This window comes from Eumetopias jubatus, unplaced genomic scaffold (genome assembly GCF_037043125.1).
Source record: "Eumetopias jubatus isolate StellerSeaLion01/CBP00866 unplaced genomic scaffold, mEumJub1_p1.0 scaffold_2, whole genome shotgun sequence".
Lineage (NCBI taxonomy): Eukaryota > Metazoa > Chordata > Mammalia > Carnivora > Otariidae > Eumetopias > Eumetopias jubatus.
Genome location: NW_028274808.1, coordinates 74,173,180 through 74,461,537, shown reverse-complemented (window position 1 = coordinate 74,461,537; position 288,358 = coordinate 74,173,180). Strand labels below are relative to the sequence as shown.

General features: G+C 40.9%; 2 protein-coding genes and 1 pseudogene across 5 annotated transcripts; 2 read left to right on the top strand and 1 right to left on the bottom strand.

Moving 5' to 3' along the window:
- Nucleotides 1-132,506: 132,506 nt before the first annotated feature.
- LOC148164850 (U6 spliceosomal RNA) lies at nucleotides 132,507-132,605 on the bottom strand (annotated as a pseudogene).
- A 3,069-nt stretch (nucleotides 132,606-135,674) lies between these two features.
- Nucleotides 135,675-185,341, top strand: TRIM2 (tripartite motif containing 2). Of its 4 annotated transcripts, none has more exons than XM_088019745.1 (11): nucleotides 135,675-135,847; nucleotides 139,350-139,587; nucleotides 153,750-153,901; nucleotides 155,080-155,203; nucleotides 156,333-157,056; nucleotides 170,707-170,810; nucleotides 171,034-171,201; nucleotides 176,991-177,159; nucleotides 178,315-178,385; nucleotides 182,688-182,828; nucleotides 185,189-185,341. In XM_088019745.1, the coding sequence occupies exons 1-11, from the start codon at nucleotides 135,714-135,716 to the stop codon at nucleotides 185,339-185,341; spliced, it is 2,178 nt and encodes a 725-aa protein (XP_087875871.1). In that variant the 5' UTR covers nucleotides 135,675-135,713. The 4 variants fall into 4 exon arrangements, with proteins under 4 accessions (XP_087875871.1, XP_027960182.1, XP_027960183.1 ...); XM_028104381.2 differs by having other exon boundaries at nucleotides 155,080-155,260; XM_028104382.2 differs by having other exon boundaries at nucleotides 155,080-155,260; nucleotides 176,991-177,171.
- Nucleotides 185,342-192,323: 6,982 nt separating this feature from the next.
- On the top strand, nucleotides 192,324-266,271 carry MND1 (meiotic nuclear divisions 1). Its single transcript, XM_028104427.2, has 9 exons — nucleotides 192,324-192,328; nucleotides 193,032-193,254; nucleotides 198,820-198,885; nucleotides 203,249-203,306; nucleotides 206,245-206,393; nucleotides 247,572-247,646; nucleotides 250,212-250,326; nucleotides 260,234-260,278; nucleotides 266,096-266,271. The coding sequence occupies exons 1-9, from the start codon at nucleotides 192,324-192,326 to the stop codon at nucleotides 266,200-266,202; spliced, it is 843 nt and encodes a 280-aa protein (XP_027960228.2). The 3' UTR covers nucleotides 266,203-266,271.
- Nucleotides 266,272-288,358: the final 22,087 nt, after the last annotated feature.

Genomic DNA, 288,358 nt, shown 5'->3' with positions numbered 1-288,358 from the left:
AAGAGAGGGAGGCCTTGGAGGTGGCTTTGCACGGATGGGCATATGAATATAAGACACAACTAGAGGGTTTTTGGTATTTTGAGGCATATTGAGTTTTATCAAGTAGCACTCTGGACACATTTCTTTCTTTAGTTGGTAATCTGAAATTCCATGCTATTCTACTTGTGTGATAATTACAAAGGACACCTTTCCCCATTTCACCCTGGTTTTCCAAGTTTGATTTCGAGCTCTTGGTCAGAAAGAGGGGAAGGGGGGGTTCTTCTTCACCACCTTTGGTTTGTCTAAGTTTGCCGTGGTTAAAGGAGCAGAATCTATAGCCCGATACAGGGGCACTTTTACATATCACATTCCACTAAAGAAGAAATGGCACAAAATTTGAAGTGTCCCACGGCTTACAATGTCCAAAGCTTTGACTGTGTGTCAGATTTCAAGATGAGGTCATGAAGAAGCATGACAATTTGACCTAAGATTTACTACTTTTCCTAATGGCAAAATATCAAGCAAATCTGGCGTTTCTTTATGAAGATAAAAGTGAAATCTTAAGCCCTAGCCCATGAGCTTTCTGAGGGGCTGCGACCATGCTCCTGGCACACAGCCAGCACCCAAGAAATGCTTTTAGAGTGGAGGAAGGAAAGAACGATAGGCAAGCCCAGAGGACTGAGTCTGGAACCTCATCCACATCAAGATCCTTAATTTGAACTTCCACTCCCAAGGAAGTGACTCACAGCTGCTATCTGATGGTGAATAAGAAAAATATGTGTTTCTATTAGCACATTACATAGAAGAGTAGTATTCATCACTGGGGCATGATGGGTGTTTTGATAAGTTTAATGTTTAACATCAGTATAAGGGCCATCTGTCATCTCAGATGCTGGGCTCTCCTTGGCATCGAGGTTTGTCAGGGAACTTGAATTCCTTGCTTCAGTGGTGTGGAGGCTCAGGTGGGATTCCAAAAGCAGAAAGTTCATCATTGAATCAACATTTACTGAGTGCCTACTGTGTGCAGTAGGTGCAATGAAAATATGCCCTAGGGGTACAAGGATGAGAGACAGTGGGAAGAATAAACACAGGCTTACAACACAAAACTGCCAGCATCATAGGGGCCAGTGGGGACACTGGGTCACAGAAGAGGGGCACAGACCTCATGGCACAGGGGAGGGAGCACCTTCCCAGAGGAGGTGACAAGTGATCAGAGAGCTGGAAGAGAAGATTCAGATTTGCTAGGGTTTCAAACTTTAAAGGCTCTCCTTCCCTCCTGACTTCATGTGGCCCTATAGTCATTGATGAGTGTTAGAATCAGAGGGTGTGATGGTTAATTTTATGTATCAACCTGGCTAGGCCTTGGTACCGATGGTGCCCAGTTGTTTGGTCAAACACCAGGCTAGATGTTGCTGCAAAGGTATTTTTTTAAAGATGTGATTAACATTTAAATCAGCAGATTTTAAGAAAAGTGGATTAACTTCCATAATGTGGGTGGGCCTCATGTGATCAGTTGAAGGCCTTAAGGGAAAAGACTGAGGTCCCCCAAAGAGGATGGAATTCTTCCTCCAAATGGCAGTATAGAAATTCCGCTTGAGTTTGAGCCTTCAGACTCATGACTGCAATATCAACTCCTGTCTGAGTTTCCAGCCTGTCGGTCTGTCCTGTAAATTTCAGACTTGCAAACTATCAGTGGCATGAGCGAATTCCTTAAAATAAATCTCTTAAAATCTGTATGCATCTCATTGGTTCTGTTCCCCTGGATAACCCTGACTAATACAGAGGGCTTTATATTTAAACCACAAGTTTGGTAGGCTGGGGCCCCAGCTGGATGCCTTCAAAAAGGGAGCACAGAACACAGCCACCCTGGAGGAAATAAACCCAGATTGCGCACGCCTTAATCCCAGCTCCATTTCCCTGTGTCTTTGCTCTGGCTGACTCACTAAGTCTGGGGCATAACCAGATCCCAGGATATCCTGGCAGCTTTTGCTATATTTGGTCCTCAAGCAGCCCTTCCCAGCCCTTTGCACTCATGCCCAATTTTGCTCCAAACTTCAGGCCCAATCTGCCAAGTAGCAGTTCCTGGCAGCCCTGCCCCGAGGCTAGCTAGAGCAACTGCTGTTTGCATTTGCATGGAGTATACCCTCCGTCCCTCTGGGCTCCCTCAGCAGGTAGATCTAGAGAGCACACTGTTGTTTCACCTGTGTAAGTTTGCATTTTGAGTCTTGGGGAAAATTTAAGACACCAGGCATTAGCGAGTGCCTGTCCCAGTTACCAAGGGCACTGGGCCAACCACTATGGAGGGTCTTGTCACAAAATATTTTAATTAACTCTGATTCCCCACATCCCACTCCTCTCTGGAGGGAATAAATTGGGTCTTTCGTCTTTGAATCTTTGGTGTCTGGCACAATGCTTTGAATATCATAGGTGTTCAATAAATGCTTATTAAAATGTCAACCATAGGTGAGGATGAGTGCTTAATATGTGTCAGAGCCTAAGTATTATCTATTATATTTAATATATATAATACATATATTTGTCCATTTAATCCTTATAGCAAAATCTGAAATGGTATGTGCCACTATTATTCCCACTTTACAGATAAGGAAGCTCAGACACATAGAGTGAGATCATTTTACTAAAGGCAGAAGAGGCAGAATCAAGATTCAAACTCACACTCCAGAGGCCACACTCCTAACAATACGCTGCTTATATAAACCCTATAAAGTCTAGAACAACTTCAAGGCTATTTGAGGTCATCTCTCTCCTGCCACATTTTCCCACAATTTCCAGGATGAGAATGACAAGAACGGTATTATGGAAAGAGCTCTGACAGATTGAGGAGACCCAGGTACTGGCCTGACGCCTGACCTGTGACTTTGAACTCAGCTTCCTCATTTATAAAATAAAGGACCTGGACTAGTTGCCCTCTAGGCCCCTTTGTCATCTACACACTGTGGGAGGCTCCGTCAGCTCTTTCTGGCTCTTCCGTCTACCGGGTCTTGCTAGCCTGGCTGATCACTCAGTCAGTGTTTGTTTCTCTGACTTTAGTTCATTCACAATCCCTTTGGGGTGGTTTGCATGGCCCTTCAGGAGCTGTAAATCCCTCTGAGAGTCCGAGGAAACGGAAGGCTCATTCTCTCAGGAAAGAAAAATGCACATTTAAAAAAAAAGATTTATTTATTTTTAGAGAGAGACAGAGGGTGTGCGGGGAGAGGGGCAGAGGGAGAGAGAGAATCTCAAGCAGACTCTGTGCTGAGCATGGGGCCTGATGCGGAACTTGATCTCACCACCCCGAGATCATGACCTGAGCCGAAGCTGAGAGTTGGAGGCTTAACCCACTGCACCACGCAGGCGCCCCTCCAAAATCTACATTTTTATAAACCACACACCTCACACGTGACTTCAGGAGGCGGCTGACCTTGAAGCTGTCTATCCTTAAGGCCCCAGGATAAAATCTGCCCCAGGCCATGAGCCGGAAGCAGCCGAAGTTGACAATAGCCCAGACAGAGGATGTGATGGGGGACGGGGGAGCTCTGGCCCAGTGCGTGCTGGGTCTGGGGTGGGGGTGGTAGCAGGGGTGCCCGGCCTCATCCTGGTTTCCTAGTCGGTCCAGATAGGAAGCCAAGCGGCACTGGGGAGGAATGCCCCCCCGCCCCCGCCCCTGCAGCTCGTCTCCTGCGGCCCCTCCTGGGAGGGGGAGGGGGTGTCGGGAACACCTGAGCCCTTCATCAAGACCTCAGAGGCCCTTCCTGACCAATCTGCCCCAGCAGGGAAATTGACTGTGAAATCAAACAGCTCTCAGGGCCCCAGCAGTGCTCCGACCTGACACACCTGGCCTTTTCCAAATGCGTTGCAGCTGGTGCCCTGTACATTTGGTTGCTTTCTCCGTAGATGGGAGCTCCTGCTTTTTTAAGAGGAGCCTCACTTAATTCAATACCTTAAGGTCCCTTAGGCCAGGAGATATCCGTATAGATAAAACCCCAAGGAGCTCAAAGCTTTTAACCTAATTGCTTCTAAAAATACTTTTTGGAAAGGCATGCTGAAGTTCAATGTAATACTTTCAAATAGACCCTAAGAAAAAGCAGCAGCCGAAGCCTTCTCAAACACTGTAATCTGTAATCCTCCGATTGTTTGTCTCTCCTGCCGGTTCTTTATCCTGGATTCGGAAATGCATGGCCATAGCTTATGCAGCAGAGCTTATTTTGCTAACCAAGCCTTCTTGCCTCCCAATAACACAACTCTTCAGCACTGTTCACTCTTTTGTCCTTGAGGGGACAATTAACCCATCTTTCTGGAGCAGTAAAGCCTGCCTCTTTATAGATGAAAGTACTGTGGTTTGCTATAGGAAAGAAAATGCACAGGAGACCTAAGAAACTCATGTCCATATTAGGAGCTTAAAGACCTGTAAGTAAACAAGGGGAAGGGGTTGGGTCCCTTTGGTGTGTTTGCTTTGAGTTGCTTGCTCTGAGATATTTCTATCCTTGTGTTTGCTGAGGAATATTTACTGTTTTCTTAAAAACAGACCGTGGAAGTGGCTCTGAGTTTTAAAAGCATAATGATTTGAGTAAAGCTATTCGTGTGGATTAGATGTGTTTTCAAGAACACACTAGAACCAATAAAGCCAGGGATAAGGACATGGGGCATGATTTGGGTGAGTGCTGAGCGACCCCTGTCTTACAGAACAGAGCACGTAGACTTTTGTCCCACCAAACACAATTCATGTTAAAATACATTGGTTTTGGATTCAGCAATGCTTGCCTGCGTTTCATTCTGGTAAAACACAATTCAGGCAAAACTGGCTGTTGAATAAATAGGCATTACTAGAATATTATTACACCAAACTAACAATGTCTTTAAAAAACAAACAAACAAAAAACCAGATGCTTTCCAGCTTATTTTTAATGCAATATTTGGCCTGTCTGTGACAAGGTGTGGTCGAGTTATAGGTTGTTTGTGGAGATTATGGGAGACAACAATAAATACTGAGTTTCTCTTGCTTTTTTAAAAGTTTACCCTTTTGTTCTTAGTCCTCTGGGTGGAATGTGCCTCTCTTTTGTTCCTTGCTACTGAGCTTCTGCGAGGGGATCCTTTGAGTAGCCTGGGGAACGAGTGCCCTCTTCTGGAAAGTTCACTAATTACAAATTCAGGAAGCATTGGTCTGGTTACCAAACAGGACCTGTATTTCAATTTCCTTGGTAGAGAACAGAAAAGAAATTATAGTATGTTCCATGCATTAAAGGGCCTACACTTATCCTCTAGGTATAGCAGCTTGCTCTGGAATTTTCAAAGTGATTTGGAGAGACAAGAAGATCAATTATTTTAATAGTTTTTCTTACAAAGGTATGACCTTACTTGATAGCCAAAATTTCATTTTTAAAACCTAGTGATTTATTTTTTGCTCGATCTAAATTATTTTTAAATGTATGGTTTCAAACTCCTTCCTTTTTTAAAGATCAGAAACAAGGGGCGCGTGGGTGGCTCAGTTGGTTGAGCGACTGCCTTCGGCTCAGGTCTTGATCTTGGAGTCCCGGGATCGAGTCCCACATTAGGCTCCCTGCTCGGCGGGGAGTTTGCTTCTCCCTCTGACCCTCTTCCCTCCTGTGCTCTCTATCTCTCATTCTCTCTCTCTCAAATAAATAAATAAAATCTTTAAAAAAAATAAAAAAAATAAAGATCAGAAACAAGATGAATAGCAAGGGCATGTAGGACTTTTTTTTCCAGCAAAGATAGCTGGATCTTTAAAATCACTATAATGAGATAAATTATTTTTTTGCAAATCCCAAATCAAATTATTTTCTTGCCTGTCCGTGGTTTATCACAAAGTGCTTATGACCATATCCTCCTCTTCTCTGAACTGTTATTTACCAAAGATGAATCTCTCCATAATAAACGTTGAAGAGTGAATACTCTGTTACTTGCTTTTTTTTCATCCAGCAGAGGAGGGGAGAATAAAATCCTCACGGCCTTGCTATTGCCTTAACCTTTCTTGAGGGAATTTTCAGCTTGCGGATCATCAGCAAATTTCAGGTTTACCATTTACTAACTGAAGACCTTGGATGGGTTATTTAGCTTTTGCAAATCTGTTTGCCCGTATGAGACTCAGGGATCCTAGTGGTGATAATGGCGGGAATTAAACGAGATAATCCGTGCCAGGTGCTGAGCACCGTGCCTTGCATCGAGTAAGCGTTCAATAAGTGTTAGCTACCACTACCACCACCATCAAAATCACTCTCTTTCTCTGCTCTTTTTTACCCTTTTATTATAAAATAAAATGTATAGAAAACCCCCAAAACAAATGTAGAGCTTCATGAGTCATTATAAGGTGACTACCCACATAACCAAAAGTGCCACCCCAAAAGCCCCCTGTTCAACTCTCTCCCTTCTGCAGGAAGTAACCCCTATGCTGACTTTTATTGTAGTAACTTCCTTGTTTCTTCGTGGTCTTATCACCTAAACGTGCATACCTCACACTACAGTTTAGGCTGAGCATCCCCCTTCCTCTTATTTTTACATTTTATATCTTTTAAGTTTATTTTAATTTATAGGCTCCCCTCCATTCCTTTCCTTTTCAATTTATCTGTTGAAGAATCTGGGGGTCCTTGACCTGTAGAGCACCTCAGAGTCTGTATTTTGCCGACTACATATCCATGGTGTAATCCAATGTTTCCCTGTCTGCATGTCCTGCAAATGGGGAGCTGAGCCAGAGGCTGGATTAGACTCACGTTAGATCCATCTCTTCAGCAGGACTCAAGGTGGCGGTGTATTCTTTCATCAACTGCTTGACTTGTGATAATATGAGCTGCTAGTGCTCAATGTCAAGATCCATTAATTCACTGGGGTCTGCAAAATGCTGATATTCTAATTTCACCATTTATTTTTCATTTATTATTTGGAATATTTTTATAAAGGGCTGCATCCCTTCATATTGTATTTGGTTTCTCAGTGGCATGATTCATTTGGAAAAACCTTACTTTTCTTTGCTTTAATTACCAGTTTTCAAGAAAATGAATTAGTTCCTGGTGGTGGTTTTATTCTTATTTTTTTAAGATCTCTATTTATTTATTTGAGAGAGAGTGAGAGTGAGAGAGATCACAGAGGGAGAGGGAGAAGCAGACTCCAGGCTGAGCAGGGAGCAGGATGTGGGGCTTGATCTCTTATCCTAAGATCAGGACCTGAGCTGAAGGCAGACGTTTGACTGACTGAGCCACCCAGGCGCCCCCCTGTGGTGGTTTTAAAACAAGGCTCCAAATTCTTTGGCACTTCTGCATTTAAGAGGTGGGATTTATGTTTCCTCCTGTTGAATCTGGGAGGGCATATGACCACTTCAAACAACACAGTGCATAAAAATGACAACTTGTGACTTCCATGCCCATGTCATAAAAGGTTTCCTGGAATACATGCTCTTGGAGCCCTGAGCTGCCCAATGAGAAATCCTACTACCTTGATACCACCATGTCAGAAAGAGCGGAAAGGTCACATATCCGTGACTCTGGTTGACCACCCCAGCTGAGCACAGGCTTGGAGTCATTTCAACCACCCAGACCCAGATACACAAGTGAAGTAGCCTCCGGATAATTCCAGCCCCCAGCCTTTGGTCCTCCCAGATGAGGTCCCAGATATCATGGAGCCATTCAAACCATGGCCTGTTGAAGTCCTGATATATGGAATCCACTAACATAATAAAATTGTTGTTTTACACTACTTAGTCTTGGGGGAAGTTTGGTATACACCGTAGCTAATCAGAATAGGTCCTTACCACCCTCTGAAGGTGACCAATGAGATTTTAAAATATCATTATGAACTCATGGATTTAAAAATATGTTCTCATTTGGGACACCTGGGTGGCTCAGTTGGTTAAGCGTCTGCCTTCAGCTCAGGTCATGTTCCCGGGGTCCTGGGATCAAGTCTTTCGTTGGGTTCCCCACTCAGCAGGGAGCCTGCTTCTCCCTCACCCTCTGCCGCTCCCCCTGCTTGTGCTCTCTCTCTCTGGCAAATGAATAAACAAAATCTTTAAAAAAAAGTTCTGATTTTAATCAGTGGAAATTATTATGCTTTTTGATACTCAAATTTTCCCTTATTTGGTCAAAGGTGACTCTTCAGGGTTGGTTTCTGAGTCCTTTAGTCTTTTGTTTTGTTTTTTTTTTGAAGAATTTATTTATTTGAGAGAGAGAATGAGATAGAGAGAGAGCATGAGAAGGGGGAGGGTCAGAGGGAGAAGCAGACTCCCTGCTGAGCAGGAAACCCGATGCAGGACTCGATCCCAGGACTCCAGGATCATGACCTGAGCCGAAGGCAGTTGCTTAACCAACTGAGCCACCCAGGCGCCCTAGTCTTTTGACCGTTTACTCTTATTTGGTATGATAAGGTGATCCCGGCTCAAACTATACCAGGATTCCATCATTCCTCCAAGAAGCCTTGGTTTATTTTAGTGGGAAATGGCATTTCAAGCCACAGTCTAAGAAATGTTCATCACAACTGGGTTGTGTAATTGTTTCCCAGGCCTCTTTTGATAGATAGATAGATAGATAGATAAATACAAAAAAAGAATACCTCATGAATTCATTCTGAGATTTCCAATTCAATTCAGGACTTGCAGGGTTTTTTTTTTTTTTTAAGATTTTATTTATTTGAGAGAGAGCATGGGGGGGCAGAGCACACAAGCGGGGGGCGGGGCGCAGAGGGAAAAGAAGACTCCCTGCTGAACAGGGCTCTATCCCAGGACCCTGGGATCGTGACCTGAGCCGAAGGCAGACACTTAGCTGACTGAGCCACCCAGGCTGTGCCCTTCAAGTTTTTTATTTAACTTCTTATGCATTACAGCTGCATCTCCTTGCACCCGGACAATCTCGGTTCTGAAGGGATGACAGAGTTAGTAGAGCCTGTAATTAGTCATTTACTTTAGCCCATATTACATATATAACAGTCTCAGGATAACATTACTACTATCACCAATAAGACTATTGAGAATAGCCTGAAAATGTTTGCTCTTTCCCTTCTCCTTCATTTACTTTTTATACTTTTTCTACATCTGCACTGTCTGCACATACAGCCTTAACATACGACATCCTCTCCTTCTAACCCGCTTTTAGTTCTACAAGTAATCTATATATGTCTAAGGTGCCCCAACAGTCCATATATCAGTGCATCTCTAATCATTTTGGTTTTCTTTTTTTTTATTTTAAAGATTTTATTTATTTATTTGACAGAGGGAGAGAGACAGTGAGAGAGGGAACACAAGCAGGGGAAGTGGGAGAGGGAGAAGCAGGCTTCCCGCCGAGCAGGGAGCCTGATGCGGGGCTCGATCCCAGGACCCTGGGACCATGACCTGAGCCGAAGGCAGACGCTTAATGACTGAGCCACCCAGGCGCCCCCATTTTTGTTTTCTGAGACTCATTCTCTAGTCGATTCCTCAGGAAAGGCTCAGGGAAGCATTATTCCTTGAATCCCGGCATGTTGATAACAGTTTGTTTGTACCTTTTACCTAATAGTCAGTTTTGCTGCTATAGAATCATTGCTCACATTTTCCTTCCTCAAGTGTCTTAAATATATTATTTTATTCCAATTTCTTGTGACGGAAATCTGGTTTCCTAAGAAAGACAGCATAGACAGCAAAGAATTTTTTTTTAAGTCCACTATTTTTACTGGAATAGATCTCGGTGTTGGTTGTTTGGAGTCCACATTCCAGATACGCGTTATGCCCTTTCATCATGTAGTCCTAATCTTTTGTACTGCAGGGAAGTCTTTCCAAATTATAGTTTTCTGTATTTGCTCCTTTCTCTTGCTTGGAATTTTTTTCTTTAGAAACTCCTACTCTCTATATGTTGGATCTTTTTTGTTTCCAGTACTTGTCACTTTCTCCTGAATTTTTAAGATATCTTTCATTTCTTTATGATTTTTAAAAATATCTTCCTTTTCACCTTCTCTTTCTAAAGCATTTTCTATTGCTTTTGTTCAATCTGTCCTTCAGTCTTCTAGTTTAGTTCTCGTTTCTGAAATGATTTTTTTTTATTTCTAATTCTGAATTCTATCACCTCATTTCTGAGTTTGTTTGATTCTGGTTTACATTGTTCTTTTATGTCTTTTATAATTTTCTTCTCTTCAACAAGAGCTTTTTGAGATAAAATTCTCATATCATACATTTATTGTACAGTTCAGTGCTTTTTAGTACATCTCCATATTCATGGAGATGTGCAACCATCATTACAGTGTTAGAACATTTTGCCACCCCAAAAAGAAACTCTATGCCCACTAGCAGTTACTTTTCATTTCCCCTCAACTCCTAAGGCAAGCACAGAATACTTTCCAACTTCATAGGTTTCCCTATTCTGGACATTTCATATAAATGAAACCATACAATATACTGTCTTTCATGTATGGCTTTTTCACTTAGCACAGTGGTGTCAAGATTCATCCATGTTGTAGCAGGTATCATCAACACGTCATTCCTTCTTATGGCCCCAAAATAGCCCATTGTATGGATATACCATAATTTATTTATCCTTTCAGCAGTTGATGGACATTGACATTGTTTCTACTTTTTGGCTCTTACCAATAATGCTGTTATGATTATTCATGTGCAAGTTCTTGTGTGGACCTATGTTTTCAGTTTTCTTGAGTAAATATCTAGAAGTAGAAATGCTGAGTCATATTGTAACTGTTTCACTTTTTGAGGAACTACCAAGCTGTTTTACAAAGTGGCTGCATCATTTTACAATCCCACCAGCTGTGTATGATGTTTCCAATTTCTCCACATCCTTGCCAACCCTTGTTATTATTTGTCTTTGTGATCATAGGCCTCCCAGGCAGGGGGTGTGCTTTGATTTGTGTTTCTTCGATGGCTAATGATGTTGAGCATCTTTTCTTGTTCTTACCATCTATTTCTATGTTTCCCTTGAAGGAATAGCTATTCAGTCGTATCATTTTCTTTTCTTTTTTAAGATTTTGTTATTTATTTATTTGAGAGAGAGAGAAAGTGAGAGAGAGAGCGGGAGCAGGGGTGGGGAGGAGCAGAGGGAGAGGGAGAAGCAGGCCAGCACCCTGAGATCATGACCTGAGCCGAAGGCAGCTGCTTAATTGACTGAGCCACCTAGGCGCCCCTTAGTTGTATCATTTTCTTAATTTTTTTTTTTAAGATTTACTTATTTTAGAGAGAGAGCATGTGAACCAGGGGGAGGGGCAGAGGGAGAGGGAGAGAAGCAGACACCTGCTGAGCGCAGAGCCCAATGTGGGACTCGATCTCACAAGCCTGAGATCATTACCTGAGCCAAGTAACTAAGAATCAGACGCTTGACCGACTGAGCCACTCAGGCTTAAAGAGAAAGTCATAGCCATGATCTTTTTTGGTGGATTTTTTTTCTGGTATGCTTACAGTGTCTGTAGTAAGCTGTTGTGCATTTATTCCCCTCTTTTTCCTTAAGGACTTTATACGGAATTAGACTTTTTCTGCTCATTTTTAAGCAAAATTAGTTTTCCTTAACTTTTAGAAGGAAGCAGGGTAGCTTTTCTCTCTTCATAGGGCTCCCTCTTGGTTTTTGATTGTACGTGTGTGTGTAATTTGCTTTCTGAGATTATCTGTCTCTGTTCCCCTCTAGCACTTTTATCTAGACCTTCCTTCCTTCTCCATGTTGTCCTTGTCTTGCTCTGTGTGATTGCACAGTTTCTCCTCTGTGTGGCGCTCTTTGACTGAAGGGGGCTCTGGCTGGACTCTGGGCAGTTCATGGGAACTGAGCTCACTATGGACCTCTTGCATTCACCTACCATTGGACTGGACAAGCCCCTTCCACAAGCCCCTTCCAAGTCTCAGCGGCTCCTCTCAAACTGATCTTTTTTTTTTTTTTTAAGATTTTATTTATTTGTCAGAGAGAGAGAGAGAGAGAGAGAGAGACAGAGCACAAGCAGGGGGAGTGGTAGGCAGAGGGAGAGGGAGAAGCAGACTCCCGAGGAGCAGGGACCCTGATGCGGAGGCTCGATCCCGGGACTCTGGGATCATGACCTGAGCTGAAGGCAGATGTTTAACCGACTGAGCCACCCAGGCGGCCCCTCTCAAACCATTCTAAGGGAACACCTAACAGCTACTTTGGGGTTCTCCAGTTCAAAGCTCTGTCAGATGCCTCATTGCCTCCCTCTGCTTTCTTTTGCACAGATGCCATGCAGGCCTTGTGGCTATTTACTTGCATTTTGGGGTTTGTGGGGCTGGCTTAAATTCCAGTCTCATGGTAAAAGTTGTTCATGGATTTTTCGTTTTGATGCTTAGTTGCTCAGTCTGTCTCTATGAGGGAATTCGGTGTGATTTAAAAACTATGCTGTCAGGGTGCCTGGCTGGCTCAGTTGGCAGAGCATGCACCTCTTAATCTCAGGGTGGTGAGTTCAAGCCCCACATTGGGTGTAGAGCTCACGTAAAAATAAATAAAAATAAACAAGCAAACACTATGCCATCACCACTTCCGCTTTCCAGAATCCCTCTTGGACCATTTCACTGATGACGAAATTTAACTTGCCTTTCATTTTCGCTGTTTCCTTAAACTTAATTCATCTGTATAGTGCAGACTCAGGCTGAGGTTGATAATCATATCCAGGATCCAGAGTTCCTTCAAATAGCATATGCTCTTCATCACTAGAGCTACATGCTATTGGCACTCTGGGTTCTTTCAAATCCCACACAGCAGTCAGCAATTCTCAAGGCCAGTGATTCAGCAGGTCCGCTTAGGGTCTCTGACCAAGAGCGGAGCCACACTAGATCAGGCTTAACTCATTTTTTTTCTGGTCCTTTTGCATGTCTACTATGCATCTTGCTGGTAGATTACCTCTTGTTGAGAACTTACTAGCTTTTTGAAAATTTCAGGAATTCCCCTCTCATCCCATGTGCTAAATGTCTGGGATCCAATGGACTCTGGACTCTATACAAACTCACAGCGTCCAGAACAGAGATAACCTCAGTCTAGACTAATCTGCTCCAATTGCATTGTGCTTGTAATCACTAGCTCAACAGGCATTTATCAAGTGCCAGCTGTATACCAGACACACAGTGCTGGGTGCTAAGAACATAAAGATAAATATGATGTGCTCTTGCCCTTCCAGGGATAGAGGAGAGTGATACACCAATATTAACTGTGATGCAGGGAAATAATTGTTAGAGCAGAAATGCAGGTCATAGGATACGCTATGGGGGAGGTACAAAGAAAGGAGCAACTATTAATAGGAATTCCTATGGCAGCAAATAAAATTGCATATGTTCTATAGTCTTAACATAAAAGTGTATGTATTTGGCGAAGGTGGGAAGGGAATACACAATTATGAAAATAGTTTTTGCGTGAGCAGGATAATGGGTGTTTTATGTCATTACATTTTTTATTGTTATTACTTTTCAATAATGATATTGTTTTATATACATACACACACACACACATATTCACACACATGCTCGAATGTGACCTAGCTATTTTCTTGATGCACTTTCACGTATCGATAAGTAAACCTTTTGGCCCTGATGGTAGACACCTAGGTGGGTTTTCATCCCCTTTCCCTCCTCCTATATAATAGCTGGAAAATACAGTGGGATTTTAAATGTTTCACCATCACTGTGGTTTTCAAAAGACGAAAGAAGTAGAAAAAACTGTGGAGGAAAATGACTGCGGCGTAAATCCCAGACAGGATAGTTCTGAAGCAGACACTAAAGAAGGGAAATGCCAAGCAGATGTTTTCAGAGTCATAATGAGACTTTGAGCAGCCTGCCAGGCAGCATCTTTATGCCTGAGAGACTCAAGAGACACCCAGGGATGGTCACTTGTAGAGCAGTAGCTGCGGGGAATTCACAGGCTCTTCATAGCAGAGGGACAGAGGTACAGAAGGATGGCAGATGGGACTACCCCAGAAGTCCACCAACGCCACCTGGCTGCACCAGGTTGGGGAGAGCAGGTGACGGGGATTTTAACATGGGTTTTAGAGGGCGCCTGAGTGGCTCAGTTGGTTAAGCGACGGCCTTTGGCTCAGGTCATGATCCTGGAGTCCCGGGATCCAGTCCCACATCGGGCTCCCTGCTCGGCGGGGAGTCTGCTTCTCCCTCTGACCCTCTTCCCTCTCATGCTTTCTATCTCTCATTCTCTCTCTCTCTCAAATAAATAAATAAAATCTTAAAAAAAAAACCCATGGGTTTTAGAGGAAATGACTCCCTTGCACTCTTCAAGCAGACTGAATAAGCGAGTCTGAGCTATGTTAGAAAGGGAGAGACATTCAGTTAATCTTGGACTTAATCTAGGAAGCTTGTCGGTCAGGGCACTAGAAGCTACGTTCTGGTCATCGTAGCACCACCAGACGAAGCTGCCTCGAGCCTGGCTCCCCCCTTCCAACACCTGCTTGCATTTCCAGCTCTGTCAGGACATACAACCTGCCATCTGAGCAATGTCAGGAACTGCAAAGTAAGGAAGCGGGTACCTCCTCCCTTCCCTACCCAGCTGGACTGTTATCTCTGAACCATGAACGAAAGCTTGGCTGCTTCCGGAGGCTGACACTCTCTAAACATGGTTTCCCTTGGCCCACGTCCCCCACCCCTCCCTGAACACTGGGACCGTGCAATAGCCCGTGGCTGACAGGATTTTCGGGCGCCTGCTAGACAGAGCATGGTGTTCACTTGGCATCAAACTTAGCAAATTCCCGATAAAGAATTGCTGTGTGTCTGAAAAACGGAATTTTTCTAAATCAAATCCTATTGGATATGTCTCAGGGGAGTTCTATATTATTTTAAAAACTATTTCAGTAGGAGAAAGAAGGAAGGGAAGGTTTCAAGCCAGTGGTTTCCTCCCATTATTGAACTTTGTAACAGGTTGGTTGGTCTTTTTTGTTTTTTGTTTTCTTCATGGTTTCAGTGGCAGGGTGTAGACAGATACATGGCAGGTGTTTGACATCAAGGCTACTTCCATCTGGTTTGTTTGTTGTTTTTTTTTTAAAGATTTTATTTATTGATTTGTCAGAGAGAGAGAGAGAGAGAGAGAGTGCATGCACAAGCAGGGCAAGCCAAACAGGGGGAGCGGCAGGCAGAGGGAGAGGGAGAAGCAGGCTCCCCGCTGAGCAGGGATTCCCTGTGCGGGGCTTGATCCCAGGACCCTGGGATTATGACCTGAGCTGAAGGCAGACGCTCAACGGACTGAGCCACCCAGGCATCCCTACTTCCATCTGATTTATTGGGTATGAACATTGCAGGAGTGAGGAGGGGTGTGGGAGGGAAAGGGGGAGAGTGAGTCCTGAGCGGACAGCATTAGCAGCTGTTTCTCCAGCCAGAGCAGCCAAGAGGCTCCCGAAGGCGGACACAGCTCCCCAGGTTCCAGAGGTCCAGACCCAGATTCCACGGGGACCTGCAGCATCCACCCTGGAACCACTTAACAATCCAGTTCTAGCCAAGAATCACTGAACGCAAACCTGGGATCAAGCATTCCCGGGGAAACAACAAAGAGAGGTGTTGATTGAAAGGGAGAAAGCGCCAAACCATCTAATAGCATCAGCACTCCTATCAACACCCTCTGAATTCCTTTTTGGGTTTTATTTGATTTCCTGCTAGGGTCATGTGCAGCCCTTATCTGAACAAGGACACCCTCCCCTGGTCTGTAGGACCTGGTTGGTGGCTGGCGGCTTATCTGAGATGACAGAAGCTTCTATGACTCAGAGAGCTAAGTGCCTCTTTTCTTCTTTTAAACAAAAGCCTTTGGCCTCAGAAAGGCTCATTTCTCTCTTTGTTTTCTACCACAGCATGAAATAGATGCACCTCTTCCAAATTCTAAGGATTACCCTATCGTGATCGTTTGCTGTGACAATGAAATTTTTAATGTACCAGAAAATGTCTTGGTTGGACTAGATGAAAGTGTGTTATACTTAAAATCTGGTAAATAACTATCTGAACACACAGAATGGTGCAATTATCTTCAGTACTGAATCTTTCTCTTATCCTGGAAAGGATTTATCAAAAAACTTTTACACAGCAGGGTCCATTGTTCTTTTATGATAAGAAAGAGCTCACAGAGGCTCAGATATTGGGCCACCTGAGCTCAAGTCTGGCTTTGCCATTTGTATCCACTGGGATCTGGCTAAATAATCATTTTGTGCCACACTTCCTCATTTGTGCCATGAGCCTGCTGCATTGAGCTGCCCTGATGAGTCTGAGATAAAGCCTGGAAAAAAAAAACAAACAAAAAATTAGCCCAGTGCCTGGTACAGAGAAACACAAAGAGTAAATGTTAGCTCTTATTATCAAGTTTCACAATTGTTTCTCTCCCCACCCTTTGGGAATATATCTATTACGCAGAATAATATCTGTAACACTTTAGTACTCTGCTTCTTTTGAGTCAATTTCTGAATTTTGCAAACCAGTAAATGCAAATATAGGCACCATAAGCAGGGAGGGATCATTCTTACACCCAGTGAATTAAAAAAAAGAAATTAGATGCCATAAAACACATCATCTGAAAGGGGGCCTCTGTCTCTACTCCCAGGGTTTTCTCTTACCAGGTGCCAAGAGAATGCAGAAAACTCATGGCTTTCAAAAGCATCTGTAGGGGAAGTGATTTTACATCCAGTATCCGCCCTAGAAATGCCCACGCCACCAGCAGCTCAGCATATGCACCATGCATTTGCAGGCCAATGAATGCTAAGCCGTGATTTATGTTGCGTTTACAATTGCAGACATGGGCGACAGGCTTCCCCAGCACACAGAGAGCAGGGGCCCCAGCTTGTAGGAGTACAAAGAGTATGAATGGGGCTTAAGGAGGGGAGGGGTGGGCAGGGAACATTTGGGGTTAGTGCACAACTAAAAGCCTAGACTCTCAATGTGTGGGTGTGGCCATAAAGTCACAGGGCCTAAATATAAGTCAATGAAGAGTTGGGTGGTTTTTTTTTTTTTTTAAGTTTTATTTATTTAAGTAATCTCTACACCCCACATGGGGCTCAAACTCATGACTCCTAGATCAAGAGTCACCTGAGCCAGCCAGGTGCCCCAAGACAGTGAAGAATTTTGGTAAGCACATTTTAAATCATGTTTAAAAAATATACATAACCTAAAATTTGTCATTTTAACCATTTTTCAGTGTGCAGTCTTGTGGCACTAAGTACATCACACTGTGGTACCGTCATCACCACCATCCATCTCCAGAAAGGCACATTTTTATTGTGGTTGTTGGAGACCGGAGATCAAGGATGAAATTTTGTTCAACAAAATGTCAGAAACCTGGGGCTCCTGGGTGGCTCAGTCAGTTATGTGTCTGACTTTCAATTTCAGCTCAGGTCATGATCTCGGGGTCATGAGATTGAACCCCGAGTCGTGGGGGCGGGGTGGTCTGCTCTCAGCGGGGAGTATGCTTGAGATTCTCTTCTTCTGTCCCTCTGCCTGCTCTCTCTCTTTCTCTCTCTCTCAAAATACACAAATAAATCTTTAGAAAAAATGTCATAAACCCATGTAAAGTGTGTCCATACAATCAGGAGAAACTGAGGTTTAACAGGAATTCAGAGGAAGGGACACCCTAGTGGGAAGCAAGCTGCCCAGCAGAGTTAGGAGAAGCAGCAAAACTGGGATTTCAGGCCTCTGGATCATGCAGCCCTCAGCAGGTTCCTGCTGACTTAATTCCTGGTGAGGGCCGTGGTCACTTTGGGCAGAATGGAGGAAAAATTAGTTAGGTTTTGCTTCTGGCCCCTTGTGCCCTACTTCCTTCCCTCGTGTTCCTGACTCAAAGAACATGTCTCCCTTAGCCTTGTATTAACTGTCATGCAGGGGCCTTGATTCTTGCTTCACTTTGCAACCCAGGAGGCTTTGGTACTTGTAGTTCTTCTCATTCTCAGATCACACTCCCAGCCTCCTGCAGCCCATGGTCCTCGCTCTTCCAAGATGGCACAGTGTAAGATCCTGAGCAGTGGAGCCAGACGTGCCAGTTCAGAGCCTTGCCCCATCACTGCTGTGTGCCCCTAGCCAAATCCCATCTATTTCCTCATCTATAAAATGGGAATTAGCTCCCTACGCCCCACAGAGTGGGACGGCTAAAATCAAAGTCTTGCATAGAGTCCTGGAGTAGGTGCTCAAAACATGCCGGTTTCCCTCCCTGCACCATCAGCCAGCTGCGCAGCGCGTTGCGGTTCTATTTTTTTTTTCTTTTCCTTTCTTTTTTCTATTTCAAAAAAGTATTACTACTCAATACGACAGATCCATGTTATGCACTTTTGGGGCTGTAACAAGGAGGAAACTTGTTACAGTTACTAACTACACTTTAATGGAAAGAATGCAACAAGAACACAAAGAGAGGCAGTGGAGGGCTGGGCACACAGTGGGTGCTCAGTCATGATTGTCAGAGACCGCAGACCAAAAAGAGGCGACAGGGCTCTGAGCTTCTCCAGAAGGAGCTCTTCGCTTTGGTCAGAGATGGGAGGTTTCAGACAGGGGGGCATAGGATTTTGACTGATGGGGCGAGAATGCCAAGCAAGAATCTCCCACACTGACAACTTTCCCCCCTGGGCAAGGTTCCTCCTCCCTTCCTTTGTGTCCTACCCTAAGCGACAACCGGTGGGAGAATTTCAGACCAGGTGGAGCGTGGTTCACTTACCGATGAGAAAGAGTTTTGTGACTGCAGGTTATATGAAGGAAAGGTAGTCATGAATGGCCATGGTTTAGAGGCAAAACTGATAGGATATCAACAGGGGGGACAGGCTTGACTTGAGAATATGGAGAACTGGTTAAGAACACAGACTTTGGCTTCAGACCCAGATGTGGGTTCCACCTCTGCCTCACACAGGCTGTGCGATCTCTTATTTAACCTCTCCAAACCTCAGTCTCCTCATCTATAAAATGGGATTGCAACTTCAGGTGGTTTCTTTGAGGAATAAATGAGGTAATGTCTATCACAGTGCCTGACATAGAGTAAGCACTCAACAAATGCCTACTATTATCACTGGAGAAGCAGCAATGGAAAAAATAAACTTGCTTTTGCTCAACAAATGATCTTAAGTTTCTTTACATTCTAATCACTAATAGAAATTTTAAGGTAAAGTTGGCAAATCAGACTCTGAGGACCCATCTCTGGTTAACAAGTATGGTATATTTTGTAAGCTACTGATGGGTTCTCCAGAATCGCTCTATTCATTTGGAGGATTCAGTCTTCTCAGCTGGGTCAGATTAAGCAGCAACAATTACTCCTTTTCCTTTGTTTCTCCAGTTTTTTTTTTCCCTTGGTGTTTTCTAGGGCTTTTGCTTCAAGAATTTGCACACATATCCTGTTGAATAGCAGGAGAAAAGGCTTATGAAGAGCAGATCAGTGGGAATTACTGAGTGTCAGGACATTGGGCAGCAGGCAACTTGGTGTCTGGATATTAGAAGTCTAAAAGCTTGAAAAGCAGTCATGAAACTTATGTGAAGGATGCACAAAAAAGTAGGCAAAATGGAACTTTAGGTGATGTCTAAATGGCATTCTAGTTTTAATCTGAAAGTCTTAAAATTAAACATCACCTTTATTTTTTATTGCAAATGACAGATGGCTGAAACAAGGCTGCCTTAGAGATAAAGGGATTTTATTGATTCACTGGTAACTGAAAATCTAGAGCACTGATTTCAGGTGAGGTTGGATCCAGCCGCTCAAAAAGATGCCACCTAGGCCAGGGTTCTCTCCTCCCTACATTGTCTTATATAGTGTTGGCCTTATTTTCAGGCTTCACGAGGCGGCCCTAAAGGCAGCTCTGTGGTCTCCCTTATCCCTTTGGCATGTCCAAAATTCATATCTTCATACCACACCATCCAGAGTAAAAGGATTGGTCTCTTTTCCCAGAACTACTCTAAGAGAAAGAAGTTTTATCGTTCCCAAGAGCCATAGCAAGTATCTTCTCCTGGCTTGTTGGCTATGGTTGTGTTAGTGCTGATGTCCAAGCCAATCCAGATGACTTGGGGACACAGGTGGGTGTGCCAGTTGGTTTAAGCCCACTAGGGCCCCCTCCTGGAACTTGTGGTGCGTTTGATCCCAACCAAGCCAAATTTCCTCTGGAAATTTGAGGTCCTATTGCCAAGAGAGGGAATAGATGCTCGGTAGCAAGTAGTCAAAGTGTGCTATATCGTATTTTTAAGAGGGACCATCAAATTCACACAGTTTGTGCTTACAGATTTGTATACTAAGACCAAAGGCAAAAGAAATGCCTATTTCTCACACGATTTTTTCCCGTGGCTAGGTTACAATAATCAGGAAGGATTTTAGCACTTGACAGTTTTGCACCTTAGTACTGACCTGGAAGGGGAGAGGGTGTGACATATCTCTCCAGATAAGTAACTGAAGGCCAAGGTCAAATGAATGGAGGACCTAGTTAGTTTCCTCAACAGAGAAAGGTCTGGTTCCTTCCTGGCCCTGCTGCCTTCTGAGGGTACTGCTGGCTCCAGCCCAAAGGGCTCTGCAGTCTTCAGCTTCTGTTAATGTCTCCCTTAATCCCAAAGGACATTGCTCTCTGACTAATACTAATATACATTTTTACTGTCTAGATGAATCAAGCATGCCTTAAAAGGAAAACCCTCCTCTCTCAGCCCACGTGGTGACACTGAAGGTACCCTGGGCTTCCAGGCCAGAGAACAGCAATCAGGATGCGTGGTTTCTACGACATAATGGGGCTAAATGAAAGGTCTCTAACTCCAACTTTCAATTATAGTTTAGAAAAGGTTTGAGTAACAGAATTGAAGCAGAGATCAGCCAAAGGAAAGATGTATAATCAGATTTTTCGTGTCTGAAATTGCTCTGGGGGAGGCACCATTCATTTATTCAGCAAATATTTGTCCAAGACTCACTATGGCCCCAGGTACTGGGGTACAGTGCTGAACACAGACATGACTGTCCACGTGGGGTTTATAGTCAAGCACAGAGGAGGAAGACAATAACCAAATGACTATGCAATTCCACTGTGTATGGGCTATGATTAAAAAATACAGGCAGGGTGCCTGGGTGGCTCAGTTGGTTAAGCATCTGACTTCAGCTCAGGTCATGATCTCAGGGTCCTGGGCTTCCTGCTCAGTGGGGAGTCTGTTTGTCCCTGGCCCTCTGCCCCTCCCCCTACACGCTCTCTCTCTCAAATAAATAAATAAAAGTCTTTAAATTAAAAAAAAATAGAGGCATATTCAGATACTGTTAAGAAAGTCTTAGATAAATTTTGTGGATTAAATGTATAGAGAAACTTCTAATATAAAACACCTTAAGATGCTGGATAAAATATAAAAACCACAATCTTCTTTTTTGTCAGTTAAGGTGTAATTTACATATAATGAAGTTCACCGATGTTAATTGTACAAGTCAATGAATAACGATGAATGTATACAGTCACATAACCACCAGCACAGTCATGGTGCATGCAGCACATTTCCATCACCCCACCAAGCGCCCTGTGCCCTGTGCACTCAGTGCCTTCCCCCCATGCTCGGTCTATATCTGGATTCCCAGTATTCCCACCACAAAGCACCCTCACCGCAAGCATTTTCACTGCATAACTATTTGGCACAAAAGCAATTCTGCCATAAAAGATAAGATCCCAAAAAATAAAAGGGAGACATTCATTAAAAAGGACATAATGAAACATGAAAATTAATAGCAAAATTATAGACTTTGTTGCAAAATACAAAATATTTGAATGTATGAAAAACGTGCAGAGATTCATGGCAAAACTATGCAAATAACTGATTTCATTTTGTGGATCGTACTTAAGCGCTTCGAAATCTTTTGTTCATAGTATTATCCCCCCCCCTTTTTTTTTTGGCTTGTTGATTCCTTCCCTTGTTCAGCACCATACTTTAAAAAAAAAGATTTTATTTATTTATTTATTTTCGAGAGAGAGAGAGAGAGAGAGAGAGAGAGAGAGACTGCATGGGGAGGACAGTGAGGAGCAGAGGAAGAGGGACAAGTGGACTCCCCACTGAGCGGGGAGTCCAACGTGGGGCTGGATCCCACAACCCTGAGATCGTGACCTGAGCTGAAATCGGGAGTTGGGCACTTAACCGACCGAGACAGCCAGGTGCCCTAGCACCACACTTTTTATTTTTTCATTAAAATTTCTTCCTTCATTAAAAGAGGAATCAGTTTCCAAATAGTAGGATGCATATTTGCAAATGAGTTTTGTATTGCGTTCATTGTGAAAGCCTTCCGATGTTGTTTGTTCTTGGCTCATTGTCACATGTCCATCGATAGATGTTCCAAAGTCCTATAGGAAAGGTGGGTTCAAGACTTTGTACCACCATTATGAAGGCTAAGATTTACGTCATATAAAAATGGGAGCACTGCATCAGTGGAGAAATGAAACCCAACTGTTATTTTTTTTAATCTTTTATGGCAAAATTGCCTTACAGTCAGTTATGCAATGAAAATGTTTATGGCGAAAATGCTTGCAGCAAAGATGCTTATGGCAAGACTACAGAGAACCCCCCCCCCAGTCCCTGGCAACAATTGATCCACTTCCTGTTACTATAGTTTTGTCTTTTCTAAAATTTCATAGAAATGAAATTATACATTATGTGGGTGTTTTGTGTTTGAATTCTTTCACTTAGCATCATGCTTTTGAGATGTCTTCATGCTGCTGTGCATGTCAGGAGTCTGTCCCTTTCTACTGATGAGTGGTGTTCCACTGGATGGATACACCACAGTTTGTTTCATTAATTCACCAGCTGATGGACATTTGAGTTATTTCTGGTTTTGAGTTATTATGAATAACGTGGATATAAATATTCACCTATATGTCTTTGGGCAGAAGTACATTTTTATTTCTTTTGGGCAAATACCTAGTATCTTATGGTAAGCAGAATTCTAGGAATGACCCCCAAGGACGCTCACCCTCTCCCCTTTGACTGTGAGTGGAACAGGTGAATATAAGGAGATACCACTTTCATGATTATGTTACCTTACATGGCAAAGGGAGATTATCTGGGTGGGCCTAATCTAATGACACATACCCTTTAAAAAGTGGCAGGGGTGCCTGGGTGGCTCAGTTGTTAAGCGGCTGTCTTCAGCTCAGATCATGATCCCAGGGTCCTGGGATTGAGCCCCGCATCGGGCTCCCTGCTCCGCGGGAAGCCTGCTTCTCCCTCTCCCACTCCCCCTGCTTGTGTTCCTGCTCTCGCTGTGTCTCTCTCTGTCAAATAAATAAACAAAATCTTTAAAAAAAAAAAGTGGCAGACAAAAAGGGAAGTCAGAAAGATGTGAAGTGCAGGGTGATTCAGTGAGTCCTTACTGGCTTGAATATGGTGGGGTCCCCAAAGAAGGAATGTAGACACCTTGAGGAGCTGAGAGGAGTCTCCAGCTGACAGCCAGCAAAGAAATGGAGACCTCAGAACCGCAACCAGAAGGAACTGAATTCTGCCAACAACCTGAATGAGCTTGGAAGCAGATTTCATCCCGGAGACTCCAAAAGAGGACTCAGTCCAACTAATACCTCGATTTCAGTCTTGTGGTCTTGTGATACTATGAGCAGACAGCCCAGTTACATTGTTTCAGATTTCTGACCTTCAGAACTATGAGCTAATATAAAAGAATGTAGTTTTAAGCCACTAAATTTGTGGTAATTTGTTACAGCAGTAGAAAACTAATATATAAGGCATGTATGTTTACCTTCATTATAAACTGCTAAATTGTTTCCCAAAGTGGCTATACCATTGTTATCCACCCATCTGTGATGTATGAGAATTCCTGTTCTTCCATATTATTGACAATACTTGAGATTGTCTTTTTCATGTCTTAGCCACTCTTGTGAGTGATATTTCATTGTGGTTTTAATGTTCATTTCCCTAACGACGAACAATCTTAAGCATCTTTTCATGTTTTTTGTTTGCTATCCATATATCTTTAGTGAAATGTCTGTCCAAACCTTTTACCCATTTTTTAGATGGTATTGTTTGTCTTGTGCTTTCAAAGCACTGCTGGGCTGGCGGCAAAGTAAAGGGAACAGAAGGCAAAAGTATGAGAAAGCTTGATTGCACAAGGGGAAGCAAAGGTGGGGCAGGCCTTTGCTGAGAGGGCTGGAGGAAAGGTTTCTGCCAGCCCCACAGTCTGAGTTTAAATGAGTCACATGCAGGCGGCAGGACATAAAAAGCATGTGGCTTGAGCAGAGTGAGAGCCCAGAACCCCTGAAAGACCAAAACAATGGCCATTCAAGAAAATGACTTGCCTGCGTAAGATGTTGCCAATCTCAGCCCTGCAGGAATGAAGTACTGAAAAATCTCCCTCGGGGCGCCTGGGTGGCTCAGTTGTTAAGAGTCTGCCTTCCGCTCAGGTCATGATCCCAGGGTCCCGGCTCAGGTCATGATCCCAGAGTCCTGGGATCGAGCCCCGCATAGGGCTCCCTCCTCAGCGGGAAGCCCGCTTCTCCCTCTCCCGCTCCCCCTGTTTGTGTTCCCTCTCTCGCAGTGTCTCTCTCTGTCAAATAAATAAATAAAATCTTAAAAAAAAAACTCCCTCAAGTAGTCCCACCCTCAGGCTTCCACTCCCAAGTGTCTGAGCCTGAAATTTATGCCTTCTAGAGTATGTAATGTAAATGGACCTGAAACCTTTAAACTGAAACTCTATTTTAAGTGGCTCCATGTTAGAAGTGCCCACACCTCCCCAGTTCATCTACCTGGTCATTGCACTGTAATGCAGGACTCCAAGAGGTCCGTAGATAAAGTGCCAAGGTACGTGAATTCAGAATAAATAGAAATTACTGAATAAACAAGGAAGTGACATCATGAATGAGGTCATCTGAAACAATAATACTGGACTGCAAAGACTACTAATATTGGAATGACTGGATACAGAATATGAAATAAGTGTGTTTAAGATTTTTAAAAAGATAATAGAATAAAAGCATAACAAGGAGAAAAACATTCAAGACTGACAGATTACCTAGAACGAAAGTAAAAATTACATGACGGCTGATTACTCAACAGCAACAACACAGCCAGAAGACAGATGAATGATATCTTCAAAGTGCCAATTGAAAAAACCATGAACCTAAAATTATATGTCATGACACTATATTTCAATAACAAAATCAAAATAAAGATATTTTCAAACCCAAATTAGCAGATCTGAGTGACAAAAACCATCACTATGAATCTTCTTAACCAACTGAGCCACCCAGGCGCCCATCACTATGAATCTTCTTAAGGATGTACTTTAAGGAACTAGAGAATGGTCTCAGAAGAAGTTTCTGAGATGCAAAAAGGAATGATGAGGAATATCGGTAAAAACTGTGGACAGATGTAAATAATACTGCATATAGGACATGATCATGTCTAATTGAAGGGTCAAAAATATCCAAGGGAGGGCGTCTGCGTGGTTGAGTCAGTTGGGCCATGGACTCTTGGCTGAGGTCATGAGTCTTGAGATCAAGCTTTCAGCAGGGAGTCTGAAGTTTCTCTCCCTCTGCCCCTCCCCCCACGCATGCACACTCTCTCTCAAATAAATAAATAAATCTTTAAAAAAATACCCAAAGGAGAATTAAAAACCTGGAAAAAATAGCCCTCAAATTGGAATGAATGTATTTGATATAATGAACACATTCTTCCTTTCTTCAAGCCTTCCAGCACTTAATCCTCCCAACCACCTTAAGAGGAAGTTGTTATTATTAGCCCATTTTTCAAATGAAAAGACACACATCGCCTTGAAGTATCACCAGGGACTTATGCCAGGTCTATCAGATGTCGAGCCTACTCTCTCGAGCCCTCAGCCACTCTGCTCTCACTGGCAATGGCTGTTGTGGAAAATACAGACAAGTATAAAGAAATATAGACAAGTGATACAGGCAAGCATAAAGCCCAGAATTCCACTGACTCATGATTGTCCATATGTATCAGTACACTCAGCCCATAATTTTGAAAAAGATTGGGATCATACCTATTTATTGTTCTGACCCTCATTGCATATTACCTGTTATTATAATATTCTAAAGGTAATCATCTTGCTTTTAATTATTTTTTGGAAAGATATTTTTAAATGATTGCACTGCTTAGTATATTTTAACCTCTTTACCCCTAGGCTTCTATGATGTTCACTCTTAATTTTTGTTAGAAGTGAGGATAATACACATTTTTGTTTTAGAGATCTTCATTTGCAAATAAACATCTGTGTTGTATGATTACAAAATTATGTGCTTCAAAGCAGATTTAGGATACAAAATGTGGATTTTCAAAACATACAAATTAGATAGTTCTTCTTGACAAAAGTCTGCCTTATGACAAAATTTTCCCGTATGTATTCTTTTGCATAAGCTGTTTCCTTAAAATATGGAAATGTCACTTCCTTTATGAAAGTTAGATGCATATGGAACTTCACATAAATGCATTTGTGACTTTAAAAGAGATACATTTGTATATATGTGTACATGTATACATACATGCAGATATATATTTCAGTCTCAAGCCAGAGGTTAATTATCATAGTATTATTATAATGTAGATAGTAAAATCTCATTAACTCAAATATGCTACGAATTTTAAGCTTTTAATTATGCAGATATAAAATATACAATTTATAGTAAGGAGAAACCAGTATGGGGTATGTGTATGTATTCAATCCTGTTACACTTTGCACAAAACATTAACTTGTTTCATTTTATTTTTTTTTAGTACCTGTTTGCAGTTTGATGAGTATAAAATATCCATACCCAGAAGTAACAAGATGGCATATGAACATTGACATTTTTAGCAAATATGTATATGGATAGTCTCATCTACCCTTCCCATTTTACCCACCTAAAACTTCACTTGAAATAGAGCTGAATTTTGTAACCATGTGTTCATCATAGCCTGATAGTGTAAGATTATATTAGGACAATTCGTGAGCTTCTGCGCATGAGGTCATCCTCAATCAAACATTATTCCCACGAGGTCTCCCCTCTGCTCCACACATCTTTCTGTGCCTCTCCTCACTTCTACCAGGAGCTTGCTAGTACTCAGCCCATGCAAAAACAAAACAAAACAAAACAAATAAAACCCTTTTACATAGTATCTTAAGCAGAATAGAGAAAAGAAAATATGCTGAAGGGTATGATGGAATTCATTCTAAAGCCAACTATAAATTTGTTTGCTGCGGGGCGGGAGGGGTGAGAGATGCTGTGCCCCGGGGTCTGCCTTGTCCCATTAACCCCATCTACGTTCAGGCTCGCGCGGCTCGGTCTCCATTCCCAAAGACCCCTGCCCTCCTGTTTCTGCCCTACTGCCCTCGTGAATCTGAATCTGTGATTTAAAACAGGCATCCACTGACATCCTTCCTGGACCGCCTAATGCTAGGTCGCTGTTGTCAGGGCAACAGCAAGTCTGAAGGGAGAACCGGCTCTCGGAGTTTCCACGGAAACCGCTCCCCACTGAGGCAGGTGCGGCGGGCCGTGCAGCGCCGGGTAGAGCCCTCGGGGCGGGCGGGACCCCCGGGAGGCCGCGGGGCGTGGCTGGCAGGCCGTAGTGCGCCCTATATCGGTTATACACACATATATTTAAAAAGCACTACTTTCCGAGAGATATTTCACTTGCAAAAAAGAACCACTAATTCCTCCCGGCTTGATAAAATCCAGTCGCTCTCGAGGAGCTGTCAGCGTATTGGAGATGGTCCAGATCAAGGAGGATCTGCAAAGGAGCTCCCCTAGACCGTAAGGTTCTGTTGGCCAGAATTCTCTGGAGAGGCGGGAACGTTAGTGTGAGCCACTAAAACGTGAGGAAACAGTTCGATGAGCTTCCTGCGTGCACTTCGCATGATGCCAGGATATCCTATCAATGCCCAGAAATCTAATATAAATAAGGTTGAGGTTTGCTGCGTTCCTTTACGTAAGTCCCCTTGACATTTGAGACGCAAGTTAGGTTAATTAGAAGGGCGCCCTCCTCTCGTTTTGTTTCACAAATGCTGCTGGGAAGAGTCTCAGATTTATGCTCAGAGCGAATAGGAAAGAACTGAGGTTTCTGGAGAATTCCCAGGTCAAGGCTGGCGCTCGAACCTTTCTTCTGGTCGGTCCCTGCACAGTCATCCGAGCTGCGGCATCGCTGGGGCTGAGGCAGGGTGACTGCGGTGGAACATGCGGACCTCAGTTCCCAGCCTGTCATCTGTGTGTCTCTTTATGGGGGGGGAGGGGCTGCCTGACATAGTTATTAGAGCTGGCAGCTGCGTTGGCGGCACCAAGGAGCATTTTGAGTGAGCTTGCCGAACATGAGGGGCTTTCAGCCGGCCGCCTGCTAGTCACTTCTGGCTGCCTGAGAGGCAGCTCTCAGCGCTTTGTCTTCTTGGCAGTGGCGGGGGGAGCGCGCGCAATCGCCGAAAACAACCAGAAACGTGAGTATCCGTGGCTCCGCGCGGCTCGCAGGCGGCTCGGCTCGGCTCGGCTCCGAGGGCAGGCTTCCAGCCGGGTGGCCGGCACGCACAGGCAGCGAAAGGAGAGGCGGGCGCGCCGGGGATCGGGCTGTCGGGGGGCCTCGCCACGCACGTCGTCGCCACGCCTCGTCTGGAGGTGGTGCGCGCGGGCGCGGCGAGGAGGCGACAGCTCCGGCGCCTGTAGGAGGGGGCTTGAGCGCCCAGTTTCTAGCGCAGGGCTTGGGAACGGGTCCCGTGCTTTGGGGGCGGATGCACAAAGAAAAGACCCTCGGGCCTAGGCAGCCCGCGTAGCCGTGTTATCTCAGGGTGTTTTTGTTTGTTTTTTGAGAAAGAAAAGATGCATTTTGGGTTTGGGTCGATACAATGAGATAAGGCCAGTGTTTTCCCGCCCGGGGAGACCTTTGTGTGCCGCGCAGTGACTGTCGCGGTGCGTCCTTGCAGAGACCCCGGGCGTGCGGGCGGTGCCGGGATGGCGGGGCGTCCGGGTTCCTTTGGGATCTCAGCGCCTTTGGGATTTCCGAGCCTCGTGGGCCTCCGGCTCTTGCTGAACCCCAAACTCAACCCTTCCCCTCCCCGCTTCACATATTGGGTTCTAACGGGGCAGACGTTTTACGGAGAACAGACGTAAAACGTTAATTCTCTCTTTTCTCCTCAAATTGTGAGTGTGAAGAGGTGTGGTGTTTTTTGGATTTGCTTTGTTGTTTGTTTGTTTAAGATTTATTTATTTTGAGAGAGTGAGAATGAGAGAGAGAGTACATGAGAGGGGGGAGGGTCAGAGGGAGAAGCAGACTCCCTGCCGAGCACGGAGCCCGAATGCGGGACTCGATCCCAGGACTCCAGGATCATGACGTGAGCCGAAGGCAGTCGCTTAACCAGCTGAGCCACCCAGGCACCCCTGTTGTTTGTTTTTTCTTACCCTCTATTGCTAGAGGGAATCTTGTAGTTCAGCTCGTTCTGTATTTCTTCTCTGGATAAGATTTCCAACTTTACAGAGTTGGCATTATGCAAGGGTCGCTCCGTGGTTTATATATTTCTTAGAGAACGTTGGCTTTTCCCTAGGGGTTCCAGGGAATATTTTTACCAGAGTCCGTTGGCTCCAGAATGTCACGTTCAATGTTTCATGTGCATTTTGATGATGATCTGGTTCAGGCCCTAATGTGTGATATTGACACGCAGTCTCTGCTCTTGCTGGATCTAAAGCCTAACTGCTGCTGTCTCCAAGGCTCGGTTTCTTGAGGTGGTGTCTGTACCCAGTATCAGGGGTTGATGGCTATGGAAGGGTTTACTTTCTCCATAGGGCCAGCCAGAGCCAGAACCCATCAGATGTTGGGTGTGTGGGCAGTCAACTGCGGGCAAGCTGCTTAAGCTTTCCAGGCCTCAGTTTCTTAATCTGTAAACAGGTACAACAAAATACTATCTCATTGAGATAGGCTACCATTTGTGCTAGTCTTCCAATTCCATGGTACACTAAGCAGCATTTCCGTTGTAATTTGACAGTTGAGGATTAGCTTTTCCTCCTAAAAAAGGAGGGGTGGGGTGTGTGCCTGTGTGGCTCAGTTGGTTAAACGTGGGACTCTTGATCTCAGCTCAGGTCTTGATTTCAGGGGTCATGAGTTCAAGCCCCATCCTGGATGTGCAGCCTACTTAAAAAAAAATTAGCTTAGATTTTGCCTAAAAACAGACCAACCAAATGATTGTAAATGAGTTTACGGGCAAAGAACTAAAGAACTAAAACTATTATGGGCATGCTTATGTTCCCTTTAATTTTACATATCAGGTTATGGCCCTGGGGAAAGGTTGATGTCTCTCTCACCTGAAAATGAGATTTGATATTTGGTGCTTTAATTTGCCCCAAATCTTTCCATCATGGAGTGTGATTTCTCAGGTTTTTGCAATTGAGTTCCTTGTTAACAAAAACAAAAAAGTGATGATTAAGTAAAAAAAAAAAGTGTTGTGAAAAAGGAAATTAATGGGATTCTGAGATTTTAAGTATTACATTCAACCAGAAATAAATACCACTGCTGAATTCTACTCTAGTAAAATTATGGTCAGGGTTTCTAATTTTGTCCATTGTATTTTAAAAAGGAATGTGGAGAGGGACACCTGGCACCCTGTTGGAGGAGCATGCAACTCTTGATCTTGGGGTTGTGAGTTCTAGCCCCACACTGGGTATAGAGGTCACTTAAAAATAAAATCTATTTAAAAATGCAGAGAAACTGGAGGAGGGGTTGAGAATGGAACCACCAAAATAACTTAATGAAGGAAAAAGAAGAGAAACTAAAAAAAACAAATGAAAACCTAGGGCTGTGTAAGTTGCTAGGAAAATGGAATAAGAGAAAAACAGATTTTTGTAGGTTATAATGAAAAACTCAAAAATGGTAAAACAGTGAAAGAAGCCACCGAGGAGCTTCAAGAATAATTTATCATCTGCCCTTCATGGTCTAGCCTTAGCCATTCTTAAACGTGGCTGCATGTAAGGATCCCCTGGGGACTTTAAAAACTCTTCCGTGGCTTGGGTCCCTCTCCAGGCCCAGATTCTGACTTAACTCGTCTGAAAGCAAGTGTGGATATTTTGTCAGAGCTCTCTAGGTGAAACACTAGAGAGAGAAACACTGGTCGTGCCTAGGATGGCAAAGTCCACCGCTACAGGGGCTAGCAGGGAGCATAATTGCCTGAGGCCGGCCAGGGGCTTGGTGGGGTTAACTAGGAGGGGCAGGTGTGATCCACGGATGGATGTCAGCCAGCTTTGCCAGATCTTCTGCTTTAGCAAGGGAATCTGGAAATCTGGTTTTCAAATTTATGAATATGAACTCTCCAGATCTTTAAAGGCTAGTAACTAATTAAGAGCAGAACATTTAAAAGTACATTGTCCTTGCCAAACAAAATACACCTGCTGAAGCTAGCCCACAGGCCCCATTAGGCAACCCTAGCCACAGACGTCTTCATTCTGAAGGAGGAGCAGGGGCTGACTAGCTGTGCTCCGAGGACCTCTTCTAGCTTCAGGGTTGTGTTTTGTTTGTTTGTTTGTTTGTTTTAAGATTTTATTCATTTACTTGACAGAGAGAGCAAGAGAGCACAAGCAGGGAGAGTGGCAGAGGGAGAAGGAGAAGCAGGCTCTCCTCTGAGCAGGGAGCTGGATGTGGGACTCCATCCCAGGACCCCGGGATCATGACCTGAGCCAAAGGCAGATGCTTAGCTAACTGAGCCACCCAGGCACCCTTCTAGCTTCAGTTCTGATTTTGTTTATTCCTTTTTTTTTTTAAGATTTATTTATTTGTTTTAGAGAGAGAGTGCGTGACCCAGAGTAGGCGCAGAGGGAGAGAGAGAATCTCAAGCAGACTCCCTGCTGAGCTGGGAGCCTGACTTGGGGCTCAATCAGTCTCTTGACCCTGAGATCAGGACCTGAGCTGAAATCAAAAGTTGGATGCTTAACCGACTGAGCCACCCAGGTGCCCCTGTTTATGCTTTTTTTTAACTTAAACATCTCTTGGCCTCATTCTCTCTGAAGGCATATGTCTTCCTGGCTAGGTATCTACTCCTAAATAGATCTCTTTGGATTATTTGAATGAAGAAAAAGTTTCTAGTTCCCAAGCCTCCCCTGACTTCAAGTTAAGAGGCTGGCTCCTGGAGACTGGAGTAGTGACCGTGGGCCCTAAGTTTAGGAGATAACCACTCTTACTGCTCCCTGACATTTACCACTCAGAGCTCTCTACCTCCTTCTGCTGGTCATGGAGATGGGGTGAGTGAAGATTGGGAAGCTTGATCCATTCTATGGGAGCTGGGAACTGCCTGGAAGCTGCCTTCTGGTGTCTCTTTGGTTTGGGAAAAACAAACATGCATATGAGCAGCACCACTGTTGAAGCATGAGCCATATAAATGGGACTTCAAAAGTTCCCAGTTCACACATCTCTTAAGTTTTCCTCTACCTTTCCCTGAGCTACACAAGCAATGGAAAATAGTATGTCTCCAAGAGCAAAGAGGAGGCGTTCAGCACCACCTTCCAGAGGTAGAAAAAATTCAGACCTAAACATGTGATTCCACTGGATTCTCCCTGCCTCTTCCCACTGGGTTAGGGCTACTGTTTTGTTTGGATGCTGGAGGCAGGGGGTGAAGTAGATGCAGTGCTGCCTGGCTTGACAAAGCTGTTTTGAACAAAGTTGGCTTCTGCTCATCTGCACTGGGGTAAATGCTCACGTCCTCTGTGCTGAGTCCCTGCCGCCTTGCATGCATGGGTCTCTGATCAGTTTGGAAGGCTCTCAGTGCCTCACCATTGGGAAGAGAGGGAGGTACCACCCTGGTCTTAGCCCTACAGAGAGGGAAGAGCCAGAGAGACACAGGTGTCCTGCCTTCCTGCATCTAAATGAAATCAGCATTCTTTAGCACCTGCCTGTTTCCCAGAGAAAAGGAAAGGAAATAGGTGTTTCCTTGGCTTCTGGTTGCGAAACCCAGAAATGTGTTTCTTGGAGGAGCAAAGCTGCATCAACCCTGATATTGAGCTGCCCAGGCTACAGGTGGAACCAAGGTGCTCTCCTCTGGCATAATCTCCCGCTCTGCCAGTGAGTGCAGGAAAAAAAGGGGTTGATTCTTGTACTGGATTCCTAGATGAACGCATTTCACTTCATCAGCTCTTGCCTCCAGCTGGAAACCAGCTTCCAAGGACCAGGATGTATGATGGGGTGCCATGAGGCCTGTTTGAGGATCTGACAGTGCAGCCTCAGGACTATGGCTCAAGAAAGGGCTGTACGTAAGATCCCTCCTACTCCATACTCCTTTTAGTCAAGGGACCAACCTGTGAAGTGTACTTTGGGATCAGCCTGATGATGTCTCTCTTCCTCCTGTGGCCCAGGCTGCTTGTTAAATACGTCAATTGCCTTGCCCCAGAACCTGGAACTAGTTCTGCCCATTTCTGGCTTGATAATGATAGGTTGCCTATGGCAAGTCCTGGCCAATGGACTTGTCCACCAGGCCTCACACAAGCAGCTGGTCTTTTTCCTTGAGGTAGTTCCTCTGGTTGCCTCTCCATTCTAGAACTTACCTGTTGGCTCCTCCTTTTTGGCAAGTTTGCTCTTAATGGAAGATCCACTTAAGTGTGTCCAGGAACAAAAAAACAAAAAAAAGGTAAAACACACCAGTCTGAGTTTTTGAACTTTGTGTTGGTTGTAGAAAAATTGGTGAAGGGAAAATTTGATACTGTTGGCTAAAATGCAAGAGTATACTCATGACTATTCATCTCTGTCCTGCATGATTAAAGACTCTTCTTATAGGAGATTGTTAGAAGGTAGAGCAGTGTCAGGAAAGTATCCTCCAGGCTGAGAAGGCACTTTAAGACCGAAAAACAAAGCAAGCCACACCATAGAATTTACACAAAATTTTATTCAGGGTAACTTAGTGACAGGGGGATTGGGCAGGTCGTAGATGATCCAGGCAGTAAGCAACCATCCTCTGCCTCTAGTCTCCACCAAACCCCCAGCTTTTATAGGGCAAAGGACATGGTGGTGGCACCATCTGGCACCAGAGGATCTCTATTAGGTACCTGAAGTGGGGCCTTCTGTGCGATAGTCATCTCTGCTAGTTACCTAAAGTGATGCCTTGTGTGCACCACTTCAGGGATGATCAAAACAAGCTTTCCCACATTCCAGTCAGGTCATACATTAACCTCCAAAGGGCCTGGAACGTGTAGCCTCAAGGGAGGTCTTGGTGTGGGCATGAACAGGATGGAGGGCCAAAGATGGAGTCAGTGTTGTTAGCACTCCTACAGAGATGAGTAAGAATATTAGTAAAGCTCAGTTATGTAATACTATGAACTGTAATTGGTTATAAAAAGTAATTCCATTCAAAGTTTTATTTTTTATTTTAAAGTAGATTATTATCATCATATAGTAGCAAGCTAAGAAGTAAATTATTCTTTTAATGTGTAGTTATATACAGTGGGCCACAAAGTGCTCAAAAATTGCAATGGAAATTTTAAATTAAAACTACTAAATAATTACTGTTTTCCCCACTGAGTATAAAAATGAGGAAGTGTATGACAATTTCTGAAGTTAGCTCTTGCCAGCATGTTTAGAAGAAAAGATTACACACACACACACACACACAGATAAAGAATGTAACAAAGCATTAGCTAAAGTGGTAGCCTAAATCATCAGATGATGGACCAAGCCACACAGGTACTCTGTTCTCTACCAATGCCACAAAGGGGGACACTGATGTTTGCAGGTATAGTTAGGGGACTCTAGAGTGGCTCCTGAGCTTTGAGAGAGCGTCTAGAACTGGAAAGGTAAGCAGAGGTGGAGGCATTTGTCACCTAAAGGCAAACAGTTTATGCAGTGGCTTGAAAGGCTGAATGAGCAGGATTTGGCTCTCACTTTGGATAGTTAACGGGGAGAAAGAAGAGAGGCCTTCTTTCTGGAGTCAGATGATTGGGATTTGTATCCAAAGGTATGTGACCTTGAGGATTTTGCTATAACATGCAGAGTCTCTGTTTCCTCATCTGTAAATGGGGACAACCATTGCATTATTAAAAAAAAAAAGAATGGATGTCAAGGGTCCAGCATGGCTCATGGCACACAGGTGATTGACCTGTGATGAGTATTGTTATCCAGACAGTGATATAAGATGGGACTTTACCTGACTTTAATATCAGAATAGACTTTAAACTTGCTCCCACGACAATATGGAGCCACCATAGAATCTTTAGGAAGTGAAAGCTTTTTTGTACCACTTATACAAAAACTCAATGCGTATTTACAAATTCCTGCATGACCATTTGAATCTCTGCTTGGATTTTGTCTTCTCTCTTGCATCCATAATTCAAACTTTAATACTATAATTTCAAATTAGTCAGGATTTAAGTATATTCCCTTAAATCTGTCAGAAGACAATCTCCCAAGATGGTTGGCGGGAAACCCTGTCATCCCTGGTCAGCATCACATTGACTTCCAGCCTTTCTGGGGAACTATGAGTAGCTCTGAGTATAATAATGTAGTAAGTTGTGACAGCCAGTTACTACTATTGCAGATGAACTTTGTGGAACTTCAATACTCAAAATTTTTATTGTATAAGATTACCTAATTTCCACTAGTATAATATTCTTCTCAGACATGTCTTCACAACTCATTATTTTGAGCTATTTTAAGGAAAAGTTACAACTTTACTGCCTCTCTGGTTTGACAACGAGTAATATGTTTCCACACTGTATCTCTATTTTACAACTTTCCAGAACTGTTGAGGGCAATTTTTAGAATATGAGTCAGTTGCAACCTTCCCACTGCGGTTTTGAAACATCTTTTTTATGACCCTGCTGACTGAAATATTTCTCTGAAATTATTCTCTCCACTCTTCCCCTCCCTCCTTTCCTTAATTCCTTTGTCTTTGTTAAGCATAATCATTGAGAAGAATAAGCTGCGTTATCTGACACTCACCGCCTCATCGAGGTTCTAGGAATAAGCCTTTCTGAGATAGTCCAGCAAAAATCACTGATCTCATTAGTTTCCCCAGAGGAACACAAAGTAGTCTTGTGAGTTAGTATTAAGATATTTAGAAGATGATTGTTTTTCTGGCTTCATCTTATAAAAGGGTTTGCAGAGGTTGAGGACTAGCTCTCTGCCTTACAAACAATAACAATTTCAATTTTCTGTTCTTTCTGTTACATTGATGTTTCCCCAGGAAGGAGAGGGAGGCTAGGTATGATCATCTTGCCAATGTGAATTAACTCTTCATTGGCCACACTTTTTGGACTTCCATTTACCATCCATTCTCTAGGATTCTCTAGGATTCTGAGTAACAAAGATTTTGTTGTACTTTGAACTAAAATAGGTCCTTTGTTCTAAAGGTGCAATACAAATTTTTGAAATGGGGACTGTAATCCTTCTTTTATAAAAAAACACTTTGTAAGCAAATGTTTATAACCAACCCCTACTGCTCTTATAAGCACGGAGGCGAATCAAAGATGCACCAATGGTCTGTGTTAAAAATCACCTCTGCTGCTGGGGCACCTGGGTGGCTTAGTTGGTTAAGCGTCCACCTTTGGCTCAGGTCAAGATCCCAGGTTCCTGGGATGGAGCCTACATCCTCAGGCTCCCTGCTCAGCGGGGCGTCTCCTTCTTCCCCTCCCTCTGCCCCTCCCCCGCTGGTGTTCTCTCTCTAGCTCTCACTCTCTCAAATAAATGAATAAAATCTTTAAAAAAAATTTTTTTAAAGTAACCTCTGCTGATTGAACATGTGTACCAGATGGCAGGCCCCATCCTTGTCATCATGTATGCACCGTCCCGTTCAGTCCTAACAGGAATCCTGCGACAAGGTATTTTTGTCCTCATTTTAGAGGTGAGAAAAGCAAAGCTGACAGGTTGGATAAATTCTCCAAGGTCACTGGCTACTAAGAAGTATGTGCAGGAGTTTGCCTCAGACCTGTCTGACTTTAAAGCCATTGCTCTTTCCAGTATACTCTACATATCATATGATGCACAGCAGAATCCCTTGGAATATTCTGTTGCCCATTTTGGGTTTTATTTGAGCTCCCTACTTAGTGAATGGTTCATGCTCAAAGAACTCTCACAGACAAGACAAGTACACTTACTAGTTTTCTTGGTATTGTCTAGCTCTCACAAACCAACCACTTATAAGGGAGGTCGGACAGATTTCCCTAATGACTGAATACTGGGCAGTGTTCCAAGGTATACAGTATGTCTAAGACCCACAGAAAAGCATAAGTGAGGGTTACTCCATGGACCATTAGCAAATAAATGCACTGACCCCCTTCTTAGGGGGTGGAAATTTATGGTATTTCACTGGAAACCTTCATCCTCTAGAAAAAAAAAACGGATAACGCAAGACTGGAAAAACCCAAGTGCTTAAGCAAACTTGGTCAGACTCTAATCATGAATAAGCCCAAAGAAGCCTAAAGCTCCTAAATGAAATCCCGGTGCACATTGTGTTTGTATGGGGCCAACTTTGCCAACGTACTCTCAGGAGAAACTATTTGTTGTTTACATTATTGTCAAATTCCTGAATCTTCAAGGGTAAGGACCATAGTTTTAACTTTGTATCCTGGCATTTAGCTTACTGCCCGGCATGTAGTACATATGACGTAAATATTTGTTTGAATGAATGTATTGGTCAAGGTTTTTCCGAGAAACAGAACGTATTGGGTATGTATGTATTATTATTACTATTTTTTAAAGATTTTATTTATTTATTTGACAGAGAAAGCAAGAGAGCACAATCAGGGGGAGCAGCAGGCAGAGGGGGAGGGAGAAGAAGGCTCCCCGCTGAGCAGGGAGCCTGACACGGGCCTGATCCCAAGACCCCAAGATCATGATCTGAGCCAAAGGAAGAGGTTAACAGACTGAGCCACCCAGGAGCCCCTGTATTATTATTATTATTATTATTATTATTATTAGGATTTGGCTTGCATGATTATGGAGGTTGACAAGTCCAATCTGTAGGGTGGGACGTCAGGCTAGAGACCAAGGGAGAGCCCATTTTCCAGTTCAAAAGCCATTAGGGCAGGAAGAGCCAATGTTGTAGATGAAGTCCAAAGGCAATCTGCTGGTGAATTCTCTCTTATTCAGGAGAGGGGCCATCTTTTCATTCTATTCAGTCCTCCAACTGGTTGGATGAAGTCCACTCACATTGTGGAAGGCAATCTGCTTTATTCTACCAATTAAATCATTAATCTCATCCAAAAATAACTCTGCAGAAACACCCAGAATAATGTTTGACCGGATATCTGGGCACACTGTGGCTCTGTCAAGTTGACATACAAAATTATCCATCACAGTGAGTGGGTGAGTAAATGAGAAACAGCAATGTCTGAACTGTGGCGGAGCAAGTGGTATGGGGGGCATCGGTCTTTACCATTGCAGGCTTCCGTTGAAATGACATCTTGCTAATAAGAAGACATCTTCTTTCCCATCGAGGCAGCCCCAGTAGACTACAAAGATTGAAACCATGATGCTGTTCCAGGTGGATCTTCCTTTGGTCACTGGTGCCCAAGTGATCAAATGACTTAAAGAAAGGGGTTGAGACATGTACCATGATCTCCAGAATCGAGGGATGACAGGGAACTCTATAAGAGGTAAGATGTTTTTGGTGGTGGAATCCTATTATCTAGTGCAATTACCTAGTTTTTCTAAGCACTTAGAGTAAAAATAAACTTTATGCTGCCCGAGTGTAGGTAGCCATATTTAAGACGAATTTGTTTCATTGATTTCATGCAATTGGGTGGTTCTGGTAAATTTCTAAAACTTGTAGATCATTGATTCTCTAAAATTATAACTCATGTTACATAGTCTGAGATCAGTTTTCTAGAATGCCACTTTAGAACATGTGCTACAAAATAAAGAAGGCTAGGAAACATGCCCCTGTTTTGTGATTTAAGTTGTATTTCTTGTTGTTATGTACTTAATACTGTACATTTTTAGACAAAAAGCGGGGGGAAAAGGGTTACTACTTCTTTCACCTAACTTAGTTTACCTCTCCAGTTAAACTAGCTCCTCCCCGAAAAGTATTCTCATATTCTGATGGTGCTTTAAACTTCTGTTTATATAAGTAAATACATGGACTTAATTTTTAAAATAAAATAGAAATATTAAAAGCTTACATCTTAATACAGCTCTTACCTCTCTACTCCCCCATTCTCTTCTCCTCCTCCCTGAAGACGACACCTTTCAGCATTCTTAGCCCTTCTTCTATTTGCTGTTTCATGTTTCTAAAAATTTTCCTCTTTCTGCTATTTCTTTTTAATTATTTTTTATTCAAAATGGTAATATATTTACGTAGATCAAAATTTAAAAGAAAAAAGGGATAAAAACAGTGAAAAGTCTCCTTCTCACCCTGGTCCCCAGCCTCCCTCCTTCCATCTCTGGAGGCAACCAAGTCCAATCTGTAGGGTGGGACATCCACCCACTCTCATTTATCCTTCCTGAGATTTCCTGGCATATACATACACTACTATTTACTGATCAATTTCAAGTATTAGCTATCGACTCTCAATCACAGTAGATGAAAATTTCTCTTTTTCTCCTAACACTCTATTTTCTCTTTCCTTCCCCACAACTTATAGTACAAGTCTTGATTAAATCACTACCTACATTATTATGACTATATAAATATTGTCACTGCGGAGCCAAGTAGTTTACTATAATTATGTTTCCTTTAATATACTGCATTTTGTTTTACCCAGAGCTAATAATCACTTCATTTTTTTCGTTAGCTTTTCTATGGACCTATTGTCAATGTTTTTTCAAATGCTCCAGGAGATAGGTCACATGGTTATTAGTCATTTCTTTCATTAAAAAAATTCCAAACATTTTATTGGTTCTACTTTCCTCCCCTCTGAGATTTTCCTGTCTTATGCCTCTGTTCTATTCCAATTTGGATGGTTTATTTCCGCTTCCAGTATGCTATTGTTTTGGGACTCATTTCTGTCATCCTTCTGTGTTGGATTCTTTTTTCTTGGATCCCATAGTATGTTTATTTCTTGTTTAATTCTGTTTTTCTAAAATACATCCTCTGGTAGTTTTTTTTTTTAAAGGGCATATGCAAGGTAATTTTTGAGTCCTCAGATATCTGAAAATGTCTTTATTCTAGCACACACTTCATAATTTGGCTAGGTGTAGAATGCCCAGATGAAAATCATTTTTCCTCAGAATTCTGAAAGCTCCTCCAAGGCCTTCTAGTCCCTATTATTGCCGCTGAGAAGTCCTTTGCCATTTCCTTTCTGTTTCTTTCAATATTTTTTATACCAATGTATTATGATATCTCATAGTGATTTGCCATGAATTGTTTTTTCATTAATCATTTTGGTCGCTTAGCCCTTCTTTTTAAAAATTTTTTATTTAAATTCAATTTAGTTAACATATAATGTATTATTAGTTTCAGGGGTAGAATTTAGTGATTCATCAGTTGCATATAACACACAGTGCTCACTACATCAAGTGCCCTCCTTCATACCCACCACCCAGTTACCCCATCCCCCCACACACCTCCCCTCCAGCAGCCCTCAGTTTGTTTCCTAGAGTTAAGAGTCTCTTATGGTTTGTCTCCCTCTCTGATTTCGTCTTATTTTATTTTTCCTTCCCTTCCCCTGTGTTCATCTGTTTTGTTTCTTAATTTCCACTTATGAATGAAATCATATCACTTAGCCCTTCTTAATATGGAAACTCATGTTTTTCTTTCTGGGAAAATGCACTTTTCACTTTGCTCATTTCTTCCCCTTTATTTCTTTTTCTTTTCTGGAACTCTAGGTAGCTAAACATTATACCACTTGAATTGATCTTCTAATTTTCTTATCTTTTATGCTATTGAGATCTTCTGTTTTCAAATTTGTAATTTCTAAGGTGTCATTTCTGTTCTTTTATTTTTCTTAAATATCCTGTAGTTTCATGAATGTTATTTTTTGGGGGGGCAGGGCTCTGAAGATATTAAATACAGGGGATTTTTAAAAACATTTCTTCTAGTCCTTGTATTGTTTCTGTGGCCTCTGAGTTTCTTTTTTCTGCTTGTTTGTTTCAGACTTCTCTTCTCTCGAATGTCTGATAATCTTTGCCCACATACTTGAATGAGGCTCTAAAATGTGGGATTGCTGTCTTTGTGTGATTGGTGGTTATGGCAATTGGTGGACCTTCTTTGAAGAATGATCTGGCAGTAAGCCAGGTTTTCTTTGGGAGACCCAGAAGGTAGTGTTGGGTGAATTTCTCTTTCATGGTAACATTTAGTTTTTTTAAGACTAAGACGTCTCCTAAGAATACTTCTGCTTTGGATAAATAAAATTGAGCTCCACCATTCTGTAAACATGAAAGGAAAGAGAGTCTGGAATGCCTGACATTTAGTATACAGACTCACTTTATTCTTTAGCTTTCAGTTTGGTGTGCTTCAACCTCCCAGGAGTCTTAGATTAAAATTCTTCTCTTGAATAGAGGCTGTTAGTTTTCAAATCTTTCTTACCTAACCACAGAGCTCTATGTGTGTTGTGGAATCAGTCATATAGTAATATCAAGAATTTGGACTCTGCAGCTAGAGTGTTTGGGTTCAAATCTTGGCTCCACTAATTACCAGCTGTCTGACCTCTCTCAAGTTCCCTAAGCCCTGTAGTTGGTGACTTCATGCTAAAGGTGAATGGTACAATGCCCAGGGAGGAAAAGAGCCCATAATTTGGACTTCATTTCTCTTTAGTCTGGACTCTTTTATCTTTTTTTAAAAAAGATTTTATTTTTAAGTAATCTCTATAACCAACATGGGGCTTGAACTTACAACCCTGAGATCAAGTGTCGCATGCTCCACTGACTGAGTCAGCCAGGAGTCCCTGGGCTATTTTGTATTTTTAAAATGCTTTCTTTTATAACACACAAACCAATGAAAGCACAAAGGAATACAATTGCACACATGATCTTTCTGCAAAGATGGCATGGAGTTTTCCACTGAAGTATTTCATTGTTCACAGAATTTGGCAATAAGGAAAGGAAAAAGTCTCTAAACAAATAGCCCGTTGAAAACCATACCATGACATGAGGATGATGCAATGCAAATGGCAACATGGAAAGAAATCCTCAATGAAAATTTTGTGTTACAAAAGGATCAAAAGCTGTCAAAAAAATGACAAAGAAACAATGTTTGTTTTGAAGTCTTATTCAGATTTCATGTTTGACTTTACCCTTGGAGTTTTTAATGAGTTGTTTTTCCTTCACCACCATACTTAAAATCAGCATGGTGGATTTCTCAGCTCCTGAATTCCCTTTGCCTCTGGGATAAGTATAAGACTATGGAGTGCAGAGAACCCTCCACCTCCCATAGTAAGAGTGGAAGAAGGGAAGCAGCTGTTGAGAGAAAAGTGCAGGAGAGAAGAGATGTAAAGACTTCAGTCAAACCTTCATAAATGACACAATTTAGGGAGGAGACAGGGCGAGGATTCTGTCCCCCAGTGAGCCTAGGCTTGCTGGGGTTGTTGAACGTGGTCCTAAGTCCCTCTACCCAGAATTTCTCTTCTGCAGATTTTCTGGCTCAGAAGCATAGAAAACGAGAAAATATGTGTTTGAATAACATGAAATATAAAGATATGTACTTTCCAAGGCTCATTTGCCAATTTCCTTGTCATTTACTTAATTCTTGATTTATCTGTGGTGATTAAAAAAAAAACAGGGAGAATATAGCCAGCTACTTATATGTAAAGAAAACATTTTAAATAGGAAAAATGTGCACAGGTGTATGTACAAGGATTTTTTTTTTTGCATTTGCAATATTAATTTGCCCACAGTAGGGGACTGGTTAAATAAATTGTGCTACATCCATAAAATAACATGCTATGCAAATACACACCAAGAAATGGGCTTATAGAGCTAAACATTTCCACAAGGAGAATTATCCATGATATGTTATTGGTAGTAAGCTAAGGAAATTATAAATTACTGTGAATTATTTTGTTTTAGTAAGCACTTTTTTAAAAAAGATTTATTTATTTATTTTAGAGCAAGAGCGGGGGGAGGGGCAGAGGGAGAGAGACCCTCTCATGCAGACTCCCCACGGAGCTCGGAGTCGTATGTGGGACTCAGTCTCACCACCCCAAGATCATGACCTGAGCCAAAATCAAGAGTCAGACATTCAACTGGCTGAGCCACCCAAGCACCCTTTAATAAGCACTGTTTTTATATGTTTGTTTAGAAAATCACCTGGCATGATGCTAAACTGTTAAGGAATCATTTCTATATGGTAGGAAAAGAGATATAATTGAATTTTTGCAAAGAACATTTATTGCTTTTGAAACTAGAAAAAAATGTATACAGCTATAAAAAGTGACCAAAGGCAGGCAGCAGGATGCACGAAGTTAGAAGAAAATGACCTTAATACACACATGTTGGATAATCATGATCAATTGACTGACGTTAAAACTATAGACTTCCCTTGAAATAACTCAAAATGTTAATTTTTTACTTTCTTAGATGAAACCAATTTAATAGGCTTAAAGATATAAAATCATGTCTTAAATTAGAAAGTGTAGTGGTAGGTATACAGTGGTTGATTTAATGACACCGTTAAAAGCTCTTTAAAATTCATTCTCAAAGTGTTGATTTTTTCCAGCTGTAATCTAGCACTTATTTAAAATTCTTTAAAGATTTTCATTTGATAAGAATTCTGTAGTAGTGGAGGTGACTTGTTCTCTTCAAGAAATCAATCTATACTGAAGAGCAGAGAAGTTGCTATTCATGACATAGTTGAGACCAAATTTTCAGGCAGATTCTTGAAAGCAATGTATTGTTGTGACTGGCATGCTTCAGAAAATGCAGACCCACACACCATGCTTTAATGTACAGATTGAACATATCTTGTTTGCTTTACTTAATTATACCTACACTTGTTGTATAGGAGCCAACAGTCTAAGTTATCGGATTATACAAAGAAAAACTGTAATATGCCCTGCTTTTTGTATTCTACATTGATGTATGAATTTTGATTTAATTTTTCTTGACCATTTGAGGTAGTATTTTTTTTTACCTGTCATTTCTCTGGTGTGATTCAAGTTTTATAAATGTATACAAATATATATGTCTCTGTATAGTGTATATATGAGTGTAGATGTATTTATAGGATGTTTTACCCAAAAAGATATCCCCAAACCACAGCATTTATAAAGATTTTTATATTGATGAAGATTCTCCATCATTCTTCACCATAACATTGTCAGAAGTGCCAACTTTGTGAAATGTTTCTCCAACTTTCCAGACAGTCTGTAATTGGAATGTATTTGAATTTTTGACTTCTCGATGTCTATGCCTGGCATCTGTCCATGCCTAAATATGGTGCAGGGAAAACATGTACATTTCCCTCTGCAGCACAGTACTTAGCACGAGTGAGGGGTGTGTCATTCAATAATGGCATCCACAGAGGCAGGCATATTCTGGCTTCATCTGCATCTACAAAACAGATGTGTGCTTGTGTCCCTGCCCATGGAAGCATTAATGGCACCTGCAGCTGGGATGTGTGGATGGTTCATTTCAATCCGCTGCATAGCAAAGTACATGCTGAAGTGAATGGCCCAATTGTTGGAGTTAACAGTGCTAGAGTTGCATTTAGAGAAGAGGGCAGAAGGGGAGGAGGGGAGGAGGAGGGATATAATAAATAAGGCAAGGGAGGCTTAGAAGAGGGGGCATGCCCACAGTCTCCTGGTTAGCATGGGGTGTAGCCAGCTTTAGCTTAGAGGCTGTCAATTACAGATCGGCATATCCACTCTCTGAGAAGGGCCAAGGTTTTTTCTCCATGTTCAAGTGGCCAAATGTCAGCCATTATAGATACTAACCCTGTACATATTTGATATTTGATTGTGTCTTATGTATTCTGTACCTCTCACAGTTCCTGACGCAATGCTTTTAACATAGCAGAGTTTCTTTTTTTTTATTTTTTTATTTTTTTTTAAAGATTTTATTTATTTATTTGAGACAGAGAGAATGAGAGAGAGAGAGAGAGAGCACATGAGAGGGGGTTGGGTCAGAGGGAGAAGCAGACTCCCCGCTGAGCAGGGAGCCTGATGTGGGGCTCAATCCCGGGACTCCAGGATCATGACCTGAGCCGAAGGCAGTCGCTTAACCAACTGAGCCACCCAGGGGCCCCCTTTTTTTTTTTTTTAAGATTTATTTATTTGAGAGAGAGAGAGAGCACAAGAGGGGAGAGGGGCAGAGGGAGGAAAAGACTCCCCACCAAAGGGGGAACCCAGTGCGCGGCTTGATCCCAGGACCCCAGGATCATGACCTGAGCTAAAGGCAGACGCCTAACTGTCTGAGCCACCCAGGCGCCCCACATAGCAGAGTTTCAATAAATATGCATTTAATTAACTAATAGAAAAAAGATGGTAATTCCTAGTTCAAGGTTTAGAGATTGTGAATTCGGTGACTTTTAAAATGTTTTTTCTTTTGGAAGATTTCAAAATTACCCAAAAGTAGAAAGAAGAGTATAATAAGCCTCCATGAATCCAAAGCCAGTGTCAACAATTATCAACCTTTTGCATCACTCCTCCCCACAACTTTTTGCTGTTTTATTTTTTGCTGATATATTTTATTTATTTATTTTATTTATTTTAATTAATTAATTTATTTACTTATTTTTATGTAGTGTTCCATGATTCATTGTTTGCATATAACACCCAGGGCTCCGTGCAGAACGTGCCCTCTTTAATACCCATCACCAGGCTAACCCATCCCCCCACCCCCCTCCCCTCTAGAACCCTGTTTGTTTCTCAGAGTCCATAGTCTCTCATGGTTCGTCTTCCCCTCCGATGTCCCCCCCTTCATTAGCACTCACCATAGCACATACCCTCCCCAATGTCTATCACCCAGCCACCCCATCCCTCCCAACCCCCACCACTCCAGCAACCCTCAGTTTGTTTCCTGAGATTAAGAATTCCTCATATCAGTGAGGTTATATGATACATGTCTTTCTCTGATTGACTTATTTCGCTTAGCGTAATAATACCCTCTAGTTCCATCCACGTCATTGCAAATGGCAAGATTTCATTTTTTTATGGCTGCATAATATTCCATTGTGTATATATACCACATCTTCTTTATCCATTCATCTGTTGATGGACATCTAGGCTCTTTCCATAGTTTGGCTATTGTGGACATTGCTGCTGTAAACGTCGGGGTGCACGTGCCCCTTTGGATCACTACATTTGTATCTTTGGGGTAAATACCCAGTAGTGCAATTGCTGGTTCTTAGGGTAGCTCTATTTTCAACTTTTTGAGGAACCTCCATGCTGTTTTCCAGAGTGGCTGCACCAGCTTGCATTCCCACCAACAGTGTAGGAGGGTTCCCTTTTCTCTGCATCCTCGCCAACATCTGTCGTTTCCTGACTTGTTAATTTTAGCCATTCTGACTGGTGTGAGGTGGTATCTCATTGAGGTTTTGATTTGGATTTCCCTGATGCTGAGTGATGTTGAGCACTTTTTCATGTGTCTGTTGGCCATTTGGATGTCTTCTTTGCAAAAATGTCTGTTCATGTCTTCTGCCCATTTCTTGATTGGATTACTTGTTCTTTCGGTGTTGAGTTTGATAAGTTCTTTATAGATTTTGGATACCAGCCCTTTATCTGATATGTCATTTGCAAATATCTTCTTCCATTCTGTCGGTTGTCTTTTGGTTTTGTTGACTGTTTCCTTTGCTGTGCAAAAGACTTTTATCTTGATGAAATCCCAATAGTTCATTTTTGCCCTTGTTTCCCTTGCCTTTGGCGATGTTTCTATGAAGAAGTTGCTGCAGCTGACGTCAAAGAGGTTGCTGCCTGTGTTCTCCTCTAGGATTTTGATGGATTCCTGTCTCACATTGAGGTCTTTCATCCATTTTGAGTCTATTTTTGTGTGCGGTGTAAGGAAATGGTCCAGTTTCATTCTGCTGCACGTGGCTGTCCAATTTTCCCAATACCATTTGTTGAAGAGACTCTTTTTTCCATTGGACATTCTTTCCTGCTTTGTCAAAGATGAGTTGACCATAGAATTGAGGGTCCATTTCTGGGCTCTCTATTCTGTTCCATTGATCTCTGTGTCTGTTCTTGTGCCAGTACCATACTGTCTTGATGATGACAGCTTTGTAATAGAGCTGGAAGTCCGGAATTGTGACGCCGCCAGCTTTGCTTTTCTTTTTCAACATTCCTCTTGCTATTTGGGGTCTTTTCTGGTTCCATATAAGTTTTAGGATTATTTATTCCATTTCTTTGAAAAAAGTGGATGGTATTTTGATAGGGATTGCATTAAATGTGTAGATTGTTCTAGGTAGCATTGACATCTTCACAATATTCATTCTTCCAATCCGTGAGCATGGAACGTTTTTCCATTTCTTTGTGTCTTCCTCAATTTCTTTCATGAGTATTCTAGTCTTCTGAGTACAGATTCTTTGTCTGTTTGGTTAGATTTATTCCTAGGTATCTTATGGTTTTGGGTACGATTGTAAATGGGATTGACTCCTTAATTGCTCTTTCTTCAGTCTTGGTGTACAGAAATGCAACTGATTTCTGTGCATTGGTTTTATATCCTGCCACTTTACTGAATTCCTGTATGAGTTCTAGCAGTTTTTGGTTGGAGTCTTTTGGGTTTTCCACATAAACTACCATATCATCTGCAAAGAGTGAGAGTTTGACTTCTTTGCCCATTCGGATGCCTTTTATTTCTTTTTGTTGTCTGATTGCTGTGGCTAGGACTTCTAGTACTATGTTGAATAGCAGTGGTGATAGTGGACATCCCTGCCATGTTCCTGACCTTAAGGGGGAAAGCTCTCAGTTTTTCCCCGTCGAGAATGATATTCACTGTGGGTTTTCCATAGATGGCTTTTATGATATTGAGGTATGTACCCTCTATCCCTACACTCTGAAGAATTTTAATCAAGAAAGGATACTGTACTTTGTCAAGTGCTTTTTCTGCATCTATTGAGAGGATCATATGGTTCTTGTTCTTTCTTTTATTAATGTATTGTATCACATTGATTGATTTGCAGATGTTGAATCAACCTTGCAGCCCAGGAATATGCTGATATATTTTAAAGTGAATCCCAGATATGCCATTACACCTATAAATACTCTGGTATGGATAAGTAACAGACAAGGACTTTTAATAAAAATCAAAAGCATAACCACCATACAATTATCATACCTAACAATATTAATAGTAATTTTTAAATATCATCTGATATCTCGTCCATATTCAAATTGATTGTCTCAAAGCCATCTTTTGATGGTATGTGGAATCAGAATGGAAATTATGTGCACTTTGCATTTGGTTTTTATGTCTCTTGTATTTTTTTCTCTATAGTCCCACTTGCCCCTGTTTTTATAGTGATTAACTTTCTTTTTCTTCCCTTTCTTTTCTTTGTCCCTCCCTCCCTCCTTTCTTTCTTCCTTTTTCCTCTTTCTTTCTTTCTTTCTTTCTCTTTCTTTCTTTCTTTCTCTTCCTTTGTTTCTATCTTTTTTCCCTTTCTTCCTTCCTCCCTCCCTCCCTCTCTCTCCCTTCCTTCTCTCTCTTTCTTTCTCTCTCTTTTTCTCTTTCTTTCTCTCTTTTTCTCTCTATTTCTTTCTTTCTTTCTTTCTTTCTTTCTTTCTTTCTTTCTTTCTCTCTCTCTCTCTCTCTCTCTCTCTCCTTCCTTCCTCTCTCTTTCTTTCTTTCAACTAGGGCATTTTTCCATTACAGTGATTTTTAACTGCCTCTGGTAACACTTACAGGAGGAGGTTGATGATACCGATTTTCATTACCGCTAGCCTCTGGAACAGTATCTGTGCTGATGAGATTCTGGATTCCATCTTACCCGTTCCTTCAGAGCAGAAATATGTGTTGAAAGCACACGGTGTGCCTGTGCTGTGTCCACGCAGAGATACGGCACATCCCAGTGCCCGCTCTACTGCAGTGATGAGTCGCGGATAAACAGGTTGAGAGCACAGAGAAACACCAGGCTCAGAAGAGGGAGCCGTTGGGATAGTTTGAGAAGCAATGCGGAGGTGACATTTCAAGGGCTCAGGAGCGAAGTTCTGGAGTGGAGTGTTCCTGGAAGACAGGACCTCAGAAAGTGTGAGGGCGGATAGAAGGAGCTTGGTGGGTCAGAGCAGGGGAAACAGGCACAGTGAGCAAGTGCGAGGAGGGCGGAGGGCTCCTTGGGGCTTCTACCCAGGGGCTTGGGAGGAGAATGGATTTTAACCTGAGCACAAATGACTCTTGACATGTCATGAGCCCGGATTAAAAATTCCCTGACTAGGTGAAGGCATGAGGATGTGGCTGGAGTGGAGGGACGGTCTTCAGGTCTGGGTCCAGGGTCTGTAATCTCCCTCAGGTGGACATGTTCCCTCACAGCAGCAGGATTTAGGGGTTGAGGAGGGAGAGCTGGAAGGTCATGGAAGACAGAGTGCTGATGTCTCCATGTGCAGGTTCAAAGCCCTAAGAAAAGAAATGCAGGGGACACATTCTCATGGTGGGCAGAACCAGAGGAGGGACAGAAGCAGGAGTCCCACCAGCTGCTGATCCTGCTATGGCTGGCGCGCCCACCTCCTCCTTGCACTGTCCCACACCTCTTCTCTCTACTTTCTGGTCTGCAGAGGCTTGTCTGGAAATCTCTTCCCACTTGGAATCAGTCTGCCACTAATAATTGCAGCACAAGGGTGCCTAAGGTGCTGGGCTGCAGAGTGTGGGACTTTCAAGGATTTTGTGGTTAGGGTGGCTCTGTTCTACATGGAAATGATTGTACCACCTGTGGTTTTCTTTCTATTTGCACTTCTGATGATTCTAAGTCAACGGGACTGTAGTTTGAAGATGTGGCAGCCATTACAGAAGACCGTGACCTTCCCTGAAAGTGCAATCAATGCATTTAATTTGACAGAAAAACTTTACCTTCCCACCCTGTCCCTTATTCATTCCCAGTTGGCCGTGGGACCCTAGTTGAATGGAGAGTGGAGGGATATAAGGATCTGCCAGGACAGATGGGGTTATCCTTAGGTGTGGGGCTTCCCTATCTTCTCACCAGGCCCACCAAGTGTGTCTGAAGGAGCTGGTTCTTGCTAGCTCATGTATCAGGCAGAGTCCCCACCCCAACAGCAGACTGATGGCCAGCCCCCCAACACTGTGATTCCTTAGTAACTATTTCCTGAGAACAGGGTGATTATTTTAGTAATATAGCCACCTACTCATCTTAATTTCATTAATAAAATAGTTTCTTTTCATTATAAAATACAGGTAATTGACTAGTGCCTAATGAATAAGCTCAATGAACTTGTAGCGAGCTCTGCTGTACATCAATAAACAGGCTATCCGCAAACCTGGTTCTTGCCATAAAGACAGATAGGATGCAAATAAACTCTCAACGACAAATGAATTGTATCTTCTAAGTTACCTTTATCAAATGCATTGCAAGATATTGATTGCTACCTTATCCGAACAAAACTCAACTGCTTAATGACTAGTTACATTCAGGGGGCCTAAATGATCCATGTTCCCACCTCTTTGTCAAGGGCCTGAGCAATTTTTTCTAGTGTGTTGATTCTATCAGGCAGTTATTGGAAATGATGTGCACAGGGGGCTATTCTCCACTCTTGACTGCTGCATAGGTGAAGATTTCGAACACGGCAGTGACGATGACCTCACTGTGACTGGGATGGGGGGCAGTCATGGAAGCAGGATTGGGGAATAATGAAAGAAGAATCTTGTGTGGGAAAACGCGCTGGGGGAAGCTACTGCATTCAGGGGCCTAGAATATGATTTCTTTTTAATTTGGATGTTTCCTTTTTTTTTTAAAGAACTACTCCCTTAAAATTTGATATCTGAGTGATGACAAATAAATGGGTGATTCTGATTAGATCCTGGGCTGGAAAAGACATTATTGTGGCAATTGGGAAAATTAGAATATGACCTATAAATGAAGTAGTAGTATTATATCAATGATAAAATTCCTGAATTTGGTGACTATCATGTGGGCTTTTGTCCTTGTCCCTGTCCTTGTTCATTATGAAGTGTTTAAGAGTAAAGTCGCATGATATATACAGTTCCCTCTAACATGGTTAAAAATTGTGTGATAAAATTAAGAACGATAAAGCAAATGTGGCAAACTACTAGTAACTGCTAAACCTAGATAAAGGGTATAGACTTCTCTGTACTCTTCATGCAACTTTTCTGTAAGTTTAAAATTATTTCCCAGTAAGAACATTTTTGTGTGCTTTCAGTTGTATTGGTTAAGACTTAATCCAGCTGTGACAGAAGACTCAAAATAGCTTGATCAAGAGGGAAATGTAGTTCTCTCTCAGGCAGAAGGAATCCAGAGGTGAACAGTCCAGTTCACAAAGTTGTCAGGGTCTAGGGCTCCGTTGCTTTTGTTATTTGTGTACCCTAGTAACTGGCTTCCATCTAATGGTCTAAGAGGGCTGCCTAAGTACCAGCCACTGCCCACATTCTAGCCGGCAGGAAGGGGAAAGGTTTGAAGAAAAAGGTGAGGGGGACCCCAAAGGGCCATGTCAGCTGTGATGTGACCACAGTTAGCTGCAAGAGAACCTAAGAAATGAAACCTTTATTCTAGTGTTCCTGGCCCACATACAAATCAGGGGTTCCAGCGTGTGGCAGAAAGGGAGCACGATGGTGGACCAACAATTAACAGTCTCTACCAAATGAAGTCATCTTAAAGAAGACAGCTTCTGCCCAGGCAGCATCCATAAACTTGTGACCCCCGAGCCTGCTGGACGTTGGGCTGGCCCTACCACATGAATGCAATCAGTTAATGCGGCAGACGTTGTTTGTAGGCTGTAGTTTGTGTAGTCGGCCACCATTTCAAATAGCCGAACTCTGTGGACTTGTCATAGACCCACTTGCTAATGACCAACTACTGGACTTGCTGAAGATTAATACTTCAGATGGCCTCGGTCTAAGAGAACAAACTTAAAAAAAAAAAAAAGCCGAACAGGATATTGTGAGTCAGAATAAAGGCTGTAGTGCCTTTTGGCTGCTTTCCATGCTTACAGGGAAATAGGAGTAATATTTACTTTGCAGTTGATAGAGGGTGAAGAGGCCTATTTTGTGGGAGAGTTTGCTATGCTAACAAGCAGTTTTTCTTAGTCCTTGAGATGTTGACTTTGAGGCAAGGGGTAATGCAAAATGATTCCTGGTCAAACAAACCTGAGAATCATGGATACTATAATCCTCTCTTAGATATTCACGGTGCATGTTAATACATTAAGGGCTCTGAGAATTTCTGCAGTAAGGAAGTCTGTTTCATTTAGAATTGTTCAGTCTTTTTTTAAAGATTTTATTTATTTATTTGAGAGAGAGAGAGAGAGAGAGCATGGGCAGGGGATGCGGGAGGGAGAACCAGGCTCCCTGCTGAGCAAGGAGCCTGATGCAGGGCTTGATCCCAGGACCCTGACATCATGACCTGAGCCAAAGGCATACGCTTAACCGACTGAGCCACCCAGGTACCCCCAGAATCATCCAGTCTTAATTACAACTTTGTCTTTCTTCCTGGTGTCATTTATTTAACTTCTCTCCTGGGAGGAAGACTACCTTGGGAAATGCTCTGTCAAGGCATCTTTTGAGTCACGAAGTTCATACTGATCTGCCTTTCGCTTCATTCTGAAACATTCATTCTGGACTCTGCTCATTCGTATTTGACAGAAAAGGGGACTTCAATCACCATTTAAGCATAATGACAAGGTTTTTTCAGAGGGCGGAATTTAGAAGCAAATGGAAGCCATAGTCCTGTGGGGATCAGTGGCTGACACCTAAGAGTTTTTTAAGGGATCTTTAGAAAGTCAACACCTTATTTGTGCAGTATCACAGCAAGACTGGATGGAGTCACTGTGCACGTGAGGCTCAGTGCATCAGCAGCCCCTGCCCCCAGTGCCCCTGCACCTCGCCCCCGCACTCCCAGCAGGGACTTGAGTGCTGACAGGCAACTGCTCTGTGTTTAGGATGCTAGTTAGGAGGACAACCTTTAACTATAATAGACTTTTGTTGCCAGATCTCTATGGTTAACTGGACAAGCATTACAACCCTGGAATTCTCTTCCAAACCGTGCCAAATTCTCCGAATACTAAACTGGGTTTTATTTAAGCTGGTGAGATGAGGACAGATATTTTCCCTTGCCATTTGAAACCTGCAGTGAATAAAATGAACTTGATTTGTCTTCAGAGGGCTAACTGATAAACATAATTTTGCCTCTGGATGGATGGATGGATCCATCCAGAGGCATGAAGCTAACTAAACAAGAGGAATGCTTTGCCCTCAATAAATGAAGAGCCCCATTAACTCAGTGCATTTTTGGTACATTTTAAGTAATTTTGCTATATGTAACATAAGGTTTTCTTTTGTGAAGTTCATGGTGCATTTCACATGCCATCTCGTTAATTTTTACCATACCCCTAGGAGGTGGGTATTATTATTCTTACCAGGAAAATGGAGGCTCTAGACAGCCTCGGGTTGTGCAGCTAGTTGGAAGATGGCCAGAAGCAGAGACAAGAGGTCCCTGGTCCCAAGCGTTAGCTGTCTAGCACATGGCCTTTGAAAGGCAAGTTTTCAGTGCTGCGATCTTGCCTAGGGAAAAAAAAATCATCCCTTGGGAAAAAATACTAACCACTCCTGCTTGCTCCTTTAGGCATTCATGCATGCATTCATTCATTCATTCACTCTACAAATATATACCAAGTGCCCACTTGCATGAGGCATTGTCCTGAGTACTGGAGATGCCCTTGTCCTCACAGAGATATGCCTATATGTTTGTCTCAAGTGTCACATAGAGCCCTCTAGTAAGGGCTAAGGAAGAGGAGCTCAGGAGGATGAGCAGGTGTAATTGTAATAATAATGATAATAAGAGCTAACTCTTACATAATGAGCCTTGCACTGTTCTAAGTACCAACTTACAGGGCGCCTGGCTGGCTCAGTCAGAGAGCATGCGATGCCTGATCTCAGGGTCGTGAGTTCAAGCCCCATGGTGGGTAGAGATTACTTAAACAATAAATAAGCTTAAAAAAAGTACTAACTTATGTATTCTCATAACAACTCTTTGAGGTGGCTACCATTATTAATCTATATTACAGATGAGGAAATTGAGGCCCATAGCAGTTCCATTGCCCAGTTCACACGGAAGAAATGGGATCCCAGCCAGGCAGTTAGTACTAACCATGAGTCATAATGCTTCTCTAGAAAACCTCTCAGAGGCAGGGGAAGGAAAAGAGATGGTTCTGGCGGCCCTTTGGACTCTGATCACAGTGTCAGGCTCGGGGAGTGGCTCTAGCACACAAGGTACCAACTGTGTGATGGCCAGATGCTGAGTCAGGCTGGGACAGCCATTTGAACAGAACGAGGGGCTCACTGACCCCTTTGCCTCCAGTGGACACATTAGGCAGACTTATCCCAAGCAAACACCTTCCAGACTGTAAGGGGCTCATGGCCCCACACCCCCAGCCACCTCCCATTCTGAAGACGGCTATGGCTTTCAACCTTCCCTCATCTGCCAAGGATAAGATGTGTGGAGTTAGGGCCAGGATGCAGAAGTGGGGAGTGGCAGTGACAAGTCCCTGGCACACGTATCCTTGTTTGGACTCAATCCCAGCTTCCCCCTATACCAGGGCTGGAGGTGGCAGACACAGCATGTCCTGCTTTCTTGAGGCTGTCGGATGCCCGTTGGCTCCCTGCTCCTTTTTTAGCCCAGCTCATGTCTCTCTTCCTCTCCCCAGATGACACTGGGCCCCCTGTGCCAGGGAGGGTACTGCACAGAAGTCAGAAGACGTGGATTTCCACTCTCTAGAAAGTTGTCTGGCATCCACTTCCTACCTTGAGGTCCTGGCGGTGGAGAACTTTGCTTTTAGAAATGGGTGTACTCTGGAAAATGGTGTGACTGAATCCTAATTAGCAGACTGAATCCGAATCAACAGCTTTGCTTCATCCTCACCTCTGACATTTTCTGCCTCCTTGAAGGAAAAGCAAGCACAGGGCTGAGTGAGGCTCTCTTATCCACCTTGGTCCATTGAGGGCTCACAGCAGCCCATTTTACAGGTGGGAAAACTGAGGCCCTCAGAGAAAAAATAAGTTGCAGAAGGAGAGGAAGCTGTCCTTTGGTTCAGAATCAGAAGTGAAGCCAGAAGGGGAGGAGTGCTGAGGTGTGCCTCTTGAGGCCGCAGCCAGATGCCCTTGGATCTGCAGACACTAGGTGTGTTTTGAGATCATAAAACGAGGAAGGAGCAAGTGAAGAGACAGGAGTCCCAGACAGCCTTCTTGACGTAACTGCACCTGGACTGGACCTTGGAGAAAAGACAGGAGAGGAGGTGTGATGTCGCGGCTGAGGAAAGACCTAGAGCCTGAGTGCACGGGTTTGGGCCGCAGTGTGGCCCTTGTCAGCCGTGCGACCTTGGATAGCATATACCCCGGAGGACTGTTATTAGGACCAAGAGAGCTGAAGCACAGAAATAAAAGCAGCACACACAGTGCCTGCCCTGCAGGAGGCGCCCACTCGGGTTAGTGTTAGGGAACCACGGTTCGTTTTTGGGACTCTGGAATGGTTCATTTTATCATTTTGTGGATTTTCCCCAAATCCATTAGGTCTTTCAGAATAACTTAATTCTGGAATTAAATTATAAAAATTGCCACTGTCCTCCAGCCCCATTGGCCTCTTTTTGTTCCTCATTCTCAGAAAGTGCTTCCCTACCTCAGGGCTGTTTCTTCCTCTGCATAGGGTGCCCCCCCCCCCCACCTCCTCAAGATGCCTTTCCTGTTCCCCTGGTACCTTCCATTGCATCACCCTGGTTATTCCTTCGGAGTTGTCCCAGCCCATGATTTTATTTATCGTCTGACTTGCCCAGGGAGCTTGTTCACTACTCTCTCTCCAACACTCCGCATAGCAGCCTGAACATAATAAAAGATTTGATGAATGAATGAATGACAAGGTTGGCTCTTGATGTCTGGCCCCCATGCCCACGCCTCACCGCCTGATGCTGTCCCAGATGATACTTGCTCCAGAACCTTCCCTGCCCTTGCTGGTGCAGAGCCACCTTGCTCTCCCCTGAACACACACACACAGCCTTTGTGGTCTGTACCATCACTGGGTGATGTTGCATAGGCTGCTGCTCACCCCTCACACTTGCCTTTATGGTTTAACGATTGCATCATTTCACATTCCCGTGACAAGGCCCCATGGCCCCAGCCAGATGATAAATGTTCCTGGAGGGTGTGTGTTGGGTAAAGCAGAAAAAAGAGACATCTGCTGAGGGTGTGTATGAGGGGTGGCAGAGGGCTGTAGCAAAGATGGGAGCAATGTCTGGGGCCCCAGCTCTGCACGGAGGTTCTGGGAACCTGAGCTACATCCAAGGGGTGGGACAGGTTGGTTCAGAAGGCTACAGAGGAAGGGAGAAGGAGGCTGCCGGTCAGGGCCAGATCTGAGTTTATAACAGTTTTAGCAAACTCGCTCAAGAGAGAGGCCCTGGATGAGGAAGAGCTAAGGGCAGCCCAATGAAGAAATAAAAGAAGGTCAGAGATTGGTGATAGCAAAAACAGGCCGGGCAAAGATTAGGATCCCTTGCAGGTGCATATCAGATGATCATAAGGAACTTTCAGATCTGTGTTCTAGTTTTATCTCCACCACTTAGATTAGTCTTATCTTGGGCAAGTTTTTTAACTGTTCTGAGCTTCACCTTCCTCATGTGCAAAGTGGGGATAACAGTCGCCAACCTCGTAAAGATTAAATGGCAGAGTCAGGATAGAGCATGGAGTCCTACCCAATAATGTAATGTAATGTAATGTAATGTAATGTAATGTAATGTAATGTAATGTAATGTAATGTAAGGTCATTAGACTGGGAAAGCCGAGTTGAATGGTGATAAACTTCCTGAACAGAATGGGTGAACCAAGGGCCTTTTAACTTGGCCAGGGATTCCAGCTCATGGGGGAGAGAGTGTAATTTAGCCTGCTCAGGCCGCCATAACAAAATACCATAGCTTGGGTAGTTTAAACCACAGAAATGTGTTTTCTCACGGATCTAGAGGCTGGAAGTCTGAGATCAAGGTGCCAGCATGGTCCTGTTGGGTCAGGGCCCCACCTTTATGACCTCATTTAGCCTTGATTACTTCCTTGGAGGTCCCAGCTCCAAATAGAGTCACACTGGGGTTAGGGTTTCAACATATGAGCAGGGGGGAGGCACAAATATTTAGTCTGTAATGGGAGGATGAGGGATCACTTGAGTGACAAGAAGTCCTCTGGGCACTTTGAGGAGAGGACCAGTTCCCCCCAGCTGTGGCCACGGTGGGGTTTTGAGGGCAGGATGCGGCTGGATGAGTTCGGCCTTGCTCACCTCTGACTGGCCTTGTGGTGACATCCCATTACGTGCACAGCCAAAATCGGCCCTTTGAAATCAGGACCTTACCATCTATATGCTGCTTTTCCTGTCCTTAGGAAGTGGCGTGGGGGCTCTCAGAGAGGGGAAACCTCATCATCAGACGCATTTCCATCCAGAGCTTCCATTGGCCCCCAGTGGTGGGGAAGGCCGTTCCTTCTTTGTGGAGCGCAGTAGTGTCCTATGCCACCCAAATACCATTTCTAGGACAAATTCCCTCACCAGGCATTCTTTTCATTTTTAATTTTTTAATTAATTCTTTTTCTCTCCAGTTTTCTTGAGAATAATTGACATATATCACTGTATAAGTTGAAGTTATACAACATGATGGTTTGATTTACATACATTGTGGAATGATAGCACGAGAAGTTCAGCTAATATCCACCTTCTCATATAGATACAATGAAAAGAAAGGATAAAGGGAAAAAACAGTTTTTCCTTGTGATGAGAACTCTTAGGATCTACTGTCTTCATTTCCCCATGTATCTCGCTCGCAACAGTGTTAACTGTGGCTTACTTCACTTAGCATAATGTCCTCAAGTGCCATCCATATTGTCACAAATGCCAGGATTTCCTCATTCTTTATGGCTGAATGGTATTCTGTTGTATATCTGTATCACAACTTCTTTAGCCACCCATCCACTGATACACACTTAGGTTGTTTCCACGTCTTGGCTATTGTAAATACTGCTGCTGTGAACATGGAGGTGCAGGCATCTTTCTGAATTCACGGTTTCCTTCTCTTTGGATTTTTTCCCAGAAGTAGATTTGCTGGATCATATGGCAGTTCTGTTTTTGAGGATCCTTCATACTATTTTCCATAGCGGCTGTACCCTCACCAGGCATTATTTATTTATTTATTTATTTGCCAGGCATTCTTGATGTTCTCTCGGTGGTGTTGTTCCATGGCAATTTGCCTCTGTGCCCATTTTTGATACATACATTCTTCCTATGTATTTATCAAATGAATTACAAAACGAATGAGTGAATGAGTGGGTCTTTTTTACTGAAGTGTAATTGGCAGATAACATCATATTGTTTCCAGGTGCACAATATGATGATTTAATAATGGTATCCATTGTGAAATGGTCACCACGGTAAGTACGATCGGAGTCTCTTTCATTTTGAGTGTAGTTACCTGAGAGCAGAGTTTATTCTTTCTTTCCACAGAAACGTTCTGGCCAAAAGAGCACCCGACATGACAGGCTCATCATCAACACAGCTAGTCACTTAGAACATAAATGTGGCAATCTCAGGAATATTTTTGTCTTCACTGCATTGGCCTTTTTACTCCAAGTTTACTCAGTTCCAACCTCACTTTACATAAAGCAAAAAAGAACATCAGTCCCAGAGGACTTAACCTTCCCGGCTCCATAGTACTCGGCCTTCTCAAGGTGACTCCATATGTAGATCTTGAGCCATAGAGGGGACTCAATCATTTTCCGGGGTATGTTCCCTTCACGTTCACTCTGTTTACACATGGAAACATCGGAGCAGCTGTGTCTTTGTGTTTGCCAAGATCCAGCCTCACTGAAGAGTTGTTTAACCAATTGCACTTATTGTGCTTCTGCTTTGTACCCGGCACCCTAGGCAGTAGGGCCGATCTGGGATGAATTATGCCAATAATGAATTATGCCAATCAGGGAGGACATGCCTCCACTTTCAGGGAGCTCAGAAAGGGGTTGGGAGACGGGACACAGACACAGGAAATTACCGAAGGGAACTGCAGAAGCAGAAAAGGATTTCATGATTCCTGTGGGCCTGTTAACCATGAGCAGGGCTTGTCTCTCACTGAGGAGGCGTTTGGTAGGAAAGATTGGGTTCAGTTAGCAGCTGAGTGGGAGAAATGAAGCAAACAAGGTGCACCTCTACAGACAGCTGTTGTTATTGACATTGACCATCCCCTAGCTCCCTGTGGTAGGGGGCTGGGGAAATTGGTACACAAGTGGTTCTCAAGCAGGAGACTTTGTCCCCATGGGACACTTGGGCAGTGTCTGGAGATATTTTTGGCTGTCACAATGAAGGAGGGCAAAAAGGTCCTTCTGGCATCCAGTGGGTAGAGGCCAGGGATGCTGATAAACATCCCACAATGTATAGGATGACCCCTCACAACAAAGAATTATCCAGCCCAAAATGTTAATGGTACTGAGCTTGAGAAACCCAGTGAGAGCCTGAGGGAGAGTCTGGAGTCTGGTCTGAGTGGTGGGAACTGGGTCACTTCACTTCCTTGGGTCATCATTTACTTATCTATGACGTAACCAAGCTCTTAGGTTACATGTGGCTCTAACAGTTCTGTGATTCAGTGAAGCTAACAAATGAGATTAAAGATGAGATGTGAATATCTTCAGAATTTTGTGCTTTTTTAAAAAGCAGAAGAAATATGGGGAGTTTTAACAGACTTTCTAGGAAATAGTGCTTAAACCTCTGATGGATCTTTAAAAACTGGAACCATTTTATCCTCCTAAAACTTGTAAAAGAAACTGTAAGAGCCTTGTTCTCATGCTTTGTCATCATGGAAGGAATTCTTGCTGGGGCTCAAGGGACAGCCCAGAGCAGAATCTTCTAGAATTACATAGACACTAAGATGCCAGCCAGGCACACCTGAGGGCTGCTTTTCAAGTATTGTCTCAGCTGCCAAGTTCCTGAAAGGGGAAGCACAGCTTTCCCTAGCCTGGGCCATTCTTCATGTCCTCTGACTGAATTAGAGCCACACCCTTGTCTGCCACAGGTCTTCTTCATATCAAAAGACACCTGTTCTTCTAGACCTTAAGAATTAACCAGAATAGAAAGACTGAGAAAATAACCTTTGCCTACTCAGGGAAGCTGGCCTAAAGACAGCACAAATTGTTAGAGTTGCCCATAGATTGGTCATATTACATTTATCGGTACTTTCCAGAAAAAGCAGTAGATTCTTATAAAATCCCCTTGCCACAAAATGGTAAAGGCTTTTTTTTTTTGGTATTGTTAAAACTTTTTTCCAATATTAAAAATTCAAATCATGCTTGTAAAACATGCTGTTTATAAAGAAAAAATTCTATATGAAGATAACTCTAATTAAGGATCTATTACCAGAAATACAAATCAAAACCACGAGGAGATACCACCTCACACCAGTCAGAATGGCTAAAATCAACAACTCAGGAAACAGCAGATGTTGGAGAGGATGTGGAGAAAGGGGGACCCTCTTACACTGTTGGTGGGAGTACAAACTGGTGCAGCTACTCTGGAAAACAGTATGGTGGTTCCTCAGAAAGTTAAAGGTAGAACTACCCTATGATCCAGCAATTGCACTACTAGGTATTTATCCAAAGGACACAAAAATAGTGACTTGAAGGGGCACGTGCACCCCAGTGTTTATAGCAGCAATATCCACATTAGCCAAACTATGGAAAGAGCCCAGATGTCCATCAATGGATGAATGGAAAAAGAAGATGTGGTACATAGATACAATGGAATATTGCTTAGCAATCAAAAGAAAAGAAAAGAAATCTTGCCATTTGCAATGATGTGGGTGGAACTAGAGGGTGTTAGCCTAAGTGAAATAAATCAGTCAGAGAAAGACAAATATCATATGATTTCACTCAAAACAGAGTAACATAGGGGAAGGGATGGAAAAAGAAAATAAGACAAAAAAAAAAAGAGGGAGGCAAACGAGAAGCTCTAGAAAGCAAACTGAGGGTTGTTGGAGGGGAGGGTGGGAGGATGGGGTAACTGGAGGACGGGCATGAAGGATGATGGGCATGAAGGAGGGCATGTGATGTAATGAGCACTGGGTGTTACATGCAACTGATGAATCACTGAACTCTACCCTGAAACTAATAATATACTATATGTTAACTAAGTTGAATTTAAATTTAAAAAAGGATCTATTGCCATGTCATAATATGATACATTTGAATTTCAGAATATTTGAGCAGCATTTTCATGAAAGTATCAGAATTTATTTGTAGGTATTTACCATCACAAGTCATCTGTATGTAATTAGATTTCTAAAACAGAATGCTTTCTGTACCAGTGTAAACAGAGGCCCCAAAGGTCAAGAAGAAATGAGTAGATGCTGTCTACACTCAGGAGCCAAAGCAAGGTAAGTCCACTGTGAAGAACTTACTAAGGGGGCAGCCAGTAAACTGTTTTGTGACGAGGCTTTCTCTGGATCTTTGGAGAGGTTGTCATTGTGTGAGCTTCCTGTTCCACCCCACCCCATGGAGGAGTGGGGGGTCTTCCTCCCTACCTGAAACCGAGTGACAAAGGGGAATTCAAGAAAACCAGGGGGCTTGACCCTCTCCCAAAGTTTGTGAGAGCATGAGGCCTAGTATGAGAACAGAGTAAGGTCACATTGCTATCATTGCTCCTCCTAGTGGCGGGGGCAAGAATGCCGAGTTTTCCAGTGGGCCAAGCACACCTCTCCGAGGGTCCCCTGAGGAGTCATTTCAAGAGAGCCTTGCTCAGGGGGGCTGTGCGGAGGAGTGAATGGGCCTCGACAAAGGGAGAGTCTGTGTGAGGTATATCCCTGATGATAAGGCACTGAGGCTCAATGTCAGAGGAGAAATGTCAGCCATGTCTTGGGAATTTCAGCAGGGGTGCACAACAGAGCAATCTCCCAGACCATAAAAGCTTTCCAGGACACTAAGTGCCAGCCTCAGACATCTGCCAAGTCCCAAGTGTACAAATGTCCCATTATGTCTGTATTCAAAGACTGTGGCCATCTTTCCCTAAAATTCTCCCTCCTTAGCCCAAATCTGGAAGGTCAGAAACAGAACCTATGGGAGGGAGAAGTAGAGTCTGGAAGAAAGAATAAAATCCAACATTCCTTCACAGCTCCACTTCAGGTTTCCAAGGTGAAAGTATAGATGAGCTTGGGGAAGGAGAAGCTCTAAATAAAATAAGAGGTTGGAGTTGTTATTATACCAAAAGGGGTATTTTTAAAACTACCTTTATTAGAAGGTCTAACGTACATACAATAGACCACCCATTCTGTGGCCAGTTCAATGAATTTGGACACATGTGTATACCTGCATAACTACCATACAATATTTCCATCATCTTCAAAAGTTCCCTGTGCCCCTTACTATCCATTCTTCATCCTCCTCCAGCCCAGGTGACCCCTGATCTCCCTTCTGCCTCTGTAGATTAATTTTAATTTTATAGAAAAATGAAAATTACAGAATTTCATATGCATGGAATCATACAGTATGTACTCCGGTATCTGGCTTCTTTCATTCAGTGTAAAATTTCTGAGACCTAGCCGTGTTGTGTGTATCAGCTGTGTGTTCCTTCTTATTTCTGAATAGTGCTCTATTGAATGGGTATATTATAGTTTACTTTTCATTCACCTATATGGTACATGGGGGTTTACTCTTATAACACATTGCCCAGTGTTCATCCTTACAGGTTGTTCCACTTTATAATACTGCCACAAACAATGTATGGGAATCCCAGGTGCTCCACACCTTTCACAACTTTTGGTCATGTCAGACTTTTAAATTTTAGCTATTTTAGCAGTTGTGTGGTGGTATCTCATTGCAGTTTTAATTTTCATTTTCCAGATGACTGATGATGTTGAGCATCTTATTAGGTGCTTATTGGTCATTTGTATATTTTCTTTTGTCAATGTCTCTTCAATATTTTATCCCATTTTTAAAAATTGATTTACTAGTTTTCTATTATCTGTTGAGCTGTATAATTAGAGTCTTCCTATAGTCTAGGCACAAGTTCTTTGTCAGGTACATGTTGCTAATAACTTCTTCCAGTCTGTGATTTGCTCTTTCATGTTCTTAGTGTTGCCTTTTGAAGAAAAGATTTTTCAAATTTGAGAAAGCTCTATCAATTTTTCCCTTTTATTGTTTATGCTTTTTTTATGAGACCTTCAAATTGCTGAAATGAGATTTTTTTCTGCAGTTGAAAATGCTCAGAAGACTTTTGATTACCTAAGAGTAACTGGAAAAGTTCCTGGGGACCTGCCTGAGATTCCATCCAAAGGCGGAGAAGGACCAGCCCCCCCTACCATGGGGACCATTTCAGGAAAGGGTTGGATAGCCCTTAGGCAGAAATTCTAGGAAGATGTTGGCTCAGCTTCTTATTTTTTGTAGTTTTTTTTTTTTTTTTTAACAACTGATTTGCTTCATGATGATACAGTTTTAGGAACAAGTCAAACTGACAAGGTTAAAAATTATAGGTGGGGGATTTTTTTTTCATATTCCTCTTCCTTTCAATAATTTCAGAGTGTGGGATTCAAACAATCTGCACTGTTTAACAAGCCTTCCTATAAGGAAGCTCTGGGTTTTGTTTTGGGTTTGTTTTCCACAAACATCTGTAAAATCATCATGCTGCAAGTTGAGCCTGTTGTATTCCAGGAAATAGGCTTAGGAAAGGAACATATAAGCATCTCTTCTTCAAACTAAATAATTGCATGCTCAGTTCCTAAAATGTCTCTTCTGGATTTATTTTCGGATACTTTTATTATCTTGGTTGCTCTCTGCAAAGCCTCTCAACATTCTCCCAATCCCTTTCAGATGCTAAGCCCAGATCTAAGTGGCCAGTCTCCTAGCGATGCCCTGAGGGCATCGAGGGTGATCCCTAGTGCCCACTCCTCCCCAAGCATCCCAGCATCATGGTGACTGTCTAAACACAGCGTGATGAGGGCAACCCATTTCCTTTGGATTCCACCCTAACCAGTATTGTATCTGTATGCTAAAAAGCTTTGAGGCTCTAAATTCACAGCCAATCTAAATTCACAGCCAAAGTATCCATCTCTGAACATTTGGGGGGAAAAAACATACATCAAGGTCGAGAGATTCTGACAGTAAAATGAGTGAAATTAATGAAAATTCAACATGGTATGTCCATCTACAGTCAGCCAATCTACACCAGCTGCTGGACAGCCAGGCAGCAAGGACCCCTGGGCCTTTGAACTTGTTTCTACCACCAAGGATGTTCTTTCCCCAGATGGGGCCTATGGCACATTTCCTGAGACCATTCAGGTCTGCTCTCAGAGGGTGCCTTGTCGTGAAGAGCTTTCCTGATCACCCCGACTGCAACTCTCTAACTTGGCTCATCCCACTCGGACCCCCTCCTAGAAATCCCCAATCCTGCTTTTAGGCTACTTTGTATGTCCCCGTGGCACTTAACAGACATGGTTTATACTTTTAGTTGCCAGTTTCTGTACTATCTGTCTGCCCTAGGAGAATGTAGTTTGTGTATGCTATGTTCACTGCTTTATTCCTCCGTTCTGAGAAGAGTTCCTGCCACAGAGAGTTCCTTGACAAATCATCTTTGACTGCATATATCTATGAATGCAAGTAGAATTTTTTTGCGGTACGGAAGAGTTCTTGAACATTGATTTGTATCTATTTTATGGAGTGCATATATATAATGCTTACTATATCTCATTTAATCCTCATGACAGTCACAGGAGGGAGGACTGTTGCCCTCCATGGTGGATGAGGAAACAGAGGCAGGGGGCCAAGTCACAGCTGGTGTGTGGCAGCCTGCTCCAGAGTCTGTGCTCTCAGACGCTACCCTGCTGCCTCCCTGAATTAAATAACTGGAATATATTTGGCAGAAACCCAGGAATTGAACAGATTTGGGCTGGGGCCAACCTATAGTTCTTTCTGGACAAGGTGAACAGAGCACAGACAGTGGGAGAGTAGAAGGCAGACCCAGGGAGGAGGCAAAAGAATAAGAGGGAGATCAGAGATGTGGGGAGGGGGCGGTATCCCCGGAGAGAAGGGCAGGCACTGGAAGAGGCTGACAAGACGCCTGAAGGAGCTAATTGAGACCTCAACTGGTGTCCCACAGGGATTCTTCGGTTTCAGCAACTGAGGGCTGGGGAAAGAAGTATGGGTATGGGGGCGCCTGGGTGGCTCAGTCGGTTAAACATCTGCCTTCGGCTCAGGTCATGGTCCCAGGGTCCTGGGATCGAGCCCCACATCGGGCTCCCTGCTCGGCGGGAAGCCTGCTTCTCCCTCTCCTTCTGCCCGCCATTCCCTCTGCTTGTGCTCTGTCTCTCTCTCTCTCTGTCAAATAAATAAATAAGATCTTTAAAAAAAAGAGAGAAGTATGGGTATGGAGCTAAGCATATGAGAGGGCTTCGGAGGTGAGGTGGGGAGACCATAAAGGAGAAGAAAAAGAAGAAAACCTCAATTCTGAGAAATTATCATTCATGTTCTCTCCCCTCATCTTGGAATATCAACTCAATTTATTGATTGAAACTCCTTTAAGAACTGAGTGGATAGGGGCGTCTGGGTGACACAGTCAGTTGAACGTCCGACTCTCGCTTTCGACTTTGGTCATGATCTTGGGGTCCTGGGATCGAGCCCTACATTTGGACTCCTCACACTGTGCTGAGTTCTGCTTTGGATTCTCGCTCTCCCTCTGCCCCTCCCTCTGCTTGCTTGCATACAACTTCTCTCTAGAATGAATAAATAAATCTTTTTTTAAAAAGTTAGTAGATAGGGCGCCTGGGTGGCTCAGTTGGTTAAGCGACTGCCTTCGGCTCAGGTCATGATCCTGGAGTCCCGGGATCGAGTCTCGCATCTGGCTCCCTGCTCAGCGGGGAGTCTGCTTCTCCCTCTGACCCTCCCCCCCATGCTCGCTCTCTCTCTCTCATTCTCTCTCTCGAATAAATAAATAAAATCTTTTAAAAAAAAAGTTAGTAGATAAACAAATTGTGGTATGTTCCTGTAATGGAACACTGCTCAGCAATAAAAGAGAATGAACTAGTGATACACCCCAAACATTGGATGAATGTCAAAAAAATGTGGAATGAAAGAAGCTGCAGTGGTCTGAATGTTTGTGTACCAACCCCCCAAATACATATGTGCAAACCCTAATGCCCAAAGTGATGGTATTAGGAAGTGGGGCCTTTGGGAGGAGATTAGGTTATGAGGGTGGAGCCCTTGTGAATGAGATTAATGCCCTTATAAAGGAGGCCCAAGAGAGCTCCCTTGCCCCTTCCATGCGAGGACACAGGGAGAAGTCTTCAACCTGGAAGAGGGCCCTCACCCATGCTGGTGCACTGATCTTGGACTTCCAGCCTCCAGAATTGTAGGAAATAAATTTCTGTTGTTTATAAGCTACTCAGTCTGTTGGTATTTTGTTATAACATCATGAACTGACTAAGACAGAAGCCAAACAAAAAGTATATTCTGTATGATTCTACCTACATAAAATTCTAGACAAGCAAATTAATCCATATAACAGAAAGCAGACCTATGGTTGTTTGGGGCTAGGGCTATGGATGCGGGAAGGGGCAGGAGAGAGGGATTATTAAGGGATGCAAGGAAGCTTTTGGAGGTGATGGGTATATTCCTGTCTTGATTGTGGTAATGGTTTCATAGGAGTATGCTTATGTCAAAACTCATCAAAATGTACACAAAAAAGTGAGTGATTAAATCTATAAATCCATAAATCTTTGGAGAGGTTTCCCCAAGGCTTTTAAGTTGAGAACTCTCATCTTTTCCTAAGATTGATAAATAATTTCTTTTTTTTTTAAGTTAGGGTTGAAGAGTAGTAGTTAAAAACACCTTTCTCTACTCAGCATATCTTCCCTGTATAGGGTTGGCTATTGCTCCTGTCTCCCTTTCCTACGTGAGGAAACTTCCCTGGGCCCAGAGTTTTCTTGGGGCTTACAGTAGATTGAATTGTGGCTCCCAAAGGATATGACCCCCCCGAACCGCAAAATATGACCTTATTTGGAATAAGGGTCTTTGCAGATGTATTTGAGGTAAGGATCTTAAAATGAGATCATCCTAGATTAGGATCCACCCTAAATCCAATGACGAGTGTCCTTATAAGATACATAAAAGGAGAAACCACAGAGACACAGGAACACCACGTGAAGACAGAGACAGAGAATGGGACGATGCTGTAGGCCAATGAATGCCAAAAATTATTAGCAGCCCCCAGAAGGTAGGAGGGGCATGGAACAGATTCTCTCACAAAACTTCCAGAGGGAACCATCCCTACCAGCACCTTGACTTTGGACTTCTGGCCTCCAGAACTGTGAGAAAAATTTCCGTTTTCTGCTTGTAATAACATGTTATGGCAGCCCTAGCAAACGAACGCAGCACCCCTAGGTATTTTTACTCCTGACTATCCTTAATTAATTCTACCCCCATAGCTTATTTTTGCTGTTTGTTCTTCCTTCTCCAAACTAGTCCTGTTAGATTTTCCCCTTTTGGTATTTGGCCATTTCTGCCTCGACGGATGTTCACTAACTGCTCTAAACTTCACTTTCCTCATTTGTGAAGTGGATATGCCTACTAACGCCTAGGATTGGTTGGGAGGATTAAATGGACTAGTACGTGTACACGCTATTAGAGCAGTGCCTGTCATATAGCAGATGCTGTATATATATTATTACCATTATTATTAAGTTCTGCCCCCAGTTCTGACGGGGTGACTCAGCTTGTAGCTTCTTCAAAATTAATGGTACATTTTCTTCTATCATTTAGGTTATTAAAATTATTGTTTTACTCTTGGATCTAGAAGGACCCTTTTATAGGTTCCTGGGATCAGTTCTGAACTAGGTTTTCAGCAAATCCCTTCATGGTCTTCACCAACTAATTGAAAACTTTTGTGGTGTCGAAGCCTGTCATGGTTTAGCTCAATGGGCTGGGCGATGAGCAAATGAGCCCAGGGCCGCTCTTTTCCATGGCTACAGCCTGACTTGAGGCATCATTTTGGAAATGTGGGCCATTGGTCATATAGGGACAGAGCGAAAGGCTATAAGAGGCTTGTAAAAATTCATCGGCATGGTCAGAAAAATAAAAGTACGTTTACGTTGGTGTGTGGTTAGCAGAGTCCATTTCATAGCTCAAATTCATATGACATCTGACTTTAAGCCTTACCTTTCTCAGAGAGGTACAAAGAAATCATATAGAATAAAAAACATGGAACACCACATAATTAGTTATGAATTTCTAATGCATTAAGAATAAATGCATTTGAAGATAATGAAAGTTTAATGGAATGTGTTTAGAACTTTCCATTTCACTTCCGGTTGTGGGCTGACCTAAGAGTAAGTGATTTTTATCCATAATTTACAATGCATTGAGGAACAGCTAAGCAGAACAAAATCAAAAACCTTGTCAAAGTCAAGAAAGATTGTAGCTTTCATTCCTTCTACCTACAAAGTCCTTCAATGTCATTGATGGTTAAATCTTAAGTTTCTCTTCTTTATTAAGCCATGTTGCTAGGCAACCCTTTCATTTCCTTAAAAAAGAAAGTAAAGGATTTAAAAAATATATAATTTAGGTCTTGAAGTTAGTAATTTCTAGAATCATCTGAGAAGCCTCAAGGGGTCTGGCCATTTGTCCATATATTATCCAAACGGCTCTGTTGCGATTTCACCCAGTTCCATTAACCGTATTATTACATGATCTCTTAAGATGAGAATCTAGTATTATGTGTGTATCACTTCTTAAAAAATATCAGCAGACAATTAGATATTTTCCCTTCAGTGTGGTGTTTTGTATGTTGGCAAATCAGGGGCTTGATAATAAGTGCACTGCAGGATGTTGAACTAAGTCAGTTACTTGGGGCTTCAGCTCTTTCCAAGGGTTGGGTGAAGATCTGCTTATGGGTAATGGAAGCTTCAAGTTGCCAAGAGGTGGGTGACCAAGAGGTGACTGTTGCGGATCAAGGGCAACATTTTAATTGGATAATGGGCATTCTCCAAGGGCATATAGCAATTTTCTGAATTGCATAATCTAACAGTTTGAAATTTAGAAAGTAGTGATGTCATCTCCCCAACTTTTAAGAGGACATGCATCTCCCTCTGTAATTATTTTGTTTATTATTTTAAATAACAACAGCAGACCAATGCCGAGGGATAGATGATGGTCAGGGATGCGTGGAACAGCTTTGCCGGAGTTTCAGTCCTATGTAGTTGCATTTTCTTGATGAAATTCCTGGCCAAGTCTTTTATGTTTTCAGAGCCTCCTTGTCCTTATTCTCAGTTCATTTCTTATTCCAGCTTTCCAAAGGGTTTACCTCTGTTTAAATGAACTGATAAATATAGTCCTGCCCAGGTTACAACTTGTGAATCTCTCTCTTCCTTATTGGTTTTTAGCAAAAGATATGATGAAAGAAATTGTAAACTCACTGAGAATGTCAAACATATTCTGTAGGTCATTACACTCAGAGTTTATAGAGAATAGGAATTTTGTCCACTCATCCTGTGGAGAAGTAGAGAATTGAGATCTACTCAGTAGAAGATTAATCTGGGATCAGTTTCTAAATTTTTGTGTATGGCATAGTAGAAAGAACCCTGGACCAGAAGCTAAGACACCTGAATCCTGGCCCTGGTTCTGCAACTATCTTGCCATGTAACTCTGGGCATGTCGTTTAATTGTGCAGGGCATCAGATTTCCATCTGAAAAATGAGGGTGTCCAGCCAGATTACTTAGAAAATCCCTAAAGTTGCATAGTTGTTTTCTGAGTAAAATTTTGACAATTAGTTTTGGTTTTTTCCCCCTGGTTTGTGTCTTTATCCCACGAGAAAGAGAGTTGCACTGCTCTTCTTGACATCTAAAATGCTTCTTAATAAGTTTTATTCATTCATTCATTCACTCCTTCATTCATGCATTCATTCATTCACATTGGGAAACACCTTTTTTCCTCACAGATTCAGTTCCTCACATACCTCTGATCAGGGAGCAGCATGGTGGAAGAGAAAGGACTTGGCTTCATTGCCTTTGGGAAGTTAATTAAACTTGCTGATTCTCAGTTTCTGTAACAATAAAATGGGAATAATAATTCCTACCACCACTCCTCCAAGTGGTTTTGACCAGTCAATGGAATCAAGCATGAGACGAGCCCGCATACAATAGCCGTTTACCAAACATGAATTTGCTCACCCTGCTTGCCACCTTCCTTCCCCATCGGATGGTCCTGCTCTTTCTTAGCTTTGGTAGAGAGGGTGCAAGGGGGTCTCCTGGCACCCAGCTGCCCCACAGTATCTGGTGCTTAATAGATGCTGAACAATGCATAAATATTAAATGAATGAATGAATGGATTGAATAAATCTTTTTAAAAAATACCCTCAGTAAACTTGTGGGATGCCCTTACAAAGAAGGAGCCTGTTGAACCCAGACGATACTGAGGCTTAAAAAAACCCCATAAAATTAACCACTTTAAAGTGAACAATTCAGCCATATATAGTATATTCACAATGTTCTACAAACACTACCTCTGTTTAGTTCCAAAATAAAGCCTGCACCCACCAAGCAGTTTCTCCCTATTCCCCCCCGTCTCTCAGTCCCTGGCAATCACCAATCTGCATTTTGTCCCTGTGGATTTTCTATTCTGGATGCTTCATACAAATGGAATCCTATATTATGTGACCTTTTATATCTGGCTTTTTTCACTTAGCACCAAGTTCTTGAGGTTCATCTATGTTGTAGTATGAATCAGTGTGTTCCTTTCTATGGCTGAGTACTATTCCGCTGCACATATGTACCACAGTCGGTTTACCCATTAATCTGTGGATGAACATTTAGGTTGTTTCCACCTTTTTTATCATGAATAATGCTGCTATAAATGTGAGTATACAGGTAATCATTTGAGTATTTCCAATCCTGTTTTCAGTACTTTTGGTATATGCAGAGGAGTGGACTTGCTGGGTCATATGGTAATTCTCTGTTTGACCTTTTGAAGAATTGTGGTGTTTTCCACACCAGCTGCATCATTTTACACCCCAGCTAGCAATGTATGAGAGTTGCAGTTTTGCCTCATCCTTTTTAACACTTTTTCTTCTTCTTTTTTTTTAATAGCTATCCTAGTGGTTGTAAAGTGGTACCTTATTGTGTTTTGATTTGCATTTCCCTAATGACTAATGATACTAAGTATCTATCTTTTCATGGGCTATTGGCCTTTTGTATATCATTTTTAGAGAAATGTCTATTCAAGACTTCTGTCCATATTTAAACTGGGTCATTTCTCTTTTTGTTGTGGAGTCATGAGAGTTCTTTATATATTTTGGATATTAGGCCCCTATCGAATATATGATTTGCAAATATTTACTCCTACTCTGTAGGGTTACCTTTTTTTTTTTTAAAGATTTTATTTATTTATTTGACAGAGAGAGACACAGCTAGAGAGGGAACACAAGCAGGGAGAGTGGGAGAGGGAGAAGCAGGCTTCCCACTGAGCAGGGAGCCTGATGCGGGGCTCCATCCCAGGACCCGACGTGGGGCTCGATCCCAGGACCCTGGGACCATGACCTGAGCCGAAGGCAGACGCTTAACGACTGAGCCACCCAGGCGCCTCTGTAGGTTACCTTTTCACTTTCTTGATAATTTCCTTTGATGCACAAAAGTCTTAATTTTGATGAAGTCCAATTTATCTAGTTTTCCTTTTGTTGTTCATGCCTTTGCTGTCCTATAGCTCTTTTTTTTAATGACAAGATCATAATGTTTTAGAGGAAAACTAGACCTTTTCCAGAAGGTAACCTGTTCTTTAGAGTCAAGAGCTATGTGAGTCCAGATACAACAGCTCCTTTGGGAATCATTAGGAGAAGAGAAGAATCAGAGGCACCTTCATACCCTATTTGGAAGGGCCACCAGAGGAATCTTACTTTAATATGAATTAAGTATCAGTGGCAGAATCATAAATATTTTTAAACTGACAGAGATTATAAAAGAGAGTGCCTTTTGATTATTATTTTTATGATCCAAGGGCTCATAAAAGGGCTTCATACAGAATTTGTGGAAAATGAGTATATTTCAGCATTTTTCAGTTTCTTTGCTAGTTAATTTTGATAGTTGCTATGCTTCCTTATGTAAATAATGAGACTGTTCCAAATCGTAATGACTGTATTTTTCTGAAAGTTTATATGGCTATAATTTATGCAATGCCACAAATCAACCAAAGAGCTCTTAACTTTATTTTTACCTCGGTGTATTATTTAGAAATCATATACAGAAAAAAGCCACAGTTTGTTTTCTTGTTCTTGGTCATTATCGTAGGGTATTAAAAGGTTCCACTGGCATAGTTGCTTCAAAAGCAGAATTTAGTTAAAATCAAAAGAGAAAAAAAGAAAGCCATGGCTATTCTGTCTTCTTCTTCCAAACATACTGAACTAACTTCTGCTTTGTTTGCACATGTATGATCGGATAAAGTGAGTATTTAAAAATGAGGGGCGCCTGGGTGGCTCAGTCGTTAGGCATCTGCCTTCGGCTCAGGTCATGATCCCAGGGTCCTGGGATCGAGCCCCGCATCGGGCTCCCTGCTCAGCGGGAAGCCTGCTTCTCCCTCTCCCACTCCCCCTGCTTGTGTTCCCTCTCTAGCTGTGTCTCTCTCTGTCAAATAAATAAATAATCTTTAAAAAAAATAAAATAAAATAAAAAATAAAAAATGAATGTGAACCATTTATATTTGGGGGCAAAAATAAGCCTATTTCTCTGGGTTCTGAAGACATACCAATCAAATCAAACCTTTTCTCTGTGGAGGTAGTGAGTGCCTCTCATCAGACACTTTAAAGATTTTATTTATTTATTTGAGAGAGAGAGAGAGAATGAGAGATAGAGAGCACAAGAGGGAAGAGGGTCAGAGGGAGAAGCAGACTCCCTGCTGAGCAGGGAGCCCGATGTGGGACTCGATCCCGGGACTCGATCCCAGGACTCCGGGATCATGACCTGAGCCAAAGGCAGTCACTTAACCAACTGAGCCACCCAGGCGCCCCTCTCATCAGACACTTTATACGACAAAATAAGCATGTCATAAAGGCATCTTCCTTGGATTTTGTTCTTTGACTGAAAAACTCTTATCCACCTCAATAAATAGTCCATTTATTGACCCCAGAAGAATGAAGATGGCTAATGCAACGCCAATGTTTGTGACTTTGAAAATATATATTATTATGTGGGAAGCATACGAACTTTTCCTTGAAATTGGTCTGCAGGCAGTAATTAAACTTTTCAACTTGGACTCCTTTCATGCTGCTGGGCTGTAAAGTTGAGGACTTGGCCCTTCCTCTTCGGCTCTCTCTCCAGCTCTCCGGTCTCCCTGACTTCAGAACGAAACATAATATCTTAAGCTAACAGAGCCCAAAGAGGCTGATCATTGGCTCCCATTGTCCCCTGATACTGCAGCCCCGCCCCTTTGGCTTGTGCTGACAAGCTGTTTATATTTTTGTAAGGGCCACCCTTTAACTCAGCAGCCTGATGACTATAATGGGCCCAATTGTCCGCGGGCTGCAGAGAGCTGAGTCCCCACATCCGAGGAGGCTGGGGCCAGTCTCTGATGCACGGGAGTGGCCGTTATGGAACACGGGTAAGGACGAGTCTGAGTGTGTGATGACGCTTTTTACGGGCTAGTCGGTTAGTCCTGGGCACCGTTTAAGAGAAGTAAGTTGCGATTGAATGGCTAGCTTTTTCTTGGTTTTCATTTGTTGCCTGCTAACCACGGAGGGAGAAGATCATTTCTCTGGGATTTGCTGACAAAGCTCATAATGATCCTGGTCAGCCCAGGCAAGAAATGCGCAGGGAAGCAAAAAAAAAAAAAAAAAAAGGGAGAGATGCAAGTGGGTTTGACACCAAAGCAACACGGGAGAGGCAAAGCACACGGCTACCTCAGTGATGCTGAAAGGCTCAGAGGCTGTTCTGTTTCCTAATTTAAGCGTTCACAGTCAGGAGTTGGGCTCTGCCACGGTGGGGTTTCTGCAAGCCAGCTGTTAGCTGATGGGAACTCAGTCGACCCTGTTTAAAGGGGTCTAGTATCTGCTGGTATTTTCAAAGGGCAAACCATAGTAGTCTTGTATGTCATAAATAGTTCTATTCAGAGATGTGGGAACGGTTTGGAGCTGCAGGCCATCAAGTTTTACTGCCCATAAAAGTGCTCAAAGGGTACGATGGCCGTCTGCAGCGGGGCTCAGGAATGAAGGAAGAGCCCCAGGCGATTAGAGCATTTGTCCTTGACTACCCAAGAGAGAAGTCGGTGGGGCCAGAGGACACCATGGGAGAGGGAGTGAAACCTGAATCGGGCTTAGCCAGCCCACCTCGGGGTTCTTTCTGGTTTCGCGCTTGTAAATAAATGAGCGAGGGCGGAAAACTGCTCAGGCTCCAGTCTTTGGTGCCTGATGTCATCGTCCCGGCTGCTCTGTTTGGTGCTAAGACGCCCTTCATGGCACAGAGAGGCTTGAGAGGCAAGGGAGGTGGGTGTGCTGTGTCTGGGACCACAAGGGGTAGGGGATGGCACCACGAGAGCTCTGGGAATTGTGTTGGAAGTAACTGCCTCCTGCTAAACGGAAAATCACCTATGGCGGCTTTGATCAGAGAATTTTGTTCTGTCCTTTCTGAGGAGCCTCACGGTGTGAAGTGAGTGAACTCACAGTCAGGGTTTGATATGGACACGAGCCTGAAAAGGTGGAGTTTGACTTTTAGAGAAGCTAAAGGTGACTCATGGGACTTGAACACATCTGGCACTTTATAAACCTTCCCACTTCTCCTAAGCCCCAGCATTTGTATTTGTTATCTGGATACACCACCTTTAAAGCCAACATGTCTGGGGGCTCCTGGAGGAATTAAGTCAGATGCAGAGGTTGTTTTTAAATGAATTTGACGCAAAGCAACCTGAATGTTTCGGCTCAGTGTATGAAAATACCAGGAGGTCTCTGAGTGAAGCCGTGGTCTCCTGCAGTGGCCTGAGAGCCCAGGAGAGGGCGATGAGTTGCCCCATGGGCGGTCTTGGAAAGGGACAGGCAGGTGGGGCGGAGGCTCAGCAGGAAAAGGAGAGGGTGGCCTCATCCCGCCCCTCCTGACTCGGGCCTCAACACGCTGGCCTCCTTCAGATCTGTGCATTCTCCATTCCACCCCAGATGGCAAGACAGCAGAATGAGGAGGGCTGGTGAGAGAGAAGATGGGGTGAATTCCAGGAGACCCCACAAGGCACAAAGACAGCTCTTATCCAGGATCTTTTATCAGAATGGTGGGCATGCCAGGTTCCTGGAATTTCAGAGGCAGAATTTACATAAGCTAATGCTCACCTAAGAGATTTACAATAACAATATTCTAGAGCTTTTAAATACTGAGGACTGTCCTCATGGGCCCACGAAATCAAACAAGCAAGCATGTGTGGATGAAATGCTATGACAATGGCACATACCAATGGTAATAACAACGACCCTTTATTGAGCACTTACTACGTGCCAGGCTTTCTCTCACTCGGTCCTCGCCAACTCCTTAACGTAAGGACAGTTATTGTCCTTGTTTTACAGAGAAGGGTCCTGGGGCAGAGAGGTTAAGTAACTTGCACAAAACTTCTGAAACAAATAATGCAACATATGTTAAGAAAAAAGAAGAAGATAGCAGGAGGGGAGGAATGAAGGGGAGTAAGTCAGAGGGGGAGAGGAACCATGAGAGCTGATGGACTCTGAAAAACAAACTGAGGGTTCTAGAGGGGAGGGGGGTGGGGGGATGGGTTAGCCTGGTGATGGGTATTAAGGAGGGCACGTTCTGCGTGGAGCACTGGGTGTTATGCACAAACAATGAATCATGGAACACTACATAAAGAACTAACGATGTAATGTATGGTGATTAACATAACAATAAAAAATTAACAAAAAAAGTAACTTGCACAAAGTCACACAGCCAGTAAGCCACCTGAAATGCGAGTCACCAGGAAGGTATCCAGTACCTAGCCTTGTGTTATGAACTGAGGATTTCCTGGAGAATATAGCTGGCATTTCAAGAATTCATCTAGTCATTGCTACCAAAATGTGGTCTCCTGCGGAAGCTAATTGGCAATCGGGAAGGAAAGCCACTCCTCTAAATGGGTGAGAGTGCCGAAGCCTAACAGTCTTGCCCCACTGAGCTACAGGCCAGGAAGGGCTAGCTTCGGGGAGGCGTTTGGGTCCTGGCCTGGCCCATGCTGCATGGTGTGGTGCCCCAAGAGGGACGACACACAGAAGCAGCCACTCAAGAACCCAGGGGTTGAAAGGAAAACCTTTGTTCGGACAAACTCTGGTTCAAGCCTCACCTTTGCACGTGTACTTGTATAATATTGGGTAAGTTGTCTCTTCACCCTCAGACTCAGCTGCCCCAGCGAGGTGGTGGGGACAGCAGTATCCATGTCCCTGGACCACGGTAAGGATGAAATGTAATGGGTACAAGTTCTCACGGTGCTCGGTGCACAGCAAATACTCAATCAATATTAATTCTTTAGTTATGACTGCTCCCAGCACTCAAAGGCAGTCCCAAACGGGGACCGAGTTTGTGGAATGCCTGCCTGGTTTGCCTGTGGCATCTAGAGACGGGAATGGTGGGAGGGCACAGCATGGCAGACAGGTGGACCAGCTGGCTGTCTGTTCTCCAATCCTCCACCCTGCATCGGGGGCTCCAGATAATCACACCTCCTCTGCACCACGGTTTCCTGATCTGTCCATGAAGTGACATCATCAAGGCCCATTCTAGCTTCCCATCTATGACTCTAGATCTGACAGAAACCTCCCTCACAGGGACCTGTAAGCATCACTTATTCATGGTCTGAAATCACCCTGGAGCTCACTGTTGATCATGCTTATCCATACAGAAGGATCATCTGAGAATTAATAGACGGGCCTGAAATAGTCTCTTGGAATCTGCTAGTTTGAGAGTGTCCTTTGAAAAATATGCTTCTTATTTTCTTAAGAGGTAATACGTTCAAGTCCGTTACTTTTTATAATAAGGAGGCACCCATTTCTTAGATGATCCTTTGGATGTTTGAAGATAATTGGAAAATGAGTTAAACAGACATGGTTTTCTGGAGGCAAAAATTGGGAGCAGCTAGAATAAAAGCAGCTCTGAGTAGCGGGGCATTCACTGCTCTATGTGTGGTGACAGGTGCTAGTCTCATGTTTTCTTGCTTCTTCTCTCTGCCCACCTCCTGGCTGGTGTAAGACCCACGCTGCATCTGTACAATGGTGACAGGTCTTGTTAGGCCAGATGCTCACAGAAGAGGTGTGAGGGGCTCCTCATATCCAGAGACCTGCAGGGTTAGGAACTCAGATGGTGTCATGTTCATTCCTTTCTCTTCTGCTGCTCTCTTCCTCTTCCTCCCTTCCTCACTCAGATGTTCACTGATCATTAGTCACTATGTGCTAGTCTCTGGGGATATAGAGCTCAAAACCATGGTGTTGGCCCTAGAGGAATTCACATTCCGTTGAAGAATCCCATGGGGCAGTGTTATGACAGACATATATACAAGGTGCTGTGGGAGGGAGCCCCCTCAGCTAGACTTGGGACGTCACTGAAGGCTTTGTGGAGGAACGGATGACACTAGAAGTGAGGCCGTATGGAAGATTGAGGAGGAGTGGGTCAAATGGAGATGGAAGGAAGGGTGACTGGTGGTCGTAGTTTCTGATTTGGTTGGTCAGTGGTCGGTCTTGGGGACATCAGTGTACCAGGGGTGGAAGCCGTTGAGACAAGGGGATCAGCTGGCGCAAAGTTCCAGGGGCAGGAGACAATATTCAGGGAACAACCAGTTGTTTGGTTTGGTTGAAACCCAGCATGTGAGTGAATAAGTGATCCTGGATGAGATGGAACTGACAGGAAATGGAGCCAAAGAAAATTGTCTTATGAGGATGAGTCAAATGTGGTAAGATCTTGACAGTTGTTTAATCTGGGTGCTGAATATTTAGGTTTCTGTGTTTATTGCAAATGTTCATAGTAAGTTTTATGGAAACGTAGAATATCCCATTGATGTACCAAGACCAGAACATAGCTCAAACAGAGCTGAACTTGAATCACAGGTCTGCTGGTTTATAGTGACTACTGAGGACTCTGGGAAGTTACCTAACCTCTCCAGTTCTCATTTTCCTCACACGAACATGGGAATAATAATCATGTCTACCTTCTTGGGCTTTTATGAGAATTGAAAGGATAGAACATGGAGAAGGCCCCCCATAGTATTTGGCATGGAGTCATCTCTTTTCCATCACAGATGGATCATCTCATTTATTCTGATTGAGGTTTCTAGATGATGCTCTACAGGGTGCCAAGCAGAGACCATTTAAATGTTCGATAAGTTACAAAAGTATGAACCTGCAAGGCAAGGTCTGGAGCTGGGAGCAGACCTGGGGCAGTGGTAGGGAGTGAAGAACATAGCCACACCACAGACTCTTGTGTGTAAGTTTAGAGGGTTTAGCCCCTGCAGATGATAGCTAAGGAACAGAGAGCCAGATACCCTCCCTACGTGGAGCAATGGAACACTGATTTCATTCATAATCCCTTGCATTCCACGTATTTTCTGTCTACCTAAATTTTCAAACGAGGCACACGGACACCCTCACACATACTTAATAGGTATGCTATTTTGTTATCCAGGATGTTAAAGGGACCCATCAAAAAAGATGGAAGGCGAATCTGGGATTGCATGCTCTGGGGAACCCCCGGGAGTCATTGAGAAACAACTCAGGTTGCACCTGCGGGAACCCCTATCACACACCCTTATCACACCTGCAGTCCTGATCAGCTTTTCAAGGAGAACGGGTTCCTGGTAGGTCTTTAACTACCAGGTGTGTTTGCCCACTCTCAGCCTGCACTTTCTAGTACTGTACCTGACAAGCTGACACTAAAGGAAAGACACACTTCACATTTTACAGCTGAGAACTGCAAATAGAACTTGAGTGAAATTACTCAAACAGTTGACTCTAGAAACCACAAGGAGCCAAAGGGCCGACCTCTGACTTTACAAACAACAGCTACGCTCCTGGACACCAATCTCTGGAACTCACTGGGAAAATGCTATGTATCTCTTAAGGGGTGTGTAGGAGGAAAACATTTAAATCTGTAGCCTCAGTGTAAATAAACTCAGGGCTGGCAGTTTCCATGTGTTCTTTGAAGTGTTAAAGAGCTAAATACAAATATCTTGAGATCCGACAAAGGACCCTCCAAGGATGGAGTTCTCACTGCGTGGGAACTTTCTCCTTCCCCAAGCCTCTCTGCTCTTCCCAGGGGGGTAAAACACAGAGTTTAAACTGAACTTTGAAGCTGTAACCTGACTTCAGAACTATACATACCATAAAGAGCACCGTGTGTTTTCTAAGATAGCTTCAAATCATGTAGTTTCCCAGTGTATTCCCAGTTGCAACATTGGAAGACTTAATTTTATTTTATTTGTTTAAGATTTTATTTATTTATTTGAGATAGTGAGGTGAGAGAGCATGAGCGGGGTGACGAGAGAGGGAGAAGCAGGCTTCCCGCTGAGCAGGACCCTGGGATCATGACCTGACCTGAAGGCAGACGCTTAACGACTGAGCCACCCAGGCTCCCCTTAATTTTATTTTTTTACTTTTTATATTTTTTAAAGGTTTTATTTTTAAGCAATCTCTACACCCAGCATGGAGCTTGAACTTACAACCCTAAAATCAAGAGCTGCATGCTCTCCTGACTGAGCCAGCCAGGCACCCCTGGATGACTTAACTTTAAATACAAGAGCTTTAAGCCAATGTTGCTAGGAGCCTCTGTTGCACAAGTCCCGTGAAATCTACAAGGCTGGCTCCTTCCGGGGCCCTCAAGCGCCTCACCAGCAACTGGCAATAATTGTATTTCTAGGAACGCCCAGAAGAGCCAACTCTCTTTAATATGTCACTGACATACAGGTTCTTCCACTGGGACCCAAGCAACAAGAACTAGAGCTCTCAGGATATGATTCTTGATCTGTACTCCTCACTGGATGATTCTATTTCCTTAAGAGCATTTTTTTTTAAAAGATTTTATTTATTTGACAGAGAGAGACACAGCGAGAGAGGGAACACAAGCAGGGGGAGTGGGAGAGGGAGAAGCAGGCTCCCCGCCAAGCAGGGAGCCCGATGCAGGGCTCGATCCCAGGACCCTGGGATCATGACCTGAACCGAAGGCAGATGCTTAATGACTGAGCCACCCAGGCGCCCCAAGAGCATTTTTTTTAAAAGATTTATTTTATTTATTTGAGAGAGAGAGAACGAGAGGGAAGGGCAGAGAGAGAGAATCTGAAGCCGACTCCACACTCAGCCCGGAGCCTGACACAGGGCTTGATCTCACAACCCTGACATCAGGACCTGAGCCGAAACCAAGAGTTGGTTGCAGGGCCGACTGTTCCACCCAGGCACCCCTCCTTAAGAGCATTTTTAACAACAACAACAACAACAACAACAAAAAACAAAAACAGCAGTGATCAGTGATTTCTTAGAAACATGGCCCCTTTATCTCCTCCTCTAGGATAACTATTGTGTCTTCTGGATACTATCTGTGGTCTGGGCACACTGGGGGCACAGCATAAATAGGAATTAATGCTGGCTCATTACAAAAAGAGAATGGAAAGACCCTCTAAGGTAGCAGTGACCCTACACGCCCCAGAAGCCTTGTTGGAACTGTGGCGAGGAAAGATAGTGACAAGGTCTGAACAAAGCAGCTCTCTTCCCACGCTCAGCGCCTGCAGTGAACCAAGGGGCGCCATTGTCTGAGCTGTCATTGAGGGCCGGGAGGGGGGCCCTGGCAGCTGCCCCGCCTTCCCCATTGCTGTCCAGGGGTATTCAGGGAATACGGGCCTCCGGTGTGAAGCTTCCTTTTTCTCACGGGCCGCGCCACCCACGGCTCCACGGCTCCCCTCTGCACACAGAGCTGGTGGTGTCATGGCTTCTGGTGTGCCTTTGGAGGAGCACGGTTCTTGGCGGACGGGAGCTGCTGATAGTGAAGGGAACAGTGCTTGGGGACTGCTGGCCTTTGTCCTATCCAGAAATTGAGGTTACGGGGTCAGAGCAATGTCGCCATACCATGCCATCTCCAAGGCTGGCTGTAAACCTGCTCCTTTAGAGCGAAAGCACGTCTGGCTGTGTCCACACTCACACTGAGAGCTTTAAAAGTGGGGTAGAGGGTCACCTCAGCGCAGCCCTCTCCCCCCCAGTTGTTTCTGTGGGAGCTGCGATGTGAATGCCTCCTCCCCCAAGTGGATGGAAATCTCCATTCCCTGTCCTAGGTCCCTGGGAAGCCCAAGGCGACAAGGGGAGGGGGTGCAGGGGGCAGGGAGAAGAAAAGAGGTGGTGGGGGGTGCCGGAGATTAGGGAAACCAGACCAGCTTTTTTCTCTCCCCAAGACGTGTTTGTTACTGTGGCGGGAGTTTTTGTTTGGGGGACTTTTTTTTTTTTTCCTTTTAGTCAAAGCAGTGCGTTCTGATTCTTCCAGAGAAACAACTCTTTGTCCAGTTCCTTCACAGGGAAATTGTGCACATAGCATCCAGGCCTAGGCTTGTATCTCTAATTCCCTCTATTAATTCCGAAAGGGATTTAGGTTTTGTTCCATTCACCTTCTCCTCACAGAGCCCATACTTTCTCAGCCACTGACTGGAAAGCTTTGTGCGTGTGATATATCACCAGGCCATCAGGCTACAACTCTCCAACTTACGATGGAGAGGACTAACACTGCTTAAGCACTAACTGGATATCAGGGACTGTTCTAAGTGCTTTATATTTACGAGCTAGTGAGCAGTCCAAGATAGGTACTCTTAATTCTCTATTTTCTTTCTTTCTTTCTTTCTCTTTCTTTCTTTCTTTCTTTCTTTCTTTCTTTCTTTCTTTCTTTCTTTCTTTTTCTTTCTTTCAAGATTTTATTTATTTATTTGACAGAGATTGAGAGAGAGCACACAAGCAGGGGGAGTGGCAGGCAGAGGGAGAAGCAGACCCCCTGCTGAGCAATGAGCCTGATGTGGGGCTCGATCTCAGGACCCTGGGATCATGACCCAAGCCCAAGGCAGATGCCTAACCGATTGAGCCACCCAGCCACCCCTATTTTCTTTTTTTTTAAAGATTTATTTGTTTATTTATTTGAGAGAAAGAGAGAGAGCAAGGAAGGGGAGGGGCAGAGGGAGAGAGAAACTCAAGCAGACTCCGAGCTGAGCGCAGAGCCAGACGCGGAGCTTGACCTCACGATCCGAAGATCATGACCTGAGCCAAAACCAAGAGTTAGATGCATGACCAATTGAGCCACCCAGGCACCCTTTTAGACTCTTTTCTCAAATGAGGAAACTGATGCTCAGAGAGTTAAGAAAGTTGTCAAGGTCATACAGCTGGTCAGGGACAGGTTGGCATTCAGGCTCCTTAATCCCTATGCCATCCCCCGAGGGGTGCTTCATATTCTTTTGTATGGATGCACAAGAGGGTATGCATTCATTCCCCTATTTCTGGTCATTTAATGTCTTTCAAAAATTCTTTCTGTTATAAATAATATTGCGATGAACGGTTTTGTAATAATAACTAAGTTCTTAACTAATGTTAAACCACTATGTGACAGGCACTGTTTCAAGTTCTTTATGCAACTCTTTGTAACAACCTATTATTACATTTAACAGATGAGGAAATCGAGGCACAGAGCAGTTGGTGAAATATTTTGTCCCAGATCGCACAGTTAGGAGTCATAGAGCATCCCAGAGCTACTGCCCTAATGAAGCTGTCTGGACAAATATCCATGATCACACCTCTGATATTGCCTTGAGAAAAAATTTTAAGCTGGAATTACTAAAGCATAACACAAATATTTTTAAGGATCTGGATACATAGCCTTAAACTACTTTCCAGTAACACTGGATGGTTATGCTAATTTGTGTTCCCGGGAGCACCCTGTAATTGATTAAGGAATCTAAGTTAGATAAGGCCCTGGTAAATGGAGATGTCCCTCTAGCCCCTGGGCAATGTATTCATAAACCTTTTTAGCTTTTGTTGGCTGATCTAGGCACTTACTATCATTAATAATAGTTTTATGAAAAAATATATCTAGCTCAAAACTACACTTGGAAACGGGCATCTGTGGTGCTGGTAATGTTCTACCTCTTGATCTGGCTGGTGTTTACCTGTTGTGGTTCCTTTGGGATAATTCATTGAGCTGTTGCTTTAGGACTTGTGCACTTTCCTGTTCGTAATTTATACTTATTAAAAGTTTATTTTATTTTATTTTAAGATTTTACTTATTTATTTGACAGAGAGAGAGAGAGCACGAGCCAGAGGCAGAGGCAGAAGCAGACTCCTCTCTGAGCAGGGAGCCAGATGCAGGGCTCAATCCAGGAACTCTGTGATCATGACCTGAGCCGAAGGCAGACGCTTAACTAACTGAGCCACCCAGGCGCCCCTAAAAGTTTATTTTAAAAAAGAAATCTATGTATCGGATATACATATGTTGGATGTTAGGCACAGAATAGATTGAAATCTATCATAAAGAATAAGAAAATGACTCAGTTGTCACCATGTTTTCTCCTCGTGTTGGATAAAAGGAAATTTTGAAAGAAACATTTTCATGGTTTCTTTTTTTCAATCTCTAATGCAAGAATTGAAAAGACATTGAATTACAACAATTCTAAGAAGTAGGGTCCTCAAAAAGCCCTTTGCCTGTTTTTATGGTTTTTGTTTTGTCCAAGTAAGATTTTTTTGTTTGAGACTTCAAAAGTATGACATGTATTTAACATATGCAGAGTTTATGATGAGTGAGTTTTTGGCAAGGACCTGAGAACAAATATTAAGACCCCAGAGAGAATTGTTCTTTCTGTCTTGGCTTTCTAATGTGTTCTTCCTTAATACTTGGTTTTGAAGTCATGTGTGGTTCTGTGATCTGGCCCGATGCCACGATTGAGTAATGTCCCTGGAGACTCAGGAACATCTTTCCATGAGTCTTCTTGAGCTAATGCATCAGCTCAAGAAGATCAATATATCATCAAGGAAACATTAAAAGAGTACGCTCTTACTCTCATGGAAGCCAATGGCAATTTCCTTGTCAGATTCCTTTTGAAATATTATTTTAATGCTTATTTCCCTTTGCTGTTTTTATATTTGATCTAAAATTAATTGTTTAGCCCCATTCAGTTTCTCAGTCCCTGGACTCCAGTTGTAATTTTTATCAGTTTTTATTCCTTTGCCACAGGGGATTTAAAAAGATGCAGAATAAGAGAGTATCTTGTGCCTTTTATGACAAGACAAAAGGAGGCATGTTTCCCAATTCTTCCCTTATTTACCACCCCCCAAATGGTCTCACCATGAGATTCTGTGAGTTCTTTGCTTCAGTCACTAATATTCCTTTGTTTAGACTGACTTTCTTCCATTTCTACCTAACATCTTACCATTACCTCTGTATTAGTCAGCTCAGGCTGCCATAACAACATAACAGCCCGGGTGGTTTAAACGACAGAAACTTATTTTCTTAGAGTTCTGAAGGCTGGAAGTCTAAGATCTAGCTACCTGCATGATCAGGTTCTGGTGAGGAATTCAGTCCGGGTTCGAAGATTGCAGTTGTGTCTTCACGTGGCCTTTTACTGTGCTCAGAAGTGGAGAGAGAGAGAGCTCTGTGTCCCTTCCTCTTTAAAGATAATAATCCTATTGGATCAGGGTCCCATCCTTATGACTTCATTTAACCTTGATTATTTCCCCAAGGACCCTATCTCCAAATATCCTGATGTGGGAGTTAGGGATTCAATGTATGAATTTGGCCAACCCCCCTGGGGGGGGGGGTGGCATAGGAGGACACAATTCGGTCTGTAATATTACCACAGCCAATACAATTAAAATTGAAATTTGTTTTACCTTTCAAAGTGGCTTCTCTTTCCCCTAGTGTTTCTGTTAAATGACATTTAATTTTTTAGTTTGTAAAACATTTTTTTATTTCTGCTAACTGTATTATGAGAATTCGGACATAAAGAAGACATAGACCCTACTCAAGTAGACTCTTCAAGGAGTTTATAAAGTAATGAAGTAGATGAATGGCATGCACAAATAACCAGAACATTTGGGATGTTGGAAATACTCTCAGTGGACTACATTGTGCTATGGGATTCAGAGGAAGAGATTACCCTCACCCAAGGGCCACTCTTTGAGCTTCAGAATCAGTGACAGGCAGGATTCGGTCTAGGGAAAATGTAGGAAAGGACACACCAGGCTCAGCAGGAACAGACACCAGGAAGGCAGGAAGGTATAGTTCATTCGAAACTTGGGAAATCAAGAGAGGAACGCTGTGGAGTTTAATTTTATGTCGTAGGGGGAGCTTAGGTTCTAAAATCAGTGCTGAAAAAGAGAGGCTTAGTGACCAAATGGCCCTCGACAATCTGGACCTATTGTCCCAATAGCACCAGTTTCTCCTTCAGTGTTGCAACAGAGCACAGGTTCTTTGAGCACTGGATGAAGTAGTTGGCTATGTTTAGGGGCTGTCTTGGGGGTGGGTGGGGAGGAAGGAGAGTTGGGGAGAGGGAGGGAGGCAGAAGAAGATGAATGAATGAGATCACACTTAACATGGCAGATGCTCACACAACGATAACCATGGGAAAGCCAAGGTTGACTAAGAGAACTGCAGATTCTCTCCAACTCCCCCATCCAAAATGGACAAAGAACATGAACTGGAAACTAAAGGAAATATTAATGGAAATGATCATATTTAAAATGTTCCACATCACTAGTGATCAAATAAATACAAATTTTAAAAGTTTTATTTTTAATTGAAGTATAGGTGACATATAATTTTATATTAACAAATAAATACAAAATTAAAAAACAATAATTTACCATTTTCTCCTATCAGATTAGCAAATATTTTAAAGTAACACTGTTGGTGAAGGTGCATATCTCAATTTCATACATTGCTAATGGGAATGTAAATTGGTATAACCTTTCAAGAAAGTAATTGTGCAATGTCTTATTCTCTTGAGAGCCCTAGAAATGTTAATACACCTTGACCTGATAATTCCGCTTACAGGAGTCTATCTTGAAAATATAGAGATATGGACAAAGATTTGTGTTTAGCAGTTTCACTGAAGTTTTATTTATAATAATTGGAAGTTTAGAAACAATCTAAATGTGAATACTCTGGAAACTGGTTGTGTAAATGATATACAAATTAATGGCATATTCTTAGTTGTTTAAAAATGTGTTTTCTAATAATTTTACTGATATAAAATGAATATCATAGCATATTTTTTAAGATTTCATTTTTTATCTTATTTTTTAATTTTTTAAAAAAGATTTTATTTTTAAGTAATCATCACACCCAATGTTGGGGCTCAAAACTACAATCTCAAAATCAAGGGTCACATGCTTTACTGACTGAGCCAGCCAGGCACCCTTGCAGGATCTGTTTTTTAAAAACAGGTTCCAGGGGCATGTGGGTGGCTCAGTTGTTTGGGCATCTGCCTTTAGCTCGGGTCCGGGGGCTTGGGGTCAGATCCTTGGGGTCTGGGACTGAGCCCTGCATGGGGCTCCTTGCTCCATGGGGAGCCTGGTTCTGCCCCTTCCTCTGCCTGCCGCTCTCCCTGCTTGTGCTCTCTCTCTCTGTGAAATAAATAAATAAAATCTTAAAAAAAAGGTTTCAAATTATATACATATATAGTAAAAATATGCACAAGAAGAAAAAAGAGACAATAAATGGTAATGTCATTTACTAATTCTATTCATAGTCATATACATATTCAAACATGTACTAAGCATATTGTATGTCTTGCAATTTATTTATCTGTAGGTAATAGATCTATAGATAGATTTCTGTTTTATTCTTTTTTTAAGATTTTATTTATTTATTTGAGAGACAGCACGAGTAGAGGGGATGGGTAGAGGGAGAGGGAGAAGCAGACTCCCTGCTGAGCAGGGAGCCTGTCAGGGGACTCCATCCCAGGACCCTGAGATCATGACCTGAGCCGAAGGCAGACGCTTAACTGGCTGGGAGCCACCCAAGCACCGCTGATTTATTCTTTATACTTTTCTGGGTTTTCCAAAATTTCTAGAGCATCTAATTGCTTTTTATGTGAAATATGCATTTTAATAAATCCATTTCATTTCTTAGGGCCCAAGCCCACCCTTCCATAAAGTTCTGGTTACTGTAGTAGAAAAGCAATCCCTCACTTTTCTGTGACTTCCAAATCCGTTTTATCACATAAGATCTTGAATTAGAGCCATGTGTACATGTGACTTTCTTCGCAACTAGTGTGGGAGCTCCTGGGAAACAGGGATCAGGCTTAGAGGTCCCAAGTTTGTAAGCAAAGCCTAGCTCTCCCTCCCCACCTTTTCCATAAAGCCTCTCCTGCTATTTGAAAATAGCAGTGGGTGAGTTCTTCCCGTGAATCCTCAAAACAGTTTTTTATGTCTCTTTAATTGTGCTTTGGGTTATAGTTAATTGTATTTGTCTTGCCCCCTCTACTCAACATCCAACTCCTTATTGTAGGAAATGAACCTTGTTCCTTTTTATGTCCAGAGAGGGGGCCTTGCATTAAAGTGTGTGCTCAGTAAACATCAGTTGGATTTATGACTGAATGAACCCAGGCCCTTTCCAGCTATTTCAAACAGGCGCCTTTCAGTTAGCCTCGAATCTGAAGAGTTTAAGGTGGCTGTATGGGTCCACGGGCAAGGGGTTGGGGGTAGGGGCGGATAAGAGAGCCTACAAAAACTAAGCAGACTCAAAGCACTGAGCAGTGCCAGTCATGAAGCCTCATCCACCAGAAAAATCTGCCAGGAAATGGGTCCACCTTGACTCACGATGCCCCAAATAATAGTCTTTGCTCCTCTCTGGGTCCTGAGAACTTTCTCTGGGAAGCTTTACCTTTTTTCACCATTTCACGAACTCCTAGAGATTAATTCCCAAAAGAATTCCATTCTTCCAGTCATAAATTGAACGCCGTAGATTTGTCCTGCACCCAAATTTAGGCCCTAATCCTCCAAATGTGCCATTAAGAGAAGAGTTTAAAGTCAGATTTTATAAATGTTTTAGAATACAAAAATAAAGAAATAAGTCACAAGATTCGGTTCAATTTGACACGTTGTGCTCCAGGTTTTTGCAAAGCCTTGTTCTGGGTACTGTGGATGGTGTAAAGATTAAACAGGACATTGATCTCATTCCTAAGATCCCACATGGTGACGGTGGTGTAACAGAGGGAAGGGAGGGGTGGAGTGGGAGAGGTCTGGAGAGAAGGAGAACATTGCACATGATTTCCAAGGTTCTGGGTCAGGACTGGATAGAGGTGGGAATAGTTGGGAGGCCTGCTGGTGGCTATAATTGTGTTGGTGGTGGCCATTGATACTTTGGGTCTGTGCCCTGGAAGTGTAAGATGTGGGTGGGTGGGATTCAGATAGAATAAGAAAAGCTCTGGGGTTCCTGGGTGGCACAGTCGGTTGAGCATCTGACTCTTGGTTTCAGCTCAGGTCATGATCTTAGAGTCATGAGATCAAGCCCTGCATTGTGCTCAGCTCTCAGTGTGGAGTCTGTTTGATATTCTCTCTCCCTCTCCCTCTAACCCTCTGCCCCCTCCATAAATAAATACATCTTAAAAAAAAAGAATAAGAAAAGTTCTAGGAAAAAAACCCCAAAATTCTAAGGCAATATTGGATAGAGAATGTGAAATGAGACATTGTTATAGAAAATAAAATAGTAAAGGATTGTATTTAATAGAACTCAGTGCATCTGCCAGTGTTCTTAGCTGCTGACAACAGAAACTACTCTAGTTAGTTTGACCATAAAATGAATTTATTAAGAAAAATAAGGACACTACCAAGAAAGTGAAAGGACAACCTACAGAATAAGAGAAAATATTTTCAAATCATATATCTGAAAAGGGACTTGTATCCAGAATATAAAAGTTCAATAATAAAAGGTAAATTTTAAATTAAAAATGGGGAAAGAGGGGCGCCTGGGTGGCTCAGTCGGTTAAACGTCTGCCTGCAGCTCAGGTCATGATCGCAGGGTCCTGGGATCGAGTCCCGCATTGGGCTCCTTGCTCAGTGGAGAGCCTGCTTCTCCCTCTCCCTCTGCCTGCTGCTCTGCCTACTTGTGCTCTCTCTGTCAAATAAATAAATAAAATATATTTTTTTAAAATGGGGAAAGAATGATGGTTGCACAACATTGTAAAGGTACTTCATGTCACTGAACTACACACATAAAAATGGTTAAAATGGTGAATTCTGGGTTATGTGTATTTAACCACAATTTTAAAAATTATTTTTTTTTTAAATGTGCAAAAGATTTCTGGGGCACCTGGGAGACTCAGTCAGTTGAGAATCCGACTCCTGATTTCAACTCAGATCATGATCTCAGGGTCCTGGGATCGATCTCTGGTGTTGGGCTCCCTGCTCAAAGGGGAGTCTGCTTCTCTCTCTCTCCCTTCCTCCCGTTCTGCTCCTCCCCACTCATGCACATGCGTGTGCGCTCTCTCTCTCTCTAAAATAAATAAATCTTTTTTTTAAAAGATTTTATTCATTTGAGACACAGATACTGAGAGAGAGCATGAGCAGGGGGAGAGGGAGAGGGAGAAGCAGACTCCCCACTGAGCCAAGAACCCTACATAGGGCTTGATCCCAGGACCTGGAGATCATGACCTGAGCCAAAGGTCTTATCGCTTAACCATCTGAGCCACGCTGGCACCCTTAAATAAATCTTTAAAATAAAGTAGAATGTGCAAAAGATTTCAATGGACATTTCTTCAAAGAAGATACGCAAATGGCTGATAAGCACATGAAAAGATACTCAACATTATCAGTCATTGGGGAAATGCCAGTCTAAACCACAATTAATACCACTTCACACCCACTAGGAAATCGGAACTCTCATACATTGCTAGCAGTAATGTGAAATGATGTAACTGATTTGGAAAATAGTCTGGCAGTTCTTCAAAATTTTAAGCACAGAATTATCCTATGACCCAGCAACTTTACTCTTAGGTATATCCAAGAGCAATGAAAATACATGTCAGAACAAAAAATTGTATTCATATGTTCATAGCAGCCTTATTCACACTAGCCAAAGAGTGGAGACAATCCACATGTCCATCAGCTGATGAATGGGTAAACAAAATGTGGTCTACTCATACAATGGAATATTATTTGCCAATAAAAAGGAATGAAGTACTGGAACGTGTTGCAGTATAGATAATCCTTGGAAAAAATTTGCTAAGTGAAAGAAGCAAAACAAGAGGCCACAAATTATATGATTCCATGTATATGAAATATCCAGAATAAGCAAATCCTTAGAGATAGAAAGTGGATTAGTGGTCACCAGCAGCTGAGAGGACAGGGAAAGGGGGAGTGACCACTAGTGTGTCTGAGATTTCTTTCTGGGATGATGATAATGTTCTGGAATTAGATAGTGGTGATGGTTGCACAGTTTGTGAAAATACTAAAACCCATTGAATTGTACATTTAAATAGATGAATTTTATAGTATGTGAATTTTATCTAAAAACTATTCTATTCAAGATGAAGTATATTGGGACGCCTGGGTGGCTCAGTCAGTTAAGGGTCTGCTTTTGGCTCAGGTCATGATCCCAGGGTCCTGGGATTGAGCCCCACGTCGGTTCCCTACTCAGTGGGGAGCCTGCTTCTCTTCCTCTGCTCATGCTGTCTCCTGCTCTCTCTCTCTCAAATAAATAAATAAGTAAATACCTAAAAAAAAAAAAAAGAAAAAGAATATTAAGTGGCTCAGAGAATCTCCAAGAAATCTAGAGAATCAAGCTCGGAGGCTACTCAGCTGAGACTAATGTCTAAATTATATACCAGATGGTTCCAGAATGAGCCCTAGTTCTGCTCCTCTGAACATGGCCACCACAGACCTTCTGTTGGACCTTCACCCCTGTTGTGCCCTTAGGGTCCATATCTCTCTGCCAGGTTCTACCACCAGACAGAAAATGGCTTCTCTGGGGTCTGTCTTCTCCTATCGCCTTCATCCCAATGGAAGTCTAATGTCTATCCATCCGACTGCCAGAGTCCACGTCACAGTTTCAAGCCCTACCTCCAAGGGAGGATGAGAAAGCAGGTTGTGGTGTGGGAGGCGAGACTCAAACAAATGTCCACTACCCCACACTTCTCTCAATGGGTTTGCCTGGACAATGGTTTTAAAGTCATAAAATATTGGAATTACATGGGCCCTTTGAAGTTCATCTACTAGTCTGCCCATTTGGTCCAATGACTGCAACAATCCAAAGGCAATGGGCAATTTCTAGCTTTATCTTTCCTGGCTTTTTAAGCGTTTGGCAATGTTAATCACTCTTTTTAAAAACGTGTCTTCCCTGTGTGTGGATCACCCCTTATGTACCTTTCTAATTGGTTTTCTCTCAGTTTCCGTCCAGAGATGCTCTCTTTGCCCACTTAAAGCTGATGTTTCTCCTCATCGACATGTTCAATCCTGCTCCGAATAACTCAGTTCAAATTGTGTGAATGTCGTGGGTTAGATTGTGTTCCCCTGAAATTCATAGGTTGAAGTCCTAACCATCACTACCTCAGAATGTTACCTTATATGGAAACAAGGTAATTTCCAGATAGGAAATAAAAATAAGGACAGATGTAATTAGTTAAAATGAGATCACACTGGAGTAGGGTGGGCCCCTAATCCAATATGACTGGTGTCCTGACAGAGAGGGGAAATGTGGACACCCTCACTCAGGGAGAGTACCATGTGAAGATTGCAGTTATGATGCCACAAGCCAAGAAACTACCCGAAGCGAGGAAAGGGTCCTGGAACAGATCCTTGCCTGGCACTGTCGGAGGGAGCATGGTCTTGCTGACACCCTGGTCTTGGATATCTGGCCTCCAGAAGTGTGAGGCAATACATTTCTGTTCTTGAAGCCACTCAGTTTGTGGCACTCTGTTATGGCAGCCTAGCAAACGAAGTGAATTATTTCCTACTCCTGTATTTACCATCTATGTAAATAAAGGTGGGCAACTCTCTAATTTGCATTGCTAGCCCATAACACCCAAACTGCCTTACAGATCCATGGGGCTGCCTTGCCTGCTGGGATATTTGCATTTGGATATCCTACAAAAGCCATACACTCAACTTGTCTAAACGCAGCTCATCCTTCCTCTGGTCCTACTTGCTCTCCCTTCATTTATCTGACTTGGCAGATGGTACTCTCCATCCGCCCCAGTGCACACGTGTCTCAGAACCTGGGTGAAAGCTTCCAGCTCCACTCCCCTCCTTGTTCCCAGGCACAACCTCCTAAAGGTTTTGCCTTTCTCACATCTTTGGAGTCTTTCCCATCCATCCCCACCTACCTCCACCCCCTTCCTAGGCTGTCTTCCTTCCACATGGCTTCCTCAGTAATCTGTCTGAAACACAAGGGTTCCCACAGCTTCCAAAAGTCCAGTCCCAGAGTTTAGCAGATGAGACCTTCATGCTCTGACTCCGTAACCACATCTCTCGCCTCTGTTCCTCTCACCTCTTTCCTGCAGCCATACAGAAGTTCAGATATTCCCCCTGCCTCTCTCTCTCCGTTCTGCCTGATGCCTGCTCAGTCTTCAAAACTCAAATGCAGCCTCCTGTGGGAAGGAAGCCTTCCTTGATTTCCAGCATGATTGAAAACCTGCTTCTCTGTTCCCTTAACCCTTTGGGCATACACTCTATCATAGCAATTTCTCCAGGCGTTTAAATTGTTGGTCTTCTCCTCTCACTCTCCCCGCCCCGCCCCCACCTTAATATAAGGCGCTTTGGAGTAGAGACTGCAGGCTTTTTCCAGGTTTCTATTCTCAGCCTAGTGCCTAGCACATGGGAGGCACTCATAAATGTTTCTAGAAGGAAGCAAGGAAGTCAGGGGTGAGGAGTGGGGGGAGACTTCCTACCCCAACCTATTTTACAGAATAAACAATAAGTCCCCAAGAGGCAGTAATTTCTCATCATTTTCAGGGCTGATTGTGTCGTAGTTGACTCATTGTCAGAACTGACTGAAGTAAACACCGAGATTTTTTTCCTGTCTCCCATTCAGGAGTCATGATTGCTTTCAGTAGCATAAACTATCCTGTAATGGACGCTGGCCCTTTTCAGTTCTCTCAGCCTCATCAAACTAAAGTCATTTCCCCCGGAGGGCCAGAGTTTGCATTTGTGTTTACAGGACTGGCAGGGAGGACGCGCTTGCTGGACTAGACCTGCAAACCGAGCCAACCCCCCTTCTCGGCCCCCCTGGGCTGCGATTGGCCCTTCTCCGGAGGCTGGGCGCAAGAGCCTTTAGTCATCGCACTGGGAAATCTTTCTGGAGCTGGGCGCCAACTTGCGTGTTGTTTTCCGGCTCTTTGTGCGGGGATTAGCTGCCGTGCGGGCTTTGGGAATGCTGCGAGAGCCGGGCAGCACGTAATCCAGGATTTGCCTCTGCCTCGCGGCTTATGGAAAACAGTTGTCTCTCCGCTCCGCGCCTCGGCACAGGATGGAAATGACCAACCAGAGAGCCTTTTGGAACCGGGGACCCCGAGCTAAAGGCATCCAGAATCCAGCGGGGAGGCAGCTTTCCGCCCGCTCGTCCGTTTCTGCCACTTCCGCCCAGCTCTCGGACCACAGCAGGCGGTGAAGCCGCTCCAGCTCCAGACACGGCTCCGGGAGGAGCGGGCGCGGACGGGCGCGAAAGCCGAGGTCGCCTGCCGCCACCGGGGCCGCGCGCGAGCAAACCCCGGCCCTGGGTGGGGGGGGCCGCCACCCGACCGGAGGCGGAGGCGGAGGCGGAGCCGCCGCCCGCCGCCTCCAGCCAGCGCGCCAGTTCTCCGCCGAGCCAGTCGCCCGCGGGCAGTAAGTCAGCGCCGGGGCTGGGGCGGCGCAGCCGGGTCCACCTGGAGCCTTCCGCTCCCGGCCAGGTCCGGGCGGACTGCGGTGTGGGCAGCCTGCCGCGAATCCGCTTCCGGATCCTGCCAGCGGTGCTGCGATGCCAGGCTGGAGCCGGCGCCGGTGGGGACGCGCCGGTGGGGACGCTGTCAGCCCGGGCTGCGGAAGTGCTAAGCCTTCTCGCGGCGTCTCACTCAGGCCCGGGCTGGCCGAGGTCCCCCACTCCACCTCCTCCCTCCGCGGGAGACCGGGCCCCTCTGCCCTGCCTGCAGTATATGTGCACAGCTTCGGAAGTAAAACGGTTAACGTTATTTTGCACCGAAGTGGGGGGGGGGGGGGGAGAATGGATATTTTGCGATCTTAAAAGCAGTTGCTTTAATGGTTTTTTAAAAAAGATGGGTTTCCTCTCCCTCTCTCTCTTAAATTTCGGTCGTTTTGCAAAACGAACTACTCAAATAGATTTCCTTCCTATTAGGTTCCACGCAGCTCAAGTTCATGCTACAGTCCTAGCTTATTAGAGGAAGGAGATGTGGATTTTTGAGGGTTTGCAGAGCTCTTTTTGATGGATATGATTTATTTTGAAAATGCATGCCCCGTGTTGAAAACCACATGTTGCTGGCAAATTGGGGTGGGGAGACAGGTTTGTCGCATGAAACACCTGTCAGATCCAAAGCATTCTAGGAACCCCAAATTTGTTCCCACCTGTAATCCAACCCCATAGAGCAACGGGTAGCATTTTTACCCTTCCACTCCCCCAGGAAATCACCAGCCTTAAATTATGAAACAGAGACAGCTTTAGATTCAAATGCTTTTTACATAGTTAATTTTAAAGTCCTTAGAGTTCCAGACATCCAAAGATTAGGTTAGCCTTTAGGGAAAGAGGCGTTGTTGTTCTTGTGGCCTATGCAATGCTTTTTTCACTAGACAATTTTTGACCTATAATAATGGAGATTAATTTTTTCATCAATATTTTTAGAATGTGGTTATGGGATTGACCCTCGATAACTTGTATTTCCAGGTTCCTTTAGCAGGGGAGGGGAGGAAGGACTGTGCCCGGGTCACTACCTCCTGGCCCTACTTGAGCTCTAGTTTCAGATTTCCACTTGATTTCATCCTTGGCAGATGTAGTCCCCGCCCTTCAGCTGAAAGAGACAAAAGAGCAGGAAGGATTCACAACACTTTGACTATCACAACCTCCACCAATGAGGCAAAGAATTTGAATTCTTTATGACGCACATTAGGTTTCCTTCCTCTGCAAATTCAGGTACACTTAGCAATCAAGGATCAATTTAAAACAACAAAAAATTCTCTGCCTTCCTCGTCCCTTAAGGTAGATAGGGATTTGGCTGAGTTCGGCAAGGCTACATACATTAATGAAATGTCTTCACGGTGAGATAATTCAGTCATATTCTGGACTAGCTAGAGGGTTAACGCCACACCTGCTCCCTCACCCTCGTATGTGCACATTCTTTTCCCTGTGCTCTCGCTTGTCTTTCTACCGTTTTCTACACTCTCTTAGGTACATACATGACTCTATTTTGGATCATGGAATCTAGGATACCATTACTTTTCAGTGTCAAGGTTTGTTTAGATGACAGTGTTCCTTATCTGTATTCTCAGATTTCCCCAAATCCTGCCTTTATTTTCCTGGAAAATTCTATGTCTATTAAATCCTCCATTGGAAGTTCCACCGTATTGTTTAAAAGTAAACATGGCATCTTACATCTTGAATTGTTTTTCTTGCATTATCATTTTAATGCTGTCTTCCATGGTTTCCTCATTGCCTGGTCAGCTTGTTATTTCTGCTTCGTATTGGAACACAAGTGGAAGGAACTTCTCATAAGACATGGAATATGAATGGGGTAGGGAGTCTTCCTGAGAATGAACAGCATAGACTCTGACCTTCTCTTGTGGTCTGCCCTTGGGTTGAATTCTGTCCTTTGAATTTCTGTCCACCGACTATGCTAGAAAGAGCTGGATATTTACCTCGGGGCTCAGGAGTGATCTGTTTATTTGGCCTTTTCAGAGCAGCTGTAATTCACTACTCTCCAAGGGCTGCTTGGTGAGAATTTGCCTGTTCAGGGGAAATGAACCAATCGGGTAATACAGTAATGCCCAAGGAATCCGAAAATGCTATCCTGAAATCCTGGGGCGATAACATTATCAGAATTTTCTCCTCTCGCCACTCCACTAAAAATGACACTGCTCGCTTCACCCCAAATCTATCTTGGGTTATAAATTCCCTAAAGACAATTTTTAGCTTAATTTGTTCAGTCCCTAAAAGTTTATGCCGGCAGGTAGTGGCAAGACACTTTTGATGCTGCAGCTAATGATGCGGGTAGGAAAATTGACTGTTTTCTTTTGGGTTTCATGAGGTTATATTCCTGGATGTCTGTTTGAGAAGCCTCTCTGAGACTATTATCTTAAAGGCCTTGAGTCAAGGGGAGCCGGGGTGGCTCAGTTGCTGAAGTGTCAGACTCTTAGTTTCAGGTCAGGCCATGATCTCAGGGTCCTAAGATCGAGCTCTGCATGGATTCTGCTTGAGATTCTCTCTCTCCCTCTGCCTTCACTCATGCTCTCTCAAAATAAATAAATAAAATCTTAAAAAAAAAAAAAAAGCCTTGAGTCAAGGCTGAGGTACTATCATACTCTGTTATCAACATTATTTTTTGTGCCCTTATATATTAGACCTTGAGACTGCCCTGCTAGTTGGAAAGTCTAAATAAGCTCCTGCAAGTCTGTGAGTTTAGTTCATTATTTTCTCTGGGAGAGAATAGTAGGTCTTCACATTAGAAGAACTGACAAGTGCAACCTCTGAGACAAGCAAGTAGAGGGGAAAGGAAGGGGAGGAAATCGAGTGATACTGAACCACTGTGTACCAGCCACTCCCATTTATGTATTTTTTGAGAATTTAGTGAAAATTGAACCCTCAGAAACTGAGCTTTCGTAGGCAAATATTTTGTCATACGAATGCTGGTTCTTTCCTGTGTAAAACTATCATTTTTGCATATCCCGCCTGTGAATCTCATCTTAATCCTTGAACTGAAATATCCCCTCCCTAGAATTTTCACTACATCCTTCTTTTTCTGAACATATTGGATGTCTGGATGCAATTTATGTAGGCAGAAGGGCTGGCCAGGAAGATTAGGGTGCGTCCTTGAGGCAAACAAAAACACTGTGTCTGTCAGCATCTTTATTAACTTAGGACAGTTTAGAAGTGCTCAAATAGAAGCTGTGGATACAGGTTTGCTTCTGCCTTAACTGCAGGAAAATGAAGGAACCTAAGAAGTGCAGACTTCTGGAACCAGAGCAGTTTGTATGCTGGAGGCAGTTGGAATTCTGGAAGGTTTAATTGATTAAAAAGGAAACCTTTTAAATCACTATCTCCTTGTTGTAAATGATTTCCAAGTTTCAGAATGGCTGCTGTTTGAAAGATGTCTAGTTTAAATATAGTCACTGATTTAAACCAAAATATCAAGAGAGACACAAAGTCTTGCTGACTGGCTTATCTCCTGTTAGGGAAAGGACTAGCACTTTAGGCCTCTCATTACAGACCCTCAGGCATGATTTTGAAGACCAGGAAGTAAACCAACTGGAAAATCTTATCGATTAAGACTCCTGAAAAGAGATCTGACATGAGACCGAAAATGTGAAGGACTAGACCCATTTTTGTTTCAGATTATTCTGTCCAATCAGACAGAAGAAAGGAAAGATGTTTTCAAGCCCAGTCTGTCAGCTAACAGGATTATTGGACACATACTATGTTTCAAGCCCCCTGCTTTATGATCTGAAAGGTACAACCGAGTAAAAGGTGAACATCTGCCTTGGAAGCAATTTCAAACCTCGGTGGTAACTTCAGACATTAGTGTGAATTCTCCTCTCGCCTGTGCACTGAGTTCCTCCCCTGGGAAAGCAGGTCCAAGGCTGTGGGAGGGCCCTCTTCTATAGTTAAGCTACAACCACTTGCTGACGGAATCACCACGGCCCTTTGACGTGAGATTTGCTTCCGATGGCAGAGAAAGTTGTGTTCTTGCCTCTTTCAACACAACGTGTGTGAAGAGAGACTTGCTACATAATCCCAAGACCCCTATTCGATGCATGCCTCTGTTCCTAGAATGTTTCTTCCCTCGCCACCAAGCAGTTCGGCAGGGACCAGGCTAGCACCCAAATGACCCACGATGGGGGCATTCCTGGAGGGTAAATGATAGATATCCTTGAACCTCGCCTAAGAACATGAGATCAGGTCTCTTTAATCATGAAAATAACCTCTCAGACTAAACAAAGACAGAACTGTCTCTTTTGCTAACCACATGTAATTTATTTAAATTAGTGTTACACATTCAGCAATGGTGTCAGAGTTAGATTATAAAACTGCCTAAAAGAATGAGTTTTCGGGGTGCCTGGGTGGCTCAGTCGGTTAAGCGGCTGCCCTCGGCTCAGGTCATGATCCCTGGGTCCTGGGATCGAGCCCCGCATCGGGCTCCCTGCCCGGCGGGAAGCCTGCTTCTCCCTCTCCCTCTGCCTGCCACTCTGCCTACTTATACTCTCTCTATCTCTGTTAAATAAATAAATAAAACTCTTTTTAAAAAAATGAGTTTTCTGGGCCTTTGCATAGGGATAGAACAAGGCATTAGCCATATTGAATGGGATTTGCATCTTGTTAGCCTGCCTGTGTGTCCTCGACTACTGGACACGATGGGGGTGTGCACGTCTATCTTTGTAGCTGGGCAGTCTGTCGTACAGCAGATGGTTCTGCTGGGAATTAAAATAGTGAACTAGAAGCATGAGGAGTGGGGAGGAGGGGGAGAAAAGAGGTAGGAACTTGAGGATACTCAAAAGAAGAGGCACTTGGGGTCAGTCTGATACCGCCCCCCCTCTTTTGTGTACTTTACATCTCCGTAACTTAATTACTTTACAACTGAAAGTCTTTTTGTAATTCAGAGTCAGTGGTACAGTTGGCCTTAGCCACAGCACGGACGACCTCGGTGCATAGTAATCTCCGCAGTGTTGGCAAGTGAATGGCCTCCGTGCAGCATTGGACCAGCTGGCTCCCCTTGATCGTTCAGCCTATGTTCACTTCACTTACTCCGGTGCATTGGATATTCTGTTAGGAAAGGCAAAATAATGGCCATTTTAGTCAAAGGAGGAGATTAGAAAATGAAACTCTTATGAAATGTTAGCTCTTCTTGGCTACCCCCTCATTTAGCATGGCCAATCAGAGGTCACCCCAAGGAAAGTGGATAAAAAGGTACTCAAATGGGCTGGATGTTTGTGTCTTGATTGCTGCGGAAAACAAATGCTGTTTTCCGCAGCAATCAAAATAGGGGCTTTTTGTTTCTAAATCTCAGCCAATAATGAAGCCGCTGATCAAAACCAAATTTAGTAGTTATAGAATGTGGTCCCCAGATTCCTGGTACCATTAAAAAGAATTCTTTACAAAGCTCTTTCCATTTTAGAGAAACAATGAATGCTTCATCAGTCTGGTAGGCCACACACTCTACAACAAATGAGCCTTACATAGGAAATCCTCTCTTTTGCCCCACCCGGGTCACACGGAAGCCACACAGTCATGTTGCATGATGGGCTGATGTGACAGGTGCCATTGGATTAGAGGAAGGATGAGCAGAGGCTAATTGCACTCCTGTAGCTATTTTTCCCTGTTTTTGGCTATTAAGTAGCAATTACCCTTGGAGCGTCCTTCATCCCTTTCCTCCTCAAACCTCTCCATCCAGAAACCTAAAGGACAAAGAGATTGATGCCTGAAGGCTAAAACCCATACAAAGCTGCCAAACCATCCACCAAAACAACATGAAAAAATTTAGAAACCCAGAAAGGGAAGAGGGGGGAGTGAAGGGTGTGAGGGCCCTGTGCAAAGTGCCCCTTTTCCTTGTGACATTTACTCCAATATCTCCACTTCAGCTACAGATCCCACAGAAGAATGTATGTTTTATTCATTTTTAACACAATTTCACTGAGAGAAAAAAAAAAACAGATTTCTCAGGGATTTCCTCGACAAGGATCTTACTTGTGGTCCATGTACATTGTTTTGCTTCAACAAAGATTCGAATTTTTAATAAGCATCTATTACAGACCAAATTCATCCTACTTTCTAAAAAGCCTTTACATATCAGGAGGAGGAAATCTTTAAGAATTTGTTTTGAATAGTTAAAGCAGTTTCTGTTCTAGGAGGAAGGCAGATTTATTGGGTTACAAAATTCTTAATTCCATCTGCATGGGAGCTGGTTTTCATTTGTAATACAGTACAAAATATTCTTGGCATGTTTGGGGCTTATTCCACACTGGATGCTCCATGCTAGAACTAAATCTAGATAGAACTACATTCTTTTCTTAGCTTTATTTTTTTCCTAAGCCATTTTCTCTTCACCAAGTCTCTTGGAAAAATGCACTCACCAAAGCGCTGCCAGATCTGTCTATGACTAGGATGGTCTTCAGTCTTCATTATTCAGCCATTCCGCCAGTACCTGTTGATGGTTGGTCAGGGGGGCACAGGAGTTCACCAGCAGACCAGAGGGAGGGAGCCATTCCAGGTGGAGACACTCAGACCTCCAGCTTGTGTCCTAGATCTATTTTCTTTTCTTTTCTTTTTTTAATATTTTATTTATTTATTTGAGAGAGAGAGAGAGAGAGAGAGAGAGCAAGCACATGAGGGGGGTGGGGGAGGGGAAGGGGCAGAGGGAGAAGCAGACTCCTCACTGAGCAAGGAGCCCAATGTCGGGATCCTGAGATCATGACTGGAGGCAAGGGCAGACACCCAACTGACTGAGCCACCCAGGCGCCCCCCCCCCCCATTTTCCAGTTCCTAGAGATCCAGGGCTCAGCTTTCTGGATTTTACACATAATCTCTGCTATAATACTTATGTTTTTACTATGCATGCTGTATTTGGTGTCTGCAACTTAAGAATGATCACTTGATTCACTTGAAATCATTGACCTGTGTATAAAGTTCGTGGGACAAATACTGAAGGTGAAGTAAAAGAAAAAGTTGCTGGAACCCCTTTAAAGTAGAGACATATAAATTTTTTTTAAAGATTATTTATTTATTTATTTGACAGAGACACAGTGAGAGACAGAACAGAAGCAGGGGGAGTGGGAGAGGGAGAAGCAGGCTTCCCGTGGAGCAGGGAGCCCGATGCGGGGCTCGATCCCAGGATCCTGGGATCATGACCTGAGCCGAAGGCAGATAGATGCTTAACGACTGAGCCACCCAGGCGCCCCGAAACATTTAAATTTAAACAACAACAACAACAACAAGTTTAAATTCATATGGCTGGTTTTGTAGGGAAGGTTTGAGGGTTTTATTTTTATCTTTATTCTTTTTTCTTCCAAGATTTTATTTAAATTCAAGATAGTTAACATATAGTGTAGTATTCGTTTCAGGAGTAGAATTCAGTGATTCATCACTTCCATATCACACCCAGTGCTCATCACAAGTGCCCTCCTTAATGGACATCACTCACTTAGTCCATCCTCCACCCACCTCCTCTCCAGCAACCCTCAGTTTGTTCTCTATAGTCTCTTACGGTTTGCCTCCCTCTCTGTTTGTTGTTTATTATGTTCAGTTAGCCACTGTATAGTACATAATTAGTCCTTGGTGCAGTGTTCAACCATTCATTAGTAATGTATACACCCAGTGCTCATCACAGCACGTGCCCTCCTCAATACCTACCCCCCTGTTGCCCCCTCCCCTTACTCCCCTCCCCTCTGAAAGCCCAGATCATTTCTCAGGGTCCATAGTCTCTCGTGGTTCATCTCCCTCTCTGATTTCTCCCCCTTTGGATTTCCCTCCCTTCCCTATGGTCCTCTGTGCTATTGCTTATGTTCCACATTTGAGTGAAACCATATGATAATTGTCTTTCTCAGTTTGACTTACTTTACTTAACATAATCCCCTCCAGTTCCATCCATGCCAATGCAAATGGTGGGTATTCATCGTTTCTGATGGCTGAATAATATTCCATCGTGTATATGTAGGTTTGGGGGTTTTAGGATATGAATACTAACCAAACACTTGGAGTCTGTATACTACTAAATCTCATCCTCATTGGAAATTGGAGTGGCGGTTTGGCTCCTCTCTGTTTCAATATGCTCATGGGATAATTGGAATTCTAAATTGACAGAGATTGACTTGCTTTTTCTATTGCAGGCAGATGTAGCAATTCTTGGTTAACTTACAGTCTTAAAACCGGTAGAATACAATTGCAAAAGCAAAACAAAACATTAAACTCTTGAATTAGGCATAACGTATTATCTTGTGGATTTATTGCACCAGAGCTGATTATGACAGGGCCTTTTATTTCCTCCAAAAGTCTGGGATCCTGCATGCCTCAGGTAGACTGAGGTGACTGGATGCTACCTATCTTTTATTTATAAAGATAACCCCGCTGACCCACCAGGATGCGCTTTGCAGCTTTCTCCATCCTTCCGCTCACTCTGTATTAGTCAGGAAAATTATTGGTCCCTGTAGCATGAATCTAGAAGAAGAACCAGCTCGCTTGGCTCACGTGCATGATTTCATCAGCAGAGCAGCTAACTAGCTGAGCTCAATTGGCACTGAGATGATATTAATGATTTAATCTCATGTTTGAGCACATCTTTACCTTTTAACAATCACTTTCACATAAATTATTCCACCTTACCTTTACAACGACTCTGAGAGATAACATTTTAGAGATGAGGAAACCAAGACTCTAAGAAATCCAGTGACTTTTCCAGTAAAGGAGGAGTTAGGACTCACACCTACCATGTCCTTCTCACTGAACCAAAATATGCAGTAAAACTTGATTGAATGACATATGATAAAATAATCCAAAAAGCTCTAGATGAAAGGATGTTTTATCGAGGGAGCAAATCTAGGAAGGTGTCTGGAAAAGTGGCTTTCAGTAGAGAATAGCCACTTAAAATTTAACTCTAAACCTGAGAATACACAAGAAACCATTAGGGAGCTATGTAAACAAGACACACTCAAGTGTCAACTTAGATGATATAGATGAGAAGCACAATGACGATTCAGAGAAGAGAGAGAAATACATAGGCCGAGAAAGCAGGGACAGTATAATTGAGGAAGAGGGATGAAAGAGCTTGAAGAATGTCAAGATTTAGATGGAAGAGAGAAGCGGGTAGGGCATGCTAGGCTGGGAACATCCCAAGCAAGGGTAGAGAGCCATAGTCCAGGTGGAGATTAGCAGGGAGACACCTTTGATTGGAGGAGGGACTGACCAGTAAGTCTAGGTAGGGAAGTCCTGGGAATTAAGGTTAAATAGAGAGGATGGGGCCACACCAAAGAGGATCTGTAGTGCCAGACAGTGAAATGTGACCTGATATTTGGGTGCTGTCGTGTGTGGGCGGGGTTGGTTCTTTCTGAGGGCTGTGAGGGAGAATCTGTTGTGCCTCTCTCCTGACTTCTGGTGGCCTCAGGCATTCCTTGGCTTGGAGGGGGTATTCTCCTTGTGTCTTCACATTGTCTTCCTTGTATGAATGTCTCTGTGTCCAGTGCCCCCCTTTTACAAGGACACCAGTCATACTGCATTAGGACCCACCCTAGTGACCTCATTTTAACTTGATTACCTTTGGGGAGACCCATTTCCAAATAAGACCACATTCTCAGATACTGGGGGCTTCAACATAAATTTTTCAGGGGGACAAATTCAGCCCATAACAGGAGCCTTTAAAGAGTATTGAGCTGCAGAGTAAGGGGGAGAAAGGTTGTCTCAGTGAAGATGGCACTATCAACAGAATGCAGAACATGCTGCGGGGAAGGAAGGGAGCCATGGGCTGGGAGTGGAGGATGGAGAGAAAGTAGGTAAAATCTGCAGACATTTTAAGGGAAGAGTTGAAAAGATTTAGGTAGTTGCAATGCTAATACATTATAAGTCGAGAATGCAACAGTTTCCAGAGCACTCTACCTCCTTTGGTCTTGATGACACAGAAGGCTGAGTGGTGTCCCTGGGGTTTCTGGTCTGGGAGAAGGGCCGGTGGGGGGGTCATCGGCACCGTTAAGGGTAGCTGGCAAAGGGAGCAGGTGAGGTGGGGACAGAGCTGAGTGCAGATGTCCACGGGCATCACTGGTGATCTGAACCATGGGTCCTCTCTCCGAGTCATAGATCTGGGGAGTCAAACACGTTCCCGCGGTCCTTTGGGCCTTGGGAGTGGGGAGATCTCTGAGGGAGAGAATTTAGAGAAAGAAAGCAGTGGGCTTGGTATTGGGGCACATTCCCAGAGTTAGCGGATTACTAGGGAGCCAAAGCCGCATTTAAAGAGGCAAGGAGAAACTGCCAAGGTCTCTGCTTCCAAAGCTGAAGAGGAAGACCGTTTCGTGCGGGAGGTTTCAGTGCCAGGAGCCACAGGAAGGTGGGAGGAGAACAGGAAGAGACCTGGCTGGGGACCAACTTAGGGAAGACTTTGGGTTTATCTACTATGGGCAGCGGAAGGAGAAAGTGTCAGGGAGAGGAAGGGAGGCAGAGGCTAGCCTTCCCAGGGTGACAGGATCAAGGAAAGGGTCAGGGGGCTTTTATTTTGCAGTCGTGTTTCTGAGATGCAGTTTATATAGAGTAGCATCACCCCTCCTAGTGTTCAATTCTGGGAGCTTTGACAATGCCCGCGGCCCGGGAAGCCAGCACCTCTCTCAAGACAGAGAACAGTTACGTCACCCCCGTCATTCCTTCGTGCTGAGGGGCTTTTTTAGAGGGTACTCATGTGCGTTTGAAGCCAGAGGGGAGGGGAGCCCTGCTAAAGGAGAAAGTGATGGTGCTAAAGAGGGAAGGAAGGGTTAACTGGGGGAGTGAGGCCCTGGAGGTGACCAGGAGCCAGATGGGCCACTCAGAAGGCATTAATTCTAGCGAAAAGGAACATTTCCCCTCTTCCCGTGAAGTGGCAGGAAGGACGAATGTGTACATTCAGGGTCTATGATACATTTGGGGGGTGAATTCCTTGAGTCCTGCCAACAAAACCGTTTCCTGCTGAGCAAGATGTTAAATGTCATATTCCATCACTTCTGCCTTGGCGGTATTATTTCCTATTGCAGTGACTGTCCGCAGGAATTACATCAAAGTGGAGGGCAGGCCCATGGCTGCTTTTCTTTGGGCTGTGTGCCCAAATCCTGCTGCCGTGTAATCCTGTAGCAATTATAGGACCAACCCTTCAAAATTCTCTGAAGTTAAGGGCATCTGCAGCTTTTCCTCTTCCATACAGTGGAAAACCCTGGCAGCCAAAATGGCTTCAATCCCCATAAATGCGTGTGACAGCCGTAAATGACTCACTGCTGAAGAGCTAGCTTCCACAAACGTGTTCTCTGGGCATGATTTGTTGGAAGAGATTCACTTCTCATCTTGTTCTGCCTTTAACTTAAAAATCACCCTGCAGTGAATTTCCCTCCTAACACCTGTGATGTCACGTACATCGCCTCATCTCGGCTGTCCCACTGCCATCACCCAGAGTCAGGGTTGGGAGTCTCCAAGTGTGGGTTTCAAGAGTGCATTGGGAATCATATCGTGGGCTGTAACCAGCCTACTTAAAAAGTGAAATAGAACAAGAAACAGCAGAGGGCTCAGTGGGATCTCATGCAACGTATGTTTCAGGGAAGTATATATATCTATACCTCACGGCAACATAAAATATGTCTCTACTGTGGATCACAGGCACAAACATTTGGCAAGTTAAGGTGTAGAAGTGTATGGATCCTCTACCAGTAGTGTGGCCCTAGGCAGGTTACTGAATGTCCTTGCGGCTTAGTTAGATCCATAGTCTGTAAAATGGGGATAATAACAGTATCTATCTCGTATGGCTGTCGAAAGGATTAAAGAGAAAATGCATGAAAAGCATTATGGACTGAGCCTGGTTAGTGGTCAGTGCTTATTATTACGCTCTCTTCCTGCCCAAATTTCCAGCTCAAATCGTTGTTTCCTACCTAGACCTTTCTTCTGAGCCTAGAATTGTGAACCTAGCAGCCCGTTTGACATCTCCACATGATAGTCCCACGGTCATTTCCAACTCAACATACCCAAACTTGAACGCAACTCGTCCCCACCTTCTCTCTCCAATCCTCATCCCCCCTTCTCTGTCCTGCCTCCAAGCATGTAGACCCCTCTGCGGCTTCTCCTGAATTCACTTTTCTGTGTGTGGGGGGGTGGTGTCGCCATTCACCCCCCACCTAGGCTGCCTGACCATCGTCTTACTAATGCTTCTAGAAAGAGAATTGTAAGCCTGGGCACCATCATCGCACACTAGATTAGTGAAATTCTGCCCCCAGTCTTGCCACGTTCATCACACCTCATCTGGAGTGTGTCTGTTCCTTCTAATTTGTCATGTCTCTAAGTCTTCAGGGGCTCTCATAGCTTTCAGGTCAAAGTTCATACCTTCAGCCTACAAAGCAAGGCCCATTGTGGCCTGGCCTCTGCCCAACTCTCCACCCTCATCTCTTTCCCCCAACCTTGTACTGCCCACTTCCGTGATCCCAAACAGCCTGTGGTAGATCTCCCCCTGCCGACATACCCACCTTCAGGCTTCCTCTGCCTAGAATGCTTGTTCCACCTTTCCTTGTATGGCTAACTCTTACTTGGCCTTTGCGGCTCGAGATTGATGTTCAAGTCAAAGAGACTTAGGTTTGAATCCCCTAATCAATATTAATAGCCATGTGATTCTGAGAAGTGAATTTCTGAAGCAGTTGAAGTCAGTGTGTGGGTCTGTAAAGTGGGAATCACAGTGCCTAGCTCATAGAGCTGTGAGACTTAAATGAACGATCATGTGTAAAGAACAGTGTCTGGCACATACTTAATAAGTACTTAATAAATAAATGGTTGACTGTTATTTTCTTTATAATAATTATTTTCCATTTTAAAAAAAAGGCTCAGCTCACTTCCTCCCGGGCCAGAGCGTCTGGCAGACCTGAGTGTGTCAGGCTGCTCAAGAGCTGAATGAGTCAATCTCCCGACTGACTCTCCTTCCCACTCTTCTTCCCTTGACCAACACCTACCTGTCCCTCAAAATTCAACCCAAGGCTCACCTCCTTGGGGACTCTTCGTAACCCCCGGGGCTCCCAGGGTTGTCTTACCTCCACCACAGCTCTTGGCTGCCTGAGCAGTGATGCACTCTTTCCTTCTGGATTCCAAGTCTCCTGAGGGCTCCACGCCTCGTCCATTGCCGCCTATCAAGCTCCCTCAGTGCATGCAGGTGCCTGACATATAGTACTTGTGAATAAATGTTTCACTGATGAATGAACGAGCAAACTCTTGTAATTGCTTCCTTACTGGTGCCCCTGCTTTCTCTCTTTCAAGAAACTCATCCTGTTCATTGCGACCAAGTTCGTTCTCTGAAAGTAGCATTCTGTTGCTCACCTGTGCTTCTCAAATTTTGCTCTGTCAGTGCACTCTACTAACATTGGCATTTAGGGCCACCTACAAGATGGCTTCTATTTAGTGTTCCAGCCTCTTCCTCTATTTCCCCCGTATCTTGTCTCTTCTGCAAAACTGGGCTGTTTTCACTCCCTTTGTGCCTACCCATGCTGGCTCTTTCTGCGTGGAAACACCTAACATCTTTTTTTTTTTTTTTTTTAAAGACTTTATTTACTTATTTGACAGAGAGAGACACAGCGAGAGAGGGAACACAAGCAGGGGGAGTGGGAGAGGGAGAAGCAGGCTTCCTGTGGAGCAGGGAGCCCGATGCAGGGCTCAATCCCAGGATCCTGGGATCATGACCTGAGCCAAAGGCAGACACTTAATGACTGAGCCACCCAGGCGTCCTGAAACACCTAACATCTTAACTGCCTACTGTTCACCTGCTCATCTTTTACCTGTCACAGTCTCATGACCTTGGAAACCCTCTCAAATGCTGCCACACAACAATTCCAGAAGCTTTTCTGACCCATTTTGTCTCTTTTTTTAAAGATTTTATCTTTAAGTAATCTCTAAACCCAACATGGGGCTCAAACTTACAACCCTGAGATCAAGAGTCCCGTGCTCTACCAACTGAGCCAGCCAGCCCTTGATCCATTTTCTAAATAAAAAAAAGTAGGTTTCCTCAATCCTCCTTTGCACCCTATACAGCCTGCCATGGAATTCCCTCCTAAAGGTAGCCCTTTATCTACCAACTTATTTACATGCTTATTACATACTTGTTTTTAATGGTAAATTCTTTGACTCTGAGGATTGTGTCTTAAATGTCTTTGTAAACCTAACCACATCTAGAATATTATGTTACTTATTGCTTCTCATAAGTGTTTGAGGAAATGAGCAGAATGGAAAATCAGTTAAATCTGATTCTCCTTTCTGCTTGTTGATTTAACTTTTAGGGGCTAAGGTAGGAGAAATTAGGGTTTAACTCTTGCTTGTTGACTCTTAAATATACTTCTTAACTATACATTGGCATTATGTTATAACTGCATTGTAGCAGGTACTCAATAGGCATGTGTAACAGATTAAAGGTTAATTAGTCGTTTGTTTTCTTTTTTTTAAAGATTTTATTCATGTTTTTGAGAGCACAGGAGAGAACATGGAGGGGGGTTGCAGTGGCAGGGGGAGAGGGAGAAGCAGACTTCCTGCTGAGTACAGAGCCTGACTCAGGGCTCAATCCCAGGACCCTGGGATCATGACCTGAGCCGAAGGTAGATGCTCAACCAACTGAGCCAACCAGGCACCCCAGTAGAGTTTGTTTTCTTTTAGAACTAATATACCTTCAAGTCTGGTGTTTATGGTTCTTACTTAGTGTGCATACTACTAAAACAAAATAGTTAAGAGTCAAAGTATATGAAGTGTGGAGATTAAATACACAAACATATCACTAGGTGAAGGGTGTGTGTGTGTGTATACAAATATATATATTTCCTACATTATCAAGCAAAAAACCTGGAGGATGGGGACAGTCTATGTTTGGTCTCATGAATATAGAAACCTAATTTTATCTCTTCTTCAAAGAATAGAAGGTCCATTGATAATCTGCTCTCCAACTCTGTCCCCTTGTGACCTACAACTTCCCCAGCTATGTAAAGCTTGTGGTGCGTGGCAGGTGATGTGCCATGCTGGCAAGTGGCAGTGGGAATGACCTCGAGAGCTGGTCCTGTGTCCAGGTGGACCAAAGCTCAGTTTCTTTTGTCCACATGAAATTGATTCTCCTTCCTGCAAGCAAAAGGACCCAGGCAGGGTCCTTCTCATGTCTTTGTCCTTTCACTCCTCTCCCCATGTAACCTTGAGTAAAGGTGAGCCTTTAGGTGGTGACAGTCATAGCTTTCCTGCGTCTGAGTCTACTCTCCCAGCAACTCTTGGAAACAAATCAACAAACCAAATTAACACATACTTTTTAAGGAAAGTGTGCCAATTTCCAGTTGTTAACAAGCTTTGATGGAGACTAACTTTCAAAATTAATAAGGCATGAGGTGTGGCATAACACATTTCACAATTTGTACCCAAGCAGATTTCTTGGAGGTGAAGGTAATGAATTGGCCGCTGTGAAATATCACATCTACCCTTACTGGAGGCAGGAACGATATGTGGAATATATTGGTGATAACCAAAAAGTAATTTCTATGTCTTTTTGCTCTTGATCCTGAGAGACCACAAAATCAGAATAATGAAAGATCATTTATTTGGGCATCTAAACACCAGAAGCATCCAGGGGTGCCTGGGTGGCTCAGTCAGTTAAGCATCCAACTCGGTTTTGGCTCAGGTCAAGGGATCGAGCCCTACTTTGGGCTCCCCACTCAGCAGGGAGTCTCTTTGTCTCCCTCTCTCTCGGCCCCTCCCCCTACTCTCTCTCTCTCAAGTAAATAAATAAATTAAAAAAAATAAACACCAGAAGCATCCAAACAGTGTAATTGTTTTTAAAGGATTTTTCACCCCATTTTTAAAAATCATGCCAGTGTAATAATTGTAGAACATTTACTCTAAGGAACAGTATGAATGGTAATGCTGTGGTCACAGCTGCAAATGACTGGTTGCAACAGCACGATCCACTGAATACAGGGTAGACTAGATCTCAGAGGACCGCTCCACCAACATCATGGTGGGCTTACTGTTAATGCCAAGTTGGGCCATTCTTGGTCATTTACACATTTTGGTAGGTATAAGCTATGCTAAGACATTGAGTTTCCTTTTTTTTTTTTTTTAAAGATTTTATTTATTTATTTGAGAGACAGTGAGAGAGAGAGAGCGAGCACATGAGGGTCAGAGGGAGAAGCAGACTCCCTGCTGAGCAGGGAGCCTGATGCGGGACTCGATCCTGGGACTCCAGGATCATGACCTGAGCCGAAGGCAGTCGATTAACCAACTGAGCCACCCAGGCGCCCAAGACATTGAGTTTCAATGTTCAGTGTTCAACATAGAACATGTTACTTGCTAAAGCACTGTACTGTTCTATTTTTTTTTTAAGATTTAATTATTTATTTGAGAGAGAGCGAGACAGAGATAGTGAGAGAGAACGTAAGCAGGGAGAAGCAGGCTCCCTGCTGAGCAGGGAGCCCGGTGTAGGGCTCAATCCCAGGACCCTGAGATCATGACCTGAGCTGAAGGCAGACGCTTAACTGACTGAGCCACCCAGGCGTCCCCACTGTGCTGTTTTAGAGTTAAGACAACTAAGCTCCAGAAACGTTATTAACCCAAAATACTCTTCTCTTGTTTCTAATAAGGTTGTTCTTCAATCTGTTTTATTCAAACCAATAACTCCTATCTTGCAAAATTGTCTTGAGAACAAAATGGGGTATTTAACACAGAACCTAGAATATAGTAGGTACTAAATAAATGTAAGTTCCCTTCCTCTTCATATACCTTGAACCAAACTGTGTATAGGGAAAAAGTAATATTCATAGAATCAATGGCTGATATTTATGGAGCACTTACTTATATGTAGACCCTGCTGTATCCAGAGATAAAAAGTCAGGTAAGGTGTAGGCCAAGAGCTCATTCTTTCGTACAAGAGGCAGACATTTAAACCAGTAATTACGGCAGAGAGTGACAAGTACAACAATAGAAGCGTATATAAGCATTAACGATAACTCAAAGGAGGGATGAATACCTTGCCTGAGTAAAAGGACTATCGGAGAGTTTTAAAGTAGAGGTGATGCATCAATTGAATCTCTAGCAAAAGAAGAAAGGTTTGGATTGCAGGCAGAGGGAAAACATGTATAAAGGCACAAAGATTTAAAAAACAGAGGAAGGAGAGTGACTCAGGACTCTCTGGAGGCCTAGAATGAGTGCATTTTAAATTCTTTAAGGAAGACTTGTTGAAGGACAAACCTGGAGCCAAAAAGTGTTAGCAATCCCAGCTCCAACTCTATGTGTTGGAGCTGCTGGGCTTAAGTATCCCACAGTTGGTGATGGAGTCTCAGTGTATCCAGGGATCGAAGGTGGTGTGTATGCTCTAGTCATGGCATGGAGGCCCAGAAGGTGGGCTCACAGAGGCAGAAGAGGGCCAGACCCTCTTGTACAAAACCCTAAAGGCTTATTGTAACGGACCGAATGTTTGATCCCCCTCCCAAATTCATATGTTGAAACCCTAAGCGCAATGTGATGATATTCAGAGATGAGGCTTTGGGGAGATAAGTAGGGTCTGATGAAGCCATAAAGGGTGGGGCCCTCATGATAAGATTAGTGCTCAGTCTCTAGTTAGAAAATAACTTTGGCTTTGATAGAACTGTGTTGGCGATTTTATCATAAAGGTAGCTCTCTTTTTCTTTTGCTTTTCTGTTATTCTCTTTCTTTTCCTTTCTGGCGAAGGGAAAAAAGTTATTTCCTTATTTGTAATTATCAAAGAATGCAATCGCCATAAAACTGCTTTGAATTCCCTTGAGTGCAAAACCACTTTGGGCCAAGTGAGCATTCACATTATTGTTGCGTGAAAGTGGAAGGAAGGAATGTCACAAAGAAGTAGCCTGCACCTCATCTTTTCTCTTCACCTTCCTCTTTTCTCTTCAAAAACCATGACTTTTTATCAGGGATTATCTCCCTTGTACATCTTGGGCTTAATTAGAAGCAAAATTTTAGAGCAGCATAAAATGTCTATGCACGGTAGCATCTAAACTTTCCATAGTGGTAGGTAGAATCACTAAAAGCCGAATATCATGCCCCTAATTCCTTATTTGGCTTCTGTGCAAAAGATTATTACCACCAAACTGTACATTAGGATCGCTAGACTATTTTGGAAAATGTTTTCCTTTAATACTACTGCAAATAATTCAGGCCAAGCAATAAAAACGAGATCCCACATCTTATTTGATAGTGTTTTCTTTCCAGTATGTTTTTAGGCTCCCCATTTGAAGGAAGAGGTTTTACACTGTAATTTGAACTACTCCTTCAAAACCACATACTTGTATAAGCACTAAGTATGTTTCTCTTACTTAAAAAAAAAGAATATCAAATAACTTTTAATAATTAGATTACCTTTACCCACCGTGTAAGGACTTAAGTCTAGAAATAAATAGTGTCCTATCTTGTGTGGCTTCTATCATCCGTGGGAGGCTCCCACCCAGGCTGCTAGGACTCTACATATTGTTAAGAGCTCACTGACTCAGAAATCATGAAAAAGCAAGAGTGTATTACAGAATATCTAAACAGCTGTTTATTTTTCTTACTCCCAGTGTTTACGCTAACCCAATAACAATGTGAAAGTGTTACAAAGCATATCTTAGTGACTGGATAACAACATTTTCAGTAAGTAGTGTTGAAAATCTTTTCCTGTAGAGTCCATCTACAGGAAAAAATTTTCCTCTTAGGCAGGTTATGCTGTCCTGATAATCTTGCTTACCTGGCAACCTAGATAAAGAGGTAAACCAAGGCAAGCTCAAATGACCAGAAATTGAGTTAATTTGGGAATAGCAGAGGAATTGCAATTCGGGAAGCACAGGCTGTAGCAAGCTACAGGCCAGTCTGTTGAGGGTCTGGGGTGGGCTGTATTTCTGGGCAAGGAGTGCAAAGAGGGGGAAGTCCAGCCAGAATCCAAGCAGTGAGTTCATTGGCTTGAGGATGGGGAGAGACTCTTGGCAGATGTGCATTGGTCAGGAGATAGGACTTGGTCTTCTGTAAGGCAGGCGTTAACCAGAAATCAGTTGCTCAGTTCTTAAGTTCTGCTCTTCTGAGGGCGCATGTGTGAGATTCTCCATCTCATATCCTCCGGTTCCATTTTAGATTGAAATCCTCTCACACACCATTTTCCTAACAGAGTCCCTCTATACATATAGCTCACAGGTACCTTTTGCTGAGGTTCAGTCATAACAAGTAGTGTGGAAGGTGTGTCTCATGAGGACCTGGCCAGCGAGACTGTGTTCTCCAGAGGAGTGTGGGTCGCACAGCCCGGGCTCATGTCCGGGCAGGCTTGACACTCAGTCATTCTTCAGCACACACCCTCGGAAGCCACGTGCCAAGACGGCATGGAGCTGCGTCATCACTGGGCTGTGACCCTGTCCCTGTGGAGTTTACAGGTTGGTGGGGAAACAGCTTTAACCAAGCGCGCAAATAGGTACATCGTTACAAACTGTGAGAATTGTCGGGAAGGATCCAAATAAGGTGGAGAGCTAAGTAACGAAGGGGGGCACTTAGGATAGGAGGGCCAGGGAAGGCCTCAGAGAGGAGGCAGCCTTTGGGCAGAGAGCTAAGGGGACAGGGGCAAGCTTGCAGCAGGACCTCCAGGCTGGGGTGGAGTGGGGGTGCCCAAGTACCCTGAAAGCAGGTGCCTTTCTCAAGACTCAGTGATTTTGCCATTTACCAACAAGAGGCAGCCTCTCTTGTTGGGTGTAAGAGCTCAGAATTTGCACTTAAGGTAACAGGTCGACGGATTCTTAAAAAGCCAGAAACAGTGGAGAGAGAATGACGGGGAGAAGAGCAGGATCCGGAGGCCACAGGAAGTCTGGATAAAGGTCCCAGAATGCTGCTAGGAAAGCCCTGTTAGAACAAATAGAAAACCAGAAATAAAACCTAGTCTTATAATGAATAGGCTTTATGGGCAAGTCTAAATTAAGGCTGAGTTCTGCCATTTCCACTTCCGGGGACAAACAAACATGTGTTAATAGCTTTTTAAAAATAGAATGGAAGTTCTACTGAGTCCCATCGGGGAACAGGAAAGAGAAGGGCCCGAAGGTGCTGGCCATCTGATGCCAACAAGGCCGGTCTTTTGAGTAACTCCTTGTGCTTTTATCACTTCACCCTACTCTCAAATTTGACTAGACTGAAGGGCTTCACACGCAGTCTGTACAACTGCTTACTGACTTCCAGTCTTCTGTGTTTATTTTGGGGTCGGATTTTTATTGTCAAGGTCATTCTGAAGATCTGCAGCTTCTCAACTAGACAAAGTTGGTAAATAGTCTTGGTCTATTATGTCTTGTATCTTTTTCTTTTTCTTTCTTTCTTTCTTTCTTTCTTTCTTTCTTTCTTTCTTCCTTCCTTCCTTCCTTCCTTCCTTCCTTCCTTCCTTCCTTCCTTCCTTCCTTCCTTCCTTCCTTCCTTCCTTCTTTCTTTCTTTCTTTCTTTCTTTCTTTCTTTCTTTCTTTCTTTCTTTCTTTCTTTCTTTCTTTCTTTCTTTCTTTCTTTCTTTCTTTCTTTTTCTCTTTCTTTCTTTCTTTCTATTCCCTGGAGTCTGCCTTCTCTGTGAATCCCCCTCTAACAGGATGTCGTGGTTTATTTTTTCCCTGCCCTTTGCCATGTGGAGGGCCAGAGTCTTAACCTTTTAGTCCTCGCAGGCTTTGTGGTGGGTTCCTGTTTCTCTGCTATCTTGGGAACTCCTGCCATTTGACTGTGGTGCTTACGTATTTATACACTCGAAACCATTAACTCTTCAAATAGACCAGCTGTGCTGTGACGGCCCTTTGTTATTCCTCAATATAGTTTTCTGTTTTCATCTAGCAAGACCTGTGCTTGTATTTCCAGTTGTTTCTGCTGAACCGTCCTCCAGAACTAATGTAGTCATAACGAACCCCACACAGCCTGCAAAGACTGCCAGCTCCCCAGGCCCGCCTGTGAGGAGAGGCATGCGCTCATAGACAGGATATGGCCACAAAGGTCCAGGTGTTCTGAAGAGATACATGGTGGGGGGTGGAGATGGGGAAGACAGCTAAGTGAGAGGTGAGCATGTTGGCAGGGCCCCTAGGACCAGGCCTGATTCTTTGGAGAAAGTATTTTGTGGCTTTAAAACCACGAGACTGTATCATCTCAATGGTTCTTTGCAACTTTAAACACCTCAGATTGTATGAAAGGATGAGAGTCTTGTGCCTTCCTGCTTCCAGTCACTGCTGGAGAGGCTCTGCCTGAGCAAGAAGGGAAGTGGATTTGGAGCCCGTCAGGGGGGCTGGGGTAGTGAACTGAGTATTCCATGGGATTAGAAAGTGATGGAGTTTGTGCTCTTGATTCCAGTTGTTGGTCTGAGACTGAAGATCCACGTGACAGCGAGGTGGCTCATATCCCTTTGGGGGAGAGTACCAATGCTATGCCACATGCTTGGGTCAAGATGAAAGACAGTACCACATTCTTTGAACTTAGGCTTGTGCTTCTTGATAGGTAGGGAAGGAACATTGGGTGCCATTGGGTATATCCTGGCCAAGGTCCCTTGCCAGATCCCAGCTACTCACTTTTTCCTTTCTCCAAAAGTCCTGCTTTCTTTCTACATCAGATAGCAGTTAAAACAAAGAGGCAGGTCTGTAGGGAGCCAGCCGATGATCTCTGACTCGAGCTATATATACATCTGTGCCTGGGCTATGTTCTTTCCAGAGGAGAATCCCCACCGAGTTAGAGGGCATTATTAGGACACCTGACCTTGTGGACTGCACAACACTTCAATCGGGTTGGATTAGCAGTTTCATTATCTGGTAATGATAGCAAGACATGGATAACACATAGTTTTTTTAAGGATGTAGAAGAGTAGATTTGATTCTTGGAATAGCTTTATAAGACAGCCTTTGTATTTCCCTTGAGTCAAGGGAAATAAGTTTAATTACACATTGCAGTGTGTCTGGAATATGGCCTTTTTATAGCATTAGAGAAAGGATTTCTGGCCCGTGAGGAATTGGATATGAACTAGAGAGTAAAAATCTTCCTGATTTGCCATGGGAAGTAAAGCAAAATGTCCTATTTCCATTCACAGATAGTTAGAAGGTAGGAGAAGAGACAAGGAAAGAAGGAATTAGGAATTACATGGTATTATTTGCCGTGGAGTTGACTGTCTTGCAACTCAGTCACTTGCAATTTGATTTCCACAGTGGTGGGACTTGGCCTCTTTTTCTGGCAGTTTCTTCCTGCCCTCCTAAAATTTCCCCAGCCTTTGCTTACTATAGCTTGTGTCTTCTCTCCTACAACGTGTGTAAAACTCAGGGTTGTTGTGACCTTCCGTGATGTTTCTTACACCTGGATTTCTCGGTCCACAGCACTGAGAAGTGAGGTACACGGTTCTTAACACCTGTGGGGAACAGCTCACCTCCATCCACAGAACATAGGGGGATCGTGCATCAAAGGAAAGGATTGTCTTTTCCATTTCTTGTGCACAAATAAATCATAGATATTATAGGTATCGGTTACTTAATTGTCTTTGTTTATGCACAAATAAATTATAGTTATTATTTTTCTTTTATGAGATTCTTGCTGTCCTTGGATTAGTTTGTAAACTTGTTAAAGTTCGTCGGGCTGTGTCTTCATATTCAAACTCTGAATGAGGGTATTATGGACCCATTCCCTTTGAAGCAAAATCCATAAAAGGCAGTGCCAGCCACTTCATTAGGTTTGATCGGGGTGGACAAAACTATGGCCTGCGTCTCAGATCTGCCCCACTGACTGTTTGTTGTTGTTTTTTTAAGATTTTATTTATTTATTTGACAGAGAGAGACACAGTGAGAGAGGGAACACAAGCAGGGGGAGTGGGAGAGGGAGAAGCAAGCCTCCCACCGAGCAGGGAGCCCGAGGCGGGGCTCTATCCCAGGACCCCGGGATCATGACCGGAGCCGAAGGCAGACCTTTATGACTGAGCCACCCAGGCGTCCCTATTTCTTTATTTTTCAGTAGGTTCCAGGCCCAGCATGGAGCCCAGTGCGGGGCTAGAGCACATGACCCTGAGATCAAGACCTGAGCTGAGATCAGGAGTCAGATGCTTAACCGACTGAGCCACCCAGGTGCCCAGTTTCTACATTTTTAAATGCTTGGGGGAAAAAATTAAAAGGGAAATAATATTCTATGACATGTGAAATTTATATAAAATTTATATGTTTTTATAAATGCGGTTTTATTGGAACACAGCTACATTCTTTTATATATTGTCTATGGCTGCCTTCACACAACAATATTGGTGAGTGGTCACGGATGCTGTTTGGCCCACAAAATCTAAAATGGAAATTGGGCCATTTACAGAGAAAGTTTGCTGACCACTGGGCTTGAGTAATTAGAACAAAAATAGTTGACTCTTTCCAGCTAGGCACTGTGCTAAGTAGCTTTCAGGTGTTGTCTTATTTAATCCTCATAATGACCCTGTGATGTGTACTCTTACTGCCATTTTACAGATGAGGAAAAGGAGAGTCAAGAGGGTGTGTAATTTTCCCCAAATCACACTGCTGGTCAGTGTCAGAGCTGGGATTTTTTTACCCACATTTGTCTGATTCCAGAGTCCAAGTATCACCCACCACAGAACACCATACCAGTTGGGAGCAACACCCATGAGCATCCTTGGCAGGTTTGAGGTGGAGGCCACAGATAAAAATTGTTTATTTGAGATCAAAATTTTTTGTTAATTTATTATTTGAGAATTATGTTTATGTCTCTCTCTCATGAGTGTGCATAAGTTCCTTAAAGATAGTGACCTAATGCCAATGCAGTGCCCACCTCATAGTGGAAGCTAAATTAAAAGCTCACTGAACAAAGTAAGTGGGCAGGGAGTAGAGAGAGGGCAGGAGAAATGGAGAAGAAGAGAGACAGGAAGGGGAAAAACATTATCAAGGAAGAGTCAGGGTGCCCCCATCATTGGCCCCCCGGCCATGGATGGCTACATTTGGCACGAAGGTGGCTCACCACATACCAGGACTCACAGGTGTCAGTAGGACACCGTGGGCCTGGTAGGCCCTACTTGACCCCTGTGCATACCCTCTCTGCCGTGGCCTACCTGCTCCTGCTCCCCTTGCCTCTGGTGGTACTGTAGCTTCCTGGCATCTAGCACAGACACATTGCCAAGCCACGAGGTAGAGAGCTAGGCAAGTCGGTATTTGCATCAGAACATGTCCATTCAGTGGAGGACATGAAAGCAAGGCCTCGCCTTCTCAGGTCCAGAGATGATGACTGTCATCAGAGGGGAAACCTTTGACTCTGGAAAGGTACCATAAGGAATCATTTCTTGTCTTATCTTTCCGAGGAGGCTGCCGACTCTAAAGGCAAGAAGCTCGCCAGGGAGGGAGGACTCACTTCCACTGGCAGATGAACAGCACAAAGTAGCAGACCTTGTATCTCATAAGAACAGGGGGCAGGTCCTGGAGCTGGCCTGGGATTCGGAGTTAGGGTGAGGACTCACCAAGAGCAACAAAGTAGCGCTCCAGCCTCTTACTCAACTGTGTCAAGCCAGCACTTAAGTGGGTGAGAAGGCCAAGGGAGGCTGTGTCCAGCTGAGGGTGATAACCGAGTTTAGATATATCTTTTCTGATTTTACATGACTCTGCCCACTCTCATTGATTGGTTGATTTGGTTTGGTAGAAGAAAAGAAGTAATGGGGAGTCGTGCATTAACTAGTCTATTCATTCATCCCCCCAAAATAAATGCTTATTGAACCCCTATATGAGCCAGGTTCTAGGAATACAAAAGTAAATCATTAGGCATTTCTAAAAGAATTCAGAAATCTCGAAGTGGCAATACTACTGCTGCTACTGTAGTAATGTATGTATTGACTGCTTGCTATATACCAGGCACTATGGTAGTTTCTCTCCATAGACTAAACCATTTAATTATCACAATTACACTGTGAAGGAGGTTTTTGTTCCCATTACATGGATGAGGAAGTTGAGGTCCAGTGAGGTTAATTTACTTACTCAGAGTCATAAGTGGCAGAGCCAGGATTCAAACCCACCCACCCTGTCACTAGGGCCCATAGTCTACACTGCACCACACAGCTTCGGATTATAGCACTTGAGACTGCTGTGTGTTAAGCACAGTGCAAAGACCCTTGGATACTATACCATTTAACCATCAGGACAGCCTCATGAGATAATATTTCCACAAATGAGCTTACAGAGGCAAGGAGCAACCTGCAGATTGAACAAGTACAGATGTGTCTCCAGAGTCTGTGCCTGAATTACGGTAACATGGTAGTTTGATTCTAATGTGGGGGTATGTGACCAGCGTGGCATGGAGCCACATACGCTGCTTAGGAAAATACTCTCGCCTGAGTCCATGTATGGGGGAGGCAGCCTTCGGCCTGTGATGTCAAGTTCCTCTATCCTCATATTACCTTTCTCCCTCAAGGTGACCAGACTCCTACTTCAGTTTCCCGGTTAAAGCACTGAGCTCTAAAACTCGTCGTAAATGCAGGCACGTCGAGGGGAGAAAGTCCCACCTGAACTCCGTAGCACCAAGGTCACGTTAGCGCAGTAGGGCGGGAAGGCAGGAGAGCCGCAGTCCCAGGAAATGGGAAAGGGCCACCGTTGGGTCACCCACACTGCAGGGGGCGGTCCCCCGCAGCTCACAGCTTTTATTGCTGTCCCCGCAGGCTTGACTCCCTTCTCTCCCCTGGCTTTCCCATCGCCAGCACTTGAATCAGTTACTTTACAGAGTGGTCCTGTTTCCCGGTGAGAAATAAGGTTAGAAAAGGAAACCTACAGAGAAGGGAAAAGAGAGAGCTTCGTAATACAAGCGGAGCTGCGGACACCTGGGTGGGGAAGGCCGCCTGCTGTTCTTCGGCGGGGGCGGGGCTCGGCGCCCTGGGGGAGGAGCCTGTTGCCGTGGAAACCACCGCCGGTGGCGCCCAACCCGGCGGTGAATGCTCCCGGGGCTCCGCGGGGCCTGGGAAGCCCGGGCCGGCTGAGATTGGCCCTTGTCTGTGACTATTACCTTAGAATGGAGTGCTGGCCGTGACATTTTCTGGTCGACAGACATGAACATTTCTCAGGTTCCCTCTGCACTACCTGCTGGTTTGCAAATAATCCATTTTATGGGGGTAGAGAGGAAGCAATGTGGGGACAGGGGAGGTAGTGCCTAGCAACGCATGAGTAACGGCGCGCCCACGTCGGCGACCCGCGGGCTCCCCACGCCCGGTCCTCAGGGTTCGGTCCCGCCCGGCTCAGCCAGCGGGGGACTTCTGCGGTCTAGAATCCCCGGCTCTAGCTCAATCCCAACCTGCTAGTCCAAGCCTCTACACTGATTCATTAAACATGGTAAACCACCCAAGCACGCAGGAACTTGGCACCGCCTTGAATTTAATCGTCAGAATGAAAAGCGTGATCATGAAACTCCGCTGAAGGGAAAAACACCACTTGATACTGGTATGTGCTCATCAGTGTGGACATTAATGTAATTAGGAGTCCAGTGAAGACTAGGAGGTTATCTTCCAGGCAAACTTAGGACAGATAGAGTCAACTTTGAATTATACAGACCAGCCAATGGCAGAACAAGAGTGTTTTGTTTGCTTGCTTTTGCTTTTTATTTTTGCTATTGTCAGAGCGAGACAAAGGATAAGAAGGGGGAGTGTGGCGCTGGGAAGTTTGATGTATCGATGGATGTCAGAGCCTTGTGTTTTGCTTCAGGCTCCTCTGTAAAGGACATCTTCAGGCTGAGAAGGGGCTTGGGAAGCTCAATGGGAAGGAACTCAGACTGGGTAGACCACCAGCAGGGCCGTGGTTGTGGGATCCGGCTGTGAATCAGACTCACGAGGCAGTTTTAATCTAATTTTATGGTTAGGAAACATTGGCATAAGATACAGACCAGGAGATGTGGCACCTTTACCCCATTGGAGACCCAGCAGCTTCCTTTGCCCCCTTACCCACTTAGGGTATGTGCCAGGGATGAGGGCCAAGGTATGTGGGGGTCATACTCCCTTTCCCCCACCAATCTTTTGTGTCGTCTGAGTTATATAGCCACCTCACAGTCCTACTGGTGCACCCCACAGATGAAGCACACATAACATTCCCCATTTATCTTAACTCTACTATTTTCAAGGGAACACTGCTGTGGGAAAACCAGGTTATTCTCAGGCAGGCCTGCATCAGCCCAGGCCTCATGTTAACCTTTCACCCATGGTAGGTATTGTGGGTTGAATTATGTCCCTCGGAAAGATAGGCTGGAGTCCCAAACACTGTACCTGTGAATGTGACCTTACTGGGAAATAGGGTCTTTGCAGAGGCAATCAAGTTACAATGAAGTTGTACTTCATATGAGTGGGTCCTAATCCAATAAGACATGGTCCTTTAAGAAGAAAAAAGAGAGACACTGGGAGGGGAGCACCATGCGAAGACACAGAGACACACAGGGAGAAGGCAGACATGCAACAATGGCGGTAGAGACTGGAGTGATGCCCCTACAAGCCAAGGAATGCCTGGGACTACCAGAAGCTGGAAGAGACAAGGAAGGATCTTCCCCTAGAGTCTTCGGAGGGAGCTTGACCCTGCCAAACTCCGGTTCACATTTATTACACAATTGCTACTCCACCTTGGCCTGGTCATGTAACCTTTCTTTCTTTTCATTTATTTTTCTTTCTTTTTTTTTAAGTGGGGGGCACTGTGTGTTTTGTGGGAGGGGCAGAGGGAGAGAGAGAATTTTTTTTAAAGATTTTATTTATTTATTTGACACAGAGAGAGAGATCACAAGCAGGGGGAGGGGCAGAGGGAGAGGGAGAAGCAGGCTCCCGGCCGAGCAGGGAGCCTGATGCGGGGCTCAATCCCAGGACCCCGGGATCATGACCTGAGCCGAAGGCAGATGCTTAGCCGACTGAGCCACCCAGGCGCCCTGGGAGAGAGAGAATCTTAAGCAGGCTCCACACCCAGCACGGAGCCCCATCTCACAACCCTGAGATCATGACCTGAGCCAAAATCAAGAGTAGGTTGCTTAACCGACAGAGTCAACCAGTGCCCCATGTAACCTTTCTGAATCTCAGTTTCCACTATAATAATAATAATAATGCCTCCTCTGTTTCTAGAATAGCAGATCAAAGAGAAAATGTATTGTGAAGGTGCTTTCTAAATTATAAACCACCAATCAGGGATGCCTGGGTGGCTCAGTCAGTTGAGCACCCGACTCTTAATTTCAGGTCAGGTCATGATCTCGGGGTCCTGGGATCAGGCCCCGCGTCAGGCTCTGTGCCTAGCAGGGAGTCTGCTTGTGGATTCTTTCTCCCTCTGCCCCGTCCCCTGCTCACACTCTCTGTCTCTCTCTAAAATAAATAAATCTTTAAAAAAAATAAATTATAAACCACCAATCAGATATGAAGAATTGCCTCTCCCTAATGCTCCAACTATTTTCCAATTCTGAGATGGACATTTACCTTTATATTATATTATGTTACTCATTTGTTTCTAGAAGGACTTTTGTCGTTCTATATCTACTTATGGGGCACCTACTCTGTGATGGGCACTGCACTGGGGGCTGGGGAGTTAGAGGTAAAGTATGAAGCCATCAATAATTTTCAGCAAAGAATGCTATGGAGCACATAGGACTGACACCCAGTCAAGACTGGGGGCAGGAGTGTTTGGAATTGGAGAAGGAGTTAGGGAATTTTTCTTAAAGTGAATGGTGTCTTTGCTGAGTTCTGAAGAATTCAATGGTGTTAAACAGGGGAAGGAGTCAGGAAAGGATAAGAGCATTCCCAGCATAACAAATGGAGTGTGAGCCTGGAGTTTCGTGTTTCTTAGCTATTGGTAATTTGAGGGCACAAATGTACTTGTATGAGACTCCCACGTACTGGAAGATGTTTGGCATCCCTGCCCCCAGTACTAAGTGTTGGGAGTACCGGCCCACTCCTCGAGCACACAATCAATATGACAGCCAAAAACGCCCCTTCACATTTCCAAATGCATACCCCACCACTTCATGGAGGGGACAGGGGAGTTATCCTTTCCTGGTTGGGAGCCACTGCTAAAAAATGCATGGTGGCATGTCTTGGAACTGGAGTATGACTAGGGAGGAGAGAGGTGGAGAAAAATGAAGAAGGCAGAGGCCAGATCATAAATTACCTCGTATGCCATCCTAAGGAGTTTACTTTCTAGAAAAAATTTCCTTGATCGGGGGTAGATAGGCTGTATATAAAGGGCTTTGGGTTGAGCCTGGCCCATAAGACATGGTCGGTACATTTTGGATCTCTGTCTCCCAGGATCTTGTCAATCCCAATTTAGTTAACACATGTTCTGTTCTTTTCATATTCACTGTCTGTATACTTCCTGAGTGTACATCACAGTCAAAGTGACTGATGACAGTTAACTTGCTAATGTCTGTTCAACTGGAGGGAAACAGTGGGGAGGGGCAAGACAGCTCCAAGAAGTCAGTGAGGTGTGTGGCAGCCTCCATCCCAAGGATCTGGGGCACTTCTCTGCTCTTGCAGCCTTACAGTCTAGCCGTGTGAGGCCTCAATTAAGCAAGCTCCAACTCAGAAAGAACCTGAGCCGTGGGATCCCAACAGCCACTACCACCACCATCCACCTTTGCCAGGGAGTGCCAAGGAGAAAATGCTGTGTCCTCCTAGCACATCCCGTGGTAACCCAAGGCCCGGGTTATAAATGATTGTATTCCTCCGCCAAGACGTGCACTAAAAACGAGGCTGCGTTTTCCTATAATCAACAATGTAATGTTTGTTAGGTTGCAGACTGAGCCCTCCAAACCCATTTACCCACACAGTAGTGAAGCCATAGTGATGAAGAAATTTGGAACCCACTGTCCTATATAATGCTTTTTCCAAGAAAGAGATATTCCCGATTCCAGATAAAAGATCAGAAACACATATGACCCCCATTTATTCTACCTTCACCTAAGGCTCTAGCCACACTGAACTACTGCTCTCAATCCCTGTGAGCCATCTCTTGCCTCCAAGCATTTGCCAGTGCTGTGCTCTATGCCTGAAATGTACCCCACACCTCCCTGCTGCAGCATGTCCCTCCTGTGGGCTCCCAGAACCTCCACTTCTTCTTCCTGTCAAAGCACTTACCACTCCATGTAGCAATTGCCTACTTACTAATCAGTGTTCCGCACCAGATTTCAACCTTCCTGAGGGCTGAGATCCTCAATGCCTGCTCAGTGCCTGGCACACACTGGACATTCAATAAGTACTCATTGGAATGAATGATCGAAGGAGTATGTGAACCTTCTGTGAATACAAGCCCAGCAACAAGACCAAGGATTTTTCCCACTTTCCCACCATCTTCTGAGAACAGAGACTCACTCTAGTTGTGTGCCCCAGAGTGTGGGTTAAGTGGAGGAAGAGAAGGAGAGAGGCCAGGAGGTTGTTCTGGGGGAGAGGTCAGCATTCAGTGAATTTGGCTTCAGAAAGGACCAGCCACAGCACAACTGGGAAGAAGAAGGACCCCCATCATACAGGTCAGACTCCTTTGTGATGGGCTGTCTTAGGAAGAGGACGTGGTCAAATGGAGGGCGGGTAGCCTGCTTGTGGTTTGAGGAGTCAGTGCTAATTAAATTGTCAACTTTTACAACAGTACATATGTCCACCCAACACCTGTACAGGAATGTTTATAGCAGCATTTATTCATAATAGCCAAAAAGTGGAAACAACCCAAGTGACCATCAGCTGGTAGATGGATAAACAAAACATGCTATATCCATACAATGGAATATTTTCAACCATAAGAGGGAACAAAATACTGATACATGCTACAATATGGATGAACATTGAAAACATTATGCTAAGTGGAAAAAGCTGGACACCTAAGACCACATTTTATATGATTCCATTCATGTCCAGAATCTATAGAGGGGACTACAGAGACAGAGTAGATTAGTGGTTGCTTAAGACTGTGGGGCTGGGAAGGTAGAGGTGATAGCTAAAGGGCACAGAGTTCCTTTTTGAGATGTTGAAAACGTTCTAAAGCTGGCTGTGGTGATGGTTGCCTGCATCAGTGAATATACTAAAAGCCATTGATTTGTACAGTTTAAATGGGTGAATTGTATGGTATGTGAATTATATCTCAGTAAAATTGTTAAAAAACAAAACTTTTTTAAAGATTTATTTATTAGAGAGAACGCACGTGCGCACACACACGAGTGGGGGGAGGGGCAGAGGGAAAGAATCTCAAGCAGACTCCCCACTGAGCAGGGAGCCCGATATGGGGCTCCAGCCCACAACTCTGAGATCATGACCTGAGCCAAAATCAGAGTCAGACTCTTAACTGACTGAGCCACCCAGGTGCCCCACAAAACAAAACTTCTAAAACAGGATGTTAACCTGGGCTTTTGAGAACTGGGTACCACCTGAAATAGCAAAATTGGCATGTCCTGGGTCTGTTGATTTCACTGGATTCTTTATGACCCACTCCTCCAAAGATAATCATAACTGCTCTGCAGAGCTGAGTGCCCCATCATAGGGCTCAATGCGATGCCTGACTGCATGGAAAGAATGTGATGAATATTACTGTAATCAAATATGAGAATTAACAATTTTATTATTATTATTTTTTTAAAGATTTTATTTATTTGAGAGAGCACAAACAGGGGGAGGGGCAGAGGGAGAAGGAGAAGCAGACTTCCCGCTGAGCAGGGAGCCCTACACGAGGCTCTACCCAGGACCCTGGGATCATGACCTGAGCCCAACGCAGACGCTTAACTGACTGAGCCACCCAGATGCCCCAACAATTTTATTATTAAATAAAATGTTTAGTGTCCACTTTTAAACTAGTAACTAACCAACGTATAGAATACTATATGGTTCCCTGCCTCCATTGCTGTAGAAAAGGGAGCGATTGTTAAGTTCCATTCTGATATGTAAGCTTTGTAATTTCTAAAGTATTATTTGTAATATGAGGATCTAATTGTTTTTATATGGCTACTTTATCATTTTTATGTTATTAAAACCTTTTAAAAATAAGTTCAGTCACCTGCTAGGAAATCAAGTTATGTATGTATGTCAGGTTTGTCGTTTCTCAACCCTTAACTGAAAAACTTTCCCATCATCAGAGAAACAACGGGTTCTGTTCACCCCGTGAAGCAAATGAATGTACTGCATGATTTTTGTCAAATGATTAGAACCACAAAGAGCAGAGGAATGCCATTTGCATTATTCGACTTTGAGAAACTCTATTTTATAGACCCATTTCTGGGTACATACCAAGAGGGAAAACGATAGTAGATGCTTAACTGGGCTGTTGGGCATTTCTATAAATTTACATTTGTGTTTCAGGCTACTTAAAAGCCTAAAGGAAACAGGTATCTTTTTCCTAACTTAGGGAAGTAAGCGTGTGTTCGCACACACCCAAATCACACCTCTGAATTTGAACTGAGGTATCATATACTTCCTTTTCCTTCTAGAATCCGTTCTCACCGCATGCCCCTTTTGCTTATCAACACACCCTCTTTGATTTGTAGCTCGGCGCCTGTCCTTGCAGCGTGGCGCCGGCAGACGCGCGCCGGTGCCTCTCCCGGGGTTAATCGTGCAGCCACATTCTCGGTGATGGACCTCGGCGGCCCAGCAAGGGAGCGTGGAAACAGCTGACTGCTGACTCAGAGCGGAAAGCAAGCCACCCGCGAATCTCATTGCAGCTCGCTGCTGCATCCCTATCCCACAATCCCTTGCTTGGTTTGCTGCAGTCTTTTCAACAGACGCTGAGTGAGAAAAAGATGTCCTGTAAGATAAAGATTGATTCGTTTGAATACCGAAAGGGGTCTCCCACTTGTTAATGACCCAGAAACATTCCTGCCGACTTTCCTGAGCCTTCTCTCTTTTCCTCCATTTTTCTTCTCCTCTGTTCTGTGCAGGAACTGGCACATCACTACATAGAGCAGAAGATATGCTGGGCTTCTGATGATGGCTGCACTGCATGGTAGGGAATTTTAACCAGTCTCTTTGCATGGTGCTTCCAAACTTGGGAGTTTAGCAGAATATGCATTGTTCTTTTGGATTACCGCGGAGCTGCAGCGACAGGCTTGGGAGGATTTAATTCTTTGCCTCGTTGATTAGTCTGTCTGCAGAAATGGGTAGGTCCTAAATGTTGCGATTGCTGAGTATTATGCCAGGTGGATAACTGATTTCTCCTGCTCTCTCTATTCTGGTTTTTTTTCTTCTTCTTCTTTTCTTTTTCTTGATTTCTTTTTATTTTTTTCCACCCTTCTTTCTTGGTGATGCTGCATGCTCTGTAACTATCAGATAGAGGGAGACCCACTCTTTGCTTAAACAAAGGCACCAAATTAAGAATAGGGAGAGTCATGCAAGATTTTCTTCTCAAGTTCCTAATGTGATCTGACTAGATTTTTGTTTTTACTTGTCTTCCATTTTAATGTGTATTCAGTTTATTTTAAAAAGAAGATCCATCCCCCCCCCCCCCCCCCCCCCCCCCCCGCCCAGCGTGTCTTCGTTGGGTGGGAAGATGGGGATGAAATATTTGAGTTGCAGGATTCCTTCCTCCATACCCTAGGGTGGAGGAGAATGTGCGATTCGACCCTTCCCCCACCCGGTCCTCCGTCTGAGAACCCCGGGGCTGAGCTCTACGGTTCCCAGTTACCATTGGAAACCCATTCATTCATAATGCATGACTCGACCCTCTGAATTCTGAATGCCATTGATGATCAGCAAATATGCAGAAGATAATTTGTTTTTGTTTTTTGACATTTTCCCCTGCTTCTGAAGTACACTCAAATCTGGGTGGAGTTCAATGGTAGCTTTACACAGAAGAAAAAAAAAATCCTTGGGTTGGACCTTAGGTTTGCTTCCTGAAACAGTGGATACGATTTTTCTGACAGCTTTCTCTACTAGTGTGCCCCACCCTGTCATTATTCCTTATTTTGGGAGGCTAGGAAAGCAAGTAGAAAGGCTATTTATTTTAAGCTAAATACTGAATGTTAATAAGTGGATTTCTGAACCAAAAGGTAAAATGATATTTCTGTCTTAAGATAGATTCAATGTCATTGCTTTAAGGAGCAGACCTAGATTCAGAATGAAACATTTTAAAAATTATTAGTTTGTTTCTTTGGCTTAGATCGAATTATTGTGGTTTTATTTCTGGTGAATAAATTGTTAGAGGTTTTTGTTTATTTCTTTATTTTTTAGATTAGTATATGTAAGGAGAGGCATTGTTTGTCCAGATTCTTAAAATGATTTCTTAAGTATTAGGATTCAGTTCTGCTTAGTGTGAACCTATTATCTGCTGCCTTTCATTATTTTCAGGCAGATGCTTTAGCAGCACTGTTCCTAACCCGCTGTAATGTTAAATAATGCATGCCCCTCCCAAGCAAGCACACAACGAGAAGTTTCATGCATGCTGTGGTATGAGAAAGCAGCTTTTTGTTACAGAGACATGAGTAGTGGCCTTTCCTAAACCTCTAAGTATTTCTTTCCAGTTTTCTCCCAGAAAGACCCAAGTGATTTGCATTGGAAAGGTTACAATAGGACTGAAAGTACAAATGTTCTCTGATAGAATGTGCCTGTTTCAAGAAGTACGGATGCATGATATATGTTCCATATATTTTTAAAAATGGAGAATAAAATCTATACATATTTTTCACCATACTTAATATTATAATCCTGAGATGTCTTATTTTTTTTTTACTTATATGATAAAAGCTTAGTGGATTTTGTTGCTTGTGAAATAAGTAAAAATATTCATTCTTTGTCTTACTAAGAATTGAAAATGTCCTTCATTTGGATATCTGGAGGCATTAATTTCTCCAAACTTATGACTTTCTCTTATCTATCTTTAAGTTGAAGAAATTATAAATATGTAGCAGTTTAAAAAAATTTGACCTCGGTTTAATTTTTAAGACTCCCTTGTGCTTTTTTTTCCTTATCTCTCGATTAAAACTAAGACTTTAATGAAACATTTGTATGTATTATTGAAGAGAAATACTTTCAAACTTTAAAAAATTTGCTGCCAAATTATTTACTCTCATAGTTTTTTTTCTTTAAAAATGTGACTGAATTACTTCTAATTGTGGCATAATTATAATTTGCACACACCTGTGATTACTTTTTTTTTTAAACATCTGATGCCATCTGTGCCCTTTATCACTTATGTAAGGGTTTTAGTGTCAGAATAGAATTTGTTCTATAATGGTGTTGGCTGTTAGAGTTCTCTGGATGTTATTATTGCGCAGGTTATCTGAAATTAACAGATCAGGTTTCCTGCTCGAATTTGGAGGTTTAGATTAAACCAGATACTGAGGAAAAAACGAGCCCGGTGTAATTATTCAGACTGCACCGTGGAAGGAAGCTTCATTACTATCTGCATGCTATTTTTTCTGCTCTCTTTTATCTTACCCTCTGTCTGCCTTGATGTTCTCAAGCAGCTCCATTCCTCCATTAAGTGCTTTTTAGTCTTCTTCTTGAAAACATATTAAGGTAAACATTTATTCTAATCAACAACAGAATTAACTAATGCACTTCCTATCCACCGGGGGCAAAAAGGGGTTTGCTGTTGTGTGGGCCTATGCCTTGTGAGATTCTGAAATAGAATAAATTTCTCTTCCCCCTTCTTGCTAACCTCGCCCAACTCCCAGAGCTTAGGGCCTTGGCCGTCTTCTGCCTCTTCTGTGGTCCCAGAATATGTAGCCTCCTTGTAGTCCCAAAGGAGAGCAAAGGAGGAGACTTGGCAAGATGATGGATGGGGGGAGAGACCCCACCATCTTGACTGCCCCAGGGCACTGTAAGATGAATGTCAGTCAGCCTGACCCCTTAACACTCCATCACACAGACCCAGCCTTCTGCAACTTAGAAAACCCAAGGCAGATCTTCAGAACTGACTTAATTCTGTTGTAAAAGGTAAGGACTTCTATGAAGAAGGCAATGGCTAACAGTTATCTATACTAAGTGGTAGAGGAAATAGGTATAAATCTCCTAAAGACAAGTTGGGGGCTTGGCATAAATCAGCTTCCATATGGTAAAACCCAACAACCTGGGAAGCTGTCATACATCCGACCCTGGAGATAAGAGGAACCCTTGGACAACTTGGGCACATCCTTGCCTGAAGACAGAAGTTAAAGTGGATGGCCTTCTGAATATACACCCACTCTCCCCCAAACACACGCGTTCATGCCCATACTGTCGGAACAGATACTGCATCTGGCCTTCTAATTTACAAAATGGCCCATTTGGGATAGAGGCTTGACTTACCTAGAAATAGGTCACCCTGTTTTAATTTCACTGAAGATTGTCCTCTTTTCTTTCTTCTAGTCAAGTCCTCTGTAACAATGCAAATTCAGTTGCAGGTGAATAAGAATATGCTCATAAATTTTCAAAACTAAAAATACCTTGTGTCTTTAAGCATGTTTTCACCTGTGCCTCGAGCTCTAGGTACCACCTGTCCTGGTGGGTAAAAGATAGTACATTGTGTTACAGACAATCCTAATGGTTTGAGAATTTCTTTCTATAAATCTACCAGAAGATTTTTAACTTCTTGGGAAGCTGCTTTTAGCATGTCTGCACCACCGTCATTGGTCCAAGAACAGCAAAAATGCAACATTGCTAATAAATAAAGCCAGCTGAGTGGCAATGAAGAGAAGCAGTAACCCAAGAATGCCATAAAACTAAACAGAAATGGAATCTAGTGCCTTTATGATGGTATATAATCAAATATGCTGCCTCCTACCCACATATCCCATGTTAAAATTTTATTTTCTAAAGGAATCTTGACCTGTTTCCCAACTGTGTTTCCTAGCCCAGCCAACAAGTTGTCAGCAACTCTCTCCCCTTCTCAAGAAGAGGGCTTTCAGTTTGTCATTGGTCTTCCACCCTCCCTTCCTCCTCTTCCTCTCTCTGGTGTCAGCAATAAAACGTTGGGATCATTTTCTGATTTAAATGGTGTAATCTGGGGTGGGAATTGTGGTCTCAACCCTAGAATTTTGGACACGGGCATTTTCTTTTTGTTTCCTCTCCTCCTCTCAAGTTTTACTTTTCCAGTTGGTTGTAGTTTCCACCAAGTTCTAGGAGATTTGAGGATGTGAGCCAGGAAAAATACCAGTGATGACGCGAGGCAAGAAATACTGGGATGGGGTTTTTCTATGCCCCAGGATTCTGTTCCATGCTCATTGCATTTTTGTTATCCTCAAAAGCCATTGAGTTGGCATACCCCCACTAATGAGGAATCTGTGTGTCAACCTTCTTAGACTTTGTATGTCTGCAAGATGTGTCCTCAGCGGTTCTCAATTTCTTTTCTGCACTTTTGAGTGTGTTAAAGTATATCCCTGAATATTTACCCTCTGGCTGATAGCTTATCTTGCTAGAGATTAGATAATCATGCGGGAAGGCAGGTAATGTCTGATGTCAAATGAAAACATTCACATGACTGGTGACGGCCATGCTCTTTATTGTGTAAGTCAACCCATGCCACTCTTTTTTGCTACTGGGACTGAGTCCATTCCCATGTGATACTTGTTCAGTTCCTTCAAAGAAAGAATGAGTGTTTATTATGTACCAGGCGCAGTTCTAGGTGCTGGGACTCCTGCAGTGAGCAGTCAGACAGAAATCCCTGCCTTCGTGAATCTTAACATCCTGGAGAGGTGGGGAGGAGACAATGTGCAACAGAAACACATATATCGCAAAGTGACCGGTGCTATAGAGAGGCATAGAGCAAGGACGGGAGATGGCAAGTACTAGGGGATGGCAGGAGGTGAGGGGGCAAGTGTCAGTTTTGAACAGAACGGTCCAGTTGAGAAGTTGCTATTAAGAGGAGGCCTGAACCCCTCTGTAAGCACTATTGCTGTTGGTTTTCCCCTGACAAGGAACCTCAGCCAGTCTCCCCACATAGTGAGAGCTCTCAGAGCTGGTTAATGTAATAGCACACTAATGTGGGCTATTTCTGTAGTTTAAAAATGGTTCTGCTTGCCTTCCCTTCCCTGTCATTTCCTTTCCATTGGCCTTTTGTCAATATGCGCCATGCTAGTTCCTACATCCAAAAGGATTCAGGTTCCTTCAAAGATAAAGCCCACCCCTGGCATGTCTGCGGGTGCTCCTCTCCAGAAATTGATTCTGTGGGCCTTCAGGAGAAGAGTAGTTCTGTATTCTGATCTCTCTTATTATCACGTGCTTATTTCTGCTGGCCTGGTAAGAAGGATCTCTGACACTTCAGAAACCAAGATGGGGAAAGGAGAACAGCCGAGAATCTAGATAAGTATTTATTGCTTTTCTAATCAAAACGACAGAAACTGGTAGTGCCCAAACACTTTGATGAAAGGTTGTCATACATTTTATGTGTATTCCTTTTGGCATATTCAGACTGATGGAAAGTTTCCCATGGTGCTTATTAGCACATTCTGTGCCTCCATTTTCCTCAGCACATTATCCCTTTAGGACTAGTCAAATTGTCTTTCTATTGTGCGTATCCAGTTATATTCAGGGAATGATCATTACCCTGGCAAAGTCTCAGTTTCGGGATCTTTGGGGGTTGGAAACCTTTTGTGTTGATTCTGAGAGTCCTGCAAATCCAGATGTCTTCAACAAGTCACTTGTGACAAATCTGTAATATTGTCATGATTTTAAATCAGTGTTCATGAGTAAACTTAATTTACCATATAAATTAACAATACTAATGAAGACTTACTCTCACTCACTACAATAATTATCATAAAGTTAGGATGAAAAGTAGAATGAAATGTTTTTATTTCACTGTTGAAAATAAAAATGTCACCTCAGGAAATTTCATTTAGCTAATGTATATCATTTGATTAAAACAAATGTTTTTTTTTCCTTGCCCAAACCCTAAAATTCTAAGATTAAAAAAAGACTAAAACCAATTTTAGTTTGATAACAATTTGAAACTTTTTAAAAGCTATTCAAATTAAAATTATTTTTAACTGGTTTTAACTGAAAAGTTCAATATGATTTTTTTTTTTTTTTTTTAATATGGAACACTTCCTGAATTTGTTCATCATCTCTGTTCAGGGGCCAAGCCAATTATCTGTATCATTCCAATTTTAGTGCTACTGAAGTGAGCACCCCATAATTTTTATCACACACACACACACACACACTCGCACCATACTGGAAAGTGTTAAACTTGTTTAAGGTTAGGTATCAGATAAGGCAGAAGACTTGAAATCTGAGCTTTCTGATTCACTGATTTTACCCGATGACCTTGGGCAAGTCATTTAAACCCTCTGCTTTGGTTTCCTTATCTTAAAGAGAGACAAATCCATTCCTTCCCTATTCTGATGTCATAGGGACGTGGTTAAAGAAAAGCAGATGATGTGCCAACATTCTGAGCTCCTGAGAGATGAGCCACATTTAATCCAATCAATGAATATCATTCTCCATGCTAGTTCTTTAGGGAGACGTTCTATGAAAGAGTTAGCAGATAATGCCAGCTCATTAGATACGTCACACAGTGTTTTCACTAATGCAGAGAGTTCTATCTGAATGTGACACTTTTGTGTAACAGGTGCTTTCACAAGGTTCTATCTGTTTATTAATCATGCTCTTTAATGATCTTATCTAGAAACATAGAGTTGGAAAATGGGTGTGTCATGTGTGTAACTATACTCAAATACATATAAATAGAATTTTCTTAATAAAAGTTGACATGTTTTTTAAAAAATTTGGTGATTTGGTGGGGAGAAAGAACAACTATCATTCATGTTTGAAAAGAGTTTCCATTAAAAAGTGTAGAATTGTTGATTCTGTAAATATGTATTTCCCAGCTTTATTTTTTTTTAATTTTTTAAATTTATTTATTAGAGAGAGAGAGAGAATGAGAGATAGCACGAGAGGGAAGAGGGTCAGAGGGAGAAGCAGACTCCCCGCCGAGCAGGGAGCCCGATGTGGGACTCGATCCCGGGACTCCAAGATCATGACCTGAGCCGAAGGCAGTCGCTTAACCAACTGAGCCACCCAGGCGCCCCTATTTCCCAGCTTTAAACACATATCCCAGACCAAGTTAAAATGTTACATATAAACCAAGCTTGTGTCGTACATACATACAGCCTTCTTAAAACACAAGGTGTCTTTTAAGGGAGTGTTTTTTAAGGGAGTTAAGGTGTGTTTTAAGGGAGGTGTGGTGGTTTAAGGAGTGAACAGTCAAATATAGTCATGAATGAAGGAACGGGTTTTGCATTCTGGCAAACTTCTTAACTGAGCCTCGGTTTTCAAAAATCTGTGGAATGAGAATAATATTACTTCCTGTCTAGGGTCATATTGAAAATCAACTGTGGGGTTTTTCTGTTTGTTTTTTGTGGTTTTTGGTTGTTTTGCTTTGGTTTTGTTTTTTGCAAAAGAGTGTTTCTGTTGGGAACTGAGGAGGCCATAGACACCTTATAAAGTATTTAGAAAATTAGGAAGTGAACTTTAACTTTACCTTAACCTTGGTTTACTTCTTTGGGATAGAAGCCAGATGTTCTTCAAGGTGGTAAATGAAGCTGTGTTTTACGTTGTAACTTTTGCCTCCCTTAGAGGCCCGCCACTTTTTTCTCTATTGCCCTCTTCTAATTCTGTTTTTCTGGCATGATCCCTCACATTTTGAAACCTTCTCTGAATTAATTTCACCCGTCCCTCAGATGCCCACACATGAATACCGACAGACATTTCTTAAAATAATAGGAATCATCTGCCTTTTGTCCCTGCTCCACAGCAAATACACTTAGCCAGGAATCTATACACTTTTAATTCTGAAGAAAACACTCTGAGCCACATACAAAGATTTTAATAGAAAATTCTAATTATTCCATCCTGGCATGTTAACAGTATGTAGGGGTGGGAAAACTTTTCCTCTACACACTTAAATTCTATCACTGAAGCCCATGAATTAAACTGACAAAAGACAGATTATCAGAAGAAAAGGGTGTACACATTTAATTGATAGTTTATTTTTCCAAAATAGTATATATACTGTATTCTATTGATGTTTATTAATTTAATATTTTTAATTTTACATGCCTGGGGGCTTCACAGAAAAGAAGTGAAAACCCAAAGAGGCAGTTTGACCTGGGAGCTTACATACTATTTCAACAAAGGATGACAAATTGTGGAGAAGTGGCTAGACAAAGGAAAAGGAGGTTTAGGAGCAGTAAATTGTGGGAAAGTGACCAGGAAATGTATGGTACATAAGGGTTGCTTAGTAAGCTTTGTTATGCAGACTCCTCTCCCATGCTATCTCTGGTGATGATTAAGATTCTCTTCTTTTTGGTATGGGAGAGAGCAAGGCACCTTTATAAATGACGATTTCCTTTACAAATGGGAAGTCTATGCTCTGCTTTTAGGCAGATGGGAGAGGCGGAGTGCCCACACCCCTCTCCCGGCCTGCCAACCCCTCCTGCCACCCCGCATCATGTCCGCACCATGTCTGCTGATTCTCAATTGCCTTCAGCTCAAAATAATCCTTATGTCAAGATGGCATATTTTGGAGTGACATTTTGATCCCCAAAGTGCAATAGTTGGGAAAACATATTTTATCTTAATGACACTATTCTATTTAATATAGACTATATATATTTTTTAAAATTTTACTTATTTATTTGACAGAGAGAGACACAGCGAGAGAGGGAACACAAGCAGGGGGAGTGGGAGAGGGAGAAGCAGGCTTCCCGCGGAGCAGGGAGCCCGATGCGGGGCTCGATCCCAGGACCCTGGGACCATGACCTGAGCCGAAGGCAGACGCTTAACTGACTGAGCCACCCAGGCGCCCCTAATATAGACTATATTTTAATAAGACTGTAGGCATATAGTCAAATATAATCATGAATGAAGGAACGAACAGGCAGAGCTGTATAAGTATTTATCCCCTCAGCTGCCACTGCTTTGAAACCTGGCAAACATGCCTCTTTAGACAACACACTTCTTCTAATTTGTTTTGTTTGCATGGTGAACATGTGACTATTTTATTGATTTGCAAAATCAACAGGCATCTCACTGCATTCCCTTGCCAGCATTGAGTGTTGGTTATGGTCATTTCGGGGTCACCGGCATGGACTTCTACCTGTATTCACAGCACCACGCCTATAGCGAATGAACCAGTGATTGATTTGCACTTACCAGTTATTATGTGTCTTTCCTGTCTGACAGCAGCCGCGTGCAGGGTCAAACACAGCCGGCCTCCCATGTCAGTGGTCTAGGATGGCCAGTGAAGCCACCAACATCCCAAGTCCTGTGGTGCGCCAGATTGACAAGCAGTTTCTGATCTGCAGTATATGCCTGGAACGGTACAAGAATCCCAAGGTTCTCCCCTGTCTGCACACTTTCTGCGAGAGGTAAGCCTCCTTTGTGCCCAGAGAAGAGAGGTTCACAGACTGATCTCTTACAACCTACCAAAGGGTTCTTTCCAGAATTCTCCTTTACCTAGGGGAGACAATGAATCTTTTGCGCTTATGATAGACATCGAGAAACATAATCATGAGTTACCAATAATTTACTCTATTTTAAATAATTATAAGTGAGAGAAAGCAATCCAGTAGCTCCTGATTCATTTCCACGGGACATGGAGCACTAAATATTTTAAGATTAAAATTTTTAGGGCGCCTGGGTGGCTCAGTTGGTTAAGCGACTGCCTTCGGCTCAGGTCGTGATCCCTCAGTCCTGGGATCGAGTCCTGCATCCAGCTCCCTGCTCAGCGGGGAGTCTGCTTCTCCCTCTCCCTCTGCCTGCCACTTTCCCTGCTTGTGCTCTCTCTTTGTCAAATAAATAAATAAAATCTTTAAAAAAAAGATTTAAAATTTTTAAATTTTCCCTTTGTTCTTCGTCAAACAATTTTTGCTGACCACAGTTCCCTCATAGAGGATCTTTGGTGAGGGCCAATTAAAAATCTATTATTTCAAAAAAAAATCTATTATTTCCTCCCAAAGAACACATCAGTAAAATACCTGTGTATTGAGGAGTTAGTTAAAAGGGAGAGCTTCTTCTCAAAGATACTTCAGAAGACACATACTAACGAACATAGGATGTTTCAGATGAAGAAAAACCTGTGTGTATGAAATAATTATAAGTTACCTGAATATGCAATTCGCTATGTATGAAAACATATTTCTTTATCCTTCTTCGATAGTTTTTTTCCATTGAGTTAATCAGTTATCAAAATACATCTTTACCTTCTTATTTAACTTAGCACATAAACAATTAAGCATATAAAGTTTGTTAGTAATTTGTTTATCTGCGGTCTAATTTAAATATTTCCCTAGTAAGGTTGTATTTTTTTCTTAAAAATAAATATGATAATTATGTTTTATAACATCTTTTTGAATACATGGCCTATTATTATTAAATAGACATAATTAAAATGCTTTAATTCTTGTTATAGAATAGGACATTGGTATTTCCAATGGCTTCAGATCAATGCTAATTACATTTGCCATCAATTTCATAGACATTTGTTAAATTTGATTTGCTTTGGAAGATCTCAGTTGCAACAGAATAACCACATGGTGGTGATGGATAGAGGGAGAAGGTGGATTTGTTACTGGTCATTGTGGTTTTTTTGTCTGTTTGCTCTGTAGAGGGTTATTTTGGGGTGTGTGTGTGTGTGTGTGGGTGTGTGTAGAGTTTTGTTTGTTTTAGTGGTGGTATATAGGGCACTAGCACTTTCTACTTTACTCATTTTATACTTTGATGTAAGTACTGGGCAATTCATATTCCAAAATGACTAAATGGAGAGTGATTTTTTCCTCCCCGCTTAATGCGTGTAGCCACAACACGCACACCAGCTACGTGCCCTCTGTCCCTGGGCGCACATGGTGAGATCATTATTTGATGTACAGCAGCCGGCCTCTTTCTATACAGCACAAGAGAGGCACTCGGTCGGAGGGGGCGGAGCCGCCCATCCCCCTGTGCTCAGTGCCGAGCCAGGCACTTAGTTTGGTTCCCATTTACTCGCTCTGACAGGTAACAAGCAACACTTCCCGCTGTCCTGGGTCTGCCTCCAGCCCTCTCGGTTGGGTCTAGCCCCATCCACTTCTGTTCCTCCATCTAATGGCCGGTGGTGGAGATTTTCAAGCTCCTATCACAGCAAGTCCCTATGGAATGCGTGAAAGGAGTTTTGAGGTCACTCTGGCTACAATATGGAGAAAGGTTAGAGGATTTAAGGGTGGGTGACAGTGTATAGAGCTACTCCAGAAACCCAGGAAAGGATGGTGTAAATCAGACGACAAGAACTGGAAACATTGGAAGGTATTTAGGCATTTCCAGCCTTGGTGATGGGTTGGATGTGGAGAACGAAGGACTGTAAGGAAATTACTGTTTCCAGCATGGCTACCAGTACGTGCTTTGCCTAGATGAATGGATGGAGGTGCTGCTTGTTGAGAGGGGAAGAGCACCCAGTTTGGGGGAAGAACATAGCTTTGGGTTTGGACATGGTGAGTTTTAGGACCCATGAGACATCTAAGAGGAGATGCCAAGAAAGCTGTTGGTGTAGAGATCAGGGGCTCGGAGGAGACATCTGTGGAAGACATAGAAGTGTGGGAATGTTGTGCTTATGGCCATGCACGTGGATAAGATTTCCCTGGGAGAGAAGGGTGCCAACAACCGAGCCTGTATGGCTCAGTAGAAAAGATAGAGCAGACAGGAGAACCAAGTGAGTGTGCTGTCACAAACAAGGGAAGATAAAGTTTCAAAAGAGGACGGCTGGGAGGCAGTGGTCAAATTTGATGAGTGCTGCTGAGAAGGATAGGAGTGAAAAATGTCTGTCGTCTGGATGTAGATGCCCTCCGTGACCTTAGCAAAAGCTGTTTCATTTCTGGTATTGACTCAGCTCTAGCTGCCTCTGTGACATAGGAAAGTCAATTAACCTCCTTGGTGTCAGTTTCCTTCTATACATTATGAGGGGAATGAGGCTGAATCAGAGGTTCTCGAATTCCGTTTGGTGGGGCAACAGGGAAACATTACGCAGAGTAGTTATGTAGAGCGAAGGTTCTGGTGCCCAGTTGCCTGGGTTTGAATTCCTGCTCTGCCCTTGTCCACTCAAGTTCTGAAAACAAGCGACTTCGCTTCCCTCCGCCTGTGTTCCTTCATGTGTCTAAAATACCTACTTCCTGCGGCTATTGCAAGTACTTTGAATCTAGCAAACAGCGTATACTTAAGTCATGATTAGCAATGCATTTTGCTAATTAATTAATTAATTAACTAAATTAATTGCCGGTTGAGGAGAGGCAAGAAGAGATCATGTTGGTGTGACTCTGGGTGTCCTGTCCCTGCTTCAAACACAACATTTTCACCGGGATATGTTTTTAACATCTGAGATCTGCTTATGCTTTTGTATGTAAAGAACATTTCAACACCAACAGAAAACTTTGACCCGTTTCTCCCCATTGTAAAGGTCCACAAATCTGTGAACACGACACTGGATATTCTAGACCAATGCTTCGCAACTTTTAATGTGCATATAAACTCCCCGGAGACCTGATTCAAGCAGGCCCGGAGTAGGGACCTAGGATTCTGCACTTCTTCCAAGCTCCCTGGAGAGGCCGATGCTGCTCAAGCGTGGCAAGGCTCCATGGCACGCCACCAGAGTAAATGACGTTATTCTTTTCCTTGAGCATAATCACTTGCCTAATCAGTTGACAGCACCTAATCAGTTGTGAGTACACCTTACCTCTTGGTTTCAGAAATCTTATTTTCCTAGGAGAGGAGACTCCAGAGGGAGTTTCTGCAAAGGAGCCCATACAGGTGCAGAGAACATGTGTGCTACCTGCGGAAGGAGGTGGTCCTGCTCTCGCTTGTGAGCCCCCTATGCTGACAGTTCCCCTGCTTCTGCTTCCACGACAGGTGCCTGCAGAACTACATTCCCGCCCACAGTCTCACCCTCTCCTGCCCCGTGTGCCGCCAGACCTCCATCCTGCCCGAGAAGGGGGTAGCTGCGCTCCAGAACAACTTCTTCATCACGAACCTGATGGATGTGCTGCAGCGAACGCCGGGCAGCAACGTTGAGGAGTCCTCCATCCTGGAGACGGTCACCGCTGTGGCTGCCGGAAAGCCTCTCTCTTGCCCAAACCATGATGGGAATGTAAGTGAGCGGATCGCAGACATGGCCTGGCTTTGATCTGGGTGGGCTTCGGGCAGTCAAGAGGTTATGCACTAACACAGAACTCCACCTGGAAAATGAGCAATTAAAAGATATTTTTAGCAGCACTCAAGACTATTTTGCCTGCTTACTTGCTCCAATCAAATTCATGTAAATAAGGAAATCAATCTTCATTGGGTCTAATAGCACCTATTATTAGTTTCCCCAGGAGAGCAAACCCATAACTATTTGCAGAATGGGTATTCTTTGACCCACATAAACATCTGTGGAGTAAATTATGGATAAAGATTCAATAATGGATAAATTCTGCAAATTGAGAATGATGATTAAAATGTTAATTAATTAGAGTTCTTTATTTTTCTTCTGAGGGAAATTTTTCTTATGCTCCATTAGGCCCTGATCCTTCATAATAAATAGAATTTAAAGATGTGTGAATCCTTGATAATAGGTTATAGATGATGAATTTCAAAATTTTCCTGCTACTAGCAAGCATAATAACTATTAGAAACCTAGGAGGACCTGTGTGTACCATCAAATAACTGATTTACAATAGCCCTGCCCCCTGAAGAGACAGCATTGCCTAAGAGATCCGGCTTTGGATTCAGACTGCCTGATTCAAATCCTGCCCTTTAACTTCTTCCCTGTGTCAGCTCTGCCAGGTTTATTCAACTGTGTCTCACTTCCTCATCTGCAAAAAACAAGGAATAATAGTATTTACTACATGGGATTACTCGGAGAATTAAGTGTTTAAGTCATATAAAGCATTATAGTAAGCTCTTGATAAATGTTAGCTACTAAATTTATTTCTTATCAATGACTTTATTCATTCTTTTCTTTGTAATGGCCACCTCAAAAGTATTAGAAACTGCTTATAATTTAAGGCCCAGGTATAATAAAACCACTATCAAGCAAGCTATCAATCATTATTGTTAGAGCAGAACAATAATTATTTGCCATAACTATTACTTATTTACCTCATTTCATACCACTCTTTCTGCCCAATACACCACAGCCTCACTGGCCTAGAACTGGCCAAGTGGTTTCCCACCTTGGGGCTTGAACTGTTCTCTAAGCCTTCTGCCTCGAATCCTCCATGTTCCCTCTCTATGTGGCTGGCTCACTCTCATTCTTCATGTTTCAGCTCAGATTTCTTCCACACAGAGCTGTCTTCTCCAACTGCCTGTCTGAGGCAGACCACCTCTGACACCCAGTTACTCGCCATTACATCCCTTTCTTGATTTCCTTCATGCCATTCACTGGGCTCTGCTTGCCTTCATCTGTGTATTTGTCAGCCAAGTGATCTTCTGGCTTTACTTTTAGAAAGTGAACTCCAGAAGGGCAGGGACCATGTTCGCCATTATATTCCTAGCACTAAGCACAGCAACTTATACATGGAAATGTAGAGATAAACAGAGGCTATTTATTCTGAGCTTGCTATAACAAGGAGTCAGCCACCATCACTTATGTTTTGGCAGAGACTCAAAGGCAGGCAGAGGAATGGGAAAGCTCTTCAGTAGACAAAAGGCTTTAGGGATGCTCTGATTGGACGCCCTTGGCATGGGGAAATAGGAAGCAGGCTAACTAGAAGTGGGGCCTCCTATGTGACTGGTTAGGAGTACATATATGGCTTTCTCTGGTTGATATTAAGTGGAAATGGAGGCAAAAATTAGAGAAACTATCAGTAATCAATTCCTAGCCATTTGGGGCCAATTGTCATAGATGTTATTGTTTAGCTTTTTGGATTATTAGGAGAGATAGTAGTCTGACTTCCTACAAGTAGGAAGTAGTAGGCTGGCTTCCTGGCTAGTTTATTGTAGATAAAGGAGTTGCTTTCCTGGACAGGTTGTGGGTCAGAGTTCTATTTTTTATATATGATCTGGCCTTTGTCCATTTGTGAATTCAGTCTCTTACAAGTCAGTCAGTAGAGATTTGTTGAATGAATGTGCCAGACACCATGCTTGACTTTGTACACACCACTCTGCAAAGTAGGTATTAGTTACCTTCATTTTATTTATTTGTTTGTCTATTTATTTATTTTTAGTTAGCTTCATTTTATAGATCAAGAAACTGAAGTTTGAACAGTTTAAGTCCCAAAGCTGATTGACACATCATTAAAACTAGACCAGGAAGCAATAAAATCCTGAGCTTTTGGGTAGCCAAAATAAGAGAGACCTTGTGGATTACATATCTTTCATTATTTAATCGAAAGCACATCAGGCTGTCAATAACCATGCTTTTCTATGTACTGTTCTCCAAGGGAGAATTCGCATGTAAGTTTTGTAAAAGGAACTTTAAAGGTTGCCTTCAGTTAGTTTGAGTATTCTTCTTATGACCATCTCTCACCCTGGCTCTTGCTGAGGCTGTCTCCTCCTAGAGCTCACATTCTAAATACTAGTCTGTGAGGGCATTTCCACCAGGTACAAGAGTTGTCTTGAAGCTAGTCCAGGCATGGAGCTCTCTGGAAATCTGATTTGATAGAGGAGTAAAGGTTTAGGAACATTAGGAGATCCACTGTAGACACTGGTCTAAATTTGGGATGCAGAGAGCAATCGCGTAGAATGAGAAATATTCACAACTGTAAAGATTACATCAATAAGTAAAGGTAAGAGTGTCATGAATTCAGGAAACTGCTTGTAGCTCAGTGCAGTGAGGGCACGGAGATGGGCACTCCCACTGGGGGTGGGAGCATAGGTGAGCTGAAGAATACTGGGAGGAGCCTGGAAAGATCATTGGGGAGAGATTGTGAAAGCTATGAATATCATGGAGAAAATGTTTGACCTAAATTTCATATGCAGTAGGGAAACATGAAAACTTTTAAGTAGGAGATGGGTATTTTCCTGGCCTTACTGATGGAAGGCTGCAACATCAAATTTGAGTTTACTGAGTTGTCTAAATAAGAGATGCTAAGGGGTGGGAGAATGGCATCAATCGACCTGAAGAAGAGAGGATGAATTTCAGAGAAGAGAGTACTCTTTCACTTGAGAATCTGCCTCCCACAAATAAAAAGGCATATGCTAAAACCTTTCAACTAAGCTATTAAGATTGTGAGAATTTGAGCCATTAAAATTGGTCATACACTAGGTCACAAAAAACCATCATTATTTTTTCCCTTTGTGTAGACCAAGTTCCTATACCACAATGCACTAAAGTTGCATTAGTAACATACATCATAGAAAAACCCCAGATCTTTATTAAAAGCTCATAATTATTTGATTAAAAAATTTACAAAATTGGACTATTTACAACATACTGAAAGTGAAAACCTTATCTATTAAATGTATAGAGGAAAGTCAAATCTGTACTCAGGAAATTTTATAGGTTTATTTTCCTTTATTTAAAAAGAGTTCAATTCAAAAAGTTAGGGAAAACAAAGTAAATATATGGAACCCAAGAGCAAGAAAATAATAAACTTAGTTTGAACATAATAAAACAATTGAGTTAATAAATCTAGGAGCTGATTTTTTTAAATTAATGAAATAATCTGACATCCGATAAAACAACAAAAGGGAAATGTAAATATATCAAATTAAGACTAATAAAGAGATCAATACAGGTAAAAGGAATTTTTTAAAAGATTTATTTATTTATTTGAGAGAGAGTATGTAAGCAGGGGGAGGGGCAAAGGGAAAGGGAGAGAATCCTCAAGCAGACTGCCTGCTGAGCATGGAACCTGATTCAGGACTCAATCTCAAGACCCTGAGATCATGACCTGAATGGAAACCAATAGTCAGCGCTTAAGAAACTGAGCCATCCAGGCACACCTAAAAGGAATATATTTAAATGAGTAAGTCAATGCTGTGTGCTAAAGGCTAATATACTGAAAATCTGAATGAAATGGATGAATATCTAGGAAACTGAAAATGATCAAGAAGACCTGAGTAGACTGATAATTTTGAAGGAAACTGGTAAAAACTTAATTTGAAACTGAATTCCTTCAAACCTGTATAAAACAAATATGATCCATAGGATGTATATTCTGCATCATAAGAAAAGATAGAAAGCTCCCCAATTCACTCAAGATATACTCATATCCCTAAAACGAAAATCTAGTGAAGACAAAAAAAAACTATTCATCAGTTTATGAAAGTAACTGTAAAATTATTTTTTTAAAAAAAGATTTTATTTATTTATTTGAGAGAGAGAGAACATGAACAGGAGGAGGGGCAGAGGGAGAGGGACAAGCAGAGTCCCTGCTGAGTGGGGAGCCCGACCTGGGGCTTGACCCCATGATCCTGAGATCATGACCTGAGCCACCCCGGTGCCCCAAAAGTAACTGTAAAATTCTTAATTGAAATGCCCCAGCAAATTCTTACTATGTAAGAATTAAGAATTAAAGAAAATTATGAACATCACAAAAGAATATGGGCAACAAACTCAGAAAAGTCACAGAGGATATAAAATGGCTAATTATAGTATGAGAAAAAATGTCAAATTTCACAAATAATCACATCTTTCCAAATTAGCTACAGGTTTTTAAAGATAATAGGTAGTGCTGATGAGAATATGGGGAGATATTTTTGTATGCTGTGGGCGGGAGTGTAAATTGCTCTGCAGAAAGTTTATGTCTATTTGTCAAACTGTAATGAATGTTTTACACAACTTCCTACCCTTTAATTCAGTAATTCCACTAATAGAAATATTTCTAAGGAAATAGCTGGAGAAGAGAATGAAGATAGAAGCATGTTAATTGAAAATTTTACGTGATAGTAAAATTGGAAATAATTTGAATGTGCAATATTAAGGAAATGGTTAAATTATGGTTAAGTACATACAACTGATTATTGGGTAGCCATTGAAACTGATGTTTTGGTAACAAGTGACATTTACGCCAATATGTGAGTATGCTTGTGTGTTTATGTAGACTTTTGTTTCTAATTTGTAAGACCACCCTATATATGCAATATAGAAAGAAGGGTATTCTGTGCCACCTGGGGGCAAACAGAATTCCTAAAGATGTATTCCCTGAGCAATAGAGACCTCAGCAATAGAGACCCTTGGATGCAACAAGCTGCTAAGCAGAATCTCTCTTAGAGATGCTAATTCCCTTAAAGAATCCTTTCGGTTAAAACTTTGCCTTGTCTCTTTCCCAAACGCATCACATCAAATCCACTAAAAATGAAATCTGTCTATAGAGTTGGAACCTCCTTGAGGTAGATGAGGCTATTTAAAGCATGTTTTGAGTGCTTTCTCTATGCCGGGTCATTATGATTCTTTGGAATCATAAAATTTATAAGCCAGCAAGAGGCCTTGGAAATTAACAGTGTGTGTCTTGAATCATTCTATTGTTTCATCGTAGATTGTAGTTCACTGCTGCTGCTTTGAAACAGGGGTCCTCATTGCATATTCAAGTCAAATACACGCAATATTGCAGATAAATTGCTGCAGTTAATTGCCACGGGTAAATCTTTAAAAGCAATTCAAGCGTCGGAAGGTTAATAAAATCAGGTAATTAACAATAAAGCAGGATGTTGTCCTCATAAACTGCCTGGTGCTGATTAGCACATGTGGATGAAAGCCTGTCATTTAAGTGCTGTGACACTCTGTCTTCTAATTAAACTGCCATGGCTGCATTGTCCAAATACAACGGAAAATGGGAATAATGGTCAGTGATTTAGGAGGTTCTTTGCACGTAAAGCGGACATTTGAGCTCATGCTTGCAGTCCCGGGAACACAAATGATCATTAAACCCTGATATGGCTTGCTTAGGTACCTTACTAATGAGGATGTTAAGAGGTGCAAAGGAGAGAGCCTCATTAAGAATGCCCTACCACTAACAAGTCCCCACTTCCACAAGCCTCAGCTACAAGGCCCTGACCACCCTTTCTAGTATGTTGGTAATGCATACTTCTTGCCTTGTCATCTTCACAAATGGTGACTATCTGCCAACAAAAATAAGCTAGTCCTGGCCTCTGGCCCATCCGTCGCTGGGAGCACCAACATCATCTCACTCAAGATGGATGAGCTCAGCTGAGTCTCACACTTCACACGATTAACTCTCAGCTTGAGTCAAAGCTGCCAGAACCTGAGCACAAGCATTTGAGAATGACTGGTTGTTCACATTTCAGAATGATTTTAGGGCCTTTCTTTCCAAGAAACACTTAGGAGACCAAACTGGGGACAATTACCCAGGTATATGCTGCCATCTCTTCAAAGATGCATTTTTTTAAATTAAGGGAAAATTCATATAACATAAAATTAAACATTTTAGCCATATAAAAGTATACAATTCAGGCCAACTCTTGATTTTGGCTCAGGTCATGATCTCAGGGTCCTGATATGGAGCCCCAGGTCAGGCTCCGCACTGGGCATGGAGCCTGCTTAAGTTCTCTCTCTCCCTCTGCCTCTTCCCCACCTCCTGCTCATGCTTTCTCTCTCTCTCTAAAAAAATAATAGTTAAAAAAATAAAAGTATATAATTCAGTGGTTTTTAGTATATTCAATAGGTTGTGCAAATACCACCACTAATTCCAGAACTTTTTCATCATGCCACTCCCCATTCTCTCTTTACCCTAACCCCTGGCAACCACCAGTCTGCATTCCATCCCTATAGATTTGTCCATTATAGACATTTGATATAAATCAATCATAAATTATGTGCCCTTTTGAATCTGGCTTCTTTCACTTGGCATAATGTTTCCAAAGTTCATTTATATTGTAGCATATAGAACTTCATGCCTTTTTTATGGATAAATAATATTTCATCATCTGGATATACCACAATTTGTTTGTCCATTCACCAGTTGTTGGATATTTGGGTTGTTTCCACTTTGGGGCTATTATGAATAATGCTATGAACATGCATGTACAAGTTTTTGTGTGGATGTGTGTTTTCAGTTCTCTTGGGTGTATACCTAGGAGTGGAATTCCTGGGTCCCGTGATAATTCTGTACTTAACTTTTGAGGAGCTACCAAACGGTTTTCACAGTGACGTCACCATATTACATTCCCACCAGCAAAATATGAGAGTTCTGATTTTTCTACATTTTCACCAACACTTGTTATTAACCGACTTTTTGAGTCTAGCCATCCCCATTCAGTGTGGAGTATCTCATTGTGGTTTTGATTTGGATTTCCTTAGTGACTAATAATGTTGAGCATATTTTTTTGTGCAAATTGGCCATTTGTATAGTTTCTTTGGAGAAATGTCTATCCAAATCCTTTGCCAATTTTTGAATTGGGTTTTTGAGTTGTAGGAATTCTTTATATGTTCTGGATACTTCATCCTTATCACATATATAGCAAGCAAATATTTTTTCCTATTCTTTTCATTCTCTCTCTCTCTCTTTTTTTTAAGCTTTTATTTTTAAGCAATCTCTACACCCAACGTGGGGCTCAAACTCACAAGCCCGAGATGGAGAGTCACATGCTGTACTGACTGAGCCAGCCAGGTGCTCCTCTTTTCACTTTCTTGATGGTATCTTGATAGTGCCCTTGATGCACAAGATTTTATTTTGATGAAGTACAATTTTTCAATTTTTTGTTGTTGTTACTTGTGCTGTTGGTGTCATATCTAGGAAACCATTGCCAAATCAAAAGTCGTAAAGATTTACTCCTGTTTTTTTTCTAGGAGTTTTATAGTTTTAGCTTATATATTTAGGCCATTAATCTATTTTGAGATAATTTTTGTATGAGCAAAGTAAGTGTTCCACTTCATTCTTTTACATGTGGATATCCAGTTGTCTTGGCATCATTTGATGAGAAGACTATTTTTTTTCTCCATTATGTGGTCTTCGCACCCTTGTCAAGAATCTAGTTGACCATAGACATATGGTTTTATTTCTGGACTCACAATTCTATTCCATTGTTCTATATGTCTATCCTTATGTCAGTAACATAGTATTTTGATTACTCTAGCTTGGTACTAAATTTTGAAACTAGGAAGTCGGAATCTTCCAATTTTTTTCCCCCCAAGATTGTTTTGTCTATTCAGGGTCCCATGTAATTCCATCTGAATTTTAGGAACAGCTTGTTTCACTTCTGTGAAAAAGGATGCTTGAATTTTGATAGATATTTCACTAAATCAATAGATCAATTTTAGGAATGTTGCCTTCTTAACAATATTAAGTCTTCCAGTTTATGAGCAGGGACTATCTTTCCATCAATTTCCATTATTTAGGTATTCTTTAATTTCTTTCAACAATGTTTTGTAGTTCTCAGTGTACAAGTCTTACACCTAAATTTATTCTTAAGTATTTTCTACTCTTTTTGATGCTAGTATAAATGGAATTATTTTCCTGATTTCATTTTTGGATTGTTCATTGCAAAGGGTATAGAAATACAACTCATTTTTGTTTGTTGATCTTGTATCCTACAGCTTTGCTAATAGTTGTGTGTGTGTGTGGGGGGGGTGTGTATTCTTTACAGCCTTCTATATATAAGATCGTATCATCTCTGAATAGAGAAATTCTTACTTCTTTCTTTCCAAAGTGTATGCATTTTATTGCTTTTTCTTGCCTAAATGCCCTGGCTAGAACTTTTAGTACATTGCTGAATGAAATGGCAAGGGTGGACATTCTTGTCTTGTTTCTTATCTTAGGGGCCACCATAAGGTATGATGTTAGTTGTAGGATCTTGTAGAAACCTCTTATCAAGTTGAGGAAGTATTCTTCTATTTCTAGTTTGATAAATGTTTTTATCATGAGATAGTATTGGGTATTGCCAAATGTTTTTTCTGCATCAATTGAGATGACCATGTGGGATCCCACACACACGCTTTATTCTATTAGTGTGATTTATTACATATACTGATTTTTTTTCTAGGCGGAGGAATGATTTATTCTCCTCTTTCAAGTGAGCAGCCTCAGAAAGTCCAATAGTACTTTCCATTTTTATCCCTCACCAGATGTTACCTTCCCATTCTTCCAGCAACCCTGCCAGATAAAGTTTACCTTCATTGGGAAAATCCATCATAGCTGCAGAGGTGGGGGAGGGGGTATGGTGGGGGCTAAGGGGTGGGAATGGGTGTTGCCCTTGCCCCTCACTGACCTTCCCCAGTCCTGTTCTTCCTTCAAAATGTCCATATTTGTTTCCTCCCTTTTCCCCTTCAGAACTTTCGTTATTGTTAGAAATTCGATCTCTCTGATGAGGGAATCATTGTGCCACAATAAATGCTGCTTTCCTTCTGTCCCATTCATTCAGAGACCTAAGTTGAGGCTCTGGCTTTGACACTAGGACGTTGTGTGAGCTGGGGATGCTGCTGCTGACTTCTCTGGGCCTCTTTTTCTCAACCTTCAAGTGAGATGTGACAGCAGGTGTAAGTCTCTATTTCTAGTTGAAGTTCCACTTGGAGTCTTTGAGGGCAGGAACACTTAAACCACTCCTGGGAAGCCTTGTAAAGCAACCCATCTTATCCAGGACGTGCATTAGAATCATTCATGAAGGGACACCTGGGTGGCTCAGTCATTAAGCATCTGCCTTCGGCTCAGGTCATGATCCCAGGGTCCGGGGATAGAGCCCCGCATCGGGTTCCCTGCTCAGCAGGAAGCCTGCTTCTCCCACTCTCTCTCTCCGCCTCTCCGTCCTGCTTGTGCTCTCTCTCGACAAATAAATAAAATCTGCTCACCACACCTTGCACAGGGTTCTTTGGCTCAAAGAAATACTCCTTTAATGAGAGGTCTGGTGAGAGTCCATGGTCACCCCGTCTCCTCTTTCCCTCTTTCCGTCTCTCTTTGCTGATCCTCCTCATCTACTCTCTCCTTCGGCACCAGCCCTTGTTCAAGAATTTCCTTCTGTTCTAGCTCAGCAGGCGTGCCCCCGTAGCTCTCGGGTTAGGCAGCCCCTCACGGAAGATTCCACCACAGACGCGAGCACCGCCTGGGAGGGGTCCCCACGTCGGCTGCGGGAATTGGAATTCAAGCCCTGGACCGGTTTGTAGGAGGCGGACTTCCGCCGTCAGGCCTCTAGGTGGCACGATTCTTCTCAAGGAGCTGCAATGAACCCTGGCTGGGTGTGGGCTGCAGAGCAGGGGCTGAGGTCTGGGAAGGGCACAGGGCACAGACCAGACAGCCCACTTCCTTTCCTCCAGGTTGATCAAGTCCCCACACGAGCTGCCGGCAGAGAGCCTTGGGAACAGGAGGCCCCTGCTGCAGTTCAGCATCTGGGCAGAAAAGCCACGGTCCTAGGTCTGAGGTCTGCTTCCAGCTCTTGCTGCCTCGTGGGCTCCTTTGTCTGTTCCTCTGGGTCTTAGTGGCTCACCCCCTCACTTGTCTGCCTCAATCCCCAAACTTGTCATTTTGTATCTTCTTGCCAAGAGTCCTGGGTGAGCCAGTCCCAGTGTCTCTAAGCGAGGTCCTCAGCAAGGGCTGACCCTCGGACTCAGCTGCTGCATGAGGTCATTAGTGAGGAAAACTTGGAGAATTTCTTTTGCCTTTTTGAAGAGTTGGCTGGTATATTCTCAGACATGGAGGCCTAGAGGATGATGGAAGTTAAAAACAGCAGTTGACCTCTAGCCAGACTCCAGAACTGTGTGAGAAGGCATTTCTGTTGTTTAAGCCACCCAGTTTGTGGGACGTTGTTATGGCAGCCCAGTAGGGTCTCAGGTTTAACATCATTTCCAGGAGCAGATCTCCATCAGACACCCCTTCTGCTCAAACCTTCCTTCTGCTTAAAATTATAGCCCAGGCACCTAGCATGGAGACCACACACAGAAAGCTGGACGAAGACTCTCTGGAGCGAGGAGTGATGGACCCCTACAAAGGGCCACACCTGGCAATGTTTCAAGTTGTCTCCAGAAAATAATGCAAATTCTTTCCAAAGGCATGTACCTCCTTCAGAAACCTCAGAAGGTTCCCACTGGTAGCCTTCCAACAAATAGGAGTTTACAGTTGAAATACACATGACAAAACAAGGTTTTAAGACCAAGAGTCAGTAGCTACATATACTGATTTTTGTATGTGAACCACCTTTGCAGTCCTGGGATAAACTCCACTTGTCCATACTGTATAATCCTTTTAATATGCAGCTTGATTCAGTTTACTAGTATTTTATTAAGGATTTTTGCCTCTATATTCATAAGGGATATGAACTTTTCTTTTCTTGTGATGGCTTTGGCTTTGGTGTTAGGGGTTGTGGCCTAATAGAATAAGTTAGGATATGTTTCCTCATCTTCTATTTTTTGAAGAGTTTGGAAGGATTGGTGTTAATTCTTCTTTAAATGTTTGGTGGAGGGGCGCCTGGGTGGCTCAGTCGTTAAGCGTCTGCCTTCGGCTCAGGTCATGATCCCAGGGTCCTGGGATCAAGCCCCGCATGGGACTCCCATGCTCCGCGGGAAGCCTGCTTCTCCCTCTCCCACTCCCCCTGCTTGTGTTCCCTCTCTCGCTGTGTCTCTCTCTGTCAAATACATAAATAAAATCTTAAAAAAAAAATAAATGTTTGGTAGAATTCATCAGTGAAGCCATCTGGTCCTGAACTTTTCTCTGTTGGAAGTTTTTTGAATACTGTCTATTCAGATTTTCTATTTCTTCTTTGGGCCAGTTTTGGTAGTTTGTGTGTTTCTAAGAATTTGTCCATTTTATCTGTGTTATTCAGTTCATTGACATACAACTGTCCCTAGTGTCCTATTTGTCAATGTTGTTGATCTTTACAAAGAACCAACTTTTGGTTTCATTGATTCTCTCTACTGCGTTTCTATTTTCTATTTTATTTATCTCCACTTTCATCTCTATTATTTTCTTTTTTCTTCTTGCTTTGGTTTTAATTTGTTCTTCTTTTTCTAGTTCTTTAAGGTTGAAACTTAGACTACTGATTTGAGATCTTTCTTCTTTTTAAAGTAGGCATTTACAGCTAAAATTCTGCTCTGACTGCTGTCTCTGATAAGTTTTGGTTTATTGGGTTTTCATTTTTACTTATCTTAAAGTATATTCTAATTTCCCTTGTGATTTCTTCTTTTACTCATTGTTCAAGAGTAGGTTATTTAATTTTCCAGATTTCCTTCTGTTACATATTTCTAATTTAATTCCCTTGTGGCCAGAGAAGATACTTGTATGACTTTGATCTTAAATTTATCAAGACTTTTGTGACCCAATATATGGTCTATTCTGGAGAACTTTCCAAGTGTACTTGACAAAAATATGTATTCTGTTATTGAATAGAGTGTTCTATATATGTCTGTTAGGCCTAGTTGGTTTATAGTGTTCAAATTCTGTATTTCTTTATTGATCTTCCATCTAAGTGTTCTATCATTAATGAAAGTGTGGTATTGAAGTCTCCAGCTATTGTTGAATGTTCATTTCTCCCTTCAATTCTGTCAGTTTTTGCTTCATATATTTTGGGGCTCTGTTGTTGGGTACATATTTGCTTGTAATTGTTATATCTTCTTGATGAATTTATCATCAACTCACTATATAATGTCCTTCTTTATCTGTTGTAACAGCTTTTGTCTTAAAGTCTATTTTGTCTGATACTAGAATAGCCACTCCAGTTCTTTCTCTTTCTGTTTTTTTTCTTTTTTTAGGGGGGGGCAGGGAGGGGCAGAAGGAGAGGGAGAGAGAGAGAATCCTAACCCGGCTCCACACCTAGCTCAGAACCCACTGACCTGGGACTCCATCTCACAACCCTGAGATCATGACCTGAGCTGAGATCAGGAGTCCGACGCTTAACCGACTGAGCCACCCAGGCGCCCCATTCCCGTTTTCCTTTGATTACTATTTGCATGGAATATCTTTTTTCACCCTTTTAATTTCAATCTATTTGTGTCTTTGACTCTAAAATGAGACTCTTATAGACAGCATACAGTTCATTCAAAGAGCAGTTTTTGAATACTTATTTTGTGCAAGCAATTACCTAGGCTCTGGGTAAGAGAGTTCCTGTCTCAGGAACTTAAAATCTTATAAATATTTCATAAAATGGGGTATAAATAAAAGTGCTTTGGTGGGAGCCTTCACTTTGTGAAAATCCACCAATCTTTAGTAAGACTTATGCCTTTTTCTGTATGTGTGTTATACTTCAAGACAAAGTTCCCTCCAGGAAGTACTTTGGGAATTCAAAATTGGAAGAAGTTATTTTCAGCTGAGAGAATAGGGGAATGCCTTCCCTGGGAAACTGACTTTCAGCCTTTATGTTATATTGCTACTGAGAGTTCATCATAATCAGGATAAGGTGGCTTTATTTTCATGTAAGCAGATGATATCATCATCTTCATCATCATCATCATCATCATCATTGCTGCTGCTTCATCATGCCAGTACCAAGCATCATCTGTTTCTTTGTGCATATTAACCTACTGAATTCTCAAAGCAGCCCTATGAAGTAGGTTACTCTTATCGTCTTTATTTGACAGAGGAAAACTTGAGACACAGTGAGGTTACCTAAGTGGTAGAGCCAGAATACAAATTGCTCAGTACTGCTTATCTCTTATAGAAAGAGTATGAGTTCTCAAAGTGTGGTCCAGGAACCCTCATGGGTCCCAAGACCCTTTGTGGGGAGGGCAGTCCATAGATCAAAACTATATTTATAATAATACTAAGACATTAAATGCCTTTTTTCACTCTCATTCTCTCAAGAGTATACAGTGCAATTTTCCAGAGACAATATGATCTGTGCTATCACAACAGATTGAACGCAGAAGCAGATATGAGAATCCAGCTGCCTTCTATTAAGCCAGACCCTGAAGAAAATTTTAGAAATGGAAAACAATGTCATTCTTCTCACAGCATTTTTTTGTTTTGCAAAATAGTTATCTTTCATGAATTGTATTATTCATGTTAACATTTAATGGGCTTATTCTTGCTTTTAATAAATTAATAAATATTTAAAATTTTTGTTTCAATTTTTCATATAAGTATCTATAGATACAATTCACATACATAAAAGCACTTTGGAGTCCTCAGGAATTTATAAAGGGTGGAAAAGTGTCCTAAGACCAAACAGTTTGAGCACCACAGCTCCACACTCTTCTGCTCTAGGGCAGTAGCCCCAGAAAAGCTGGTTTTGTGACGACAGCAGCAGCTTTGGAGTCTGACCCACCTCTGTTTGAGACCTGGCACAGAACAGTTTATCCCTTCCTGTTCTTCTGTGACACTGGACATACTGCCTACATCCTGGGAAAGCCATGAGAATTCCATGAGAGAATGCCTATTAAAGACCTAGCGCATAGTAAGCACTCGATTAGTGGCATTGAACCTGGCATTGTTTTTGTGTTACCCGCAGGTGATGGACTTTTACTGCCAGTCTTGCGAGACCGCCATGTGTCGGGAGTGCACTGAGGGGGAGCATGCGGAACACCCCACAGTCCCCCTCAAGGATGTGGTGGAGCAACACAAGGCCTCGCTCCAAGTCCAGCTGGATGCCGTCAACAAAAGGTGCACACACCTCCCCCAGACTCCCGACTGGCTGTGTGTGAGGCTTGGCCTCCGGATCTCTTGCCTCAGTGGGATAATAGGTTCACACTACCTAAATAAATTCTCCTTTGATGGTGTGTCTGTAGTCATAAACTAGTGAGTGATAAGGGTCATCCCTTGCCCCTTGGTAAAATTCCAACCCCCTTATGTTATGAGTGGTGGCATTTTTGTTTTAGGACCTTTGAATGATTAAATGAATAAAATACATTCAAGGAAAATGCTCTCGGGAGATCTCTGAGATTCGTGCCTGAAACCAGGCTCTCTGAGGAGCTATTCTTAGCTGCTCTTCTTGACATATACAGGACCATTGTGTTCACTGTCACTGGCTCATCTTTGTTTGAGCCCAGCAAAATGGTGCCGATCAGTGATTGCTCAATTTTCCTTATGTCTCCCTGTTTCCAGCCTTTCTCTTTGGCATAGAAATGAGGGGATAGAGTAGCTGCGTGATACATGAGAAAGATCAAAGAGAGGAAATAAACAACCAGCAGAAAATAAATCGTCACCAATAGTTGTAGTGAGAAAAGTGTGGTTATTCTCTAATAATTAAAGGAACTTGGAAGCTTGCAAAACGTTCCCAGGAAACTCAGAGTCTGGATAAGTTTTTCATATGATTAGGTGAAAAGATACAGCTATTTATTTAGAACAATGGTTCTCAATTGTGGGCAATAATACCCCCGGGAGACATTTGGCATTGCCTGGAGAGTTTGGTGTCACGATTGTGTGTGGGGGGGCTGCTGTTGGCATCTGGCAGAAGACAGGATGCTGTTAAACATCCTACAACACACAGGACAGTCCCCTGCAACAAAGCAGCATGTGGCCTACAATATTATAGTGTCAAGTTCGAGAAGGCTTGCTTCAGAGTGAGGAGAAGCCATGGTGTTCAGAGAGCCTCAAGGCTTTGTACCATCAATTATTAAAATTAGATGATTGATTAGATGAAGTAGACGTGGACCCTCAAAATCTCTTCTCTCAAAGGCAGTAATTATGTCATGTCTTATTCATTCTGTTCTTCGGTTATTACTTTTTTGAAGATGATGAAAGGCAAAGAAAATGTTTTTTGACAAAACATAGTGTTTAGACAGATGTTTCACTATTTCTGGGTTGATGTTAAATAATGATCTTTAACGACTGTCCTCCAGGCTCCCAGAAATAGATTCTGCCCTTCAGTTCATCTCAGAAATCATTCATCAGTTAACCAACCAGAAGGCCAGCATTGTGGATGACATCCATTCTACCTTTGATGAGCTCCAGAAGACTCTAAATGTGCGCAAAAGCGTGCTGCTTATGGAACTGGAAGTCAACTATGGCCTCAAACATAAAGTAAGATTCTAGCCATTCTCATAAATACCCTGTAAGAGACATGGTATCCTGGGCACTTCACTGCACTAGCTTACTGTGTTCTAATACCACAAAGGGGACTCAGATGGGTCCTTAAGTGTCACTGTTGCGTAGTAAGCAGTTTTAACACTTTATTTTAGAGAGAGAGAGAGAGAGAACAAGCCGAACAGGGTGGGGAGGGGGAGAGGGAGAGAGAGAAGCAGGCCCTGTGTTGAGCAGGGACCCCAGTGCAGGACTCGATCCCAGGACCCCAGGATCATGACCTGAGCTGAAGGCCAACGCTTAACCGACTGAGCCACCCAGGCGCCCCAACAGTAATTTTCATTTAATGGCCCATCCAGCTGTTTTTTTTCCTTCCTCTTTTCAGCAAAGTTCTATAATTCTGTAACCATAAGGACCAATTAATAATTTGACATAAGACAAGATTGAATATAAAGTAATGTTTTCAGGATTTAGGGTTAAGCTGGATTATTTTCCTTCCTTAATTATAATGTCTAATAGTCTCTTAATTGCTCTCTCATCCACACCAACCTGTTAGTCAACTTCAAAGAGAACCCTGACTGCAGCCTTTAACATGTCCAATCACAAAACCAGGGATCAAAAGCTTCTGCTATTTGGGTGTGGAGAGTTTTCATTTGTCTGGTTTCTGTTCCTTTAGTTGGCAACAGGGGAATTTGGGACGTTATGGAGAGATACTGAATAATGAGTGTTTCAGATGCCGGGCATAGCATTTTGTTTTCCAGGCTCTTGGTGGTGACGTTTCTGCTCGCCCCATCAAAAACACCTGACCCAAGAAAAATGCGTGTGGGACAGTGTGGGAGAGGCGGAAGGGAAAGAGGAGGTACCGGGAGTGCAATTCAGAAGCATGCCTTAGAAGCGGGTTCGCTGGGCCGAATTAAATACCACCTGCTGAGAGCCAACAGTGTGGGCAGGTGCAGGACCCCGTTGTGGCTCGCGGAGGGCAGTGCCCCCGCGCGCCGGTGCGCAACGTCCAATGGGCTGGGCTCGTGCGCCGCAGCAAGTGCTCACCCGACCTCCCCCCCGCCCCGCGCAGGTCCTTCAGTCGCAGCTGGATACTCTGCTCGAGGGGCAGGAGAGTATTAAGAGCTGCAGCAACTTCACGGCGCAGGCCCTCAACCATGGCACGGAGACGGAGGTGCTGCTGGTGAAGAAGCAGATGAGCGAGAAGCTGAACGAACTGGCCGACCAGGATTTCCCGCTGCACCCGCGTGAAAACGATCAGCTGGATTTTATCGTGGAGACCGAAGGGCTCAAGAAGTCCATCCACAACCTCGGGACGATTTTAACCACCAACGCCGTCGCCTCCGAGACGGTGGCCACTGGCGAGGGGCTGCGGCAGACCATCATCGGGCAGCCCATGTCCGTTACCATAACGACCAAGGACAAAGACGGCGAGCTGTGCAAGACGGGCAACGCCTACATCACCGCCGAGCTGAGCACGCCCGACGGCAGCGTGGCGGATGGAGAAATCCTCGACAACAAAAACGGCACCTATGAGTTTTTGTACACTGTCCAGAAGGAAGGGGACTTTACCCTCTCTCTGCGACTCTATGACCAGCACATCCGAGGCAGCCCGTTCAAGCTGAAAGTGATCCGGTCGGCCGACGTGTCTCCCACCACCGAGGGCGTGAAGAGGCGCGTGAAATCCCCTGGAAGCGGCCATGTAAAGCAGAAAGCGGTGAAGAGACCCGCCAGCATGTACAGCACTGGGAAACGAAAAGAGAATCCCATCGAAGACGATTTGATCTTTCGAGTGGGTAAGGAGAAAGCGCCGCCGCGCGGGATTGTCTGAGCGTTGCTTTGGTTAAGGGGCAACGGGGAAAGGGTTGTTGCAAATGGGAACCGCGCGGGTCGGGACTTGTACCCTGAAGGTGCTGGGAGACACTGGTGTGTTTTATTAGGTAAGTTTATGCAGTCTCTTCCGGAGATTTTAGGATTTATTTCCCCCTTTTCCGCCCGCCTTCTCCCTCCCTCCTCATCCTTCTTCCTCTTCCTCCCGCTTCCACTCCCTCCCTTCCCCTTCTCGCGTTAGCCTTTCTCCCTCTGTCCTCCTCCTTCCCCCCAAGTCCTCCCCACCCGTGCCCCCTTCCCCTCCCCAGTTCTCCAATTTACCCCTCTCTGCCCTCCTCTCCTTCGCCCCAGCCCTCCCCCCTCCTTCCCTCCCCCTTCTCCTCCTGCTCTGCCCTCTCCTCCTCTCCCCCCTCCTCCTTTGTAACGCAAGTGCTGCATATTCACTATAGAAAATTAGAAACCGAAAATAAGCAAAAAGAGACATAGAAAAAAATCACAGCACTCACAATCCGGAAATTTTAAGGACATGTCGGCCATCTCACCGCCCCCCACCGCCCCACCTCCCGCCATGGGAATGTCTTTAAGAGTAACTCAAGGCAAAGCGATCGTTGTATCAGATCACTCCATTGTTTCTCTGAAATCTGTCAGCTCCAGCTGCACTGTGGGTTGAGGGGCTGATGCCTCCCTGTCATTGCTTCTGCACGGCGAGGGCTGGAGCTGGGGGACACCGAGCAGTGCAAGTCGTGGTCACTTCCAGGTGTGTGTAGCTGGAGAGCAGCCCCAAAGAGGGGAGGGTGGGTGGAAATCCGGAGAATGGAATGGGGTTGGGGTGGAAACAAGACGCGGAGCCAAACAGATTGGAGAATGCAAGTCTCAAATTCCCTTGTCTGCTTTATTACCTCTGATTCTTTTTTCTGATTTTTTAAACTGTTTATTCTCTCAGTAGAAAGCAAACTAAATGTAAATATCAAAGGACTTTGTCATTCTTAAGAAAAAAGCCTGCATTTTAGTTAATGTTTCCAAAAGTAGCTTTAGCCTGCTTATCTTTCTGCCTCTTCTTAAGTCCTGTGTTGCAGCATCTCTGAAAGGGCACTGCACGGAGTCTGGAGTTCAAATAGATTGGGGAGACTTTAGCCTCAGTGAAGGAAACGGACTTTTTTTTTTAAGATTTTTTATTTATTTATCTGACAAAGAGAGACACAGCGAGAGAGGGAACACAAGCAGGGGGAGGGGGAGAGGGAGAAGCAGGCTTCCCGCTGAGCAGGGAGCCCCATGCGGGGCTCGATCCCAGGACCCTGGGATCATGACCTGAGCTGAAGGCAGACGCTTAACGGCTGAGCCACTCAGGGGCCCGACTTTTTTTTTTTTTTTTTTTTTTTTAATCCCAGAACCTTTAGAATCTGCCAGTGTGCACTGTAAGTCTCCAAGGCAGGAGAGGGATAACAGGCAGCACTTCCACAAAGCCTTCCTGAGCCGAGAACTTTTTCCATGGCACATCTTGGGAGAGTAAGGCTCCTTGGAACCTTCTTGGGCAGCAGCTGCACTGTTAATACTTCAGGCTGCATCTTGTAAAGGCCACGATAGGATATGTAACTTGTCCGTTCACAGCCCGGAGGCCCTCCTGCATTCACTGGCCAAATGTGCCGCGTTTGTGCAGAAGCTGTAGATGTGCCTGCCAAAGCAGAATGGAGGAGCTGGGCGGGGGCAGGAGTGGGAGCCTCCCAGGTCTGCCGCTCCGGTTCTGCCACTTAACTTGAACTTCAGGCAGGTCTCTTAGCTTTTCTGAGCTCCAGTTTCCATGCCTATAAAATGAGAATACAAAAATATCTGCCTCTCAGAGCTGTCGTGAGTCTCAAGCTTAATGGCTGGTGTGTTGGAGGAGCTAAATGAAGAACTATTGGTTTTGCACATGCAATGAGGGTCCTTAGATTTTCCCTACTACCGTTTCTTCTAAAATTTTTTTACCTTCCTGCTCCCCACTGATCTCCTCCTGCATAGAGAACAAGCTCAGTGGGTCTCCTGCTCAACCCTTTCCCTCCGCCTGCTCCCCCACCTCCTGCCCCAGCCAAGTAATCCCAGTCTACTTCCAGGCAGTGTGCCAAGTGGAGAAAGGCAAAGATCTGGGTCTGAATTCTGATTCTCCTTAACAGCTGGGCAACTAGCTTACCTTTTCTGAACCCAGTGCTCAATTACTGGTAGCTGTTATTTTCCTATTGTTATTGATTTTAATCTCCACCATCACCACCTGTGATTCTCACCTGACATATCTCTTAGGGTGTTTTCTGCCCCCAGTAGTGATTTTGAATCCCCAGCTCCCACCAGAGAAGGGGGTGTACTCTTCTTCCCTCCTACCCTTTGAGAATTCACTGGTGATTTGCTGGCACTGGTGGAAAGGTGTTTACATGTTTAAACATCTATAAAGAGCTTAGAAGAGTGCCTGGCATATGACACTGTGTCTGAGTTTATTCATGAAGTAAAGATGCTGTCTTAATCTGCTAGGGCTGCCGTAACAAAATACCATAGACTGGGTGGCTTAAACAAAGGACATTTATTTTCTCACAATTCTGGAGGCTGAAAAGTCCAAGATCAAGGTGGTGCTAGATTTGGTTTCCTATGAGGCCTCTCTCCTGGTCTTCTAGATGGTGGTCTTCTTGCTGCTTTGTCCTTATATGGTTGTCCCTCTGTGCATACATAACCCCTGGTGTTTTTTTCTCTTCTTGTAAGAAGAGATTAGGGCCTCACCCTAATGGCCTTATTTTAACTTAATCACTTCTTTTAAGACCTTCTCTCCAAATGCAGTTAGGTACATTCTGAGGTGCTGGAGGTTGGGACTTCAACATATGAATTTTGGGGGTTCAGTCCATAACAGATGCTAAGCACCTCAGATACGTAGGGCCAGAAAGGAAGGCAGGTCGTTCAGCCCTATTTCTCTTTAACTTTATGTTTTAACCCAGAGCTAGCCAAAAGACACCACTCGCTATGCAATAATTTGGCTCAGAAAGCATTTCTAGAGCACCTAGTACCTGCAAGGCACTGGGCCAGGTGATGGGAATGTAGAGATGAAAGAAATGAGATATCCTCCCTCAAGGAGGTTACAGTTTGGGTGACAGATGGATAACCGCCTGACTTTAATGGGGTGACTAAATGGGGTGTCTGTCCATCAGATGCGCAGGTGCTGAAAGAATTCACCTGAGGCAGAACCAAGGAAATCAAAGTTTATTGAATACACCACGAGGGAGTGGTGGGCGGGACAGCGGAGGAGAGACTGAGGCAGTGGGTGAGGGGGTTGTTTTTAAAGAGGAAATCTGAGGAGGTATAGGGATGTAGGAACTCTTCCCATTTAGGCAACGGTGCCGAGTTGGAAGTCGCCCATTGGTTAGTTAGGGCCTATGGCTATTTTGAGGTGGGGCGTCTGAGGGGGCCTGTCTGTAGTCAGCCAGGTGCTCACTGTGGCCCTTTCTGCCTTCTGTCACTCAAATCTGTTTGCCTCAAAGCGGCCTCTTCGTTTAATACCATGGGTTAGGGGATGGGAAGCTGTAGAAATGAGAAAGAATTTAAAGCAGGACATGAACAATGAGGAGGACTTCTCTGGGTTGACAGGTGCAAGCAGCATTCCAGGTCGAAGGACCGATGCAAGGCAGAAAGGCCAGGTAAAGAGGAGTGAACATGCGTGAGGTTTGCGAGCAACACGTCCTGTGAGAAGATGCAGGGAGCGAAGGTCAGAGGAATGGAAGGTGGGGAAGGCTCTGGCTGGAGGTGAGCCTGCACAAATCAGTGTCGGAGCCCACTGCTCCCCGAACGCCCTCTGGGCTTCCACACCAGGCACCTGATCTCTGGATTCCCCAGTTTTATCTTTCCCCCAAGTCCCACCTTCTCCTTTGGAGTCCACTGTGATTATTACTATTTATGCACGGGCCTTATTTCCCAATAAGATTACAAATGGCTTGAGGTCAAATTTGATGTCCTTAATCATTTATACTCCCCAACAGTACCCCAAAGAATACTTGGCATAAGTACTTTGTTCATTTGAGTAGGATCCAGTTGTGACCTACTGCATGAGTTAACTTCCCTCTCACCACTGTCAGGCCCCAGTGTTGAGGTCCAAGGACACACAGACCAGACAACAGGAACTAAGCTCAAGGCCAGGGAGTCACATGTATTCCTGTGCCTGGAACTATGCTAGGCAATGTCAGGCAAGCAGTGCTGGCCTTCTAAGAACTTGTCTTCTCAAGGTCTATACTGTAGGCTATAGCAGGTAGAGTTTATATTAATAATTAGAAGAGTTCAACTTTTATTTTACAGTTATAACTTTATTTTTTATTTTTTACTTTTTAAGATTTTATTCATTTATTTGTCAGAGAGAGCGCGCACAAGCAGAGGGAGTGGCGGGCAGACAGAGAAACAGACTCCCTGCTGAGCAAGGAGCGCAACGCAGGACTCCATCCCAGGGCCCCGGGATCATGACCTGAACTGAAGGCAGATGCTTAACCGACTGAGCCACCCAGGCATCCCTATACCTTTGTTTTAGAACTTTAAGTTTCTCTGTACAATTCGGCTTTTAGATGCATAATAATAGAACATGCACAGTTTGGGGCACTTGGGTGGCTCAGTCGGTTAAGCATACAGCCTATGACTCTTGACTTCGGCTAAGGTCAAGATCTCAGGGTCAAGGAATGGAGCCCTGCTTTGGGCTCCACACTCAGCTGGGAGTCTGCCTCTCTCCCTCTCCCTCTCCCTCTGCCCTTCCCTCCACTCATGCTCTCTCTTTTTCAAATAAATCTTTAAAAAATAAGATAAAATACGGCTTTAAAATGTTATTTAAAAAAGACATGCACAATTTGAGCAGTCCCTTTGTGCGTGTGTTGAAGCCTGCTGCATGTAATCCAAAATTCAATGAAATTCAGCTACACACCTGGCAGGGTAACCATGGTTCTGCTGTTCCCTCAACTGGTCTCATACATACTGAGCGTCTCAAGGCACCGAATTTGTGCTTAAAGATACGTAGTTTTCATAATACATGTATGAGGGTTCATTCAACAACCATAAATAACGTGTTGATTCTGTGTATTCATGAAAGTGAATCCTCACTTTCTGGGTGACATAAGGGATTTTCAGGGCTATATTTGACTCCCATTTTCACCTTCCTACCAATTATCCAGCCCCCAAGTTAGATGGAACTCTGCTGTTGAGCCCTTACTATGTGCCAGATACTTGGCTAGGTCATAGTATAAAGAAGGATGAGATTCTGACTCTGACTTAAAGGAGGTGACCATCCAAAGGAGACAGATGTGTACCAAATGTACCTTCAGTTTGAATCAAGACACAGAAGTTGGGGTGGCGGGGAGTCATGGAAGGTTCCCAGAGATAGCCTCTAAACCTAAGCTGGCTTTTTTTTTTTAAGATTTTATTTATTTATTTGAGAGAGAGAGAATGAGAGATAGAGAGCACGAGAGGGAAGCGGGTCAGAGGGAGAAGCAGACTCCCTGCTGAGCAGGGAGCCCGATGTGGGACTCGATCCCGGGACTCCAGGATCATGACCTGAGCCGAAGGCAATCGCTTAACCAACTGAGCCACCCAGGCGCCCCCTAAGCTGGCTTTGAAAGAGTATCAGATGGAAGGGAAGAAAGGATGTTTTAGATGAAGGGAGAGCAGGTTCAAAGGCATGAAGGTGAAAAACTGAGTGGTTCCAGGAACCGTAAATGATGCCATCATCTTGGAGCGGCAAATGAAATAGAAGCGAGAAAAGGTTACGTTTCCTTGACAAGGAGCTTGGACTTTGTTCTCTGTGTTTCTCAGTCTCTGGGCAGGCCCAGGGATCTGCATTCTGTAAGCCTCAGCCATGCTTATGCTCACTGAAGTTTGAGACCCATAGCTGTGTGGGTGATGGGGAGGCCCTGAACCGTGTGATGTAGTGTGGTGGCTTACTAAGTAAGCTGTTCATTTCCAGAGAGCCTGGAGGCACTCTAGGGCATCTACTCTGAAGTCTCTCCCAGGAAGCAGTAGTCCGCATGAGCTAATACAAGGGCCAGGATTCAGAGTGTTGCGATGCAGTGGAGAGGAAATGGCAGATTTATAAATGCTCAGGAAGGAGAGGGCAGGGCTTCGTGACCAAACTGAATTCTCGGTGTTTGACTCGCGTGCTATGGGGACGTGAGCCGGTAGAGTGAGTGATGTGAGTGGTTAGGACTGTGCTCTCTGAAGCTGGACCGCCCTGGGTCCCGGCCCCAGCACTGCTACTTTCTCATCTGTGCGGTCCTGGCTAAGTTTCTTCTCTTCGTGCCTCAGTTTCCTCCATAAAATGGGCAGGAGAAGAACCTGCCTCCTAGGGGGTTGTGATGATTAAGTGAATTAATATCCTAAAGAGCTTAGAATAATGCCTGGTACTGAATGATGCCCAGTCCACTTTAGGGAGGCAAAGGAGGTAATACTAATTCACATTTTATTCATAGTTGTGCTATAGAAGTAAGAGTTAACCTAAGTAGTGGAGAACTGAAAAGACTGACTGCCTCATTTAAATCCCAGCCCACTATTTATTAGCTATATGATTAGGGGGGAATTATTTAACTTTCTGTGCCTCAGTTCCTTTATCTGTAAAATGGGGATGGTTTTAACATGTACTTGATCTGGTGAGGATTAAAATAATATATGTAAGATGTGTTCAAAGAGTACAGGACATAGTAAGGACTTAGTAAATGTTGGCTGTTGTTACTATCCTTATCAACCCAGGTAAGGACAGTCAGGGGAAGGGGGGTATATTTCAGTTTTGATCAACCAGGCTGAAGTGTACCATAGGCAGTTTAGAGTGTAGGTTTGGAGCTCAGCAAAGAAGTCAGGGCTAGAGATCCATTCGGGACTGACAAGTATAGAAAAGTTACTTTAAATCATGAGCTGCAGTGTGGTTCAGGTAGGAAAAGATGGGGAACGGAAGCAGAAGGAAGGACTAAGCATTCTCTGAGCCAGGCTTTGTGCAGTCCATTTCTATATGGCATCTGACTTAGAATTCTCGGTAGGGATAACACACTTCCGGTTCCTAATGCCCGCACAGCGCAGTATACCTACCACAACATAATACGTGGCACATGCCGACGTGCACACCACCTCCTAACTCTGTGCTCCATGACATAACGTTAGCAAGCTGGAAATCAGCTGTGAGGGGAGCATTTACACTACAGAAGCGGGCAAAGGCTACAAATCAGAGCTCCTCCCACAGCTCCTGCCCCTCAAGGGCCAAATTACCAGGACATATAATTATCCCTACCCCTGAAGGAATGGGGGCTCCGAGAGCTGGGGCAGGACCCGAGCCATCTGTGCTCTGATGTCCCTGCCTTTCTAATTGCACAATGATTCCTCTTCATCTTAAATGTCTTAACTACTGTGGTTTCCCAAAGTTGAGATATTTGCTACCTCCCACGCCTGAAAACTTAATTATATGCCCACTGTGAATGAGTTATTGTGTTAACTCTGATACTGTGCTGGAAAACCATCCTGAATGAGTTTAGGGAGGTAGCTTAGAGCATCTGTTGATGAAACACGGGTATTATTTTTCCCTGCACTCTTAGAGTTTGCTGACTAGAAGCCATGAGCTGGTTTTGTCAGCTACCAAAGAAAGTCCTTAAATAAAGGGGAAGCCAGAAGATGTGGGAGGGAGTGAAAGAATCACAGTTGAATTGTTTCAAATTATGTAATTCATACACCATACCTTAATGTGTCGGTGAGAAGAATTGAATGAAACACTCCTTTGTACTCTAGAGCAGTGTGCTTTCTTATAATGTAAAAGGGATGTATAAAATCACTTAGCAGAAGTTCAGAGGCTTTATAGGAAGATAGGATATTTTATGCTTCTTTTCTCCTGCCTCACCTCTGCAAACCACCACCTTCCCACCCTAAAATCTCTGAGGAGAGGGATCATGCTAACGTGGCATCTTATAGTTCATCTTATATGGTTCTTATAGGAACCCTGGCACACCCCTTTGAGAATCTCATCCTCAGGAACTCTTCGTGCACTTCAATGGGGAAAGATGTCACTAATATTTCCTGAGTGCTAGGCACCGTGCGGGGTTATGGGGTGCAACAGCAAATAGGACAGATGTTGCCTCTGCCCTCGGAGAACTCACCGTTTAGTGAGAGATAGGTAAATAGTTAAAATGCCATGTGGTAAGGAATGGAGTTCCTAAGGGTTTTAGAGAGCAAGCGGGATCCATATGAGTCCAAAGGTAATTATCTTCACCTCAGAAACTTTGTATTTTAAAGTCTAATTAGAAAGAAGCTGGGCGCCTGGGGGGCTCAGTTGGTTAAGCGACTGACTCTTGGCTTCGGCTCACGTTATGATCTCAGGGTCCTGAGATCAAGCCCTGCGTAGGATTCTGCGCTCAGCAGGGAGTCTGCTTAAGATTCTCCCTTTCCCTCTGACCCTCCCCACCCCACTGGCTCTCTCTGTCTCTCTGTCACTCTCTCTCTAAAATAAATAAATCTTTAAAAAAAAAAGAAAGCAAGCAGGGGAGATGCCTGACTGGCTCAGGCAGTAAAGCATATAAGTCTTGAACTTGGGGTCATGAGTTCGAGCCCCATGTTGGGTGTAGAGATTCCCTAAAATTAGAAAAAGAAGGAATGTGTGTATTAGAAAAAATACTATGTAAGAGAGCAGGAGAACTGGGTTTTCTTTTCTCTGTCTTTACTACTTTTGTGATGTGTCTAGCTTCATTTTCTCATATATGAAATGGAACAGTAATATTTATCCTGCTAACTCATGGGGTTGTTACAGGGAGAGCATGAGAGGATATATTATGAAAATGCTGTAAATATTACTGAACATTTCATTTTTCCATGAGGTAATGTGGGGTATAGTTTACTCAGTCATTAATAATTCATCCGGGCACTCACTCATTCGACAAACATTGGTTAAGCACCTACTTGTTTGAAGATTCTTTGTTAGACCCAGTTTTTTGCTTGATTTCATCCTCTTGCATTATCCCATTTAAAGTATCTGGATTTGCTTAGTGTTAATTCTCCTATTAAGTTGGGGGGGGGGATCTGCAGTTCTTGATCCCCTATTTCAGCCCAGGGGCTTACCTTCTGTGATCTTCCTGGGGACATGGGTGGAGGTGGCCAGGAGGAGCGTGGATGAGAAGCCATTGGCTTAAATATTCATTTTAGGCTTCACGGCTAGTTTCACATCTGGGGAAAACCGGTTTAATTATCTTCTGGAATTGTTGCCAAATTGTTTATAATTACTTTTAAGACTGGTGTTACTCATTTTACTATCCAAAACATAACCACCAAATGAAATCTTGTACATCAAAGTAGTCAGGAAAAGGTTTTATAAGTACTATGTATGTTTGTGTTACATTTATATTCATTACAAAAGAACTAGTTTTCATTATATAGTAGAATACTTTGGAGGGGAGACTTTTCTGTAGTCTAAATAGAATATACTAAAAATCTTGAAGAATAAAGCATGATCCCAAATTATTTCTAACTTCTGGAATTTATTTTATTTTGGTCCCAAGATACTTTATAAACACCTGGATTGTGGGCATTTCAGCACAATGATAATATGCTATAGATCCGTGTTATTACTCACCATCAAGATTTTTGTAGTTTAACTGCTAGTGAAGATAGCATTAGCTGTCCCTCAGGAATATGCTGGTAGTTTCGTTTGATCTTCAGAAATAACGCTGTGATCCTGCTATGCTTAAAAACTGAAATAGATTTAAAAAAAAATGATGACCAATAATTTCTGACAAGTTGAAAGATACTCTTAAGAATCAGAAGGTATTATCTGTTATGCCAACCCAGCTATTTGAATACTAAGCCATGTGGCTTAAAGAAAAAGATTTTTAAAAACAAATATAAAATTAAAACAGCAGTGGCTGCTCCATCTAGCTGTTTCAAAAATGTATAGTCCAGGGGTGTCTGGGTGGCTCAGTTGGTTAAGTGTCTGCCTTTGGCTCAGGTCATGATCTCAGGGTCCTGGGATGGAGTCCCCAAGTTGGGCTCGCTGCTTTTCCCTCTCCCTCTGCCCCTTGCCTCTGCTCATGCTTTCTCTCTCTCTCTCAAATAATTAAATAAAATCTTTATATATACATATATATATATGCACACACGCACACAAACTGGACAAACTGGACTGTTCTTCCAACCCTGTGATTTTATTTATATGTGGGGCAACAGACTCAAGCTCTAGTTAACTTGAGACTGAGAATAAGAGCTGGGCCAACACATGGCTCTGGAGCTTAGTAGAGGCTGTAGAATCTCTTTCCAACAGTGTGGTCTTTGGCAAAAAAGTTCCATTGCTCTCGTGACCCAGTATTGGTAGGCAATGAGCATCTCTGTTCATTTCACACTGGGCATAGTCTTCCTTCTCCTTGTTCCAAATGGTATTGACACGGAGCCCAGAGAAATGTCTTTCCAAGTTTCACCTACACTCAGAAATGTGTGTTCATTTCTGCAAAGAAAAAAGTGTTAGTATTTTTTGTTCATGTACGTTCTCTCCTTCAACATTTTCACAAGGAAAATTAAATCTTTTTGACTAAGGCACCCCTTAGCTTCTACTAAAGCTCTATTCTCCCCATAATTTTTCCTTTCCTTTCAAACATCAACCTGCTGCCTGCAGAGCCTTCTCTGAGTAGAACAGGCTTTGTCTTGAGCAGGCTGGACAAACCGTTAGATAAAAGAGGGCAGCAGACTGGTTTCTGGCCCTGCCTGGACAGCACCAGGGTCCATCTACCCTGTTCAGGTCTTTCTTACTCCGCTCCCCATTTTCAGTGTTTCTTTCCCCTCCCTGTGTGTCCTCCAAGCCAGGGGTGCACTTCCAATTTTATATAAAGAAGGACCTAGAAGAAGAAGAAGATAGCAGGAGGGGAAGAATGGAGGGGAGTAAATCGGAGGGGGAGACAAACCATGAGAGACGATGCGCTCTGAAAATCAAACTGAGGGTTCTAGAGGGGAAGGGGTAGGGGGATGGGTTCGCCTGGTGATGGGTATTAAAGAGGGCATGTACTAAATTGAGCACTGGGTGTTATATGCAAACAATGAATCATGGAACACTATGTCAAAAACTAATGATGTAATGTATGGTGATTAACATAACAATAAAAAATTTAATGGGGAAAAAAAAAAAGGACCTAGAACAGCCTGGGGTTTCTTTATAGAGCCACTTCTTTTGTTTATGTTCCAGTCTCATTTGCAGCACTTGCTTTGTTATTATGTTTCTTTACTTGGTCCTTAGTTCCTCCTCTGGCTCATAACTTCCATGTTTTTATCAAATGTTCCTGAAAAATTAAGTTTTACTCTTGAGAAACTCTGGCCTTGCCCCCCACTACCTTTTAAAAAGTTTGTATACGGGACGCCTGGGTGGCTCAGTCAGTTTAAACATCTGCCTTAGGCTCAGGTCATGATCTCAGGGTCCTGGGATGAGTCCGGCATCAGGCTCCCTGCTTAGCAGGAAGCCTGCTTCTCCCTCTGCTTGCCACTCCCCCTGCTTGTGCATGCGCTCTCTCTCTTTCTTGGACAAATAAATAAAACCTTTTTAAAAAATTATGTATAAACTGAGGATTTTATTTTTTTAAAGATTTTATTTATCTGTGTGAGAGAGAGAGCACAAACGGGGAAGAGAGGCAGAGGGAGAGGGAGAAGCGGACTCCCCACTAAGCAGGGAGCCCGATGCAGGGCTCCATCCCGGGACCCTGGGATCATGACCTGAGCTGAAGGCAGATGCTTAACCGACTCAGCCACCCAGGCGCCCCTAAACTGAGCATTTTAGAAGAATAGTTTCTTTTCCTGGTCCTTCAGTTTTTGCTGTACCTGTTAACCAGCCGCTATTCAGACATCAGCAGGAATGCCCCAAAGCTAATACCATGTTGGCACATACCTCCATCAAGAGTTAAACACCCCTTCCCCCTGCCACCAACAGATACAACACGTCATTTTAAGAGAGCATTAGCTGATATCATAAACATGCTTACTGTAGGGATTCTATGCAGATCAAGTATAAAAGATCATCTCTTCTGATATATTTGAAATAAAATAGAACCCTTTCTTCCACAAGGTGGAAGATGTTCTTTTGAGAATCTGGATCTCAAATTTTTCTTTTGTGTTAATAAGAGTAGATGAGAGATAGAGGTGGTGAGTTGGAGTCCAGGATGTCAGTAAAACAACTAACTGCTATGTGGGTTGGGTTGAAGCCAGTAACCAAAGGGTTAACGGGACTAATCCAAGCTAGAGACTTGCATAGCTGCAACTTTTTACCCAGACCTTGTTTGTTTGCCTTTAATTTTCCTTGCCTCTCCTCCTTCCGGGAGGCAGATTTGACGCTTGTCCTCCCGTGCCCTCCTGGGGCTGCCTCTAGAATAAGCCCTTTGCTGGCAGCATACTCCATGTCTCGAAGTCACTGTCTAAGCTCTGCATTAGGCAGATGAACTTGGGTTCGGTTACATGGTGAGAACCAGGTGGTCCGAGTAAGATGTTTCTGCCCAGTAGTTCTGCTGTTAAGTTTATTCCAAGTTGAACTCCATTGCCAGTTTCACTTCCTAAACCCACAAATCAGTTTCAGAAGAGTCTGACCTTTTGTGAGCAGTGTAAGCCCGCGTCTGACACTGGCCACCATCAGTGTGCCATCGTCTGGGGCGCCTACAGCACCGCATTCACGTCTAAAACCAAAAGATCAGCTTGCCCTTTGGAGTAGGATAAAAAAATGAAAGGAGAGGATGAAATGAAATGATAAAAGTGCCAAAAAAACTGAGACATAGCTTTCTCTTTCTAATTGTGAAAATTTAAACCTCCTTCCTGGTCATTTCTGAGCAAAGTTCAGTCTGTTTCCATCCCTTAATATTTACGTGGTCCTGTTGAAATAAGTTACAAACACTTGTTCTGAAACAAAAGAAAACATCTGTGAACCCATAGACGCCTTGGCTTTTTTTTTTTTTCCCTCCTGCCTCATCTCTCATTAAAAAGCCTAGTATGGATGAGAATATTATTGGATTAATTAATTTTCCTTTGCCTTTTGTATTTATCTAATCCAGAAGGTGCTCTGTCAGGATATCTTCTATGTTTTCAAGAAGAATATACCATGTATGAGATAGTGAGTCTTTGAAAATAATGCATAAGTAAATCAGTACATGAAAATCAGCCTGCTAGTTTTATAACATCTGAGGCCCTGTGGTTTGTTAAATGTACTGAAAGCTTCTTCTTAGAAGCTCCTTCAAGTCAGGTTTCTTCCAAGAGCTGCTGAGAGAGAGGGTGGGATTTCAGCAAACTGAAATAAGGCCCTCTCCTGTTGTATATCCTCGATTGTAGTATTAGGGTTTTTATTGTTTCTTTGTGAAATCTAAACATATTTTAATATGATTATTAATATAATAATAAAATAATATGCAGTTACAGCTTAAGACAAGATTGTATTTGCCAAAAAAAGTGATTTTTACAAAAACTTCATTGGTCTGGAAGAGAAATTTAGGAGCCTATGGATTAGGTCATGGTGGGAAAGGTTCTCTTTTTTTAAGTATAATTTAAAAAAACATTCTCAGGTTACCTGTGGAAGCCTGACTAATTCTCTTGAAGAGACTGAGAGATCTAATTCTCTATTGCTTAATTGCTGTGGTTTTATAATTTGTTTCTAGGGACCAAAGGAAGAAATAAAGGAGAATTTACAAATCTTCAAGGGGTAGCTGCGTCTACAAGTGGAAAGATATTAATTGCAGATAGCAACAACCAGTGTGTACAGGTATCGCCCCTATTTATATACCTTTATATGCATATTTTCCTACTTAAGACTTAAGATCCACGGTACAAGGACAGAAAGGGAAGCTTACAGTGTGTATAGGCTTTTCTTCAAATGGGGTTTGCATGTTCTGACCTGCAGTACATATGACGCATGTTCTTGACTGTTTCTTCCTCCCTGATTTCTGTGCTGGTTCGCATTCCAAGGAATGTCATTTGTTTTGCAGATATTTTCCAATGACGGCCAGTTCAAAAGTCGGTTTGGCATACGAGGGCGCTCTCCCGGGCAGCTGCAGCGACCCACCGGAGTGGCTGTGCATCCCAGTGGGGACATAATCATTGCAGACTATGATAATAAATGGGTTAGCATTTTCTCTTCTGATGGCAAGTTTAAGGTAAGATTAAGCTACCAATGGGCTGCTAAATAGTGGAGAGAAGAAATAGGAAATATAAGATGAACTTCGACAAGTTTTCATATACAAAGACATGCTGACGTTGTTACCTCTAACTTTTATGGAGAGGAACAGTGATACTGTCACAGATCTTATATAGAGGAAAGAGCGGCTTCATTTTATAAAGCAATTAGGTTGCTCCATCGCTTTCTTTTTACATATTATCAGATTTACCTAAATTCAATGAAGAACAACCGTTAGAAAAGGGTACTGAAGAGGCAATTGATCCCGCCCAAATTAACCTACGGATTGTCATGCATGAAGTACCTTCTACTTTCTCCGGCCCTGTGATAGATGATGATATGGGAGAAACAGAATTGTAAGACACGGTTTCTATCTTTGAAAAACATACAAGCCCCTTGAGGAAAAATGACACCAGAATGACACAAAACAGTTTGTGTCCGCCTCGAATCAGTCATACGTTGTTCCATGCAATCTGAAAACCTAGTGTTAAAATGTGTAAATAGGAACTGGGAGGACAAGAAAATGGCAACTGGCAGCACAGAGAAAAGGTGAGCTGAGTTGCCCTTTGGGGGATCCCATCATTTGACATATTTGATGTTGTCCCCAGCGCCCTCTTGTTTCTTCAGCAAGTTGCTGACGAGTAGAGAGCCCTCTGGTGTTACCAGAAATCTCTCTTCTAAGGTGTCATCAAAGAATAGTATCGTGCAGCCCGTTTTCTGCATTTGTTCACAAGAAGATTATGAGACACTTTGTCAAAGGTGTTTTTGAAGGCCATAAGCACTGTGCCTTCTGCATCGTCCTCTCCAGCCTGCCAGAGGCTTCTCTTTCAGGTGACAACATGAACTTTTACTCAGACAGATCAACCCTTGGAAATCCCAAGTCTGCAATTTACTAACTACTGATAGAAGTTCCTTGAGCCTCGGTAGTCTCCTATGTCAAATTTGGATTTAAAAAAATCCATTTTGTAGGATTTGGGTAAGGATTACAGGAGATTTATTTCTGGGTTTTATATGTGCCTTGTATGAAATAGGCATCTCAGAAATGTTCTTTTCCACTGCTTCCAGTAACCCTGTCCAAAAAATGAAGTCTGTGTGATCACCTGTGATTTAGACTTCATGACACACCAGCACCTGGTCAGAGCTTCCTTTTCGAAATGTTCAGAGATGAGGCTCTTCATAATTTTTTTGGAATCCTGAAGATTACACAAAGTTCACTCAGTAGTTTCTTATTGGAGGAATTTATATTTTACTTCTTAAAGTGTTTGGATCTCTATAGTCACCCCCTCATTTTTGTTAAAACAAGTTACTTCCATAATTATTAACCCTCAGATGGGAGCCTCTGTTTTGTGTGGGGCAGCATCTTCTCAATCTAGGAGAATAAAAAGTTGTTTTAAATTCCACCGTATTACACACAGCTCTTCAGTTGCCCTTGAGATTTTTTGTTCCACTAGAAATTTGATGACTCCATATGATGGCCATGTACACAGAAAGGTCTTTTGCCTTTCTAGATTTCTAGCTTCCTCCCCTTCTTTTGTGTTTTTAGTAAGACATACCCAAATACAACTTTAACATGAACAGAAGGAAAACTTTTCAGTGATCTCTTGAAAATATCCACCTAATTTGGAGATAACCTATTTCCTCTTGTTACATACCCTAGCTAAAATATGACCTGTCTCTAACTTCGTAAACGAATGCTAAAATAAGTATAAAAGCAGGAGTTCTTTTTTATATCTAATATACTGAAGTATTTTATATCGAATGTATTAAAACATTTTGAAGCTGGGGTTTTATATCTAGGAGAGAAGGGCTTCCTGAATTATGCATTTTTCATTCAGTGAGTTCAATATTCTGTATGTAATAGACGCTCTTCCTGGAAGATCCAGATCCTCATGGTTGGAATACTACTGGTAGTAATTGGAATAAACAAGAACACTCATGCCCTCTAGAGGACTGGGGTGATGGATATGGTATAGTTTCAGCATACCCTTTTGTTTTCAATAGGCATTGATCAGGAGGTAAAAGGATAGCAAGTAAAAATGTTTTAATACTGGAATGGGATCTCATCCAACTGACCATATGCATGACCATTTACTGAGAGATACTTATTTTCTTTTCAGTGGGATTCAATAAAACTAAACATGTGCTCAGAAAGATAAACCTTTAACACACAGGTGGATTCTTTGTATTTGTTCCTAGTTAATTCTAGAGATATAACAGCTTATTCCCTTTTCTTTCTTTTACTCACCAAATTCTTAGCCCTTATTTTCATTCCTCTCTGCTTCTGATTTTTTCCTTGCCATCTTTTCTGTTGACTTATATCTTCCAGCCTGTCTAGGAACCTTTTGTGACCCCAGAATAGATACAGAGGCCCCAGGTCACCATATTCTAAAATATCTCATCTCTTCCTTCTTCAATTTAAGGATCTACTTGTTGAGTTAAATACTTTTATTTAAGTGTTCCAAAGCCAGGGTCTAAAATATCTCTGCTCACTATTCTGTTTAAGACAAGGGACACATTGTCAGGCCAAATGCAGTAACTCTTAATTTCACGTGGTAAAATCTAGTGCAGCTACACTGAGAGTGATGAAGGGAAAGTGGAAGGAAAAGAGGTTTGTGCTCAACATTTAAGGTTTTCTGTTTTGGTTTTTTTTTTAAGACCTGTTCTAGCTCTTTCTACAAGATGGAATGGCAACAATCTTTATTTTCTGTTTTCTACATAATTATCATCTGCTTTATATTATATGGCTGAGTCATTCTACAGTACAACTAGTGTTCATAATGTTAGGTAGTAGTAATATTTTTGCTGTAATAATCAGAGGGTCCTCTCTTCTCTTTGATCTCTACTGACATATCTTCCATTATAACATGAAAGAAAGTATACAGTTTCTTTACAAGCCATTACGCTATAGCCTCTTTGACCTCTGGGCTAGATTACAAAGTCAGAATCAAATTTATACAACAGAAGATGAACCATGAGAGACGATGGACTCTGAAAAACAAACTGAGGGTTCTAGAGGGAGGGGGCTGGGGGGATGGGTTAGCCTGGTGGTGGGTATTAAAGAGGGCACGTACTGAATGGAGCACTGGGTGTTATGCACAAACAATGAATCATGGAACACTACATCAAAAACTAATGATATAATGTATGGTGATTAACATAACAATAAAAAATTTAAAGGAAAAAAATTATACAACAGACTCCCTTGCAAGAATCCCATTGTTTCCTTCCTAAGTAAATGTGTCTCTTTGTACTAAAGACATCAAATCTGAATATCATCTATCAAATTACAAGAATCAAAGATCACACAGGGTCTGAACCCCCACTATGAAAAAGTCCCTGTCCCTCTCTCCATACTCTTTCTGCACACATCTGCATGTCTCTGTTAGGAAAGATACTCCTGAGGGGCAGGTTATGACAACAACTGAATGGATGGAGAGAAGGAGATGGTGTGCCATTTGCAGTGCTTGGTATGCTATCCTTCAGAATCTGCATGACCCAGGAGGTAAATACAATAGCTGACATTTTACAGATGAGAAACTGAGGTTCCAACTGGCAAAAGAGTAAATTTTGCTCTGAAATTTTGATCCTGGGTTTGAACGAATTGTAGTATCATAAAAGGAACTAGGAAATTGGGAGGTGCTAATTTGGGTTTTCTTTTTCTTTTTCTTTTTTAAATGGTGGAAATGAAGAGATGAATTTGGTTTAACACTGGTTGAGTTTAAGGTAATAACTTGTAAAATTGGCCAGGACTAAAGATATGGATTTGAGACTCTTACACACACAGGTGAAAGTTGATGCCATTGCATAAATGAGATCTTACAAGTGTAGAGAATTGCACTGTCCAATTTGGTAGCCACTAGTCACAGTGGATACTGAGTTCTTGAAATGGGACTAGTCTGAATTGAGATGTGCTATGCATGTGAAATACACACTGGATTTTAAAGACTTAGGAAAAAATGTAAAATATTTCATCAATGATTTTAATATTAATTGCATGCTGAAATGATAACTTTTAGATATGTTAGGTCAAATACAATATATGATTAACATAATTTTCCTTTTTTTCTTTGTTTTTTCGATGTTGGTAACTAGAAAAATCTTAATTACATACATGGCTCATGTTATATTTCTATCAGGCAGCGCTAATATAGAGAGAGAAAATAAGAGGACTAAAACAGAACCTATGGAAACGTAAATTTTTGGGGATTAAAATTTTTAATTTAAAAAGTAATACATCCAAACAGGTTTTTTAAATAACTCCACAGATGAGCATAAAATGAAAAGAGTTTTTCCTGCCACCAGTAATATCACTGGCTTCTTACTTTCTCTTCCAGGAACATGTATACAGATATAAACACATTTAATTCAGTGGGCTCAGACTATACCCACTGTTCAGTACCTTGCTTTGTTTAATAATAGAGTTGAGAAGGCATTTATAAAAACACATAGAGAGCTACTCAACCCTCTGGGCCTCGGGGCCTGGGAGAGCACAGGCTCTTGCCTCCTCCCTCACTTAACCAGGCACTCAGCCTGGCAGCTCCCTCACCTTGGGGGCTCCTTCTCCTTCCTTGTCTATAGTGACCCATCGCATTAAGTTTTTGTTCTCTTTGCCTTCTGACATCACCTATTTGAATTCTCCCAAATCTACCAATCAAACCCTCAATACTAGGCACTTTTAAAAGGACCCAGGGACTGTATTTGTCTCTGTAATGTGACCGAGACATCCTCCAGGGTAGGGGCTGGTCTTACTTGTCTTCGTCTACTTAGTGCCTAGAATCATTAGCCACAGAGGTGGTGCTCCATTAGTGTTTGTAACATTAGTAAATAAATGGGTGAATGAGTAAAGTACTTCTTTATAATGGAGCTATAAAAGTAAGGATACACGACATGCATCTCCTAACAAGCAGGCGTTTATATGTCTATTCAGAAAAATGAGTAAGACTTACAATGCATATGGTATGCGTTTGATAGAAATCGAATGCTTTTCTCCCATCTTAAAATACTGAAAACTGGAACTATTCAATTATCATGATTACCCTAAATAATGCTAGACTTTTCAAATCAATATATTCAGCAAATATTTATTGAGTCCCTGTTGGGCACCAAGAAGTACGCTAGGCTCCGAGTACACAGTCATGGATAAAACAGACATGATTCCTGCCTTCATGGAACTTAGCACTGGTGAAGTCCAAAGGGAGATGCTTGGCACTTTTGCTATTAATTATGATCCACAATAGTGACAATGATTACTTCCCTTTAACGACTGCTTGATATGGGCTATAGTCCACACTAAACACTTTATTGACATTGTTTTACTTAGTATGTGTTTCCAAAAATGCCATTGGAAGTTACTGAAGTCTTTTTTTTTTTTTTTACATTTTTTAATATATAAGGAATCCAAAGCTTGAGGGAACCAAATGCATTTGTGCCATTCTAGGCGTGTCTGAAGCACGCGACAGGTGTAGAACTGTCTCTGCCCTCCTGATCCCGTGGTCTTTTGCTAGGTCACATTGCATCTTTACAAGGGGACTGTGACCTCAGTTAAGGGGATTCAAGAACATTTTTGGTGGTGATCCTCTTAAGTAAAAGTAAGGATTTCACATACATCTTAGTAGCAGTTAACGGATGTGGTAAAAACAGAAGATTGTGGTGACCTATGAGTAGTTGCGCACCCGTTTGAACATTCAGGTACATGTGTACTAAAACCGGTGTCTTGTCTTCATGTTCTGTAGTGTTTTAAGCCTCATTCTCTGTACTTGTTTCTAACAGACAAAAATTGGATCAGGAAAGTTGATGGGGCCCAAAGGAGTCTCTGTGGACCGCAACGGGCACATCATTGTGGTGGACAACAAAGCATGCTGCGTGTTTATTTTCCAGCCAAACGGGAAGATAGTCACCAGGTTTGGTAGCCGAGGAAATGGGGACAGGCAGTTTGCAGGTACACTCGATGGTAATATGTAAACCCCCTTTTTTATGCTTCTGCTCACGTTTGCATGATGTTGGAGCATGTGGAAGATGCCTCAATCCCCAGTGTGTTTGCTGGCTTTGGGAAAGATGCTGGGGATGAAATCTAAGCGAAAGCATGGTGGGATGCTTCTCAATGACCCCACCCGCAGTAAGTCGAACTGCAGTCCATGCGTGGTTTTCATTGACCGCAGTGTACAACTCAGAAGTCTAATCTTTGAATATTAATGTTAAGTAAAACATAAATTTTAAGATAAAATATTTTTTTAATTAAAAATGGTTGAGGAACAGTGGAGTACCTCCTAGTTCTCCCCAGCTGTAGCTTTGTCTAAAGAGCTTCTGAATGGGAATCTTTTTTCACCTTCCTAGGTGATGATAAGAGAGCAGGACTTTAGAATATTCAGGAAGGGCAGTTCTATTACCTCTCTTTCTGGTGTACCCCCTTTGCAAGCACAAGCTTCTTAGTTTTTCACATCTGCAAGAAGAGGCTGAAAGCCGTTTCTTACATTTTCTTTTTGAAAGGATGCTTTTGGCATTTGACAACAATTTGCATCATCTTTTTTTGTGCCTTGTCTGTGTTAAGAATTAAGAAACTTAAGAACTGTGACTGAAACTTAAGAAACTCTTAAGAACTGTGACAGTTCTACACCTGTGCTGCCAGCTTCTGAATGTCACCCCAAATTACCGAGGATGGGTTTCTGCTCTACTTTTTAAAAAATATTACATATTGGAGTCTTTTTTCTAGGACTGAGAATCACCACATCTTTCCTCAGGGGGGACGTGAGGGTCTTGAAAGGATTAAGGTGTCCTCAGGGAAGCTGGCAGATGTGACTTTCAGACGGTGGCGTAGAGAATGAATTCAGGTGCTTACCGCTCATTCCACTTCATCAGGGCTGCTGGCCCTCTCAGCTTGCTTTAAAGGAAGGCAGATAGACAGTCCCAAGAGTAGAAGGATAGAGCACCCAGGTGATCTCGAGCCAGAGTTTTGGCTGAATGATCTTTCAAGAATGGAGCCTGTCATTCTTTGTTCTTTCTTAAATATCAAATAGGTCAAATTTGGTCACTGCCGTGTTGCTGTAATCATTTTTATTGGACGAGTCGTCACATATTTTTTTCACCTTTATTGCAGGTCCCCATTTTGCAGCTGTAAATAGCAATAATGAGATTATTGTTACGGATTTCCATAATCATTCTGTCAAGGTACTATCAACACATCGATTATTGTTATCTTTTAACTGTTTTTATTGGGAAATCAGTCTGAGAGAAAATAATATAATATTGACGTATAAGCACAGGAACTAAAGGAATTAACTTCAAAGAGTAGACTTTGCTGCTCCCTGAGATGCAGGTTTGAATTTGGACGCACAGACTTTGAAGAGTCAGAAAATTGAACAGAATAGGATGGTTGATGAGTTTCTTAATTTGAAACGGGTGTAAATGGAGATGACTTAAAAATGAAATTTGAAAAAGCAGTCGCTTGAACTTAGAGAGGCAGAACTTTCTGAAGCTTCATATTTGTGGCTATTCAGTAAGTTAAAACAAGATCACTTTTTCAATTATCTGCATCATCAAACAAAATTTCAAACAAAATTAGATATTAGAACTCTGCTACAACCACAGATTTTTGAGGGGGGAGTAGTCCTAGTATACATTCCTACAGCTGTTTCATACTTCTTAGAATGCCCTCACACACTGCGTGTTCCCTGGAATACAATGCCCATTCCCCTCCCCGGAACAGTGCGGTACATCTTTCTTACTAGTTGTGGTGGGGGGCGGGGCGCGGGGGGAGAAAGATTTGACTTTTATTATGAGCCAACCAGGATATATAAAAGTGAATCAAAACAAATTTCTCATTTTACTGAAATGAGGAAATGTTCCGTAACATTCTAGACCACAAGGTGTGGTGCGTGCCAGGTGGTCACGGGCACTGCACTGGCAGACATTTTTGTTTTGGGAGTCATATGTTTATTTTTAGGGTTACCTTCTGTTTACATCAACCGGTACTGGTTTGTACTTAGAGAAGTGATAGAAAGTTTTCCTTGTAAGTAAATTAAATTGTTTAAAGTGAGACTTTTTTTTCTTAGATTTTATTTATTGATTTTATTTGTCAGAGAGCAAGAGAGAGAGCCCAAGCAGGGGGGAGGAGCAGCGGGAAAAGCAGGCTTCCCGCTGAGCAGGGAGCCCTATGCAGGACTCGATCCCAGGACCCTGGGATCATGACCTGAGCCGAAGGCAGACGCTTAACAACTGAGCCACCCAGGTGCCCCTAAAGTGAGGCATTTTTAAAGGAAGGATAAGAAGGAAACAGCAGAGGTGGTATACGCCAGTGACTGAAGTTTGCACTTAGAGACAACCATTGGGCAACCAAAGTGAAAAATAGTTTGTTCTGGTTGATAACTGGAATAGCTCCGTAGGGATAGGATTTCAGCAACTGAAGGTACTCTCTCGGTGGAGTCCTTCACCGCTTCATTTTCCCAGTTTGCCCCCGAAGGCATCTTTAATCTGGGTAACTGGAAAGGTTTGGAGCCTTTTTTAGTGGGCACCTAGTCCCTGTGCAAAGACTAGAGCAGTGCGGGCTGTGGTGATGGGGCGGGAGGAGCAGAAGAACGCCCACCATTGCTTACTTCTCAGGCTGCTTCCCGAGCCGCTGCCATAGTGATAGAGCTCTGCCCCCACTCCGCCCACCACCCTCAGTGTCTCTCTCTCCACAGGACCTGTCCTGGCAAAAGGAAGAGGACCGTGGGGAGAGCAGTGGCGGGGAGGGGGCGGTCCTCAAAGGGGCAGGAGGGCCTGGGTTCTAGACTGTCCTCCCTGGGGGTTGTGACAGTCTTGTGTGAGGAGAATAACTAGAGAGGAACAACAGGCTGTTACCACACTTCTAGCCTTTGCTCCCTTTATAGAGGAATCATTTAACTTCGGGGCATTTAACCAGAAGATAACCCGCGTAGATCAGCAAAGGCCGGCAAACGCCTGGCACAGATGCAGCCCACCCCCGCCGGGAGTCAGTCCTATTAATCAAGTTGCTCTTTTCTACTAAGCCCAAGTGTGGCCTCAGAGCCATCCCGTCCCAGTGCTCAAGGCAACCTCTATGAATCAACTGGCATTGGTATGTGGGAGGACTCCTATTTCCCAGCCCTGGCTGACAATGTAGAAGGAAATAAAACCTATGTAAGTAATCAAAATGCAAGGCAGATAGCAATAAACTATTTTTTAAAAATAGGTACATACAAAGTTCTGTAAGTATCCAGAAGAAAACAAAGAGCAGATTTCTGTGACTATCAGGGAAGACTTCCAAGTGGAGGTGGTATTTGAGGTGAGAGGAATTTTGAAATCAGGAAAGGATTATCAGAGTTACAAAAAACTTGCTGTAAAAACTTGTTGTAAAAATCAAAGCTGTAAAAATGATTTCGGCCCATGTATCTGCCTCTTAAAATGTTTTCATCTGAATAATTTATAAGCCATTAAATGACGTTTTAGGTGGGAAAAATAGAAACTATGAGGAAATTTATAATTACTAAGATTCTGAAAACTCTTCCAAAAAATTTCAGTACAGTAGAGGTAGATTATTTTAGCAATTCAAATTCAGTTTTCCTCTTACTTAAGAAAACAAGTCTATTTTGTTTTTTCTTTTTGATAGCTGTTGCCTTATAGCTTTGATGGACTAGTTGGGCTTTTGTTTCCCACGTAACACTTGGCAGTTAGCAGTGGTTCTGGATTCCAGTCACTTCTCTGTTGGTCAATGTGCCTGTAGGTCAGGGCTAACAAATGGTCTAGTTCCTTAGCTACCTTCAGCATGCATTCCCTTTTCATTGCAAAACAAGTAAGACTAAATTTGGCATTCTCCGTCATTCTAAAATAGAGCAGAAGCATTTGAGCCATTTGGATCATGCCAAGGAAAACATACTTACTGAGAGAGATCAGTGCAAACAAACAAAAAGATTATTGGTCAGACTTAATAAGGGAAAGACCAGAGAATAATAGATTGTGTCTTCACCAGCAAGCACACCCGCTCATTGGTCTTTAAAACAAGGATGCTTTGTGTGAAAGGAGATAAAAAGAGTCAGGAAAGATTTTTAAAACATAACATCTTAGCAAAAGCTGGCTTAGCAAAAGCTGGTTCTTGTCTCATCCTTTCCAAAGAACCAAAGAGGTTGCTTGCTTACTTTGCAAGTTACATAATTAATTCAAGAAGCAATCATGATTCTTTTTCTCCATCTTAAAGGAAGTTTAGCCTTTAGAGATGGAAGTGTCTCGCTTCACTTTCCCAATGTACATAACTAAAAAGAGTCATTTTCATCTTTCATGATCACAGACTTGGCAATAGGAGAATCTGTAAAAGGTCCTGAGATCATTTAACAATTAGATCTGCCCTCGGGTAGAGTGAACTCTCCCTCAGTTCCACATTGTAGGAACCCTTATTCTAATGGTGCTTTGCGTGTAATACTTTTTGATTTGTTAATGAGTATTTTTACACATGTAGGCTAGATGATAATGGAAGCTTAAAATAATATCCTGGAGATATTTCACAATCATTAAGTATTGTCTGAGTCAAGATAAAATCATGCTTACTATAGTCTTATATTTAAACACATATTAAAAATCTAATTCTCTCCAAATCAATAATCTGTATTTGATACATAATAGAGTAACACTCCCTTAACAAGAATATTTAATTAACCACAACAACCCATTGTTTTTCCGTATCAGATATTAGAGAATTTACTGAAGAGTTCTGTTTAGCCCACCACTCTGTCAGCCCCCCTCCCCTCAGTATGCACCATCCACCAAAGCCTTATGGTCATATAAACTCTCTATTTTAACTAAATATGTATTTTGGAAAAAATATATAAAAAAGCCCTTCTCTTATTCCTCACTGTGTGAGGCCATTACACACACACACACACACACACACACACTGTGTGTGTGCCATCTCACACACACACACGCACACGTGCGCATGCACGTGCACTTGCACACTTTCCCCTGATGTAAGTGTGAAGTCTAGCCTGCTTTTTCCCATGTGGACTTTGCAAAATGGTAATAAATTCTGAGCATGTGGCGTAACAAAAAGCTCCTAGGTCCTGATCCAACTTTGATCATCCATCCTGTTGGAAATACGATGCCTGTCCTTGAGATTTAGCTATTTATTTAAGGCAGAAAGAATAATATTGTTGAAAATTATAGCTCCACTTTCTCATCCTACCCTATATTTGTATATATTTTATAATTTATAATGAAAGTATTTTTCATATAAGTATTCAATAACCAGATACAAGCTAGAAATAAGAAGTGATTTAACACAAATCGAATTTATATAAGCAAATTGGGGAACCATAAGTGATATGGGGGTCTACTTTGTAGATTTTTTTCTTTTTTTAGAATGTCTTAAATCATAGGTCTTATTGTTATAAAATCCTGTTCGATACATATTTTTTAAAACTCATAATGTTGGCTCAATTGTTTTCAATGTAAAATAAAACCATTTAAAAATATCTCACACAGGTGTTTAATCAGGAGGGGGAATTCATGTTGAAGTTTGGCTCAAATGGAGAAGGAAATGGGCAGTTTAATGCTCCAACAGGTGTAGCAGTGGATTCAAATGGAAACATCATTGTAGCAGACTGGGGAAACAGCAGAATCCAGGTAACTGAAAATGCTAATGTATTTGTTTAGAGTGATCGTTATTTGTTGAAAGTGAAGAATTGGCTGTCTCCCAACTGGAATGTTTTCCATTCTTCTTTGGTTAGGTTCTTCATAGACCACAGGTAATCTCACCAGAAGTGCTGAACTAAGGAAGGTGGAGTTAGAAAAAACATAAACAGGTTACCAGAGGGAAACCCTCTGAAACTGGGAATTTTTTAACATCCCACGGACCCCCCAAAGTGTGTGTGGATAGAATTCAAGAGGTCCATTGAACAAAATATTATATTACTATTTCTACTAGCTTCTAACTAAAAACTATCATTTTCTTTAATGATGAATATAGGCAACAATCACAGTAGTTTTAGAAATACCTATAACTTTGTCACCAAGAGGAATCACAGAAATTTCCATATTATAGTTGAGAGGTCTTGAGTTATCATTTATGCTCATCACTCTTCAAAAATAGTCAATAGTAGGCCCATCACTATTTCTTGTTACTTTAATGTGTTGGTTAAAAAAGTACACATATTACTATGTTGCAATTTTGTAAAATTTTGATAACTATATTTTAATTTTTACCTTTATAACCCCATGTATTTTGTTTTATGCATTTAAAAACATTATTCTGCTGAATAACCTGAATCAAAGGGGAAGTCTCAAGGAAAATTTAAAAATATATTGGACTGAATGAAAATGCAAATACAGCATATCAAAGTTTGTGGAGTGCAGCTAAGACAATCCTGAGAGGGAGACTTTTTCCCCCAGCTTTATTGAGGTATAATTGACATACAGTATTGTGTAAGTTTAAGGTGTACAACGTGTTGATTTGATACAATTATATATTGCAAAATGATTACCACCATAGCTTTAGCTAACACCTCCATCACCATCACATTGTTAACATTTCTTTTTTTGTGGTGAGAACATATAGATCTACTCCCTTAGCAACTTCAAGTACCTAAGACAGTTTTATTAACTATAATCACCACACTATGCATCAGCTCCCCAGAACTAAATCAGTTTCTAACTGGAAGTCTGTACCCTTTGATCAACTTCTCCCCATTTCCCCCACTCCTCAGCCCTAGTAATCACCATTCTACATGAGAAGGAAATTAATAGCACTAAATGCTTACATTACAAAGTCAAAAATCAATATTCTGAGCTCCTTCATCAAGAATATTATGCAGCCATCAAAAAAATGAAATCTTGCCATTTGCAACTACGTGGAATTAGAGGGTATTATGCTGAGTGAAATAAGTCAATTAGAGAAAGACAATTATCATATGATCTCACTGATATGAGGAATTTGAGAAAGAAGACAGAGGATCATAGGGGAAAGGAGGGAAAAATGAAACAAGACAAAACCGGAGGGGGAGACAAACCATCAGAGACTCTTAATCTCAGGAAACAAACTGAGGGTTGCTGGAGTGGTGGGGGGTGGGAAGGATGGGGTGGCTGGGTGATGGACATTGGGGCAGGTATGTGCTATGGTGAGCGCTGTGAATTGTGTAAGACTGATGAATCACAGACCTGTACCCCTGAAACAAATAATACATTATATGTTAATTTAAAAAAGGGAAAAATAAATAAATAAATAAATAAATAAATAAATAAATAAATAAAACAAAAACAAACCCCACAAATGTACATAGTAAACCACTGACTTCTTATAATTCCTTCTTTTCTGAAAAAAAAAAAAAAGATCTTTATCTTCTCATTGTATACTATGACTGACAACCATACCTCTGTGGTCTAGTTGCTGATTTTTCCGTTATGATTGGGAATAAAAGAGGGCTTTTATTCCCAATCAGGGGGAAATAATATAAGGAGGGGAAAGTGAAGGCTGAGAGTAAGAAACAAGGGTCATTCATTTTCAGGCACCATCGAGGGCTATTCCCCTTAAACTGACCACTGTAAGAATGTAAGTGAGATCTGTTGGCCAATGTCATGCTCCTTGTCAGTGACTCTGGGGAATAGAGAATGAGAGGAGAAAAAGCAAGGTTAAGTAAAGGGAAGGCCTGGATATGTGATAGACCTAAACAAACTTGTGGGCTTACATGCATGCTTTTTCTAAAGATTTATTTATTTTAGAGAGTGAGGGAGGGGCAGAGGAAGAGAGAGTCTTAAGCAGACCCTGTGCTGTGCGCGGAGCCCTATGTGGGGCTCGATCTCATGACCTTGAGATCACCACCTGAGCCAAAACCAAGAGTTGGATGCCTAACCGACTGCCCCCCCCCCCCCGGTGCTCCTTACACGCATGCTTTTATATTGAAAATATTAGCATCAAGGGTTTTCTAACTCCTATTTCATCCTATTACTATAGCTTTTCCTAGAACACTCTGACTTTATATTTCTTACAGGTTTTTGACGGAAGTGGATCATTTTTGTCCTACATTAACACATCTGCTGACCCACTCTATGGCCCCCAAGGCCTGGCCCTAACTTCAGATGGCCATGTTGTGGTTGCAGACTCTGGAAACCACTGTTTCAAGGTCTACCGGTACTTACAGTAATGGCAGGCAGCTGGCCTGACCTTACAAAGGTCTTGCACTATAAACTGGAATGGATTTCTCGACGCGGGACCAGATTACACTAGACTTTTCATGCTAGAAGGAATCATTGGTGAACTTTCCAAGGTTATTTCTGAATGTAACTATTTCCTTAAAACCTGCATATCTGATTTCTGTAATTCACCTTTTAGGGTTTAAAGAAAAGAAATCCCTTCTACTGAATCTATGGAAACTGCAAAGTTTTACACCTGTGAACTATGGCTTATCGGACAGGGGTTTATGTAGTTGAACTGATTTTGCAAATCAAACAAACACTAAAACAAAACAAAACAAAACGAAACAAAAAAAACTAGAATGTTTAAAGATATTTGTTAATCCTGTGAATGGTAGCTTTTGTGCAGAGCTTCCAAAAACAAAACAAAAACAAAAAATCTGTTGTAGTTATATACTTTATTTAACTTCAGTCACAAGACCCGGGGGATCTTCTAACCTCACTTTTACAGTAGGTATTACTCATGTGACATTTTTTGGTTATCAGTAACTACATACACATTGGAAAAAAATAAGACTGTCTTGCAAAACCCTCCCAGCTCTGATTAGGCAGGCCTCTTGAGGTTAGCACTTAAAAACCACTGCAAATTTCCCATCCTTTCTGGGTTAGATCCAAGATCCTTTTTGTGTGTTCTTTACACCGTTTCTCTCCTGCTCACCTTGTATCAAAAAACAAAGTCCATTTTCAGGGAAGCCTGAAATCCCCAGTGCTTTGAAAAGCATATTGCTATTGTAATACCTTTGGTATTTAATTAAATACCTTTGGTAAACAAACAGCCCCCTCAACTCCAGACTAATGCACTAGAATGTAATCAAGAAAAAGTTAGCCACATTTTATGGTGCCAATGTTCTCACGTGTCTCTCCTCTTCCACTTCCTGAAAGCGAAAGCTTTACCTCCTGCAAAATGTCAGCACATGTAGTAGGACACCAGTATCCTAGGACAGAGAGCCATAAGTAGCCCTTTGGAGGACTGATGGTGTCAACCAAAGGCATGTGATTGATTAATGGTTTCCCCTTAGAAAGCAAGTGTTACCAAAGTCGTGTTATCTCGAGAGCATTACAGGTAAGGGCATGTTATGGTTATTTATCATTGTCTAATGAATAGTAGAGGCATTAAAGGACTATGTATACATGATTAGGGTAAGGTAGACTGTATCATACATATATATATATATATATATATATATAGCTGAATCTTTGGTGTATTGAAATAGGCAGCACCCTGAAAGACAGAAGCATCGTCCAGCACATTCCTTTACTGCGCAGTTTAAAGCCGTCCTTGTAGAGTAAGCCCTAAAACAGGTTTAATTTTCACCATTTTCCAGTAATGATGATATCGGCTGACTTTTATAGTCAGAAAATGGCCTTCTGTGCTTTCAAAAACAAAACAAAAACAGGTCGAAAGAAAAAGAAACGTTGAACTTGAGTTACATTTAATTTAAGTATACATGCATTTGGAGAAATGTGAAGAAGAATTTAGTCAATTGTTAATCTGTCATTGATACTGTAAAATAAGATGTGGTCTGTTTCCACTGTTTAATTTTCTACTCAGTTCTACCAAATAGGATGTCATGTTTGGCATTTTTGATAATGACTTTGGGATCTTTTTCACTGAAAGCACCTTAGAACTGTACTATAAGAAAACATTTCCCGTATGTCTAATGATATGTGATGTTTATTGCTTATTAATTTATAATTTAGTCATTCTCTTATATAGGACTTTTTTAAATTTAGAAGGAGAATCTAGCTATTTCCAGTTGTCTGTCAAATTTATTATGCCCAAATCAACCTCTGAAAGAAAATTTTTCAGGAAGATTTACATTTAGGTTTACTTTTCTTCTTTTTCTTCTTCTTTTTTTTTTAGTTAGGTAGAGCTTTCAAAATATTTGAAACTATGAGAGTTATAAAATTCAATAACATTTTTAGAATGTTAAACTAAGATACTGTTTCCTAACATCAGCAAACTAAGTCTTTTGAATGTAAACATTTGTATTTAATGAGTGCTTCCTAGGTGCCAGGCACTATTCCCAGGACTGGGGAAACAGCAATGGATCAGACAGAAATCCCTGCCTGCTTGGAGCTTACACTCTAGGGAGGAATTTCATTTTGCCATTTAATAACATTTTGCATTCAAGATAAGCTAGACTCTTGATAGCTCCTAGACTATTTAGAAGAAAACTTTTTAAATTGGTTAAATTAATTTTAGTTTATTTTCACAAGTAAAAATGGCTTCCTATTTAGATTCTCTTCACAGGCTGTTGGTCTTAAGACTAGATTACTTAAAAGAGTTTTTTTGCACAACATTGAAATTGTATTTGTGAATTTAGAAGTTAACCAGCCATCATACCATAACAGGCTGGATAGCTCAATAATAGGTTGCATACAAGGCTAATTTTTTTTTTAACCTGTCAATATTGGCACAAACTGGAATGGAAGAATAGATACTTTGATTCAGACCTGTTCCACTGTTACTAAAACACATGCTATGGGCACTCCAAGAAACACTGTATTTTTCCCCAAAAATATGTAATCATGTATGTTAGTTAAAGCATAGATAACATTTCACATTTGGATACTTAGGAGCATTTACTGTATTTCTTAGTAAGTGTATTTGAGGGGGGGGGAAAGTGCTGCTGATAAGATACGAATAGACAAGATTTTAATGAAATTTTGTCAACATTCTATGGAAAATGGTTCCTGGTAAACTGAGAAGGATATTAAAATAAGTGACTTTTTTTCCTGGAGCTATCATTATTGTTTGATTTTTCTTTGTCAAGTGTACAGAACCTGTCATACATTCATGATAAGTAGCACTGAAAAATTACCCATTCAAATGTCCCCTGGGCACTTAATGGCAAAAGATTGCCAGTTCGAATGTAAAGGTCAGTGACAATGCATTCCTGCCTGATACAGACTTCCCCTGCCGGACTCTGGGGACGTAGTCACTTGACCGTCCAGAAACACATGAATAAAAAGCCGTTATGACTGTTCACCATTGTTTTAAAGGTACTTAGTATCTTGATCAAACTTTAGTCTCCAGTAACTAAACAAGTCCCCAAGTTTCCTTATTTTCATTTACCCATTGACTAGATTTGAGACAAAGAAATACTACAGGTCATGCAACTAGAAGACACTTGCTTCCACTACTAAATATACAGGGTATGTCCTCACTTGGAGTTAACTGGAATAGCAGTACGGTAGCAAGTGTCTCTGGGTCCTTGGTGAAGGATTCACATTAATGCTTTGGTAATACCTTCTGAGTGAATTAGAGGAAATAGCAAATGAATGTTAGGTACTGTGCAGATTACTTCAAATGGGAAAAACCTTTTTGTACATTTGGACTCTATAGTATCCTCCCTATTCACCAGCTTCTGAAGAGGGAGGAGTATTTTTAGTTTAATAATTAAAAAAAAAGACCTTTCCAGGTAGGAAAAAATTGAAGCTATTTGCTGCAAACATCATCTAATTTTGCTTAAAGTCGAAAGTCGTAATACTGTTGCATTCTGTCAATGTTGCAGGGCTTTAAACTTTACAATTATTTTAATATTTTTGATAACTAGGAATCTAGTATTGCCATAAAGGAAACTAAGTGCCCATTAAAGATTTGTTTGGTATAAATAAATGATTTTTTTGTTTTGTTTTAAATGACAGTAAGCTACAAATCATGATGTTAATCTTAATACTTTCTGAAGATGAACTGTGTGGCAGTGATTGTGTGGTCTGTTTGTGGAGAATGTATGAAAGCTATTCATATTCTAAAATAGATTAATAAATCGGCTATGTTGTCCCAATGAATGTACAGCACGTCCATTAACTTTCGAAAGCAACACAGCCTTAAACTCAATGCTTTTGCTTTATGACATGGGAATGTTCTGTCATCAACAGAGTGTATTCTTGTAATAGAATTCTTTGTATCATTCTCAATTCTATTGCCTTTCAATCCTATGTATGAGTATTAAGGGTTTTTGCTTCCTTTTTTTTCTTTTTAAAGTTTGTACATTCCATCTTTCTAGGTCTGTTTCATACGTTTTGTGTATAGAACACTAAGTCTTGCGCTCTCTGACGTTGATACTGATATATTCTCATTTGTTCTTTTATGAATCGAAATGCTGACTGCCTATTTAAAGAAAAGAATGAACGCTGTGCATCAAAGTGTTTGTATGTTCGTAGCTACATATGTACCACAGTATTTTGGATGCTTTAGTCTACAATAAAACTTTAAATTAATTCTGTCTTGAAACATAGGAGAAACAAGATTCATGTGTATATCTTTACCATGCACAAAATATCAGATCATTATAATAAAGCTTGTTTTCTCCATTTCCAGGGTGAATGTTTATTTATTTTACATAGTTTTCTTTTTTAGTAAAGGGAAATGAAGAAATTTTCTAGAATATGTGGCAGATATCAATACCTCAACCAAACTGTTTAGTTAAATTAGTAAAATTTTTGTCATTTATGATACCAATAATCTGGTTAGCATTTAGGATATATCTTAGATAGGAATTTGGAAAACCATGACAGGTATGCCTAGCACACATATTTAGAAAGTCAAATAGACCAAAATCACTATGCTTCAAGAATCACAAAAGGGACTTTCTAGAAATCATGGCAGTCCCCTTTCTAGGGGGTGAAGAACTAGAAAGAGACTGCACTATAACTACTGTCTTTAGGGTCCACAATTTAATTAAAATTAATTACAAGAAACATTTTTATATTACATCAAGCTGACGGCCAAGCATTTCAAGCAGTACTCACAACATCTAAAGAATATGTCGGACAGTCCTCTGGTGGTTGCAAAGGAACCTGGTGCTGGATGCACAAATCATGGGCTATCACTACGTCCTATCCTTTCAAAGAAGTTAGTTTCCATCTTTCTTAAGTCAAAAAAAATTTAAATTGGTCTCTATTCATAATGTCAAAGTTGTCACCTTAATGCCACTTACACACAAGCCAGCATGTTCCCTCTGAGACTTGAAGATAGATAAGCTCTCAATCTTGAGTGGTGTGTGGATTGATACTTGGTCTTTTGTTCTATAAAGAACGCTTGTCCTTCATTGATTGTAAACAAATCATAGCCTCACGTATATGCATATGGCTTTTTTTCCCTGATGTATTTATAGGCTTTTTGATTTTTCACTAAGTCTGTGATTTATATTTTGCTGTGATGGAATGAATACTAAAATTTATCTTCTGAGTATCCTTTGTGAACAATGGAGGGATCCAACAAAAATCTCTTGTTTTGTTTTTTCAAGGATTAAAAAAAATCTATAATAGATTATAAGTCTACAAGAGGTGAGTCAGTCAGTCTTGGAAGGAGAGATGTAACAGAAATGAGAACAAGGCCAAACAGGACGCTGCCAACTAGTAACTGAATATTAGTATTCTTGAATCCTGCTTCTATTCTTCATTTATTTTTTCTTTTAACCAAGCAGGCACCATAGCCATCTTGGGCTCTTTGGAAGTTTTCAGAAGCAGAGAGTGTGGCATTCCTGATGTAAGCCAGTTGCCCCACATTTAAGCATATCTCAAACTGTCCTTTGAGGACTCACTTCACATAAAGCCAGATGCACCCCTTTCCAGAGCAGACAAGTTCAATTAAAGCTGTATTTTATTTGCCTAAGCAAAGAGGCAGGAAGGGCAGATGACATTCTATCCTCTACCCAACCCTATTGTCTTTTGTTGTCTTTGCTGTTGTCATTGGCCCTGCAGATTCTTTGCCTACAGGGAGGGATGTGTACTTCTCAGCTGCTGCAAATATGTATTTACCATTCTTAAAAACCCATATACTACATCTGTCTGCTCCATAATATTGCAAAACTTGGAGTGTCTTAGGATAAATGTTAAAAGATAAACTGAGGCATATTAAGAATTTTAAGAGTTTGAGCAAAATCAGTTCTAATCAGGAGGTGCCAAATCAGAAGTGGATAGGAGTGCTCTGCCAACAGGAGCCAGGGGAATGACTTACACAGAGAAAATACGGAACCAAAGAAATTCTTTGATGGCGGCTGTTGTTGTTGGGTCATTGGTTGTCTTTAGCATTTTGATTTCCTAACCTTGAGGTATTTATAGGCTTAGAATTGTGGTTTGCCCATGTAGGCTGCTGCAGCATTAGTCCACACAAAAGAGTCTAATGGCTTCCTTGTTTAATTTAACACATCTGAATGGTATATAAGATAACTTCAAAATTCCACTGGTGAGAATAATAAATGAGAAAGCACTACTCAATACAAACAATTAAGATTTTTCTAAAGTAAAATATCCTTTGATTTTTTCATCTGAAAACCATATCTAGTTATCCCTAAGTCAACAAAGAGATAGTATTCTTAAATACCTGGTATATTTATTTAATACACATTTACTGAGTGTTTACCATGTGTTGGGCACTGTGCTAGGTCTTGGTGATATGGAAATGGTTGGCTTAACCTCTGCCACAGAAAGGAGTCTGATATTACAAGGAAGCTGTCCAAGAAAACAGTTATTAAAATGAACGTGGGGTGCTATAAAACTGCAGATTGCTATAGCATACCACAGAAGGGACCTTCTCTGCTCTGCGGTGGGAGTGGGGAAACACAGAAAAAGACTCCTGAAGGCTACATCCGACCTGTCTAAAGGGGGGTAAGAGTAAGCCAAGTGAAGAAGGGCCACTCCTGATGGAGGGACAGGTATGGCAGTCTGAAAGCCGACTAAGACAAGCCTTCCCACAAATGTTACCTTTATGATTTTTGTCAAATCTAGGTATCACCAGGGCCATTACTTAATATTTTTCTTAAATATCACTTTCATTTTTTCTGACAGGCCTATTTCATCCATATCTAGAGCAATACATGAGAAATCTAGAATATAATGTGTTGCTTATGCTTTTTCTAGTACATATTAAAACGTATTAAATGGCTACCCATTTACTATCTTAAAATCATCTGATGTACAATCATGTCGTACTGTAATGCACTCTCGGGAAAACTAAATTAATGGAACTCTACGCAATCAATATATCCCTTCTTTGCTTCCGTTTCTTAAAGAAGCAATAGGAGATACAAATTCCCACTTTAGATGCCTCTCTTCATGCTTTCAGTAAAATTAGTATACTTTAAAATGGTTCAAAATCACGTACAATAATTTTCAAAACAATTGACAAGTCTGAGTTAATTTTGTAGCACCTTTAGGTTAAGGGGCCCGAGCTTTAGACCCGAATCCCCATCTAATGTCAGGTCCTGAGGTAGCAGGTTTTCGACAGATTTCATTTGAAATTCATTCTTTTGTTTATTTAAAAAACAACAAACAAGCCTAAGAGAAAACCAAACATACAAAGGGATTTTCAAAAACTGGGAAAGCAGTGGAGAGAGGCTGCAGAGAAGAGGGGTAAAATTAGGAGAGAGAAGGAAGTCCGCCCCAGACTGGGCGCATCCAGATGGATGGAGGGTAGCGCTTCCTTCCCCAGGGTCAAACCGCCTCTATTTTCTAAGGCCAACTTAGGCCGGTTTCCGCAGCGCGGAGAAAACGCGCGCTAAAGTGAGGGCTCAAAACTTTCTAAAAAAAAAGAGAGAGAAAAGGAGTCACATTCTACACCACGGAAAAGAGGTGGGTGCCGTGCAGACACCCGTCGCACGGAACCCCCAGCCCTCCGGGCTCCCCCCGCAGGCCCCGCCCCTCCCGGGCCGGCCGCTCGGCACAGCCGCCAGGGGTCGCCGCGCGCCGTCAGGGCGGAGGTCGGCCTCCCTCCCACGGCGCCCCTCCCACCTCGTCCTCGTCGCTGCTCCGCCCCGCGGCGCTGTCGGCGCCAAAATCAAACCCGCCTAGGCTCGCCCCGCCCCTCGGCTCGCGCGCAGGCCCGGCCGCCGGAAGACCCGCCGCTCGCGTCATGGTAAGAGCTGAGGCCACGCTCCCGGGTCCCGCGCCTCCCCAGTGTCTGGGCCACAGGGCTCCTCGGCATTGTGGGGCCCCGGCGGGCTTCGGGGGCTTGGCTCCCCGGGAGGGGCCGCCAGGTGGACGCGGCCGGATCCCGGAGGCTGGGGCGCGCGCGGCCCCGGGGCCCTCGACCCCTACGCCTCTGGGCGTCCCCGCGCCGCCGCACTCCGCGCTCTCGCCAGAGCACACCCGAGAAGCGTTCGCGGACGTGACCCGAGTGTCTCACAAACTTAGCGACCAGTCAGAGCACGAGTCGCCTCAGAACCAGAGCCCCAGGGTCCCGGGATTCGGCCGCCGACGCTGCAACCTCTTAGGAAGAAGCGGGAAGGGTGTGAGCGGGGCGGACCGACGCCTTGGATCCTAATGGCTCTTGTTTTATGACAATTGAGGGGTGCCATGTATTGTAGTTTGTAGAACACGTTTCTGAATGGCTCACGATTTCAGAAGTAACCTAGCGAGTCTTTTGTGCCAGTAAGATTTCTTTGAAAATCCGTTGCTTTTTTACTAAAGGGCAGGAATGGATGCCTTTTTGTGCTTCGGACTGCTAGTTGGTAGGGAGTTGGTTCCTTTATTAGGGAAGCACTGAGTTAGCTTTCCTTGTTTGCCATGATAGGTTAAGTCCTGGTGAGATTCCAGATCGACCTTTTTATCTTGGTGATTTTAATGTTTTCCACCTGGTCGCATCATTTTCATAAACCTTCAGTTTCATGTCATTCTTTCTGCTTCTGTTGGCAGAGAATCAACATCTAATTAAATGGATCTAAGATTTTAATATCTTAATTTAGTTAAGTGGCCGTTATTTTGCTGGGCAAGGATCTAGGTTGTACGGTATTTATTTGAAGATACTTGTCCAGATGTAATTACAACTGATAACGGCTTCTTTGTGGTTAAACTAACGATGCAGCCACCTGGGCATAAAATGGGCTCAGACACAACAGGACCACACTTAAATCTGTTCCCAGTGCTGCGGGATTGCATGTTTCTCATAGTTACTGGCCTAGTACAACTGAGAACTATGAGCACAAATGCATTAACTTTATCCTTTTACCTAATCTCTCTTTACATGTGAATCACCTTATAATACTCGGTGGTAATATGCTGTTAACTACCTTCAGATGCTTACCTCCGATAATGAAGAAACATGAAAAAAATGAGAATAAAACTTTGAGATACATCCAATTTTTTAAATGTCTGCTCAAGAAGTAAGTTTAGTGTTATGTTGACCAAAGACAACCCTTTGTTCTCTTTCCTGATTATGAATTAATAGCTGTTTGTTTTGATTTGGTTAGACTTCATGAATAAACAGTTATAAATCCAGGCATATTTTTGGAATTGGAGAAATGCAGTGTACTCTGCCACGTTTGAGGGCAACAGATATCATCTATTTTTAATTTTTCAAAATTTTATTGTAATTGGTAAACGGGGTGGATTTTAGGAATTCTGTAACTCCTAATTGGAGAAGGTTCCTGAGATGTATGGTTTTTTTTAAGTGGTTTACAATACAGGTTTTTCCCACTCTTTGAAAGTAGTGTTCCTGTGAAGCCTTTCATAATCTGAAGTGGCATAAGGTGAAGAAGCAATTATTAATTTATAGGGAAACAAATTTTGGACATTCCTAGACCCAAAAAAATAACTTCTTAGGCTTAAAAAAATAACTTTTTTTTTCCTGTCAGGCTTTTCAGATACCTTAGGACACATCTTGCTAACAGATGCACGGAATAAATTGAGGTACAGCACAGATGCTCACCGACACCGTTCAAAGCCGTAGTGGCTTATGCTTGAGATGCTGAATGTAGTTCCCAGGGAAGGAGCGTGGCGGAGCCATTCCAAAAACAAACGCTGAACACTATTTTTGCTTTTTGCCTTTTTTCATACAAGTGCAAATGCTCTTAGGATTTCTTTTGATTAGTGAAAGCAGGTACTAATGTAGGTCGTCTGAAAAGTGGGGATAGCTATATGTTCGTCAGCCGGGAAGCTTTGTTGTTCTCAGGTCAAGTCTTGAGTCCCCTTACTTACTGATTTGAATGCATCTTTAACTTACGTTGTCAGCAGATTTTCTTTAATGTTAAGTATTAAATGAGACCTTGTTGATTTTTTTTGGAGAAATTTCTAAATATGGATTAGCGTGGCATCCTTTTACATTAGTTATTTTAATTCTGGCCGTGATACTGTCCTACTGTGGTTAATTATAAAAACTATTTCTAGTCATAAAAGAGACTAATGAATGAATTAACCCGGAAACAAAGTAAATGGATGTTATAGCTCATCCATATTTCTTGAGTGACTTTCATAGCTACTGAACTGAGTGATAAGAGCTTTCCTAAAACTGTGTGCCTCCTGGACACTAAATTCTCCTCATTGTCTGCTTCTGGGTGGCAGATTCTTGTGGGGCCCATGAGTCTCTCCAGGGAGCTGTTTAATACCAAAACATAAGGAGCCTTTCCTAAAGCTTTGGATCTGTTTTCCACTGATGCAGCCACAGACCAAAGTCCTAAAGGGATCCTCACTGCCCCACAGTGCCCCTGACCTGCCTCTAGATTCTGGGGTGTGAAGAGCAGTGTTCTCAATCCTGGGGCCAGTTAAAGCACCTGGAGAGGCTTTTAAAAACATGCATGCCCAGGCCCGGTCTCAGAGATTCTCATTCAATTCATATGGCATGTGCCTTGGCATCAGTCTTTTTTAAAAGCTCTTGAGATGGTTCTAATGGCAGTTTGAATCCCACTGGACTAGAGAAATGAGCCAAAAGAGCCTTCTTAACTGGGTGTGAATTTCATGCTTGGTTTATTCTGATATTGCTGAGGCCAGTGCTAAAGGAGGCTAATTAAAGCAGTATTGAATGCTGGCTCTCGACTCTGGATTTGGTGAAATAGATCTATATGTTTTCTTGGAGCTTGCCTACCTGAGATTTCTGTGATTTATCTCTCCAAGAAAGGCAATAAATGGTTATCACAGAAGTCTTTATTATTAATTTACCCTGTGTTGTATTTATGGTAGTGCGGTGGGTGTTGTGGGATTTGGGAGTCTTGAACAGTCTCAAATTTTAGGGTTAGATAATTTTACGGCTTTAGATAAATGGCCTTGAAGTCAAGGGCTGGCCTTTGTGTCTGCTCTAATCTAGTACTAAGCTTTAGGAAGGCAAGCGCGGTGCATGTTCTGAAGTTTTCAGTCGGCTGAGAAAGACAAGTATACCAGTTGATTTGATGAAGGTGTGTTCTGGGAACACATGGAATGACACTCAGACTGTTCTGTGAGTTCTCTTTTTCAGAATGCTTAAACTAAGCCTTGGGAGACTTTCTGGAGTTTTGAATAGGCAAGAGCAGCAGGTGTTTTAGATGGAACAGTTTTTTAAAGACACAGTGGTTCAGAGCCACTGAAGGCTTTTAAGCAAGGGAGAAGCATGGTTAGATTTGCTTCTTGGCAGGGTGGAATGTGAACTTAGAGGGTGAGACAAAGTGTGGCCAGAGGGCTTGCCTACCGGTGTGTTGCAGGAGACAGAACACGTAATGAAGGCCGGAATTGAGGTCGGGGTTGTAGGGATGGAGCAGACAGGGTGGATTTGAGAAATAGTTAAGCACTAAAATTGTCAGAACTTGGTGATTGGTCTGATGTGGAGTAAGAGGAGTGAAGGAACCTGGGATGACCTCCAGGCCTCTGGCTTGGCTAACAAGGTGGTATCTAACTGAGCTCAAGATCTAGAACAGCAGGTTTGGGGAGTAGATGTGGGAGAAGAAGAGTTCAGTTTAAGCCCTCTGAGTTTGAAGTCTGTCCAGCAGACAGGTAGATACTTGAGATGGAAGCTCAGGAGCATACTTCAGAGGCTGATGCAAAGATGTGAGGATTCAGCATAAGTGTTAGTTAAAACGGTAAAGGCAGCAGAGATGGAAGAAAAGGCATGAGGAGATTGGGGATCAACAGAGAACCCGGGGGAACCGCGGTGTTTGAGAGCGGACAGACAAAAAAGAGAAATACCCACTTTATGCCTACTTATTTTACCCATACAACTCATCAAGGAACACCTAATAATTTTATTGCCGAGAAAATGAGTTAGTGGGTTTGTAGGTTGTGTAAGTAGAATGAAGACTCGTGTACCCTGCTTTGTATTCAGAATGGCAATTTGAAATGCTTTTCCCCATCTATTGTAGACTTTTCATTTTCTGATGGAGTATTTGGTTAGACAGGCTCAGTCTTTGTGTTTTATGTCTGCTTTTTTAGGTGGTGTAAAGTGTTTCAAATTCTTGCTAAACAGTTTATGTTGCTTCATAATCTGGTGTGATTTTTGAGAAAGATGCAGATCACTTAAACATTAGTGTGGAATTCTCTATTAGAGATGATAGTTCTCTCTTTTGTTCTTTTCTGTGAATCTTCACATTGAGGGGATTTGGCTTTTTAAAAAAATTTTGTATTTCACCTTTATGTATATATTCTAAATACAATATATAGTAAAATTCATTATCAACAGACTTTAGTTACATGTTAATTAATTTTAAATTGGCTGAACTATAATTATAGAATAATAGTAACCTGCAGTAGGCTTCCACTTTCTACTTGGAGAGGTTTTTCCATCCTCCAGCCTACTCTCCACAATGCTACTAAATGTTATCTTACTAAAATGTAACTCTAATCTTGTCACCCTCCTGCTTTACACATTGCTCAGTAGCTTCTCCTTGTCTAGAATAACGGCCATTCCCTTGGGCTGGACAGTCAGCCTCCCATGGTCTGGCCCGAGACAACCTTTCTCGCCTTACCTGCCATTCCCTCTCCATGTACCACACAGCAGTCATCCCTTGAGTGCTTGTCTTTCTGGAGCATTCCATGTACTTCCATAACATCGTGCCTGTGTGTGGTCTGCCCGGGATGCCTTCTCACCATTTCTCAACTTGCCAAAATCCTTTTTGTCTCTGGCCTTCCTACATAGTCCTCAGCCTTCCCCAGGGTAGAATTCTTTTTGTCCTTGGTAGCAATTTGTGCAATGACCTCTTCATCGTTTATTAGTTATGTCTATTTTCTCTGTGAGGTTGTAAGTCTTTTGAAGATAAATACCGTGACTTATCGTTGGATCATTTGATAAATATTGAATTTCTGTAAACTGCCAGGCTCTATCTCAACCACAGTTCTTATTACTACACCGGCAGCACCAATCACAAAGCTTGGCATGTAGCAGTTAAAAATGAGTCTTTAGAGTTATCTAACCCATTGGCAGACAAGACCTTAACATTTCAGGTAATGTTTCAGACCAAGTTGTTTTAAAGTACAGTGTCTTGGGGCACCTGGGTGGCTCAGTCGGTTAAGCGTCTGCCTTCGGCTCAGGTCATGATCCCGGTGTCCTGGGATCGAGCCCCACATCAGGCTCTCTGTTCAGCGGGGAGCCTGCTTCTCCCTCTCCCTCTGCCTGCCGCCCTGCCTATCTGTGCTCTCTCTATGTCTCTGTCAAATAAATAAATAAATAAAATCTTTAAAAATAAATAAATGCAGTGTCTTTTTTTTTTAATGCAGTGTTTACTTTTTTACTTTTGTGCTTTAGTCAAAGAAAAAAGGACTGAGTGCAGAGGAGAAGAGAGCCCGTATGATGGAAATATTTTTTGAGACGGTGAGTTATTTTCTATAAGACTTTTAGTATTTTATGTAATTTTCTCCATAAGTGTATGTCATTCAGTATTTAATTGTACCTTTTGCATTAGATATCAATGCTGATCAATTACCTGAAGAATGGATAAAATTCTGCAAACATTTTTTATTTCTGTGAAGCTACGGAGTAAGAAAGAACCCTACCCCAATGTTCACTTCTGTCCAGAATGATCTTTCTGAAGCATGTATTTGATTGTGTCCCCTTTCTGCCTGGAAATGATAATATTGACATCTACTGATTGCTTCCTAGGTGCCAATCATTGTTCTGACCACTTGGTGTAGGTTATCTGATTCCATCCTTTTTAATTCTGTGAGATCAACACTGTTATGATCCTCATTCTGTAGATGAGGACATCTGAGACACAGCCTAAGATACCACTCTGGATCTCAAAAAATAAAAGCGATAGTACTAGGATTCAGATCCCGGGAGGACCATCTGATTTTAGAGGCAGGGCTAAATGCTGCCTCTTTATGTTGATAAATCTGTCTGTACTGTGACACATATATCATGGTACATAGGCCACCTTAATTTATTCCAGATATTTGTACCTTCCACTAACAGGAAATATGTTTGAAGTTTCAAGTCCTTAGTGGCAGAGCCAGGATTCAAACCCAGGCACCTGGCTCTAGAGGCTGGCTGTTTTCTTTACTATGTTGCTGTACGTAGCTTTTTTTTTTTTTTTGCTTCCAGGTTCAAGTCTAAATCTTAGGCCTACAAAAAACACTAACTTCAACTTCCTGTGTCTTAACTTAATACTTGATGGGACCTTCAAAGTCTAGTCCGGCCCCAACCTACTGGGTACTTTCATTATATACAGGTGTTAAGAAGTTGGGAGAAGGGCGCCTGGGTGGCTCAGATGGTTAAGCGTCTGCCTTCGGCTCAGGTCATGATCCCAGGGTCCTGGGATCGAGTCCTGCATCGGGCTCCCTGCTCCTTGGGAGCCTGCTTCTCCCTCTGCTTCTCTCTCTTTCTCTCTCCCCCTGCACCTCTGTCACTCATGAATAAATAAATAAAATCTTGAACAAAAAAAAAAGTTGGGAGAAAATGGCAAAGTAGAATATGAAATTAATAAGGTAATAATAATACTTGACATTTTCATTTTGATAATGCATGTTTTCAGCAAAACATTCTCAGGACCTTTGTTTTAAAAACTGCCCTCTGAGTGGAATCTTACTAATGTTACCTGCCTGCAATGACTTACCAAAAGTCACTGGCAGAAGAGAGTATCACATCAATAATGATGAGTAGGAAAAGGCGCCTGGGTGGGTCAGTCATTTATGTCTCTGACTCTTAATTTCAGCCCAGGTCATGATCTCAGGGTTGTGAGATCGAGCCTAGCATTGGGCTCTGCACTCAGCTCGGAGTCTGCTTTATATTCTCTCCCTTTGCCCCTCCCCCTGCTCACACACACTCTCTCTCTCTCTCTCTCTAAAATAAATAAAATATTTTAAAAAAAGAATGATGATTAGAAAGATAAATTGATGAAGTTTCCACGTGAAGATTATGACTATTCTACTGAGTTTGAATATTCTTCCTATGGTCTCAGCGAGAAAAATAGATTTAATTCTTACTAGGCAGTGGAAAGCTGGGGAGAGTGATGGGGGAAATTATTTTGTCCTTTATGATATTATTAATTTTCTCAAGTATCAAAATTGGCTGTTTCAGATTGAAAATTTTTCAACCCTGCTATCAATTAATGATATGATGAGTGTTATTAGCAGCTTCCATAAGTTCAGTAGTCATTGAGTTTTTACATTAAGCTAAAAATTGATTATATTGATTGATTTCAGTTCATATATTCCTGTATATTCATTCGTGTGTGTGTTTGAAGTTGCTAATAGAAAAACTTAAGAATAGCATGGGAGCAATATAGCTAAATGAGAGAGCACTTGCACCTGAAATCTGTTTTACTGAATAGTTTTGTGACTTTAGATACTTGACCTATGTCTCAGTTTCCTTGTTCTATTAAAGAGGATGGTAATACTTGTACCCAGCTGACAGTGTTGGTATGAGGGTTAAATAAGATAATCCATGTAAATCATTACAATGTCCAGGTCATAAGTACTTAATTAAAAGTTGTCTAGCTTTATAACTATGTGCCTTCCATGGTATCTTACACATGGTTTTATTTATTTAAATATAAGTTTTATAAATCATAAAAATATGTATGTTTATATATATGTGTATATATGTATATATATATAAAGAGCTAGAGCCCATTATGTTTCTCTCTCCTTTATTACCTCTCTTTAATACTGTGGAGAACTAATATTTCCTTAAGACCATTTTCTCTGGACCACATTTTAGTTCTGAGGCTAGTACTTTGCAAGCCCACTTATTTACACAGCAACCCCTCCGGGGCAGCCAGTATGTCCAGAGCTCTTCCTTGATGATCACGTATAGGCAGATGTCTCAGTGAGTTCATGTTCTTTTTTTCAGGGCATCTAAAATGTTTGCAAATAGATTTGATTAACTGATTTTTTAAAAATGCATGAGAGGCCTGAAGGCAGTAATTTATTGCATGTTTTCTGAGACCCTAAAGTATTATCTTTATTTACAGACGTGCAGAAATTGATTTCACACTCTAAGACCGATGACAGTATTTTCCTTAATTTACTAAATCTTAAGCATAGTGAGATGAAGTTACTTCTTCCAATATTTTATTATGAAAGATGAAAGAATTTTACAGTTAATACCTATATGCCCAACACCTAGATTCTACCATTAACATTTTACTCTACTGGGCGCCTGGGTGGCTTAGTTGGTTAAGCGACTGCCTTCAGCTCAGGTCATGATCCTGGAGTCCCGGGATCGAGCCCCACATTCTCCCTCTGACTCTCCCCTCTCTCATGCTCTCTATCATTATCTCTCTCAATAAATACATTAAAAAAAACCGATTTTACTTACTTTATCATATATATATTCATCTTTCCACTCCTTTATTCATTTATATGTTCATTTTTTGGGGGAGCGGAGGAAATTCACTTTAAAGGAGTTCTTTATACATGCTGCGTACCAGGCTTTTGTCAGGTATGTTTTGTGAATATTGTTTTCTGGTCAGTATTTGTGTTCATTTTCTTAACAGTGACCTTGTATGAGCAGATGTTTTAAATTTTTATGAAGTCTAATTCCCATCCTATTGAAGTTACCTTTTCAAGTTTATTTTAGAAGAAATAGATCCTAGATTTCCATTAAAACAATCACAATAATTCTGTTATAATTACCGAATACTTGAGTCTTTTCAAATATTTCACTTTGGTTATCTAAGCTTTTTTCACCACTTCAGTCAAGGCTTAGTGTAAGAATAAAGGAGTGTTCAGGATGCCTGGGTGGCTCAGTTGGTTAAGCGTCTGCCTTCAGCTCAGGTCATGATCCTGGAGTCCTGGGATCGAGCCCTGCATTGGGCTCCCTGCCCAGCAGGGAGCCTGTTTCTCCCTCTGCCACTCCCCCTGCTTGTGCGTGCTCGCTCTCTCTCTCTCTCTCTCTCTCTCTCGCTCTGACAAATAAAATTTAAAAAAAAAGGATCGTTCTACATAGATTTTTTTCCAACTACAAGCAAGATTAAATATTCTACATGTTTATCTTCCCATAATTTTTTTTTTAAGATTTTATTTGCTTATTTGACAGAGCACACAAACGGGGAGCGGCAGGCAGAGAGAGAGAGAGACACACACACACACACACACACACGCAGGCTCCCTGCCAAGTAAGCAGCCCAATGTGGGCTCAATCCCAGGACCCTGGGTTCATGACCTGAGCCGACTGAGTTACCCGGGCGCCCCTCTTCCCATAATGTTTTGCTTTGCATGTGGTGGACATGCCATCTGTATAGGTGTATTCACCTATACAAAACAGGAAAATTGTATAATTTTCCTATTGTTTAGGTATAGCTTTTCCATGAAACCTTAAATGGAAACAAATCTTGACAGTTGTCTGTTTTGCTTTTAGTTAGAACTGCTAAATCTGTGGCATATGATATATGCTAAGCAAATCACTGTGTTTTCTTGAAGTGTCAGAGGAGATGATTATCTCATGTTAAAGAATTCATAAGTAATTTTTATACTTCACTGGAAAGATGTTCTTTACATTCTGCTCTCCAGTTACTTTAAAGTGTTGTATGTTATGCAAAATCTGTCCCTTTTAAGTTCTGTTGAAGGTATCAAACAAGATAATTGCAGTTTCTTCTAACTCTAAAATGCTTGATTCTGTTGCACTGTTCATTACCAGACACAGCTTTTATAGTGCAATGTTTTATTAATATAATTATGGTAAATATAAATATATAGTAGAAGATAAATACATTTTTTCATCTCTTTTTAAACAGAAAGATGTGTTCCAACTAAAAGACATGGAGAAGATTGCTCCCAAAGAGAAAGGCATTAGTGAGTATCAAAGATGTGCTGAGATATTTTGGGAACTATTGGTCATCTTTTCTGCAATAGACTTTCACTCTATGAAAACATAAATTTCTAGAGATGAAGAATGTTTATAAGAGTTCTTCCGTGATGTCTTTGGACCATGGCCATGATTCTCATATATGGAGTGTCTACTTTAAAATGGAGTATGCATGCATACTTACACCTACACACACAAGCACGCACACATCCGTACACAAACACACACATTTATTTATAGGTATAATTACTTCAAAAGAAGTAAAAACTGTTCATATATGTTCTGACATTTGTTAGATGTGACTTTGTATTTTTACATGGTATATTAAATTTTCTATGGCTGTTTAACAAATTACCCCAACTTGGTGTCTTAATAGAATTTATTCTCTCATAGTTCTGGAGGCCAGAAGTCTAAAATCAAGGTGTTGGTAGAGTTGGTTCCTTCTGGAGATTCTGAAGGGGAATCTATTTGATGCTTCTCTCCTAGCTTCTGGTGACTGCTGGCAGTGTGTGGCTTAATAGACACATCATTCTAATCTCTGCCTCTGTTTTCACATAGACTTCCCCTTTGTTTTCTCCCATTATGTCTCTTATAAGGACATATGTCATTGGATTTGGGACCCACCCTAAATCTAGGATGATTTCATTCTGTCATCTTTAATTGTACCCTTTTTCCAAATAAGGTCACATTCACAGGTTTTGGGAGTTATCTTTTGAAGCGTCACCACTACATATGATATATTTATTTTTTAAACCTTATTTTCCTTGTATAAACTGTATGTGTTTATTTTAACAGATTTGAAAATTATAAAGTATATAATCAAAATAAAATTTGTTCATAAGCCCTCTTTTCTGGGATTACCTCTGTTAACATTTTGGTATATTTTGATGTCTTATTCTTAGGTTCTATCTGTCTGTGTATGCATATATCTTTTTTTTTCCAGAGGGAACCACGCTGCATGTGCAGTTTTGTGTTCATGTATCTTTTCATATAAAATTAGATCATCTGCATCTCCCTATGTCATTTGTTTTTTTAAAAACATGATTTACATCATCTGTATCTCCTAATGTTTCATTCTGTGACCACCTACTGTACCATAATTTGTTTAGCCTATTACTATTATTGAACATCCAGATTATTCCCAAATTTTGCTGCTGAAATCAATGTGTAACATGGTATCTACAATTTTTTTTCTAAAAAAACTAATTTCTAGAGCTGTTTTAGGTTCACAGCAAAATTGAGAGGAGGGTACAGAGATGTCTCACATGCTTCCTGCTCCTCCCCACATGCATGGCTTCTCTGGTTGTCAACATCACTCACCAGTGGTACCTTTGTTACAGTTGACACATTGTAATCACCCAAAGTCCATGGTTTATTGTGGGATTCACCCTTGCTGTCATACATTCTGTGAGTTTGGATAAGTGTATAATGACACAGATCCATCATTATGGTATCATGCAGAGTATCTTTACTGCCCTAAAAACCCTCTGTGCTCCATCTATTCATCCCTTTCTCTCCTCACCCATAAATTTTTTCCCCACATCTCCTACTACTTCGTTAGGAAATGTTCCTAGAACTAGAATAGAAAATAGAGACTTGGGGCGCCTGGATGACTCCATCGGTTAAGCATCTGACTCTTGATCTCTGCTCAGGTCTTGATCTCAGGGTCATGAGTTCAAATCCCACACTTGAAATAAAACGAAAAGAAAGTAGGGTCTTTTGTAGTTTTAGGCATTTAATATGTACTCTCAAAGTGCCTTCAGGAAAGGTTATACCAAATTATATTCACATTCATTTCTCAGAACTGTGTTTTCATTTTTAGAATCCTTGACATTTCATTTCACTTTGTACTTCTTTATAAGTGAGGTTGAATGGTTTGCACCTTTGGTGTTGATTTTTTTTTAATTTATTAAATCTTTAGTTTTCTAATAGATTTTGTTACATTTGGGGATCTGCTGTAGGAAAAATTGAAGTGGACATTAAAATATGGATAATTTCTCGGTACAGTTTTACTTAATAGTAAGAATTGTTCATGAATTTCAAACAGTTATGAAATACGACTTTACATTTTTATATGCTATTTTTTAAAGCTTCTTTCTGATCTTTTTTGGTCTTACTCCTAACCATAACATTCAGTTCACAAGTTTTTTTTTTCTTTTTTAGTTTTCTTAGCAAAAAAGGCAATACACGTTCATTTTTGGAAAAACCTTAGAAAAATGAACAAAAAAGGAAATAAAAATTGCCTCTTACCCACAGTTCAAAAATAACCGTCTAATTAGTGTGTATTGTCTTTTAACTTAATTTTTTTTTATAATTCTACATAATACATTTTGAATGCATGTATATCCATGCCATTAAATACTTTATAACATAAGTTTAATGATTACATAGTATCCCATCACAATAAAGTACTTCTAAAAGTCCAGGTATTGGACTAGTTTCGATTTTTTGCTGTTGAAAACAGTGCTTTGACAAGCATCCCTGTGCATGTCCATCGTTATTTTCTTTGACCGAATTTATAACAATGGAATTTCTACATAAGAGGCATGCATGAATACATATTGCCAGATTTTCTTCCCATCTTGAGAGAACCCATTACTCTGAATGCTTTACTATATTTTTTAGGTGTTTTTAGTTTGGTAGTCAAGAAAGCATATCGCATTGCATTATTTTGCATTTCTTCAATTATTAGTGGGGTTGAACATTTTTGTTTATTAACTGTATATTTTGTAGATGTCCATTGATGTACTTTTGCTTTTCTATTGACATGTTTGTCTTTTTTGTAGTTGTTATTTTTAAAAGCTCTTTGTTAATTTATTAACCCTTTATCTGTAATATTTGTTGCAAGTGTTATCTTCAGTTGTTAGCCTTTTAATTGTATTTATGATGTGTTTTAATGGAGTCTTTAAAAATGATCTCTTTTAGCCGCTATGTCAGTGAAAGAAGTCCTTCAAAGCTTAGTTGATGATGGTATGGTTGACTGTGAGAGGATTGGAACATCTAATTATTACTGGGCTTTTCCAAGTAAAGCTCTTCATGCGAGAAAACGCAAGTTGGAGGTTCTAGAATCTCAGGTAAGCCACCACAGTTAAAAATTGCAGATGTGCTTTGTAAGAAAGAAATTTGTTTTATTCAATCTTGTTTTCATTTAGTGGCTTCCATTAAGTTTTTAACATGCATTATTTGACTCAAAATCTGAGGATAATCAAGATCTCTTTCTCCTAAACAATGCAAGGAGCTTAGAATGTTTTAACTTTCGTCCTCCCACATGCCCTGATATTATTTTACAGTATTTTTAGGGTTACAGAATGGATGGGAAGGTACAAAGAGTTCCCAAATACAGTTGATTCTTTAACAACATGGGTTTAAAGTGCCCGAGTCCACTTCTACATGGATTTTTTTTTTTGATACATATAGTGCTGTAAATGTATCTTCTCTTATGTTCTCTTAACATTTTCTTTTCCCTAGCTTGCTTTATTGTAAGAATACAGTATATAATACATATAGCATACAAAATATGTGTTAAACAACTGTTTATGTGATTGGTAGGGCTTCTGGCCAACAGTGGGCTATTAGCAGTTAAGTTTGGGGGGAGTCAAAAGTTCTATGTGGATTTTTGACTGCATAGGGTCACCCCTAACCTCTGCATTTTTCCGTGGTCAACTGAAGAGTTCTCCACTATCCAAAAGTGGAGCATTCCTGTGAAGCCTTTTGTAAGCTAAAATGGCATAGAGTAAAAAAGCAATTACTGTTAATCTATATGGAAAAAATTTTTAAGTGTTTCTGAACCCCATAAGCAGCCTCTCTTAGGCTTTTCTGATACCCGTAGGACACATCTTGCTAACAGATGCACAGAATAAATCAAGATAAAGCACAGATGCTCATTGATACAGTTCAGAGGTGTGGAGCTTAATGCTGAGATGCTGAGTGTAGTTCCCAGGGAAGGAGCTTGGTGGTGCCGCTCTCACTGATGTGGGTGCATGCTACCTCTTTAGTGGTTTGCTGCAAAATGAACACTGAAACACTATTTTTGCTTTTTATCTTTTTTTGTAAAAGCAAAAAACTCTTCAGATTTCTTTTAGTTAGCAAAAATAGGTACTAATATAGGTCTTTCATTAAAGTAAAATGGCATATCATGAACTTTTGAAAAGTGATTTTGTATTTAGTGTGGTACATTTGTTACATTTGATGAGCCAGTATTGATACCTTGTCATTAAATAAAGTCCTGTAGTTTACATTAGGGTTCACATTTTGTATGTTATGTGAATTTTGACAAATGCATAAATGTCACGTATCCACAATTACAGGATCATACAGAATAGTTTCACTGCCCTAAAAATCTCCTGTGTTCCAGTTATTCGTCCATCCTTCCCTCTCCCTTAATCCCTAGCAACCATTGGTATTTTTACTATTCTATAGTTTTGCCTCTTCTGGAATGTCATATTGTTGGAATCATGCAGTCTGTAGCCTTTTCAGATTGACTCTAATACACATTTAGGTTTCCTCCATGTCTTTTGGTGGCTTGGTAGCTCATTTCTTTTTATTGCTGAACAGTATTCCATTGCATAGATGTGCTGGCTTGTTTATTCATTCAGCTATTACAGAAAATCTTGGTTGCTTCCAAGAACATGTATTTAGTCTGTATTACAAGATTCCACTACATTTTAATTTTATTTTTTTATTATACAACTGAGGGGGTGAATTATCATGTAGAATTTACAGCTTAGGCAGGAAGTGGAACTTTAGGGAAATGGGCTATGGACTTGTTTTGGGGTGAGGCAAGGAAGAATCCTGATTCTTTAGAAGATAACAGGAATAGGAAACATTAATCAGGAATAGTAAAGGAGATGAATTTTTTTCTGTTTGGAGATAATATGAGATTACATTTCTTCACAGGAAAATTCTGAAACACCACTTTTTTAAAATGTTGCTCCTAGGTTTAAGAAGGTCAAAGTTTGTAGGCAGCCCTCAGTCTGCCTGTGTTTTTTTTTTTTTTTTAAGATTTTTTATTTATTCATTTCAGAGAGTGAGAATGAGAGAGAGAGAGAGAGAGCACATGAGAGAGGGGAGGGTCAGAGGGAGAAGCACACTCCCTGCTGAGCAGGGAGCCCAATGCGGGACTTGATCCTGGGACTCCAGGATCATGACCTGAGCCGAAGGCAGTCACTTAACCAACAGAGCCACCCAGGTGCCCTGTCTGTGTTTTTAATTATAAGCAACACAAACTAACTCTGGCTGAGTTTAGCAGAAAAGGAATTTATTAGAAGATACAAGATGGACTTATAGAATCACTGGAAAGGCTAGAAACCCAGTTCTATAGGCAGGAACTGAGGGAAGGTGCACAGCCAGACCACAGCCAAAGTCACGCCGTGAAACCTGTGTGGTGAGGATTCTGCTGCCCCAGAGCCATGCCGTGACCTCTGCACCTAGCTCTATTGACAGTGCTGCTGACCAGTGGAAGATGATTCCACTGGTGCTCCTGACCCTGGCTAAAGAAGCAGATGTTGTTGCTTCCCCCCTCCCTCCCCCCAAAAAACCCTCAAAAAATGAAAAACTTCTGTCCTAGCTACCAATCACAGTTTTGGGAAGTACATGTGATTGGCCAAGCCTGGGTTACATGCTCACACTCTAGTTGCCAGGGGAACTGGGGAAATAAATAATTGGGGTTTCTAGTTTCTATGATGGGAGGTAGCTCCCTCCTGTTGGCACCAGCGATTCCCTGATATAGGAAGGGGGTTTGAATGCTGAGTAGCACTCTCTCTCCTACCAGGTTAGATATTTACAAAATCGAGAGAAAAAAACTGGAAAAGAGCACAGGACTTGGAGTCAGAATAATAACAACAAAATTACTGAATACCTACTGTCCTCTGTGTGCCAGACACTATTCTAGGCACTTGTAATCCATTAGTGGACAAAGAATGGAAGCAGGGAAATAGGTAGGTTAAGTTATTGGAATAATCCAGCTGTGAGGTAATGGTGGTTTGGACCTAGTGGTAGCAGCCTACCTACCCCTCCTTAGCTGTAGGCAACCAGTAAGCTTCTTTTCTTTTCTTTTCTTTTCTTTTCTTTTTTCTTTCTTTTCTTTCTTTTCTTTCTTTCTTTCTTTCTTTCTTTCTTTCTTTCTTTCTTTCTTTCTTTCTTTCTTTCTTTCTTTCTTTCTCTCTCTCTTTCTTTCTCTCTTTCTTTCTCTCTTTCTTTTCTTTCTTTCTCTCTCTTTCTTTCTTTCTCTCTCTCTCTTTCTTTCTTTCTCTTTCTCTCTTTTTCTCTTTCTCTCTCTCTCTTTCTTTCTTTCTTTCTTTCTTTCTCTCTCTCTCTTTCTTTCTTTTCTTTTCTTTTTTCTTTTCTTTCAAGATTTTATTTATTCAAGAAAGCACCTGTGCATGTGAGCTGGGGGAGGGTAAAGGGAGTGGGAGAGAGAGACTCTCAAGCAGCCTGCAAGTGGAGCCCAACTCGGGGCTTGATCTCAGGACCCTGAGATCATGACCTGAGCCAAAATCAAGAGCCGGTCGTTCAACTGACTGAGCCACCCAGGTGCCCCTCAGTAAGTTACTTTCTGTTTCTTGTAAATTTCCTTGTTCTGGACATTTCATATGAATGGAATCACATAATGTGTATCTTTCATGACTGGCTTCTTTCATTTAGTGTAATGTTTTCAAGGTTTGTCTATGTTGTAGTATGTATCAGTATGCCATTCCTTCTTATGGCCAAATAATATTCCATTGTATGAATATACCACATTGTATTTATCCATCCATCAGTTGATAGCCATTTGGGTTGTTTCCACCTTTTGACTATTATATGCAATGTTGCTGTAAACTTCATGTATGAATTTTTGTGTGGACATATGTTTTCATTTCTCTTGGGAGTTAATGGATCATATGATAACATGATTAATTGTTTGAAGAACTTCTAGACTTCTTTCTAATTTGGCTGCACCATTTTACATTCTTAGCAGCAGTGCATGAAGCTTCCAATTTCACCACATCCTCACTGAAACTTATCATTACCTGACTTTTTTGACTCTAGCCATCCTAGTGGTTGTGAAGTGGCATCTCATTATCGTTTTGCTTTCCATTTCCCTGATGACTAATGATGTTGCGCATCTTCTCATGTGTTTACTGGCTATTTGTGATCTTCCTTGGAGAAATGTCTGTTCAGATCCTTTTACTCCTTTTTTTATCTCTTAAACATGATGCTGCATTTTTTTTCCCCTGCTAGGAAACAACATGCATATTAATCACTCAGCAACTTTTTTAAAAAGTTAATCATGAAATTAGAAACTTTATACAGGGTAATTTACTTTTAGGCCTTATTGCATTTTTCTCTCTTCATGTTTTTGTTCTTTTATCCTCTGAGAAGTCCCTTGCCCTTCTTTCCTACCTAGCCAAATTCTAAACATCTCTCTTCTCGGAAACCGTCTCAAGCGGGCCCCTGGGTGGCTCAGTTGGTTAAGTGACTGCCTTCGGCTCAGGTCATGATCCTGGAGTCCCGGGATCGAGTCCTGCATGGGGCCCCCTGCTCAGCAGGGAGTCTGCTTCTCCCTCGGATCCTCCCCCCTCTCATGCTCTCTCTCTATCTCATTCTCTCTCTCAAATAAATAAATAAAATCTTTAAAACAAAACAAAACAAAACTGTCTCAAGCTCCCATAGCTTACAGTGTTTGGGGCCTTCTCTAAACCTATAATATTTTTGGTTTTACCATAATATAATGTACTGCTTTGGCACATACTGCTGGTTTTCTATGTAATGAACATTGCCCCTTTCTTCTTTACTAACAAAACACTTTGTTGAGGCAGCAGTGTGTCTTATGGAAAAAATGCTCATCTTCCTACACTCCCTTGCAACTAAGAGTGGCAATGGAAAACAATTCTGATGAGTGAGATGTAAATGGAAGACTAGCTTTGAGGTCTGTAGGAAAGTGTTTACTTTCCTCATAAAGGCAAAACCCTTTCCCCTTCTTTTCGGTGATGTAAACATGAGATTATATTGTAACCCTACAATAACAAGCATTAGGATGAAGACCTGTTCCTTAAGAATGTCAGAGCCTGAATAAAAAGGCCTTGGATCTCTGGTGGCATTTTGAGATGCTGCACTAGCCTTGGACTGCCTAACCTCTGGGCTGTTTAATCCAGTTTTAGTAAAAAATTCTGTTATTTTAGCTGCAGGTATTCTAAATGGATACAGTTGCTTTGAAGACTTCTTTTGCATAAATGTAACTTAGATTTTTATTCGTCTCTTTGTAACAAGCTGTTTACTCCAAAACTTTGGAGCTTAAAGAAACAAATATTGATATTTCCCAGTCTCTGTGGATCCAGGCATGGATAGTTAGGTACCTCTGGCTCAAAGTCTCACCTAAGTTTGTAGTCAAACAGTTGGCGGGGCAGCATTCTCATCGGAAGGCTCATCTGGGAGAGGACTTACTTCCAAACTCAATCATATGGTTATTGGATTTAGTCCCCTGAAGTCTGTTGGACTGAGGGCCTTGACTCCTTGACAGTTTTTAGACAGAGGCTTCCCTTATTCCTTTTATCAAGGGCTTCTCCATAGGATGGCTCACAGTATGGCAGCTGCCTTCCCACAGAGCAAATATGAGGGAAGTCCAAGACAGAGGCTACTGGGTTTGTAGGCACCTTAATCTTGGAAGTGACAGCTCTTTACATCTGCTACATTGTTTTAATGAAACAAGTCATTAAACACAGCCCACACATAAGCAGAGATTACAAATGCGCATAAATACCAAGGGGCAGGGATCATTGTGGCCATCTTAGAGAATACATGCCACAGATTTTAAATTTTGTTTAACTTCTCACACGTATAAGTCTTAGCCTCTTGATTAGTTTTTAATAGCTTTATTGAGGAATAATTGACATACAAAAATTGTTCACATTTAAAGTTTAAAAATTGTTAAGTTTTGGCATATGGATACCTCCATGAAACCATCACCACAGTCAAGATAATGAGCATATCCTTCATCCCTAAAAGTTTCTTCATTCCCCTTTTTAGTCTTTCTCGCCTGCCCTTCCCTGCACTGCTTCCCCTGCCCCCATCCTCAGGCAAGCACTGTTTTGCTTTCTGTCACTATATATTGGTTTGTATTTCCTAGAATTTTAAATAAATAGGATCATACAGTATGTACTCTTTTGTCCTGGCTTCTTTTACTCAGCATAATTATCTTAAGATATATCCATGTTGCTATATTATTCATTCATTTTTATTGCTTAGTGATAGTCCACTGTATGGAGATATGAGTCTGTTTGTTGGTAGACATTTGGGTTTTTTGTTCTAATTTTGGGCTATTAGAAATAAAGCTGCTATAAATATTTGTGTGCAAGTCTTTTTAGGGACGTATGTTTTTATTTATGTTGGGTAAATACCTAGGAGTGAAAAGGCTGGATCATATGGTAGGTGTATATTGAACTGTTTTCTGAAATGCTCTGTCATTTTACATTCCCACCAGTAATGTATGAGAGTTCCCAGTCGCTCCACATCCTTGTCAATACCTGGTATGATATCCATTCTAATAAGAATATAGTGATATCTCATTGTGGCTTTTCTCCATTTCCCCAATGACTAATAATGTTGAGCATATTTGCACATGTTTATTTGCCATCCATATGTCCTCTTTGATAAAGTGTCGATACAGATCTCTTACCTTTAAAAAAATTTTTCTGTCTTTTTTTTTTTTTTTTTTTAGAGAGTGCACGTGTGAGCTGGGATGGGGAGGGGCTGAGGGAGAGGGAGAATCTTAGGCAGGCTCCACTCTCAGTGTGGAGCCCAATGCAGGGCTCAGTCTCAATGACCTTGAGATCATGACCAGAGCTGAAATCAAGAGTCAAATGCTTAACTGACTGAGCCACCCAGGTGCCCCCTTTTTTTGTTTTTTTGTTTTTTTTTTAAACTTGGGTTGTGTTTATTATTGAGTTTAGACAGTTCTTTATATAGTCTAGAGGCAAATCCTTTATTAAATAAATGTTCTCTGAACATTTTTCTACCAGTCTTTGGTTGTCTTTTCATTCTCTTGACTATCTTCTGAAGAGCAGAAGTTTTTAATTTTGCTGAAGTCCAATTTATCAATTTGTTTCTTTATGGTTAGTGTTTTTGGTGGTGTATCTTACCTTCTTCCGGGTAATTTTTTGTGCCTGAAATTGGGCATAACAGGGGCTGATTAAACACTTCTTTGTTGACTTCTTGAGCCAGAGAAACTCTTTACCTTTCAGGGAAAAAAAGGCCAAATGTACGTTTTTTATTTCTTGGCCTCTGGATTTAGCATATCTACTTAAGTGGAGGAGCTTGGCAAATCTTAATAAAAGTAAGGAAGAGATCTAATTAGAATCTCTAGTACAGTGAATCTATTTTTAAAAAGTAAACTTAATATCACTGTTTGCTCTGAATGTTTGAAGAATAGGATGTTCTAATTAGTTACTATCAATATACTCCTCTCCCTACAGGTCTGAGAGTTGGCATCAAATGTATTTGTGACACACCCCTCTCTCCACTCCCCCGTTTACAAGCTATAGGCCAAAGATTACTCTCACACACCTGCTCAGAAATCAGGTCAAGTCAGAGGTGAACACCTAGGCAGTATTCCTATGCCTTCTGTTCTGAGCACTCCAGAAGTAAATGAAAAACATGATTTTGATATGTTATTTGTAGAAGGTTGATAGCCCTTGACATTTGCTATATATAGTTATTTAAAACAAAACAAAACTCAGTGCCTTTTCACTGACCTAAACCTGCTTTAGTCTTTCACTAAAATTTGAGATGGCATGTCAGTATCATACTGTGCCCCCATGGTTCTGAAGATCACTTATTTTATTTTTATTTATTTATTTATTTTTAAAGATTTTATTTATTTACTTGACAGAGAGACACAGCGAGAGAGGGAACACAGGCAGGGGGAGTAGGAGAGGGAGAAGCAGGCTTCCCGCGGAGCAGGGATCCCGATGTGGGGCTCCATCCCAGGACCCTGGGATCATGACCCGAGCCTAAGGCAGGCACTTAACGAGTGAGCCACCCAGGCGCCCCTGAAGATCTCTTATTTTAAAGAAGCAATGTGGCTTAATGGAAAAAGTAGTTCAAAATGAGACATGGATTGAAATCACAGCCTTACTTCTTACTAGTTCTTGGATCTTCTGAAAAACTTCTTAAACTCTTTAAAGCCTCAGTTTCCCAGTTTGTAAAATAGAGATTATACTTGAAAGGGTTGTGATAAAGATTAAGTGATATGTGTAAAGTGCCTGGTGTACTAGGTACTCAGTATATGGTAGCCAAAATTTCAGCTAAGTTAGTACGCACCCAAGAGTATACACTGTAAGTTTATTTGTTCAGTCAGAACAAATATTTGAGGGTCTCTTACGTGCAAAACATTTTACCAGATACTGGAGGTAATTTGTAAAAGTAGAAGTCAAGATTCATCCTTTATAAGAACATCTAACCTGTGCTAAAGATAAGATATATGCACATGAAAGAGTGAAAATAAGAGTGAAAAGTGTAATAGAGTGGTGATTAAAAGTGCTGCAAGAGAAGTTAGGATTTATACAAAGATAGAAAGTACTCAGTGTTGCAGGAATCAGATTCCAAATTCAAGGTTGGGCTGAAGGATTAGTTTATTCAGCATATTGCCAAAGTGAAAGGTTAGCTTCCTTTGAGTTTCTTGTTAATTACTTCCAGGTTAGAGAGAGAGTGGAGGAACTCTAAATTTCCTTCCTTCATTTGTCTGTTTCTTTCTTTTTAATCATTCTGTTCTGCTTTGGTTCTGCCAGTGATTCCAGTTATATACAGGAATGTATTTGTCTCTTGAAAATGGACATTCTTTTAGTAGATCTGAAAATTAAATCAAGAAACACATTTTTTTTCCTCCCTTGCCTTTAGGTTGTATGTATTGATCATTATTATAGACAGTCTAAAAGCCTCATGGTTATAATTTATGTTTCTCTTTAACATTTTCTAAGATGGCAAATAAGCCATCAACTATGTGTGGGTTGCATTAACAGCTTTGACAGATATCACTATAGGCCTGCCCTGTGCATGCACTGTGCTGAGTTCTTTAGGCAATATAAAAATACTAGCATACTGTACTTGGTAAGGCACGATAAATACCGTAAATAATTAACTTTTTATGAAAAGACATAGTTAATTAGCTTTTTAGTTTATGTAAGATTAGTGCCAAATACTATCTGTTCTATGGGTCCTAATTGTTACATGAGTTTAGAGGAGGGAAGATTTTTATAAATCCACATACTTCAGGGAGACTTCTTAGAAATGATTATTTTGAGCTGCAAGTTGAGTAGATTTATTTATTTATTTTATTTATTCGACAGATAGATAGCACAAGTAGGCAGAGTGGCAGGCAGAGGGAGAGAGAGAAGCAGGCTCCCCGCTGAGCAGGGAGCTGGACGCGGGGCTCGATCTGAGGACCCTAGGATCATGACCCGAGCCTAAGGTAGTCGCTTAACTGACCGAGCCACCCAGGTGCCCGCAAGTTGAGTAGATTTAGATGGATGGAGGAGATTCTCAAGGGGGACAGAAGGGAGCCACTGATGCTGATGTTGGAAATGGCAGCCAGAATTCACTGAGCACTTCTCTAGGTAGAGTTTTAAGAGTTTGTCTTAATCCACTGAGGCTGCTATAACAAAATACCACAGACTGGGTAGCTTATAAACAACAGAAACTTGTTTCTTACCATTCTCAAAGCTGGTCAAGTAGGAGCACTCTTCTGGGTCACAGGCTTCTTGTTATATCCTCACCTGGTTTAATTGCTTAGGCATCTCTCTGGAGCCTCTTTCTGTGGCACTAATCCCATTCTTGAGGGCTCCACCTTCATGACATCAGTACCTCACAAAGGCCTTACCTACCTAAGGTTATCAACATTACCTTTGGGGGTTAGGATTTCAACATGTGAACTATGGGGGGAACAAAAACATTCATACCATAGCAGAGCTTTTGCATGCTTCATAGCATTTGACTCTTACAACTGCATGAGGTAGGCATTAACTCTACCTACGGGAGAAGACTGAGACACCAAGAAGGTAAATAATTTGCCCACAGTGATAGTATTAGTAAATGGTACAGCAAGATTTGAATCCAGGCATTCTGACCCCACATTCCTTGCACATAACCACAGGTAAACAAAACTTTAAAGCAAATTATGTTCAGTGGACAATTGGTGACCAGTTTGGAAAGAAGATGTAAATTTTTGTTGTATAGTAATGGGAAAATAAGGTTGGAAATTGGATTGAGGCCCATATTACGGGGTATCTTAGTGGTTGGGTGGATTTTATTATGTACACCAAGCAGGGAAAGTTGAAGATTTTCCTGCCAGAATATTTTTATTTATTTTGCTGATCTAATTGCTTTTAAAAATTATAAGCTTAGAAAATAATGTTGTTACATCGTGGTATGAAGCAAAAAACTCCCCCCCCCGTATAGGTGAGTAAGACATTATTAATGTTGCTGAGAATAATGTAATGTGTAGTAATTTATTTCTGCATGATTGAAATAAATATTTGGATTGGGTTAGAAGAAATAGTTGTTAAACTAGTCTCTCTAAATAGCTGTGACATAGATGCATTCCTGAACCTTTCACATAAATTACTAACTTTCTTGGGCAAGAAAAGCTTACATGGAGCTGAGAATGGTGGTGCATGTTTAAGTCTGCTAGTGCTTCTGAAATAGATTCAAATATGTTATGCCGTTTGGATGTTAGTAGAAGCAGCCCTTTTGGTTCCACAGAAAGTAGAAATAACCAGATCTTTTTCTCCGAAATCTTTGTTGTGAATTTGTTGTCAATTTTTGTGTAGCTTAAAAATTAATTCATTGTGGGAACTCCCCAGTGAAATTGCACTTCTCTGTATCCTGAAGAATGTATAGAACTTCTTAAAGGTCAAGAGATGATCTTTTCTTCTTGATAACTGTTTCAGGAGTTTTGGCTAAAACTTGCTGATGTTTCCTAGTGCGATGATGATTTTAGTCAGTGTGTCTGTGTAGGTGTATGTGTGAGAGGGTGAGAGAGAGAGAGAAAATGCATATGGATATGTCAGTGTGCGTGTCCATGGTCTATTTTTTGTGAAGAAAAGCAAGACAAAAATGCATTAGGATAAGCTATTCTTTTCATCATCTTTTGGTTCTCCTTTTCTTTGTTTCAAATAGCTTGGCCTTAAAAATGAAGGAACAATCTCAACCTCAAGGGAATGACTTCCTTCATTTTACCTTAGCTTATACTGATGGGTGTAGGGTGGTGTCCTCTAATGTATACGTGACTAGATAAGAGCAATAAAATTATTGGGTTTGACATGCTAGTCATACAGAGTCACCTGGCAGTATTGGAAATAACTGACCACTGCTGATTTGAAATGCACGTTTTTTAGTCTTTTCCCAAAAGGAATACCATTTCCTTTTTTTTTTTTAAGATTTTATTTATATATTTGACAGAGAGCAGGAGAGAGAAAGAGAAAGGACAAGCAGGGGGCGCAGCAGAGGGAGAGGAAGAAGCAGGCTCCCCCCTGAGCAGGGAGCCCTATGCCGGACTCAATCCCAGGATCCCGGGATCATGACCTGAGCTGAGGGAGGTGCTTAACTGACTGAGCCACTCAGGTGCCCCAGGAATAACATTTCCAATATGCTTTTATTTTTGTATTTACACTCCTGTCTATCCTTCCAGGACTCCCTGTTCTGACTTGGATATTTCTTTTCTTTCCTGCCAGAGCACCCTGAGTGTAACTCCAATCCACCACCCTGTGCTGCAGCTGTTAGGTGACTCAACCCTATCACGTAGGCAGCCTGTATCCTCAGGACTGGGCACAGTTCTTGGCAAATGACAGGTATTTGAGAAGTGAATGAGAATTAAAGGAAACAAAGGGTATGAAGTTAGTTCTAATGAAACCATCCACTGATTCAGAGAGTTTCATTAGTGCTGCAGCAAGTCTATGTAGCAGTTTTTAACTGATTTTTTAAAATTTAAGGGGTCAGAATTATGGAAATCATACCGTTTTTTAAAAAATTATTTTGCTCTCCTAAGGTCTTCCATAGTTCTTTATCTAAGTTCTGATTTGCAACCCATTTATTACTAGTGGAAAGTAGTCTAGGGGACACATTTTCTAGGACTAGGCTTGTGTTAAGTATCGCATTTTGAAATCCATGCTAAGCTGGATTTCAGACACAGTGTATTGATTTGGGAGACACTAATAGATTCTCTTATGATTTAAAGATTTATTTTTTTAAACCTAGTTTTTAGAAGTGAGTATATAGAATTATTTATTGCCAAAACCAGGTGAATAAAGAGTAGGTCCACTAATGAGCCAAGTGGACAACTTTGAAATGTTTTTAAATAAAAATAAGCATTATTTCTATTGAAACTCGTTCAGTTCAGTAAATGTTTAGCGAATGCCTGCTGTGGCAGGCATTGGAACTGATGAGAGGGACATAATGATAAATTAGGTAGTTCCTGTCCCCAGGACCTCACAGTCTAGTGAGGAGACACACGTCCACAGATCATTGCAGGGTGGTGTGATATGTGTTATACTGAAGAAGATGGTAGTACAAAAGGGGGTGAAAGTTAATTCTGTTGAGGATAGCCTTTGCAGTTAAGGAAGGAGACATTTAAGTTGGTTCTGAAAAGAATCACGGGAGGGTCAAAAGGGTCTTGAGGGTGAAAGGCACAGTAGGTAACAGAGATGTTAAGGCAGTGGCTTAAGAGAGTAGACTCTAGAAACAGATTCTTTAGAGTCAAATCCAACTTCTTCCATTTACTAGAAATCTCTTTTGCCTCTCTTTTCTCATACGCAAAATGTTCCTAATGTTTCCTACTTCACAGGGTAGTTGTGACAATCAAATGTGTTATATATATAACTGCTTACAACAATGACTAATACATAGAAATGTGCTTTTTTTTTTTAATGTAAACTCTACGCCCAGCATGGGGCTTGAACTCATGACCTGAGATCAAGAGTTGAATGCTCTACAGTTTCAGACATCCAGGTGCCCCAATACATAGTAATGCTTTAGCTTTTGTAATTTTATGCAAAGACCCAAGTGTATAGAGAACCATCTAATGTGTGATAGGATCTTTTTTTTTTGAAGTTTTTTTATTTTTTTAAGTAATCTCTATACCCAACGTGGGGCTCGAACTTACAACCCTGAGATTAAGAGTCGCATGATCTAGTGACTGAGCCAGTCAGGCACCTCACGTTTAAGGTGTTGTTCCGTACTCTTGTCCTGTACTGCTCCATTTTGAGTAAGGGATGAATGAACTATAGCTGGATTGGTAGGCACATGCTGATAATAAAGGACTCTTTCTCAGTTGAAGGATTTTGAGTAGGGAAATGAGATAATCAAAGCCTTATTTTATTTTAAAGATTTTATTTATTTATTAAAGAAAGCATGAGCTGGGGGGAGGGGCTGAGGGAGAGAGACAAGCAGACCCCCCTGCTGAACAGGGAGCCCCGGACTCTGACTCCGGGCTTGATCTCAAGACCCTGAAATCATGACCTGCGCTGAAGGCAGCTGCTTAACCGGCTGCGCTATCCAGGTGCCCCTCAGAGCTTTATTTTAGAAAGATGGTTCTCTTGGCAGTACAGAGGATAAGTAGGAATGCCCACTGTAAAATTGTTCAGCTAAGAGATGATGAAATCCTGAAATAAGGCACTGGCTCTAGGGTTGAGGAAAATAGACAGACTGGGGCGAAGTTTAAGAGTGGAGTCTGTAGTCATGAGCAGTGTGCACTTTGAGTCCGTAAAGTTCAGATTTTTTAAAAATAGTAATTTTTATCTAAATGTAGATTTCCACTTTGTTGCTTGTCTTTGCGTGTGGGTGAAAGCATGCTGTCTGTCTGTATTCTCTGAAAGTCAGGTTCAGGTAGCATAAGTGATGAGAACGATAATGTTTTTGAGTGAAAATATATACAAGATCCTTACATAGCCAATATAAATGCTCAGGTTACAAACTCACATGGGCAAAAATTAAACCTAATTTCAAATTTGAGCCTAGTCCGCCTGGTAGTAAAATACGAAGTCACCTGAGGGATTTTTCAGTAAACTCAATGAACTGAGGTAAATTCAGCCAGTTGGATTCTTCCCTCTCCAGTGGCCCACTTTCTCGTTGGGGTGAACATCTGTATTTTGGCTTACATAGGAATGGTTTGGGAAGAAGCGTCTGGTCCTTAGCATTTATCCAGGCTGGCATCGCCTGAAATACCAGTGTTCCTCCTTAGTCTCTGCTTTGCAGCTGCATCTCCTACTAGGGTTAGTACACCCTTGCTTTTTCTTGAACATGGGCACCCTCACTCCCAGCGAGGTCTCCCAGACCACTCTGGGTCTGTAAGAGTGAGATGGAGCGGCTCCAGGCCCACCGTGCTCCAGGTAACACAGGCAAGAGTGCTTCTTCGTACCTCCTGTGCCCTGGTAGTGTGGACAACAGCGGTAGGTAGGGCAAGCGTTATCAGAAATCCTCACCAGTGTCTAACTTTTGCTTGCTTCCCAGACTCTCTTCCTCCTCTCCTACTTTTCGTTGGTCATTTGGGAGGACAGAGCAGGACTGGTCCTGGCCGGTCTTAGAGTTTTCTGACTTACACCTAGACTTTGAATTCTGAAAATACAAAAAGAAACAAAAAAATGTCATGGTTCCCCTTTGCTATTGAAGTTTTTTCATGCTCCATTAGAGCATTTATCACACTTGTCATATTTACACATCTCTCTCTCATATTAAGTATGTGGCTCAAACTAAGAGAGTTTTTTTTTTTAATCTTCAACTTCTCTCCTCCAAACCTAACACGAAGCCTGATAGAAAGTAGGCATTTAACCATATGAACAAATGAAGGAACACATCATAAACTGATCAGCTTCTAAACCATGTTCTTACTAGCTTTAAAGTTTTCTAGGATGTTTTAGAAAGATTACTTTTGTCTGCAAGTCATTGAATATCGGACTAATGGTGGCTTAAATGAAAGTTTATTTTTCTCACATACAGTCCGGAGGTGGGTGTCTCTTAATCTTGATCAGTGATGCGGTGGTATCAAAGTCAGCATCTTTGTGATCCTCTTGGCCTTTCCATCATGGTCATGACCATGAGATGACTGCCCCAGTTCCTTTTGTCATATCTGAAGAATGGTATGGAAGAGGGGAAAGGGAAGTTGCTGGGATGGCTGTCTCTCTTAGCGGGAAAACAAAAGCTTTCCCAAAAGTTCTCCTGTAGACTTTTACTTAATTTTTATAGGTCAAAGTAGTGTCACACTGCCGCTTCTAGCTCCAGAGAAAACTGGAAGTGGAACTGGGTAAGGGAGGAAGGAGGTTGGAGGTGGATTAGATGAGTCAGTAAGCCAAAAAAAGGGTTGGTGGCAGGCATAGTAATATAAATAGGATATTATTTTATGGGAGTATAAAGTTCTATAACTGTAGCATAATTGATCAGATAGTAGTGTTTAATGATAATGTAGTCCATTCTCTATGAATACTTGAGTTATACCGAAAACACTCTGCTTTATCTTTGGTTTTTTTTCTTTTTTTCCCTTAGGTTGCAGTAGTGATGCTGGGCTATAGTGTTATAATCAACAAATGATATTCATGTTTTGATTTTTCCTTAAAATATGGAAATACTTGACCATTTTCTTGTTGTATAATCTTTTTTTTTTGCTAGTTTTGCTTACAAATACATTTTCATTGGTGTATGTTTATACTTCTATAAATGTTGTCTGCTTGAGATTTTTCCACTTTTTTAAAGATTTTGTTTATTTGTCAGAGACAGAGCGAGAGCACAAGCAGGGGGAGTGGCAGGCAGAGGCAGAGGGAGAAGCAGGCTCCCCGCTGAGCAGGGAGCCCAATGTGGGACTCGATCCCAGGACCCTGGGATCATGACCTGAGCTGGAGGCAGTTGCTTAACCGACTGAGCCACCCAGGCGCCCGAGATTTTTCCACTTTTTTAAATGCCAGAAGTTCTTATTTATTTCACTAATTTTGGTTTCTGCTGCATTGAAAGGTTCGTGACCAAAGATACCATTTTATTTTAATATGTTGTTTCAAAAGAGTAATCTTAGCTAAGTGTATGCTATATAGCTCAAAATATAGTTTGTTTTTGAGGATACCTTATTTGAAATTGTTCTGGATATTTTTTATTAGTTTAACATTTATTTAAAATATTGACAGATTTAACATATGATACCCAAAGGGACAGGATTCTCTTTGGAAAGCATCGATTTTGATGTCCAGGTGACTTGGATTCAACTAGCAATATTCCCATTTACTACCTAGTCAAAATTACCTACTCGCTCTGGATTTCCATTTCTTATTCCATAAAATGGCAATAGTAAAACCTCCAGCGAGATCATGTATGTACTATATCCCCTACAGGGCCTGGCTTGCCAGAGGCCCTCATTGATAGCTAGCATAACAGGTAAGTGACTCTTGACAGCAGGGAGTACAGAGAGATTGGCTCATTGCATTTGTAGTTTGTTGCTTTTGTCATTGTTTTTTTTAAATTTTTTACTGTTATGTTAATCACCATACATTACATCATTAGTTTTGGATGTAGTATTCCATGATTCGTTGTTTGTGCGTAACAACCAGTGCTCCATGCAGAACGTGCCCTCTTTAATACCCATCATCAGGCTAACCCATCCCCCCACCCCCTCCCCTCTAGAACCCTCAGTTTGTTTTTCAGAGTCCATCGTCTCTCATGGTTGGTCTCCCCCTCCGATTTTCCCCTCTTCATTCTTCCCCTCCTGCTATCTTCTTCTTTTCTTCTTTTTTTTTTTTCTTAATATATATTGCATTATTTGTTTCAGAGGTACAGATCTGTGATTCAACAGTCTTGCACAATTCACAGCACTCGCCATAGCACATACCCTCCCCAGTGTCTATCACCCAGCCACCCCATCCCTCCCACCCCCCCCACCACTCCAGCAACCCTCAGTTTGTTTCCTGAGATTAAGAATTCCTCATATCAGTGAGGTCATATGATACATGTCTTTCTCTGATTGACTTATTTCACTCAGCGTAACACCCTCCAGTTCCATCCACGTCGTTGCAAATGGCAAGATCTCGTTCCTTTTGATGGCTGCATAATATTCCATTGTGTATATATACCACCTCTTCTTTATCCATTCATCTGTTGATGGACATCTAGGCTCTTTCCACAGTTTGGCTATTGTGGACATTGCTGCTATAAACATCAGGGTGCACGTACCCCTTCAGATCCCTACATTTGTATCTTTGTGGTAAATACCCAGTAGTGCAATTGCTGGATCATAGGGTAGCTCTATTTTCAACTGTTTGAGGAACCTCCATGCTGTTTTCCAGAGTGGTTGCACCAGCTTGCATTCCCACCAACAGTGTAGGAGGGTTCCCCTTTCTCCGCATCCCCGCCAACATCTGTCGTTTCCTGACTTGTTAATTTTAGCCGTTCTGACTGGTGTGGGTGGTATCTCATTGAGGTTTTGATTTGGATTTCCCTGATGCTGAGCAATGTTGAGCACTTTTTCATGTGTTTGTTGGCCATTTGGATGTCTTCTTTCGAAACATGTCTGTTCATATCTTCTGCCCATTTCTTGATTGGATTATTTGTTCTTTGCGTGTTGAGTTTGATAAGTTCTTTATAGATTTTGGATACTAGCCCTTTATCTGATATGTCATTTGCAAATATTTTCTCCCATTCTGTCGGTTGTCTTTTACTTTTGTTGACTGTTTCTTTTGCTGTGCAAAAGCTTTTTATCTTGATGAAACCACAATAGTTCATTTTTGCCCTTGCTTCCCTTGCCTTTGGTGATATTTTTATGAAGAAGTTGCTGTGGCTGAGGTCGAAGAGGTTGCTGCCTGTGTTCTCCTTTAGGACTTTGATGGACTCCTGTCTCACGTTTAGGTCTTTCAACCATTTGGAGTCTATTTTTGTGTGTGGTGTAAGGAAATGGTCCAGTTTCGTTCTTCTGCATGTGGCTGTCCAATTTTCCCAACACCATTTGTTGAAGAGACTGTCTTTTTTCCACTGGACGTTCTTTCCTGCTTTGTCAAACATGAGTTGACCATAGAGTTGAGGGTCCATTTCTGGGCTCTCGATTCTGTTCCATTGATCTATGTGTCTGTTTTTGTGCCAGTACCATACTGTCTTGATGACGACAGCTTTGTCATAGAGCTGGGAGTCTGGAATTGTGATGCCGCCGGCTTTGCTTTTCTTTTTCAACATTCCTCTGGCTATTTGGGGTCTCTTCTGGTTCCATACGAATTTTAGGATTATTTGTTCCCTTTCTTTGAAAAAAGTGGATGGTATTTTCATGGGGATTGCATTGAATGTGTAGATTGCTCTAGGTAGCATTGACATCTTCACAATGTTTGTTCTTCCAATCCATGAGCATGGAACGTTTTTCCATTTCTTTGTGTCTTCCTCAATTTCTTTCATGAGTAATTTATAGTTTTCGGAGTACAGATCCTTTGCCTCTTTGGTTAGATTTATTCCTAGGTATCTTATGGTTTTGGGTGCAATTGTAAATGGGATCGACTCCTTAATTTGTTTCTCTTCTGTCTTGTTGGTGTATAGGAATGCCACTGATTTCTGTGCATTGATTTTATATCCTGCCACTTTACTGAATTCCTTTATGAGTTCTAGCAGTTTTGGGGTGGAGTCTTTTGGGTTTTCCACATAAAGTATCATATCATCTGCAAAGAGTGGGTGTTTGACTTCCTCTTTGCCGATTTGGATGCCTTTGATTTCTTTTTGTTGTCTGATTGCTGTGGCTAGGACTTCTAATACTATGTTGAGTAGCAGTGGTGATAGTGGACATCCCTGCCGCGTTCCTGACCTTAGGAGGAAAGCTCTCAGTTTTTCCCCATTGAGAATGATATTCTCTGTAGGTTTTTCATAGGTGGCTTTTATGATATTGAGGTATGTACCCTCTATCCCTATACTCTGAAGAGTTTTGATCAAGAAAGGATGCTGTACTTTGTCAAATGCTTTTTCTGCATCTATTGAGAGGATCATATGATTCTTTTTCTTTCTTTTGTTAATATATTGTATCACGTTGATTGATTTGCAGATGTTGAACCAACCTTGCAGCCCAGGAATAAATCCCACTTGGTCATGGTGAATAATCCTTTTAATGTACCTGTTGGATCCTATTGGCTAGTATTTTGGTGAGAATTTTTGCATCCATGTTCATTAAGGATATTGGTCTGTAATTCTCCTTTTTGATGGGGTCTTTGTCTGGTTTTGGGATCAAGGTAATGGTGGCCTCATAAAATGAGTTTAGAAGTTTTCCTTCCGTTTCTATTCTTTGGAACAGTTTCGGGAGAGTAGGTATTAATTCTTCTTGAAATGTTTGGTAGAATTCCCCTGGGAAGCCATCTGGCCCTGGGCTTTTGTTTGTTGGGAGATTTTTGATGACTGCTTCAATTTCCTTAGTGGTTATAGGTCCGTTTAGGTTTTCTATTTCTTCCTGGTTCAGTTTTGGTAGTTGATACATCTCTAGGAATGCACCCATTTCTTCCAGGTTATCTAATTTGCTGGCATAGAGTTGCTCATAATATGTTCTTATAATTATTTGTATTTCTTTGGTGTCGGTTGTGATCTCTCCTCTTTCATTCATGATTTTGTTGATTTGGGTCATTTCTCTTTTCTTTTTGATAAGTCTGGCCAGGGGTTTATCAATCTTGTTAATTCTTTCCAAGAACCAGCTCCTAGTTTCGTTGATCTGTTCTACTGTTCTTTTGATTTCTATTTCATTGATTTCTGCTCTGATCTTTATTATTTCTCTTCTCCTGCTGGGTTTCGGCTTTATTTGCTGTTCTTTCTCCAGCTCCTTTAGGTGTAGGGTTAGGTTGTGTATTTGAGTCCTTTCTTGTTTCTTGAGAAAGGCTTTTATTGCTATATACTTTCCTCTCAGGACTGCCTTTGCTGTATCCCAAAGATTTTGAACAGTTGTGCTTTCATTTTCATTTGTTTCCATGATTTTTTTTAATTCTTTAATTTCCTGGTTGACCCATTCATTCTTTAGTAGGATGCTCTTTAGCCTCCATGTATTTGAGTTCTTTCCGACTTTCCTCTTGTGATTGAGTTCTAGTTTCAAAGCACTATGGTCTGAAAATATGCAGGGAATAATCCCAGTCTTTTGGTACCGGTTGAGACCTGATTTGTGACTTAGGATGTGATTTATTCTGGAGAATGTTCCATGGGCACTACAGAAGAATGTGTATTCCGTTGCTTTGGGATGGAATGTTCTGAAGTCTGTTTGGTCCAGTGTGTCATTTAACGTCTTTATTTCCTTGTTGATCTTTTGCTTAGATGATCTGTCCATTTCAGTCAGGGGGGTGTTAAAGTCCCCCACTATTATTGTATTGTTGTCAATGTGTTTCTTTGCTTTTGTTATTAATTGTCTTATATAATTGGCTGTTCCCATGTTCGGGGCATAGATATTTACAATTGTTAGGTCTTCTTGTTGGATAGACCCTTTAAGTAGGTTATAGTGTCCTTCCTCATCTCTTATTACAGTCTTTGTTTTAAAATCTAATTTGTCTGCTATAAGGATTGCCACCCCAGCTTTCTTTTGGTGTCCATTAGCATGGTAAATGGTTTTCCACCCCCTCACTTTCAATCTGGGGGTGTCTTTGGGTCTAAAATGAGTCTCTTGCAGACAGCGTATCGATAGGCCTTGTTTTTTAATCCATTCTGTTAGCCTGTGTCTTTTGATTGGGGCATTGAGCCCATTTACACTCAGGGTAACTATTGAAAGATATGAATTTAGTGCCATTGTATTGCCTGTAAGGTGACTGTTACTGTATATTGTCTGTGTTCCTTTCTGGTCTATGCTGCTTTTAGGCTCTCTCTTTGCTTAGAGGACCCCTTTCAATATTTCTTGGAGGGCTGGTTTCGTGTTTGCAAATTCCTTTCGTTTTTGTTTGTCCTGGAAGCTTTTTATCTCTCCTTCAATTTTCAGTGAGAGCCTAGCTGGATATAGTATTCTTGGCTTCATATTTTTCTCATTTAGTGCTCTGAAGATATGCCAGTCCTTTCTGGCCTGCCAGGTCTCTGTGGATAGGTCTGTTGCCAGTCTAATGTTTCTACCATTGTAGGTTACATATGTCTTCTCCTGAGCTGCTTTCAAGATTTTCTCTTTGTCTCTGAGACTCGTAAGTTTTACTATTAGATGTCGGGGTGTTGACCTGTTTTTATTGATTTTGAGAGGGGTTCTCTGTGCCTCCTGGATTTTGATGCCTGTTTCCTTCCCCACATTAGGGAAGTTCTCTGCTATTATTTGCTCCAATATACCTTCTGCCCCTCTCTCTCTTTCTTCTTCTTCTGGGATCCCAATTATTCTAATGTTGTTTCATCTTATCGTATCGCTTATCTCTCGAATTCTGCCCTCATGATCCAGTAGTTGTTTATCTCTCTTTTTCTCAGCTTCTTTATTTTCCATCATTTGGTCTTCTATATCGCTGATTCTCTGTTCTGCCTCATTTATCCTAGCAGTTGGTGCCCCCATTTTTTATTGCACTTCATTAATAGCCTTTTTGATTTCGATTTGGTTAGATTTTAGTTCTTTTATTTCTCCAGGAAGGGTTTCTCTAATAACTTCCATGCTTTTTTCAAGCCCAGCTAGTATCTTGAAAATCATGATTCTGAACTCTAGGTCCGACATCGTACTAATATCCGTATTGAGTAGGTCCCTGGCAGACGGTACTACCTATTGTTCTTTTTGCTGAGGTGATTTTTTTCGTCTTGTCATTTTGTCCAGAGGAGAATAGATGAATGAGAGAACAAAATGCTAACAGGTTAACAACGTCCTCAGAAAATATACTCTAAAAAAATCAGAAAAGACCTGAAACCAGGGGAAAAGAAAGGGAAAGAAAGAGGGAAAAAAAAAAAAAAAGAAAAAGATAAAAACAAACAAAAACAGAACAAAACAAAAAAAAACCAATATGATCAAATATGTTCAGGTTAGTGCATAGATCAGTGCCACACACTAGATTTTGGGTGTATTTTGGTCTGTTAGAAGAAAGTGCCTCCTAAAATTGTAAAGAAAGACTTACATATGTACAAAATAAGGGTTGATACAATGAAGGGATGGAAGATGACTGTAAAGATGAAAATTATAAAAGATTTTATAAAAGGAATTGATACGGTAAGAAGTTGTTTGAAAAAAGAAAGAAGATTTAAAAAAAAAAAGGGAGAGAATGTGATCAGGCAGGAGACTAGAACAAAGCCATACACTAGTGATTTAGGGTATATTTTGATCTGTTAGGAGAAACTGTATCAAAATTTTAAAGAGAGAACAACATATATATATGCCAAAAATAAGGGTATCTACTATGAAGGGATAGAATATGACTCTAAAAATGAAAAATAAAAATGTTTTTTTTCAAAAAGGGATTGATGTTGGTTGAAAAAGGGAAGAAGAAAAATTCAAAAGAAACAGTTTAAAAAATTATCTTTGAAAAACTAATGAATCATGATAAAAAAGCCATGAATTCCTTCTGTAGTATTCCCCTAGCGCTGGAGTTCTCCCGTTCTCATTGATGGGTAAACTTGGTCTTGGCTGGCTGTTCGTGCTGATCTTCTGCGGGAGGGGCCTGTTGCTGTGGTTCCCAAATGTCTTTGCTGGAGGCGGAATTGCCCCGCCCTTGCTGGTCCGGGCTAAGCAAGCTGCTCTGGTTTGCTCTCGGGAGCTTTTGTTCCCTGCAAGCTTTCGGTACAGCTTTGGAGGACGAGAGTGAAAATGGTGGCCTCCCAATCTCTGCCCGGAAGAGCCGAGAACTTGGGGCCCCGCGCCTCAGTGCACCCCCAGAGAAAAGCAGTCAGTCACTCCCGTGTCCCCAGTCTCCAGCCGCACTCCGTGCCCACCCGGCCTGTGACCGAGTGTTTCTATCTCTGGCACCCGACCCCGTGTGGAGTCTCCAAACCCAGCAGATCCCTGCAGTGCGCTCCCGCGCCGCTCCTCCCCGGGAAGGAAGGGGAATCTCCCCGGATCTGCCGCTTGTTGGGTCCCTGCTGGAGGAGCAGTGGCCCGACTGGGCTACAGGTCACAATTTATGGCAACCCCGAGCTGAGAGCCCGCGCCTCGGCTCCGTCTCTGCAGCCAGCTTCCCTGCTCCGATACCTGGGAGTTTTGCTGCACTCAGGCACCCCTGGTCTTTCTGTGACCCCGAGGGTCCTGAGCCCACACTGTCCCGCGAGGGTTCCATCCCCCGCTTAGCCACTGGAGCGACGTCCCTCAGTGGAGCCGACTTCTAAAAGGTCCGATTTTGTGCTCTGCTGCACAAAAGGACTTCTTCCCCCAGAAGCGGCCGACGGAGCCCCCCTCCCCCACCATCTATCCTCCCGAGTATCGCCTCGCATTCACTTCTCCACACGTCCTGCCTTCCAGTAAGTGGTCGCTTTTCTGTTCAGAGAGTTGTTGCTATTCTTCTCTTCAATCTCCTGTTGAGTTCATAGGTGTTCAGAATGGTTTGATCCCTATTCAGCTGAATTCCTGAGACCAGACGAAATCTAGGTCTACTCCTCCGCCATCTTGCTCTGCCCCTCGCTTTTGTCATTGTTTTTAAACCCATGAAGGCAGAAAAATGACAAAAGGTAATAAAAATTGTTTGGGGTGTTATTACTTGCTGCATTAGTATTATCAAGTTATGTTCAGTTTGTTAAAATGTTAGTTTTGTAGAAGTCAGTGGAACTTTCTATCAGTAAAATCTATGTTTATCTCTCTCTTGTAAAGCCTTCTACCTCTTTGTTAATGAGGAAAGAAGAGTATTTCCATTGTTTTCCTGTAGTAAGCCAGAAGATCGTCACCTAATGGCATAATCACCTTATGAACTTCAATAATGTTCCAAAATGGACTTTTAGGAAGTAAAATCCTGAGAAATAATATATCAAAATCAAGCTGGTTTTACTCAGTGAAAGTTCTGTCTTTATTGTATTAATCATATTCTCTTCATAAAATGTTCAATAAGGAATAAAGTCCAGCCAGAGAAATTTTAATAATTCCATTCTTGATTTATCATTTTTAGTATCTCTTCCAGGTAAGAAGAGACTTTGATTTTAGTGGAATTCAGTTTCTTTAAGCTCACATTATGTCAACAAGGTAAATAGTTGGCAACTTTTTATTTCTGCTCTTTAATAAGCTAAATTATAAAGCTACTTAACATTTGTAATTCTTAAATAAAATTCAGTCTCTCAGGAGTTTTAATATTACATTCTACTTGATGGAGAGGATTGAGAGCATCAGGTCTTAGCTTCCCCGACTTTCACACATGGAGATGTTCATTTATTGTTCATGTCTCACATCCCTTCTTTCTTCACCAAGGCCATCTGTGCTCGAGCATACCTGTAGCAAGTCTGTATGTTCTCCATTGGCTTCTCCTTACCAGCTTTCTCTTCCTGTGCTGGACTTTTCCGATATCTGGATATGAAATATCCTCAGATACGGTGCTGAAAAATCTTTACCACCCCTTCCAGCAGACTCACTTTCTCTCTGTCACTGTGATTCATCTGTTCACTCATCCAAGAAGTATTTATTGAGCTTCTACTCTGGGCCAGGCACTGTTTTGGGTGCTTGGGACATGTGTCGGTGAGCAAAACAGACAAACATTCCTGCCTTTGTGGAGCTCACTTTCTAGTAGAGAGGGACAGACATCAAACAATAAACATAATTACGATGCAGACTGTGTATTGTATGAATAGGTGGTGGGTGTATGAACAAAAAATGAAAAGTAGTGCTAGAGTTGGGGGGCAAGAGGCAGATTTAAAATCAGTGGTCAGACCTTGTTGAGAAAGCAAAATTGGAAGGAGAGGAAGTTAACCTGTGAATATCTTGGGGAGGAACAGAGAGAGAGCTATCTGGACAGAGAAAACAGCCAGGGTAAAGGCCTTAAGAACACAGTAAATTTACAAAACATCAGAGGCCACTGTGACTAGAGTAGAATGACTGAAATGGACTAGTAGGAACTTAGGTCAGAGAGCTAAAGGGGGACGATGGCCAGAACGTGGAAGGCCATCCACCCTGTTGCAAAGCTTTTATCCTAAGTGAAATGGGGAGCCATTCAGTCCTTCAGCAAGCTTTGGTTCTCTTGCTCTGTACTGTGACACCATGCTAACCATGTCCTTGCGGATTCGTATTTCAGTTCAGAAACTAGACCATAAATAAATTGCACGTGAACATGTTCAGCAAAAGATAAATGAGCAGGACCTCTTCCACAATGGCAGACAGGGAGCAAACTCTTAATTATGCCTGCTGCCTCAGTTTTTACTCCTGGATTTCACTGCTTCTGGTGCCAATAAATGCTTTCAGGGCATTTCTGCTGGCTTGCTCTCTCTACATAACCTCTTCCTTCTACCACTTCTGACGAGGTTGGCTGCCTTGTAGAGCTCCTTACTCCTGATAATTAAAATTATTCTGGCCACTCCACAGTAGTCCTCCCTTGTCAGCAGTTTTGCTCTCCACGGTGTCTGAGCCTCATTTTTGAAGAACTATCATTTAAGACTACCATTCATGGGACTTTAGCCTACGTAGCCTCTATCTTAAGATATATGTTTTCTGTGCAGTTTTTTAGAAATAGGGAAAAATAACTCAAATTCAGGCAACTACCTTGACAAACTAGGGATCCCTAGGCTGGTCCCCACTGTTCTATCCTCAGTCCCTCTCCCTTCTTGCTCTGCGCATTCTTCTTGGGAAATCTCTCATCTACTCCTGTGACTTCCATTGCCATCCACATACTTTTGATTCCCCAGTTTTTGTCTCCTGCCTATACCTCTGCACCAAGCTCCACACTTGTGTGTTCAGCTACCAGCTAGACCTCTCTCCTTGAATGGCTGACAGGCAAATCACAGTCGTATGTTCACAGCTCAGTTCATTACCCAAACCTGCTTCTGTGTCTTCTAGACTCTGGAACTACTGTCCACTTAGTCACCCAAACCAAGTAGTTATCTTAGGGGTTTTTTTCTTCCTTTCCTTCATATCCAGCTCATGCTAAACCTCAGTTGATGCTACACACTGATAATCTCTCCAATGTCTCCCTTTGTCTCCAGCCCTACTGCCACTGTTTTGGCTTAGATTCTCATTATCTCTGGCCCAGAATTTTGAATTATTGTCTTCACCAGTCTCCCTGTCTCCAGTCTTCACTTTCTCCTATCTGCTATAGTAGTTATCTTTAATGTCCTTTGGATGTTTTCCCACTCTTGAATAATAAAGTCCAGATTCCTCAGCCTGGCTTTAAGGCTCTCTGTAATCTAGCTCCTGCCACTGGCCAATCTAATAACCTGCTGTGACCCCTTCGCTAGCCCTACAGACCAGTGACACTGAATTGTTTACAGCTTCCTAAGTGCTACTCGTTTTATATCTTTGTGTTTTTACATGCTGGCCTGGCTCGCTCTTTTTACTAGTGCAGCTAACAAACTCCAACCTGCCCATTAACCAGGGACATATATCCATTAAGACCCACCTCAAGAATCTTTCCTGAGTTTTTATCCCCTCCTCCTCAACAGTTTAGAACTTCTTTGTGCTTTGACCATCTCATATATATTTCTTTTATAGAGTGAAGTCTTTATGTGCCTTATTCCACAGCAGACGTTCTTTGAGGGCAGAGATATCTTAATCATGTTTTTTCCCCAGCATGGAATGCAATTACTGAGACATGTAGAGACATAATAAATGTTGTTGAGTGAAAGCATAAATCAATACGGCTTACTGTTTAGTTTCAGTCCCAACTATTGTGTTCTTGGTCTAGGAGCCTTCCTCCTTGGCCTGTAGTTTTTCTTTGTCTTCCAGTCTACAACATATAGCAGTAAAGATGATTTCCACTAAGTAGCCTCATGGGTGGGGGGAGGAATTCAGCCTTGGAAATGTCATATATATGAATGATTAAGCATGAATTTTAAACTCCATACTTTCTTTTTACCACCACTTTACCTGAATTATAGTTTGCTGAACACTAGCTCAGCATTACCCAAAGTAATTCTGTGGAATGGATATATAATACGTGTTAGTTAAAAGGAAAGTTCTATAATCAAAGGTATTGGGGGATCCTGGATTAATAAAGATAAACTAGTTTATTTGAGTTCTCAGATCCTATAATATGCTGGTATATACATTGTGACTCTTGACCCATTTTCTTTTTTTTTTTTTAAGATTATTTATTTATTTGAGAGAGAGCACGAGCAGGGAGAGAGGCAGAGGGAGAGGGACAAGCAGACTCCCCGCCAAGCAGGGAGCCTGACAAGGGGCTCAATTCCAGGACCCTCAGCTCACGATCTGAGCCGAAGTCACGCTTAACCAACTGAGCCACCCAGGTGCCCCTTACTTGACCCATTTTCATGAGGGATTAATGTTCCATGGAACACACTTTGGGAAATGCTGCCCAACATTATGGTTCTTTATAATTATAAACATGAATCAGGATATTTTCAGCCACAAATAACCGAAAAGTAGATCCAAATTGGGTTAAATAATAGGAGTTCTCATATAAGAAGTTTGGAGGTGGGCTGTGTCAGGATTGGTTAATCTAACCACAGGTTGATGACTGGCTTCTCTGCCATTTTTTGCTTTCCCTTTTTGGATGCAGGTAGCTACTACAGCTACTATGTCTTCCATGACAGTGTTCAAAGCTGGAAGAAAGAAGGATGGATTTGCTTCTTGTACGTCTCTTTTTTTTCCAGGAAGAAAAAATCCCAGAATGCCCCCCTTTCCCAGCTAGGCTTTTCTTTATGTCTCATCGGCCAGCTTTGAGTTACGTGCTCACGCTGGAAGGGTAAGCCATCATAATTCATCCTCTGCGACTGGAGGAGGACCCGCTTCTCTCTGAGCACACTATTACTCCAATCTGAACAAAGCTGGAGTTCTGTCTACAAAGGAAGGCTGTAGAGAGGCAACTAACAGAGCCAGCCTGCAAAATTATATCTTTGTGTCATGTCTTTTACATTGAATGTTCTTATTCTCCCCGTTGTCTCAGATAATCAAGAATAAATATACATTTGATGAGATTGAGTGACTAAAAAATTGGGAGCGTATGAGTATATAAACTAAGTATTTTTGTTGGTGAAAAATTTAAACTAATAATTACAATGGGTAATATTATAGCTGTGAAGCTTGCATGACTTTATGCTCAGAATTGGGAGATTTTTGATAGGACTTACGAATTCAGAGATTTCCCTTTTATATTTGTTTGTTTATATTTTCTTTTGTAGTAGGTAGCTTTAGACTAGGCTTTTTAAACTTTCCCTCAGGAATTATTTTCCTTTGCTATTGGAGCTAGTTGCTGGATGTTTGAGAAGCCTGACTCTAGAGCTATAGAATTCCCTGTACTCTTCTGTGCTTCATGTGAGTTACAGGTTTGTGACCTCCATTTTTCACTCATAACTATCTTCTCCCCAAATCAGCCAACCTGGAAAAGATTTACTCCCCAAAAAAACTGAGCCTACGATTTTGATGTCATGCCACCAAGTGGTGGCAGTGTCAAGATATAAGAATACATATATTAATTACTTGGGATAGCCCTAATTTCAATTAGTTTTGCCTGTCTTACCCTCAAAAAACATCAATATTTTATACATTTTCATGTTTCAATATTTATAATGTCTGTGTCTGCTTTATGTATTTAGAAGTTTCACGAAAATAGCCCTATTAGTTGGCTGTTTTTTGTTTGTTTGTTTGTTTGTTTAAAGTATGGTTCTTACTTGACCAAAGGGTATGGTTCAAACTTCCAGGCCTATATTTCAACAGATTCAAACAGGGCTTTGTTCAGGCTCCCTAGTATTTATATTTATTTGTAACTGTAAATTTCCTACACTACAACTCTTTGAAAAATAGGTTTAGATTAGATGCAAAACAACCTCAATTTAAAATTTTTTTTTTAGATTTTATTTATTTGACACAGAGAGACATAGCAAGAGAGGGAACACAAGCAGGGGGAGCGGGAGGGGGGGGAGCCCGATGCGGGGCTCAATCCCAGGACCCTGGGATCATGTCCTGAGCCGAAGGCAGATGCTTAATGCCTGAGCCACCCAGGCGCCCCCTCAATTTTAAATTTTGTTAATTATTACATTTTTATTTTTTTTTAATAAAAAATAAATTATTTATTTGAGAGAGAGAGAGCGAGCAAAAGCAGGGGGTTGGGGGGTCAGTGGGAAAGAATCTCAAGCAGAATCCACACCAGGCACAGAACCTGACATGGGGCTTGATCCAAGGACCCTGAGACCATGATCTGAGCTGAAACCAAGAATTGGACACTCAACCGACTGAGCCACCCAGGCGCCCCTAATTATTGTATTTTTAAAAGCTATATCTATCTCACCTTTCAATAATTTCTAACAGACTTGCTGCAGATCTTAGTTTGGTTGACTAGTCACGACTCTTGCATTCGTTTACCATCTGAATGTGCTGGGTTGCTCTCTCTACTCTGCTAAGGCTAATTTGGCTATGGAAGAGAAGACTTTAGGTTGCCTTTTTAATCCTTTGAAATCCAAGTTCTTGTGATTCTTTCCACTATAAGAGGCAGAAATAGAAAAAGAAGAATGGGCTTTATTTTCTTAAAAAGATAAAAACCTTTATGAGCAGGTCCTCTAATCACTGACTTTCTCAACACTGTTGTCTCTTTATGACTTGTTCTTTGGCTTTATAAATTTAATGTGGAGTTTATTATAACATGACCTAAATAGAAATTTAAAGCTTTAAATTTAAAGCCTATTTAAATTAAATGTAACTTTGAGCTTAAACTCTTGAACTGATGTTTCTTAGCAAGTAATTTGTTGTATTTTAGATTGGTGGCTTCTAATGAAACTAAATTACTTAAAGAAACTAAGTAATTTATTGGATCAAAACATTTTAAATAGCATTTCAGCAACATTTTTATTAACAATTTTAATAGTGGAAATCTTACCATTTCTGAATACTTACAAGAATTAAGAGTAAAATGTGGGCATATTATTTCCCGGTGCTCTTGAAAGGCAGTATGAAAATAACCAATTCCTTATGTAAAAATAATTTTGCTGATTTTACCATCTATGTAGATCTATTGGTTGATTCTGTCAATTATTACATAAAAGTATGGAATTGGCCAATCCTGGAGTGTGTTGGGTATGAGTGTCCCCATGGGCTACATGTGAGCCATAGTCAAAAGTGAGGGACCAAGAGGCCACTGGAGCTATGTTCACTTCTGCCCAGAGAGCACTGGAACCTAGCATATTCTGTGTGGAATGAACCTCTGAAAAAGCAGACTGGAAGGGAGTGAGGGGCAAGCAGGAGAAGGGAGATGGTGAGTTGTGGACTGTTGTGTAGCCCTCAGAGGAATAGAATGTATCTTCTGCATCGTGTGGATTATAGATAGGGGGATGCGACAGGGAAGCCTACAAAGAACCCAGGAGTGTAGCCATGCAAGGGTTTAGCTTAAACATCTGTCAGGCCCAGAGAGCACTGAGGCATGTTAGCAATAGTACCTAGTCTATGCTTATTTTCTATCCCCTTTACCTATTTTCTCTCCCCTTCTCCAGGCCTTGGTAGGGGTGGGGGACTGCAGAAACTGCAGTCAGTGGACTGGAGAGAGAACTGAAACTCTAGTCTGGGAAAGAAAAGAGGACATTGTGCCTCTTCTAGCAAAAGACCCACTGGCAGCCAGCTGTGGCTGAAAAGGGAAATCTTACCTTTAAATCAAGATTGAAAGTATTGATTATTTTGTTAGACATTGTAATTTCTGAATCAAGGCTTTTCTTGACAACTTAAAATAATTGTAGATATTAAGAGTCATCAGGGAAGTCATGGACTCCCACCTCTTCATCCAGTGGCAGAGCAGTACTTCCCTCATTGAGCTGTTTTTAAAATGGCAGTTGGGGGCAGGAATTAAGTTGCTTTTATGATTTTACCCCATGAGTACAGTGCAAAATATGTATAGGTTATTTTTTAATACAAAAATATTAATAATACAAATCTCATCTTTATACCTAATTCTAAGTCTCCCCTTAATTAAAAAAAAAAATTCACCTATCGAAGAAACAAGTACGTCATTCCAGATAATTTTAGGCTTGCCCTTCCAAGTGGATTTTGGGTTTCCTTCTCAAGCGTATGAGTTTCTTAATAGAGATTCCCTATCTAGGGGATATTCTTTTCTTTTTTTTTTTATTTTTTTATTAACATATATTATTTGTTTCAGGGGTACAGGTCTTTGATTCATCAGTCTTACACAATTCACAGTGCTCACCAGAGCACATACCCTCCCCAATGTCCATCACCCAGCCACCCCATCCCTCCCACCCCCTTCCACTCCAGCAACCCTCAGTTTGTTTCCTGAGATTAAGAGTCTCTCATGGTTTGTCTCCCTCTCCGGTTTCATCTTGTTTCATTTTTCCCTCCCTTCCCCTATGATCCTCTGTTTTGTTTTTCAAATTCCTCATATCAGTGAGATCATATGATAATTGTCTTTCTCTGATTAACTTATTTCGCTTAGCATAATACCTTCTAGTTCCATCCACGTCATTGCAAATGGCAAGAGTTTGGGTTTTTTGATGGCTGCATAATATTCCATTGTATGTATGTATGTGTGTGTATATACACACACACACCACATCTTCTTTATCCATTCATCTGTTGATGGACATCTAGGCTCTTTCCATAGTTTGGCTATTGTGGACATTGCTGCTATAAACATTGGGGTGCACGTGCCCCTTTGGATCACTACATCTGTATCTTTGGGGTAAATACCCAGTAGTGCAGTTGCTGGTTCATAGGGTAGCTCTATTTTCAACTTTTTGAGGAACCTCCGTACTGTTTTCCAGAGTGTCTGCACCAGCTTGCATTCCCACCAACAGTGTAGGAGGGTTCCCCTTCCTCCGCATCCTTGCCAACATCTTTTGTTTTCTAGGAGATATTCTTGCCCACAGTGCTGATAGACGTAATAATTCCCATTTATTTTCATTATTCACTGGGGTCCTCTTAAAAGGAAGAGTGGATGTTGGTAGACAGTAACCTCTGCTGCATAGCCCTCATCTGAGTTTGTCATATTAGAACCCAGTTCTCATGTCAGAAGAGTCTAATCCTCCATAACTTTGTATCTGACTTGCTTCACTTCATCAGTTGGATTTTGCATGTCTTTGGCTTTCAAAATATCTGAGTGACTTTTAATTGGATTCCAACTATAGTTGCAACTTCTAAGTCTATTTTCACTGTACTATAAGGCTTTTGGTGGACTTTCTTTATCTTCCATGTCTCTTAACTACTTTTTATTTTTTTATCACTTCCCTAGAAATCAAAATAGTTCATTTTCAGAGAGTTCAATTTCAAATAGTTCATTTCCAAATCGTCTTGCTTTTTCCTTCTTATAATTTCTTTAGTTTTCCATTTCTCCTTTTATTACTTAATCTTATTGAACATACATACTTCTGACATTTCTAATTGAAAGAATGCTTATTTCCTGTTTGTTGTGTACTGCTCTGACTCTGATAGTTCATTTTCTTCACATTGTAATTTTGATTATCGTGATCTCATCTTCAGCAGGTATATTATGTATGAGAGTTTGAGTTCTTTGGGTTCTCAAGTATGTGTTTACTGAGTGGCTTCACTTTCCCTTTGTGTTGCTTTCTTAATGCAATCCTCTCTTTAGTTCCTGTGTCCATTATTTAAGATTTCTGGTGTACTTTTCTCATTTCCAGGTTCTTCAGTGTGCTGCACAGGTTGGGTTGCTGGAAATGTGATCTCCCTGTTAAATGGAGTACTAATTTGCTAGCTTCACAGAGTGTTATTTTTTTAACGAGCACTATCCTATTGCTTAAGGAGAAACAGTTCAAAAATATTCAGCAGTCGTGCTCACTACATGCCTTGAGTTATTTGTTACTATAATTAGTGAAAAGATTCAAGCCAATATTATTATAACTGTGTATATAGTGGGCACTTCATAAAAGCTTATTGAATGAATAACCTTCCTGGCATATGTTACTTTATTCTGCCCACTCTTGTTCCTTGAGACTTAGTTCTATAACCCAATATAGAGGAATAAGAATGTTTTAAATCTGCTGTCTTCCAGAATAATTCACAGCATTCATTGTTAGCCAGCAGTGAATGAAAATAGACTATTATTAAAGCTTTATGTGTTGTAATAGTTAAAATGTTTACCATGGTAATGGCAAAAAAACCCAAATTTATTTAGCATCAATGATAAGAGTGGAATTAACTTAATGAGTCATTCAAATTAAATTTTTTCAGAAGTAGAGCATACTTCAGGCATCATTTAATCAAGATTGTGACTCTGTTTCTCTGCATTTTTGTTGGCTTTGCCTTTTGTGTGATACCCATGTCCTGAAGTTGGGTTTCTAGACTGTTGTGAGATGGCTGCCAGCAGTGATTTGGGCTGTTTGCTTCCTTGTAGCCATGGATTTTAGAATCCGGAGGGCAGGAGAGAGTTGTTTCCCATAACCATTAAAAAAAAGACTGACTTCATTCTGATTCATACCACTTGAAATCAACTACTGTGGCAAAGAACATTCCATACAGTGATAGACTTAGGCAAGGGGTCATTGGCTGTCCCTCAGTAGCACCCAAAATAATATTAAACCCTAACAGGAAATGGGCAAGACATACATGAAGAAAACTACAAAACTCTACTGAAGGACATGAAGACCTCTTTAAAAAATGGAGCAATATAGTTATAATGAGGAAACTATAAAAATGTCAATTTATGTCTGTATAACTAATGTGGTAACTAAAATCCCATTGGATTATTATGGATGATTCTCAAGTTCATGTGGTAGAAAAATTGTAAGAAGGATCAAGAAAGTATTAAAGAACAGTGAGGTAAGATTCTACCTTGTAGATATCAAAACAAATATATTGCTATAGTAGTTAAATTTGCTACTTGTGTAAGGGTAGACAAACATAAGTAGAGCAGTAAAAAGCCATAAACAGGCTTATGTATACTTGTTTACTTTATGACAAAGATTCTATACATCTTTATCAGCTCAGTAGAGAAAGGACAGACTATTGAATGAGTTATAGAGATAATTGGATATCCATTGAAATGAATTGAATTTAGAGCCCTACCTCACATCATTTCCAAAATAAACCAGAGGCCTTTTACAAAGTGAAAGGTCAAAAGAATACTCTAGAAATAATAGAAGGAAATTATTTGTACAAAATTAGTTTGAGAGGCTTTTCTATGCAAGACACACTATCTGGAAGCCGAAAGGTAGATGATTTGCCTAAAAAAAATTAAAACTTGTACATTGAAAGACAACATTAAAAGTCAAACATATATAACCAAATGATTACCATCTCTCACATAGTTCCTAAAAATATAAGAAAAGGATAAAGTGGGGTACCTGGGTGGCGCAGTCAGTTAAGCATCTGTCTTTGGCTCAGGTCATGATCCCAGGGTCCTGGGATTGAGCCCCGTATCGGGCTCCCTGCTCAGTGGGGAGCCTGCTTCTCCCTCTGCCCACCGCTCCCCCTGCTTTATGTTCTCTCTCTCTCTCTCTCTCTCTCTCCCCCTGTCAAATAAATAAAATCTTTCAAAAGGGGGTAAACAATGCAATAAAATAATGGTCAAAGGGTGTTAAGTCATTGAAAAAATACATATGGGGCGCCTGGGTGGCTCAGATGGTTAAGCGTCTGCCTTCGGCTCAGGTCATGATCCCAGGGTCCTGGGATCGAGTCCCGCATCAAGGAGCCTGCTTCTCCCTCTGCTTCTCTCTCTCTCTCTCTCTCTATCCCTCTGTCTCTCATGAATGAATAAATAAAATCTTTAAAAAAATACATATGATCAGTAGGTAGATGAAATGCTAAATCTTAATAATCAAAGACATGCAAATTAAAACAGTAATGGAATGTCATTTTCAGCCATCAGATTATCACTATTTTAAAATGCCAGAAACCACTATGGGGAAACCTGCAGGGAGTAAGCCTGTTACATACTATCAGTGAAGGTCAAAATGTCTAAAGTCAAAGTTAAACATTTACTTCACACATGTTATAAAAGAAAAAACTATAGATAACAAATGTTGAAGAAACTGAACCCTTGTGCATTGCTGGTGGGAATGTAAAATGGTGAAACTACTGTGGAAAACAGCCTAGTAGTTCCTCAAAAAGTTAAACATGGAGTGACCATATGATCCAGCAATACCACTTTGAAGTATATGCCCAAAAGAATTGAAAGCAAGGAAGGGACTCAGATACTTGTACACCAGTGTCCATAGCAGCAGTATTCTCAATAGCTAAAATGTGGAAACAACCCAAATGTCCATCAACAGGTGAATGGATAAACAAAATGTGATATATACATAGAATGAAATATTTGTTACTCAGCCTTAAAAAGGAATGAAATTCTGACATGCTACAACATGGATGAACCTTGAATACATTTTGCTAAGTGAAATAAGTCAGACACAAAAGGACAAATATTGTGCGATTCCACTTAACTGAGGTACTTAGAATGGGCAAATTCATAGAGACAGAAGGTAAAGTAGAGGTTACAAGATGCTGCATGGAGAGGAGAATGGGGAGTTATTCTTTAATGGGTGTAAAGTTTCTGGGGTGATGAAAAATTCTGGACATGGGTAATGGTGATGGTTGCTCAATATTGTGAATGTACTTCTACCACTGAATTATATACTTAAAATGGTTAAGATGTTTAAATTTTATGTGTATTTTCCACAATAAAAAGTGCTAAGACTGCCTTCAGCTCAGGTCATGATCCCAGACTCCTGGGATCGAGTTCCGCATTGGGCTCCCTGCTCAGCAGGGAGTCTGCTTCTCCCTCTGACCCTACCCCCTCTCATGCTCTCTCTATCTCATTCTCTCGCTCAAATAAATAAATAAAATCTTTTTTAAAAAGTGCTAAAAAAAAGTTACATGTTTATGTCTTGAGCCATCAATTTTGCTTATACTATATGTTATAGAAAGTCTTGTATGCATGCACGGAGATTTATGTCAAATGACGGGAGTGTTGGAGGCTTGCTATAATGAAAAATGGGACATTAGTAAAATAGCTATTGATAATAGAATAATAAACTAATAGTATGTAGACAGTAGAAAAAGAATGAAGACATCACCAAATGCTGGTGAGGATGTGGGGCGATAGGAACTCTCATTCATTGCTCTTGGGAATACAAAATGGTACAGCCACTTTGGAGGAGAGTTTGGCAGCTTCTTATAAAACTAAACAGACTCTTATGATCCAGCAATTGCACTCCTTGAGATTAACCCAAATGAGTGGAAAACTTATGTACATGTCAATGCTTATAGTAGCTTTATTCATAATTGCCTAAATTTGAAAGCGACCAAGGTGTCATTCAGTATGTAAATGCATAAATAAGCTATGGTACATTCAGACAATGGACTGTTATTCAGTGATTAAAAGAAATGTATCAAGCCATGAAAAGACATGGAGGAGCCTAAATGCATATTACTAAATGAAAGAAGCCTGTCTAAAAAGATTGCATAATGTATGAATCCAACTATGTGACATTCTGTAAAGACAAAACTATATAGACATTAAAAGGATCACTGGTTGCCAGAGGTTGGCAGGAGGCAGGGATAAATAGGCAGAGCACAGAAGATGTGAAGGAAAGGGCGCCTGGGTGGCTCAGTTGGTTGAGCGACTGCCTTCGGCTCAAGTCATGATCCTGGAGTCCCGGGATCAAGTCCCGCGTCGGGCTCCCTGCTCAGCGGGGAGTCTGCTTCTCCCTCTGACCCTCCCCCCTCATGCTGTATCTCATTCTCTCAAATAAATAAATAAAATCTTAAAAAAAAAATGTGAAGGATAGTGAAAATACTCTGTATGATACCATACCAATGAATACATATCATTATGCATTTGTCACAACCATAGAATGTACAACACAAAGAGTGAATCTTAATGTAAACAATGGACTTTGGGTGATAATGTGTCATTGAAGGTTCAATGGACCACTCTGGGAGGGAGGGTTGAAAATGGTGGGCTTCATTTGAAAATGAAAATGAAACTGTTTCTTTTGTCTGTGGGGGCAGTTTCCAAGTAACCCCCTGTACCTTCCATCCAATTTTGCTATGAACCTAAAAGTGCTCTGAAAAAATCTATTAAAAAAAATTAGGAGCACCCGGGTGGCTCAGTCGGTTAAGCATCTGACTCTTGATATCGGCTCAGGTCATGATCTCAGGGTCATGGGATTGAGCCCTGCGTGGGGGTCTGCGCTCAGTGAGAAGTTTGCTTGAAAGTCTCTCTTTCCCTCCCTCTGCCCCTCCCCCCACTTGTGTGCACGTGCTCTCTCTCTAAAATAAATTTAAAAAAAATGAAGTAGCGACGCCTGGGTGGCTCATTCAGTTAAGCATCTGACTTTGGCAGGGGTCACGATCTCGGGGTCCTGGAATGGAGCCCTGCCTTGGGCTCCGCGCTCAGCGGGGGTTCTGCTTGTCCCTCTGTCCATCCCCGCTCTCTCAAATAAATAAATAAAATCTTTAAAAAAAATTAAGTAGACCTACGTATATATGTTGACATGGAAATTTCACTAAAAACAGCAAGTTACAGAACATAACAAAGTATAAACCTATATGTGTTTGAAATATTCTTTATATTGACCTATATCTGAAAATAAAGCAAAGGAATGGGACAAGAAGGATGCCCACTAGACTTTACAGGGGTCACCCGTGGAGAGGGGATTCTGGGCTTGGTGCCGAAGTGGGGAGCAAAAAGTCACTTTGTTTAAATGCTTCTGCATTGTTTGAGTCTTTTAAGATAAAAATATTCATTTCTTGAGAATACATTCAAATATTGCTTATAATGGGAAAATAATTTTCTAAATAATAGTGACATATGCTTATTATATAGAAAGTTTAAAAGTATGTTCCACAATACAGAGGTAATCATTTTTAAAATTTTGTGCATTTCTTGCATTTTTTTCTGTCATAGACTCTCAAATGTATTGACAGTTTTGTTTCCAGCTTTTAAAAAACTCTATTCTGTATTTCACAGTGTCATTAAAAATTCTTCCAAAACATTTCCTTTGGCTACATAATTGTGGCACATTCATACCATGAAATAATTGATTTAACATTTCTCTATTGTTAAGGCAATTACATGGCTCCCATCTTTATATATAAATGTCTTTACACTGTTCATAGTTTTCTTTATTACTGATGCCTAAATGAAATATCACCTTAAAAAGTGAATTTTAAAGTTGTAGGTACTTTAACAAGATTTTTTAAATATATAAAACATTAAAGTAAATGATACTGCTCTTTTTTCTTTTTTTAAGGAGCAACGAGACATAAAACCTATTTTTCCCTAACATACTGTATTTGAATTTTGATAAAGCAGTAGACTCATCTGGTTCCTCTTGCTGTTAACTCTTTTCTGCATTCCCTATTGCCTGACATTCTTTCCCACCTATGAAAACTTCTCTATTCCTTCCCTAATGCTTTGAAATCTTTTTCTTTCTTAAAAGGAGCAAATCAGAATTCCAGTGTAGCCAGCTTGAATCAGTCTTTCTGTTCTTATGAATAGGCAGTTCCTCCAGGCAGTGAATTAGCTCTTTAGAAAACATTGGCATTATGTTTCTCAACCCTGAGTGTCTGTATAGGTGGTCTGGAATGCATTAAAGAGAGGCATTTGTCAGATCCTCAAATCTAAAGATGAAATTTTCTTCTTACTACTTATGAGTCGTTTTTGTTGTTGGTATTGTTTGTTCTGAATCATTGGGTTTTACACAATTTTTTAGTGAAAGTTGGAAATGGATTTGGTATAGTATATAGTTGGCTCTTGTCTTATTTATGGAAATGTATATAGAGTGTTCTTCAAAGGAATTTTATGCTGAATACCTTTCTGGAATATAGAGTATCACTCATTTTTCTATTTTTGTAAATGCGGACTTTTGTATTTCTTTTAGTGACAGAATTATTAAGATTTTCTTTGTTGTTTCTAGTTCAGGCTACAATACTTAGCAGTAATTCATTTTTGCTGATGAACTAGATAATATCCTCCCATATATTAATATCTTGTGTATTGTAGTTGGGTTGTTATTTTAACAAAACAGGTTTTTGTTAAGATCAGTAGTTCTCAAAAATGTGGTGCCCCCAAACCAGAAAGCATCAGCGTCACCCATCACCTGGGAGCATGTTAGAATGCAGACTATTAGGTTCTACTTCAGACCTCCTATTCAGAAACTGGGAAGTTGTAACCCAGCAACCTGTGTCTTAATAAGCCCTTCAGGTGATTCTCATACATGCTGAAGTTTGAGGACTGGTTTAGGTAATATCTATACGGTGGCTAAAAATATCAGCTCTTATCACTTGAAAGCCTGGGTTTGGTTTAATTCCAGGTATGTGTTAAGAACTATAGCATATTGCTTCTAAGAGATGTGTAGATGAAAAGCTGTTGTAAGGGCTGCCTTACAAGAGTTGGTTTCATTGTTTCCGGTAGTTGAGATTTTAAGAACAGAGTACCAAGAATCCTTCACCATGGAGCTGAACCAAGTTGCTTCAGTACTTAGGATAGGTAGCAGAAGCTTCTTATTTGATCACATCATTTAAGTTGTGCCTTCCTCCATTACCAACATCCTTAAAATGACATACCATGAAATCACATTTAAAGCAGATATTTTCAGAGTTAAGGAATTCCCGAATTAGCTCTCTTTCAAATGCTTTTAAGTTATAAATAATTACAAACAGACATACAGTACCTGGAAGACACTTCATTAATGTAATTAAGATATATATCCGCTATTTATTGGCTTATTTCTGTATAATTATTAACTATTTGGATAACATCTACCTATCTAGTTATTTTAAGAACATTTTTAATGGCAATATGTTATGCTAATAGGTATATGTATTTTTTCACTGGAAGATTCTCTATTCCTGAATTTAAATGTCACATGTATTTATTAATTATTTCAGGTGAGTCCTGCAGGGTGGAATATTAACTTTTTAAACATGGTGTTATTTTATAAATGGAAGCCCTTGTTTTAAAGAACCAGATCTCCTTGTTAAATTTGGGACTTTAAAACTTTATTTTGGCTCCTAAATGTATAGCAGATTTTTTTTTTTTTTTTTTAACTTAGGAAGATAATTACTCTCAGAAGAGGTATAACTGGTTTGGTGGTGGTATCTTCTTGGCATCAGAGATGGATCTTGTTTATGCTGTGGATTAGAATCAGTGACTAGATGAACCATTAAAGGAAAGCTGACAATGTTTCCTTTATGCATATTGAGAAATGGAAGATTTCCTAAAACCAGGGTAAAGCTACTAACTTTTTGAAGATACCGTTTGTGATTTTTAATCTATGACACATAATAAACATTATTTACCCTCTATATATAAGTAGGTCATATTGTAAAAGGTCAGCTTCTTATAATCAGCTTAAAGAAGTCATTCATCCAATTATTAATTATTTTCTAAATGTTTGTAACTCAAGAGTGAGGAAGGAGTAAAATATATTTTAAGGAGACTCTTACCCAATCATATGAGGCTGAAATTTCTAACTAGCAAAAGATGTGGTAGAGAATTTAATATTGGGAATATCCTGTGATTATTTAGTCATGGGCCAGATGAGATTAATAAAATTGAGAAGACGGGGAAGCAAAGTTTTGAAATTAGCCAGTCCTTTTTGGGGTGGGCTCAGCCACATGCTAACGGATATTCTATATTATGGTCTCTTTATGCTGGTATTATTTGATCCATTTCCACATACAACTTACTACTTTCCAAGCTTAGTACAATACTTGAACTGATCATTTTTAAGGTATGTAAAACATGCATAAAATCAGCAACAGCTCATAGATTTTTTTCTTCTTTAAGAATTTAGTATATCAAGTATGTAATTCCTCATAACGTACCTGATTTAAGAATAATAAGTGATGCATTCATTTTTGACTTTATGTTAGTGAAACAGGCCATAATACTACAAATCTATAAGAAACAGTCTAGGGTATTTTCAAAAGACTTTAGGCAGAAGTGAAATGAAATTTGAAGGAAGAATTTATATAAAACTTTTTTTTTGAATTTTCAAATTCAATTTCTAACTAATATACCTCAAGTTACTTGGCATGGAATTGGGGGACCTGATAAATAAAGATTGCAGAAAAGATTGAAAGCATATTATTCACTTTTCTGACTGGATAAGAGGAAATATTTTTGAACCTTTTTTTTTTTTCATTCTGCCCTAATGATTCATGGTACTTGGTTTTCTTCAAATTAGAGAAGTTAGTTCCCATTGTAGTCTTTGACTTGTTTGTTACACTGACTTGGGGCTAAAAATAAATCTCATTTTGACTTCTTAACTCATAAACTTCATGTTAAGCAAGTTTGTCTTAGAAAGCCATTTTATTTGTTTTAATTTTCTAGTTATCTGAGGGAAACCAAAAGCACACAAATCTACAGAAAAGCATTGAGAAAGCTAAAATTGGCCGACATGAAACAGTAAGTTTGTAGATTCTTTAATAATGTCAATTGTAAATAGAAGAGTAAGAACTTAGAGCTTCCTGTGAGGAGTGTACCATTCCTACCAGAAGAGAGGTGAGTACAGCAAAGGACATGAACATTGGACCTGATAGGATTCACTAATTGTAAATCTACGTTTATTTTTTATTATTGTATTATATTGTATATGGCAACATAGCATAGAAGCATAAACCCTGAGCCAGACAGCCTGGGTTTGAAACTCTCCTAAATTCTCTGTTCTCAGTTATCCCAGTTGTAAAAATAGGGGATAAAATCTACCTCATTAGGTTATTGTATGGATTAAACTAGCTAATATTGCATAGCACTCAAAAGAGTACCTGGTACAAGGTAAGCCCTTTATAAATGTTTATGTAAAATTTTAAGAGTCATGTTTTTTAAGTCTTGGCACAGAACAAATTGACAACTATCAATATATTATCCTTGGGGCTTTGTAATATTTCTAAATTATTTCAATGAATATTGACTTATTTTAAAAAGTATTATGAAGTATTATATTAGGGGTTTTTAAAAATCACTTTACTTTCTAGTTTCATCATTATCTCAAGTATGGATTTATGACTTGAAAAAGTATTAAATATCTACATGCACCACGAAGCATTCCATCTAGGCCTCTATTTATACCACTTAATTGTGAAAGAGACTCAAAAATAGTCACATTGTAGAAAAGAATACACCACAGGCTTACAGTGGCTTTTCAAAATTATTTCACATACCTTCTTTTATGTGAATAGTCAGCAGTCACAGATAGGAAGTGGAGAATGGTAATTTTTGAAGAATATTTAAGGGAAGGTAAGATTTGGGCATAACCTGAAGCTGTTGTATTTCTTTAATTGACAGTAGCAATTACCATTTCTTTATTTGATCCTTTTTTTCTTCCTTAATGTTGGCAATAAATTGTAGGTGCACCTTCAACTAATATTCATGCCCAAAAGTTGTCTGCTGAGTGTTACCCAGTCCCCTGGATCCATTGTACCTGGGAAAAATCCTTGTGGGTGCTGCAGATTCTCAGAGGAGTATAGTAGTTTAGAAAGGCTCCTGAGAAAGATGAACTCTTGTGTTCATCCTGAGCACACAAATCAGGATTTTTCAGAAACACCTAGCCCCCATTTACTTGGCATTATTCATGGTGATGATGTTGCTGCTGATGACGATGAAGAAGAAATAGCTAACATACATAATCTGCTCTCTGTGAGCCAGGCAAATACTATCCCAGAGCATTTTATATTCATTGAATCCTGCCAACAGTGCAAGGAGGTAGCCACTATTACTATCTCCATTTTTAATTCGAGTAACTAAAGGCACAAAAAATTAACATGGCAAAGATCTAGTAACAGTCTGAGATGTCTCCCAGTTCAGGGTGTCTGGAGAGTTATCATTGCTTTCACATAGATTCTTCACCATTTGCTGCTTTTCTTTTTTCATTGTGGAGCATGCATAATTTGGCTGTGGATGGCAAATAATAACAATCTTAACATTATCATTATTTTTAAATCTCTTCTGAGTTGTGCTAATACAGTATATACTGTAATCATGTGGTGGCTATTTACATTTAAATTAAAATAAATGCAATTAAATTTGGTTTTTCAGTAACAATAGCCTTATATCATATACTCAGTAGGTCCCATGTGGCTAATGTTTCCTGCATTGGAGAGCACAGATCTAGAACGTTTCTGTCATTGTAGAGTTCTGCTGGACTATGCTGCTTCAGACCATGCTGCTCTGTGTATGCATTCCCTTGTACAAATGCTAGTAAAGGAGCCTTTCTTCTCTTTGCAACAAAAGAGAACAGTTAAAGGCAAAAGTCAAAAAATACAAGCACCAAAATATAAGCTAGCAAGAAACCTTAAGTAAGTCCCATCAAGGCAACTTAAACTCCACTTGGCTCTGCTTCAGGCTTATCCTATGAATCTGTACCATAACCGTTCACACATATGAATTGAAAACTATGGCACTGTGACTTCTACCTGTTAGAACTATGGCTAGAAATTTCAAATGGTGTTTATTGGATCCTGTTGTTTTAAAAGCTTTATTCTGGTTTACCTTTAAAGGAAAGTGATAGGAGGCCACTAACAATAATTTCTTATTTCTGATATCTTTAAATATCTTTAAAGGCTAATCATCCTTAAAGGTTGAAAAATTGTCTATCACACTTTTAAGGAAAATTGTATAATGATGATGTTGCCATAAAATATTGTATATATTGACACAATCTTATGAAACTAAGAGGCAGTATCTTTTCCTAACATTTGATAATCATCTAATAGATGATTTGCTAATCATCTATTTATGAGCAGTCCATTCTACATATTAATTCCCATTCAACTAGTCAAAATATATGAAAGATGCTTGAGATTTCAGAGAAAAACAAGAGTTGAGTTGTTGTATGTGTATATGTAATACTGTCCAAAAGCCTAGTGTACATTAGTTATGAGAAATAAAATGAAAATGTTTACAAAATGTATAACCTTACAACACGTGGTATTTTGCTTGTTTTAATTGTACATAAAACTATTTTGAATGCAGGAAGAGCGAACCATGCTAGCAAAAGAGCTTTCTTCACTTCGAGACCAAAGGGAACAGCTAAAGGCAGAAGTAGAAAAATACAAAGAATGTGACCCACAAGTTGTGGAAGAAATACGTAAGTTTATATCACACTTGGAAGGTTTTTTAATGTTTTTTTTTAATTTTTAGAGGGAGGGGGAGAGAGAGAGTCGGGGGAGGAACAGAGGGCTCCATGTCCAGTGTGGAGCCAGTCACGGGGCTCAGTCTCACAACCCTGAGATCATGACCTGAGTCGAAACCAAGAGCCAGATGTCAAACTGACTGAGCCACCCAGGTGCTCCCCCCGCTTTTTTTTTTAATTAAAAAAAAAAATTTTTTTTTCTTAGAGTGCACGTGAGGGGAGGAGCAAAAAGAGAATCTCAAGCAGACTCACACCTTGAAAGTTTTTAACTTTGTCAATAAAAGAGACTTTATACCTCTAGTTACCTAGTAACCATTCTTCATGTATATGAGAAAATCAAGCCATTAATAGTATTAATATTACATTAATATTTCCTTTAAAGAGTCTTAAGGCATTGAATAGTGATAACTTTGAAATCATAAGCATTTTAAGAAGAAGGAAGGTAGATAAAGTAGAAGGATAAAGACAAAAAATACAAGTTTAGGAAACTGAGGAGTCAGAGGAGTTAAGGTGCCCCAAGTACATTGACTCGAGAATGAAACCCACCATTATCTTCTAGGAGAGATAATACCAAAACTATGATTTTTCAAGTTACAGAAAATCAGTCTGTGCATTGACTTGCCTTTTGAATATACCAGTAATGTTTTCCTCTACTTGAAAACTAATCTCCAAAGCTTTGTTTTGAATAATTTTTATATATTTATGTAAAGATAGAAATCTGAATATTTAAGGAAGTGAAAGAATATATTATAAGGACACTGCATGTAATTGCTTAGGAAAATATGTATAACTTTCATCCCATTTTTCTGTCTTAGCTTGTCTTTTCATTTAGGGAACTCTACCTAGTGGAACGTTTATTAAAAAAAAAACTGATAGTATGTGATTGAAGGCTTTGAGAGAAATTGAAAATATTTGGTACTTTAAAATTAGCTTGAGAATAATTTGCTTAAGGGGGGGGGACAATTAAGTTGTCCCTGATGGTAGTCTTTGCAATTAAAAAATATTTAAGCAGTTCAGTTTGTGCAATCTAAAGTTAAACTTAATTTTAGAGACAGGTCGCTGCTTTGTACATCTGCAGGAGGCATTAATCACATACGTGTAGTCCACAGTCTAGTGGATGGTGTGTATTGGCCCTGGTTCTGCTGATTACCCAGGGCGATTTTCAAAAAGAGGTGGGGGCAGAATAACCTCTCTTCCCCTGAGCCAGTCATTTTCTGTAAATCAAGTACTTAGAGAGACGTGTTTGCTCTTTCATGCTGCCCACAGATTAATTCATTTATCATCATCCTGCAGAATAAAGTGCTAGCCAAATCTACAAAATGAACCACTTTAATCAGTCTTGAAGTTTTAACTAATATCAAATGACCCTCCTTGAACATAAGCACATCAAAGCAACAAGAGACAAGGTAGGAGGTTGCTATGGGAAGGCTAGGCCTTCTCATGAATCATCTTTAAAAGGAAATGTATGCTTCTTGTTAAAGAAGACATCAAATGTGTCATGAAAGAAACTTTGAGAACAGTTTTCTTCCCCACATTTAATGCCTTCAGGTAATTTAGTTTTAGGATCAGCGTCACTGTGCCCTCTAGCTCTTCATCACGAAAATTCTGTTTTCGCAGTTATGAAATCTGGTCCTTCGTATATTACTCTTATTTGGTTCTGCTTTCCTTCATGATTTCAGTTTTTTGTGTTAGGGGACTTTTTCCTTGATGATACCAATTTTTTGCTTACCCAATTTCATTCTCTTTTCTTTCAAGGACCTACAACTCACAAGGCTTCTGCTTTTCTACTTTGTTGTCCCCGTTATATTGCCATTGCTCTTTCCCTGGAGACATGACCCTGACTGAGATCACCTCTACTTGTGACCTCCTATTTTTATAGTCCTTTTCATAATTTTGATTACTTCTGTCCACTCAGGAATCACTAAAACTTATTTAGTCTTACAAAACTACTCTGACCTATACTGATGGTGATCCTAAGCTGGTGGATCATCTTGAGGTGCAGAAAATCCACAAGGGTAGAGAATTGTGCCAGACTGATTCATGAAGAGGGAAAACTTTTATTTCAGGCGTGTAATTTCAGATGTTACCGTTCTTGTATCTCTGAATCAAGCAGCAATTTTGGCAATTTCCTCACCTCTCAGAAAGGTGAAGAAACTTGATGGAAGAAATTTCAGGGTATATAAATGATGATGAATTCTCTGGAGAGTAGCATAGCATAGTTGAGGAGGAAGTTCCAACTGTAACTTATACTGGTTCCCTGACCTCTGTTCTCCATCTTAACCCTTATGGTTGGTATTTTTCAACCTAAGGGAAAACATGTCAATGTGTATGAGTATGATGCAGGCTATGAGGTCTAAGTCAATGAGAAGAAAATGTTTTCTGAATAACAGTGAGTTAAGAAACTTTATCATTTTTTATCAACATCAGACCTAGGTTATCTTTTTGTATTTAATTATGTAGTCACATAAGATCTGTATTTGGATCCTGTAAAATTTTGTAATGATGAATTCATTACATGTGTATTCATTTTTGACATTTTTACATTGTGCATTTCTGATCTTTATAGGGGAATGAGAGAATAAGGGTCCTTCCTTCCTGGCTTTGTATTATTTTTATTTCACTCCGTTAAAAATATTATCTATTTTAATAAAATACATTAATTATAGAGAATTACAACTTATTTAATGGACAGCAGTTATGTAGGATAATTCCGTTATTCCCTAAATATATTTTAGATGTGTAGGTAGGATATTTTTTTCTGTGGAAAGCTACCAAACTATAATCAGAAGAAAAAAAAAATCTTATTAAAGCCTGAACACCTGTAAAAAGGATTTTAGACTAACTTCAGTTCATACTTTTATAGAGAAATGTCCAGTTCCTCTGTTTTAAAATTCAGAACAGCTAACAAATAAAATTTTATTCAAATGTGACACTTCTACTTCCAGGCAAGATAAAGTAGTAACAGATGGGATTTATTCTGCCACCTGAAAAACAACACATAAAATATATGAAATAGGTTTTAAAGTTATGTGATATCAGATAATAAAGAACAATGATTCTTAGAGAAAGAAAACAAAGTAAGTCTTAAAATTGTGTCGGTTTATTTTATTGCATTTCCAGGCTGTGGCACAAAGAAGGAGAACCTAGGCAGAGCCCTGCAAATGGAACTGAGAGTCAGGGAGACCAGTGTGGCTAGAGTTCACAGGACAGCATACTAGAGAGGAGAAGTTACATAGAAAGAGATCCCTGGGTGTCTACAGAGGGTTCCCCTCAAGTATTCGGTGAATGCAGGTGAAGTAATTACCCAAAGCTGGGGAAAGAACAATTTCAGAGAATTAGTGGGAAGAAGTACCCGGCATACACACAGGACCAAGAATAAAGCCTGTTCTCACCAGGGCGATTGGAAGAATGTATAATTCACAAGGCATCAGGTGGAGCACTCAAGAACACCTTGCCTCAGTTGGCAAGCACTAATTAGCCCTAGACTGAGCTTTGTTCTCCATCCACCTAACAAACCATAACAGCCAAGTCTTGAAAACATCAAACTATTGCAAAGTAACTTATATGCATCTGAGAACAAAACTAAAGAATATTTCTAGAAATACAAACATACCCAGCACCCAACAAAATAAAATTCATAGTGTCTAGCATATAATGAAAGGTAACCAGGCACACAAAGAAGTAGGAAAAGATGTTCCTTAGTGAAAACAATAATCCTTCAGTCAAAACTGATCCAGAACTGACACAGATAGAATTAGAAGACAATAACATTAAAAGCTATTATAAATGTATCATATCGGGGCACCTAGGTTGCTCAGTCAGTTGGGCGTCTGACTCTTGGTTTCGACTCAGGTTGTGATCTCATGGGTTGTGAGATGGAGCCCTGCATCAGGCCTCTGTGCTCAGTGGGGAGTCTGCTTGGGGATTCTCTCCCTCTGGCCTTCCCCCCCTCCCTGCCTGTGTTCTCTCTCTCTCTCTAAAGTAGATGAGTAAGTCTTTAAAAAAATGTGTATGTTCAAAAAGTTAAGTAGAAACATGGAAGATATAAAAAAGATTTCATGTTAAACTTCTGGAGTTGAACACTACAATGTCTGAAATGAAAAATACACTGGACTGAATTAATAGCAGATTAAGCTGCAAGAAAAAGGATTAGTGTATTTGAAGACATAGCAGTAGAAACTATACAAAATGAAACTGGAGAGGAAAAATAAATTTTTTAAATGAATGTAGCATGACATGTAGGACAACTTCAAGTGACCTAATATATTTGTAATCAAAGTCCCAAAAGGAGTGTATGCTTGGGGTGGGGTATGTGTGTGTGTACATTTGTCCAGGCCTGAAAAATGTTTGAAGAAATAACTGTCAGAAGAAATGAAGGCTATTTTTTTTTCAAATTTGATGTAAACTATAAACCCACAGATTCAAAGAAATTTAAACATTTAAGTAGTAAATGGCAGCGATCTCCTTATTACTAAATCTAGAGAATTTTTTTTAGATTTTAACTTCTGTTCCCCCACATGAGATTATTTCCTTTTGCCAAAGAGATTATTGTTTTTAAAACATGCTTTTTGATAATGAGGGGTTTCATAGGATTTGGGCTATCATGTTATTGCAGAACAGATTATACTGGATTAAAGGATTATGAGTTTCACAAATTGATTTTAATAAGATTTGGTTCTTAATAGTGTGGCTGTTGCACCCATGTTACAACAGTCAGACTAATCTCTAAGTCTGTCATGGTTTATTTTGTAACAGTTCCTCTGATAAGAGTTGTAACCTTTATATTCATGTAGCATAGCTATGTATAATCTTACTTATTTCTCAATAATTCTTGCAGGAAATATTTATATTTCATCATGCTAGATGACTTATTGATATCTATTTCAAATAAGTTTTAGCAAGATTGGTTGCAAATATCTGAGAAATGAGAAGTCAAAGCAATAATGTATAAAAAATAAAATTTAATTTTAGCTACTCTGACCATTACTTAAGTGAGAACAGATAAAATAAGTTGTAGTAAAACTTGAATTCCTACAAAAATACTTGAAAGTAAATCTTAGAAGTACTTAAGAAATTTTCTTAGAAATGTCAGGATGACAGTGAAAATGATGGAATAAGGACCTATGAAAACTTACCCTTCCATGAAAGCTGGCAAAAATTGTCACAACTTTTCCAGAATTCTAGAAACTAACCAGTGATTTACCTATTCAAGAAAAAATGGCTGAATCTCAGCAAGAATAATAAGCTTTATGGTATTTTAACTTGTCCTATTCTCATCCCCTACTCTCTAGCTCAGCAGTAACCTTGAAAAATAACAGCCGTGCATTCCTGGTATCAGAGGGAGTAAAATGGAACTGGAGCTTTTTAAGACCCTTATTTCCCCCAAATTGTCACTATTTGACATCTTTGGTGGTTTTCTGAAAGCCACCAATAGGAAGGATTGTCCTTATTTGATCTGGCTTGTAGTATGCCTGGTAAGCAAACTAGAGACTTTAGTAGCCACACATAACAAAGAATACAGACTTTACAGAATTAGTTCAGAGAAATCACTAAACAAACAGTAACAACAAGTACCAAAAACAACAACCTTGGGAAGGGGGGGATGTATCTGATTTCCAGAGTCGCCACATCATATTACTTAAAATGTCCAACTTTCAACAAAAAATTGCGAGATATTCAAAGAAAGTATGGTTCATGCACATGATGTTGGACTTGCTAGGCCCAGAATTTCAGTCAGCAATTTTAAAATATGTTAAAAGAGCTAAAGAAAAACATGTCTAAAGAACTGAAGGAAAGTTTGAGAATGAAAACTCACCAAGTAGAAAGTATCGGCAAAGATACAGAAATTATTAAAAAGGAACCAAATGAAATGCTGGAGTTGAAAACCATAACTGAAATGAAAATTTCACTCGGGATTAACAGCCAATTTGAGCAGGCAAAAGAAAGAATTAGTGACTTGGAGATAGTTCAACAGAGATAATTCAATCTGAGGATAGAAAGAAAAAAGAATGAAGAAATATCAACAGTCTCAAGAGACCTGTGGCACAGCATCAAGAGCGCCAACGTATACATAAAGGAAGTCCCAGAAGGAGAGAGGAGTGAATGGGACCGAAAGAATATTTAAAAAAAAAAAAAAAAAAACTGAACCCTTCTCAAATTTGATGAAAAACAATCTATACATAGAAAAAACTTAACAAACTCCAATTTAGGACAACCTCAAAAAGATCCACATATAGACTCACCATAATCAACTTGTCGAAAGATAAACAGAGACTCTGGAAAGCAACAAGAAGGAGGTGACTCATCATACACAGGGAATTTTCAATCAGATTAACAATTTGTTTTTTATTAGAAGCCATAGAAGCCAAAGGCATTGGGATGATATATTCAAAGTGAAGGGGGGGGACATAACTGTCCACCAAGAATTCTATATCCAGAAATATTTTCCTTCAAAAATGAAGGACAAAGTAAGATATTCCCAGGTAAACAACTGAGAGTTTGTCACTAGCAGACCTGCCCTAAAAAAATATGGGAGTCTTTCTCATTGAAGTGAAAGGACACTGGACAGTAACATGAAAAAGTAAAGCACCTGGTGAAGGCTGCTTCATAGGTAAATATAAAAGACGGTATATATGTATTTTTGTTTGTATCACCTTATGGTTCTCTTATTTAAAATACAGCTGCATAAAGCAATAATCATAAGCTATTTTGTTGGGCATGCAGTATATAAAATGTAATTTGTGACAGTAACAACATGTTTGTCTCATTAGACAAAGAAAAATTTTGACAAAATCCAACACCCTTTCATGATACAAATACCCAAAAAACTAGGAAAAGAAGTGAACTTCCTCAATTTATAAAAGGGCATCTATAATAAATCTACAGCTTACATCATATTGAATGGTAAAAGACTATATGCTTTCCTCAAGGATGACCTTCCTTACCACTTCTATTCAACATTGTACTGGAAGTTCAAGCCAGGGCAATTAGGCAAAAAAGAGAAATAAAAGACATTCACATTAAGTAGTAAGTGAGGTCAGCAGGTTGTAGGATACAAAAATCAATATACAAAAATAATGTATCTTATATGGTAACAATGAACAATCTGAAAATGAAATTAAGAAAAGTATTTACAAATGAATGAAATACTTAAGAATAAAATAGTCAAGGAAGTGCAAAACTTATACTGAAAACTACAAAACATTGAATGAAACTAAAGACCTCTATAAACAGACATTCTGTATTTACAGAAAGACTTACTATTGTTAAGATGGAAACACTCCTCAAATTGACCTACGGGGATTCGATGTAAAACCTATCAAAATTTTAACTGCTTTTTGGTAGGAATTGGTAAGTTGATCCTAAAATTCATATGAAAATGCAAAGGACCCAGAATAGCCAAAAGAATTTTGAAAGAGGGATGCCTGGGTGGTGCAGTCAGTTAAGCAACCAACTCTTGGTTTTGGCTCAGGTCGTGATCTCAGGGTTGTGAGATTGATCCCTGTGTTGGGCTCTGTGCTCAGCTCCAAGTCTGCTTCTCTCCTTCTGTGCCATCCCCCCCGCCGCGTGCATGTGCACACGCTCTCTCTCTCTCTCTCTCTCTCTCTCTCTCAAATATATAAATAAATCTTTAAAAAATCTTGAAAGAGAACAGTAAAGTTGGAAGACTCAAATTTCCCAATTTCAAAACTTCCTACAAAGCTACAATAATCAAGACAGTGTGGTGCTAGTATAAGAATAGACATGCAGGGGCACCTGGCTAGCTCAGTCAGAAGAACACATGACTCTTAATCTTGGGGTGAGTTCAAGCCCCACATTGGGTATAGAGATTACTTAAAAAAAAAAAAAAAGTAGACATGCCGGTTAAAGAAATAGAATTGAAAGTCCAGAAGGAAACCCAATTGATTTTTAAGACAAATAGTGCCAAGACTATTTAATTAGGAAAAAATAGTGTTCTCAACTAATGGTGCTGGGTATAACTGGTTATCCAAACCAGTTGCAAATGAATCAAACTGGACTCCCATCTCAGTCCATATACAAAAACTAACTCAGATCAAAGAACTGAATGTAAGAAACTATATAACTCTTAGAAGAAAATTTAAGTATTTATCTCTGTATCCTTGGATTAGGCAGCAGTTTCTTGGATAGGACACCAAAAGCTCAAACAAACAAAGAAAAAAACAGATCAATTTGACTTCATTAAAATTAACAAATTTTGTGTATCAAGGTATCTTACCGAGAAAGTGAAAAGAAAACCCACAGAATAGAAGAAAATATTTGTAAATCCTGTATCTGACAACTGTCCAATATCCAAAATGTGTATATTTTTAAAAATTACAACTGAACAATTTTTGAAAACCCAATTTAAACATGGGCAAAGTATTAGTTTTTCCAAGGAAAATATGCAAATAGTCAATAAGCATAGGAAAAATGCTCAACATCATTAGTTATTAGGGAAATGCAAATCAAAACCAAAATGACATACTACTTCACAATGCATAGGATGGCTATAATAAAAAGAATGGAAAATAATTGTTGGTGAGGATGTGGGAAAATTGGAACTTTTAGTTTGCTGGTGGTATTGTTAAAATGATACAGCCCCTTTGGAAGACAATTTAGCTCTTCCCCAAAATGTTATGCATAGAGTTACAATATGTTCCAGCAATTCCATGCCAAGTATATATCCAAGAGAACTGAAAAAAATGTTCACACAAAAATTATTAAATTATTCATATTAGCAATAAATAACCCAAATGTCCATCAACTGATGAATGACTAAACAAAATGTGGTATATCCATACAATGGAATATTATTTGACCGTAAAAAGGAATAAAGTATTGATACATGCTACAATGTGGATGAACCTTGAAAACATGATGCTAAGTGAAAGAAGCTAGACACATATTGTATCATTTCATTTATATGAAATGTCCAGAATAGGGAAATTCATTGAGATGGAAAGTAGATTAATGGTCTCCAGGAGCTGGGGGAAAAGGGAATGTGGAGTACTACTCATGGGTATGGGATTTTCTTTTGGGTGATGAGAATGTTCTGGAATTAGGTAGTGGTGATGGTTTTACAATCCTGTTCTAAAATCTGCCGAATTATACACTTTAATATGGTGAATTCTGGAGTATATAAATTATCTTTCAATGAATAAATGCCATCATAATCAATAGTATTTATGCGGGTGCCTGGGTGGCTCAGATGGTTAAGCGTCTGCCTTCAGCTCAGGTCATGATCCCAGGGTCCTGGGATTGAGTCCCGCATTGGACTCGCTGCTCCTTGGGAGCCTGCTGCTCCCTCTGCCTCTCTCTCTCTCTCTCTCTCTCTCATGAATAAATAAATAAAATCTTTAAAAAATAAATAAATAAATAAATAGTATTTATGCTTAGTTGATCATGGGACTGTTATGTGCTATCTAGAAACTTTAACTCTTTAACTTGAAAGACATAGACATAGATACATTTAATAACAAGATGTATAATATAAATTTTTTTAAGGTCAGGTTTACTGTAATCTAATATATACTCTAAAATTCTTACCATTAAACTTAAATTATTTTATCCTCTTGATGTTGTAAATTATTTGAGAAACACATCTCACACTTATCTTTAAAGGAACACGTACAGTAATAATGGACATTTAGGAAAGGGAAATTGTTTACCTTGACTATTCATGACTAATATAATTGAAACCAAAATTTCTTTGGGGAGTTGAGCAGGATTGTTGGATACAACATGTCATGTGTCACTATTTGAGCTTTTTACATAAACTCCTCTTTGTATAACCTTTTGTTCATGTAAAAAATGAGTCTATAAATACATGAATATGATTATTTATATATATATATTTTTTCAGGTCAAGCAAATAAAGTAGCCAAAGAAGCTGCTAACAGATGGACTGGTATGTATTATAATGGTACTGCTAAGCTGTAGATAAGCTTTTTCCACGCTTACTATGATATGAAATGCAGAAGCTATTTTGCCTAGTTTTGTTCAAGAAAAGACCTTTCCAGAAATGTATGTATTTTTTTTTAAGATTTTGTTTGTTTATTTTTAAAGCACGCACACGTGAGAGCAGGGGAAGGGGCAAAGGGAGAGGGAGAGAGAGAATCTCAAGCAGACTCTGCACTGAGCCCTGAGCCTGACGCGGGGCTCAATTCCATGACGCTGAGATCATGACCTTAGGCAAAACCGAGTCATATGTTTAACTGACTGAGCCATTCAGGCATCCCTGTATTAAGTTTTTATTAAATCATTACATTAAATCATTTCAGTTACTTAAGTTTTTTTTTTTTTAAATCTTACTATGAGTCATTTTGTATGTAAAATACAACGTATTTTTGTAAAACCAATGACTGCTTGCAGTTTAATTTTTGTGTAATTTTTCTTAGGTAAGTCACTTGGGCTAATCACTGAACTTTCATGATATTAGTGCAAGATAAAACTTTAAGAATTTCATGGAATCCTGCAGATTTGTCTTCTTGCTCACAATAATAACAGCTAACATTTGTTGAGGGCTGGACTATAAGCCAGGCATTGCAAAGAGTATCTGTGGTGCATTCTCGTTTTATCTCTGCAACAATCTTGTGAGGCAAATAGGATTATCATCCCTAATTTTAGAGATGGAACTGAGGCCATCAGGAGCCCATGGTGACACAGGGGCTAGGCAGTGAATAGGAATTAGAATCCATCTTTTCTGATCCCAGAGTCAGAGCTCTTTCCACTACATGATATTGTCTTCTCTGTGTACGTGCTTTCATATAAATGCCTCATTAATCCATTTGCCAATGGATACACCCTCTGGTCTATACCAGAGATGTTCTAAGAAATGAGAATTAATAAGGCATTTTCCCCTGTGTCTTAAAGTGTAGAAGAAAGTTAATAAAATAAGGATTGTTGTCAATTATATACAGGTATGATTAGTATTGTTAAAATCTATCTACAAATAACACTGATGTTTTTCTAGTTCTAAAGTAATGGTAACTGAACTTTTACCGTCCTGGTAAGAGTCTATAATACCTTCATATGTACTATTCATCATCATTCTATTTCTCTGGGAGAGTATGGTTAAGATCGTATTGACACAGATGCAGAAAATTTAAAGTGATGCCTTGAGTCAAAGGTGATTAGTCACTGGATGTACAAAGGTTTGAGCCAGGTTTCCTGACTCCATGTCCAGGCTTCTGTATGTCACAAAACATTTAAGAATCATGTTTCCTTGTCTATTTTAGAATTAAGTAGATTGATAAAATCATTGTAATTGGCCTTTGGTTCCTATAAAATTGCAATCTTGTTTATTACAAAGTAATACATTTCATTTCATAAATAATGTAATGCTTTAATGATAACAGAAGAGGGTAAAAACAGCAAGCTAACATTAAAGAAAAGAGAAGAATGAGATGTGTGTCCAATAAGTATAAATAAATAGTAAATACAGTGATATCAATTTAAATTTGAGAAATACAAAATTTTAAATGAGCAAAAAAGACAAGTGGACTTGTAGGTTAAAAATAAGAAAGTGATTTCCCCCAGTACTTCTCAGCAAAGCAGCTCAGCAAGCAGTAGGAACAAGCAGCCTGTGTATATGGTGGGAAGAACTTGACTTTGAAAGGAATCCGGATTGTGTTCTTTAGCTGCTGTATCACTTATTGAACTTCTCTGAACCTGCTTCCTCTGTGTAGATTATATCTACCTTACGTTTTCGGAGAATTAAATAAAACAATTTGTAAGCCCTTTCACACAATGTTAGATACATAGATAAATAAATACTCCCCTTTCCCATTCTTCTCTTAAAAAAATCCTTTCATGTTTTGCACTTGATCATAAACGTCCAGTTATGATGAAAAAAAGGAACATTTTGAACTTCATTTTCCCCTTACGTTATTAGTTGAGAAAGAACCTGAAACTTTTAAAATCATATAGGAAGGAAGATATTTTTAGCACAGCAGAAACAGCTGTTAGGAATTGTGTAAGACTGATGAATCACAGGCCTGTACCCCTGAAACAAATAATACATTATATGTTAATAAAAAAAAAATACTTTGTAATAAAAAAAGTAAAAAAAAAAAAAGGAACCATATTTCCATTTGAAGTTACAACTTGCTCCTTCCAACATAAAAGTGTTATGAAAATCATGGAGTTAAAACAAATTACACCTCAGAAAACCAGCCTCTCTTCAAAACAAAAAGAAAACATCCATAATATCTGTAACTAAAGATTGTTACCTACTTATTAGTTAAGGGTTTGCTTTCCTTTTACCTAAAAAGGCCCTTAAAATGTGTGTAGAATGGAAGATACTTACTGTTCAGTAATTCAGTATTTCAGTTTTATAAAATGAGAGCTTACCTTAGGGTATAAATATAACTAGAAATATCACATCTAAATGATTTATGTATGGCATTAAATACACCTTAAATGTGATTTAACAACTTTCTATAAAACCTTACTTAATACTTAAGATAGTGGAGTTTTTATGACTTTGTGTGAGAGGCATCTCAGTGAGGAGGGGGATAGATGTTGTGAGGTCCTAAACACAGACTCATGTTTATGATATTGCCCATCCTATTTCTGCATATATCCTGAGGATGCCACCATGGAAATGAACAGAAATCCTGCTAGTCTTAAGGCTGTTTCTTTAAAGGAAAAACAAACAAACACTATTTCTTATCCATTTATAAAAATTTCCACATAATAGGAACATTTTATTTGACGAGGAATGAATTATCAAGATTTCAGGTAACATTGTCTTGAAGGCATAATGTGGTATATCCCCCATACAATGAAGTATTATTTGACCATAAAAAGGAATGAAGTATTGATACCTGCTACAACATGGATGAACCTTGAAAACATGATGCTAAGTGAAAGAAGCTAGACACATATTGTATCATTTCATTTATATGAAATGTCCAGAATAGGGAAATTCATTGAGATGGAAAGTAGATTAATTGTCTCCAGGAGCTGGGGGAAAAGGGAATGTGGAGTACTACTCATGGGTATGGGATTTTTTTTCTCTCCTGGTCCAGGTTTGAAGTCCATTCCTTCAAGTTTCCTGCATTGTCGCATCTGTTCTCTCATTTCCCGGCAAGCTTTCTGTGCTCTTGGAGCCTGTTCTGGAAGCTGTACACATAATACTTGATCTTTTCTCTTTAACATACATAACACTTTGGAATTATTTAGTAATAAGTTGATTTTTCTCTCTCTCATGTCAGCTTGAAGGCCTAGACTCTCTACCTAATAGAGTACCTGTAACACGCTTTATCCCTGTCTTACACCATTCATGAACGATTTCTCTGTAGTGGATGATGCTGTTTGTTAGCATTTTATCCACAGTAGAACTTTCAAAATTGGGAGTCTGTTCTCAAACCCTGCCCCTGCTTTATCAGTTAAGTTTATCTAACATTGTAAATTCTTTATTAGTCATTTCAACTATATTCACAGCATCTTCACCAGAAGTAGATTCCATCTCAAGAAATCACTTTCTTTGCTCATCCATGAGAAGCAACTCCTCATCCCTTCAGATTTTACCATGAGATTGTAGCATTTCAGTCCCATTCAGGCTCCACCTTGAATTCTAGTTCTCTCGCTATTCCCACCACATCTGCAGTTACTTGCTCCACTGAAGTCTTGAACTCCTCAAAGTCATCCTTGAGAGTTGGAACCAACTTCTACCAAACTTGTTAATGTTGATATTCAGACATCTTCCCATAAATCATGAATGTTCCTAATAGCATCTAGAATGGTGAATCCTTTCCAGAAAGTTTTTAATTTACTTTGCTCACATTCATCAGAGGAATCACTTATTATCCATGGCAACTATAGCTTTATGCAGTGTATTTCTTAAATAAGATTTGAAAGTCAAAAGTACTCCTTGATCCATGGGCCACAATGGATGTTGTGTTAGAGCACAGGCAGAGTAGATTTAACAGAGTCCTTAAGGACTCTAGGATTTTCAGAATGGTAAATGAGCACTGGTTTCAAGTGAAAGTCACCAGGGGCATTAGCCCCTAACAAGAAAGTCAGCCTGTTCTTTGAAGCCAGGCGCTGACTTCTCTCTGGCTATGAATGTCCTAGATGATATCATCTTCCAGTAGAAAGCTGTTTCATCTACATTAAAAATCTTTTGTTCAGTGTAGCCACCTTCATGAATGATCTTAGCTGGATCTTCAGGAGAACTTGCTGCAGCTTCTCTATCAGCACTTGCTGCTTCATCCTGCACTTTGATGTTAGGGAGATGGCTTCTAAACCTCATGAACCGCCTTCTGCTGGCTTCCAGCTCTTTTTTCTGCAGCTTCTCCAAGTCTCACCGCTCAGCCTTCACAGTACTGAGGAGACTTAGGGCCTTGCACTGCATTAGGCTTTGGCTTAAGGGAATGTTGTGGCTGGTTTGATCTTTTATCCAGACCACTCCACTTTCTCTGTATCAGCAATGAGGCTGTTTCACTTATCATTTATGTGTTCATTGGAGTAGTGCTTGTAATTTCTCTCGTGAACTCTGCAATCACGACTTGAATGTCTGGCACAAGGGGCCTAGTTTTCAGCCTGTTTTGGCTTTCTCACCAAGCTTAATTATTTCTAGCTATTGATTTAAAGTGAGGGATGTGCAACTCTTCTTTCACTTGAACACTTAGAGTCCGTTATAGGGTTTATTCATTGGCCTAATACTACTGTTGTTGTGTCTCAGGAAATAGGGAGGCCTGAGGAAAGGTACAGAGACAGGGGAACAGCCAGTTGGTGGGACAGACACACAAAACCTTATTAAGTATGCTATCTTATATAGGTGCAGTTTGTGGTGTCCCAAAACAATGACAATAATAACATCAAAGATCACTGCTCACAGATCACCAGAACAAATATAATAATATTAACGAAAGAGTTTCAAATATGTGAAAATTACCAAAATGTGACATAATATATGAAGTGAGCAAATGCCATTAGAAAAATGGTGCCAGTAGACTTCCTCGACACATGGTTGCCATAAACCTTCAATATGTAAAAACTGCACTATCTTTGAGGTACAATAAAGCGAAGTACAATAAATGAGATTAGATATTTGGATTGCTTTTATTTTTTTCTTTTATTACATTGGAATAAAGATTTAACCATAAATCTTTGTACACAATTTATTTTGTTTCCTTGGGATAAATTCCTATAAGTAGATATAACACTTCTTCAGTGGCAAAATGCTTTTTAAATACCCCCCTAGAGGACGCAAAGGATACATCTACTCCTATCTTAGTCTTCAGATAGAGGAGAACTACCTTCTATTCTCTTCCCTTCTCCCTCACACTGGCCTGATTATCTGGAAACCGTTATTATCTGTGGGGAAAGGAAAAAGGTCTGGAGAGAATGTGTACCCTTTGGGAACAACAGGAGCAATTGTAATTCCTGAGGTAAGAGTCCTGGCCTCTGCTGTGGAAATGTGGAAGAAACACCATTGTTAGCCTTTCCCTGTTTTTGGATTATTCTTAAGTCAGGTATTTTTTAGTGGCAACTAATTTGCTGAATTTTTAAATATGCGATCTGGTTGCTCAAAATACTAATTAAAGTATTTTCTTTCTTCAGAAATGAATTGCTATTACTTTTCAAAATAAAGCACACTTCTTATGTTGATACTTCTGAAAGTAATAGAAGTAACAAAAAAGGAATATAATTATATTTGACATGTTTTATGATTATGTTTTCAATTCTTATAAATATTTCTCAATTTTCTTTATAGATAATATATTTGCAATAAAATCTTGGGCCAAAAGAAAATTTGGGTTCGAAGAAAATAAAATTGATAAAAACTTTGGAATTCCAGAAGACTTTGACTACATAGACTAAAATGTTCGATGTTGGTAAAGGATCTGTGTCCTTGTGAATATGTAATTTTTTAATTTATTGTCCAACTAAATGTACTGAATTGCCATTTACCTGTAATTGTGTTTATCATTTTATTAATTTTAAATAAAGTATAAAATGGAGATGGTTTTCACTTTTTTTGATCTATCAAAAGCAGGATTATGACCATATTACCAAGTGGTCATCAAAGTAGGATAGTGCAAATCCACTTAGGTTTACAAATAATTTTTTAGAGTTCAAAGACATCATGACATGACAACATTTTTTAGTTTCACTCAAATATTAAATATTGAGAACTAAGGGTACCTTGGAAGTTTCTATTACAGACATACACCCACACATTAACACTTGGAACTAACCTTTAAAACTTTAATGGTTGCTCTACTGTTTTTTATTATTTAGTGGGAAAATGTATGTGATTGATTTTCCGTATACTGCATCATATTTGTGAATTTCCTATAGAAAAAATACTCAAGTTTAGAGTTAGGTAGTAATTCCTCAGTCATGAAAACTACTTTCTTTTGACTTTTTGATGCCCTTTTACTGTAAACAAGCACGTGGTCCTTCGTCCTGTTTTATGTACTTTTTAAGATATAGTGGCATTAATATGGCACATATCACCAGCTAGAGTTCAGGGATTTTTTTTCAACTACCTAAAAAGTAAATTAAAAATAATTTGTTTTGTGTATATAACTTTTTTTCCAATTCAGCTTGGGTATTTGGAGTATTGTAGGCACTCCAAGGAAAGCTTAAAGAAAAAAACCAAAACTAATGTGTGTAATGCCCTTCACACAGGCCTTAATTTTTTCTTATACTAAATTTGATGTTCTTTTAAGTAACTTGAATGAGATACTCCATATGTTTGAAAAGACCCAAACAGCATCCAAACCATTTGTTAGTGAATCTGGCCTTTGTATTGCATGGAATTGCTCTGGGCCTTCTTAATTACTTCCTGGAGGATGGGGGGAGCAAATTGGTCCATCTTTGTTCTTTGTTCTCAAGAGTACTTTATGTTGCCTTAGGGCAACAGCTCTTTTCACAGGAGAAAATATTTGATGTAAGTGACAGAGGGCAAAAAATAAAAATAACCAGTCATAAGCCTTTCCCAAAAACACCAATTGTGGGAATTCCAAAATTTCTCAGACAGTTTGCTGTTTATTAGGAAATGTACTTCTTTGTTGAAAGAGTATGTATGTTCCAAAAGGGAGCCATTTCTAATCCCTAAAAGATTTTGTGTACCTTTATAAAAATTGAAGTATAATTAACATACAATATATTAGTTTCAGGTGTACAGTGTAACAATTGGGACATTTGTATACTTTGCAAAATGATCATAGGAAGTCTAGTTACCATCTGTTACCATATAAAGTTATAAAAAATTTTTGTGGTCCAAACTTTTAAGATTTACTCTTAGCAACTTTCAAATTTGCAATATAATATTATTGACTCTAGTCACCACACATTACATCTCCATGACTTATTTATTTATATAACTTTGTACCCCTTGATCCACATCTCACATTTCACCTACCCCGACACCCTCCCCTCTGGCAACCACCAACATACTCTCTGTATCTATGAGTTTTGTTTGGTTTTGTTCTGTTCGCTTATTTTTTTAGACTCCACATATAAGATTCCATGCATTTGTCTTTCTGTCTGACTTATTTCACTTAGCATAATACCATCTAGGTCCATCTATATTATTTCAAATGGCAAGATTTCATTCTTTTTTATGGCTGAATAGTATTCTGTTGTACCACATCTTTATCCATTCATCCATTGATGGACACTTAGGTTGTTTCCATATCTTCACTATTATAAATAATGCTGCACTGAACATAGGGCTGCATATATCTTTTCAAATTAGTGTTTTCATTTTCTTAGGATAACTATCCAGAAATAGAATTTTGGATTTTAGTTCTATTTTTAACTTTTTTAGAGAACCTCCATACTCTTTTCCATAGTGGCTGTAGAAATTTACATTTCTACTAACAATACATGAGGATTCATTTTCTCCACATTCTCACCAACACTTGTTATTTCGATAATAGCCAATCTGACAGGTGTGAGGTGATATCTCATTGTGGTTAGTGATGTTGAGTATCTCTCTGTTCATGTATGTGTTGGCCATCTGAATGTCTTCTTGGGAAAAATGTATCTTCAGATCCTCTGTCCGTTTTCTAATTGGATTATTTTTATTTGTTACTGAGCTATATGAGTTCTTTATATTTTGGATATTAACCCCTATTGGATATGTGATTTGCAAATACCTTCTCCCATTCATTAGGTTCCTTTTTAATTTTGTTGACTTTTTTTTCCCCGTATAGAAGCTTTTTAGTTTGATGTAGTTCCATTTGTTTATTTTTAGTTTTGTTGCCATTGCCTTTGGAGTGTGATCCAAACAAAATATCACCAAGAGCAGTGTCACGGAGCTCACTGCCTATGTTTTTTTGTAGGGTTTTATGGTTTCTGGTCTTACATTCAAGTCTTTAGTCCATTTTTTTTTTAATGAGTAAGTTTTTTTTTAAAGATTTTATTTGAGAGAGAGAATGAGAGAGAGAGAGAACATGATGGGGGGAGGGTCAGAGGGAGAAGCAGACTCCCCACTGAGCAGGGAGCCTGATGTGGGACTCGATCCTAGGACTCCAGGATCATGACCTGAGCTGAAGGCAGTCGCTTAACCAACTGAGCCACCCAGGCGCCCAAGTCTTTAGTCCATTTTGAGGTAATTTGTGTGTATGGTGTAAGGTAGTGACCCAGTTTCATTCTTTGCATGTGGCTGTCCTGTTTTCCCATCACCATTTATTAAAGAGCCTGCCCTTACCCCCATTGTATGTTCTTGCCTCCTTTGTCATAAACTGATTGACCATATATACTTGGGTTTATTTCTGGGCTCTCTATTCCATTGATCTATGTGTCTGTTTTTATGCCAATACCATACTGTTTTGATTAATTTGGTTTGAAATTAGGAAATGTGATACCTTCAATTTTGTTCTTTCTCAGGATTGCTTTGCCTATTTGGGATTTTTCTGTTAGTTTGTTGTTAATTTATAAAGATGTAAAATATTTTTGTATATTAATTTTGTACCCTCTAGCTTTACTGAATTTATTTATTATAGTAGTTTTTTGGTGGAGTGTTTAGGGCTTTCTATATATAATATCATGTCCACAAATAGTGATAGTTTTACTTCTTCCTTTTTAAATTCAGGTGCCTTTTACTTCTTTTTCCTGCTCTATTGGTCTGGTTAGGACTCCAATACTGTGTTGAATAAAAGTGGTGAGAGTGGGCATCCTTATCTTGCTCTTGATCTTAAGGGAAAAGCTTTCAGCTTTTTTGCTGTTGAGTATGATGTTAGCTATGGACTTGTCACATATGGCCTTTATTATGATACGTCATCTTCTGTTTATATCCACTTTGTCAAGAGTTTGTATCATAAATCGATGTTGAATTTTGTCAAATGCCTTTTTTACATGTCGAAATGATCATATGATTTTTATCCTTAATTTTGTTAATGGTGTATCACACTGATTGATTTGCAAATATTGAACCATCCTTCCATCCCTGGAATAAATCCCACTTGATCATGGTATATGACCTTTTTAATGTGTTGTTGAATTCAGTTTGCTAATATTTTGTTGAGGATTTTTGTATCTAGGTTCATTAGGACTATTGGCCCGTAATTTGTGTGTGTGTGTGTGTGTATGTGTGTATGATGTCCTTCTCTGGTTTTGTTTTCAGGGTAATGCTGGTTTCATAAAATGAATTTAGGAGCATTCCCTTCTCTCCAGTTTTTTGGAAGAGTTGAGAAGGGTAGGGTAAGTATCAAATCTTTGAATGTTTGGTAGAATTCACTGGTAAAGATGTCTTAGTCCTAGGCTTTTCATTGGGAGTTTTTTAATACTGATTCTATGTTCTTACTAGTAATCAGTCTATTCAGATTTTTTATTTCTTCCTGATTCCATCTTTGAAGATTGTATACTTCTAGGAATTTATCCATGTCTTCTAAGTTGTCCAATTTGTTGGTATATAATTATTCATAACAGTCTCTCATGATCTTTTGTATTTCTGTGGCATCAGTAGTAAATTCTCAGCTTTCATTTCTGATTTTTTGAGCCCTCTCTTATTTTTTCTTAAGATTTTATTTTTAAGTAATCTCTACACCCAGTGTGGGGCTCGAACTTACAACCTCAAGATCAAGAGTCACATGTTCTATCGACTGAGCCAGCCAGATGCCCCAGCCCTTTCTTATTTCTTGATGAGTCAGGCTAAGGGTTTATCAATTTTATCTTTTCAAAGAACCAGCTCTTAGTTTCACTGATCTTTTCTCTAGTCTCTATTTCATTGATATTTGCTCTGATCTATATTATTTCCTTCTACTAACTTTGGGCTTTATTCTTTTTCTAGTTCCTTTAGTTGTAAAGTTAGATACTTATTTGCGAATGTTCTTGTTTCTGGAGGTAGGCCTGTATGGCTATAACCTTCCCTGTTAGAGTTGCTTTTGCTGAATCCCATGGAGTTTAGTATGTTGTATTTCCATTTTCATTTGTCTCCATGTATTTTTTTATTTCTTCTTGATTTGTTTGTTCTATTGGTTAAGTAACATGTTTAATCTCCATGTATTTGTGATTTTTCCAGTTTTCTTCTTGTAATTGATTTCTAGATTTAAACCATTATGGTCAGAAAAGATGCTTGAATGATTTCAATCTTTTTAAACTTGAGACTTGTTTTGTGGCCTAGCATACAATCTGTCCTGATGAATGCTCTATGACATTTGAGAGAAATGTGTATTCTGCTGCTTTGGCAACTTTTTTTTTTAAGTCCATTTTATGGGGCTAACATAAGAATGATTGAGATGGGGTATGTACGTGAGCCAACCAGAGGGTGTGCTACCCTCCCAAGCCAGTAATGTGCTTTTTTTTTTTTAAGATTTTATTTATTTGTTTGAAAGAGAGAGCACAAGTGGGGGCAGGGCAGGGTAGAGGGAGGGAGTCTCAAGCAGACCATGCTGAGTGCGGAGCCAGACTCAGGGCTTGATCCCACAACCACGAGATCACAACCCGAGCCAAAACTCTGGATGTTTAAACAATTGTGCCACCCAGGCAACCCCCCAGTAATGTGGTTATTTTAGTTTCTGAGTTATTTATTTTATTAATTATTATTATTTATAAATAATATAGAATATAAATATATTATAAATATAATCTAAATATTATTTATTAGTAGTAGTAGTAGTATGTTCAGTTAGCCAACATATAGTAATATGGTTTTAAATGTTTAAACTGACTCTTTGGGAGGTGAGATGGGGCCTGATTTATATTATTTGCCTATTTGTGTGGTGTAAATACTCCCAGTATAGTCAATTTCAGATTACCAATGTGATGACACTGCAGAGTTAGGAAAAGATGCTCAATAGCACATCATTCTGTAGTATTTCTACCATACAGATATAATAGATGCAAATAATGTCAAGGATACAGAGAAGGGTATGTAAAATAATTAGGGAGTGATGAGTTTTTACCTTCAGTATCATTGTTTTTAATATAGAATGGTTCATCATAGTTTATGAAATTTAATCTTTAGAGATGGCTGTGTTTAACAGGTGGTTCACAGTTACTTAACACTTGGCTTGCCTACCCTAGCCCATCATTGTTCTTAATCTTTAAGAGCTGCATTTAAGTTTGCTCTTCCCTGAAATTAGAAATATTGATAAAGAGGCATAGGGGCATTGGTCCAGCCAAGCTCTAGGAAATCCTTAGTCCCAGGGTGGTTTTGTTATTGATGTGAAGACTGAGTACAACTGGGTTAGAACTAGAGTCAAATTACTAGTGATCCATGACCAAATTTGATTTGGTAAATAATGCTATAACTGATACTCCCAATATCTTTCCAAATGAATTGTGAAGTTTAAAAGGTATTTGAGAGCTGATATCCATCTAATCAATCTTCTTCACATGTAGTTATTTTTTTAAATCTCACTATCCTATTTTTAAAGAATCCTAGGAAAGAGATTTTATAGTCTCCTAATAAGTTTCACAGTTGTTCATGGCCAGATCGTATCACTGATGTCCCTTCTGAGGATGGTCCGGGACTGATGCAATCTGTAAGGATGAATTGGATATGACTTTTCCTCTGATGTTTGCCACATCATTAGTTTAATGGGATTATAAAGTTCTTGGCCTGTCTCAGAAATAGACGCTATTATCCAACTTTATCAAACATGCTTCTCTTTAAGGGATTAAAAAAGGAAATGAGTACAGCTGCCAGCCAAGAAACAAGAAACCACCCTTATAAATCTTGAACACAAAGTCTAAATTGTAAACCTGATAAAACTGGAGGTTTTTTTGAGAACATGATTGGAATAAAATAGGAAACATTTTTCAGCCAATATGGCATCATTTGTAAGAGCAATTAAAATGTGACAGATGGTAGGAATGTATCTTAAAATCATGCATAAACTTCTTTTCAGGATATGCTTTCTGAATATTTTCCATATACCGGGAGAAAAATGTACTACATTATGAAATGTCGCACAGCAGTGAGTTTAAATACACTTATCCCAGCTTAATTAAAAAATATATATTTATGAGAGATAGAGGTCAGATAACATGGCTGCCTTTAGAAGTATCTGTTAAATCTCAAACTATTGATTTCTGTTAACCAAGATAAGCAAACTACAACCCCTAGAGCCAAATCCAAGGCCTGATTTTTACAGCCCTTGAGCTAAGGATGTCCTTTTACATTTTTTTAATGATGTAAAAATGGACAGGAATATGCAACAAAGGGTGTTTACGGCCTGCAAATCCTAAAATTATTTACTCTCTGACCCTGTACAGAAAAATTTGATCCAAAACTCAAAAACTGGCAGCCTATGGGCTACATATGACCTGCAGAGTATGTTTTATTTTGCATAAACTGTATTTTTTTTAATTTAAATTACTTGCCAACATATTCACATGGAAAATGTCACATGCAAATTGAGATTTTTCAGCTTCTTTTGGAAACTGGATGATTTAGTAACCCTAAATCTTCATTCCACATGGCAGCAAATCAACTAGAGGTAGTAGGACTGACTCAATGGTAATGAGTTCTTTTCTTGGAGGAATGCCAAGCTTTCTTCTGTATTTTTTTTAAAGATTTTTTTATTTATTAGAGAAAGCACACACGAACTGGGGGGGGGGCAGAGGGCGAGGGAGAGAATCTTAAGCAGACTCCCCACTGAGTGAGGAACCCAAGTCGGGGCTAGATCCAGGACTGTGAGATCATTACCTGAGTGAGCTGAAATCAAGAGTCAGATGCTTAACCGACTGAGCCATTCAGGCGCCCCACAGCTTTCTTCTTTAAGTTACAGTTTTATTTCAGGTTGACGGGCTGACCTGAGATCAAACTTTAGTTTCAACTTTTCAAATTGCAGAACAAAAAATCCTGGTGCTATTTAAAAAAAATTTTTGTATTAAATTTATAAATTAACAGGGAGATTTGATATCTTCATAATGATGAAGCATCCTATTCAAGAGGCAAGAACAAGTGATATCTTTCCACTTGCTCAAGCATACCTTTGTGTTTTTCTAATGATTGCATAGTTTTTTTTCACATAGATTTTTTACATTTCTTAAGTGTATTCTTTTTTTCCCCCAGTTTCAGTTTTTTAGTTTTTTTTTTAATTGGAATATAGCCGACATACAATGTTATATTAGTTTCAGGTGTACAACATAGTGATTTGACAATTCTATATATTACTCAGTGCTCACTATGATAAGCATAGTCATCATCTATCACCATGCAACATTATTACAATATTATTGACTGCATTCCCCGTGCTGTACTTCTCATCTCCATGACTTACTTATTTTATAACTGGGAGTTTGTACCTCTTACTCCCTTTTACTGACTTTATCCATCCCCCCTAACCACCTCTGCTCTGGCAACCACCAGTTTATTGTCTGTATTTAGGAGCCTATTTTTTGTTTGTTCATTTGTTTTGTTTTTGAAATTCCACATACAAGTGAAATCATATGGTTTTTGCCTTTTTCTAACTTATTTCACTAAGAATAATACCCTCTAGGGAGGTGGGGGGATGGGTTAGCCTGGTGATGGATATTAAAGAGGGCATGTATTGAATGGAGCACTGGGTGTTATACGCAAACAATGAATCATGGAACACTACATCAAAAACTAATGATGTAATGTATGGTGATTAACATAACATAATAAAATTAAAAAAACAAACTTAAGAAATATACTGAATTTGGTAAGCAAATAAGTATATATTAATATATTGAAATTAGCATAACACAATCAAAAAGAAAATTTGATTTATTTGAGAGAGAGCGTGTGCACACATGAGAAGGGGGAGGGTCGGGGGAGAAGTAGACTCCCTGCTGAGCAGGGAGCCCAATGCGGGACTCGATCCTGGCACTCCAGGATCATGACCTGAGCCAAAGGCAGTCGCTTAACCAGCTGAGCCACCCAGGCACCCCCAAAAAAGAAGAAAATTTAAAGGTGTAATTCTAATACCCAGATATAATCATCGCAGTATCTTTTATGTTTTTACTGTTGGTGAATGTGTTTCTCAAAAACAAACAATTTTATAATTTTAAATTATAATTTAAACTATAATTAATTATAATTATAAATATATAATTTAAGTGATAATTATAAAGCGAATCATAATTTGCTTCCTGCATGAATAGTGTATCAGGAACATCTGGAATATCTTTCCATGTCAGTAAATGTGCATCTTCAGTACACTGCTCTCAACCATTTTTTTACTCCAACACAATTGAGGGATTAAACACGGTCTTGATAGTGATATTCAGTGTCAACTTTTTTTTTTTAAGGGGTGAAGAAATAGGATGCAGAGGAGGAAACAAAGATGGTCAGTTATGTAAAAAAAAAAGTGGCAAATAATAATCTGCGACATCACTTTTAATGATTGTATAAGTTATAATGTTTTAAAAACAAAACAAAAAAAAAGAGTAATACCCTCTAGGTCTATCCATGTTATTGCAAATGGCAAGATTTCATTCTTTATGGTTGAGTAATATTTCATGGTGTATATATACATCTATGCATTTATCCATCAGTGGACACTTGGGTTGCTTCCATATTTTGGCTGTTATAAATAATGCTGCAGTAAACAGGACTGTGTATAACTTTTCAGATTAGTGTTTCATTTTGGGGGGGTAAATACCCAGTAATGGAATTCCTGGCTCATATGATATTTCTATTTTTTTTTAGAGTTTTATTTATTTAAGTAATCTGTATACCCAACATGGAGCTTGAACTCACAACCCTGAGATCAAGAGTTGCATGTTCTTTAAAAAAAAAAAAAAAAAGCCTCATGCTCTTCTGACTGAGCCAGCCAGGTGCCCCTGATATTTTTATTTTTAAATTTTGAGGAAGCTCCATACTGTTTTCCACAGTGGCTGCACCAATCTACATTCCCATCAACAGTGCACAAAGGGGTCCCTTTTCTCCACATCCTTGCCAACATTTTTTTATTTCTTGTCTTTTTGATATTAGCCCTTTTGATTGGTATGAGGTGATATTTAATTGTGCTTTTGGTTTGCATTTCCTCTGATGATCAGTGATGTTGGGCATCTTTTCATGTGTCTGCTGGCCATCAGTATATCCTTTTTAGAAAAATGTTCAGGTCCTCTGCCCATTTTTTAATTGGAGTATTTGGGTTTTTTTGGTGTTGAGTCATATAAGTTCTTTACACATTTGGATATTAACCCTTTATCAGATATATCATTTGCAAATATCTTCTCCCATTCAGTAGCTTGCTTTTTTGTTTTGATGATGGTTTCCTTTTCTGTGCTACAGCTTTGTGTTTTGGTGTATTCCCAATAATTTATTTTTGCTTTTATTTCTCCTGCTTGAGGATACATATCCATAAATATGTTGCTAAGGCTAATATTCAAGAGATTACTGCCTATGTTTTCTTTTAGGAATTTTATAGTTTCAGGTCTCACATTTAGGCCTTTAATCCATTTTGGTTTATTTTTGTGTATGCTATAAGAAAGTGGTTCAGTTTCATTCCTTTGCTGGTAGCTGTCCATTTTTCCCTATACCACTTACTAAGGAGACTATCTTTTCCCTGTTGTCTAGTCTTGCCTCCTTGGTCATAAATTAATGGACTATACAAGCATGGGTTTATTTCTGATTTTCCTGTCTTGTTCCATTTATCTATGTGTTTATATTTTTGTGCCAGTACCTTACTATTTTGATTACCATAGCTTTGTGGTATATCTTGAAATCTGAGATGACTATACCTCCAGCTTTATTCTTTCTCAAGATCGCTTTGGCTAGTTAAGGTCTCTTGTGGTTCCATACAGATTTTAGGATTATTTATTCTAGTTTTGTGAAAAATGCTCTTGGTATTTTGATAGGGATTGCATTGTATCTGAAGATTGCTTTGGGTAGTATGGATATTTTAACAATATTAGTTCTCCCAATCTATGAGCATGGTATATTTTTCTATTTGTATCATCTTCAACTTCTTTCATCAGTGTTTTATAGTTTTCAGAGTATAGGTCTTTCACCTCCTTGGTTAAATTTATTCCTAGATATTCTATTCTTTTTGGTATAATTGTAAATGGGATTGTTTTCTTAATTTCTTTTTCTGCTACTTCATTATTCATAGAAATGCAACAGATTTCTGTGTATTTTGTATCTTGCAATTTTACTGAATTCATTTATTCTTAAAGGTTTTTGGTGTTTTCTATATGTAGTATCATGTCATCTGCAAATAGTGACAGTTGTACTTCATCTTTGGATGCCTTTTATTTATTTCTCTTGCAGCTAGGACTTCTAAAACCGTGTTGAATAAAATTGGTGACAGTAGACGTCCTCGTCTTACTCCTGATTTTAGAGGAAAAGCTTTTGTTTTTTCACCATTGAGTATGATGTTAGCTGTGGGTTTTTCCTACATGGCCTTTATTCTACTGAGATATGTTCCTTCTTTTTTTTTTAAGATTTTATTTATTTATTTGATAGAGAGAGAGCGAGAGAGGGAATAGAAGCAGGGGGAGTGGGAGAGGGAGAAGCAGGCTTCCCGCTGAGCATGGGAGCCTGATGCGGAAAGGTCCCAGGACCCTGGGATAATGACCTAAGCTGAAGGCAGATGCTTAAGGACTAAGCTACCCAGGCACCCAGCAAGATGTTCCTTCTAAAACCACTTCGTTGAGAGTTTTTATCATGAATGGATGTTTTATTTTGTCAAATGCTTTTTCTGCATCTGTTGAGATGGTCATATGGTTTTTATCCTTTCTTTTGTTAATGTGAGGTATCACATTGATTGATTTGCAAATGTTGAACCACCCTTGCATCCCAGGAGTAAATTCCACCTGATCTTGGTGATTGATAGTTTTAATTTGGTTTGCTAATTAGCTAATTGCTGATATTTTGTTTAGGATTTTTGCATGTGTTCATCAGGAATATTGTCCTGCAGTTTTGGTTTGATTTGGTTTGGTTTGGTTTTGGTTTTGTATTGCCTTTGGTTTTGGTATCAAGGTAATTCTGGCCTTGTAGAATGAATTTGGAAGGGTTGCTTCCTCTTCTATTTTTTGGAATAGTCTGAGAAGAGTAGGTATTAACTCTTATTTAAATGTTTGGTAGAATTCACCTGTGAGGCCATCTGATCCAGGACTTTTGTTCGTTGGGAGTTTTTGATTACCGGTTCACTTTCTTTACCAATAATTGGTCTGTTCAAATTTTCTATTTCTTCTTGATTCATTTCTGGAAGATTGTACGTTTCTAGGAATTTATCCATTTTTTCTAGGTTGTCCAATTTATTGGCATATAATTTTTCATAATATTCTCTTATAATTCTTGGTGTCAGTTGTTATATCTCCTCCTTCATTTCTGATTATGTTTGAGTCCTCTCTCTTTTTTTCTTGATGAGTCTGGCTAAAGGCTTATCCATTTTGTTTATGTTTGCAAAGAACCAGCTCTTAGTTTCATTGATTCTTTTCTTTTTCTTAGTTTTAAGTTTCATGTATTTCTGCTCCAATCTTTATTATTTCCTTTATTCTACTAATTTTGGACTTTGTTCTTTTTCTGGTTCCTTTAGGTGTAAGGTTAGATTTCTCCAGATATTTCTTATTTCTTGAGGTAGGTCTGTTCACTATAAACTTTCCTTTTAGAACTGCTTTAGTTGTGTCTCAAAGATTTTGTATTGTGTTTTTGTTTTCATTTGTCTCCATGTATTTTTTGTCTCTTTGATTTCTTTGGTGACCCATTGGTTATCTTGTCTGTAGCGTTGTTTAGCCTCCACGTGTTTGTGGGTTTTTTCTAGTTTTTTTCTTGTAATTGATTTTTAGTTCCATACAGTTGTGGTCAGAAAAGATGCTTGATATAATTTCAGTCTTCTTAAATTTATTGAGACTTGTTTTATGGCCTAAGATGTGATCTCTCCTGGAGAATGTTTCATGTGCATTTGAAAAAAATGTGTATTCTGCTGTTTTAGGGTGGAATGTTCTGTATATATTTGTTAGGTTCATGAGGTCTTACCTGTCATTCAAAGCCATTGTTTCCTTGTTGATTTTCTATCTGGATAATCTATCCATTGACGTAAATTGGATGTTAAAGTCACCTACTATTATTGTAATACTGTCAGTTTCTCCCTTTATGTCTGTTAATATTTAAAGTCTATTTTGTCTGATAAAAGTACTTCTACCCTCGCTCTTTGTTTTTGGATTTTTTGTTTTGTTTTGTTTTTGCCTTCCTTTGCAGGGAGTATCTTTTTCCATCATTTCACTTTCAGTCTGTATGTATATTTAGATATGAAATGAGTCTCTTGTAGGCAGCATATATGAGGGTCTTGTTTTTTTATCCATTTAGTCACCCTATGTCTTTTGATTAGAACATTTAGTCCGTTTATATTTAAATAATAGGTGTGTACTCTGCCATTTTGTTCATTGTTTTCTGGTTGTTGTAGTTTTTCTCTGTCCTTTCTTCTCTTGCTCTTTCCCTTGTGGTGTGATGGCTTTCTTCAGTGTAATGCTTAGTTTCCTCTCTCTTTATTTTGTGAGTATGTATTACAGGTTTTTGATTTGTAATTACCATTAGGTTCATAGATAACATCCTATATGTATAGTAGTCTATATTAAGTTGATGGTCACTGTAATAGAATTACATTCTAAAAGCACTAAATTTTTATTCCCTCTATGTGTTTTATGTATATGATGTCATAGTTCACATATTTTTATTTTGTGTATCCCTTGACTAATTTTGGTAGATATAATTTATTTTTCTACTTTTGTATTTTAACCTCCATACTGGCTTTAGAAGTAATTAATCTACTACTTTTACTATATGTTTGCTTTTAACTATAAAACTTTTTCTTTTCATAATTTTCTTCTAGTTATGGTCTTTTCTTTTCACTTAAAGAATTCCCTTTAACATTTTTTAAAAAGGTTTATTTATTTATTTTGAGAGAGAACACGCATGAATGCAGGGGTGGGGAGCAAAGGGAAAGGATCTCAAGCAGACTCCCTACTGAGCGCTGAACTCAACTTGGAGCTTGATCCCATAACCCTGAGCCCACGACCTGAGCTTAAATCAAGAGCTGGACACTTAATTGAGCCACCACGGCATCCCCCCTTTAATTAAGTTTCTTATAAGGCCCATTTAGTGGCCATGAACTCCTTTAACTTTTGTCTGTAAGACTATCTCTCCTTCAATTCTGTATGATAACCTTGATAGGTAGAATATACTTTGGTTGTAGATTTTTTTCCTTTTGGCAGTTTGAATATATCATGCCACTCCCTTCTGGCCTGAAATTTTTGCTGAAAAATCAGTTGATAGCCTTATGGGATTTCCTTTGTATGTAACTGTTTTCTTTTTTTCTTGCTGCTTTTAGGATACTCTATCATTATTTTTTGCCATTTTAATTATTACATGTCTTGTGTCCTTGAATTCAACTCATTAGGTGCTCTCTGTGCTTCCTAGACCTAGATGTCTGTTGCCTTCCCCAGATTAGGGGAGTTAGTTTAGCTATTAGGGATAGCTAATTTAGCTAATTAGGGATTAGTTTAGCTATTATTTCTTCAACTACATTTTCTGCCCCCTTCTCTCTCTCTCATCTCCTTCTCCCTATCGTGCAAGTGTTATGATGCTTGATCACATCCTTAACGTATTCTCATTTTTTATTATTCTTTTTTCTTTTTGCTCTTCAGCTTGACTGCTTTCTAATACCCTGTCTTCCAGATCACTGGTCTATTCTACATCCTCTACTCTGCTGTTGATTCCCTCTACTATATTTTTCATTTCAGTTATTGTATTCTTCAGCTCTTAGTAGTTTTTAAAAATATTTCCTTTCTCTTTGTTGAAGTTCTTAAGTGTGCTCTTAGGTATTTTATCCTTTTTGTTGTCATTGTAAATGGAGTCTTCTCTTCCATCTTATGTTCTAACTGGTTATTATGTATCCAAAGGCTATTGGTTTTGCATATTACAGTTGGTCCTTAAACAACACAGGAGTTACGGATGCCAACCCCCACACAGTCAAAAATCCACATATAACTTTGGACTCTGCAAAAACTTAACTACTAATAGCCTCCTTTTGCCTCGAAAACTTACTGATAACACCAACAGTTGATTAACACATTTTATATGCCATACGTATTATATACAGCATCCTTACAATAAAGTAAGCTGGAGAAAAGAAAATGTCACTAAGAATATCATAAAGAAGTGAAAACACATTTACAGTACTGTATTTGTTGAAAAACATCCACATATAAGGGGACCTGTGCAGGTCAAACCTGTGTTATCAAGGGTCAGCTGTAATTTTACGTCCTTCTATCTTGCTTCTTTTTTTGAATTTGTTTGTAATTCTCTGAAGTTTACCAGGTATCCTATCATACCATCTTCAAATAGACATAGTTTTGATTCTTCTTTTCTAATTCTTATGCTTCTACTTCTTTTCTCTTATCTAATTGCAATGGCTAATACCATTCATAAAACTGTGGTGGAGACAGAGGACATCTTTTTTTTGTTGTTTCTGACCTTAGTAGGAATGCCATTTGTATTTCTGCATTAATTAAAACGCTGGCTTTTTATAATTTTTGTAGTATATAATTTATAATGTTAAGTATTTGTCTAGTCCTATTTTCTCAAATACTTGTATAAGGAAAGGTTGTTGAATTTGTCAAAGGCTTTTTCCCCTTCTATGGAGATAAGTATATGATGTTTCTCTTTAAGATCATTGAAAAGGTGAATGATATTAATACATTTTTTAAGGCTCAACCATCCTGGCATAAAACCTACTTGGTTATGGTGAATTATTTTCTTTTTTTTTTTTTAAGATTTCATTTATTTATTTGACAGAGAGAGATACAATGAGAGAGGGAACACAAGCAGGGGGAGTGGGAGAGGGAGAAGCAGGCTTCCCGCTGAGCAGGGAGCCCAAAGTGGGGCTCGATCCCAGGACCATGGGATCATGACCTGAGCCAAAGGCAGACACTTAACTGAGCCACCCAGGCACCCCGAACTATTTTCTTAATGTGATTTTAAAATCTATTTGCTAACATTTTATTTAAAATTTTTGTATCAGTATTTATGTGATACTGATCTATAATTTTTTCTTTATGTGCTATCTTTGCAGATTTGGATATCAATGTTTACTTGCTTCTTTAAAAAGATGTGGATGTTTTCTTTCATTCTGTTTTCTCTGAAACAATTTATGTTTGTAACATTGGGACTCTGGTCTCGAAAGATAGTTAATTATAATTTTTTTAAAAGATTTATTTATTTATTTTAGAGAGAGTGTGCACGTGAGTGGGGAGAGGGACAGAGGGAGAAATTTTCAAGGAGATTCTCCATGAGTGTGGAGCCTGACGCAGGACTCCAACCCACAACCTATGAGATCATGACCTGAGCCAAAACCAAGAGTCAGACGCTCAACCGACTGAACCACCCAGGTGCCCCTAGTCAATTATAATTTTAAATGAGCAAAAACAAAAATTAGATCATTCTGTACATAGAGATCAACAGTATTTTGTTTTTCATTTAAAAGGTTGTGTTGAAGTGTGTTTTCAAAAAGTTTGTTTTACTTGCCATGTAGTATTTATTAAGATATACTGAAATTGACAGACATTTGGTCTATTTTCAGTTTTATGCTATTTCCAACAATATTTTCAAAAAACATTTCCAAGAATATCTATTTGCACATTTGTGGGAGTTTTGACGATGAATTCCTTGACCAATAAATAAATAAATAGAATTAAGAAAGAAAGAAAAGAAAAAAGTCCCTATTCATGAGGAACTGATCCTCTAAAAAGAATGAAAAATATAAGAGCTGAATTTTATAGAAAAGAAGAGGAAGGGTAATGGCTTTGCGGACTTTTTAAACTGCTTTTTCCATGGGTTTTTAGAAAGGAACTCTATGTAATTTTTTATTAAATGGATCTGTATAAAATGAGCTGGGAATCTATTATGAAAAACAGATTTGTAAAAAATACCGCCTTTTAGCTGGAACCTATTAATAAAAAGAAAATTTGTAATTATTGTTCACATGTCTTTAGGTTAAAGATTGGCTTTCAGAAGGTAAAGCCTAAATGTTTTCTAAACAACATCTCTAAAATATAACTTACCAATTTGGAGACTGGATTTGCTGCAGAAAGAGTGAGTTATTTTGCAAGCCTGAACTTGGAAGGCATCGTGTTTCTCATAACATTTTGAAAAGTCACTATGGGAACTTTTTACACATTTAAATTGAACAGATGTGTAATTTTTTTCTGTCCAGTTGTGGTTGTTACCATGTTTAAGTAAATGTGCTTCTTGCTTACATGGGTTTCCTGTGTTATGTGAGCTCTGGGGAGCCACACCTGACTGAGTTTAACTTGCTTAGCAATTTCCATCCGAACCGATTTGGTTTGATTCTTAGGTCAACTGGAACAAATATTTTGCCCTTAAGTCCTCTAATAAAATCAGTTTGTTATGGGATTGAAGTGGCCTGTTTGTTGGTTTGCTTATTTGTTTGTGTTTAACAGATAAAAATGTACTTTCTAACAATTCCCTTAGTGGATCCAGAAAGATAACTTCTTTTTTGGAACAGTGTCAGCATTTGGCAATAGCACAGCTTCAGGGAATAAAGTACCAGGATATCAAAATTATTTTGCATAACCATAACTGAAAGTGTCTAAGAGGTTGCTTAACTTTTCTCACGTATGAACAGAATAGAAGCAGTGACAGCCACTTTATATTGCAGTGTTATAATAAGATCATTTTAAAAGGAAGGCGGTAATGTTGGAACCAAATATATTTGGAAAGGTTGGACGACCTTCTCTGTACTAGACAAAAGCTCCTGGAGAGCGTGTTGATTTTTCATTTCTATAGGCCCAGAGCACCTCACACAGAATTTGACACAAAAGACTTGCAACTTCATCATCTCCTGCCCCAAACAGATGCTGAGCATTGCTTATCAATGCTTTGACTTGAAGTTGTAATTGGCCTTCATTCCGGAAGGTAGCTCTTCCTCTCAGCCCCTACAACTGTTTCAGACATTTGCCACCCCGACTTCTCTGCTCAACCTCACTTTCCTCGGTTTTCTCTGTTAAAAAAAAAAAGCAAAAGCCAGGGCACCTGGGTGGCTCAGTCATTAAGCATCTGCCTTCGGCTCAGGTCATGGTCCTGAGGTCCTGGGATCGAATCCTGCATCAGGCTCCCTGCTCCGTGGGAAGCCTGCTTCTCCCTCTTCTACTCCCCCTGCTTGTGTTCCCTCTCTTGCTGTGTCTCTCTCTGTCAAATATATAAATAAAATCTTAAAAAAAAAAAAATTTAAATTTGAGCCCTTCAGGCATACTTTCAGCTCTCTGACTGTCCTACATCCAGTTATTTTCACACCCGAACTTCCTGTGTAGACCATCCTCTCTGCTGTTGCCCATGATCCAGCTCCTTCCTGGTGGTTCAGAGACTTTGCTTCATTTTTCCTCTTCCCCTCCTCTCCGAATCTCTTCCCTCTTTTTCGCCACAGCCTGATCTTTCCTGACTCATCTCTCCAGGGTTTCATCAAACTGTATTACTGGAGAGAATCAAATACCATTCCTTCTCCTTATATTCTGATGCCCTAGGATTTAGCTAAGTTGTTCAAGGCATTTCTTGAACATATCATTCACATTCATTCAACATACCTTTTCTCCACCCATTTAATCATTTGAATATTTATTTTAAGAACTCTTATTTGCCGGGCATTATTTTAGATGACGGTATAAAGATAAATGAGTCCTATAGTCTGTTTGCCTCAGAGAATTCTAATTGAGTGAGGTAAACACATAAACAGGCAATTATAAAGCTATGAAGAAAGCCAAGGAGAGGAGCGTACATGGTGTTAAGGTAACACTGAAAAGGAGCATCCACCTCACCAACCTAAACCCACACTTTCTGGATTTAGATCCATACATACAAAGTTGACTCTGAGTCCACCTCTAGATATCACTGTCCCTATTCTGGATCCCAATTCTCGATATTTGTTTGATAAATCCACACCAGGAAATAGCATTATATTTTAATAAGTAAACATAATCATTTTAAATAATAAGAATATATCTGTGTAAATACATGTAATTGCTTCTCAAAATTTACAGGTCATATGCTACCTTTTAACATAGTCATATATATATATATATATATATATATTTGCTTGTGTACACACAAAAATATCTGAAAGAATTCACAGGAAACTTGTGGTTAATTCTGTGAGAGGTAGAGATTTTTTTCTCTGTTCCTTTTTATAAATTTGAACTATATATTACTTGTTCAAAAAGTTAAATTATAACAGAGAAATCCTAGAAGTCTCCACAGTCTGGCCTCGACTTTTCCAGTCTTATTTTCCACTTAGTAACAGGAAGCAAATCTAGCTAGTTCTGTCTCAATCATTAGTATGCAAACTTTGCTCAGCTGAGCCCCTCATCAAGTATGCCCTCTACCTAAACCCATTTCTCCAAGGTCCAGCCCAAGTCCAGCATCCTTCATAAGCCTTCTGAGACTGCCAGCTCCCGGCGACCTCTCATAAGACTCCATGTAGCGAGTTAAGGTATGTTAGTTCTTGGGGCACCGGTCTTCTATTGCTCTGTGAAGTTAACTAAATGTTCATGTTTGGATGTCTAGCTGTATCCACTAGGTTTCCAGCACACACCTCCTTACATCATCCACATAGAAAGCATTTCATATTTTTTGAACCCATTAATTCAGTCCATTCCTTGGCGGGGGCGGGGGGCAGTTACTGCTTTAATTAAACTGTTAAATGGAAAACTAAACAATAAGCTGTTGGAAGTGTTCCCTAAGTCCTTGGACTATGGAATAGTGGATTTGGAGTTAGACAAGCTTGAGTTCAAGTGCTGGCTTCAACTGGATGAATTTAGGAAGTTGTTTAATGTCCCTAAGCCTTTGTGCCCTCTTTCTTAAATGTAGTTAAAACAACTGGCCTCACAGATGTTGAGTCTGGAGAATTACGTGCAATAATGTAGACACAGAAATTAACACTGTGCTAAATAGAAGGTAGTTACATCATTCTGAGTATTTGGGAAGTTCTTGCTAGGAGACAATAAAATACCCCTCAATGCAAATATAATGACAGAGGTCACTGTCACAGGTGCACTGTCTTCCAGTGCCTGGGCTCCACCAGACCTCAGTCTCTCCTTGGAGTCCTTGTTGTTGCTGCCGGTGAAGCCTACTTTCCCCCCACGTTCTCCCTCCCCTGTTTCACACCACCACAAACTCTCAACCAGCCTCTACAATCAGGGCATTCTCCACTCCTTCTAGGACAAGGGAAGATGAGTTATGGGAAATCCCAAGTAGGAAAACAGGAAACATTTTCTTATAAAAAGCATTGTTATATGTGGTAGTTAGGGTCTTTAGTAAAATTACTTATGGGCAAATGGGCTTCTTTGGCCATATCTGGAAATCTAAACCTCCCCATCTAAAATTGTTTCTATGGGAAACTATGTTCCACGTGCCTGACAACTGACTTAGAAATGAGCTATTGGAATGCAGCTTGTTTGGGGACTGTCTGTAGGTCAACATTCATAACTCCTTGTCAATGAAAAAGGAAATGACATTTATTCTGCTATTACTGAAACACACAGCACATGTGTTTCTATGACTGTTTCTCGAGGACACCAAGTATCTAATGTTATTTTAAATAGCAGCCACATAAACCCATTAGATTGAATTGATATTCTGGGTCTTCATTATATTTAAGTTACTAACTCCAGGAACTCAAATGTACTTGTTAGGTATCTCTTAGACATTTTTAGAATTTAATATTTTTAAGGAAGGCAGGCAGAGCCTTTCCTTTTGCAGCGCTCCCCTTGTGGTTATATAAGCACTGTGCTGAAGCGAGGCCTCCCTCCCCTTTCCCTCCGGGGAGGCTTCTCTGCCCATGTATGGTAACTGTTCCACAGCAGTTCGTGGGACTCAAGTGAGCAAGTGGAACCCTTATTAGGATCCAAGCTTAAAAGTTAAACAGCCCAGGGACTAAGATTAACAATCTCCTGTGTGTAGAACCTGGTAGATACTGTATGGAGCAACTAAACTGACTTTGGGATAAGGTTGTTCAGGGAAGAAGAGGCATGAATATAACTGATCTATATGAGGTTGCTATTCTAACAAAAACCCAATTTCCTGCCCTGTTTTAAATTCATCCTGTCCTAAGTCCCAAGAAAGCATGTTTCTAACTCTCTTACATTTCCATTTTGTCTAATTACCCCAAGGAACATCAGGTGTGTCTTTTCTTGCCTTTTCTATTTTCTTGCATCTTCGTGTATATGTACAGAAGCAACTTTTATGTACTCTTTGCTACTGTGTCCGGGGGCATCTCGAAAGTCCTCATAGGAAAACAGACGATTAACCCGGGGCGAGTCTTAAAGATAAGGTATTCTGGAGCAGGGCAGATGAAGACAAGAAAGGCCAGAGATTCTATGAGGTGATGTTTATTATTACATAATATTATGTCTATTACAAAATACAGAAAGAGAATCATTTTAAAGGATGAGATAAATAGAAGTTCTAAGATTTTCTTCCCAGAGCCCATCAGCCCGTCCTGTGCACTCTGTAGGTGCAGGACCCATTTGGGAGATACTGGCGTGGCGTGTGGAGGGACAGCAAGACTGGGAGAGGGGAGACGGGTATGTTTACTGTGATAATCCAGGTAAGAAGTGGGTGGGAGCTTGGGTGAGGGCAAGGAAGGCAAGACGTGGACAGATTTTAAACATATTTTACAGGTTAAATAGAGAAGACTTGATGTTTGGTTGGATGGCATGGAGGAGGGGGTCAGGGTGAGGAAGAAGACAATGCTAAAGGCTCCTCCCAAGTTTCTGGTTTGAGTGACACTTAAATAAGAGCGTCAATTTACCCTTTAAATGTAGCCGAGTGTTTTGGAGGGAAAAAAAGGAAGAACTCTTATGGTCATTTTAGCTCTCTCTCTCTCTCTCTCTCTCTCTCTGTGTGTGTGTGTGTGTGTGTGTGTGTGGTTTATTTTTGTGACAGGGATTACCTCGAGCCCTCATGTTTTCTGTCTCGTCTTCTCTTTCTCTAAGGGTAGGAAATTCCCATAGAAAGCCAAGGCTTCTAAGACCCCACTTTTCTGTTGCTTCCTCTCTTAGGTACTAAATACCTTCTGGGTTATAAAAGTTACAGGAATACTTTTATTACTTGAAATTTTGTTTGTGATATGTATATTAAAATCATCTAAAATACATATAAATTTTTTAAAAAACGTTTTATTTATTTGAGAGAGCATGGAGGGGGACAGGGAGAGGGAGAGGGACAAGCAGACTCCCTGCTGAGCAGGGAGCCCCACTCAGGGCTCCCTCCCAGGACCCCGGGATCATGACCTGAGCCAACGGCAAACACTTAATGGACTGAGCCACCCAGGCACCCCTAAAATACACATACATAATAAATAAATTATAACTTTTTCCCACTGATCCATTTTATGATGGTACATTTTCAGAACCACTTGAGTCTATTTCTCAGCATACAGTACACTGAAAGTAATGCTATTCACAGGTTTCTACAAAAATAAAAAAGTTGAAAGAGTTTTGGTTATTCCATATGTAGGTGGCAGGCATCTTTTGCACATCTTCAGAGCTCTGGCTGGGAATCCCCTCATTAAGAGAGCCCTTGGGCTCAGTA

What these genes read in the sequence shown, in the direction of transcription:
- MND1 (XM_028104427.2), top strand. An exon ending in TCCCAAAGAGAAAGGCATTA is followed by an intron (nt 203,307 to 206,244) that starts GTGAGTATCAAA and finishes GATCTCTTTTAG; the next exon opens with CCGCTATGTCAGTGAAAGAA. An exon ending in TGGAGGTTCTAGAATCTCAG is followed by an intron (nt 206,394 to 247,571) that starts GTAAGCCACCAC and finishes TTAATTTTCTAG; the next exon opens with TTATCTGAGGGAAACCAAAA.
- TRIM2 (XM_028104382.2), top strand. Translation starts at nt 135,714, where the DNA reads ATGGCCAGTGAAGCCACCAACATCCCAAGTCCTGTGGTGCGCCAGATT. An exon ending in CTGCACACTTTCTGCGAGAG is followed by an intron (nt 135,848 to 139,349) that starts GTAAGCCTCCTT and finishes CTTCCACGACAG; the next exon opens with GTGCCTGCAGAACTACATTC. An exon ending in GCAACAACCAGTGTGTACAG is followed by an intron (nt 170,811 to 171,033) that starts GTATCGCCCCTA and finishes TTTGTTTTGCAG; the next exon opens with ATATTTTCCAATGACGGCCA.